This window comes from Stylophora pistillata, chromosome 10, assembly GCF_964205215.1.
Source record: "Stylophora pistillata chromosome 10, jaStyPist1.2, whole genome shotgun sequence".
Lineage (NCBI taxonomy): Eukaryota > Metazoa > Cnidaria > Anthozoa > Scleractinia > Pocilloporidae > Stylophora > Stylophora pistillata.
The window spans coordinates 10,649,548-10,904,547 of NC_142528.1; the positions used below are offsets into that span (position 1 = coordinate 10,649,548).

A 255,000-nucleotide genomic window follows, 5' to 3' on the forward strand; every position below is an offset into this window, starting at 1 on the left:
TATTTTCGTTTTTGGCGCGAAAATTCAAGATTGCGTTTTTAGCGCAGAAGAGTAGAGATCCTATAGTGACTATAGAAAATAGGTTTTTTAAAGTTTTATATATTTTTTTCTGTAAAAGGAGCACTTTCAAGCAAGACTTTCTTTAAACAAAATTTGTCACGAAAATTTTAATTATAATGTCGTGAATTTGTATATTCTGTACATGGACGGTCTTTTTACAAAACAAAGACTCTAAGACCTTCCACTGAAATGTAATTCAATTCTAACGTAGTCAATTTAAGCTACAGAACATTGATGCGGTAAAACCGAAAAATTAGACGAGACTTACCTGTAGGGTAAAGTTTGATTGAGATTCACCGGGTTACATCCGTGCTGAGGGTTGACAACTATAATTTCTACCGCGTTTAAAACCCCACTTTCTGTTTAACAGCCATATTTAGTCCCTCGAAACCTAAGTTGACGCATGCGCTTGCTATTTCATGTAAGCCCGAAGGCACTGGTAACGAGATAGAATTCGTGTGTTTCAGCCAGTTCGCACTAAACAGTTTTGCCACAGAGAAGAAAAAGAAAAACCACGTTGTACTTCCGTTGTCGCCCCGATTCACATTTCGTCGCTGCTACGTACCTTTTTTAGCTACATCCCAAGTGTTTCATACTCATGTTTCGATTCAATTTACAGTTCCCTCTATTCTTTACACCATCAAAAACTAAAGTAATGAAATAATCGTAAAGATTTACCGTAAATAGATAAATACATTGGTCAGTTCTTTTTTTAATCAGAGATTTTACACCAAAGAAACAATGTAGATATTGTAATTATATAAGATATCAGGAATAAAGAGCTGGTAAACTTGTCCCTCGAAGGGAAGGAGCGAAGACCTGAAAAATTCCAGGTTGTGTCAATTTCTGTGTAAAGTATATCGGAGTGAATCTAAGTGAATATAAAACTCTTTTTATTTGATTAGTTTTAGAGAACGTAATAATTTTATGGGAAAATGGAAACACAGGAGCGTTCCAGAGATGCCCAAATCTAAGAGGAACAAGTTTAATACGTGCAGAAATTTTGCTCAAGAGAAAAAAGAGCAGTTGGCCTCTCTGTGTTCATTGACTGATAAGCCAGTGGTACATGCACAGTTCATCTCGCTGTGGAGTTGGAGGGCGTTGGTTGCTCTTTCGACTCTCGGTTTGTCACGCAATCTTTTCTAGCAAAGGGAGGAGTGACCAGCTTCACAGGCATTGAAGAAGACTTTAAGACAAGTTTAAACTCAGTCAAAGTAGTTTCCCAAACTACATGTGTTTGCCTTGTTATGGACTTTGTAAGCGCAGAGGAAAGCCTCTACTGTCTTTTTTTGAAGAGTTTGTTGCCGTTGAGAAAAATCGGTATCCTCAGAAACCATCAGATCATCATTACTTGTCTTGATAGCCGTATCACGTAAATTATTTTAGTGCAAAACCAACAATTCTCAACGGCGTATTTCAATTGGGGAAGCTTATCTCACCCTCATCCAAGCCACATGCCCGAGCCACCTGAATGAACTGGGTATGCACCGTAAATACATAAAAAAAAATTCATCCTCTATCTGGCAGGTTACCAACAATTTCTGACTCGAAAAAAGCGTAACACTGATCACTTGTCCAGACACACGAATTCCTTCCTAGAATCGTCAGACACTTGTTATAGAGTGCGTACTTTCTTTCCTTTTCTCCCGTTTGTTACCGTTGTCAACAACCTGAATGGGAATTTTTGTCATTGGGTTTTCCGACGCAGCTTTGAGTGACCTTCGTAACGACGAAGAGCGCGTGATAAAGCAAGGTTTCAACCCTTCGCCTTCGCTAGTGCTATTGAATAAATGTCTCTTTGGACGCAGTCTTTTTGGAGAGGTTGGCTGCCTTCGATGCTTATGTTCCATCAACCAGTATGTCGTGACCTGTCCCTTTCCCTTTAACAAGAAAAACAACAAAAGGCAACGTTAAATTCAAACGGGAAAATACATATATAGTGAGGGTTTCAGTGAGGTGATTGACCATTTTACGGCTAACGGTTAACTTCATTCCTTCGTAACTGCAAGAAACATTTTTACGGTGAACATTTTGTAGGAGTATCGGTTAAAGTGGTCGATTTGTACGCGTAACGGCTATTTTTTTTTGGCCGTTTTACGGCTCATGGTTAACCTCATTGAAACCCTCTCGAGTGTATCTTGATGGCTTCGTAGCTCGCTAACCGCGCCCAACTAGTTTCATAGAGCCATCGGTTCAAATCCCGTCGAGGGCTGAATTCTTTAGACTTTTTTCTGCATATGCTTAATTTGTAGCTCATGTGCGACGAATATTTCTTCATTTGAATTAGTCTCAATGTTTTCTCGTATCATTTTTTATTTAAATAAGGCTGTACCTTTAAGTGCACTTCTCCTCTCTGTCTGATTGTAAACCCTCCAAGTTTTTCAAGAACGTTCTTTGTTGCCTCGCTGATATGTATCATTCCGGCTAAACAAGAAATGGATGAACACAATAAGTCTGGCGGATCTAGTAGTCCATAACGTCCAGAGCGTACAAAGAAATTGAATATAATCAAAAGTGAAATTAAAAAAAAAACAGTTAGCTGGACTGATGTGCGGGAGGTCGAGGGTTCGAGCCCCGGCCGGACCAACACTCAAGGTCTTAAAATAATTGAGAAGAATATGCTGCCTTCTTTAACATCAAGAAATGGTTTAGATGTTCTAGTCTTCTCGAGTAGGGACGAATAAATGGAGGTCACGTCTCCTGGTAGGAGACTTTAATTTCCCACGCACGAGATTACTGTGTGATGGATGTACTCCCCTGGGGTGGGATGGGTGGGTTGTTGTCTTGCGTTTTATACATGAGCCTCTGGCTCGGGCAATATGGGTAACCCTGCCCCACGTAAAGACATTAAACTTTAATTACTATTACTATTACTGCATTTTGGCAACAAAATGTCCACGTGGTGAATCTCCATTCACTATTTTCAGGACGAATTAGCATTCGGAAATATCTGTATTTGCAAAGGGAGAAAAACCAAATAAGAGAGAGGAAAACAACAACGGGCTCGAACCCAGATCTTTATGATCCAAAGTCATCGCATATCCCACGGCACATGGATTTTTCTCGCTGTTGCTCCTGCTTGGTGAGTACGGGCACTTTGTTAACCTCCACCCCAATCTTTCCCCTCTCGCAAGGTACTGCTACTATTGCCTTTACCTTCTCCGTTGGACTCCATTCTGGATGCAGTGTTCACCGTGTCGCCAAAGAGACAGTAACGAGGCATAGTGCTCCCAACCACTCCAGCAACAACTGGACCTAAGGACATGAAGTAAATGTAAGTAAATGGAACGAGTATGTTGAAGTATTTCAGAGAAAAAGAAAGAAAACTGTAAGAGGCGAGTGCATAGGACGTAGAATGAAGAAAATCCTTCTCACTCACCACTGTGAATACCAATGCGAAGCTGTAGTTTGTAACCAGGCTTATGACGGACGATAAAATCTTCCTTGACAGAGTCCAACAAGTGCAAAGCCATCCGGGATATTTCACCTGCATGATCGTGCCCATTTTTTATCGGAAGACCGGAAACCACCATATAAGCATCACCAATGGTCTCAACCTGAAAAAAGTGAAAAAATTACACAGCTGACTCTCTAAATCTCGAGTTGACTCTATAATTGGCCAGGAAAACTCAGTCGGACCACCCTCGCAACCAACCAGCTGCTATACTAAAATCAATTTTATTTTGACCTCGTCTTTTCCCGTGCTCAAAAGCAGATTGTTTGTACTGATTTACTTTGAGTTCTTATTGACTCGTTGCAATATATTCCAATGATATAATTGGCTCGTTGTGATATTTGGTTTGGGTCTTGAACACGACCAATCGAGGAAATGAAGCATAAGAAAATTAAGAGCTACACGTGTACAATTAAGTTTCCATGCACTGTTTTACATCAGCCCGGCGGAGAGGTTTCTATATGCTTCCAGATTTTCAATCAAGTACTAAGCTTACCTTATAAACACGGTACTCGCTTATGATGTCATCAAACAATGTGTAAAGATCATTGAGAAGAGTAACAACCTGAAAAAAAACAACAATTTCCTCTAGTACCATTAATGGAATTAGGCAAATTACACTAATTTGTTAGCAGAACGTCCTCCGTCATTTTCTCTCAAGTCCATCGAAACGTAAAAATTATTTAAGTAGACATTATGTCTATGACAAACAGCAAACAGGAAATTTCGAATTCGCCGGCTGCTTGCAGCCGTTTGTACAAAAAAGAGAACAGGTCGGCTTAATTGAAAAAGAGCGAAATCAGAAGCACTACTTAACGTTTAGTCAATAATGTTACAGTGGAAGTGATAAACGCGATAGGAGAAAATTCAACTCCGAAGAGTAGAAAAGACGCTAGTGAGTTTGGTAGAACACTTCAAAAGAAATATATTAAGTTTTTTTCGCACTGAATTGAAAAAAAGCTGTTAAATTCCAGTGAAAATTGGCTGCTTATCAGATACAAGTAATCAAAACAATTTTCAAAGAATGCTTCCAACATCAAAACGAATTTACAACAGAATTTGAAAGTACCTGAGCAATTGTATTAAAAGAATTATTCGCCTCAAGCCCAGGGAATATTATTGAATTATCCCGAGACGAATTCAACAATATCTATTCCATATTCGGCGAATAATTTTTAAATAATATTAAGAACAGCAATAAGTATTAAAATAGAATAAAACTTTAAATAATACTGGACACACGTACAAGATTGATGAAGACATCATTAGTGTCCTCGATTTGACCTTCTAAAAGTCCACCACTTTATTAGGCTCCCCTATCTTGATAAATGCTGTAAGCAAACAGGTGAATCAAAAACTGTCAGCATACCTGCATTGGTGAACTCTCAGAAGAAAGTTCTGTAAATCCCACGATGTCACTAAAATAGATGGACACTTCGTCAAAGTTTTCTGCCTCGACTTGTTTTCCTTTGATGAGTTGTTCTGCTACTGGTCTAAAAGGAGAACATCATCATGACATATTCAGTACGATCAGGAGAAAATAGGTGGTGGGGTGGGGGTGGGGGGTTCTTGGTCCAAGCTTCGGGATCAAATCGAATTAGGATATAAATGAATAGTCTCCCGAACTGAAGTCTGTTTTCTGAGGCGTCTGCGTGAAAACGAACTTCTATAGGATGTGCTGAGCGAAAGCAATGTAGCAGCAGACGGCGTGAACTTCACCTTGTTGGAGCAAATTCGTACAAAGGTGACTGGTAATTTTTGAAGAAGACTATCCCGCGCGTCAAAGAAAATAAACTTGTGTCTGACTAAAAACAGACGTCCTTCTTAGTCCCATCACGTTATATTGATACAACGACAGCTCCCTTCGTACATCAAACAATTTCTTTATATTGAGTGACATTAGAATCACAACAAATAATACCTTGGAAATATTTTGTAAAGAAGATCTTCTGTTTCTATCTTTGCCTCTATGAGTTGACTTGTTCTTTCAGAAACAATATCCTCAAGATTGTTGGCATAGTTCTCCATCATATAAATCATGCTGTCGAAAATGTTAGTTTTTCTGCAAAAAAAGGAAAGAATTCTTTACACTGTCTGCTAAATATTTCCGAAATCGGTGTCAAATAAGACGATATCAGGTCATAAGTTGACGCTTTTCGTATTCTCGCAAATCTGTCTTCTTAACAAGGAGAAACTACTTATTGGTGATCCTTTGGTATCGAGAAAAAGCGAAATTTGAAGGCTCCGACCAGGAAAATCCGTTTTGAAATCATCTGTTTTAGTTTCGACAGAAATTAATATATTGAGGTTAAAAGCTTTCTAGTTCGTGCGACCACATTTTAATGGAATTTGTCAGCTTTCCCGCGAAAAGTTTGTTAAGATTCTCATTAATTTTCATCCACTCACATTCCTTTAGCGACTAGAATCCTATTTATCCTTTTCTTGATCTCGGTGAAGTCTGGTCTGCTATCTGGGTCTTCTTCCCAACAGTTTTTCATCAGATCTCTAAGTTCTTCCATTTCCTCAATAAAATTATGCACAGTAGGGCGAAATATAGGAACCTCGGGTTCTGTGATTCTCCCTAAAATTTCTTGATAAGAAAAAAAGAATTATTAAAGATATGAAGATGGAAACAAAGGAAAAAAAACACTTGTACGCGAACCAACGTCACTTAACTTTTCCTGACTAATGCGCGTCTGTTTTCTCTCTCGCGCGCACGTTCGCTCTCTCACGCACGGTACCTACTGGTACGTTCTTCACGAGGGCTTGCTAAACAAGATGTAAGATTCCTGATTTTTACAAGATAATATGTTTTTTAAGTGTCTACCTTTTACGCAGAGGTTCCTGTTATTGCTAAATGGTCCTTTCCTGGTGTGAAACTCTTGAAGAATGATAGCAAAGCTGTACACATCGGCCTTCTGAATATTAACATAACTTCGGTCTTTCTTACGAGAAGCACTGTTAGGAAAACTGAAATGTTTCCGGAGTAGCTCCGGCGCTGTCCAAAGCAAATCTGAATGGGACAGATAAAAACAAAAAAATTCGATGTTATTATTTTTGTTTTTGTTGTTGTTTTGGGTTGTTTGGTTTCTCATTCATTATTAAAACCGCGGTTATTTGGTTTAGTTTACCTTCGCTGCCCGTCTTTGCACTCAAATTGCACTTTGATCTCAACATGGTGAGGCCATAATCAGAAATTTTCAGCGTCCACCGACTGTCTATCAAGCAGTTGGAAGATTTTAGGCTACCATGGTATTTGAGATCTGACGAATGAAGATAAGCCATACCCTGACGAGAGAAACATGAAAAAAACGTGATGACAAGCAAACAATTACTTCTGGCGACGTTTTCGAGCTATCCAAGGTTAGTTTACAACTGGACATCGGAACTAAGCATTAGCCGTTATTGTTGTGATAACAGGGACTTTAAGCAAACCACGACGACTACGACAATGAGAACGTGGAAAAACAATAGATCTAATTGGCAGAACAATAGCCCAGCACGTGCGTTTTAAAATTTTGTACCTTTCTTAGCCGTCCTTTGCAAAACAACAACGTGAAATCACCAAAATTTGCGTCGTCTGCGAAGCGAAACCGCGGCGGCAAATTATTTTGATTTACATTTGGAACTCAACGTTACTTTTATCCGTTATGTTGAGTTTGAGGTCTGGCGTCCTATGAGACGGTAAACACATGCAGCCATTTTCGAAATTCTAACTAAAAGTAGAAACTCATTTTTTAATCGACGTCTTCCGTGGCGTTGCCGTTGTGACTGCTTAAGTTCCCTAAAAATTATCACAGTAACCGCGCAACACACAGATGAGTTGGTAAACACGTCCAACACACGTCCACTTTGACGCAAAGTGGGTATGCACTTCCATTAATCTAGGGCACAGGAAGTTTTTCGACATAAGACATTGAGGGCATATTTATGATAACTTTTCTAATGTAATGTAATTGTTGTGCATGTTGCTGAAGTATTGTTTATTAAGAGTTATTTATATTATTCATACATGACAAATTGCTGAAATACCATCAGTGTTATTTATATCATTTGTTATATTGTGTGTGTGATTTTCTGACCCGCACTGCAATTCAGCTCTGCCTACAAAAGTGTTGATCAAACGTATCTATATCTACAGATAAAAACGCAGCCTTACACAAGACACTGACTACACTCTCTTTCTACGTCTCTCTCTCCTTCTGAACCTAGCAAACAGCCGAGTAGAGGTAAATCCACAAAAATTCTTTCGTTCGCACCAGTATTTGCGATGCAATTTATAGTTAGAATAAACAAAAGGCCTCAGAACAAGGACGGAACCGAAAACAAAGACCACATGTTACGCAAGGTCCGAGACTCACTAGACCCAACCTGTCAACAGGCAGATTCAACAGGTGGGAAAGTAACTCAACTAGTACCCGGGCCCTCGATCGTGGTCTACGAAAATAACGTGCAAGTTTACCGAGGGATTCGCGTTGTGATCACCCACCTTAACAATGTCTGTGACTAAAGACGAAATGAAAGTTTTATCCAGCTTTACGTCTGAACAAGCGAGAAACTCCTACGGTTGGAAAAAGAAGAAAAAGGATATTCACAAAATACAATAATACATGAGAAGGAGGGGGGAATTTACCTCGAAGCGAATAACTTCCACTGATCATGATATCGATTCTATCAATGTCCTGCTTTAGCAACACCCTTACTCCGTTGAAAAAACTCCATCGAAAAAACAATTTTTTTCCTTTTTCGTAGAAAAATCTCTCCCTTACGCATGCCATAACAAATTTGGATTTTATATCCAGCTTCATGCAAAAAGTGATTTCAAAATGAACTTATTTTAATTATGATATGCAGCTAAGAAAGAAGGGTTTCTCGCCCTTGGTTTCAATTAAGTCCTAAAACCTTTGCCTCGAGAACTTCCTCATTGATTGTCAAGCCAACTTATCGAACAAGACTGTTACCTTGAGGGTTCTAGGAAAGAAGGCAGAAACGATGCAGATGTAAGGGGAATCCACTGTGGCTCCATAAAACTGGACGAAATTTTCATGACGAAAGTCGCGCATCTGAAAAAGGCAAAAATATTTATCAGCATTCATTTAATCCACTCTGATTAATCCACTTAATTCGCTTACTTTTTCCGTTCTTATTTATGACTCATTTATTCCTCGCTTCTTTTCTTCCTTGCGGCTTTTAAAACGATATCGTCACCAGTCTCCATCATGCAAATCTCGTTTTAACTTCAATGGTTCGATTACGACGGGCCTCGTTTCTTCGAATGGTACTTAGCCCTAGACCTTCGTATTCTCCACACTATTCTGTCCAGTTTTCCCCTAGTTATGCCGAGGAGAGTTAATTTGACAATCAGGCTTTTCTTAAATTAGTGATTCAGGGGTGATACCCCAGGGTGAAAGTAGAACCCAGTCACTCTTAGGGTTTAAACTAGACCCAGTAAAGAAATCACTCATATCGTGTTTTCTTTTAACATTCGTCCATTACATGGTGACTAGCGACTTTCACACAGATCGTGATGCGACTCTCATGTGTGTAATACAAACATGACAAGCAACAACACGACTAACGTTCTATTCACTTTCGCAAACTCACAAATGAGAAATACGTGTCGTACGTCAACTAAACTGCGCATGGCCGAATCAACTCGGGCTCAGGCCCCACGCTACATGCAGCACTCTAAATTTTGTTACCTGTTTCAGTTCTAACAGGATAGATTTTGTTAAATCAATTGTCTTGGTTCCAATCTGCTTCACCGTCACTCTATTTTCCTACAAACAAAGTGAGATTTTATTCTAAGTTATATGCTTTCATAATGAGGAATAAACATCCCTTAATTGTAATCATTCTTCTAACTATCCATTTTTCTACTGCCTGCTTAGTTACAAACTCTGCCTCTACATTACAACAGGTTTTCCTAACAAAAAGCGAAAAATATTTAGAGAATGGGAGTTTTGATAATCCTCCAAGTAGGGATGGATGTTAGTCCATGACAGGTCCTCTGCCTCTACATTTTAACAGGTTTTCCTTACAAAAAGCGAAAAGTATTAAGTAAGTAGATAGCGCTATTTAAGCAATAGCGAAAATCAGACCTGAAAAAAAATCAGGCCTGTACGGGATTCGAACCACTGACCTCTGCGATACTAGTGCAGCGCTCTTACCAATTGAGCTAACAAGCCAACTGGGAGCAGGCCGTTAAGTTGATTCGTAATAAACCCGTGAAAGTGATAAATCAGATACAATGAAATATATGAAGTTCATATATTTTGAACTGCGGTATTAGATACATATGATGCACGATCGTGCGGTATCTAATACCGCAGTTCAAAATATATGAACTTCATATATTTCATTGTATCAGTATTAAGTAAATGGGAGATTTGCTTATCCCCCAAGAGGGGGGGGGGGGGAATATTATTTTAGTCATTAACATGTGACCTACGGGGTAATAAATGAATATAAAAGCGATCTTTGCAGTAATGAACCCTACTTGAGCAGTTGTAAAAAAAATAAGGCCTGAAAAAAATTAAAAGTCTGTACTAACTCCTGTAGTGCTAAGAACACTTTGATATTCAGGATCTATTTTTGTTAACAAGACACGTTCTCACCTTATAAAATCCAAAGTTTGTAAAAGTAAATTGGTTGCTTGTCCTACGTGACATGGAGAGGGACTCTTCTTCCTGTAAGAAAAAAACCCATACACTTTATCACTGTTTATGCAGATTCAAACTCGTACATTTGAGAAAGTGACGAGTTTGGAGCTAATCCAAATCTTAATTTTACAATACATGTCTTGTGTCTTTCTTCCCACACATTTATAGGTATCCAGGTTTATTAAACAACCACTTGGGCTGAAAATAAATCAATTGAAACCAATTAATTTTTCCAAAATTGTTACCCACTAGGGCACCTGCAGTTGTGCACAAATTTGAATCTGCTGTTAAGTTCACTCATGTGCAAACAATTAAAAAGATAACTTCAGCACATAAGCTAAGTTAACTACAAGACCGGAGCTCATTTCGACACCCCTTACATGGGGTATTGCTCCTTGCCGCTGAATGGGATGCTAGTCCATTACAGATTACCCTCAGCCTTTCGAACCCAGCCCCCTCTCAATTCAGAGCCTGGAGCGCCAACTGTTAGACCAGCTTGTTTGCAGTAGCCATAGATAAAATAATAATAATATTTATCTAGGGACCCCACTCGCCGATGTGGTTTCCAGTGGAGCTCTGCAAAAGATCTTGGTTATAGCCACGAGACGAGTTTCGAGGAGATTTAATTTCACACTTACTTCAGCCATGTCAGAACTAACGCTGGAAGACGTCTGCACCCAACGAATGTCTTTGTAATTCATTTTCCACAACAAACTGTCCCCCTCTTTTTTTAACATGTATTGTCTGTGGGATGATAAACAACCAGAGAGTGTCATTTAAAACAAATAGGAAAGTGACTGTCTTAGGACATCTAGGATCATAGGGAACACAAAACAGGCTCTACACTAACCATATATGATATCACTGACATTTAAAGGCGTGCTAGAATAAAATAAATAAAATAATATAAATAAAATAAATAAAATTAAATAAATAAAATTAACGAGGTGCAGAAGCACGGTTTTATGACATAACGCACGTGAGTGGCGTGACATGACGTTTTATTACTCTTATCGACCGAAGCTCTCAACCAGTAAGCAGCTATCTAACTCCACGATAAAACTGCTCATAATAACTTCAACTCTAACGGAAATTGGAAAAACAAACAAACAAAAAACAAAAAACAAAAGAACCAAGCAGAAAAAAAAGCCTTTACCTAATGACGTTGACGAGGAGTATGATACAAGTGATAGCTGCAAACGCTGAAACTCCTGCAATGACAGCAGCTGAAATAAAACATATGGCGAATTACTTATGAAAGCTCGAGTGTCAGCGAATTACAAATGATGACAGTTTCTTCGCGAACACCAAATGGCGTAAAAATAAAGACTTCATCAAACACTCGAAACCAAATCCTAAAGGTTCCTTGCTGTTGGGAGTATCAAGGTGTCATGAACTTTATGACTAAACTTGAAAGCAGGAAAATTCAGATGCCAGTCTGCAGATCACCCCAACACAGCGGTCAAGCGTCTACGCATGTGCGAACGTTTTAATGACTAGCTGGCAAGCTTTCAGTCTGTCAGAACTGAGTCGTCTCATGGGAGTTACAAACAACAACACAAGCTAGTAAGTCATGGTGTCTTAAAAGTGTATAAAGTTTTAGAACTTATTCTACCTCGCATATTTGAAGAAAAATTATGCTTCAAAAACCATTTTACTTTCTACCTTCAGAGGAAAACTTACCATTTCCTTTATCCTGACGATCATATTGTGCTGTGGAAAGTGTGGAGGTAACACATTCCAGACCATCAAACCCACACTTTGGTTTTGACAGAGGTATTCCTTTACCATTTGGCCACTGAAATTCTTCCGTCCTCACTACGATACCAGTGTCTTCTTCAGAAAAATTTATACGTCCTAATTCCTTTGCAATGGGGCCACTATTGTTATAGAGGCAGTCTGTGTGTCGTCAAACAAAAAAGGCGGGAATTTAAATCCACCAATAGAAATTGCACCTGTGCGCGCGAGTTCAGAATCTCCGGAAGGAATTCTGGCCAAAGGGGGGCACGCAATGTCTACTTACTTGACAAGAGATCCAACGGTCAGCAGCGGAAAACGCAATTCCGCAATTCCGACTACTGAGTTAGAAAGAGAGGTGGGTTCGGATGAGAAGCTCCTTGGAGTTTGTCGATATATAAAACCTACATAACGACCACCCAACACTAGTCCACGCCAAGTTTGAGATTTTCGACATTTGATTTTTAATTAATCAAAAGTAAGCAACGCTGACCATTACAGGTCTTTTTTTCTTGTCGAGAAACTCAACAGCAAACCGGCTGGTTCTTAGTCTCCTCTCCATCATATATGAAGATGTCGCAATATTTGGACCAGTATCAATCATCAACATCAAATACGTTGCGCCATCGTGATGAACTTTCCCGTACGTTAAAAATAATACTCACTCACCCTTTGTAGGTGCAACAGATTTGTTCCAGCGAATATCCACAATGCGGAGATTTACAACATCGGCTGACCCATTCTCGTTAATAAACACACTGGGGCCTAACTTGCCTGTTTCGTTAAAGGAAATACCCAGTCATTACTTGGGACCACTGTCTTTCCACGACTGAAGAAGAGGATGAAAAGCCCTGGCGTACTCCTGGACCTTTCATATTACTCAGATACTGTCATAGGAAGCAAATGGGAGATGCTAATCCATGACCGGTTACCCCCCCCCCCCCCTCTCGCTGCCTCTACACTGCAACAGGTTTTTCAACAAAAGCAAAAGAGTATCAAGCAAATGGGAGTTTTGCATATCTCCCTAGGGAGGGAGAGATACTGGTCCATGACAACTAATCCCCCCTGCCTATACGTTAAACAGGTTTTCCTGACAAAAATAGAAAAGTATCAAGAAAAATGGGAGTTTTGCTTATCCCCCAAGGGAGGGATATCAGTTTATGACAGGTTACCCCCCCAACCCCTCTGCCTATGCACTGTAACAGGTTTTCCTCACAAAAAGCGAAAAGTATGAAGCGAACGGGAGTTTTGCTTATTCCCCCATGACAGGTTCCCCGCGCCCTTCCCTTCTACATTACAACAGTTTTCCCTGACAAAATAAGCAGATTCATGCAGGTCATAAAGGGGCGTTTTTAAGGCTTTGAAGTGTTTCAATAGTGACTCCTTGCAGCAGGTTGAAAAAAAAAAACCATAGTATACTCACTCTTGTAAGTAGAGTTCATTAGGTTGCGCATGATATTTTTTCCCGTTAAATCGTCACCTCTTGCCAAAGTTTTGTTTAACGCCTTGGCATATTGATAAACAGCGTCATACAAATAATAGGCGTGAAATGACAGCGGGTTTGTTTTCTGTAAAGGCAAAATGTTACAAGAAGCAATAAATGCAATCGAATCACTTTGAGTGGAGAGTTTACCAAATGACTACCCAACACAAGTCACCAAATTGCGACTCGCTCCACAATTCGTTTTTTCTTTCCCACTCGCCATGGTGACCAGTACAGTCTCAGTTTGGAGGATTGAGCTGCCATGCACCAGCTACATGCATCAATGATCAAATGCTCCCTCTACATCCTAACATACAGAGTTGTAAGATTAAGTGAGCAAAATCTGCACAAGAGGCAAGTGGCCTATCAAGCTGGGATGTCTATATTCCAGTTTCTGTACCAGACCCAGAGACCAGTGCACCTACAACCATACATATTCTTTAACCCATACAATTCTGGTGAATACAATTCCTGCTTCCCTATTCACTGACAATAAATCTTACATTTACCTCTTCTTCCGTGAGGCTCGCTGTTAAGTTAGTCTTGAAACTGTCATATTTTTCCTTGACTTGCTTTTCAAAGGCTTTATACGACTTCTGCTCATCTGGTAATTCACTCTCAACTTCTACCAACACCACCGACTCTAGGGCTTCATAATAGTCGCATGTTTTATTCTTGTCCAAATCCAAAATCAGATATATTTGTCCTGGACTGTCCATGTTGCGCTTGAATTGATTTAGGTCAAGTTGTAACATGACGAATGCGTAGTCGCCTTGTGTCATATTCTGATTGTGTGCGTACTCAAGCGTCTGACGAGCCACTGGAAATTCACTCAAGTAAAGTAAAACTACAAAAGGGAGAAAATCAATCAATCAAAAAAAATGTGAGAACATGAGCCAAGTGGCTCATGCTTCGCAGACATTTCACCATATTTCCAGGGACAGTTCGCCGATATCATTTTATACCCACATAATGCATTAGGCCCAGTCTCCCCGTATGCAACCCAAAGGACGGTCAGTGGGGCCCAGTCTCCCCGACACACAGCCCCAAGGGCGTTCAGCGGTAAAGGTCCGGGCAATTCTTGGTTTGACGTGACGTCATCGAAATTATAAAATAAAAATGATCAATCCTTTTATGATATTAGTACAGTTAGTTTGCATAATAATCTCGAGTTTCTCTAGACCTCTCCCACACTCATATCGAAACATCCAAACTACCAGTGAAAGTGCACGTACCGGTTAGCTCAATTGGTTAGAGCGCCGAACTGTTGTGTGGGAGGTCGAGGGTTCGAACCCTGGCCGGACCAACAGTCAGGGTCTTAAAATAAGTGAGGAGAATGTGCTACCTTTCTATAATATCAAGAAATGGATAGACATTCTAGTCTTCTCGGATAAGGACGAATATACCGTAGGTCCCGTCTCCTGCATCTATTAATTAGTTAATTTGGTTAGGCAGGGGGCGTTAAAGAACCCACTCCCGAGATTACTGTGGTGTGGTCTGGCCTGTTTACTGGGAGGGGGCATCTTCAAAATAAGTCTTTGATTGATATTGTAAACTGCTTGATGCAGTCCGGCTTAAGTCTCCCGAAAGTGTTGTTAAGCGCCATGAGAGTTTCTTGATAAGTACGCTATATAAATACTGGTTAAATAAATAGTGGTTATATATACTATCTCAAATATTTAATTAAAAAGTAGGCCAGAACAACAACTTCACTATAAAACCAAAATAGGCCAGACCAGATAAAGTGACTCATGTATGAGTAGAGGCGGATCTAGCCCTTGAGTCAAGGGGGAGAGGGGGGGGCCGTTTTTTTTCGTGTGTTTTCACCTTCCGGCTTTTCCGCCTCTCTCTGCTTTTAATTTTTTTTAACCAGAATAAGGCGGGGCGGCGGGCCCCCCGTGCCCCTCCCCTAGATCCGCCACTGCTGTATACCCAACTCATTGCTGCCCAGCTACCCCTGAGAGGTTCAGCCCAAGTTCCCCTTTTCGATCACTGCATCTGAATTTTAACCCAGTCCTCTTTTTTTCCCTTGTACGACTCTATTTATTAAGCAAAAGATACTGGACACGTACTTCTGCATTTGCTCTTTAGTTCTTTGAACATATTTCCCATGTAATCGCCCACATTCGTAACCCTGGTGGGTGGATCGCAAAAACTTGAACGGTTGTTCTTCACAAAACTGTAGCATGCGTCACTGAGAAGTTCTTTCTCTGTAAGCACATTAATACCGTTACTCGTAAATTCACGCACCACGACCTTCTTCATGTTGACATAACTGGTAGCATTTTCATACAGTATGGCCACCTCTGACCAGTGAAACTTTTGGAACAATTTAATGAGTCCTCTAGCTAGTTTATGCCCCTCCACTTTGATGACCGTCTCCGCAAATGTTGCGTATTTCTCCTTTTCAAGAAGCGCTGTCAGCGGTTCGTTGCACATCTACACAGGAGCAAAGTTAAATAGTTAGCTTAGCCCTTCATCCTCAAAATGCGAAATCTAAGTTTTCAAACTTTCCCTACTATTCATTTCATGTGACAAAATCTCCCCACACTTTTCCCTTTATGATATATTTTCATCACTTATTGCATTTCGGCTCGGTGGAATATTAAGATTGTAAGAAGTAAAAAAGTACTGCCACCTAAATTTTACACATTTGCTGCTTGCAACCTTTACTATTCTTACGATTTCAACAATTCACCAAAATTAAAAGAAATGCTGTAATCTACAATCCCCTTGACAAGACTCACGTATGATATCATTGGAACGTCCACTGCACTGGCATATCTTGCTTCATATTGACAAGAACATCCAGGACCTATAATTGCAGACACCTTCCTCTCGTTTATCAGGTGAGACAGAGCTTGCAGTGACTTAGTTTCTTTACACTCGGTATCATTCCAGATATAAGACAGACGGTGGCCGGCAAGGAGGTCGGATGAGTTATTGACGTCATCCACGGCGGTTGCAATGGCGGGAGCGAAGAGTTTTCCCTTGAAAGAACCCTTTGGATTCGTTAAAGGTACGAGCAAACCCAGGGTAAAATTATCTCCAAATACCGGAGATGTGACGGCAAGAATAAGAAGAAACTGTTGAAGACATCCAAATAACGTCTGCATGGTAATCAGCTGCCTGCTTCTTCGTTGAACTATTGGAAATTGCTCCAGGCGATAGTATCAGATCATTTTCTGACGTTTCCTCGATGTTTCTTTTAAATGGTGAAGATATCTAGGTAGGAAAGTACAAAGTAGCAAACCAGTTACACAGGTACACGTTCCTAGACATAAGATACAATTTTACATACAAAAAACCAAAAACTCCTCCTTCGACGGAATCACTGGAAGCATATTTGACTTCGTAAACTTCATGTGTTAAACGTAAGCAAATAGCTGGGTACACAAAGAATGCATGACTTCATTTGTTAAACACACAAAACCGCAAAATAACAACAAACTAAACATACGTAGGCCTTCTGAGTGTTCTGAAAATAATTTCTAAAGAAAAGCAAAAGACTCTAACTAATTCTTTTATCACCGGCCGGGCAAGAACTGTCAAAGATGAGTGTCATACGATCATTATTCAAGGGCGCATTCTAATTGCGAAACGAAACGAATGGAGAAACAATAAAAAGTTGAAAATGTCACGATATTCTTTCCACTTAAAAAGATAAGTGGCATTGGAATTTTAACAAGGCTGTTTCTTTTTACCGAAAACTTTTTTAAATAACCTAGGAATGACTAATTTTCGTGTTTTTTACAATTTGCAAACACAATATTTCACCCCATCTTTATCAACGTAGTAGTTCTCGCGTCGCAAAAAAAATTAAATATAAAGGAGCATTAATATTTTCCCAAAGATCTTAGCGACGTCGTATCTCATTAACCGTGCCAAACGTCATTTCATAAAAAAAGCAGGAGGTCTGTGTAGCACGCAATACTTGAAGTGTCAGTCACTGAGAACCTATCATCAGATTACTGGTGGTCAATTTAGTTTGACTTGCTAATAAAGTACGACACTTGAGAAACAGAAACGGCTGGGAAACAAACGTGCTCAACAAAAAGGAGACAAAAACAACAATTTTCCAGCGTTTTCTACTCGATGCTAGGTGCTTTTACGGGCCATTTCTTCTAAGGACAATTGTTAAAAATTATTCGGATTGGCTTCTTCAGGAAAAGCGAATGTGACAAATGGCTTTGGTTCGTACACAGAACTTGACATGAGCGGTAGCGCGTGACTCGAATGTAGTTTTTGCAAAATTATACATTCAATACGACGTCTGAATCTGTCCGCAAAGTATGGCAGATGCACCTGCCATTTTTTACCTTTCGAATCACACATTCTCTGAGCCGAATCGCCTCTCCACGCATCAGATCTCATAGAGTTCTACCATGCTCTACGGACGGGCGTCCGAATCAAGCTTAAGTCAATCCGTAGGTTGGGCTGGCCTTTCCCTCGCATTCAATTTCCCCATGTAGAATAAACTGGGTGTACTATAACTTCCACTCACGAGACATTGAAAAAAAAAAACTAAATTTTCAAGAAGAGGAACTTTCCGTCCACTTTCCCCGCATTTGTCACCTCTTTCCATTCCTCTCCACATTATCAAAAAAATGCCCGCATTGGTGTCTTTTTCTATCCCGGAAATTTGCATAAGTTTTTCCACTTTCAAAAAAAAATAAAAATTCGAGTCTGTCTCATTTCCCCACACAGGATTAATCATTAGAAAAGAATTGAAGACAAAACAGGATCAAATGCAGAATTCTTATCATGATTATGATACCTCAGAGTTGTGTTGGAATTTTTCTCACACCGAGCGTTGGCGATTTTCGCCCACTATTCCGGTAAAATATTCGCTTTCGCGTCATCACGTTTATTTCTCTAAAAAATTTCGCGAGAACTGCAGCAATAAACAGAAACTTTGCTCTTGAAATTATCATTACTATCGCATATCTGTGAAATACATGGGTCAGAATAAGTACAAAGTAAGAGGGTTGCTCAGCGGTACCTGCACTATTTAAACGAAAATGAAATCCGGCAATAGCAAATATTAAATTTAACGCTCCAGCAGATTTCTCTTTAATGCGCCTTTTTTCAAGTTTTCAAGTAGGCGGCTACTGCTAAGGGGAGATGTGTGGAAAATCATGTTTTGCAGTCGATGAAAATGTACATCATCCTGCTGTAATATCTTGAGTCGAAATGTAATGAAATACGTAGTAGGCAAACCCTTCCTGAATAATAGCGTGGCACGCCAGATCCTTATAAACGAACCGACATAAACACTTAGCTGATCCATTCACAGTTGGATGTACATACATCCAACTGTGAATGGATCAGCTAAGTGTTTATGTCGGTTCGTTTATCAGGATCTGGCGTGTCACGCTGTTATTCAGGAAGGGTTTGCCTACTACGTATTTCATTACATATATATTATGTTATATATATGTCATATATATATATATATAACAAGTTATATCTATATTTAGTATAATTTTAGAGCTGAGCAAAGAGTTTCCAGCAATCTGATTGGTCGAGCGGTTCCTTATATGACGCTATATAAACCGCTCCGCGCGGTTTATATAAAATGTTAAAATAAAATGTTAATAAATGTTACTAAAATGTTATGATTTTAGAAATTTCTCTGTTGTTCAGCTCTGAAATTATACTAAAACAATTATTCGCCTCAGGTTCGGTGAATATTGTGGAATAATCCCCTCGACTTCGTCTCGGGATTATTCGACGATATTCACCTCCCCTTCGGCGAGTAATTATTAAATATATCTATTTATATATACATATTTACTAGCGTTCTCGGTCTGGCTTTTCTAAAGAAGCTCAAGTTAGAGTGGCTAATGAGAAATGCAAAAAGATTTTCATACCCTAGGGTTAGGTTTTCGGAAGAGCGCGTAAGAATATATTGCGCAATGACCCGCCATTTGACCCCGATGATACCATGTTTTGATAACATTTAATCAAGGTAAATGTCTAGGGTTTCGATATCGTCAGGGTTTCTCTAAAAACCGTCCGTTTACTAAATTTTTTTAACTTTCTCATTCAGAATTCATTGGAACAAAATACATTATGGTTTATGCACTTTCGAAATTTTATTCGATCGTTTATTGGTACGGATAATCGAAATACTGAGTATTTAGACGGTGGAAGTTGTAAATGCGTTATCCGTCACTTCTTTGGCACGAGTTGCCGAGAATATAAATGAAACAAATAATATATCTTTTGAATTTAATTTCTTCATAACCAATAATAAGTCATTTTCACAACAGTCAAATTCACAACAGCATTTGTCAGTGTGTCAGCATTTGTCAGCATTTGTCAGTGTGTCTTCAAACCTCTCATTTTATTCCTCCATTGGAGAAAAAAAACAGACCTAGAACAGATTTGTACAGTGAAAAATATGTTTATTTCTAATTGAACTTTAAATCTTCTAAAAATAAAAAAGGAATTTATCTATAAAAAGTGATAAAAAATTGAATGGAATCGCAGGTAGCGGAAGTCTCGTGAGCATCCTTTTTGACGCAAATTGGAACTGATTAATTCCTTCTTATAGAAACACGACGGCAAACAGGAAAAAATGAAATAATTCTCTACACATATTTAACTACTTCAGAGCCGTTGTACAATGCTAGGGAAACCGACCTAAACTTGTCAGGTTTTCTACAAACATGTTCAAGTGACTGCAGGTGTCACTAGCGTTCATAAATTTCTTATTTTATAATTTCTTACGCTTCATGTGTCAGCGTGCGCATTTCAGTTTCATGCGGCGGTCAGGAGATTGAATAGAGACATCAGCGGAAAATTTACTCTTAAGCTGATGTCAATGAATCCTGTAAAATCCGATTGGTAGAGTTGAAATGATTCGCAGATGAGGCTAGTTTGTAGCATCAGTCATGTCAAAGTGTACATGGAAGTTGATATGAACATACTTGGAAATATAAAGAAGACTCACGTCGACGGATGTTGTTAATTTCGTGTAAAACCCGCATGGACATCGCGCTGAAGATTATTGGTTATCCGTTCGAAGTCTTATCTCAAAGGTGAGATGGAACGACCACTTTGATTAAAAGAAAGTATCCCAGCAGAATAATAAATCTTCGATGCGACCTTCGCACATTTTAACTTCTGTTAAGTCGCATCTCATTACTCGCTAGCAAAAGCCTGTTTTCTAAGACAGATAATAACGTTTAAGACAAATATAGCTTATTTGTTGTCAAGAAAGCAAAATTAATAAAAACAACGCTCCAGAACACAATACAAAATTATTCCGTTCTGCAAACTGGCTAATATTGATCGCTCGCGGTGAATATTATAAAGAATGTTGCATGAGGGCACTAGAAACACAGCATTTCACCCACAGATAAACATCCCGTAAATCCTACCTTTATCCTAGAAGCCTTCCATTTGTTTACGATGAAAAGTTTCCCTGTTAAAGCAACTTTCAAGGGGTTATTAGCAAATTAATGATACGTACACTTCTACAATGCGGTTTGTGTTTGCCAATCCTTCGCATACAATCGAGGCTTTTTCAATCGTGACCGGTACCGTGAACTGAAGCGTGAGGTATTAAATGACGTTAGGTAAGTGAGAATTATTGGTGTGTTCAAGAACCTATCACGCAATGCGTGGGCTATAATACGGGAGTAAATTGAGAGCAACTCGCACAAGGGGAGTTTTTTTTGTTTGTTTAATTGCTAAAAATAAATCTGACAGCAAGGACAAATCCGTGAAAAATGCACTGCAAAATGAATTTTAACGGAGCTTTTCCGAAAACACTTTTGGGCAAATCGTCGAGGCGTGAAAGACAACCTCATATATGACGTTACAAAAAAAGAAATCTACACTGAACAGAAAAAGGGGGTCATATAATGACAAAAAAAAAAAAATTTAGAAACGTGCGCTTCCACTTTTTTAGTAAAAAAATAAAACTAACCTCGAAAGCTCGCGTTCTTAACAGATTTTTTAAACCAAAAAGTGCTTTTATCGTTGAAATGAACTTGAACCTTAGAATACTCTTCTATTTGTCGTGGAATAAAGATGATCAAGATCAGAAACTGCTCCTTAGCTTAAAAAAAAACAATGTTGCATCTGGGACGAATCTCGATATTTCCGGTGTCGAGCTATTCTTGTTAAATTGCTTATTTGTTGTTATTTTTTCTAGCAAGTACTACTGTATCGCACAGTCTGACGAAATCAAACTGTATCTGAGTACAGAAGGACCTGTCACTAGCACTGTTTATCGCCTCGGAGGAGGCGGGGCGGGGGGTAGGGTGGGGTGGCGGTAAGAGCATTTTGGTTATGTCAAGATACGATTTACCTGATCCCCCAAAATCCAAAAGGTTCTTTAATGTTCTTATTACCCTCCTTCATTGGCAGTTGATTAGCAGACAATTTTCTATAGTACCCCCTTCCGCTTTAAACTCTTTTAGCAGGCGACTGATTCCCGCTCCGCGCTCCGTTTCCCCTGAAAACATCGTGATTCCTCCCGAAAAAAAAAATTCACTACGCTACCCTTCCCCCTCCCTCCTCTTCCCCCCCCCCCCCCCGAGACAGATAATGACTGTTTCCCCTGACGGTATTTTTTAAAACAGGAAAGACTCCCAGCATCAGACTCTATTCTGATCGTGTCGATTTTTATAAATGAATAAAGGCTGATAGTTTCTAAAGAAACTGTTTGGGGCTGCGTCGGTGGGGGTAACGAAATAATTTGAATATATCAACAAAGTTGAAATGGTAAATTGGCCACCGTAACGATTACAAAAGCTGACGTTTCAAGCGTTAGCCCTTCGTCGGAGCGAATAAAAGAATTGTGGGTTATGTGTGCTTTTAAAGGCAGAAAAGCACACACAACCCACTGCCTTTAAAAGCACACAAAACCCACAATTCCTCTATTCGCTCCGACGAAGGGCTAACGCTAGAAACGTCAGCTTTTGTAATCGTTACGGTGGCCAATTTACCATTTCAACTTTGTTGATATATCCGACTTTCATAAAGCTGCATGTGAGCCAAATGATGTGAAAAAAGAAAAAACCAAGCTTTGATTGTTTTGCCTGTTTTGTGCAAGAGATCTCATTATTCGTGATACTTTAAATATTTTCTGAACACACCGAACCAAAAATGAATTTGCATTTATAATGAAACAGCGAAAATGTTTTTCAGTCAATTTTAGAAAAATTAATGAGTGTGGAACCTTCATGCATATGCTAACAGCTTTCAATATCGCAAAGTCGACTTAACATTTTATAAACACGAATTAAATAGTTTGATTGAAGACTGCGCGAAAATTCTGTACGAATGTAGCAAAACGCACAAGTTATTGTCTTGATACGATATGGGCCAGAAAAAGAAAATTTCCCTGTATTTTTGTTTTGGTTTTTTTTTTTAGTGCGACAGGCCTCTAGTAGACAGGTTAATAGACAGGCTACAGCAGATCCATCGTTTCAAAAACCAGCTGGTGTTTGACAAATAAAGCACTACAATCAAATCCAATAAAAGGAAGAGACTAGAAAATTTCCATCCCTTATTTGTTGCTTCATTAATTTTTATAACATTTACACATCTGGCTTGCGCTCTGGTTTCTTTGTCAGTTGAACAAAAAAAAAAGTCATTTCAGTGACAGAAAGGGTGAATTTGACAGTATGAAAAATATTTTTTTGGAATGGAACACGGCTGCGTATTGGATCAAAGGATTGTTTTATCAAAATACCCTTCGAATAAAACAAAATAGCTCGAAAAAATAGTTTCATGGCGTATTCAAACCTCAAAAAGTTGATAATAACCCATAAAGGAACCAATATGGCAAGCGATGGCAAAGATTGCCACAGATTCCAAATGACGTAATTTGACTAAGGACAAAGTTTGCCGGAAAAAGTGTCTTGTAACTTTTTTTAAAATTGACCGGTGTTTCGAGAAACAAAGTAAAGTAGCAGATCCCAGATTGAATTCAATTATCCAAAAATAGACCATGTGATTGATCGGTTCTATTTTAGTCAGGGACGCTCGAAACAAAACTGTCGTCAATCTTGTGGTTTGACCGCAATTGAATCTTTTTCTGGTGTTGGTTTCCAATCTAACGAGGTCATGATCAGGATTTTAAGATCAGATCCTTCGCGTTGAAGGAAATTATGCAGACCAAACGATTTTTACGGTGCTTTTCATAGAGATAGCACTAAGAGAGCTTTCCAGGTTTGCCAAGACCTCGGGACCCATGTCTGCGGACACAACCTTGCGATTATATGACGAACGAACCATTTCAGGGTAGAATTGGGAACGCAGTAAGGCGATACCGCGACCTTGTCTATCCAACCGAGTTCGTTTTCATCATAACTGAGCTCACCGACCGACCTGTTTTCCCTAACCAAACTAGCTCTATAATAGGACCCTCGGAAGATCATACATTGTTCCATCTCCCAGTTATAAGATTAGTTTTTCTCAGCCAAATTCCTCCAGTTCGTTTTCTCTCTCCTCTACACGTCTTTCCTTAATTTCTTTTGGCAAAATCTTCTAGGCCTAAAATTCAAGGTACCTTTCTCCACCCCGAAGTGTTCCTTTCTTCTCCTTTCCAATCCCTTGCTAATTATCTAAGGACTTATGATTTACTTATTTACCTGATTCAACCTCTTTCGCCTCGGTTGTTATGTTGAGAAGTTAACTCGATAGCATAGTAACTAGCCAAGCAAAGCCTTACACAAATACCTCGAGCTTACAGTCTGATTATGAAGCCGTTAATATCATCATTTTTTAACCCGTGAACCAGGGATAAAACGTGAATATACAGGGGTGTACAGTACGACATATAAGCAAAAATATGCGTATGGTAAAAGATATCTGCACCTCCTTTAATTAAAATTTATACATATTTCTAGATGCACCATAGGTTGTTGATTAATACAAGATTGGATGCATAGTGTAACATTTTTTAACATACCACAAACGATTAGCTATTATTTTTGGTTAGAGCTTATGTACAGCTAATTACGTAAGTCGATTATATTACCGGATAAATTTATCGCACCGGGAAGCTAGAATGTAGCAGTAGAAAAAGTAATTACGTTCGCTTCGCAAATGACTGAAAGAGTATTTTAGTTATAAAATGCAGGATTTTGTGAACTGTTTTTGAACTAAGTTTAAAATTCCTTTTCAACAATTTCTGAACATATCTATTACTTATAAAAAGTATTAGCTATCAAACAGAGCTAAATCGGGATAGTAAAAAATATAGAGACGACGAGAAGGCTAAAAACAACGAAATGTTGAAATAGACAGAATTTACATACCGTAGATCTATCTGAACGATAGATCGTTCATTTGAAATGAGGTCATATTCCGCCAGTTATAGTAACCGATGTCAATTATTCCACAGAGATAAGGAAGCGTCATTTAAATGAATTATGGCTTCATGCGCGAACCCAAGGCGCCACTATATTTCCCAAGTTATCAATTTCTGATAAGATTTCTTTTAGTAAATTCGCACCTTCGATTTCATTTACAACCTAAATTTTTTTTTTGCTACGCATTTCTTGTAGCATTCAATTCCACCTGGATTCTAAAACAACGGCGGAACGTTTGATTAAAAGCGGGAAAAAAAAAATAATTAAGCTTAAGCTTGGGAACATCTGACTTCTCAGATTTAAAACAATTTATGCAAGATATGATATATCATCAAGACAAAAGAATGAAGTTGAAGGAAGGAAAAGTCGAATGCATAAGCATAATGGAATTTGGGTTTACACTATATATCTCCCGGGTTAAATACAATATCTCTCTTTCTCGACCCTGATTATAAAAAGTAATTATCACCCGCATCAAACGGAACTGTCAGAACGATTCAAAAGAATTTTACCGCGACGCAGCGGTTTGTAACCGTAAAGAAATCGTGTGCGACCGGTTTTAACTTTAATTGTGATCAATAACTTACCTAATCCTCCTTTTTCTTAGATTTATGGCAACCTAGACTTGTTAGTAGCGGACCCAAATCGGATTGTCTTCACTAAACGTTCCTTTTGAAAAATGTAAATCAGCTTGCTGTCGCAGCTGCTCAGCTTTTGCATAAATTTGAATTGACTAAGAAAAAAAAGCATCTTTCAGTTAATCAGACCTGTTGTATTTCTTATGTGTGTATCGACAAGACTCTGGTTCACGGTAAATATTGACCGATCCTTGATAAAGTATGAATTTTTACGTATGGTACGAGAATCGCGAAAAAGAAAAATCAATGAGCATTTTGAATTTTACTCAACTTTTTCCTTCGTTTGGTGCGAAGCATAAAACATGTAGCAGCCACCTACATGCCTGGCGTAATCTCGAATATCAAATAAAAAACCTACTATTTCTTTCATGTCCACGGTCTTAAGTGTTTATGCAATACCATCTTGGAGGTCCTGTTAGGGGGGGTATAGATGCCGCCCGTCTGAATTTCAAACTTTCTCGGAAGGTTCTGATGTCGCTGTCCCAATTTCATCAACGTCGTGCTCGAAGTCGCATTTTCATTTCCCTGATGTCGCCGTTTCAACGCCATGTCGCCCGTCGGAATTTACCCTATCAGGGCCTCGTCTTGACTGGAGTTCCTTCCTATGGGACTATGATATTTGAGCCAAATAAAGTACCTATCGGCTTTTCCATATTGACTGTTTTCAGGGAAATTGTCAATTGCAATGAATATTTGTCTCTTTCGCAAGCGACCATGTGCAACATCGTTTAGTGACACATGAATTAGTCCATATCAGCATCGCTTGCAGACATCCTGAGCCGCCCACCAAACAAATACAAATTATCTTACTTACTAAGTTCCGTCTTGAACATTCTGTTTAATAATTAATGAACAGACAAGCACAACACTGTGTCGGGAAGTCGTTGGAAAGCCGAAGACTGCACCACAGTCATACATTGTGCACCAAAAAAATGTCCCGGATGAAAGCTCATGATGTTATTGGCGGCAGCTGGACGCAACGCTTGGGTAAGGGAGACGGTTTGATAGAGGGGAGTGTTCCGTGTTTAGACTGCTTTACAAGTTTTGGCAGTAAATCCTTGACTAATTTCCAGCCGTTTTTTACATCTTGCTTAAGAACCAGCTGCGTCGTGTGCTTTTCTTTATTCAGTCCATGATGATGTGTTCTCAGTGGCTTAGTAGATCCTTCGAGCCAGAATGTTATCCAAGTACCTTTACCCTGAAAGGATAAAGAATTCCCACAAAAATCACAGGAGCCTCATAGAGCGGAGTGCCCGTGAGGTAAGTTTTTTTAAGTTGTAAAAAAATGTATCGGAATATAGTCATGAAAAGATAGAAAACCTAGAGGGCCCTTTATTTTAGTTCGAAACTTGACTTTTTGAAGCCGTGTTTTACTAACCATGTTTCCTTGTAATTGTATGTAATTATCTTGACTGAAATTATTCTTTTACCATTTCCTTGAGAAGTACTTAAACTTTGACCATTTTTTCCTTGTTCCTTGACAAATTTCCCCATGCCAGTTTTTAGCGAGGGAGATCAGTTTTTTCGGCTACTTAACTGCTAATGAAATACTACAGAGAGCAAGATACATGTAATTGCCGTAAGGAAGAACTATTGCTATGAATTATAAAAACAATAGTCAGGAAATGACCCAACGGAAGTGACCAATCGAGGAGGCGTTTGTTTGCATAAATTAGGCATTCCGACAAAAGGGCCTTCTTTTGTCATTGTTTGTTACCACATCAATAGATTTTGCAAAAGGATTGGCTTATAACTACCTTTAAAAATACTTCTCCTCTCTTTTCAATTTGATAACCACCGAGAAATTCAAGAAGATTCTTGGCGTCCGGACTGATATGAATCTTTAGAGCTGAAAGTAAACAGTTTCCATATTACAGAGCAAACAGGGCAAACTGAAATAAACATTAAACTGATATACTAGAACCATCGGGTCAGGCTATTAAGGCAATCGAAATCATAACGAAAGCTGGAGAACCACCAGCACAAGAGAGTGCAAACACGCAGCCAACAATGAATGCGAGGAGGGAGTAGGGGGTAGCAACCACCCTTAGTAAGTGTTGGGCCTTCCGGACTGAAACGCATTAGACGAAACTAAACTGAATGACCCACGTTTAGACAAACAAATCGTGGATTTTGACCTGACGGTTGTGTAGATAGTGTGGATCAGACAAAGTGAATTGTCTAGCTATTCCTATAAATTCTACCAGTAAACTTTTCTTTTCGCTGTACAATGGGACTTCGAGAGAAAAACTGTCGAAAAGGCCGGATTTTTCATTTCGTTCAGGTAACAAACCTATCACCTTGATTTCGGGAATCCGACTCAGTTTCTCGCATCCAAAGAAATAAAACGTGGAGCCCAACTAGGCCAACAAAATGTTTCTTACATGACCCGAGACAGTGTTTCCAGGATTTAATCAGCCAGTCCCAATGATGAATATACTCACCTTCACCATTGGATTCCATTCTAGAGGCAGTATTCACAGTGTCACCAAACAAACAGTAACGAGGCATAGTGTTACCAACCACGCCCGCGACAACAGGTCCTGATCAAAACAATAAATGATTCAGTCTTACAATTTTCTTCCGGTTGTACCATTAAATATTCTAATTCCTTGGTTTCATAAACTTAGATGGAGTTATTTGTGGTTGCTGTTGTTGTCAAGCTGATGATAAGCCAATCGTATAAAATACCTTGGATGGCATCTTTTTAATTTTCTTCTTTTCAATTTAAGTGAAAACCAGCAAGGGTCCTTTGGTTGGTCAGGTGGGATCATTTAAAACTTCGCCTTTGAAAATTCGCTTGGGCAGTCAATTTAACTTTTAAGTTGATTAATCATAACTTTGACCGCGAATCATGGGTTTCACCTGAGTTTTTAGCATTAAAGACGTTTTCTATATTTACTCCACCCAAACCAGGCTAAGAATCCCTCCCAACGTGTGCGACTCTGAATCTCTGTTTATGTAAGCAATAGAACACATTTTCCGGGCTCTATAACGTGGGAGAACACTCGGAAAGCTAGTGAATTACGAGCCGAAGTCGAGTGATTTATAAGCTTTCAATGTGTTCTTCCAACATCCCAAGTGGCTTTGTCACGTTGTAGAGCCCGGAAAAATGCGTTCTATTACTTTTATGACATAACTGGTTACATGCGGGCTCTAAACGGATAAAGCATCCGCCTGGAAACTGAATTGACCAATCGGACCATGCGTACTATGCTCATTTATGTTATAAATTGCAATAGATCTTTTAAGTTCTTAAAGCAAAGTATGTTTCAGAGGAAACCTTTATTTTATGCAAATTCAAGATTTGACGGAATTTCTCTTACCACTGTGAATTCCTATCCTGAGCTTTAACTGTTCATGAGGCCTGTGATGTATTTTAAAATCATATATCTCTTTGCGCATGTGCAGAGCCATGCTTGCTATTTCCCCGGCGTGTTGTTGTCCATTCCTGATTGGCAATCCTGACACAACCATATAAGCGTCACCAATTGTCTCCACCTGAGCAGGAATGAGAACAAAACACGAATGTAAGATTAACGTGGCTTATTTGGAGCAGTTGAGCTCAGTTTATTTCCCGCATTCATTACCATCCAAAGTATCAATATAAGATCACCAACATAGCTGATGAGAAAAAAGATGTTTAACGTCTTTCCAACTTGAAAAACTTTAGCGAAGTTTGTCAAATTCACCCGTTTTCTTCATTCTCAATCATTCTAATTTGACTAGGTGCACTTTTACCTCTCGAGTATTTTTGTTTATTTCTCCATTCTCAATCATTCTAATTTGACTAGGTGCACTTTTACCTCTCGAGTATTTTTGTTTATTTCTCCATTCTCAATCATTCTAATTTGACTAGGTGCACTTTTACCTCTCGAGTATTTTTGTTTATTTCTCCATTCTCAATCATTCTAATTTGACTAGGTGCACTTTTACCTCTCGAGTATTTTTGTTTATTTCTCCATTCTCAATCATTCTAATTTGACTAGGTGCACTTTTACCTCTCGAGTATTTTTGTTTATTTCTCCATTCTCAATCATTCTAATTTGACTAGGTGCACTTTTACCTCTCGAGTATTTTTGTTTATTTCTCCATTCTCAATCATTCTAATTTGACTAGGTGCACTTTTACCTCTCGAGTATTTTTGTTTATTTCTCCATTCTCAATCATTCTAATTTGACTAGGTGCACTTTTACCTCTCGAGTATTTTTGTTTATTTCTCCATTCTCAATCATTCTAATTTGACTAGGTGCACTTTTACCTCTCGAGTATTTTTGTTTATTTCTCCATTCTCAATCATTCTAATTTGACTAGGTGCACTTTTGCCTCTCGAGTATTTTTGTTTATTTCCGAAGAAATGTCAGTAGATACAGCCGACTTTGAACAACTCGGTACCCCTTGTTAGCTGATAGGAAATACTAGATCATCAAGAAGCAATGAGCATCATAGAAAGAGATGCTCACTTCAAACCCACCTTGTATACGTCGTAATTACTGATGATGTCATCAAACAATGTGTACAAATCATTTAAAAGCTCCACAACCTGACAAATGAGCAAAAAAGTGACAAAATTATTCTGGAAAGTTTAAAGAAATCTGCCTCAAACATTATTTGTGTCAACGAAAAATTCAGACTGGCTTTCAAAATCTTTGGAAAGGCAAGTTCATGATACGGAAGTCATCCTAAACCAACTCTGCAGTTATTCGATACACCAGTGCCTTACTATAGTTATGTAGATTAAAGTCTCGAGAGGAACCAGAGTCACCTGTGTTAGTGGTTCTCACTTAATTCGAACATACACCGAACGGACGAGTTAAGACAACCTAATTCTTTCGTTTGTATAGTATTAAATATATTAACCAGTAGTTTCACTAGCAACCTTTGTGGCTTCCCTTGGTGTTGATGTATGGGATCCCATGAAAATGGGTTCCCACTCCACTGATGAGCAAACTCGTGATCAGTGGGTAAAAAAGGAACAAAGCGTATGCAAGGGTGGGAATGAGTGTGTAAAATGAACATAAAAGTTAGGTGTTAAAATTGAGGGAGCATTTATTCGATACACCAGTGCCTTACTATAGTTATGTAGATTAAAGTCTCGAGGGGAACCGGAGTCACCTATGTTAGTGGTTCACAATTAATTCGAACATACACCGAACGGACGAGTTAAGACAACCTAATTCTTTTCCAAACTGGCCCGCGGATCGTTAAAAATTATTTCCTTAGATAATGGCTCCGCTATAGCTCCGATTTTAGCAGATCCGTCCATAAAAGTCCATTTCTGAAGTTTCCTGTACAACATTCTAAATATCAGTGTAATTCGTGGTCGCTGTATACCATAATGCGTGGAAAAGTACAACCATGAGCGTTTGAAACTTGCTCTTAGCGTACTGACTCAGAATATCTACATGTATGTACAGTCTCGAAAAGCATTTCTATTACCATACCTGAAAAGGCGTGCTCTCCGAAGATAATGACGTAAAACCAACGATGTCGCTAAAGAAAATCGATACTTCATCGAATTTTTCTGGCACTATGGTCTTTCCATTAACAAGGTCACGTGCAACGGGTCTGCGAATGAAAGTTGTTAAAATTTAATTTTAAGTCAACAGAGTTTATCATGGATTGTGGAGCGATTAAACTTGTCAATACTCCCCATGCGCATAAAGAGGAAACCCTTCTTCACCAACCTAAGTGTCTTTCTGGCGGACCCTAAAGCGATACTCACATTGAAGGAACACAGAGAGATGTAACACGTTTCACCCAAAATATTAAAAAGAAAAACATCGTAAATCGAAATGAGCAATTCCTCTCACTCCGAAGGCCACCCAAATAACCATTGCACCTCTAAATATCATAGGAAGTTTTTACAAGGGGATCACTTTTCTCGGGAGACACGGTGGCCAGCGGTTACTACTATGGCCAATTAATAGCGTCGTGTTCTTAAGACGACACTTTGAAGACCGTGAATTTTTCCATTAAGGAGTATAGGAAGGTGCTGCATAGTTTTCATGGAAATCTGACGAAATACTAGGGGCATTCAGGAGTTATAACTGAACTGATGCGCAATGATTAACAAATGGTAAACACCACAGCGTACACTATTGAGTTATGGATGCACGCGGGAGGTTGCTAAGCACGAAAGAAGCGTAAGAGTCGCTCGAGGCGATAGCCGAGAGCGACTCTAGCTTCTTGAGTGCTTAGCAAACCTCCCAAGTGCATCCATAACTCAATAGTGTACGGTGTGGTGTTTACCATTTGTTTTATAACATAACATTGATACATTGTAGCTAAAGAGTTCCCGTTTATTTAACAAATCTTACGTGACCAGAAAAAACAAGCGCGCGCGGAAAAATAGTCTGCATTTGCTCACGTCAGCAGCGTACACCCATGGGCAAATGGGGGACGCTAAATTGACCAATCAGAGCGCGCGCTTTACTTTGGTTATGTTATAATGTTAGTTAGTAGATACTTACGGAGGAAGCATTCGGTGCAAGAGATTCTCTGTTTTGCGTTTCTCATCGGCTAGCTGTGATGTTCTTTCCTCCACTAAACTTTCCAAGTTGTTTGCATATTTTTCCAACATGTTTACCATGTTATCCATTATGTTTGTTTGCCTAAAACAGAACAGCAGTGCACATTTCAATTTTCATATTCGGCATTAGTCCTTATTGGCAAATTTAAAATAGGACAACGTGAGGTCGGGGCTAAAATCAACCCACCCCGTATTGCTTATTGTAACAGAGTTGGAAAAATGTTTACGCCAGAGCCAAAAGTAACCTTTACGCATTTTCTCCGCAGCTATAAAGGCTGTCACACAACGTTTCCCCAAAAGAGGTCTTGCGTCACGTCCCAAAACACGCCTGCAAAGAAGCGACACTAGCATTTTCCACGCTCGACGCACATGTGGGCTCTTAAAAAACTACAGACTTCAGACTTTAGACTTCACAAAGAGTAAGTAGTACCTAGCCTCTGATCGCAATTGTAACGAGGCCAAGGGAAAAGTAAATTCTGCGATACTAGCTGAAGGTCGAACATACCTTCCAACAGACATTTTTCGAATTTGTCTCTTCAAATCTTCAAACTCAGGTCTGGCTTCGGGTTGTTCGTTCCAACATTTTTCCGTCATTTGTACTAGGCCAGGGACTTCGCATTCTTTCCCAATGTTACCTAGCTTCGGACGAAAAGGTGGGTTCTCTCCCATCGTGACTCTCTGGATAATTTCTATGAATCATGAATCAGAAAACATAATACTGACAAGTTAATAAAAGTAGCTGTCAGTTGGGCTCATTCATTCTTCGTTTGATACTTTTCGCAATGCTTAATGATACTTTATTGATAGCTCAGCAATGCGAGTTTCTATCGCTAACGTATCAATTAGTGTCAATTTGAAATAAGCAAGACAATACCAGTAGCCTATACTAGACTATTGGTTTCTTGAGATGAGGGAAAACCGAAAGGGTCCTGGGAAGAAGTGATGACCGTCTCTCCAGTTCTTCAACATTTCGTTCGTTCCCCTTATCTCTCGTCCCTACAAAATAGGTTCGCGCAAGAGGCTACGCAATGTAAAAACCATCATCCATCTTTTCAGAAATCATGTACTCTTTCACTTATTTCAGCAAGTATTTTCAGTCGTACGAGAGTAATTTAACAAATCTCAAGACTCTTGAAAACTAAAATCCCCATAAACAAGTATGCCGGGTTTTTCTGCCTTTCGTGGGAAAATAGAGAACACGGTGACGAAAGCTTTCTTGATCTTAAAAATTATCATTACAAAGCAAAATTTGAGAAGAGAAGCGTATTAAGAGGACGAAGTTATTCAAACAAGTCAAGTGTGGAATACCTTTTGGCTCAGTGTGATAGTAAGACATGTCAAAAGGCCCTGAACGAGTCAGTAGCTCCTGACAAATGATAGCGAAGCTGTACACATCTCCTTTCTGAGTGCCTTTAGCGTTTTGACCTTCTTCCATGCGCAGAAGTTCAGGCGCGGTCCATATCATACCTAGAGAAGCAACAGTAAGTTGGCCTGATTTGAATCTACTGACAATGGCTTATCTTGTTTGTTTCGCCATCGAAAACTCGAGGTGGAAAGGTCTTAGTTCGAAGCATGGCAGGAACGATGTCTTGTGTACTAGGGCAAAGACAATTTACTCTCACAGCGCACCTAGTAGAGTAAATTTACGAGTACATGCATGGGTCTACTTTGGAGAGGTTGAGTCACCATCGTCTTGCCCAAGAGAATAACTTCTGACGTTAAAAGGTTGTGCCAGATGCACGGGTTAGATTCATAACCCTTCAAGAACTGGATCCAGAATATATTTCCCACTAACATGATATTAATTCGGTATTATCTAAGTGTTAGTTATCAGCCGCGCAGAGGCGACAAATGCTAAATGAGGGAACGCAGGCATAAGTTAAATTTCTTTCCTAGACGTTTACCCCTTTAATAGCTGAAACAGAAACAATATACGTACGGTAGAACTTGGCATAATCTCCTTCATCTCTTTCAGCTTGATTTGCTTTGAACTTTGTGAGCCCATAATCGGTAATCTTCAGGACCCAGCGGCTATCTACCACACAGTTTGACGATTTCAGGCCCCCGTGTGATTTGATGTCTGTAGTGTGCAAATAGGCCATGCCCTGGGACGAGAATCAGGTTGTTCATAGGACGGCATCTCCATAAAATATTTTACAGATTTAACGAAGTTGCTTAATGGTCGGTATACCTTTAATTATTCAGCTTTTTTGGCCATTTTTATCTTTAAAATATGTGTTAGTTTCTAACCAGAATCAGATGGAGTTTTTCCACCCTCGCAATGTTTAAACTTTGCTGCAACATTCTTTCTACCTCACAAAAACCTACTCAAAATATCACAGCAGAACTGGTAACCACTGACCAGCCATAATTACCTTCACAATGTCTGTCACCAATGACGTCACAAACATTGTGTCCAGTTTCACGTCTTCATTTTCAAGAATGTCCTAAAAGAAGTACACAGCTATTAAAACTTGCTTTTCAGTATATAAAACGGTTATCAGGGTCTCTGTTTCAGTCCTAAAGTTGTTTTACTAATAAATAACGTCTGTAAGCTCTCAGTGGAGAGCTTCTAATTCGAGCTCCAGCCGCGCCATTGTGTTCGAAGGGTTTTGGGCAAGATTTGAAGTTTAACAGTTCGTCCCAGGATAGGGTCAGGATACTTGTAACCTGCAATAGTTAAGCGTCCCTCCCCCTCTCCCCTGGAGTAGTTTTCATCGTTGTTGCTTCTCTCTGGAAACCTGGATAATCACCAGAAAGAGTTGAAAACTAGACTTCGTTAAACCGCTCTTGCGGTTTACCTGTAAACTTCCCTTTGGTCCGTACTGGAACAAGATGCAGATGTTGGAAGTCTCTACGCATGCGCCCATGAACTGTGCCAAGTTGTCATGATGGACATCACGCATCTGCAATATGATTAGTTTGTTACAAAATTAATCTACCAAATGACTCAAAATCAACTCGACAGTTACGTCTCTCCTAAGAACAACCGATTTTGTCAGACTAGGTGAGGGAGTCAGAAACTGAGGCTACGTACAAACCCTAAAAAATAAACTTATTGTCTGATTCAGTCTAGGAATGACATTATTTTACATTTATTACATTTATTACATTTATTTGGTAGGAGACGTTAATTTCCCACGCACGAGATTACTGTGTGATGGATGTCCTCCCTGTGAGAACGCACCCTGTCTAAAGATTATTATCTATCTATTTGCTTAGCTTGTGATTGGCCTTCAGTAAAACCTTGTACCATCTCCACTTCGACTACTCCGATAGAACATAGTTGATACTTGAACTATGGATAAAACACTAAAAAGCAATCGCCAAAAACCATCGCTGTCTCAGATGGTTAAAAAGCCGACCAGAGGAGAAAATATCTTGGATGTTTTTATAACCAATACTCCTTATCTGTGGGAGATGGTCAAGGTCTTTGAAAGTGCTATTAGGTCAGACCACAACATGGTTATTGCATGTCCACGAACATCTGCTGAGGCTAAGCGTAGCAGCATACAGTTTAGAGATGTTAGAGAACACAGGAAAATTCATATGGCCTAACTGCTTGAAATTCATGATTCGTAGGAGGTTTTTTCTCTTACTGACTGCGAATTGAAGTATGATGGCTTATCTAATACCCTTTGGACCATGTTTAACGAGTGCTTCCCGCTGACTTCTGTTCGTATATCCTCAAGGGATCCTCCTTTCATTTCACCATTAGTTAAACATCTTTTGAAATTTAGGAACAGGTTGCAAAAGAGATCTAAACCGCTCCCTGTTGGCCTTGAGGACAGAATCAACCATCTTATTAGGGAAATTCAACGACAAGCTGTCAAGCAGGATTCTTGTATGTCAGGTAGGGGTTCTCGTGCTTGGTGGTCCACTGTCAATACCATTACTGGAAGAGACACTCAGCCCCAGTTGATCAGCTCAGTTATTCATCCAGACATCATTAATAAATATTTTTGTAGTATAAACTCTGATCCTGAATATATAGCCCCTGCACCAAATGATATTCCTGATGATGCGAGGATACCTACAATACCTCTTCACGTTGTCACACACTTTCTTTCTAAGCTTAAGAGGACTGCTTGTGGCCCGGATGAGCTCCCATGCTGGCTTTTTAGAGAATTTTCCCACGATCTTGCCCCTGTTGTCACCAATGTGTTTAACAGCTCGCTGCGACAACATAAAGTACCATCCTCTTGGAAGATGGTAGACATCAAGGCTATACCTAAGGAGTCTCCATTGACTTGCGGCACCCAGCTTCGGCCAATTTCTTTAACTGCTATTATCATGAGACTTTTTGAACGATTGGTCTATAGGTTTGAACTTTCCAGTATTTGCAATGATTATATTGACTTGGATCAGTTTGCCTATCGTGGTGGCCATAACTCTACAATGGCATTAATTTAATGTCAACACACATGGTTAAAGTGGCTTGATGGTAACGCCGATTTTGTCAGAATTTTTTCCTTTGACTTTAGTAAGGCCTTCGACTCTGTATCACACAATTCCCTCCATAGTAAATTAAAGCAAGTTAACATTAATCCATATGTTATTAATTGGCTTATTAGTTTTTTAAATCATAGAAAGTAGAGAGTTGTTGTCGATGGTCGCAGTACTGAATTTGTTTCTATAAATAGGGGTGTTCCTCGAAGTACAGTCCTGGAGCCGGTCTTATTTTCTATTTTTATTAACGATATCAAAGCTGTTAATACTAATAAGAATCTTCTAGTTAAATTTGCTGATGGTATAACTATTAGTTTACCAATCGAGGCAAATGTAGGCTTAGATGAATCCGAAACGGAAGTCCTATCCTTTATTGAATGGTCCGAGAAGAACTGCATGAAAGTCAACTTGACGAAAACATGGGAACTTCTTTTACGAGGAAAGACTTCCAAGACGCCTCCTGAACCTCTCGAGATCATAGGGAGGAAAGAAATACTGAAACTATTGGGTGTTACCTTTGAGCAAGTGCCAGTTAATTGGGACATTCATATTGATTATCTACTTACTAAGGCTAGCAGTAGGTTGTATATTTTAAGAATATATAAATATTATGCCTACTCTATTGAGAATTTGGACCTACTTTTTCAAAGTTTGATTCTTTCAGTTTTTATATATGCTATTGAGGTCTGGGGGTGCGCTTTTTATAGTAAATATTTAAGTAGAATTGATAAGCTCTTTGCCAGGTGTTATAAGCAGGGTTACTGCTTAAAGCAGCACAGTATCTTGGATATCCGTCGTAATAAAGATAAGAAATTATGGCAAAGGATCTCTTCCACCAACACTGCGTTAGGCGATCTCTTACCTCCCCAGAGAACACGGCACTTGAGAACCGCCTCCCGGTTAGCTCAATTGGTTAGAGCGCCGGATTGTGTTGTGCGGGAGGTCGAGGGTTCGAGCCCCGCACCGATACTCATGGTCTTAAAATAAGTGAGGAGAATTTGCTACCTTTCTATAATCAAAAAATGGATAGATATTCTAGTCTTCTCGGATAAGGACGAATAAACCGTAGGCCCCGTCTCCTCCCTTGGGGTGGTATGGGTGGGAATTGGCCCTGAAAAGCCCCTATGGGGAGTGGTCAAGTTACGTATGAATGTATGTATGTATGTAGGTCGCATAATTATATTTTACCTAAGGTTCAGACAAGCCGTTTAAAATCAGTTTTTATTAATAGATCTCTTTTCAATAGTAATTAATACTTTTTCCTTTTCCTTATTCATTCTATTCATGTTAATCGCTGCGCGTCTGTTTGCACAATAATTCTTAATAAAGACCTTTATTAAAAACCTTGTATCACCTCCTCAACTAATACGATGCAACGTTAAAAGCAATCGTCCATCAATGACTCGCGTTCTTACACTCTTAAGGTAGTTTGCTTGTCTTTGTTTTGAGTTTCCGCTGGGTCCTAGCTATATTTAGCCTTTCTCTGATTGATTACTGTGACCAACTTGGAATTGCAAATCGGCTTGGAATTACACTCTAAGTTCAATGATATATCAGTTGAATATCCTGAAAATGTGTTGTGATTCGTCAAGACTTTTAAATTGTGTCCTGATCAAATTCCTAGTTATAATAATTAATATATTTATTAGACAATGGAGTTTTAAATTTTAAGATACTCAGACCTATTAGTTACATATATCTTATTAACCAAGCGCGAGGGCCGTACTGGGAGAATATCGGCCCGAGGTCTTGACAGTACGGACCTCGCTGCGCTCGGTCCGTACAAATAAGACCGAGGGCCGATATTCTTCCAGTACGGTCCCGAGCAAGCTTGGTTAATAACAGATTTATTATACGACTGAAGTTCAAAGGGATACAAGTGCGGTATCATTCGGGACCATTCGGGACAGTGCCCGGTCCAATACTTACAGAATATTGGACCGGCAATAGAGCATTTTGATTGGTTTATTTTAGTTATTGGCCCTCTGACTGTCCGAGTTGTGTAATAATTCTCTGTAATACTAACCTGCTTGAGCTCCATTCTTATCTCTCTATTCAGTTCCACGTTTTTCTTGTCGATTCTCTTTACAGCAATTGTATTTCCCTTGGTAGTGAAAAATACTTTGTCAAGTTGTTTGTCGTTCTGCCCTTATACACTTTTCAACAATTTGAAACCACCAATCTACAGAATAGTAACTCACCCTCCATGAGCCGACAAGTGTAAACAGCTGGCGTTGATTGAGGTTATCAAAGCTCTCAGCGGAAACCAAGCTAACCTAGAAATATGACGGGGGCAACGAAACGAGTCAGTGAGACAAATTGCGAGATTATTTGACCGATCAACTGACGGGGCTTACAAACTGGCTTGACACTGACTATCAGATTGACCGATTGACTGATTTACAGACTGACTGATTGAATGATTGAATGATTAACTGATTAACGGATTGATTGACGGATTGACATACTGACTGATTGACAGACTGACATACTAATTTATCGACCGTAGGATCGACCGACCAACCGAACTGTTCGTGATCGCCTTTTTGGTCTACCGACCGATAAACCACCTTACCTGGCTGCGTAGAGACCCTACTTGTCTCGTCCTTAGAGAAATTTCGCTGTAGCTCACTCGCCAAGAATTGCTTGCGAGTTCTTTCTCGAGTTTCTGTTTTCTGAAAAGCAAATACTTTTCAAATCAAAACGGTGTCATTCATTTTTATTACTGACAGCTTTAAAAGACTAAGTATCAGTGATATTATAAAGATTTAAGCGACGTAAAGGTCATATTCATTCACGTACAGACTGATAATAAATAAACAATTAAAAAGACTTCAGGTTACCTGTAAATGATGGCCCCAGCAATCAGAATGACTACCACTATGACACCAAGACAAATGGATACGATTTCCGCCACCGCTGTAATTAAGATAGTTCAAATTCAATTCCTTATGAACAATCTAAAACTCACTGCTCGTGAAATATCCGCCCATTTCAAATGTAATTAAGTATATAGTTGAACTCTTTACCACTCTCATTTATTTCTGACTTACTCTTAAACCATTGGTGTGTGCTTATCCAAAGCGAACATTTTATTTTGAGACTCTTTCAATTTAGGAGACATTTACAGTTTTCTGTATGTAACTTACACAGCTTTCTTTCCTCCTCCTCCTCGATGCACTTTTCATTTTCAAAACCACATTTGGGAGCATCAGCAGGAGGTTTGCCATTGATCCACGAAATGGTCGCGTTCGGATACAGATAGAAAGAGATGGTGTTGTTTTCATCATCTCCCAGTTTAAACATCCCTCTGTTTTCAAACCTAGGTCCCTCTAAATAGGAAAGAAACAGCAACACCATAAGTTACAATCAGGTAAAGACAAAAACTCCTCCTGATTCAAGATAATTTTGTCAAATACTTAAGCTGCAGCAAATGACCCAGCAGCTTTACTTCAGATTCTTATTTATGTCTTTGGACTTCGGTTGATAGAAAATGATTCAAAGAATTAAAGCTAACACTCACTCCTTTAGTAGGAAGGTCTAGAGTGAAATTCTTCTTTCGTTTTCTTCTTTGCTTTGTGCTAGAAACATATATCTTAAGGTGGACAATTCTATATGATTATAATATTTAGGTAAAATTGCTCTACTTTTCTTTCAACGATCCACGAGAGAGCTCGAAATAGTTGATTAGCTTGAACGTTCTGGCTTTCCCTAGCTGAATAGAAGGAATAAAACCATTTGGACATATTTCGCTGGCCAAGGAGGCTAAGAGCTCTAGGTGTAAGAGGGTGTATCATACTTGTGTCTTCATAGAAGTCCATTACTGTGAGGTTGTGTTGTACGTCTCCATTTTTGTCGAGAAAAATATCATAGCCAAGAATGCCTAGAAGGAAAACAATTCTGAGCATGAACTTGTGTTTCCGTATGTAAATGATAAGGATTTCGTAACGCTAGATTGGATTGGTCAAAATTGGCAGACCAAGGTTAACTTGTTTTAAAGAAATATAATCGAGAAATGCACAAACGCTGAGGATTGTAAGTTTATGGTTTAAAGAGATCTTATGATCATAAATGTTTCATGGTCAAAACGTTGCATGTAGGGCCCTTTGTTTGTCGTAATTTTCGTCGTCTGAGAATAAGTTGGTGGGTACTGTAGTATCGAGTCAGTTTGCTAGACATAACGTCTCGTAGTCACGTTCGACGCACTAAAAACTACTATAAAACGAATACAAGAATTGTAAAAACGTGTAAAATGGTATATAAAAAGTCACTTGTAAAAATGTAGCGGAATTCCAAATCGATTTCGATCAATTACGATCCTCATCAGTAGTACTCCGCCATGTTTAAAATACTCATAAATAATTGTTCATATAAGTGACTCTGAAATGTCCACACTTCTTCCAGGCTTCATGTAAGCGGTCATGATGTATCAATCACAGCTCGTGGGATTTGAAAAAAGTTCCATTCGTTCTTGGAGTTCATAAGCGAGTCTTCGTTCACATTATTTATCCTCACTCCTTCAGTTATTTGTCTCAGCATCGCGTCATTGTGATAAACCCCCGTCACATCCATTCGGAACTGCTTTACCTCTCTATTGTGTTTCTCTTTACAGTGTTTCCACAATGCAGATCGTTCTTCCTTATTGTTAAGTGATTTCGTATGCTCTTTCCCTCTGGTATACGCGCTCCTGGCTGTTTCCCCTACGTATACGCTGTTACACTGGATACACTTAATCTCATACGTCACACTTTCTCTATCACACGGTCCTTTTCCACCTGTGCTACACACTGGGCAGTCTTCTCGTCCACACTGTCGCGGTTTAAATGGGTCGGACTTTTGGAGTAGTCGTTTAATGGCGATTCCGGCTTTCTCCACCACTTTAAAGTGGTGGAGAAAGCCGGAATCGCCATTAAACGACTACTCCAAAAGTCCGACCCATTTAAACCGCGACAGTGTGGACGAGAAGACTGCCCAGTGTGTAGCACAGGTGGAAAAGGACCGTGTGATAGAGAAAGTGTGACGTATGAGATTAAGTGTATCCAGTGTAACAGCGTATACGTAGGGGAAACAGCCAGGAGCGCGTATACCAGAGGGAAAGAGCATACGAAATCACTTAACAATAAGGAAGAACGATCTGCATTGTGGAAACACTGTAAAGAGAAACACAATAGAGAGGTAAAGCAGTTCCGAATGGATGTGACGGGGGTTTATCACAATGACGCGATGCTGAGACAAATAACTGAAGGAGTGAGGATAAATAATGTGAACGAAGACTCGCTTATGAACTCCAAGAACGAATGGAACTTTTTTCAAATCCCACGAGCTGTGATTGATACATCATGACCGCTTACATGAAGCCTGGAAGAAGTGTGGACATTTCAGAGTCACTTATATGAACAATTATTTATGAGTATTTTAAACATGGCGGAGTACTACTGATGAGGATCGTAATTGATCGAAATCGATTTGGAATTCCGCTACATTTTTACAAGTGACTTTTTATATACCATTTTACACGTTTTTACAATTCTTGTATTCGTTTTATAGTAGTTTTTAGTGCGTCGAACGTGACTACGAGACGTTATGTCTAGCAAACTGACTCAATTATCGAACACGTTCCTGGCCTCGGCCCACAAAATTTCATCACAATACTGTAGTATCGTATCAGCTATTGTACAGTATTGTCGCCGTCTAAGAATACAGTGTTAGCTACTGCAGTTGTCCTTGTTGCAATTTTTGTCGTTAGGGTCTCGTCATTGTATCCGTTGTCCTCGTAATCGTTGTCGCCTGAGTCGTCGATGTTGTATCCGTCGTCGTCATTCAGTTATACTATGAACTGATGTCGTTGTATCTGTCTTCGTGGCAATCGCTGTCACTCGAATCTTTGTCGATGTAGTGGTCGTCTTCGTCGTTAAAGTCGTCGTAAAGTTCGCCGAGTTAGACGTCACATTCATAAATCAAGCAGCTAGCTGTAGGAAGGCTCAACGTAGCCCGACCAATTAAAGATGGTTGTGTTGTATGGAAGTCCAAAACAAATCGAGTCATTAGGGATTGGTCCTACGTACTGGAATATGGTTTTCCATAGAGATTTTTCAACACTGTTCTTCCATCAGTAGCGTTCTTTCCTTCCGAAATTGTCCTATTTACTCCAATAGCATACAGGTAAGTCGCGTCGTAAAGGTAAGCTGTCTCTATGGGAGCCTGAAAGATGGAAAAGAACAAATAGGTTTTGGACGTGTCACTTTAAAAGTCGTTTTTCCGCTTTACTAAAGAGTTCTTTATGGTTTACTGATCTGGCCTGAGAAGCTGGAGATCGAGTTTTCGATCATTGGATATTAAGTATAAAAAGCCAGAATTCTTTGACTGTCAAGCACAGCCAGTCCACAGAGTACTGTGATAGATGAAAAAAAAAGGTTTAATTCACGCCCAGGGATGGATCCAAGAATTTTTGACGGGGGGGAATACAAAATTTCACGTTGAAACACAAATGTTTTCACACTAAGGCTTAAATAAACCACAAAATATTATAAGACGAGCAAATGTTGAATACTTGACATTGTGTGGTTATATGCCATCCTATCATGGCAAGAATTTTGGTGTTAGACAAGTGATAAAAAACACACATGTGGGAAGGGGGGTAGAGACCCACTTGACCTTCCCCCGGTTTCTCCTCTGGAACCGTACATCTGCTGCGGACTGCTTAACTGACTTTTTTTCCTGAGCAAATCTGCAGTTCACACTCCCCTCCTCCTAATGATAATAGGGACCTTACGCAACCACGACGGCGACGACAACGAGGACGTGGAAAAACAAGAGATCTAATTGGCAGAACAATAGCTCAGCACGAGCGTTTTGAAACTTTGTACATTTCTTAGCCGTCCTATGTAAAACAACAACGTGAAATCGCCAAAATTTGCGTCGTCTGCGAACCGAAACCGCGACGGTAAATTATTTTAATTTCCATTTGGAACTCAACGCTACTTTTATACGTCATGCTGAAGTTGAGCTGTGGCGCCGTATAAGACAGTAAGCTCCTGCAGCCATTTTTGAAATTCTAACTAAGAGTAGAAATTCATTTTTTAATCGAAGTCTTCCTTGGCGTTGCCGTCCTGATTGCGTTAGGTCCCTATTCATATAAAATCTGAATTTCAAGAATACTAATATAACGAACCGTTCTGTTAAATTTTGGAAAACTGTAATTTCCTACAACGAGTTGATACCCCTCGTAAGCGTCACTACAAAATGGCGGATCAGACATCCTGCGTTTCATTTCAACTGCAAAATTCTCATACTTCCCGATCCCAAGAGTGTTAAAAACCATGAATAACATCGATTTATACGCGTCGTAAAACTCCTTTTTCTCTTGCTCAGAAAGATACTGAGTCGACGTTGAATTGCGTTTGCCTTCAAACAAAAGCGTTGGATCTGCTGCATATCTTCCAACCAGAACAGGATCGAGTTCAAAAGCAATGAAGGCGTAATCCCCATTGTTCATTTCCAGTTTAGAGGCATAGTACATTGCCTCTCTTACAAGACTTTGTTCCATGGCAAGTATAATGACTGAAAAACGCAAAACAAAAATCTTCAAAAGTGAACCAAACCAAAAAAAAGCATTCATAAGATCTAAGAAAGGGCCTGCTTAAAAGTTAGAGGCGGACCCCTTTCTACCCTTAACTCTTTCACTCCCAAAATCTGATTATTAATTCTCCCCTCTTGCTGCTACAGGATCCCTTATAAATTGATTGCGAGAATTTGGTGAAAGATCAAGATAACAGCTTCTACCGAATAAGTTTGAGTATTCTCATTATCTGTTTGCTGGATAATGTAAGGATATAATCGGGAGAAGTTGCATGTTGATCACTTCTGGGATTTAAAGGGCTAAAGCGACCTGAAGCGACCAACAGTCTTGTTTCTCCTTCCTTGGTTAAATACCAGTCCATCGCATCATTTCGTCAGATTTCACAAGACAGTTCTCATACTCTCCTGGGTGGAGAGAGGCGCTTAGAGAGTTGAGTCATGATCATATCCCAAAACGCAACACAAAGACTCAGCTAGGGCTCGAACACGGACCATATGATCTGGAAACCACAGCGCTAAATACAGATTCCTCTTTCTGATAACTACAGACTATGTACTTATTGACTGATTGGGAGGGCTGGACGGGAAAAGATTTGGCTCGAAGTCGTGACGTATGGACCGAGTGCAGCGAGGTCCGTGCCTCATGACCGAGAGCCAAATATTTTCATGTCCGGCCCGACCAAACTCAGCCAAGCGTTTTATCATATGACCACTAAGTGTTGAAAATTTCAACCTACATAGCACGCGATAAACGGACACACGCAGGCACACAAGCACAAAAAAATTCTCCTTTATTTTTTCACGTCAGAACAAGAAACTCCCAATTCCTTGAAAAACGCGCTTTTTTCTTATTTCTGTTTTCCTTTTCGTTTTTGAAACAAAGCGACGTGAGAGTAGCAGGACCGGACAGCTTTTTCCGGACCGCGGGCTCACGTCTACCCGTCCGGCCCTGCGCGCGTCAGCTTTCACTATGGTTTTCTACGGGACGGACGGGTCATATGATAGAATCCATTATTCCGTCCCGTTGCTAGACTAAACTACTGAAGCTCATTTCATGATCTAAACTGGACCACGTTACACGGGTGTGCTCTATTAAATTAGTTATACTCTTCGCCGCCGTCCATTTCACGGTATTTTGCTTTGAGTCATTTGAACGCTTCAAAATCATCTGCGCCTCGATCTTCGCGTTCTTACACAAACCAGTTATTAAAAACTTGAGCTTGCGTAAGCGAAATGTAAGATTGATATCATACTTACTTCTGGCTTTGTTTTTACTTTGCCTTAAGATTTCCTTGAATTGTTCCCCATGTTCTTTAACTAAGTACCTACGAGGATGCGATACCCTTCTGTGTATTGTGACAGTTTTTCCAGCTGAAACCAAAAACGATTCTAAGAAATCTGCTCTTCGTTTCCAGTCGCGATCCTCCTTGCTGATTATTCCAACCAAGTTCCAGTCAAAATAATCCATAATCGCCAACACCGACGGACCGATACTATTATCGCCGAAGATGGTTCGTGCAAAGGTCGGATAGAGCTGTTTATCGGAAACCGCGTTTGATCTACACAGCTTGAAAAGGAAGATTAAAAAAAGTAAAGTGCAGGCTGCAGGTTTAAATTTTTTCCGTATTTTGTAGATGGCCTTTCATTTGAAAATTAAGTTCCCGCTGTCAACATTCTGCGGCAAAACCAAAATTTTCCCAGACCAAAAGGCCGTTTACACGGCAGAAAAATCGGGTACGGACTTGTCAAAAAAATAGTACGTATCGCATAATTTTAGCCGTTTACACGGATGATGTTTTACCACGGGTCGGACAAAAAGAGGCATAAGGACCAAGTTAGCAAGGTTGCGTTTACACCGCAGTTTGTGGGGGACCGGACCAATTTCTTGCATGGGACTACAGTATTTGGTACAGCTGTGTGCTGTTATCGAACATGCGTACCGTATTTACTCGAATAAGCGCCGCGGCGCTTAATTAAAACTTGTACCAGACAAATTTACTTTTTTATATTTTTATTCAACGGTACACTTTCTATCTGTCAATTTTCCTATGGACTGATGCTAAAATGATAGTAAATCTAGAATTTGATGATAAAAATTAACGGTAAAAAACTACGACGTTTCGAAGTCTGCATGACCTCATTATCAAGTAAAATGTTAAAACTGATGTAAAATTGTAGCTCAGAGATTATATACAAATAAAATGTGATAACTTCATTTGTTTGTATATAATCTCTGAGCTACAATTTTACATCAGTTTTAACATTTTACTTGATAATGAGGTCATGCAGACTTCGAAACGTCGTAGTTTTTTACCGTTAATTTTTATCATCAAATGTATTTCTAAACATTCTCTGATTAGAAATCTACAATTACGAGAGAAATTCGTACGGTGAAAAAACCCCGAGCGTTTCATAACCCGAGCAGAGAAATATAGTCACTTTGAACTAAAGAACATCAAATTTAAAGAATATAAACTGCCGATGCTGTGTTAAAATTGTTTTCTAGTGTTTTTCCTGGTTATACGGAATTCCTCTAATAAGCGCTGCATCGGGGGTGCGGCGTTTATTCGAGTAAATACGGTAATTCTTGTAAACAAAATGGCAACGCGTGACCCAAAAAATTGGTCCGGACCCGTGTTTTTTCTGGTTTTGGGGCCATAGACGGCCTTCAAATGTCAATTCGTATTCCTAGAGACCGTACCACTGAAAATATCCATATAAGAATCTTTCGTCTAATAGCTGTCTTACAAATCACAAAAACAGTTTGCTAAAACGTTTTCTTTTTTCTACGTGTACGTTCTGCAAAAAATTGCAAAAAATTTTTTCCAGAAAAAAATATTATCTCGTCTAGAGCGGAAAAAGTTAGTTCTTTAGCCAATGCTAAAGAAACCTCTCGCAGAATTTTCACGCAACGCAGTAGTCTTTCAATTCATGCTTACGACATAGGTACAAATGATACAAAAGTTACAAATTAAACAAATAAAAAATGATCCGTGACTGAAGTAGGATGAACTCTAATAAATAAGTACGGTTCTCTTACTCATTTATTTTGTTTCGCAAATATTTGCGTCTGAAAACTTTTTAAATGAATTCATTGCTTACGAAACCAACAACAGAAAGGAATAAATACTTACATGAGAGATAACAGGCAAATTTAAGGCCGCAGCCATTCTTGCTTGCGTGTGACAATCGCAACCGAATCCAATGAAAGCGTCCACTTTTCTCTCGAATTGACTGATAAGTGCATTTATTGACTTCTCTTCCAAGCATTCTGAGTCATCCCATACGAATCTGAGGCGAATTCCGGGCAGAAGATTAGGATCTTTGTTGATGTTGTCCACAGCGATGGTGATAGCAGACGCGTAGAATTTCCCGTAGAGGCCGCGACCGCCAATTGGTGTCGAGTAAGGAAGAATCAGGCCGATCGTTAAATTACCTTCTGTGGATGGACCAGGACAGGAATACCCAATAAGAAATTTTGAAACGAAAATCAGCAGAAAATGTGCTCTGAAATTCAATGAACTGTTCATGTTCGAAGAGGGATTTTGCAAAGACCACGTTCAATTAAGTAGAAAATGAAGTGAAGTGTGTGCGAAGTCATTAACAATCGCACACAGTTCATTTCCTATCGCACGGAATTTCATAATGAAATCTCTTGCTTCGCATTGACAGGATTCTACCCCCTATGTTATAGGTAATATTTTCCACTTCGAAGTAATTTGAAAGAAAAACACCTGTAATATTCACTTATCGTGACTGGGGGGTTTGCGAGTTAGCTTGGTAAAAGCAAATTTCGTGCTGATATGCAATTATCACCAGGCCGGAATATTATGACTTTGAATTATAAGGGCTATTCTGTGAAAACATCAGATACATTATTTTTTTACAGCGGTGATGACTACCATTACATTTGCAAAATTGATCATTACCAGGAGAGGTAACAAGAAATAAATTTGGGGCAAATAAAAGAACTTTTCATGCCAGATATGGAAAACGCTAAAAATTATTCCTCGGAAGGTTCGGCTTCCTTTGTTCTCAGCTGGATGCGTTCTTCGCGATATAATTTCTCGGGAAGGAAAAAAATTCATTGTCATTGAAATTTAGAGATGCTATGTTGATTGAATAACATAATATGGAATCCGTTGCAAAATTTCATTTTTTATAAATTGGATTTTTTCCGAAACAATATGCAATCAATAGAATTAATTTTCCTTAAGCCCGATTAGAACCTAAAATTGTTCTTTACCCTCGACAAAATTTAATTAATGGTCTTGTGGGCCTATGCATAATTTCCAAATTTTTTTCAAATTTTGGACAATAGATGCCATATGCAGTATAATTTATATGATCATTTCAAAATATAGCTTAAACTGAACAATTCTGAACTAAACATAAACAACGTATCGTCTACGGCCAAAAAGCAAATTAATGAAGTATACACATGAAGTATACACCGCAAATAATCTGACTGTAAAAAAGAATGACTTAAAAACGAGTGAAACACGTTTAAGACTGGAAAATGAAATCAGTGAATTAGGATTCTGAGGATTTTCATCAAGCAGGCAAATAAACACAAGATTTACGATTGAAATTTACATTGGACCCGACCCATACTGCTTAGAAATAGAGGATTGTAAACGGTGTAGACAAGAATTTCTTTGCCCAATATATAATCATGACCGACGAACTGTTGTTTCAACCTTTATTTACAATTTGACTTACCAGGGCCCAATTGTTTAACGGGTCGGATGGATAACGATATTCAACGGATAAACCACTACTCAGAGGATAAAAGGTGACAAAATGTACCGCACTATCTACTAGATAGAGGTTTATCCAACGGATAGGCGGAGTTGTCCATCTTCGAACAACTGTGAGGTCAACCTTGGCCAGGTTGTCAAGCCACGCAGCCGATTGATTCCTAAAACATTTCGCCCAAAACCCGGCCTAAAATTATGAGCCATGTCCAGATATACATGCAGTAAAGAAAATGGCGAAAATTCGTCGAAATGGTCAAATCCTCCGAGCTGATTTTGCTTTGACTAATTTGACTAAAATTCGCCGGAATCGTCAATTCCATGAACATTTATTTGCTTTGACGAAGTTCCCTCAAATCCGCCACTTTCGTCACTGCGAGTATTTCTCGATAAAGGTGAAAATTTATGAGCGAGACAGAGTTTCAGAGTTATTTCGATGAATGGATGGTTTGATAAATAGACGAAAGGATAAAAAAAATGCAGGTATTATCAAGCAGAACATAACGCAAAGCAAAAAAACATATTGTAAAAGACGACTTACAGACTTACAGACTTACAGATGTTTTGGAAATAAGCTAACTTTAAATCTTACTAAGACTAAATCCATGATTATAGGTAGTAATAGGAAACTCGTTGGTATTTCCTCTTTCTCATTATCTATTTTTGACACTGATATAAATTCTGTAACTAGTTTTAAATATTTGGGAGTTATGTTGTCCTCAACTTTTACATGGTCCGACCATGTTGAGTATATTTCATGTAAGGTTAATAAGAACCTCGGTCTTCTACGTAGGATTAAGTATTATTTACCTTATAATGCTCGGTTACTTTTTTATAATAGCTTAGTGTTGCCTATTTTTGATTATGCTGATTTAGTCTGGGGTGACAAGGGCAATGTCACACTAATGAAGGAATTGCAAATTCTGCAAAACAAAGCAGCTAAGTTGATATTAGATAGATCGCTTCACTCCTCATCTACTGATGCATTAACAGTCTTGAGATGGCCAAATCTTGAAGAACGTAGGAAATGTCATCGATGTATATATGCATACAAGTGTATTAATGGCGAAATTAATCATTCTTTGGACATTGTAAGAAAGAGTGATATGCACTCCTACAATACGCGCAATAACGATACTATAAAGCTCCCCAAAATCAAATACAATTGGGGAAAACATCGTTCGCGGTATCACTGTTTCAGAGACTTTAATGAGTTAGAGAGAACTGTAAGAAACTCAGTAAGTTTGCCAATTTTTAAAAAGTGTCTTTTTTCTGCTTCTTATAATTAGGTATTTTTTTTAACTAATTTTTGCGGTGTATATGTTGTAATCATTTTTATATTTCGATTTTAGCTTAAATTTCTATATTTTAATTGTATTTTTAGTATTTAGGACCTCTATGTAAACCACTATTGTGATGGAGTTTCCTAATAAAAGATTGTTATTATTATTATTATTATTATTAGACAGAAAAAGACTGCCAGTCTGCCAGCCAGCCAGGTAACTCGCAGGAAGAGAACACAAATATACAGCTGAATACTTTTTAATCATATTAAACGAAACAGCAACTTTTAATGTACAAAGTTTAAACACTTCATGATGAAATAAATCAAACCAGAACTGATTCAATGAGCCATTTCCGAGATCTGAACAACCTCATCTTCAAGTTGAGGCAAAGTGCTAAACCTTTCTTGTGAAAATGAGTTTGATAAGCATCGCTCTTATTCTTGTTTTAAGACAAAGGTTTTTGGGTGTCCTAAAAATGGCCTATCAACTGTTATAAGCCTTACCGTTATAGCACCTGGCGTCACATGACCTGCATTGCAGTACATCAGATGTAGGTACAGAACCATTATTTGGCCAAACAACCGAGTCGTTGTTCAAAAGAAGTTTGTGCCCTCCTTTCTTGTCAACAACAAATTCTCCGACCAGCTGGAACATTCCTAAGCAAAAATAAACGCTTAGCTAGGTATTCAGTAAATATGTTGGTATTCTTTTCTTTTTTAATGCTGCATCGAACAGGGGTTCTTTTGTAGGAGAAACACAAGCAAATGGAAGGGATTCTGTGGTTGATTAAAAAGTTAGGCAATCTCAGTTCCGAAGCTTACCGTTATTGGTTTCTCGATAATCCATCAACACCACGCTAAAATCTGCATCGCCGTTTTTGTTGATGTAACGATCATAGCCAAGAATACCTTGAAGAAAGTTAATCACTATTCAGTTTAAGCATGTCCGATGAAAAATAAAAGATCAGTTTTCTCTGCCGAGAGACAATGCGATACAATTATCTTCTCTCGCCGGACAAGGATGGCGAAAAGAGGGCATTCGTCGTTCAAGTTAGCGACACCCACTTCCATAATTTACAACGCTGAAATTATTTTGCTCATGAAACCCCGGATGATCCAGAAATAGCCTACCCCATCAACTCCCATGATCCCATGAGTGACCAGGACTGAATTTCTCCCCCCAATGCCAATACAATATCAATGGGACATGCAAGTGATTAGAATAAAGATAAATTTCAATTACAGGAACAATTAGTTGATCCAATACCAGATTCTCCGAACTAAAATCATAAGAATTGTTTGGCACACAGTAGGGAGAATTACTAAAGAGATATTGAGAGTGACGGGGTTAACGGCAGCTTGCTTATGTGGAAAACCCATGCACTTCTTTTCACTCTCCACAAAAGTATCCGAGAAGAGTCTGGGGACAAATTGAAAGGGATTAGCCTAGACTTAGTAACTGGTCATTGGTTTCGCCTGGGGGGGGGAAGGGGGTGGGGGAGAGTCGGAGGACTTTGGTCCTATCAATATAATATTACGTGACCCTCCCTTTTCTATAGTCCTCCCCTATATACTCTGTAGGCGACGCGATGGCTTATTCCTCTTCCTACCGCCTGACGATCATTAACGACTGGCCCCATATACAGGGTACTAAGTATCCCAGCCAGTACACTTATCGCGCAGCTACAATACGTCTCTTGCATTTCTATGTCAAACTTCCTTGATCTTTGTGATGTTTCCCCGGCGCTCTTACTTTTGAAGTGTTGTCCCAGCATCTCCTGAACAATTTTCTGGCCATCTGAAATCCCTCCACTGTTTAAAGTTTTATTTAAGGCAACTGCGTACTGAAAAACCGCGTCGTACAGGTAAGCTGCTTGTATAGGAGGCTGTGAACGAAGTTGAAAGATGTTAAACGAAACTCCTATGAAAGGACGGTCTCGTCTGATCAGAAAGCTAAATGTAATATAAATGTTGTGTAATTATGGTATACTTTGAAATTCTACGCCTGACACCTCGATAGGAATGAGATTGCGTCTCCCAAATAAACTGCCACGATGGTAAATGGCCACTAAGCTCGTAATTAAACTGTAAGGGAAATTCGTGCAACAGATGCAGCTGTACTGTGAATATATCCATATGTTTTATCTATTACCAATAGGCTACGATTGTTTAAAGTAAACATGACTATAAGTGGATAATTGAGCTAATACTAGGACAATCCTGGAAATCATTGTTGTGTTGATCACTTTGAATAATAACTTGAAGAAATGAATGAGTGAGTGAGTAAGGGAGCGGGCGGGCGGGCGGGCAGGCGGGCGGACCTGCGGGCCTGCCGGCCTGCAGGCCTACGGGCCTGCGGGCCTGCGGGCCTGCCGGCCTGCGGGCCTGCGGGTCTGCGGGCCTGAGGGCCTGCGGGCCTGCGGGCCTGCGGGCGGGCGTACGGGCGGGCGAGTGAGTGAGTGAGTGAGTGAGTGAGTGAATGAGTGAGAGAGTGAATAACAAAAATCGACATCGTACACTCACCATGTGCCCTGAAGACACAGGGCTGTAAAATGGGGATCCTGAACTCCTATTTTTCACATCGTCTACGAAAGCCAAGTATTCCTTGCTTACGTTGTTGTTCACAGAAATTAGTAAAGCTGACTGGAAGACTGCCCCTGTTGTGTTTTTCGAATTACTTCCCCATGTTTTGGAAAGGTTGTAACTCTTATTCCCAGTGAGGTCTAAATCCAGCTCAAACATGATGAACGCAAAGCGACCGTCATTTAAACCAATTTTTTCGGCGTAATTCAATGCCTGGGTTGCATAAGCGTAATCCATGGCTAGAATGACGACTGTGGAGCAGAATGAAGTACGTCAATATAAGCTATCCGTTAATTAATGAATTTAAGTCTTACGACCTTTTACTGCTGGAGCTTTTTAGGGTTCGCGCAAGAGGATGTTTACAGAGGATTCATGTTTACTTGTGTTGTTTGCTGAATGATCCACTAGGGGTCAAAACATTTCAGAAACAAATGCACTTTTCAATTTATCAATACTTGTATAGCTTACTTCGAGACTCTTCCGCCACTTTCTGAAGAAGTTTTTCGAATTCGGGTAATAAACTGGACACGTTAAAATGGACACCCAACGTCAGGGCCCGAGTGATGCCAATTACCACGCCCCCGTTTCTCAGGTCGCTTTCTAATGCACTCCAATGAGACCACCGTTGATTTGTTTGAGCAATTATTCCAACGCGAGTCCATTTAAAATGCTCCATTAGTACGAGCAGAGGCGGAGAAAGTCTGCTGATTGGTGGCACTGTCCGAGCGAATGTAGGAAACAGTTCTTTATCAGAGAGTTTTTCGTCGATGCACACCTGTTGAGAAGGCAGCAAATGAATTATTTACAAGTTTAAGTTCATCTTTGGTGTACATAGTGGCCTAAAGGTTCGCAAGCGCGTTGAATTCCCAATCGGGCTTTATTGTTTCGAACTTTGACCAGGATCATTGCGCTATGCTCCTAAACAAGAGACATCTTTCGGTCCCTCGAGCTCTTTCTATTCAGGATAACGATATTGAGGAGTATCAAATGGATAGCAGGCACTCGTTAGGGGGGATCCAGAGAATGCTGAAAGGGAGAGGGAGGAAGACTAGTAACCAACAAGAGACCAGCATCCTATCGGGCCCTATCCCGGTAAGTTTGCAATACTCCAAGACGACGTATGCTATCGAAACTTGGATAGCTTCCGAGAGCGTAGGCCATCTTACGCGTGGGCGCGCGGTGTAAAGAATGCCTATGGCTCCAAAGTGCTACTCTTTTGGTAGCTAATTTCCTTTCGACGGTTGGTCTGAACTGATCAGTATTCTACTGAGCCGATAATTACAGACCCATCAGCGACAGCTACCGGGGCTGAGGAAGAAACTTCATGATCAACCATCGCTACTTAAGGGTAATAATTGCTGGAGTTTATCGCGTTTCAGTTTTGAGTAACAGGACGCGACTAGGAACAGTCGATACTTGATCAAAATTTTTAGAAATGTTTATCTATCTAGCTTCGCTAATGCAGTTTTTTTTTTCAGAGGAATTACAGAAATAAATGAATTTTCCCAAGAACACAACACCACTACCCTTAATCATTTACTAATCAAGACAACTCTAAAGTTCGACGCGCTAACAAATCGGTCACGAAATCACCACGAAACGTAGGCGAGATTTAAAAAATCGTCGCGCGATGATTTACCATGCGCATCTCTCTCACAACACAAAAGATGTGTCGAGGATTATTTGATCAATTTTTAAATTTCCGCTCAAACTAATCTAGATCGCTGAACGTTCTGTATTTGTCATTTCCACTCAAGTTGTGCAATTGCCCTTTCGTGTAGTTATTTATATTTCCCTTTTTACCGCCGCCTGGTTAGCTCATGTTGCAGAGCGCGATACTGCCGTGAGAGAGGTCAATTGTTAAAGTCCTAGACTGGACCAATACTCAAGGTCTTAAAATAACTAAGGAGAACGTGCAGCGTGTGCTGTGAAATCCGAAAATGGTTAGACAGCGACGAAAAACCGTAGGCCCCGTCTTCTGCATCTTCTCTGTTGCTGGTTAGCAAAGGACGTTAAATAACTCCCATACTTATCGCAAAGAATACGGAATGTAACTCTCAGTGTTGTGGTCTGGCCTTGTTGTTTATACAGGCCCCGAGCTGAACTGGGCCAGCCTGTCTAAATATCGCAAACACAAAAATACATTTCGTAAACGTCGCCTGTTCGTTAGATTCCAAATCCATTACCACACATAAGTTTCTAGTGAATGTCAGTTATGATCCCATTTAGGTTCTACGTGACTTTACGATGCCACCCATTATACGCATTAAAGCGATCATAATCCCTAAGAATTTACCTTCGCAATGTTTAAACGAACGGATTAGCGGCACCTTGTTCATATTTTAACTTTGAGGAACTGTAAAACGCCGCTGTTTATAATGCAATACAAGATCCACGCTCAATCCTAACTTCAACTAAAACACGCCTTATATTCCGCCATTACACTTTCACGAAATCCAGCGGACTGCAAACAAACAAGGAATCGTCACACAAATTTGATTGAACTAGAAGTAAACTGTCAAGTGTTCGCATAAGACGATTGACAACATTGACTAAGAATACACCAGCGGGAAATTGCAAAAAAAAAAAGGAAATTATAGACAGGGGGATCACCAATTGACTTAATTCCCTCAAGGTTTTTAAAAATTTCAATCTCGGCGAGTGCCGTTTCTAAATCACTTCTTTAGTTGCAATAACATTCCCGCAAAGGTGAACGTATAGACTTGGTTATCAGCTAAAAGGTTGCCATAATCAAAAACACGATTCAATTTTCTATGTCTGAGGACCTTTTCAATAAAATAGAAGGTCCTCTTTAGGATTTTTCTCTACGTTCCCATTCTCCCCTTTTATGAGATAGAAATATCTTGATTTTTTTTTTCGTTTACGAAAAGGACCTAAACAATGGAGTTATTTCCATAAGCTGCTGACTTTAAGATAGAAAATATACCATCGAACGTGCTAACTTTAAAATCCTTAATCAGAGAGTTAGACTATGCAACCAATTTTAAAATATATGCTAAACGTAAGGTTATTGAAAACGTTGCAAGTTTATTGGGATACTTAGCACCCGGCGCTATCAAACATTAATCAATATCCTGTTTTGAAAGAGATCCTTAGTTCTTGCCCAGTTGAGGCAAATATATTTGTCAATCACTGGGCGATTAAGAGATCATAATATTGTGGAAAATGTTTACTTTCCAATGAATTTTCCTTTCAAAATTTATAATTCAAGGTATGATAATCATTCTTTCACGATCCTGAATGTAAAATTAACGCGCGGTATTTTCATAGAAGGTCTTTTTCCGTAAAGTCGACACAACATTAAACTGGTCAATATCGGCCATTTCATTGGCAAATAGAGGGAAAAATAAATAGCATATGAAGGGCATCATCCTCGAACTCTATACCGAACAGGAAAGAAAAAAAGGCAAAACAAAACAAAAAACAGTTTGATGATAATGCCCTGTCGTCGATAACATTGTCCATAACTACACCAAACTCTTTATAGAAACACATGACAATTTACCTTATTGACAATAAACCTTGTACAATTGGACAGGTTTTGAGGAGATCCTAACAAGTTCTGCCTTAAAAATGCAAAAAGAACCTTCTGGACACGTACAGTTACTACATATTAATCATTAAAGCCTTTTGCTCTTTTGTTTGAACCTTTTTTGCATATCATGATTCATAAACGTCGGAAAACAATTTCTGCTAAATATGAACAGCACGCGTTGTCGAAATTCCGAGTTTTGTTCTCAAACCAAATTACCGGACACGTCAAAATCTGGAACATGAAATTGTCGGGGATGAATTATTTCCGCCGGGAAATGCCAACTGTTTCTGATCTTTCCAACCGATAGTGTGATTGGTAATAAGACAGTATGCAATTTGTAAATTGAACGTCAATTTTTGTTTAACACCTCTCTTAGCAAATAGAATGCAAAATTACCCTCAGTGTACCCTGACATTCATTTACACCCAAAATTAGTCCGATGCCACCGCTTTGGAAACGATTTTTGACGTTTAGGACACATTACACAAAGTTAAGTCGTCTCACTTGCAGTTTGGCATTCAAGCTTTAAATTAATTATTTCGTATTATTACAAAAACTATTTGATTCGACTTTGCGCAGTTTCTTGTCATTAAATGGAAAGTTTAAGACGTGAAGCAAATTGCTGTTAACGGAAAAATGAAATATTTCTCAAACTAGAGCAAGCTATAGCTGAGAATGAATCTGAAGAAAATCGACAACTAGGGAACATTGACAATTTTTATTTCAGTCAATTTTGCGAGTATCTTAAAGCCGTAAAATGGACACCTCGCAGGTTGCCTTTAAAGCGGCGTTGTGGCATAAAAAGGATGTTAGGTATCAATATGATCATTAAAGCGTCAATCTGTGAAACTGTTGGAAAATCTTCATTTTTCTCGATGATCAGAAACTGTTTTTGAAATCTTTTAGCTTATTTACTGCCGTGTGTTTCTTTTTTTTTCTTTCACTTTTTTGTTAGTTTAAAGCAGTGTTGTGATATCTGTAGGCAATATTATGACCTAGTCTACAGCAGTCGATCCAGGTCATAGTACCATTTCTTTCTAATCAGAAATCGCTCCGGAAATTAAGATTTGTGAAATTTGTGGCTCTTATCTTTTTACCCGTTTCAAGCCGTTTCTAGGTAATAACACAAAAGTAATCTTGGTGGTTAATCTAATTCTTTGCAATGTGTGTTTCTGGCAAAGATAATTCAACTTTACTCTTTCGCCCAAAATATAGCATTGTTTCACCTTTCACGATCGAGAACTAATCGAATTGCATTTACGAGGGGCTTTTTATTCAAATAACAATTCTGAAAAAAAAAAAAAAAAAACCAAGAGTTTGTGCTCAGTGGCACGAGAAAAAAAGACGCTCAAATAATTAAGATTTTTTTATCTAAAATTAATAGATGTAGCGTAATATAAGATATGGCTTTTAAAAGTATAACTCAGGGGAGAATGGATTTCTCATTTCTGTCACTCTGTTTTTGGCTAGCAGTTGTTGTGCCTGTCAGAATACTGTTTTTAATATAGATAAGTGATATTTTGACGTGCCAACAAGTAGAACACGGTGAAAACAGATAGGTACGTAGAATAGATATCAAAACAGACTTTTACCGAATATAATGTGCTACAGAATATAATGGTCTTCATATATGCGGACATTTTTCATATCTGGTTTCTAAACAAAACTGCATTTGAAACTACCTAGTCATCGGAATATGAGCGAAACGTATTTTCAGGCAGACAATTTCCTTGGCAGTTTGGTGTGAATTGCAAACATTTAGTCGAAACTTAAAAAGCGAAAATATAGTACATCAGAACAAAATAGTATTATTTATTAATTGCTACTCAGGAAAGATGTCGGCGGTAGATTGGGGTTTTTCGGCGGTTAATGTTTCGCTAAACGTTTTCCAAATCGCGACGAACTTTCGGGTAAATAATGAAGGTGATAATAAAAAGGATTTATCTACCAAATGTATGCGTTTATTAGCCTACTGTTTGTAGGCTTTGTTATTGCAACGTTTCATTAATACCATTCCAAGGTTTTCGCCTTCCAAGATCTCTTAACAGTCCAGATTAAACTATTCTTAAAATCAGAAAGCCTTAAAGTCGCTAAGAAAATGCAAATATAAAACAAAGTTTGCAATCCGTACACAACTTCGTCACGGTTCTTGTCGAATTCTGAGCTGACGTTTGTTTACACAAGTCTACACTTTTGAAACCAACCTCCGTGGCTCATTTCTCGTGCTCTATTTACTGCCATTAACGCCCGGACAAAGGCGCAATAAGTACTTTAAAAATACATGAAAATTACAAGCTTGAGCAGCGTTTGTTGTAAATGGACAGACCGTCCAAAAGCTGTCCTCATAACAAAGAATTTCTCAAAGCATGAAGTGTACACAATTGATGAAGTATGTTTGTCCGTATTCTGTGCGATCTTGCGGTCAATAACAATATTCCCAAAAAACTACTTTTCAACAACGGTTACGTTACATTTCTCCTTGGGCATCTATTCGGTCAAGAAAACAAAAGTTATCCTGCATGTTATTGCAAAAAAAAAAAACTTCACTACTTCATTGTGAGAAGAGTCACAGCCCTCAAGAAGGTGAAGAATATTTCATTGTTAGGGTGTTGCTGTGTTAAGATTGTCCCAAATAAAATTCTACCCCGTGGTCAAATCTGGCACTTGAGATTGTGAGCAATCCGGATATCATGAACGAGAAGTTCTCTACCGGGTTAAATTCTACCTCAAAATTTTTCCTAAAAACATTGATCATATCGACAGTTGAAGCTCTTTCGTTATGGTGGTAGCACAGGTGACAGCAGCTGTTTGGAGCCAAAGTTGAATATCAACTATGTTAGCAATTTCAAGCTTAGGAACTATATTTCATCATTCTAGTGTACTTACATACGAAATCATAGGGACATTCGCGGCCGATGCCAACTTCGCCTCCGTCGCGCAGGTACATCCAGGTCCTATGATAACGTGAACACCTTTCTCCAGCTGATACAGCATGGCCTTGATTGAAATATCATCGTTGCACTGAGTATCGTTCCTCACGTAGGTTACTTGATGCTCGGGTAGCAATGATGAATCATTGTTGACTGCTTCGACAGCCAGCAGAAAAGCAGAAGCGAAGTCTTTTGATGATGTAAGCGCCACCGCGGCAGAATTACTCGCCGCAACACTAAACCCCATGGTGATTTCACCGGCCTCTGATCTTGTAGTTAGTAAGGACAAAATAAACAAAGCCTGAAGCCATAATTTGCTGTAGTTGCTATATCGTTCTTTCAATGCTCTGAATTGCATTTCTTCTCGGCCCGCACTGGGCTTCGTTTTGCTATCTCAAAGACTCCAGCTCTTGGTAACTCAAGACGTCCATAACTGCGTCATCGATGTATTCTGAAAACAAATTCGCAACAGTACTTGGTCATCAATTCCATACCGTTCTAGTGCATGGATGAATAATTTATAAATAATGTAATCCCTGCAAATGCAATTCATTTGGTAAGTAAACGGTGTCCAAGGCGACCAATGGGAAGACCTCTTTGGAGGTTCCGTTTAAGTGAAGTGTTTAGCTTCAACTTGATTTTTCTATTGTCTTGTTCGATGTCCTTTATGTTCATGAAAGCAAAGAAGGGCAAGCATACTGACGTCGATTAAGAACGGTTTCAAACAGCTGGGCTTATGAAATAGATCGAATGTCACTTGATGGGAAAAAACTGCTGGAAAATGAGGATCACTGAGGAATGGAATCCTAGTTTTGGCAAACGGAATTTTCTTCTCCTGTCCCACAATTATGTCATCGTTATTGCTTGGGTTTAGACCTGCCTTCGTGAACATAAGTGGCATTACCTACCCCTGATTTCGACTATTTTTCTTCATTCCTTAACTAGAAGCAACAAATATGTTCGCCGAGCCTTCGGCAAGTAGAGTTTTTAAAGAGAAAGACATCAAAACCTCAATCAGTTCTTTTCAACGAAACGCACCATTGTAGGAAAAAAAAAAGGGTCACGTTTATTTAATGATTACAGGATAAGCTACCTTTTGGTCACTTCCTCAAGTGAAGGGGTCCGTGCAAATTTTACGTTTAGTTTGATGGCTTTAGGGAATAAGTTGATCAATTAAGTTAGCAGTTTACAGTATCTCCTGACACCGAGGGAAATCTACACAAGATGTTAGCCGTGGAATGATCCTAAATTGTTTCCCTTTCCCTACAAGAGAAAGCAAAAACCAACGTTGACTCAAAATGGACGAGCGCCGACCGCCTTTCCGACGACCGATACCAGAAGATCGGAAAAAAACGGATGTTGAGTTGACAGTCCACTCCATTTCTGAATTTACAAAATTGATATGTGTATATTTGAGTCTCTGGCGTCTCTTTATGTGAAGGTGCTTAATATAGATTGTTTGGATTAACGACCAGAAAAACAGCCAAATAACCCTTTCACCCGAGCAAAAACAACAAATATGGAAGAATTAACAGACTAAAAACACGCCGGAACAAGTACGGCGTCTTCTGTTAAACGATTGCTCTTCTCACATGTTTACTGCTGTTCAAACTAAAAGATCACATTCTGCACAATTTATAATCGCGAGTCTTCTGAGTTTAACTTTTAGATTTAAAAACCACGGTATTGGAAGCACATGATTATCGCATGATGAACTGTAAACACAAGCATGATTAGGCATGTAAGTTGAGAAAATTTATTGTCTCTCGTATGCAAGAACTTGAATCGTGCGACTGAAAAAAGTGCACCTTAAAGCGATTGTTGGGATTCTTCTCTATTTCGTCACATTGAGGGTGATTTAATTCAGTTTTGTTTTCTTTTTCAAAATTCTGTGGATTCAAAGGCTACGATCCTATAAGAAGCACAAAAATGGAAGACAGCAGCCTAAGATAATGAAATTTCTGGTCATTTTTAAGTTTCACACACCAAACATCTCCTCCAATATCGGAAAGCGGCTGAATTTAACTGATGTTAGTTTTCAAAGATAATATTTTCATTAGGGGCCGACCATTTAACTCTTGAGGGGGGGTGGGTGGTTTTGAAAGAAAATTTCCTGCAAGCGCTTGTTGGAAGAAAAAAATTGCATGCAGCCCACATGTAACAGAAAAAAAGAGCATTCAGAACGGAAAAAAATTTCCTGCACAGCAGAATGCTAGGAAAAAACATGTCTTGATGACCAGAAATCACCCCCAACCCCCCCCCCTCCCCCCTCAACAGTTAAATGGTCGGTCCTTTAAATAAGGTTTAGAGTCGCTAATGTGTCAAATCTCGTGGACATTTTTGGTTCGATCCAAAATGGGTGTCGTAACCTTAGGTAACCTAAAGCAATTTTACTGACAGACAACCAACTAAAATTTAAAGCCCTTCACTTTGTGAAACTCTTCTCGTCTTTCAAAAATAATTCAAAAATAATTATCATTGACTATGGGTATCAACGGCGCCAAAAACGTAAGCATGAATGATTAGTGCTCATTAGACAGTATAAAATAAACGGCAAAATTTTGCCAGGAACGGACCATCTCAAACGTGCCTCATAGTCCCAAATGAACCTTAAAAAGTTAACCCAGCATTTCAAGTTAACGACCCGTCGTCAATTGAAAAACAACTGAAAAAACCGTCCTTACTGGCACCATCTGCCTAGCAGGAAAAAAAGCGGCAAAATATTAGAAAAAAGGTATTCATACAAAAGACCTTAAAATTTCCTTTGCTTTCTCGGCGGCAGAGATATTGAAAATGAATGTTTGTAAATGTGATGCTAAATAATTTGCGAAAACCTTGATTACAGCTGGAAAATTCATACATTGAAACATGATTTTTCCTGTTATCAAAAGGATTAAACTAAAAAAGTTTGAGTCGCTTACCTGAGCTAGAATTCACCTACTAGAAAATTCAATTTTTCTCGTTTTTCACGGCCTTCTGTATTTTTTCCCCACACTTCATGTCTGACGAGCGGGAAACTAGATATGTCTATAATTCACAGAAATAATACCTTTTTATTATGATATGCCGCAGAAATGAAAACAAGTCGCCAAACAAGGGGAAATTAAAAAGATGTTACTCCAGCAACCTCATATGTTTGATAATTAAAATTAAAGTTAAAGCTGTTGATCAAGATACAACTGACTTGAATACCCTCTTTTCCAAACAATTGTCTGCATGAATAAATAATTTCTCAGCTTTACATCTGTAGCGGTGTTGTTTTAGTTATCGAAATGAGTTTTGACAGCTAAACTGTTGAAAATCATAGAACTGTTCTACATTTATTGTAATCAGATACAATGAATATATGAAGTTCATATATTTTGAACTGCGGTTGTAGATATGTATCATACATATTTATTGGAATATTGTTAATGTTGAAGATGCCGAGGTATTCATAATGAATTAGCGCTTCGAGTTCAATGCTTGATTTCAGTGCTGTCTTTTTACCAGCTACTTGTTTGTGCGTTGAACGACTTCATAAGTACAAGTAGCAATGTCAGTGCGCGCACATTTAGAACATTAGTTCGTCAGTTGTTCTAAACTCGAACCAAATGGTTAACGACAATCGTCAGACGGAGATAAATCAAACTGGACGATACACTTTTTTCAAAGACTACAATGCGTCATTCTCGCGGTCGATATTAAAGGATATACATCACCCAATTTTAGAGCCAGTTTCAGCGTCAAAGAGAATAACCTTGAATAGAAACGAATCTTGATATAATGAACACACTGCCCTCAAGGTCCTCAAGTACAAATCGCTAAGTAATTCCTTCGTCCTTGCGTAATGAATAACTCTGCTTACGTACAGAGAAAACTTAACTGATGATACGAAGGAAACTTACTTGGAGAACTTCGGAGTGTAATATTAATAAATCACTTCAAAGTGTAGATTCGTACTATGGCATCATGATTCTCCCAGAGTGCGGTCAAAGGCTGGCACATTATGAAAGGATGTAATTCGGTAGTTACAATTCGCAGCAGTTTGAAAATTTATACAGTTACCCCGCGCTGTGTCGGACTTGACGTCAAACATAGCCTTCGGTATGATAATTAATTTGCGGTTCATTTAGCCTTAAATGTAGGGCTAAATCGCCGGATGAATAGACACTAAAACTTTGATACATAACGTACTGATGGAGATATAGCGCGATCCTCTGCTGACACAGAATGTGGCATGTGTCATTTAAAGAACTTTGAAGAATGTAAACAATAAAAGTCGATGTGGTGTTACGGATGATCTACGTTTATGGTGACTGATCATAATTTTAGAAATAAACTAAACAGTATGTGGGCGGAAAACGCTGTCAGAACAGTAGAGAAATCTTTTATGACCTTTTATGTGTGTGTAAGTTTATTCAGGCCTTGAAGGTAAGCAAAAAGGGGTATTTTTCTTGCAATTTCAATCGATTTTCTCGCATTCGAGAGAAGTCTATTTCAGTTTAACAACATAAAAAAATGTTTATCAATATCCAAACATTGGACTTTTAAACCTGACCTAATTCTCAGTAATTGCTACTAACTAATTTCCTCGCCATATCTTGCACATCTCATTTTCTTTAAGCAGTAAACTCGTGCTGTGATAAAGGAGATTGGTTATTTCAGAAAATGTATTATCAGAATAGTGCAAACTGAAGAGCATTATTACACTCTTCTGCTGTGCTCTCACTAAAAATGTGGTTTGAAGCGAACGTTTTTTTTTTATTATTATTTTATCTTCCCATTTATATATTGTCATATAGTTTACTGATAACTATAAAAAAAATTGCTGGCGAATAAAAAACCCTACCTGTATTTAATTTATATTCATGCTTTATATTTATGCTCCTACTATAATTTGTAAACATATCAGGTCGGACGTAAGATCAAGCTAACATGCTTTTTGTTTCTCTTCCTATTCTAACTCCAAGATGAAAGAATTGCCGACAGACGTTCGGATTAGGGGAGGAAACAAATTAAAGCGAAGCCATGCGAATCATCGGACCTAAGAAATTTATCCCTAGACCAAATTGAAATTCGTGCAAGATACAACACTGCAAGAAGGTGTTTATAGAGTCAGGGAAGAGAAACCAGTTGATAGGGCAAAAAATTGAAATTTTCAAGATTGGTAAAAAGGGCCAGTTCAATCCTACTCATGAATAAAGGCTGATAGTTTCGAAAGAAACTGTTTGGGGCTGCGTCGGTGGGAGTAACGAAATAATTTGGATATATCAACAAAGTTGAAATGGTAAATTGGCCACCGTAACGATTACAAAAGCTGACGTTTCGAGCGTTAGCCCTTCGTCGGAGCGAATAAAGGAATTGTGGGTTGTGTGTGCTTTTAAAGGCAGAAAATGGAGCTACGTTATTGGTAGAAACATGGCAACGAGAAAAACTCAGACTGCTTTAGGTTTTGTAGGCACCCAGTGGCGCGACTGCATCAATTAGCTTGTTGTTTTCAATAATAATGATGATGTTTTGTATTGTTTTGGTTTTTTTTTTCAGCTTTTTTAAACAAATGTCACCCCTTGTAATGATCTTATGAAATATTTATCACAAGCCTCATAAGAAAGTTGCTCGCGTGAACTAAGGCAAGAGCTTAGATGAAAAATTTTGTTCAGGGGACCGATTTTGGCCAAATGATTGCTCACAATGAAAGGTGAAAGGACCTCTTGGCAAAAAAAGTAGACCAGTATTTTAAGTGTATACTACATGTGCAGGGAATTTTAACCCTCAAAGCTTTAAAATTCCAAAACTGTGGACTAAAACTCAGGAGAATTACTAATAAGATCTTAGTAGTGAAACGAAAGGATTGATCCGATCAATTCAACATGCGGCTTTAGCGCTAAGCTACTCAGATCTGATCGTGCAAAGTTTTTTTTTTTTTTTTTTTTTCGTTTTTCAACTTGCCAACGGTTTCAGCCGTGAAGCACAAAGTCTAAGCAAATAAAGTTGTTATGTATACAAAAATCCATTATAAATCAATTCACCGGGGGGTGGGAAATAAACAAGTCATTTGCCAGCCGAAGTCGGTCCGTCTAAGAAAAATATCTCGGTGTTAAGTAAGGGTCGAGGGGTAATAGGTAAAATGAAGTTACCCTACGTATTGGGAAAGGTATCAATCTGCTTTGATTCTTGTCACTACCCTTGAATTTTTGTGAGTTGACCTTCTTTTGTTTAATAGGATGAACTCAAATTAACATCTTCCATCTGTGTACATTCGAAAAAAAAAAACCACCAGTTTGTATTTACATTTTAAACCTAAATTATTGACTCCACAGTCATGATCTAGGGTACGTATGTAACTCAGTCTTGAAACTCCCCTAAAAGATATTAATGAACTAAAAAAAAAAAAAAAAACAGGGCAAAACTAAGAAATCAAAGAAACTACCTTATACAGCTTCCTCTTGGCCCGAATATTAGCAGTAACACGCTAAAGAAGAGAATTTACAGGAATCTGTATTGTCACAAACGTTACCTGGAGACTAAGGCCCGATTTGGTGCCTTATGTCTTTGAACACTTCTTTATGGTACAGAGTTTTCTTAACGAGTACAAAAGCGTGATGGAGAGCGTTGCGGCTTTCGTCAAAGCAATTTTGCTTTGACGTTTCAGATGAAAAGCCTTAAATGGGTAATTTGCATGGGAAAGAGGGTCTTGATGCACACGTTTCGGCGATGTTCTCCAAAGGCTAATGGTAATGCTTGGGTAAAGATTCTTTTTCATCTAATTGGTAAGTGATTTCTGAAAATGGTAAATGCTGACCTATTAGCGGTAAAAAAGTTTCGTTGGGCTAACACCGATAAATTTAATCCAAGGAAATTCGTTTAAGTAGTACGTTATCCTTTGGCGGTAGATCTTTAACTATGAATTAATCAGCTCGGCTTCTTACGGCCGATGGGAGCGAAGGTTGTGTCGCTCTCTGCTTTGGTGGAAAAACTCTGAATTTAAAGAACCACATGCAATAGTCTGGCACAGCTCATTCAGGAGAAAGGAGCAGCTAAAATGCCTCTTTCAGCGAGCTTGATAGGCCTACATCAAAACTAGTCATGAAAATAAATTGTTATCACCAGTTTGAGCATTTTGGTACACCTTGCTGCCTTTCTTTGAGTGTTCGTTTGTTTCTTCCTGTTCGCAAATATATCTTCCATTGAAATTTATAGTCGTCTTTACCTTAAGAGTTGGATGTGTTTCCGCCCGTAAGATGATTTATGCCAAGGTCGTAAGATTCTTCTTTCGAAGCAGCGCCTAAAATGAAGGAAATTTTAAAATCGTTGAATAATTATATCCGCGCTCCTAATGTAAATCCTAAGATCAGTGCAAAACTCACCAGAATCTTTTTTCTATCCTATTTTGGTTCCTTAGATAGTTATACCGCTTCGCCGCGGGTCTGTAAAAACAGCTAATTGTAAACACAATTCTGTTCGTTCTCTGAGAATCTCGATTCGACTCTGTACTTAAAATATTAGCTTGCAATGTTCAAAAGTAAGCAACGTTGATCCCTCTTGACTACCTTAGAGAAAGTTGGATTCGCTAAGTTCCGCAGGTGATTTTCATTAACTTAAGCTTCTCATAGCTTTCCTAAAGGCTTATCGAAACCATAGGTCTTCTCAGTAGTACATGAGTCACTCCTTGGTATCGTAAACCTCTTGCTAGGAATTCCGAACTTCTAATGAAACGTCAGATTCTTGACAAATTTCACGGAAAAATCAACTGGTTATTGTGGAGCGCAAATATGAACCGACAGTCGGATAGAGAGGTATGGCGATAAGTCGCTAAATGATAATAAGTTATCGACTTGAGGCTTTTAAAGTGAAAATATACAAACCGATAAATATGAATTATGTTGACGTTTGAAGTATCAAAACATTACGTTTTATTTTTTTTTCTCACCTTTTTGAAAAGAAAGCACAACTCCGATCACGAAAATAATATATTGGTATAAAACCTTTTAGATTGCTTTAACTTGTTGAGGTCCTGATGTAATAGTTGCATAGCATATCCAAAACCTTGTTAAAGTAAATTTAACTCGAGATCGAAATCTTCTAAAGGAGATAAACTCGAAGACAACAATATGTCCATTTACAATTACAAAGCAATTCAGTGCGAAACGCACAGGTGACAAAACTTAGCGATATCGGTTGTTTTATTTACCGACCTGATTCCTTTCCAAGAATTTAAAAAATATACTTAGCTATACGTCATAGATATCGGAAAAAATTTGGAGAAAAGTCAGAAGCTCCCATGAAAAGGAACTAGACGAGCAAAGTCCGAGTTTTCACTTAAACGTACTTGAAATGGTTGCGAAAGAGCGTGCGACGAGATATTTTGAGTTTGTAGTGTTGATGACTGCAACGATAAGTTTGTTTTTAAAATATTCAAATGCAATTACTACTATTGACATTAAAATGGCGAATAGGTTGCTTGATTTCGAAATAAGAATTGGTAAAAAAGCAATATTTAGATATCGTATGACTGATTAAAGACAAAATATTTAAAGACGCAATTCGACTAAGGATGAATAACAAGGAGGGATATGATTAGCCGATTTCGCGTTCACAGCGTGTTAGGGATCACAACGTCTTCTTGCAACCTATCCGCGTTTGTTGAACTAAAAGAATAATTTATTCCCGTTTTTTAGGAGTCATTAAGCCCACTAGAAACTAAAAGCTTTATGTTTGCATTGAAGCTTTGCGAAAACTGAGCCAATAGCTAAATGAAAATTCAATAATATGGTTTAGCAAAATAGCTTGAGAAGCGTCGAGGTGATGACTGCGGATACTGTATGTGGCTTTGTAAGGGCTCCCATTTAATTTATATGACAAACGTCTACGTCACGGTTTGGATTCATTTAGCATTAAAACAGCCGCCAGATTAGGAACATATGCTTCTGTTTGAATAGAGAGCTGAAGCTTAAAAATATATTTAGCGATTTGCTTGAGAAGACAAACAAGTGAGATGCAAAAGTAAACCACGGATCTATAAACCGGCGATAGCTTGGGATGCCAAACATCGAACGGATAGCAAATGATCAGAAAATCTGTTGAACTTTTTCGAGATTCAACAACCGTGACGTAGTACTTATCCTGAAGCCTCATCCCAAAGCAATCGTGGTACAGAAACTTCCAATTTAACGAGACATTTTCCCAGGCGTCAAGCACACGAATTTCCTTAGCGTTATCTTTCAAAGAATTTCAAATGACTCCCGGCGTACGTGGCCCAAGGTGATCATCAACAAACGTCTTCTTTAAACATCAACACAATAAATTACCTAACCGACAGCTAAAATGAAATAACAAACTTATCAGCTAATACCGATTATCGACATATGATAAGAGATTTTATAACCCTATTTGCAGTTTACCGAAAGGGAGAATTACCAATTAGATTACTAATTAGAAGTGTTTCGAGTGACTCAAAATTCCTTCCTCCCGTCGGCTTCTCACCCCCTCCCCGTATCCCGTTGTTTTGTCCCCCCTTCCCGTATCCCGTTGTTTTGTCCCCCGTCCCTGTATCCCGTTGTTTTTCCCCCTCCCCGTATCCTGTTGTTTTGTCCCCCCTCCCCGTATCCCGTTGTTTTGTTCTCCCCAGTATCTCGTTGTTTTGTCCCCCTCCCCGTATTCCGTTGTTTTGTCCCCCTCCCCGTATCCCGTTGTTTTGTCCCCCCTCCGCGTATCCCGATGTTTTGTCCCCCTCCCCGTATCCCGTTGTTTTGTCCCCCCTCCCCGTATCCCGTTGTTTTGTCCTCACTAGCTATCATCAGCTAATATTGGCAGCTTGACAATTGAATTTGGCATGATGATGATTTCAAACGCAAAAAAGAAGTGCTCCACATAGTCTAATAAGTATATAGCAAAAGAAATTTTAAGAGATTTTGAGACCGAAGGCGGGCTATGGTGCTAATAACTTTGAAAGATCTTGGAACTAAATTAAAATTTTTTGAGTCGAGGTTTGAGAGTTATGGAATGATTATCACTTAAATAAACTCATCGAAATTTGCATTCACCCGACTTCCGTTAAGAACTGAGTTGATAGGCTTAGGATGTTCAAGTTTCAAGTTGATCGCGTACAAGTCATTTAAAATTGAGTGCCAAATGATTCCTGGAGATTAATCTGGTATGAGATCTTCGTTTCGTTAAGAGGTACTTTGACTTCTGAATTAAAGAGTAAACAAAAGTAAATATTTCTTGAAGTCCAAACACACAACTGAGTATTCAGAGCAACCATGCATTAACATTCAATGAAAATGTCAAGAGTGAATCTCTTGACCAATGGCGTTTGGATGAATTTCGACGGTTGACAGAGTTGTCGGTTCCCTTGTGTGTAATTTATGCTTCACGGATCAGCCTTAATTCGGATGTCTAATGGAGCTGCACGTCGAAATAACGCGTTTCGTTGGTAAACATTGCGCTTGATGACTGAATAGTTTCTTTAAATTACAAGGATCACTTGTCAGAGTAATGTCGAAGTGCGGTGGAGTTTCCTATAGTAGTATTAACTCAAGTGAGCTCAGAAGTGAAATACTAGGCAGAAGTGATCACAACAGAGCTAACTACAATGGCAACTTGGCAGTTTAATAATATTGTTATACTCATGGTTCTTCTGCACATGGCAGCAATTCAATCGAACAGTCAATCCAACACGGAAAATGTCACAGTTGTGCTGCTTTACCCTTACTCGTCCTGTGAGCAGCTGATTACCACCGATAACCCATTCGCTTCCGCTTTCCTTGTGGCCATCGAGACCATAAACAACAGCAGCACCTTCAACTTTACTTTATCGTATCGTTTGAACGATACGCGATGCAGTGAGCTGGTTGCTATCGAGGCCATGACCGAGCACAAGAATCGCGGAGTTCAAGTTTTTATCGGGCCTGGAAACGAGACCTACTGTGCCACTTCAGCCCGCGTCGCTGCAGCCTGGAATCTTCCCATCATTTCTTACGTAAGTTTTGCTACTTTAAGCCATATAAGGCCGTGAGGGTGCGGTGATTTTCCTGAGGGGAGATTGAGGTATCTACAAGTCTCTAAGGAGTTGACATGCATGCGAAATTTCGCTGCGTTTTTTAGGCCATACAAATTTGTTGTCTGAATTGAAGATGCATGAGATATGAGCCGATGGCTTGGGAAAGAAATACTAAAAAGATAATGATCCACAGAAAATTACCACGATAAATAAAAAAAGATTATACGTATTACGAAATTATTTGCGATGTACAAACAGGGACTATCTTCATTAAACCTTGGGTTAATAATTTTAACCGATGAGCCCTAAAGTTTCCCCGCATCTCCTTTGATCCTCAATTATGTAACGATATTTTTTTCTTAGCTACCTTCTCTTCAATTGCGGAAAGAACACAACTGTGGGATCGGGTTTTCTGCTTTCAGTGTAACAATATCTGCAATTCAATCCTGTCGTCCTCTTTGTATCAGTCTTTCGCAGGAGTAATGTCACCATATAATGTATTGTCTCTTTTTACGCAAATGCATCTCCTACAAACTGCCACTGTCCCATATAACTTTTCCCTTCAAATAAGTAATTAGGGGTTTGGGAAAATAGGCAATTACTTACCTTCAAAACACACCGTCAGTTCTCTGCCGGAATTAGCCGAAAAACTAAATAGACGAAAGACGCTAAGCTAAGTTTTGTCAGAAAGGATGTGTTGTGTATCCAACAAGACTTGCTCAATAACCAATGATGTAATCGGCTCTCAGAAATTCTCTTTAACACTGCATTTAAATTGGCTTTCGTGAGCTGATCCGAACCGCTTAGAGTTATGCCAGAAGTCACTCAAAGGGGATTAATTTTTCTGTCTGCCACAGCGAGCCAGTGTATTATGCCACCTGCAATGCCTCTCTTTCTATCAATTCACTATTTACTGAGCTGAAAAATTATCACAATTTACGCTGTAAAGCTGTCCAAACAACGCACAACCTTAATTTCCTCACAGCTGATAAGTAAGTTTACTCGGCGCTGACAACCTTCAAAAAATGTTTTGTTAAAAGAAAATGGCATTTTTTTTGCACGAGCTCTTACGTTCACGATATTCATTCAAGTCTTAATATAGTCATTTCATGTTCCATCAAATTAAACGTATTGAATGAACAGGTCGAGGTAATCGCACAAAATTTCATGTTGTTAGTTTAAACAAACGTTGGGATAAGTATATGGAACCTAATAACGTTAGTTTATCAGGAAGAACTAAGACAACCTCAGGTTTATTTAACGGTACTATAGTGATTTCTATGACGTGTTTTTTTTTTTATGGTTGCCTAATGAATGATGAAATATTTATATCATTTTTTTTAATACCGGGCTGGGTAATCTGAATATTTTCTCCGATGCATAAAGACTTTAAATAACAGAGGTAACTTTCTAAAGAAACTGTGGTGCTGCGTCGGTGGGGGGTATCACAAGACAAGACAATTTGGTTTGATCCAGGCTGAGTTGATAATGAAGCTGACATTTCGAGCGTCTTGAAATCGCCCAAATACCAGACTTGGTCAATTCAAATATTTTACCGATCCAGTACTGAGCCGGTTTTTTAAATAAAAAGTAGAACCGGAAACGCTTTTACATCTTATTTTGTATGCAAAACAGAAAGACTTTGACGTCATATGTCAAAAACTCAGTCAGGCGTAAAATGATGCGATTTAGAGCAAAAAATGGTGCGATTCGTGAATAAATCGCACCAATTAGAGCCAATCAGATTACAGGGACCACCAGTGATTTCAAAATAGATGTAATAAAAAAGCATTATCGAAACTCGCTGATGTGCTTTGTTACGTGACTGATACGGTAATGTTAATAGATTGAGTACAAGTCAAATGTTTAGCGCCTCAAGGCAAGGTTATTTTCACTCGTTCTTCGAAAATGATCTGTTACAGATAAATGCTTAATTCTTCCGCTAACTGCTTATGACTGACTTTCCATTTTAGTTCTGTAATGAAGACGTTGTCTCCGATAAATCTCTTTACCCAACCTTCGCTCGCACCAGGCCTCCCAACTCGCAGCTAAGCAAAAGTATTTTGGCTGTGCTGAGGAAATTTTCCTGGGCACGAGTGGCCATCATATATTGTGATGGTAGTTGCTTCAGTCAGCAGCGATGGGACAAGACGAAAGAGGACATGAAGACATATTTTGAAGAAAACGACATTGAAGTCACTTACGAGGTTCAAATGCCACAGGAACACCAGCAGGAGAGGTTCGACCAAGTCTTGGAGGAAATCAAAGTAAAGGCTCGCAGTAAGCACACTTCCAACTTTTATTTTAGTTAAAAACGTCTGATATGTTGATCTCCGTCACAGCAGTTGCCTTCTCTGGTCACGCAATGCTTTCTCTGTTCCCCTATCAGCAAGCAGATCAGATGATAACTAGAACTAGGATTGAAAGCAGGGGTCGAGAGGGGAAGTTATTATAGCTGCTGTTGTTAGCGAAATTATGAATACAGCTATGAGGTTCAATAAGTACTGGGGTTGAATTTCAAGATTAGAGAATGGAAGTCAACTCAATAATCCTCGGTCCCAAGCACAGTTAGAAGCGGTTTATGAATGCTCTTTTCTCGAGCTTGCACCATGCAGTCAGGATGTAAATAGAGGGGAGAGAGATCTTGCAGTGACTTTTCAACAAATTCTTTAGCGAAACACCATGTCGATACCGTTGATCTCGATAAGCTTCTCAGTCCTGATCGTGGGAGAAAAATGGACTGACTCATTTATAAAATGTTATTCCACTGCGTGCGGAAACCAAAACTCAATTCGCAAACAGACTCCATTCAAGCAAAACTATAGAGGCTTGTGGTAAAAGGGCTTAACAGCATTTCACCTTTTTTTTTAATTTATTTTTTTTGCCATTAATTTCAATATGTTGTGGCTTAAAATCTCTTCTAGTTGTAGTAATCGCTGCAAATCCTGAATATGCACCTCCATTCATGGTCCGCGCTCAAAAAAAAGGGATGACAAATGGTGATTACGTGTATATCATCAGCACAGCTAACTCTGTGATTGGCCAACAGCATCAGAACACAGAGTACTGGTGGACAGGAATCAGTGGAAAGATCAACAAGGTCGAGGCCGAGAGGGCCTGGCATTCAGTACTTACATTAGTGCCCAGACCTTTCAATGTTACTAAGTACAAAAAGTTCCAGCAGCGTGTGTTAGAAAAGACGAAAGACACAACCCAGGACCAAGTAAGTTTGGGAAGGTGTCGCAAAACAAATCCATTACTCGTTGCAAGATTCTGTTATTTCTCATAACAGAGTTACCTCAGAGATAAAAGCTCATCACGACTCGCGTTTTCTTTTCAAACGCTTAAAAAAAAAAAGAAGAAGAAGAAGGAAAAACCTTAAGAATCCCACTGTTTGATACTATGTAAATAACTCTAAACGTTATCAAGAGATTTGCCAGAGAAAGGACGTCAAAGTTCCGATTGTATGGGAATCTAAAATAATCCAGAATCGTAAACAGTGCTTCAGAAAAATCAATTCAGAGGAAGACCTCTGAGCTTCAAGTTTTGATTTTATAGTATGGCTTTAGCGCTAGAAAAAAGGATTTTAAAAGCCCTCTGAGATGTACAAGGATTGCCCTTACTACAATTGCAAAATCATATTATTGACACAGTGCTACAGTAAATGTCACCCCTCCCCTTAGTAAGTGGTAATATGATAAACAGAAATCTTTTAATTCCGGCCTTTATCAAGTTTCTTAAAATACTACCCTCCTCCTCTCCCCCCCAAACAATGTAACCAGGTGGTTACCATTTTTTAACACCAACACCAGCTCCGGGTAACATTGCATGGGGCAGAGCGGCGGGGGAGATAAATGAAAGTTAAAGGAAAAAAAATTTTTCAAAAAAGGGCTTGAGCGTGCTGTGACCTTTACTACGCATTGTAGGTATTTGACTACATAGTTGAGTTGAATAATTAATGTCTTACGTACATTTTACGTAGTTTTTTAACTTTTATACTTAGTTCACACCCCTACTGAAAACCAGCTTTCTATAACGTTGATGATAGGCTAGCATGTTTAATAAAGTTGATCTATCTAGCTATCTATTTTCCTTCATTGTGACCGAGAGAACCTTCTGTCATTGTAAATTACTCTTTTGACTATTTTTTTTTTAATTACAGGTAGTTCATTATGCGGCGTATTTGTATGACGCCGTGTATTTGTACGCGTTGGCGCTGAATAAGACGATTTCCAACGGACAGAGCCCTAGAGATGGAGTTGCCGTGTTTAAGAATATCAGAAGAACAAATTTTGAAAGTTAGATTTTGCTATTTGTGTCTTAATCTTTTTACACGTGCCTTAATTAAGCTTGATCCTTTAAACACGAATATAGACTGGCTAAGGCCCTGTAATCGACGTCAGCCTTTTTCAGGACTTCCATTGACCTCTATACTTAAAGAAAAAATAAATTTTCTCCTCGTTCTTTAACCAGGTATCACCGGATTTCAATTACATATGGATGAAAATGGAGACGTTGAATTTAACATGACGCTTCTTGAATTTTTCAAAAATGCAAATGATGGGCATGGTAAGAAAAGTAAATTGCTAACCAATAGAGTTCTCTACCAAACACCAGATTCGTGATTGATTGCGGCCTATTGTACTCGATAAAAGACAGTTGAATAATCAGGAATAAGTAATCAAATAAAATAGTTTATTTAAAGCTCAAAACATAACAAAACGACGATGGCCAATACAGGAAAAAAAAAGAGTACGTAGCCCGCGGTCCCCAGCGGTAAAACCACAAAAGGGCAGGAAACAAGTGATATTAGAACAAATCGTTCTTTAACACCTATTGCTTCCAAAATGAAACAATCACAGAACACATTCTCTTCTCGCATTATGAATAACCATGAGTGGTCACGCACTGATTGGTCCCTTTCAGTTTGGTCTGTTTTGTGAAATTCGACTCTCTGATTGGCCAAAAACCAAAGGAACATTCCTTGCAGCTCTTCTTTGCCATTATGAAACTAGCTCACTGAATGATTTTAAACATGGAACAGCCAGATAAATAACTAAAGCTTCAATTGTGGTTTCATCTTTCCCTAGCAGGTTTATATTTTAGCAAGAATGTCAGCTTTAGGTGCAATAAAACAACTTTCTACGCTGACGATCCAATACATTTTAAAGAACCTCATTCAAAAATTGTAAGTTTGCAGCAATAAAACCCTATTTGTTGGTTTCTATTTGCTTTATCGGCAGAAATGAAGACCGTTGGCGAGTTTAAGCTAAACGAGACGAGCGGAAATCAATTTCTTGAGCTTTTTTCCGGGATTAATATCAGCTGGTGCGAGTATGATCAGCGGACTTCTCCTCCAGCAGACAGACCTCCATGTGGATTTGTTGGTGAGCTCTGTCCGACACCTTCACCAAGTAAGTGGCTTGTTTGACTTGTTTGACTCGTTTGACCTATTTTACTTGTTTTTCATGATAGACGTGTGTGACTTGTTCGAATCGTTTCTCCTGTTTTGTTCAGTAATTTTTTTGGCTTTTTTCAATCATTTTACCAGTCAAACTTGTTATAACGAAAATCAGGTTAAAAACACTTATTTAACACTCCAACATAGCAGTTACAAGTTCAAAACCGCGAATAACTAACACCCCAAATGCGCATATCATTATTTGATCATTAGTTGTGCGCTCATATGCAACCTCGTTCCCAGGGCTTTTCCCTTTTTGAATATTTTGGCGGACAAAAAGGGAAAAGCCCTGGGAACGAGGTTGCGCTCATATGGCGTTGATGAGGAGGCAATTGGCTTCTTGTATTCTTACTTGTCTGGTCGCAAGCAAAGAGTGAAGGGGCGGAGTTTTCTCGGATTGGTTACCGGTGTATTGCGGCGTTCCCCAAGTTAGCCTTCTGGGGCCACTCCTATTTAACATGTTTATCGACGATCTAAATTTTTCTATTCAGCTAACCTCTCTGAGGCTCTATCTATGATACTACAGCCTATGTGTCCAACACAGACATTTCTGCATTGGAACTGTCTCTTAACAAAGATCTTAAAAACCTCTCATCCTGGTTTCCTTCAAATTACTTGTTCGTCAACAGCAAGAAAACCCAAGCTATGACCCTGGGTAAACACTCTCATGAACCTGCTCTTTATATTGGCGACACCGTCATCAAAATTGGTGGCTTCCCGAATATCCTTGGTGTTCGTTTGGATGATAAGCTATCTCTTTTAAAGACCACCTATGGACTATTCTAAGGAAGGTCTATGCCAAGATCGGAGCTCTAAGACGTCTTAAAAAGCTTGTCCCAGCTGATATCTCATTAATGCTGTACAAGGCCTATATACTTCCACACCTTGAATATTGTAGTCCATTACTATTAGGAATTAACAAAACCTTGAACAAGAAACTTGAATCTGCAAACTTTTATGCCCTAAAAGTCCTTTTAAATCTTGGAAATAGCTTTGATTATGACTCCATATTGTCTGCTTTAAATGTGCAATTACTGGAACACAGACGATATTACCAATCTCCTGTCCTCCTTTTTAAATGTGTAAAAGTTAATGGGCCTGACTATATTTCTGATTTATTCGAACCTCGTATATTGCGCTACAATTTAAGGAACAGCGATCACAATCTCACTCAACCGTCCTACGATAATCGATATTATCACAATTCCTTCACATATAAGGCTTTGCATACGTGGAATCAGTTTCCCTCTTATATTAAAGGATCAACCGATTTGAGTCAATTTCGCAAGCTTTTAAAAGCCTTTGATCTACCAGTCATAAGAGCCAGTTGTAAAAGTAATTATTAAAAACTGGATCATTGGATAATGCAATTCAAGACTTTTTATTGGCTTAGCCATTATGGTATATCAGCCAATATACCATAATCTACAAATATGGTAAGCGTACGCGCGAGCTTAAAATCAAAAGGGAGCTAAAAAATCCATTTTCTTCTTACAAAATAATAATTTCTTGGGGGCGTTTTTAATAAAACAATTATTCCACTCGCGCTTGTTGGATATGAGATGATTATAGCCAACTCGGCGCTACGCGCCTCGTTGGCTATCTATCACCTCATATCCAACGCGCGCTCGTGGAATAATTGTTAATTATTGTATATCTTAGGATTTACTAGAGTTTCCCAGTTTTCTCATTAATTCACTGGGTCGCGGGTGGGTACAGCTTTCTAAATTATCCTAATGTAGGTGCTTGTATTTTATTTTACTTCTTAATTGTATCGTTTTTAACTTAGTATTTTTTGTCATACGTTTTATACATGAGCCTCTTGCTCTGATGATTAATAAGTTGATTGATTGATTGATTGTGATTAGTTCATGTGCACGTGAGTATTTTCGCTGCTCATGTATATCTACATAGCCCGGTAATTTATGCCTGCATTGTGCCAGCAGTATTTCGTCGCATTTCTTTCACTTTTTTTGTCTTCGGAAAGGTCCTTCAAAGCCAATTATCTCTAAAGCAGGTGCCATAGCTGCTGCTGTAGTTTCATCTCTCATTGTAGCTGGCACCGGGCTGCTGCTCTTCTACTTCAGGTAAAAATCTCAACCGACAAGATTTTTAGGAGTCAAGAACACGGTTAACCTTTAATTCCCAGAAGTTATTAACATGTAATTTCTCCCAAAAAAATCCATAGACCGCTTTCATAAATGGCTGCCGGATTAATATTCTTTTGTTTAAATTCAAATTAGCCCCTCTGGCCTCGTTCTCCAGTATAAAAATTCAAAAGAATACATTATCTCAAGCGAGGCCAAAAGGGCTAATTTAAATTTAAACAAAAGAATATTAATCTGGCAGCCATTTATGAAAGTGGTCAACATGCTGGCTATTCAGCAAACAGGTAATGAGAATACTTAAACTTATCAGGTAGAAATTTTTATCTAGATCTAACATGAAATTCTTGCCATTAATTTAGAAGGAAATGTGTAGCAGTTAGAGGCCGGGGAGAATTGATAATCAGATCTTTAGAGTTCAAGGGTTAACGTTTTGGGCCGCATTAAATAGCTTCCTTAGGCAGGCATCCATCTCAACGATATGCAGTGGATGAGGACATTCTCTTATAACGTCACAGAGAATTAAACGTTGATCGCAGCCTTCCTCTGGGAGTTTTCTCATGCACTTGTACTTTCACACCATCTTCCACTTCTGCTCTCTAGTTGTGATAGTAATATGGTTCATTTTCGCTCTTTAAATTCATCCTAATAGGAAACGCGCCTTTGAAAAAGAACTGGCCAGTCAAATATGGAGGGTGAAATATGAAGACATCGTAATTTGTCCTGCCACGGGTATTGGTGTTTCAAGAATATCAAACATGAGTGAGGTGTGACAGTGTTGTTGTGAATTCTTGCTCAGGTTATGAGCAACTAAAAATTCAGGCTTCGCATATTGTCGTCCATCCTATTTTTCATTTCTGTTAATCTTCTGGAGGATTTTGGTCACGCTAAAGGCTACCTGATTCCCTAACTAAGGCTCTGTTATGTTCTTATGACAGCCCCAACCCCAACCTGGTTGGCAGTTAATTGGCAGTCAATTTTCTACGACTAAATCCTTCTCCACTCCCTCCTGAAATGCGTTCGTACCCTCCCTCAAAAATCCTTCATCACCCCCTCCCCCCGGCGCTAAATAATGACTGGTCCCTCATAAAGTCAAGTAAACTACTTAACCGAAAAAGAAAACAAACAGTTGACTAACCACAAACTCTGTTTGCGGTGAGCTTTTGAAATATTTGACACCGAACTGAGCCCAAAAACGATCCTCACTCTCAACTTAAGTGACCGTGGATCTATCGATCACTAACTATGAAACATAACTGTATATGTTGCTCACTTGCATCTACTCTCTTTTAGATATCAACGGCAAACAGATCTCGGTGCGGTATGACATTGGGAACATATAAGGTATATAAAAGAAAAAATTTAGAGGTCCGCGTCCGACCACCCTACTAGAATTTACTTTGTGTGTTTTAATTTGTTTTCATATTATTTTATCCCATTCATTTGATTGAGGTGGCTTGTTCCGGATTTTCAGCGAGTAAAACGGTACAAAACCCTCGCGAAATAGTTGTAGGTAACGCTAAGCCACAGGAGGCACTTGGGTAATTTCCCGAGTTTCTTAGCGCGAATTTCCAAAAACACTTATGCGGGGAAAAGTAGTACAAGTTGTCTTGTTAGTTTCGAAGTGAAATGGAGCATTTTCTTTAGATTCCTTACGATTAGACCAGTTCATCACCCTCGTCGCTGGACAAAGTTTTACGGTTCTTTCTGTTTCCTGCTAAGGAAATTAAAGAAGTTATATTTCTGCCATCTTTGTTTGGGAATTGGTTTAGATCGAATTTGGATGTATTTATCGTCGAGGGCTCACCGGTAAAAATAGTAAAGCCCGCGGCCCGAGCCTCACTCGTTTTTTCGCTCCAGCGCGCCGTTTTCTATTGCGATCGTTTTTTTTAACTGAACGTCCGGAAGCAGGCAAAAGTTGAAGAGGAGAAGCAATCATCAAGAGAAGTTTCTCGTCAGGCAACCGTTAATCATTTATTTGGGAAGAAACATATTGTTTTCTTTTGTCTATGTTTTTCGGGGGAAGATAACAACGAAGTCAGTCTACTTTCTGCAAATGTTATATCTGAAAGTAAAATGGCAGTCTCGACACTTCCTTCCTAGGGACATCCAGTGGTCATAAAAAGCATTGAGAAAAATCATATTGACTTAAGAAGAACTGTGCTCCTTGAACTAAAACAGGTCAGTACACTTAATCGATACAATCTCACATGATGACTTTCGGAAGTCTGCGAAGCTAGTTACTTTTGTTGAGGGTTTTACAGCTCGCTCGGCCGAATTAACGAGAGGTGCCAAGACTCTGTACTCTTCTTCTTTTATTCTCTTCTCGAGAGCTACTACAGCGACGCTCTATGCATCTAATGCTCTGTGCATCTGATGCTCTATGCATCTAATGATCTAGCGAGACGTACTAACGCTTTAAGTAGGAAAACCGTAGACATGTTTGGGTTAGCTGACCGTGAGAGTTTCCACAGTGTATCCATCTATTTTGCAAAAAGGGGGAAACTGGGTGGCCCTCACTGAAGCACTTTCTGCGCACAGGAATCGCGCACTCAAACAGGAACTTCAGTGTGGGTAGAACTCAAGGTCAGCTTTACCAGCGCAAACACGACCAACTATGAAACTAATTATTCTCAACCATAACAAGCGATTAAAATGTCGAACACAGCAATAAGGAAATCCGCGAGCTGAGCCAAAAAAATACAAATCTACCAAAACAACACGTAGGCGCAAAAGGCAAGGCTCAACAAAACAAAGCTAAACTGAAAAAAACATCAAAATAACGACTTCTAATTTACTTCACAATACTTTGTGCTGTGCGAGATTTAAGCAGCGACGCCGCGAACGGGGTGGGACGTAGGAACAGCGGCACCTCCGCGGCGTCTTTACGACCACACCGATTCATTTTATCGATCCCACATAAAATAGCTCTTTAATTGATAGTTAAATAGGTTTAAAAAGTACAACACAGAAGATCGTTAACAATAATGTGCCGTAATCCCATAACAGATTCGTGAAGTCCATCACCCGAATTTGACCAAGTTTTTTGGCGCCTGTGTGGACGCTCCCAACATCTGCATTCTCACAGAATACTGCTCTAGAGGAACTTTGCAGGTGATATGTGACAAATGGATATCAATATGATAAGCTAAATTATTCACGCATTTTTATTGGTTTTTACTCGTGATCTGTTGGAGGACAAACGTATAGATGGCGTCAGCACCAACAAAATTGTGCTGTTTTATCATATAAAACAAATAGCTTCCATTTTGCCGTGGATCTGCTCTGTGAAAATTGTACTGAAATATCTCATTGCTCTTTTATCATAGGAGATCAATTTAAACGAGGAAATAAAGTTAGACAGCATATTTATCCATAGTTTTATCCTGGAAATTACAACGGTAAGATAAAGCAATTTCTAACCAAAAGCTATCTTTTCTCTATCGTACTTGTTTTTTTATACGTTGGTCTATTTTTGTATCGGTGCAATCACTGACTAATTGTTCCTCCATGTTGCTGACTGTATTATGTTTACTTCCATTATCATCATTACAATCATTATCATTACTCTTATAATTATTACTGTTACCCAGGGGATGGAATATCTTCACAGCGCTGATATCAAATTTCATGGACATCTCACGTCCTCTAACTGCGTGGTAGATAGCCGCTGGATTTTAAAGATCACCGACCACGGGCTTAGGGAATTTAAAGCACGCAACGAACGTCTCAGCGTGAGAAGTTGCAGTTATGTGAAAGACTACTCTAGTACGGTTTGAAAACAGATCTCCTTACTTCGTTGATTTCTTGTGTGCCGATCACCGTAAAGATTAGAATTCAAAGAAAGCAGGGTCAAACATTAAGGCCGAACCCGTGGTGTTTAAGTATTTCATACATACAGCGATTACGCTGAGACATTTTTTGAGATCTTTAAGTTTTCTTCTTTTGTCAAGAATGTTAAGAGAAGAAAAGAGAAAACTCCTCCATAATGATATGACACTACGAATAAAACTGATAAGTTTGAATCACTCTTTCTTTTTCACATGATTTTAACGGTCGGTGTGAAACTTCACGAGGATTAATGCCTACTCAATAATATTAAAACTGGACTAATGTAAGACCCGTGAAATGTAATCTATGATCGCGTGGCCCACCTATTTTATGCCCCCGTTCCTTCTTTGTTCTCGCCCTTTACGGAAATGAACTCATCGAGTATGTAGGTTGCCTATAGCAAAGAAGAAAAAAAATGGTTCATTATTTCATAGAGCTGTTGTGGACTGCTCCTGAACTTTTACGCCAGAAACATAGCCCGTACAGGGGTACTCCACAAGGAGATGTTTATAGCTTTGGAATCATAGTACATGAACTGGAAACCAGACACCTGCCATTTCACGACTGCCACCTCGAGGTAGAGGGTAAGGAAAGACAATCGTCTGGGATGCCACAAAGTAGATTTCCAAAAGCTTCCAGTAGAGATTGCAATGAGCTTCATGTCTAACCATAAAAATCAAGGCCTACCGAGCACATTAAATATACGCTACAAATTGAAAGAGCACAAGGGTAAACGACACATATGAGCATACGTAACACAAGCATGTATAACAAAAATTTCAGTTGTGTATGAATGCAGCAAGAATGGGTCTCTCTAATACATGCGTAGAATTCTTTTTTGTGCAGAAAATAGGGGTTCGGTTCTATTCGGGAATGCACTCTGTAGAGTTATTGGCCGATGCTGTTGAAACCTCAGTTAACCCGCATTAGACTACGTAAGGATTATTCATACCACCATTTTGTACAAAATATGTATGTGTAATCAAATGGCGACGAGTGAACATAGAAAATAATTTCACTTGCGCGCGTTTTGTCCGCGCGTTTTGTCAAAATTCTTATAATTTCCCGAGCCTAAAGGCTCGGGAAATTATCAGAATTTTGACAAAACGCAAGTGAAATTATTTCGTAATTTCACGAGAAAACCATTTGATTACCTTTTAATATCGTGGGTGACAAATTACTTTCGCAACCGTAATTGTTTTTACTGGTTTATTCTATCGAAAACCGAGAACATGAAGAAGAATATATAGTTTTCGTTTAAAGTATACATTATTGTTAAAGTTCGTAATTTTCTGAGTTTCTTCAGAAAAAAAATACCTTTTGAATTCTTCGTGCCTGTTAATAATTTTCGACCGCTTCTTTTAATTTCGTAACTTCTTCAAGGGTCACCGTCTTAAATCTCGACGCCATCTTGGCTCTGATCGAGATACAAGAGATGTTACCATGGCAATTTTGTAATTTCACATGTGAAATTAAAAATTAACGCTGAAATTTCGCGCCAAAATTAAGAAGTAATTTGTCACCTATGATATTAACAACAAAACCCCCTCCCTATCGACACAAACTCCTTTTGCAATCTTACTTTAACATGTTAAGCTTAGGAAATGCCCGAAGAAAGGTCGTTTTGAAAATTAGTGTTTTGAGCATAAGCCGTAGTTTATTTTGGCCCAATAAGGTTTCTTCACCATGCCATCAACTTAGTCCGGCGGCTTCTCAGTTATTTATCATTTTTCTCCTTAGATCAAAAGTCCGTTATATCCACGCCTTATTTTAGACTAAACCCATTTCTTGTAACGAGATACCACTACCCGTCAGTCAGTGGATGTACTTATGCTCCTGGCTTGAGTCTCGGTCAATCTCAAACAAATCTGGGTCATTTATCTTTTGTTAGTCTAAGTAGAATAGAATGGACGGAATAATTTTGAAACAATGCATGCACTACCGTGTTCGTTACAGAAATTGTTGGTCGCGTTTTGGCCAGTACCAATCCTCCTTTCCGCCCTCCACTCACGGCCAATGTGGCTAAAGAAGATCTTCACCTCTTGATGAAAATGTGCTGGAACGAGAATCCGGAGGAAAGGCCTGAATTTTGGGAGATAAGGAAGCTATTGAAGAAAATCCACGGGAGAAGGTGAGAGTCAATTTTTTTCTTCTTTTAACAACTGTTCATGGCTTACAACAGATATAACTTGTGACATGGGAAAGTATATTATGCATCATTAAAGAATTTGGATAAGACTCCTTAGACTTCTTTCCGGGAAAGATGAGCCCCCTAAAATTTGCCTTGCTTCCGACGTGTGGCTTGGACGCTCAGTTGGTGGTAGCGCCCAACTATTATCTGGGAGGCCTGGGTTCGAATTACATCGAAGCCCGAATTTTTTCCGGCTTCTTTTCTGCAGTTGCTTAATTTCAATCTACGTGCGAGAATCTATTCTTTATTTACATGTTACAGTGTCATGTCTGATTTACTAATGACACACTTACCTCTTCGTTTAGAGGCTTAGACCCATTTCGATGATCATTACTTTCGTTCTCGTTTAGGAACAACCTTGTAGATAAAATAATTTACATGCTGGAAGAACATTCACTCAACCTGGAAAAGCTCGTTGAAAAAAGAACTGAACAGTGGATTGAAGAAAAGAAGAGGACAGATGAACTGCTTCACAACATGCTTCCGAAGTAAATATCATCTTTGCTATTTATATTTACATAAATTTTTGAACACTTCTTTCATTTGGCTGGGCTTAAAAATTTCTAGAGAGTGCGTTGTTAATTTTGAAAATAAAACAATTAGGAAATTAGGAGTAAATGAAGGAGTTTGTAAATATATCAATATAAGGCAGTTTTATTTGCCCTTTGTCCCTCTTGCTCGGTAACATTTGGGAATAAACGTGAAAGTAGCTACAAATGACATGTATTAAGGAAAAACCATGTGCGCCTGAACCAAAACATTGACTTCGTATTTCGATGTTGCGTCGTCAAAATCAAGGTGACGAAATATCTAAAATGAAGAAGGTACAGGATTCAGTGAAATCTCAGTGAGTCTCCCCATGGACTCTCTCCCTCACCACTGTGGCCATGTATTCTGAAGCAGTAAGAACAACCTGGAAGGGTCCTTCTAGGGAAAGTTTTAGTTTAGTAACCCTATTTAACTGAGCATTTCCAGGAATTTGCGACAATTCGATTGGTTCTTTCTCAACAAGCTCCAATGCACCCCTCAAATCATAGATACCATTAAAACTCAATGATGTTGCTTTCATTTGAATTTCTCAAAAGGAGTGTCGCTGATCAGTTAAAAAGTGGAAGACCGGTAGAGGCTGAAAGTTTTGACGAAGTAACATTATTCTTTAGCGACATCGTGGGATTCACTGCGCTTTCCTCAGAGAGTACCCCTTTAGAGGTGAACTCTACTACAACCCTGTTAATATTTGGAAATCCTCCTTACTTTTTAACCGGAGAAATCTCATCGATGCTAAACAAACTTTTTGTCGCATATCACTTAGGACGAAATTCCCTACTCTGCTTTCCATCAAATAAACGTCACACTCTGAGCATTTTCCTATAGGGGCTTCCAATCAATTTTAGTATCTGAGAAACTGCGCACCCACCCCTCCCCTCCCTCCCAACATCAGCCCAAACTTGTTATCAGTTGACGGTCGTCAAGTCAGGGGAGGGGTAAGTGCACAGTTGCGCAGATAATCGATCCAGGGTTTCTATCTCGTACGCACTACATTCTAGCATACGCTCTAGGTTTATTTTACAGAGATGAGCCAGCTTTCGTCGCAAACATTTTAACCCAAATTACTTTATCCTAAGCGCCGAGTCCTTGAGAATGGACTGAATGGAAATGGGAATTTAGCGGTGGACACTCCATCAGGTGGCTTTTCAGGTCGAATTGGAATTTACAGTCTCCAGAGAACAGACATTATTTGTCGCGGGGGGGAGGGGGGCTCAGAAGATTTGGGGATCACACGGTTTTTAAGGGGGAACGGGGACTAGAGATAATCCTCCCCCCCACCCTGGTGATAAATAATAACAGGTCCCTTACACATCGTGGTATTCATACTTGTGACTGACAATTACTCGAGACATTCTGCATATTTGACGAACAATAAACAGTCAGCTGATTTCCCTCATATTTTTTTCCGGTTTCTTTCCTAGTAGATTGTGACCTTGTTAAATGACTTGTATACCACATTTGACGCAATAATCCATGGATATGACGTGTATAAGGTACAAAATAAATTAAGACATTCATAAGTTTATCTAAAGTTTAACCAAAGTGAACAACATGTCGGCTCTCAGAGGGTGTTTTACAGAGAAACTTCTCTCTTTTTTAAGTTTATTTTCCACATCTTTACTTTTAGTTATGACCAATGTTCGCGTTTTCTGCCTCGACTGATAAATGCCGCTAGGTGGCCGCATCGTCCTTTGACTGATAGTCCACCATTTGCCCATACACTCATGGGCAAATGGTGGACGATGAACTGACCAATCAGAGCGCACACTTCACTTTGGTTATGTTATAAATATATACATACATACATACATACATACATACATACAAACATACATACATACATACGTACGTACATACATACAGGTCAAAGTTTCAACCCGCCATTTATATTGCCTCTTCTTAAGGTGGAGACTATTGGTGACGCTTACATGGTTGTCTCTGGTCTACCAATCAGAAATGGCCATCAACACTCCCTAGAGATAGCTGACATGGCACTTCATCTACTACAATCTGTGCAGACATTTAAAATAAAGCACCGTCCGGAAGAGAAGCTCAAGCTCAGAATTGGCATCCACAGTGGTAAGGAACCAGTCATTTTTTATCACTTGAGGAATTTGGGGAGGGATCACATTGTTTTCAGGGAGCACGGAATGTATATCAGTCGTAGCCAACGGAGGGGGGGGGCTATGGAAAAATGACTGGCAGTTTACTGCTAATGATCATAAGAACATGTCAGAGCCTCAGGGGGGAACAGGTATCTTGGGTCAGGGGAGGGGTAGGCATGTGCAGTCGCTCGGATACTGACAATGATCCAAAAAATTCGAGCCTGCTCCATGAGCCTGGTTTAGTTAAAAGCAAACAGGAGGCATCAAATTTTATTGATTTTTCATTTTAGGTCCCGTTTGCGCTGGCGTTGTTGGCTTGAAAATGCCTCGTTATTGTCTGTTTGGCGATACAGTGAACACTGCCTCCAGAATGGAGTCAAATGGAGAAGGTGAGTGATCAATGTATGATTTCTCTCGCGATATCAACACGTTTGCAATTGGACGAGTGAAGAGGACGTGTCAAACATTTCACCAAGAGCAATGTCCTCTTGAGTGAGGGAGCAGTAATCTTTAATGAGGATGCCAACGTCACCAAGTGGTTTCCAGAAGGGTCCTCAAAAGAATACTAAGTTTAGATTAAGAACTAGTCAAACATACAAAAATTTAAAAGATTAAAAAAGTATAAACAATCATCAAGCATCAAATATAACTAGTCAAAAATACAAGAATGTAAAAGATAAAGGAATATACAAAGGATAAAAAGCAAAGAATGTCGTTAAGAATCAAAGATAACTTTGGACAGGCCACGCTTAAAAGTAGGCGGTGACTCTGCATTCCTTAATGAGGTGTCTAACCCGTTCCATATATCAGCGCTAAAATTCACTGACGACCAATGAATGACCCCATCTTCTTGTGGCACTGGATTTGCAAATGTCATTTCTCGATCTTGTGTGTAACTATGAAAATCACCATTGAATGTGACAGGGATAGAGTGACAGAAATGGTTGTTAATGAATTTATACATGAAAATAGCATGAAGTTCCTTTCTACGTCGCAATAATGGCTTTCAGCCAAATCTCTTTAGCAAATAAAAATCTTTTCAGCGTTCGCGAGGTCTGCAAAAGTGATTTTCTTTTCCAGAGTAGATATTAAAATGTCATATTCTTTACACGTGTGCCGAAAAAATGAAGAAAGCTACGCGGATTGCACTGGCTTTTGTTTACTTCTCTCTCCGATTCTCCGATTCTTCTCTCTCCGAGTACTAAGGTCTTTAAGAGAAGTTTAATCAATGAACTGATTTGTAACATGAACGATCTTTGATGATAATTGTTGTTTGCATATAGTAATTAAGTAATATATAAGTAATATGAAAGTATATAGTTATTAAGTTATTTATTTAGTTTTACTATTTTTAATATTGATGCTGAAAAGCCCTTTTCAGGGATGCTCAATAAAGTGTATGTATGTATGTATGTATTGGTCATAAAAAAAATCTCAACCAATAAGATGCACAATTTAGTCGATCGCAACTGATTAGTGACTCGCGCTTTCCCACACTTAACACCGGCTGCACGATGCATTTATTTTTAGTTTCTTCCTCTTTTTATTCCTGTGGCGCATTGGTTCGTTCTGATTAGCTTTTATGATTACTTTGGTTTTAGTGTCAGAGCAATTTTCAATCGACTGATCGAAAGTAATCCGGGATCGCTTTGTTTTTGTTTTATTTCGCTGTGACTGGTCCAAATAACTCGCGCCACTCTCTTAACCAATCAGATCCAAAACTAAAACCAATCACTACTTGGTCGCCCACATTTTCCCGCGCTTTGGGCTGATTGGTTTTACTTTGAGTTCTCATTGGCCCATAAAAGGTATTTTCCTTTCCTCTGATTGGCTGTCGGGAAGCAGTGGACAAGAAAACCCACCCAGTAGAATGTCCATTGCTAAACTATTTATTATTTATTTACTTAATTACACTCAATCGAACATCGCTCCGAGACACTCAGGGGCGAAATACTTTCCAATTCATAGACAGGTTCCTCCTAGTTTTTGTTTAACTTAAACGTTAACTTAAGTCATTTAACTTTGTGAACATATCAGCTTTAAAGATCCACATCAGCGCAGCCACCAAAGAGTTTTTGGAGACATTTGGAGATTATAACATGACCGAACGAGGATCAATTGTAGTCAAGGTTTGTGGACTAAATTTATCATTTTTACAAGTTCAAACTGTAAAATTCGTTACTCCCGAAGGCAAAGGCGTTTTATTTCATTTTTCGGCTTTGGGATACTCGCATGTATCAATGATAAGCGTAGGTAGGTAGGTATAGGTAGGTATGCGCATGTAAGCATCTCACCAGAACCCTTTGATCTAATGCTTAACATTAACGGCACCACACTTTTCTCATGGGTAATGTCGTTCACGACACATCTTTCAATAGAGCTTGGTATCCTGACAGACTTTTGAAATGATCTATGAAAAGCGAAATCAATTTCATCGAGCTGATTAACTTTCTTCCGTAAATGAAACCTTGCACTATAGCTGCTTTTTATTGGTACGCCGAAATTAAACAAAACTCACGCGAGCAAGCTGCTCTTTCAAAAGATGCATTCATATTTCTATCTCATACCTCCTCGAATTTCGTTCTTTTCTTTTTCATAGTCATGTTTTCTTACTTGTAGGGTAAAGGAAAACTGGTCACATATTGGTTAAACGGAAAAGTCAGTCACGCGCATTCACCAAAAGCTATTGCAAGATCACGATCAGAAACTGGTCAATTCTCTTCATCTGGAATAGAAGTGGAGCTGGCCCGAACACCTGACCCATGAAAAGGCGGGTCTGAGACGTGAAGGAATTTTTTTCTCTATTAACTACGGTCTTAATTAAAATATGAGGCGCGCTATTCACCTTAGCAGTAAATCAATCGAGCAAAAAGAGTTTAAATGCCGGCCTCCCTTCTCAATTGCAAGTTCCACAAGATCAGTGCCGAACTGGAAAAACCTTGCAGTGCGATCCAGCAGTTAGTTTGGAACGCAATAAAACCCCCATGTTATTCCAGCTGCATGGAATCTTGAGTCCTTGACTCACTTGTCGTTGTGCCCAAGCCGACAAAAACAGATTTTTTTGCTTTTGGAAATCACCTATATTGCATCGTCCATCATGGCTAGTTTTCCATCATCTAAAGCTCTTAATTACATAAATCATTTTAAACTTTCCTGTTAGGATTTTGAGCTCATTTTATACTGATTGATTTCCTTCCTTACAAACACCAAGTAACATTGACAAAAAATTAAGACCTTTTAAAAGGCTAAGTACCTCTTTGCTCTTATTAATGAAAGACAAAGTTGTTACCTAATGCTACCTTTTAAGATTACTTCCCGCCTTCGCGGGTGTCCTTCGGGAAAAAATTCGTACGCGCGCTAGTTTGGAGAAAACCCTAACAAGCTATACATCAAAAGAAAGTTTAATTCACCGAATCAAAATATGGCGTTCAATTTGAATTATCATTGTTTTTGACTTACTAGCCTCGTCTTCATGTGGAAAACACGAAAGGATTATCACATGTGTGAGGGGTTAAGGGAGTATCAGGAACCGGTAAGGCGTGAAACGACCAAGGGTCCTTATCGGGTATCGGATCTCGCTGTACGAGCAAAATGGCTGCACAGTCTTATTCACAAGACATCAATCAATAAAAGTGTGTCAGGCTTTTCCGATATTCTGATTGGTTGTCTGGATATCCGTATCCAAAGTTAGAGTAGCGTAAAAAATGCGAGACGTGTTGCGTAAATGGACACCAAGTGAAAAATATTTCAAATATCAAAATTTCCTGACACACACTTTCGCTCGTCATTATCCCTGGAATGTTTTGGGAAAATTTCACGAAAATGGGTCAAATCTATATACCCTATAAATTCGCTCAGAGTGGATGCATTCTTCTCAAAATCAAATGCGATATTTTAGTTCTTAAAGGTTTGTAAACTCCAAGCGCCACACCAAGAGATTATCTTTCCTCTTGACACTGCAAACCAATGGAAAGACGGGACCTCCTGGGGTCAAAGAAAATGCATCAAGATTTTCCCGGCAAGAGTATCGCATAGCAGTCACGTTTTTTTATCTCGCTCTGTTGAACGTTGAGTAATGGGCAAAATTGGCAAAGAAAAAACCCGCGGCAAAAAAGGTAAAGCTGGAGAAACTGCTGAAAAGCAAAGCAGCTAGTCGACAGACAGCTTAAGTAACACCTTATCGCGAGTTCCCTCTGTTTATTCATACGATTCGAGGCGATTGGCTCTATTCTGTAGCAAGACCGGTACACTGTACTTGCTTATTGAAAGGAAACTTCGTTTTTAACCTTATGTACGGCAAATATAGATTTGATGGCGACTTCTTTAGATACAATGAATATATGAAGATCATATATTTTGAACTGCGGTATTAGATACGTATAATGCACGATCCTCGCAGTAGATAGCGCTATTTATGCAATAGCGAAAATCAGACCTGAAAAAATCAGGCCTGTACGGGATTCGAACCACTGACCTCTGCGATACTAGTGCAGCGCTCTACCAATTGAGCTAACAAACCAACTGGGAGCAGGCCGTTAAGTTGATTCGTAATAAACCCGTGAAAGTGATAAATGAGATACAATGAATATATGAAGTTCATATATTTTGAACTGCTTGTATCGCAGAGCTCAGTGGTTCGAATCCCGTACAGGCCTGATTTTTTTCAGGTCTGATTTTTCGCTATTGCTTAAATAGCGCTATCTACTGCGAGGATCGTGCATCATACGTATCTAATACCGCAGTTCAAAATATATGAACTTCATATATTTCATTGTATCTGATTTATCACTTTCACGGGTTTATTACGAATCAACTTAACGGCCTGCTCCCAGTTGGCTTGTTAGCTCAATTGGTAGAGCGCTGCACTAGTATCGCAGAGGTCAGTGGTTCGAATCCCGTACAGGCCTGATTTTTTTCAGGTCTGATTTTTGCTATTGCTTAAATAGCACTATCTACTGCGAGGATCGTGCATCATACGTATCTAATACCGCAGTTCAAAATATATGAACTTCATATATTTCATTGTATCTGATTTATTAACTTTTATTTGAAAATACGTTTTCCTGAATAAGTCGGACGCTTTTTGAGATTTTTAAATTTTTCTTTTTGTAAACGTAAGGTAAAATGTCTAACTTCAATCTAGTCCAATAAGAGAAAAAACGAATTTTTCGGCTTCTGAAGGTGGGAAGTAACCTGAAACTTAAGGTGAGCTAAAATGGTCATATGATTTATCGTCATGTTCAAGTTGTGTTATTAGGGACTTTAAGCAAACCATGACGGCTACGGCAATGAGAACGTGGAAAAACAATAGATCTAATTGACAGAACAATAGCCCAACACGTGCGTTTTAAAACTTTGTACATTTCTTAGCCGTCCTTTGCAAAACAACAACGTGAAATCACCCAAATTTGCGTCGTCTGCGAACCGAAACCGCGGCGGCAAATTATTTTAATTTACATTTGGAACTCAACGCTACTTTTATGCGTTAAGTTGAGTTTGAAGTCTGGCGACCTATGAGACGGTAAACACATGCAGCCATTTTCGAAATTCTAACTAAAAGTAGAAACTCATTTTTAATCGACGTCTTCCGTGGCGTTGCCGTCCTGACTGCTTAAAGTCCCTGCTTTCTGATTAGATTTGCCATAGAATTAACGAGAGAATTCTTCAAGCATTAATTTCCCCCTTTATCTATCTTAACTTTCCAAAAGTTGGTTGCTTTTTTTAAATAAGTGAACCGAAATTTATCAGCTCTAAATGGACTCAGGTTTTTGGCAAAAAAAATATACAAATCTGCCAACCGACATAAACATGATAAGCGTTGAAATAATATTTCAAGCCAATATGAGTTTTTATCACCTGTTATCCCCAAATGCAAGGTGATCTAGACACCTTTTTGTATTATCCTTTTGTTATTCTTGCTATTTCTAATGAAAAATGTTTGATCCAAAAGACACATTGCTCTCTTCATAGATAAAACTGACATTCCGAAAGTTATCTGTACCTTACGATGTGTCTTTTAGAAATTTTGTCTACACTCCTCGCTCTCTGAATATTAATGCATTATTTATAATATAAAGCGCTTTCACCAGATTCTCGAATGTCCTAGAGCGCTTTTATAAGAATTGGGATTTAAAAAAGATGTATAATGCAAAGCTAAAAGACAGAATGCTTTAAACATTGAAATTAATGAAAAACCTTTTAAAAGTTAGAAATTTTTTTTCATGATACTTTCGAAAGATGGCAAGCAATACACAGCCGAGGCGCAAAAATGTAGAAGTAGCGATTCCCACGAATGTGAAGGTTGTAATTTTTTTTTTTATTTTTTTTTTTTTTTGGGCATTTTTTTTAAGAAAAGGCTTTTCACCCGTCGTTATCTAGTAAATAAAAATCGGCTTTGAATAAAATTTTACAACGTTCAACCGTTTTTTTACGATTCTTTATGAAATAAATTTTTCATTCCCCTGCGAAAGTCCCTACTTGCAACTGAATAGATAACTGGATTGACCGCAGAGTTCAACATGACGAAAACCGAGATTGTGTACAACAGATTTTGGTAATAGTCTTGTGCCCCCACTGCAGGCCAAAACACGATGATCAATCGGAGAACGTTCAGAGGAAGCATTGTAACCGCAAACACCAGAACCATAGGTGTGAGAATTTTCTTTGCCCGCTTGTTTTGACGAAGGCGCGCATTTTTCGTCGAAGAGCGACAATCCTTTTCTTGCACTGCTTCATTATCACGTGTCATATTTTTGATCAATGTGTTACTTCGACGGATTGTACGCGAGATCGCCAGATAAGTCCATGAGATCACAGCTAGGGGTAACAAATATGAGAAAACTGTCAGCAAAATCATGCACGCTTGTGCTAGCAACAGCGATGACCATCTAGGACCGCACCATCTCCCGGATGTTTTCTGATATTCTACCACAAAGTAAAGTGGTAAAGAAAGTGCTAGAAAAGAAACAACCCACACAGAGACAACAACGTACTTGGCCCTGCAATTGTTCCAACTATGTCTACGCGGTGTTATTATCTTTCGATATCGGTCGAAGGCAATAACTGCTATGCACCAAACCGATGCCCCGTGAAACATTTCGGGAATCGGATACAAGTAGAGACAAGCAAACTTCCCAAAAGGCCAATCATAAGGCATTCTCTCTTTGATAGCCACGAGTGGGGCTGAAAGCAAGAAGATTCCTAGGTCCGCAACAGAAAGATTTTGTACAAAAATATCGGTCGTTGATTTTTTCCTTTTCATCTCTCGAATGACGGTGAAAACCATTACATTACCGAAAGTTCCCAGTAAAGCAATGATCAACTGAAAACCTATTTGTAACTTTGTGATGAGAAGTGAACCAAGATCTTCATTCGATTCTTTCGTCAGAGAAGCGCTTCTATTGAAACTGGATGAGTTCCATAGCCATGTTAGGTTGTCGAAACTTCCAATATTTTCTGTGCAATTATCCATAAACTCATCAATTGGCATTCCTACGTCTTCTTCTCTTTTTTTTTTTTTTTTAACCAAGCCCTTAGCTTTAACTAGTGTTGCGTTTTTCACGCGCGCTTAAACCTCTCTTGATTTCTTGTTACCATGAACTGGGACTGATATAGCTAATTTTCAATGAAGAACTCTTAAGGTTTTGCCCAATAAATTCGGCACACTACTGAGAGATCTTTCAAGATTAAGACTTCTTAAGACTTCAAGGCCTCCTTTTTTCCTTTTTTCGATGCTTTTCTTAATTGAAACCCCTGCAGTGCATGCTGTAAACAGATGGAGTGAAATACGTAATGGGAAGCTTTGCTATAGGCCGTAATTAAAAATAATCTCAAAATGAAAAGCCCCTCAAAGCTCTAGTTATCATTCAATTTCATTATTTTCGTGTAAACTGTTCGCCCAACTCTAAACAAACAAAGTGCATGCAGCGAAGTGTCGAAAGAGAACGCCTGATGTTGTGATACACCCTACTTCGTTGCTTTGTCCGTTTGATGATTTAAAGCAATGTTTTATACATTTTAAAATCGATTAAAAGTTTGTTTGGAAGCGAAGAATAGAAGGTTTATTTTATGTGGAAGACAAGCCCTATCTTTTGATAAGCGTAATACATCGGCTACATGTCAGTGACTAAAGAAAAATCTTTTAAATGAAATGTCCAGGTAAACGTTATCATTAGAACGAGTCGATCGGTCTGATTCTAGTAAAATTTTCACCATTTCATTCATCAATACTGAATTAGATAGTCTGTTCTGTTTGTATTAAGATATTTGACAGCCTTAATTCTACTGTCTGGGCCTATCTGAATCGCTTTGCATCGCATCCTAAATAATCGTCTTAAACCAAAAACAGCTAGTAAAAGCTGGTTAAAGCTTAACTATGAAAATACATAACACAGTGCAAAAAAACTGCTATTTCTGCCTATGTTAATGGAACGGCGGTTAAAGATGCAAACAGACATTAAGTTACACCAAAGAAGTTATATTGGCATCACGTTTAAAAATGGCTTCTCTTTATTTGGTTGTTGCCCGTGTGTGGGTGTTTCATCACATGTTGCTTCATGATAAGCGAAAAGGTAATGTAAGGTTTGAAAACAAAAAAAAAAGACATTTAATAATTATTCGTAAACAGAAACGTCGGTAAATGTAGATATTTCCAGACCATCATGTCTTGCTCGACTCAAAATGTTCAGTAAGTCATGCAAGGTCTGCGTACTCGAAGAATATTTCCTTCTCCAGCGAATTCTCCAATTTTCGGTCGCTAGTGTGGAAAAGGGCCCGGTAAAAGTCAAAACAATAGTCTCTTGGCTTTCAAGAAAATAAAAGCCTGAGTAACTAACAGTTAGGTTCGTGACACGCAAAAGCCTATAATCCAGAATGTCCGCTTTCATAGCCGGAAAATTTGAATGGCGCTTTCACAAGATAGTTACCTATTAGAGAGCAACATCCCTCGCTAAATTGCTGTCTTTGAAACAAATCCATGGGAAAGGATTTGTTCGTTAAAATTAGTCAAGAAAATCGTGTGAATATGTTAGAAGCTCAAGCTGTTTTTACCGCCAAACTGTACAAAGTAGTTGGCACTTATGAAAAGTCTAATCTCAGTTTTTAACTATATTTATTTCGCAGGAAACCTTCACCTATGAATACGGAATTTTCACAAACCCAGTATGGAAAATTAAGGCTCCGACTAATTGGCTCTTGCGTCAGTTATAAAATCTTCATTTATCTGTGATGGCATCATCTTGTGCATACGGATGAATGAATTCAGTGAAAATAAAGCTTGTCTAAGATAGAGATTTCTTTTCCTTACTCTTGTTTGTAAAGAAAGCTATTTAAAAATATGGAATAATTCATTTACATATGCTTCTCGTACAGTAGTCAAACTCGAGAAGTCAAAAATTTATGTTTTTCTTTTTAAATACTAAGATAATCATTTATTTAGCGAAAATGTCTTAGTGTGACGCCAGTAAAATTAATGGAATCTTCCTTCAAAGCGATGTGATCATCAGAAAAATACAGGGTTGGCCATTCACTTCTGCGATCTGAGTCGTGCTGGGAAATTCGTCAGGGGAAGACTTCTTCGGGCAATATGGGGATTAATTCTTTTCATGATTTTAAGCACTCAAGATGTAATTAAATTGAATTAGTGGAATGCACACGCGGGAGGCACATGGGGCTGTACATGGAATAACTAGAATGGAGCGGTGTTCATGTTTTCTGTTTCTTCGACTCAGTGTGTTACTGGCTCTTGAAGTCTGTTATAAACTCGTGTGATATTGAAACTGTCGGAAGCAATCCAATCAACCATGAACCGCACACTGTGACTATGATTGAAGAAAAAGAACCTGTCCAAAAGGTATGAAAATCGCTATGAATAATTATTTTGCAGCACCTGAGGTTGAAAAGGTTGATTTTCAAGCTTTTAGAATGTTCCACTGTCGTATTTATAGGTTTAAGGAGGGACACATCGCGTATAATGGCCGAATATTTGCGCATATTAATGAATGCTGTGATGTTTCGAAAAAGAACTGCGGCATATATTTTGGCGAACATCACACTTTCGAATTAGAATTCACCAAGACAAAAAGCCTCATTATATCCTCTTGAATTCGCTGGTGTGTAGCGTCTAATCTAAAGAGTTTTCATCGACAAATTCCTAAAGCTAGGGGTTGTCGCGATATTTTATATAAAGAGAAATTTCCTTTATTTAGAATAAAACTTTTGAATCATCGAGACAAACACCTAAAAGATAAGGACACCGACTCCTCCCTGGTCTTCACTAATTTTCCTACGCGGACGTAAGAGTCGCGAGGGGGAAGCTTTGCCGATCTGAAGCGCCCATTTTTCCCGCGGGCAACTCTCATGCGCTTCCCTCGTGAACAGGTTAATACCTAAAAGTAGAGATACCACTGAGAAGGAGTCAGTTAACATACAACTGGAACAAAAATGGTTGAGAATGGTTAAGATGAACTCGGACTACAAATTTTTGCTCCGCCGAACAAAACCTCTTTTGATCTAAGAATCTCGGATCAGGGAGAAGGATTTTTTTAGAAGGGATTAATATCAGTCTTAAGAAAAAAAAAAAGAGAGGAGAAGGGGACGTTAAGGATTCTTATTCTGAAAAGCCTATGATTCCCCATGTAGGATATCTCATTGTGAAGGCCCGTGGTGATCCTTATTTAAAACTGGTAACTAATCTTATCAAAAGTCTCGGTTCCTTTGTAAGACAGGAATTTTAAAAATGCTTCCAAGAAGGTTGAAGATATTCCACCAAATAAAACAAGAGTCCCTCTTATATATGGCCCCTTCAGCGCTAAACCATAAGAAATCTTAAAATGAAACTTTATTTCTAAAGTTAGGTCCACTATCCACAATGATACGGCCTGATTAGTGCGCCTCCCAAAATGAGGATTGCAAAATGCTGTTGTTTTTTTCCTTTTATGACACGATCACAGCCCTATCAATTGTTTCTAGCGCGGGTGACTTCTGCCTTACGAGATATATCCAGCGTAGTGAGAACGAGAAACGTGATATCTATTTAATTAATTTTTTTTTTTTTTCCAAGGAGTTGAGCTTGATTTTAGAGCTTATTCAGTTTTGGTTGAAATCCTTATCTGGTAATGATTTGGAACTGGAATCGCTGTAAAAGGAATGAAAGTAGAAAGTGTGCTTGCAAGTTTCCTAGTCTATGATAGTTGGTCGAACAATACTACATGGAAAACGTGGATGGAAAACTAAGGTTGCATTCATAGTAAACAATCCGTTTTGAAATCTTGCTCGCTGGAATAACAAAAACAAAATGATGGGGAAAAAAATGAGTTTCTGGATAGGATTGTATGATGTGGCATAGCGTGCAATTTTAATCCTGTTATGTCTTAAATTTGGTCCTTAGATCAATGCAATATTTGAAATGTCCATAGGCTGTAAAACATATCATCCTTTCAGAATAAGGTTGCAGTTTTTTCATTGATCAGCTCTAAAAATATCATCTTTCTCAAGAACAACATCAAACAATTCCCGTACTTCAGTATTACATGTATGTCTTTTCAAGAGCCCTTGTGATACTCAGCTCACATTAAATATCACATGATTCTCCTTATTTGCGATAGCATCTCAAGTATTTCTACCAGTGTTGCTCATGTGGCGCCTCGTTTTCGTCTTATTATGTCCAACATTCTTATAAATCCTTTGATTTCACCCAGATGTTATCTGAATAGAGATTTTTAATTTTTCAAGCTTCCGAATCATTTAAAATCAAATTTGTGGAAAATTCAACAATGGGAAGTCATGTCCAACCATGACTGTTTGTAAGCAAGCCCCTCAAAAGCGCAACCTCTTCCCAAACAAATATCAATGAAAAATCGCAACAATTGTATATTCGATCTGAACTTGTCATCACGCTACACTACGCCCTTAAGTTACACTCTGTAGAAATTCAGCAGCGGACACTGAATGCCTCTGGCTTCTCCGACAGTGCGATGAATAGCACATGACAAGGTTAACAGTGAGAGCATGCTAGGCAGGTAATGTATTCAGTGACGGCCCTAGAAAGGTACACCTACTTGAGTAATTTTGATGAAATGGTCAACGTTCGCGTATCAAGAAAATATTCACCTTAAACTGTTCAAGGTGGTCGTGAGCAATCCGTGTCAATTCAATGCTGACCGCTTAACCATTTATACATTATGGCGATCTGTTGATGTATTTTTCTCATTTTAGTCTTTTTCTATGTTCCCAAAATAATATTTGTAGCCTCCATTTCTTTAAGAATACTTCTGCACATCAGAAAAAAAAAAAAAAACTGGCATTGTTGCAAATAAAAAAAAAAATTAAGAGAGAAAATGAGGGAACAATACATTGGTGGCAGGAGTCGAAGATAAACTTTGGGCTCAGACGTTGCTGTGGCATCATGATGTAACTTGGCTTATGCTGTTGACAAATAACGTAGCGTGAAATATCACAAGCAAGTCTATACTTTAAGTGGCGTAAGACTACAAAAATTCAAATTAGGTAGAAGACACGAATCGATTGAAATATCGCCAAAAACATTTTTCTTAACACCTGAATAGCCTCAGCTTATGGCATGCCACTCTACTCATTAGTCTTAAATTGCATAAAAGCCTCGGTGAAAGAGAGGGGCGCTAGTTTATCCCTCCCTCCTCCCCACTTCTTTCAAACCTGGTATTAGTACTAAATGGAGACACATTAGCTTAATATTAACCCCTTCATACCCGGAAGTGATCAATATGAAATCCAGTACTGTCTAACCTTAACAAGACAGCCATCTTGGGGACAGAGGGAAGTGGTCGTTGAAGAGAGGCGGCTATCATTGATAGGTACAGAGGCGTAGCAAGGATGAGGAGGGGGGTTTCAAAGTTGCGAGGCACCACATGTCTTACGTGAAGTGGCCTATACCACTGCTCTCCCCTGTGTAAGCGCCTCTCCCCTGTCAAGACCTCGGGCCGATATTCTCCCAGTACGGCCCTCGCGCTTGGTTAATAAGATATATATACGTTAATTGTCGCTCCCCCATAGGGGCTTTTCAGCTGAGGAGAATGTGCTACCTTTCTATAATATCAGGAAATTGATAGACATTCTAGTCTTCTCGGATAAGGACGAATAAACCGTAGGTCCCGTCTCCTGCAGGGTTGGGGTAGGAGACGTTAATTTCCCACGCACGAGATCACTGTGTGGTGGATGTCCTCCCCTGGGGAGGGATGGGTGGGTACTAGGGGCCCGCAGTAATTGGCGCAAGCTGTACGGGGGTCCATGTCGGCGAAGCTAACTAAGTCCTTGAAAATCCCCGCTGAGAATAAATCCAGTGAGTGGCAGGATGGAGGACTTGAACCCGGGACACCGGATTACAAGTCCACCACTCGGCCACGCCGCCTCCTCCTAGATTTTAGTTATCATGGTTATCATCACCTAATTGATCGCGATGTAGAGAAAAGATGAGAGACCTACTTTACGAAAAAAAAAATAAAATAGTTTATTCACGAGATTAACTTGATTAATGAATCAAGCTACGTATGTTCAACACATATTCAATTAGTCCTGATATTTTGAAGCCGCTGCAGTGCTGGAGTTCTTCAAATCCAAAGACTTCAAAATCTTGTCAATGTTCCTTCAAAACCAGTTCCTTTTTGCGTTTTTTCGAGTTTTGCAGGCGTCAGGACGGATGTGGGGTGGCTACCCCATAAAAAAAAGAATAATCTCTCTAATTTCTCAGACATCCCTGAGCACTTGACAAAATTAACCAGAATTTAGAATAGAGACCCCCAGGTGAGACCAGTGGTGGTTGCATTCCTTACCACAAAATAGCAGTCAGTGTAAAAACCCAATAGACCTTGGGATATTTCCACGCATATTTTTTTTAAATGAGTTAACACTTTACACGCGTTTACCGTGATCTCGTACTTATAACTGGCGTCAAGAAATGGTTAGATATTCTAATCTTCTCGGATAGGGACAAATAAATGGAGGTCCCGTCTCCTGCAGGGTTAGGGGTAGGAGACGTTAATTTCCCTCGCACGAGATCACTGTGTAATGGATGTCCTCCCCTGGGGTGGTTGCTGGGTGGGAATTGGCCTTGAAAAGCCCCCATGGGGAGTGGTCAATTAATATATGTATGTATGTATGTAATGATCGAGGGGTTAGGAAGATAGTGTTCACTATTTCGACCGGTGCGTATACTATGGCACGCGCGAATTCCCAATGCAACCGCTTAACTTTCAGTTCGCATACCAAGCTACGGACAATCGGCTTGATCTATAATCCCCTTATGGGGCTATTCAGTCTGTTCAAAGCTGGGTAATTGAGTAGAAGTTGGGTATGCGTTATACGCAATGCATAGCAAAACGTGAATAGTGATTGTATCCTTTTACGAACTCGTTTAGTGTGGAGATGTTCTGTACACCGGAGGGTCTCCTTCTGTGTGGGATTTTCTCCGTTTTGTGTTTGATTGTTTCTCGCGCATTAGAATCTGTGACTTCCACTGACAAGACCTGATAACGCTCTTTAGTTTCCTCATTCGAGATTTAATTATGAACTAGTGATGAGGCACCGGTAGCTTTAAGCTTTACACAGTACTGAATCTCTTCAAGTGAAATACTGGATTTGATTAGTTTGGCGCGACGCGAAACCGTTCAAAATCAATTGAATTAAGCCTTGGAAACGATTAAAACTACCTCAAAAGTTGTGTTTTATGTAGTTCACCTGTAAACAGAAGCCGTAAAAGGATAAGAAGGAAGAATTTGTGAAAAAAAAAAATCGTGGCTGGTATAACGCGGCGTTTCGTCTGAGCCAAAAGACTCATCAGATAATTTTCGAACATTTCTAGCAAATTCGTCGAGCATCGCGCTCAAAGTCCCCTTCGCGAAATCAAGAAGTTGGCCGTCTCGTCCTCTATCGGCGCAGGAATTCCCAACCGCAGGTTCACGAGTTGCAATATGTACAATGAAAAATTGTAGGTATTTAACAACTTTTCAACTGAGAAAGAATTTACAATGATAAACTGGATACTTGTAGCTGCAGCTTTGCTTACTAATTGTATTGAAATTTTGCTGGCCAAGTTCGAAATGCTTCGTGAGCTTTATGATGTGGTCTGTTATGCTGTTTTCGTGAAATATTAGTCGGGCCTGAATCTTGGATCAGTTTTATTTAACGGAATCAGTTCTAGACACGCCGGATGCTTCAATGAAGTTTGATTAGCAGGCTTCATAACCGATACATCTTTGGAATTGAATACGCGGAAAGACCATGCTGAAAACTGTTAATCTACTCGATAAAGAAGGATGGTAAATTTTTAGCTCGGTCGTCAAATAGAGACATAAAATTTCAGTTAATCGAAGCCATCAGCGCTACTTTTTGTCTTGGCATAACCTTAGGCCGCCAACATGTCTTGTTTTACTCCGTTGATTTAACTTATGATTTTCAAAACGACACGGGGAAGAATGGGGCCGAGTGGGGGCTTCACCCGTTCGCTCCCGAGGTTTTTTTTTTTTTCTCCTTACTGTCCACCGCACAATTCTGATGTCAGTTCTGAGAATTTGGTATTAATTCGATGAACTGAGAATCCTCTAGCTGATAATGTTCTGTATTCTCATCACTTATCTGCTTGATATTGTATTGATATTGTAAGGAGAAACTCTGCCTTGGTCACTCAAGGATTAAAAACTCCTCACGCTACTGTTGGAAAAACAGTCTGTTTTAGTAGTTCCTGATTTTAACTTAAGTCTAGCTCAAACCTCTCAGAACTTCAGAACTTCAGAAACTTTATTCACACTTATTCTACTAAAAAAATACAACAGCAAGAGAGAAAAAAAAAAAGGAAAAAAAAAAGAGAGAGTTCTAACTATACATGAAATTACACAAAGCAGTGTAAAGAGTGTGTAGTAGCCAAAGGAGCCAAGCTTTCAAGTTGGCTACTACCATACAGCAGTAACAGATGGCTGGAGGTTGAATACTTAAGGAGATAGCACATACACTATATAGTTAAAATATTAAAATAGAGCTATATGATATATTAGAGTAGATCAAGATATCATACTAAGTAAACGTGATTTTGCAACGAATAAACCAGAGGCTAATGCATATCGACGCTACCTGTGCTTGTCAGAGACCATGCGAAAAAGATCATGACATCAGCCTTGGCAAAGACTGAGAAAGAGCTGTTCTAAGATATGAAACACATTTTGGAACGGTGAAGCTTTTGAGTATTTTTTCAAAGGTTTGTGATGAATGGAAACACTATGACTTTTAAACGGAGACACAGAGACCGATTTCTGTCTGTTATCTTCAGGAAATATATAAGGAAACGTTGCCAAAAAAATTTATTGGATTGGAGCAAGCGAGGCGAGAAAATGTCGGCTAAGAGTCCTTGACTTTTACCCGGTGCCTTCCGCGGACTACACCACTTCATCCCGCGTATCAGGAACTTGATCCCCTAAAAAATTCTTTAAATTCATAAATGCGTGTCAATACTTGACGCTTTCGACAGACAAGCTGGCATTAAAAAAAATCGCTAAAGCAGTTAGTATGCACGACAGGGGAGCAATTACTACATCAACACCTAGGTGTAATGACAGACGAACCATGAAGTTAAAAGGCCTTTATTGTTAGCCTCATGGCATAAAGCTAACCAAAAAGCTGCTTCGATGATTGACGGAAATCATAAAAAGACTGTGGTTAACACTTCCTCGAGGCCAAAAGATAAAAATATATTTATTTCGAAGAAATTGATTCCATTACGATGGAAACTTTTCCATATGTTAGACGGTGCTCGCGAATCAAGCGCTATTCTTTGAAAACGTCGTTGGTTGACCCGCTATCACAAAATCAGTTCCTATGATCGCGGTTTTGGTGAGTAAAACATTTCCTGTCCACTTTGTAAAAACAAAAGGAGAATAAAATCTGGCTTAATTACAAAAATGTTGTCGATAAACCAATTAGCCGCAGCTTTTTGTGCAAACGCGAGCACTGATTTATTACACATTTTTTATTGTAGAAGGTACGAAAGAATTTTGAACATGGATCATTGTGACGACCTCTGAAAGTGATGTCCTTGAACTATCCGGATCCCTATTGGATCTCTTTGCATCATAACTACTTGTAATAATCAGGACACGAAAATATCTCACACCTTTTTATAGGGAAAGTTGTATACATATAGCGCAGTAATAAGCCCTCTTATCTACCGACTTACCGTCTGATTTAGAGGGCAACTTGACAAGAGATAAAACACGGGTAAAGATTTCGATAGAGACGTATGACCAGTTATTGAGTCGTTATTAAATACTTTAACAATTGCTCTATGCTTTCACAACGGTCTCAAACCAACATCAAATAAAAGATTAAAGAGCGCTTGGGAATTACAGTTCTTGTAATTGGGAATTACTTGCCTTTGTTTGCCAGCAATGAAAAGTGCATATGGTATTCAGTCACATGGGTACAAGGCAAAAGAGCGCTTTGAATGACATATTTCTCGACCACCCGGTGGGTTTGTTTGATCCTAGCTCTCAGGGGTTACATTGGAGGCGCTTCTGTCATTCTGTCACACTAATTTGACAAATAGCCGCATTTTCAAGGCTATATCCACTCATCAAATCGACATGTTCCCAAAGAACTTGCGCTGACTGTGGTGTGCAAGTATTCGGTGGCACCGAAACTCCACGTTTGTAGAACATCACTGCCAGAACTGATTCCTTTGAAGTAGAACTATTCTGAAAAAGGGAGAAAAAAGAGCTATCCATCGACCGATCGGGGCTCATAGAATTTTTATACAAAATCAATAACAGCGAAGATGGGGGTTTCAATTCGAGAGGCAGGCGGTTAATTTTCTATCCACGGGTGTCCTGTGCAGTGTTCGTCATTTCTAACTTTCGGTTCAAATTAAGAAACAAGGCATTTGGTTTCTTTGTACTTCGACCATCAGGTGTGCTATGACTTAAAAAACCCTCACGTAAATACCGGTTGTGGAATCCACTTATGGTTAATCATTTTCAGCGGGAGTTTATCTTAGCTCAGTAAAAACTCTATCTTTGTTTACGCGTGCCAACGCAACGAAATCTCGAAGATTACAAATTCTAATGTTTACGGTTATTGCGTTTATCTTGTTAGTTTCTTTTAATATCTGTGTCCAACTCAAACGAGGTCCTTTTGCATTTAATTAAGCCGAGAAAAAACCGCGATTGCACTTGGCATAAAGGTCAAGTGAAAGAGAGAGAAAAAAACTGTACTTTGTCATTTCTTTCTTAAACCCAAATTATAATATGAATGGAGGGCAATAAGTGATTAATTGTGTGTTTTGACATTATCTGCATAACTGTGAGTCTTTTCTTTGATTAACAGAGCAAACTGTTCTGTAACACCGCTGGGTTACAAAGCGGGCCTATGATTGATTAGCTGGCGGAGACGAGATTGAGTAGCACCCGGTAAGAATGCGCGCGTTTGGAAGGAACACACGATTCTGACACGGCCTTGGGGAGTAAACACAAGTGGATAAAGCAGAGAGATTAGACAACCAGGTCTATAAATCAAATCTCCTTTGATTGTTGAGATTGTTTGTCGTAATATCATCAACTTCGAGTACTAGACATCGAACAACAATTCCATTGCCGTCATTTCCGTTTATTGAATTTACACTCAAAAGACGTCAAGTTCAGGGAGAAGAGTTTGAGCACATGCAAATGGTCTGATTAGCAAAGCAATGGAACCAAAGTATTTTGTATCACTGACGAATTTTATTATTTTAGTTATGGTGATTCCTAATTCCTATCATCAAGGTTCTTCGACAGTGATAGCGTCGTTCCCTTTGACAAACTCGTGTTACGACAACTACGGAAGGCCTCAAAGATGTTTACCAGAATTTCACAACTTGGCGTACGGGAAAGACATCAATGCAAGCCAGACTTGTGGCAAGCCTCCACGAAAATTTTGCAAATGGGAACTCCGCGGATATACATGCGATGTGTGTGACTCTAGATTTCCAAGCAAGACGCATTCTGTCAAATATCTCACTGATCTGCACAACCAAAATAATGTGACTTGCTGGCTGGCGGATCCTAAGCAATCCCGACAGAACGTGTCACTTACACTCTCTCTTGGTAAAACCTACGACATCACCTATATTAGCCTACAGTTCTGCGGCCCGAGGCCGGACTCTATGGCCATCTACAAATCGGTGGATTTCGGCAAGAGATGGCAACCGTATCAATTTTATTCTAGCTCATGCAGTAGGATGTATGGAAGGCCTAGCAAATCTTTAGCCAGCACAGAAAATGAGCAAGAATCATTGTGTACCGATGTACATCTTAGACAGCCTCTTCAAGGGAGCCGCATAGCGTTCAGCACCCTGGAGGGACGGCCCTCTGCTAATAATTTTGAATCAAGCCATATTCTTCAAGAGTGGGTGAGCGCGACCAACATCAGAATTGTCTTCGACCGCACTAGCGCGTCCAAAAGGAAACAAGATTATTATTATTACGCCGTGTCCGACTTTGCGGTTGGTGGACGATGCCGCTGTAACGGACATGCCGCTCGGTGCCCAATCGGCCGTGACGGGAAACCAGTTTGCGATTGCAAGCACCACACGACTGGTAGCAACTGCGAGCAATGTAAAGCATTTTTCAACGACCGACCGTGGAGGTCTGCGACCGAGTCCTCTGCAAACGAATGTGTAGGTGAGCGACACAAATGATTTTTTTTTCCTGTTTAATTTTTCAGTTAATGGATTATCATTTATCTACCATCATTGATTGAGACTGTTTACGTGGTCTTGCATTGTTCCTTTGAGTATGTTTGCGTTCGCTAATTTGCCCTCTTATCGGGGTAACTGTCGTCGATACTAATTTATGTCTAATTAGTGTGTACAAATTGACGCAAAAAAGCACTATCTAGAGTTTGGAAAACGCCTCTCAAAGTGGACTTTTGCCTTTGATTCAGCAGTTGTTACCTCAAGTTCGTCGGAGCAACCATTTTGAGGTTTCGGTTCTTAATGCGCAAAAGTTGCGGCATTCCTTCAAAGACACAAAGGATCACACTGAGGTCCCTGAATGTCTGATGTCGAGTTAGTGGACAATAAATGAGGTGTTACCTCCTAAAGACAGCTATTTTCTCTGTACATTAACGAGGGTGTTGATCTGTCATAATTCGTCTCTTTCCGTACATAATAACACGCAAAGGATAGTCTTACTCAGCGCGAATCTGGGACAGCGATGGCCTAAACTTTCAAACTTTACTCATACGTACACGATTAATTGGAATGATCAAGTCAATGCTTATTGGTTTTTGCTTTTTTGTTTTTTTTTTTCTGAACCGTTCGTTCTTTGGAATTAAGAGACATCGCAAATAAATTCACTTCTGATATTACAAGTGTGCTTCGAAATAAATGAGTGCCTACCATCTTGTAGCTGCTATGCATTTGAAACAGCCCTATAGCGACCTCTAATTTAGAGATATCGGTACCAATCGAGACAATAAAAAATAGTAGCAAAACTTTATATATACATATATTCTAGTCTTGCAGCATTACCTTTCCATTAGTAACTGCTCTTTACTGAATAACAATGGTATGGAAAAATTTGTTACCGTCCTTTATTTATCTCTGAAGAATTTTACAAAACCCAGAGGGAAGCAAAAGAATTTATCGCGTTTCCGCGAACTCAATTCGATATTACAAAGTGGACGTTATTAAAAAACGGTTTGCATGCGCCTTCTTGGCGACATGAAAATCACAAAAACCCAAAACAAAGAAACAAAGAACCAATAAAGGAAGGGAATATTATATAATCATAGCTTAAGAGGCTGCCTTAACGAAGGAGGTGGAATGAAATTTATGTGATTTTGCTTAATTAAATCAAGTTTCTATGACCGATCAACACCACGAGGCGGAATTTATATTTTAACCAAAGGCCTTTTTGTTGCACATTTAAGGATCGATTCAGATATGTTATAAATGAAGTTGTATTACATTTGAAGGTAAAAAATTCCTACGAATGGCTTATTAAGAGGGTCTGAATATTGGTCAGATTCTATCTAAGGCAATCGAAAAGCTTTTTATGTTTAGCTGTTAAATTTCGCCAGTTTTGCATTTACTGGGTCACTGAATAATGTCATTGTAGGACGTGTTTCTTTTCGTGGCCTCCAGATATCAGGATTTGGAGATTGCTAAAAATTGCAAAAATCTATCAAATATAGCAGGGCTTGCATGTGTCCTATCTTAAACTGGAGGATATCAATCTCTGCAGCAACTAATAGAATTTGAGACGATTAATCTAACTTCCGCCAAAAACCTTTAAGGAGATTCATGAGTCATTAGAACATTTTGGGTTTTTTCAGGAAGTTCTCATATCTTTTTCTGGCAGTCTGCTATTGCGGCTGTTGTGAACAACGCAACGGGCCAAATGCTTGCATCACGTAGTCGTTCAGAACAATGATATTTCCGCTCTTGTGTGATGATTTGATAACATGAAAGAACGTTGTTTTTATAGGTAAACAGTGGGGTATCTCTTCTGCAAGGCAAATTACTTGAAAAACAATTTATGTTATGAAAGCTTTCTGTTTACTAAACCAGTCGATTAACTGAACATTAAACACGTTAAATGTCTCATTTACGGGCTATTTAGGCCCTCGTTACAGACCTTCAAAGGAGAGTATGACTGTTTTGACATTTTCAATTTACTACAACGATCTGTGTGTCGCCGGTAATTTCCTCCTTTTAGATACCAGCTGAGTCGTATTGTAATATACTTAAAAAAGATGGAAGCGGGACTTAATAGATGTAGATGTATTAACTTTTAAGCTTCTGCAATTTCCGCTGATTTTGACAAGTGCTGACCAAGCTCAATACCCGCACAAGATTTGCGGCTTCACCTGTCTTCCAAACGGATCCAGCACGATCTTGATGCGGCTTTGTCGGTCCGCCACAAGGATGAAGCAGTCTCCGAAGTGTGCAGTGATTAATGAAGTGTTACCTGGTGATCGGCTGCCATTGACAACACAAAATTGTAGTTTCATGCTTGGTAGAAATCATAAATCGTAGCAGAGAGCAGAAAATGCGTCTTGGGACATTGCCCGTAGCCTGCTTGTCTGTCAATCTCCAATGTTTGTATAAAGATTTGGTGTGAAATAAGCCTGTAGGAAATTGTAGAACCCCATTCTATAGATGACCGTACATTTTGGTGATAACATAAACTTGCTCGTTTTTTTTTTGTTATTACAAAGGTCGTTTACTAATGATATTGACGCGTAAACATTCACGACAGGGTCAGCATTACTTTTCTACTGATGATTTCTCTCGTGTGAAAATAACCAGTGGTCGTTTTTGTGAACAAATCTAAAGGTAAAAGGAATCATTTCTCAGTGAAAAGCTAGAAAGAGGGACTGGTTTGAAAAACAGACAAACTCATCTTCACCCAAAGGTGTTTTCTTGATGGAGCACTGAACTCTCTTAACCAGCTCACAAGAAAGTGTATAACGTCTAGAAGAGAGAATTAAGAATCGGATCTTTAGAGTAAAAATACATAGATGTATTTTCTCATATATTTTTACTTATTTTGTTTGTTTTTGTTTAGCTTGCAACTGTAACTTACACGCCAAAGCTTGTGTGTTTAACATGGAATTGTTCAAGTTGTCTGGTGGCCACAGTGGGGGGGTGTGCATACACTGCAGACACAACACGGCTGGAAGGTTCTGCCATTACTGCAAAGAGGGATATTACAAGGACTCTTCAAAGGATATCACAGACAGAAGAGTCTGTAGACGTAAGTGACGTTTGTTAATTGTTTTTAGTGACGCTGTGCAAGTGAGGCCATATGCATCCTCGTTATAGTGGTCAGAAAAGACGAGCGAAAGGCGACAGTGTAAGCACAAACCAGCGGGTTCCGAAGTCGAGAATTTGAAAAATTCAACCGAAATGTAGCCCGTATGATATATTTAGGTAACATCTCTTTATTCGCTTCTTATTTTGAGTTGAACTGATCAAAAATACCGTGTTTTATTTCCACTCTAATGTTTCCCTTAAAAACCATGCTTACCCGAGACCGTAATGGTCAAAATCCATTGTATACAAACCAAAATAGCTTCAATTAAATACTTTTTGGACAGAATACTCCTTTATAACTTAGACAGAGCATTATCTGCCCTCGCCCACGCAAGGCCCTTGCGGCAAAATAACTGAACCAGCTCGTGGTGAACAATGACTAAGCTAAAACATATTCGTGTCTCGATTGCGAGATATCTCGCATGTTGTTAGGAGGACAATCTTCGCGGAAACACACGTTTTTTCTTTTTGCAAGTGAAAAACTGATTATTGAATTCCAAGAGATTTGTGGTTCTAGTTAAGATCATGGTAGCATTAGCATGCACTCGGAAACCTCTTGAACTTCTAAACAGCTGTTTTCATTTCATAACCATCGTTATTTCCAAGCCGATTACAAAAAGTTGTTGAAGAGGTATGACGCATGAACTCACGAAGCTTCATGAAAGATTTTGAAATATTTTTTGATCTGCTCTCTTCAGACACCGATTTAGATTTTCACGACTGTGTTATCTTGGAAAGACCAAGTCTAACAGCCGAAGTTCAAAGTGCCTCTGAAACCTGTTCAGATATAATTTTTTAAACTCTTCGGAGGGCTGTATCTTGATGTCAGTGACAATGACAAAAAATGACAGTAAAAGCTCAGCAAAACAAATTAAAAAACAAACAAACAAAAGATTATACCGAGCTTATTAGCACATGGAGCCAAAAATTAAGGGTGTAACGGGGTAAATCGTTGCTGTGGTGACCGGCTATGTCGAAATGATCAGGGGGACTGTTTAACAATCGATCACTGAGCTGTGCATGTTGGAATGGCCCGCTAAATTCTTTACCTTAAGGAGGCTCTGATTTCTGACACTAATTCCCTCATTTAGGTGTAATAAATTCATACTCAAACCTCTTAGCCAAATCTTGAAAATCGGATTGTTGATGAAAGCGAGGAAACCAAAAGGAAACATTGTAGGTTTTACAGTTCAAGAGCTTTCTTAGGCTGATGTAACTAAGATCTTATCAAGAACAAGAAGTCTCTTGGAATTCTTGAATCCTAACCAATTTGGCTTAAATATTTCAAGTGAGGCATTTAAAATTCGTGTCAAGCTCTTTCATTCTGGACCATTCTCCTCAATTTTCGGTCCATTCGGCCATTTTGTATTTGTTTACTACGACAAGATAATTCTCCTTAGAGCTCCCTTAAAGAAAAAAATTTGAAGTAGGAAAGAGAGTCAAAACATCGTACGGAAGGCTTTTTGGTTGCAATCCAGCTTAGGCTTTCCCCTACTTTATTTCTACAATTTTTAGCAGTTTTTAGGATTTTTTTTTAACCACAGCAATAGTTTGCTCATGCCTAAAACTATGTTTTCTGTTACCATAGGAAGTCCGTTCAGTTGTTCACCAAGTGCAGTAGTTTAAATTTTGCGACTGTTTCTTTTTTTTGCTACAATTAATATGTTCAAGATCCTTGACAGTTTAAAAGTGGGTTCTTTTTGACATCTGCCAGAGCTTTATATTTGACATAAATGGTGATGCTGATTCGTCATTGTCACTACGACAGATTAATGAACTATTGTGGTCGAGAGAAAAGCAAAATTCACCCTATTTCGGCGTTTGCATAGACAAATAATCAAACTTCTGGCCATGATTGAAGATTTTTTAACCAGACAGTGCGATATATGACGCGTCACTTAAAGGCTTGCGAAAGAGAGCATGCCGTCATCATGGTCACGCTTGTGGACTCATGATGTAGATCGAAAAAATACAAGAGTTGTTTTTAGAAGTGACAGTGCTAAAACTCAACTTGAGAAAATATTTCAGTCATTCATTACAACTCTCTATACGGAATTTTAAGTCTCAAAATATAACGTCAATTGAAACTAAATTTAGTCATTCCTTCAATTATTTCATTTAAGCCGGAAAAACTCATTCAATTTAATTTGTTTTAATTGATGTGAAGGACGCAAAACAAGTAAAGCTAAAGAGACAAGGATCTTAAATCCCTGTTTACTCAATAAGGGATAGAGTTACAGCTAATTTTGTTGTGTTTTCTTGATGGAAAGTTGTCTATCCCTTGTTAATTTTAGAGTAACTTAAGATACATATAATTATGGTAAACGGAGAGCAAAGAGGCTTGAGGAAAAAATTTCCGAACAACATGTTTGCCTAAACAGTAGACCAGGCAATTTACCTTAATGTCGCGATAGTCACTGTTTTCACGCTCTCTTTTAAAACTGAGTAACCTGTAATCCACTTACGAGATCAGCCAAGAAGGCAAAATGCACTTAACACGGCTATTAATGCAGAGGAAAATGACAGGAAATGACTGAGATTTCCACTTTTTATCCTTAATCTGCCCATTGAGACATCTTCGTTTTTTATTTTTATTTTTAAACGCTATGATGAAAGCAACGTTATGCAAACGGTCAACGGGTGGATAATGCCTCAGTTCTGGATGAAGAAAAGAATAATTCACGATGAAAAGAAAACGAATCACTTTTCTGCGTTGGCTAACGCGCATTATCCAGCTCAGATCACGAAGGCTATTCGCGGATTAAGTTATGGAAACATATAAATTGGATTTGAAAACTTACGGCGACCTGCCAGTTCAACAGGATTATTCTGGGATCGAGACTCGACAGCGGTTTTAAGTTCACGTGGTATACTGTGGACAGACTTTATTCAAGTCGTCTCATTTGATGACATGAAGATAAAATCAATTGGGTTTAATGTCTATTTTGATTTCTATCTTAAGCTTTGCCCACACGAAGCCTAAAAGGATTAGAAGAGTTTACATGTGTACTTTGAAGACACATTTCACGATAGGAGCACGATAGAAGCAAAAAATCTGCTTCTAAAATGAAGAAATGCCCTTTTCACAACAGCTCGACGGCTACTGAGATTTGACCATATGGTGAAACGGGCTCAAAAATCTCAACCCCTCTTTTTTAACTATCCATCGAACCCGATATGTATGTATGCCTGCATTTAAGAAAAGACCTTTCATGAAAAGGTCGCGCCATGATAAATTGGATTTGTGTGGTTATGAGGCAAGTTTGTTTTGAGAACAGTCATAAATCATCCGTTTCTGATCTCCAACGTTTTGGCAACCTATTGGGGACAGTCCAAACATGAGGGTAACTGGCCCATTAGAGACATGCTTTGGCTTGCCTCCGCGGTAACCGTTGTCAAGTCGCTTATGTTTCAATTGGAAGGTGCACACTGAGCCATAAATACAATTGAAGTAATGAAAAGCTTTTCCTTGCAAAAGACTCGTCCATAAAAATAGAAACTTAGTCTGCATTTTAGTGGGAGACTGGTGACCTGGTGATCAAGTGGGGTTCGATTTCAACCGGTGCGAGTCTACACTTGACCGTGTCAGCGTGCTCTGCTCTTGAACCAGACACTTAAATTTTACAGTGTTTACTCTAAGCCCAGGAATATTCATAAATAGCATCAAACTGTTCAAACAAAGCCATGATGAAATAAGTATAAGTATAACTTTATTTAAACACGAAACATTGATGAGCAAAAAGATGCTCGTTACAAAAATGTACATGTATACTAACTAATATAATTAGAAACTATAATATGATAAGTGAATAAATAATTTGAGAAAATATATATCGAAAAGAAAAAATACATGCTATATGGCCCGAAATATACAAGCTAAAAATATTGCAGATTAAGGACTAACAAAATATATTATTGGAAAAACGCAGAAGGCGTTCTTGAAGAAGGATGGCGGGGGAGGAGGAACCGGGACACTGAAGTCATCTATTCCTTCCCGCAAGAGATTCTCTCGTAAGATTCCATTACATGGCTCTATAGTGGTAATTCTTCTTATTTTGCTAACGAACATGCAGTTGTTTTTTCTTGCCCCCAAATCAAATGTAGCCCTAATCAACCAGATCACGATCGCCTTGGACGTTAAAATTTTCTTTACGGACGCCGCCATTCTAGTCCCGCTAAGCAACCTGGTCGCTGAATCGTGACGTAATCAAGTATGAACGTATTTTTTGGCGATCTCTTGACTGATTCTTGCAATGCTCAGAACAGCTGCTGTGAGTGAACCGCATACAATAGTCTACGTTCGGCCAGGTTGCCGCGCTGTTTTCAAAATGGCGGCGCCGTCAGTCAAATTTTGAGCACATCCACGACAATCTACGAACAATGGCGCTTTTCCTCAGAGTCTCAGAACGCGGTAAACATTAATGTCTTATTCCTACCTTTCTTTGGAGGATCTCTAAGTCTGGTTTCCTGAGTATTCTTCTCTTGTCAACGGTTTTAATTATGAGATGAATTCAGAGTTAAAATTATCCGGTGTCTCATTTGATATGTGAGGTCTGTCCCTGTACAGCCAGTCTCCTAATTTCTAATCCATTCAACTTACAAGGATACGGTTTCTCTATGTCTATATGCGCAAGTTGAGTCATACCTCGATCGCTGTTCGGTCGCATCGTCTACTCTTTGGTGCGAGAGATTTCTTTACTTCATTGGATAACACAACAACATTACTTTTAATTAGTGGAAGAGCTGAAAAGAAACATCGTGCCGAGAAAGCCATAAAGGGGCTTTGCTGCTGAGCAAAATGGAGACCAACATTTGCCTCTGTGATTAAATCACAGCTTTATTCCAAGTAGCGCAGACATCGCGATGGAAAGGGACGAGCATAAGTATACGAGAAGTCACCTTTCGTGAGGTGAAAGGCGCCGTGAAGGCAAACTTTTCAAGTTACTCGCTTGGCATCGCTTTTTATGATTTCATTTCAGCAAAAGATGTCACTTTCAATGAAAAGTCCCAATTAGTAATGATTCCCCCCATTCGTAGTCGTTAAGTTCCTTGTGGTACGGGTAATAAGAAGGTGAATTAGGTGTACCCTACACGCGAAGTTCGCGATAAGATTAAGTTCAATAAGTATTCAAATTACTTTAATTTAATTATTATGCGATCCTGCCTCTGCAGAATCTCAGGATTATCTGAATAAAGTCTGTTTTTCCGTGGAGTACAAAGAGGCTAAAAATACTATTTAATTCAGATTTTAAAGTCTCGTTCCTTAGAGGTTCAGTTCGGTGAATTCCTTTGATCGTGTGCCTAGATGAAATTTCAGCGCCTCTAACTGACTCTGATAAGCGACTCTGTGGTGGTCCCTGTTGGTGTGCTTCTAGGAGCCGAGAATATTTCACAAATTAGTTCCTCCAGGGCATAATTTTAAGGGCAGAGGCTAAAAGTGTGGTTTTATGCTGACCGTGAAAACTTATTATATATAATTTGTCCGACCTAGTTCACCTTTAACAAATTTTCTTACGATGCAAAACACACCTGTCATGTATTTGTCACGGTTTTCATGTACTTTTTTTTTTCCATCCGGTAGCTGATGATAAACCCTCTTCTATGACATTGTGCTATTTAAAGTGAAGTAGTAACTCACTGAAAGGCAATTGCAGCAATCAGAAATTATTTGTGTTGTCTCTGAAAGTGTGTGCGTTGCAACTCAACAAGTAATTAATGTTGAAAATATCGTGTTTCCTCTCCTGCTGAAAATTCCGCTGCTTGTGCAGAAAACTGATCACGAAACTTAGTTCCCAGCGGAAATTTCAGTCGTCACCGATGGAAACAAATTTTTTCGCAAAACATTTAAGACCACCTATCAACAGAAACAATTCCCGCCTAATTTTCATACTTTACAGTGTCAAAGAAACGATCTCGTCGTTGCTTGGAAACCTTCGAAAAAAAAAAAAAGCAAAAAAACTTTATTTCATAATTATTAGAATGTGTTTTGTTCGATTTTGTGAGAGATATATCAGTATACAGTATACAAAACTACCATCTTGCGTAGATGGTAGTTTTGGGGGCGTTCGACAAAAATGAAGGTAGCAAAGACGCGAAAATGAGCGGCGGTACTTCCCCAAAGCGGCTGATATTGGTCATTTTTTTTTAGCATGTACCTGCCACCCGCGAGGATCGATGGGAAAAGTTTGCGATCAGAACACGGGTCAGTGTCCGTGCAAAGAAGGAGTGACTGGAAGAGAGTGCGATAAATGTGCAGCGGGTTACGAGACCACAAAGAGCGCCATAGCACCTTGCATCAGTGAGTGTTCTTCGCAAAAAAAAACTCTCCATGTTTGGAATATGCTGGAACTAGTTTACGAATGTAATATGCTAGTCTCGCACTGCTCGTTGTAGTAGTACTACTAGTAAAATATTTCCCATAAACACACGGTTCCTTTGCCACGACGCATACAAGAACCCTGACATAGTATCTCCACCCTCCCCCAGGCACAAACGGACACCGGCGTTTTTGAAATCAGGGAAACTTGACTGACGAAAAGGGTGGGGGGAGGGGAGGGGTCTGCAAAGGACAGAGACTGGGCACGGAAAGAAATATACCGGATAGCTTCGGCATGATGAGCTGTCAGGTTTGTAGAAGAGAGATTAATTTCCGCCGTTTTCTTGAGTTTGGTCCTCTAGGAATGCTGGCTCGTTTCCCAATCAGTGGTCACTGAATGAACCTATATGGTTAGATTACTTTCAAGCGTTTTTTTTTTATTATTATTTTATTTTTCTTTAATTTTGATATCTAAATTTTATCCTTGACAAAGGTCAATTCGTTGCTACAGACAAGTAAGGGGAGAAATAGGAACAAACTTTTGCACTGTTTAAAAAATGCGTTGACTTCTCATTTTCTTTGTCTGTATTTGCTTCCAGAGCCACCCCACCCAGTGATGTCTATACAACCCGATGAGTCATGTAAGTTTGTGTTTTTCGGGTATGACTTGTAATGAAGGATTCTGAGTCATGTAAGTTTGTGTTTTTCGGGTATGACTTGTAATCAAGGATTCTGAGTCATGTAAGTTTGTGTTTTTCGTAATCAAGAATTCTGAACAAACCAACCGAATCGTTTGGCTGGCTTGATACCCCCGGTGGAATTCTATAAGAACACGAGAAAATATCGTAAATTACGAGCCAACACTAATTTGAATCAAGAGAAGGTCGCATAAGAAAATTCCCTTTGGTGTGAATCAAAACTGTATTAGTAGAACCATCATCTGAAGATTTATTTTCAATCTTTCGTAGCATGCTTCCATTGCAAGAGAGCCGGTCTTTCAGGAAGGAAGTTCTGTCGGAAAGATTTTGGTAAGTTTTTTTTTTATAGACAGAAGAAGTGAGATAACACTCGAGGTGAACCACAGGCAGTCCAAGCTCACTACTAGGAAAGCGGACGTTACTCTTGCAGTGTTGCGCAACGTTTTATATTTATAAAGGTTTGTATGGGATGTTATCGGTTTGCCTTAAAAGAGAGAAAAAATGTCTTGTTTTGAAATAAAATGGACTTACCTTATTGCCTTGTTGTTTTCTTTGTTGATTACCAGCGCTTCAGGCCATTTTGAAGCGTTTTCGCAGTTGAACACCAATATAGCGCTAACTCGCCGAAAACGCTTCAAAATGGCCTGAGGCGCTGGTAATCAACAAAGAAAACAACAAGGCAATAAGGTAAGTCCATTTTATTTCAAAACAAGACATTTTTTTCTCACTTTTAAAGCAAACCGATAATATCCCATACAAACCTTTATAAATATAAAACGTTGCGCAACACTTTAAGAGTTACGTCCGCTTTTCTAGTAGTGAGCTTGGGCTGCTTGTGGGTGAACTGGAATTAAGAACATCGTCCCAAAATGCTCCAATTTGCTCCCAAAGGTATTGTTTATTTCAAGGGTTTCCCAACGGAGTGGGGTGGTGTGTGTGTGTGTGTGTGTGTGTGTGTGTGTGTGTGTGTGTGTGTGTGTGTGTGTGTGTGGGGGGGGGGGGGGGTTGTTAGAAAGGAGGGGCTTAGGGACGAGTCATTATTTACCGCCTGCGGGGGAAGGGGTGTTCGTGGGGTTTGGGGGGAAATCACATGGTTTTCAGGGGGAAGGGAGGGACCAGTCGAAGCTAGATCGCTATCAGGGTATAGAGTTGGGACTGCCATCTAATTTCCAGTGAAGGGGATGAAATGGAGAGGGGGCCCATGAAAGACAGGAGGCTTATTAGAAACGTGAAGTTCTTGACGGGTGACTCATGATGAATGGAGCTTATTAGAGACGGAATGTAGGAGAGGTGGGTTTATCTCAGAGGGAAGCAGAGAAGGTCTCTCACGACATATAACAACTGCTTCCTTTCACTGTCGATGTTAGATATAACGCGTCCTTCTCCTCCATCAAAAATCGTTTTTCCACATTCTGCATATTATCTTGAGTCACCAACACCTTAATCAGGGAAGAGGAATGAATTGCACAGAACCAAATAGGGCATGCTGTCTCAAGGGCTTTACTAACTGATTACAGCACCCTGTCTGAGCTTGTTTTAAAAAAAACTTTATAATCTTCGTATCTTACCACATTTATGATTTTTGTTTGTTTGTTTCATTTATTAGCCATGAAAGTCGCCGTTCTTGGAATGGACAGAACATTGCAAGGAGAATGGGTCCGAGTGACCGTCAACGTTATGACACGTTACAAGCGTTCATTGGTCCGTTTGAAATTAGGGAATGAATTCCTTTGGATTCCAAGACGAGACCACAAATGCAAATGCCCCAAGCTCCGTCCCGGCCGGCATTACTTAATAGCAGGCTCAATCAAATCCTCTCGTCAGAGAAGGAAAATCATTGTAGACAACCGCAGCATGGTGGTCACGTGGAATAAGAACATGGAGAGAAGAGTGGAAAAAATAAGGAAGAGGTGTCAAAAACAAACACGGCTTTGAACATCACTGCCATGAAAGCAAGAATTCGAAAATGTAACGAGAAACCAAGGAACCCGGGATGGAGAGGACAAATTAAGAAGAGGTGTCAGAACGAAACACGATTTTGAACAAAGTCGCGATGCAGCAAATCTCGCAAATTTTAGTTGACGCGAGAAAAACTGGTGTGGTAGAAGGAACTGTTGGTTTGTTTAGTATGAGGCACTCGCCAATAAAGCAAGGGTATGAACAGCGGGGAAAGAAAGGACAATTCCAATGGTATCTCGGTAGAATTAAGTTCCTTTTCTACAGGGATGTCTTCAAGTAGCTGACGTTTCCCTAGTGATCAGTAAACTTTGCGACAAATCTTACGTTAGAGGCTCTCAAACAAAGAATATTGCAAAATTGCCTCCGCTCATATCATATCATCTAAATACCGAAAAACACACCCCGCTAAACAATGTGTCAATCTACGAGGCCTTCGTTGTTTTCAAAGATCTTTTGTATTTTTTCAAATATTCTTCCCTTAAAAAAGCTCCAAGATTCCCGAGAAATAACAGCGCACTGTATAATATTCATATTCTATGATTGCCCATCGAGATTATATTAACTAATAGTTAATAATATGTAACGCCAAATCGTTGTGAAATGTATCGGGAAATTAACCTGAAATTCAAATAATATACGTTTAATTGCTCCTCATCGTTGACGTCAATCATTTTTTGAGTTTGTTCCCTTTGCTCAATTCAGAAGCAATTACGTATCAACAGAAAAAAAGCACATCGTTTTAAGAACTCAGTTCACACTGTCGAGCACGAATATAGCCTAGATTATCAGTCGCTGGTCCCGGCTGAGGAAGTTTTACAAAAAGCGCCATAGTTTCTAAAAGGACAAGCCTTTAGGAGTCTGAGTGCGTGGAAGGCTGTCTACAAGAGTACCTCTCACTCCCTACAACTTTCGCGCGTAATCACCATCTTTAATAGGTTTGCGTGAACAACTTAATTTCCATGACTGAAGAAGCTAACTTTTCTCGATGTGCTAGGTTTCTTCAAGCGGCCACAAGATCTCGCCATAATTTCAGCTTCACAGCCGGCTATCGAACGTTCTTAACCTATCCCGCCTCACACTCCCATTTATAACTCAACGCAAAAGCAGCATAAATCAAGTAGTTTTCATTCGTGTAACCTTTCTGGAGAGCCTGTTATAAGTTAAGAATCTACCATTAAACTGTACAGGAATGTTGCGGAAGAGTGCAAAGGTCCATTACATATTTTCATTTTTTAATAAAAATAGCACTTGCTCTTTATAACCTGTTTATAAAATTTGTTTCCGCTTTCAAGCACTTTTCTAAATACATTGAATATCACGGAAAACTTTACTCGTGAAGCAAAATCTCCAACTGTATTCGGTTTCACGTAATGTTTCACGTTTTCTAGTATAGCATCGGTTACCGATCACTCCGCCGACACGTCAACTAGCCGACAATCAACTCTCCGACACCATTAGTAAACTCGCCGACAGCTTTGGTCGACTCGCCGGCACTATCGTGAGTACCATCATCTTCGCAGCAGGCAGTTTGAAGAAGTGACCATGGATGTGGCGAAGTGACCGGTATGTCGGCGAGGTGACCATAGACGTCTGTGGGCGAGTTGATCAAAGGTTTCGTCAAGTAGTCGGTAAGTTGACATGCTGGCGAAGTGAAGCATTGTAATCTGTTGGTCTCCTTAGTCGGCTCTTTCGCAAGTTCCCTACGCTAACAACTTACTTAAGTTCTGGATATTTCATTATTAAGTCTGTGAAATGGCACTTTCATATTAATTTACAATTTTTTTTAGAAATCTTGTTATTCTTCTACATTTCAAATTCTGACAGTAACTGAATTTTATCCACAATTTTCTTTGTTTGATATTTTCAAGTTAGAAAAATGCTGAAGTTGATCACCTAGCCGTGATTAATTGCTAAAGATAATATACACAATTCTTGCATTCTACATTCCTCCATTCCTGTCTGTTGTATGATTCAAAATCAAGTGCGGTGATTAACAATTAAGAACGCATTACAACTACCCCCTCACACTGTATTTTTTCATCCATTTATTCCCACCCTGCTTTTCATTGTCCTCCTCCTACCTAGTATCACTTTCTTCTTATCCAGGAGGAACACTGGGGGGGGGGGGGTTGGGGGATGAGGGGTGGTGAAAGGTTCTATCCACTATCACATTAATTCAAATGAATATACATCAACTATTAGGGAAGGTATTGATAATCAATGAGTTAAGTTGGAACAACTGCCACAACAATTATAGCAATAATTAAGAGGACTATAACCACCAGCATTCCTGAAAGAAAAGCAAACACATTGATCACTATGATACATCAAATACTTTTGCTTATGTGTGATTGGTTCAAAGGCATCTCAAGATCAAATATGCCTCATTTGAAACTGAGGAACATCCATTGTTAGAATCCATTGATTATTTTTTGCTCATGCATGATTGGTCTAAGAACATAACCTGACCAAATATCCCTCAGCTAAAACTGAGGAATATCTAAGTATACACCCCATGTGATATTTCCCAGTTTTCGAACGTTACATCCACTATGATACGTCTTTGATTACAATTTAATTCAAGAAGAGCAAGCAACATTTGGTTGTTAAAGAAGAGGGGACATGCTTGTTTGTTCATAAAATCCTACCAAAGGATGGACCAGAAAAGGCATGTGTTTTAAACAAAGATATGTCTTAAACTTCATGTTTGCATATTTCCTCATAAATCGCAAAGTAATCATCAAAACTAAGATTGAAATTTTAGTGACCAAGGCTAATAATCAATGCAAGCCAAATGTGTAAAGGCTGATAGTTTCGAAAGAAACTGTTTGGGGCTGCGTCGGTGGGAGTAACGAAATAATTTGGATATATCAACAAAGTTGAAATGGTAAATTGGCCACCGTAATGATTACAAAAGCTGACGTTTCGAGCGTTAGCCCTTTGTCGGAGCGAATAGAGGAATTGTGGGTTGTGTGTGCTTTTAAAAGCAGAAAATGGAGCTACGTTATTGGTGGGAACATGGCAACGAGAAAAACATGAATAAATTAGTGGAATGAAAAACGTTCGTTGATCCCTGTGGGATTTAGACTGCCGGTTTGAAAGATGAGCTTTTGTTCAAGAGTTTTACGGCTTTCCGTGCTACCTAAGTGTAAGGAAAGACCGCAGATTGCCATATGTTGCTTAGAATGGTTTGGTAAATTAAAATGTCTAGCGACTGGTTTCGATGTGTCCTTGTCATTCCTTTCCACGTCTCTAAATTTGACAAGCCAAATGTAGTTTCACACTCACCACAGGTTGAAGATTTTGCTGTCACCCTCTGTACATGGGTTGTCTCTCTGATAAGACGCTGGTTGGTTTGATCCATGCCTGCGTCAATGTCATCAATGATTTCTGCAGCACATAAAAAAAAAAACCAACCCTTTGAATCTACGTGTAACAATAACAGGACTCTAAGCCCTGACTGCTACAACTAGTTAAAATTTTGGCAACTAAATTTGCTGACACAATTTGGTAACCTGAGTTCTGGGATACTGATAAAGTGGTACATTGTGACAGCTTCATGACTTCAGTTAATGGTCTAAAGTCAAAGTAAGATAAACACATTTTCATAAAATGTTATTTTTGCTCTGTTGTTTCTTCATGAAAAATTTCATTCTTTCTCCTTAAGCAAACTTTTACCACCCTGCTATGTAAGCTCTCATAGGTTAAGGCACGAGCGTACCTTTGCTTTGCCACTTTGCCTGACAAATAGACTTAAAAACAGTTTTCTTATTGCTTCGGCCAGAATAGTCAACAGCCACAAATAATGTACAAGTTCCCCCTTACGACGAACTACGTATTTTTTAAATAATAAGATGTAAACATGTACATAGTAATTTTTATTTTATATCTGTGAATATGCAATTCAGTTCATGCTGCAAAGTATTTACCAATAAAGTATCTATCTATCTAACTCATTGCCTGAGTATCAAGCCCTGAGATGCAAGAACCCCTAAAAACTAATGTCAGCCATACTGCGGACTCCAAAGACAAGCAGCATGACCAGCAGATTACAATTAGGACAAAGGAAATGCTCAAACTATGACTAGTGAATACTCAGAACTAGCTTATCATGGAGCCAACAAACAACAAAGGAGTCATTAAGAAACAGAAAAAAATTGTTAACTTTGTTAGTGACCCTCTAATCAGACAGGGATTAGCCCATACGCCCAATAGGGGACAAAGAAAGGATACTTTAGGCCCAAGCAAAATACGTTTCCTCCCCATTAAGAAGAAGTTTCTTACTTCTAACCCTTAACCCCCCCCCCAAACCATTTCTTAGAAATTAATTATTTTACAGTGATTTTATTTAGCCTCCAAAATGTCTATATATCAATTCGAAATTTGATGACAGCACTCAGTTTTCAGGAAAGCACGCTGTTTAGATTCAAGTCAACTAAGAGTTGTAGCAAGAAGTTTGGTGACAATACTGACCATTCTGCAAATCTACTTCATCTGAGATAGCATGTCCAATTAATTTCTGCCTCTGTATGATTCCTGCCAGGGCTTCTAATCCTTGGTCTTGTTCTAAATGTAGTACAAAAATAAAAATAAAACTGAACTGAGACATGCACTGGATACTCACCTGACTTTTTCCAATACACTACTTAAGTGATCTGATCTAATTGCAATTATTAAAAACTGGATCATTGGAAAATGCAATTCAAGACTTTTTATTGGCTCAGCCATTATGGCATATGAGCCAATATACCATAATCTAATTTCTGTACATTGTTAAATCTGGTTTCTTCTAGCAAAATAAAGTCGAGAAGATTCTTGGGGGCGTTTTTTTAATAAAACAATAATTTCACTCTCGCTTGTTGGATATGAGATGATTATAGCCAACGAGGCGCGTAGCCCCGAGTTGGCTATCTATCATCTCATATCCAACGGGCGCTCGTGGAATAATTGTTAAGTGTCTCTTTTCAACTGCACAAAACTGGTGTGACTAAACTGAACTTGCAGCAAGGAATACCTGCAATAATTTGTTGTTGCTGTCTCCTCATATCGCCAATTGAAATATTGCTATCAGGTTCAGGCTCATCAAATGGATTGGTGTCTCGCCCCCCTGGATCAGTTGCCAGTAATGAGCTCCTAAAAGCATAAAGTGAAAAAATCTTTTCTTCTTACACTCAAACTCCTACATTTTAATTCAATTAAAGAGGAGAAATGAGGTTGTAACAACAGAAGTTTCAGATAAGGGATCCAAAATGAAGATTTTCATTGTTGTCATCTGCCCTACCAGAACTAAGCAACTCAAATGGCCTAAAAATGATAGTTGTTGTAAGCAAAGAATCAATGATGCCATTTTGCTATTTTCAGATTTTTATTGGGATGCAAAAAAAAAAAATCATCTTTGAATGAGACTGTAATGCAAATTCTAACATTCCCCTAATACCCTATCTTTAAGTTTGGAAATGAGATCATGAAATTATTTTTAAGGTAGGCTGAAGAGGGCACTTTTGTGGGCACAGGTTCACAAAGGTCTGACAAGTTCCTGATGGGTTAGAAGGTGACAAAGGACCTCTTTCATCTTTTCCTCTGTTGCAAGAAAGTGAGATAAGATCACAGTTTCATTACTCTTTGATTAATTACTTGGTTTGCAAACCCCCTTGCTCTTACCCTGAAATTTCTGTCAAATTCCCTTAAAGATGAAATGAAATATTATACAAGTCACACAACACCACTGGAAATGTCACATGAAACCACTGCAAATGTCACACAAAACCACTGCAAATGTCACACCAAACCACTGCAAAAAGAAAAAAAAAAAAAACTTGATTTCCAAACCTCTCCCACCTTCCATAATCACTCTGACCAGCCTCTTGTTGAAAGGCTGCAGTCATCTGTTTCTCTCTGGAAAGCAAAAGAAAATGCAATGTCCCAAAAATTAACTATAATAAAGAAAATACCATCAGGGACCAGTTGTATAAAGGGTGGATAACGCTATGCAAAGGATAAATCGCAATCCGGCGGATAAGTGATAGAAAAATGTATAGCGTTATCCACTGGATAGAGTTTTATCCAGTGGATAGCATTACCCAACCTTCCAACAACCGGGACCAGGTCTCTGAATGCAGGATTTTCATTAAAAAATATAGTGGCAGAAGAATAACTCTAAGTAAATGATTACAGAAATTAAGAGAATATTCTGCATAGCGTCAAAGTATTTCTCCACTCCTTATATCTGTTGAATACCCTGTCAAAGCAAGGGCACAGCTAGAAGGTCCTAAAGTATCCCTCTCTCTTCCCCTTCTTTGCTAAAATGATCCAACTCAGAAAATCTACATGGCATGAATCTTTTCAACTGCTGGATACTCTGTTTGTCTGTCCTCCTCACTGCTTTTATGCCAGCCAGCCCACTCATTGACAAGGATGATCAGTGAGTGGAATAAGCCACTTCCCTTAAGGTAAGCAGGAATTAGTAACCGTTGCCTCCCTCTGGAAAGTCCTCTAACAACACCTCTGTGAAGTTATTAGTATTTTGGATGACTCCATAAAAAGGAACATTGATTTGAGACTTACTGCACAATTAAGTTCATTTCAAAAGCATAATTATTCAAAGTAAGTCTGGGAATTAGGTATCCATCATTTTGAAAAGAGTAACTTACTTGGTTATCAACTGGTCTAACATACTCTGTCTTCGGTCAATTTCTCTCTCGGTACTACAGATTGGTTGAGGAGACATGTTGCATAACCAAATGCAATTTATCACTTTTATTTAAAAAAAAGGGTAGGTCATGAGAATTAAAAACAAGCCAAGATTACTGTTATTAAAGCACCACATTTGTCCATTCTCACTGCTTGTTTACTAGAAAAAGATTTTTGAGGTTGAAAGGAGAATTTACATGTTCACTACTTCTCAGGGTTTAACCTTTTACCCCCCCCCCCCCCCGACATCAGTATGCATGTTCTCCATACTATTCTCTATACATTTCCTGAGGTGCTGACAAGGGAGAATTTGTTGAACAAAAAAAAGCTACTTTAGTTGGTGATCATTTTCTTAATTCTCGTGACCTCAATATATTATTCAGGGATGATATTGCATGGAGAAATTAGATGTTAGTCACTCTTAGGGATTAAGAGTTAATGGTGAAATTACAGAGATCATCCAGACAAAAGGATACACATGATAAGAAGAGGAGGCTCGTAAAAGTGACTGCTTTAAGTTGTTGAGATCCTTTGAGAAGGTCTTTAACATAATCCTTACATCTGACTGGACCTGCCAAATAAAACAAATACATTTTTTACAGAGCAGGGACTGACAGAGGGCAATTACAACTGTATATATGCTGGTAGTTTCAAAGGCACAGTTATGTTTGAAAAAAGAAAAAACAACAACAACAGTTGTTACAGTTTTATCAACGTAAAAATGCTCATATCCCACAGGGATCACCTTGTTATAATTCCCTCCATTTCGCCTTATTTCATTTCTCTCATTAATTTTCTCCATAATATCCTGCCCATACTTCTCGACTGATTTAAATTCACTCAACCTGTTAAAGAAAAGAAGGAAACCTCTTAATTTTACGACATTTGTGGCTGAGTAAAATCCTCAGGATCTATGACAAAGAACAGCAAAGGAAATTCAAAACGATAATATAGAACATGATCACATGATCCAACTTTCTATCAAATTGAGTCAGTAGCATCGTAAATCTCAAACAAAATTTTACTAATGACTACAAGGAGCACTAAAATATCACCCAAAGTCTTTTGAAGATCGCTTTTTTTGATTAACTTACAAACCTCAAAACGGTCAAACACAATCTTGAAAATTAGGAGGAACATTTTCTTCGATTCGGAAGGGAACATAATTCATGATGAATTAGTGAGCCATTGTAGTCTTAGTATTTCAGATAACCAAAGATATCCTCAAAATATGTACAAAAAAAGGTTTGTATTAAAACAGCTATCATAAGTAAGTGTTTGAAGGAAATATTTGTTGGAAACTTCGGGCTTACCAGTTGTCCTGCGGCGCCATCTTGGATGTATGTGGGTTAGTTCCCAGGCTTTCTTCAAACAGGAAGTATAATTATACGTAGTGCGTCCGTGTGGATAAAAAGCTTAAACATTCGACAGACCAACGATCTGCCAAGCGATGGTTCCGTTATTCCGTCACTTAAAAGCGATACAATTAAGCCGTGCAGAATAACGGTTCTTTGCTTAATTTTTCCTAAATCGCTAAAACGAAAATATATGTTAGAACCAATTGTATTTGAGTATAAAAGGGGGGACTAAGAATAGTATAGAGGCTAAGAGGAGAATCAGATAACCTCCCCCCCCCCCCACGTAGGCCCCCCACGCAGGCGGTGATAAAAAATTACCGGTACCTATGGATTGACTGTACACAATTTGAGGGTTTTTCTCGACATTTCAAATCCAGAGAACTCCTGTTAAACGTCAGAAACAAGCATGGGTGTATGAGTTGTCTCTCCGTGTATATTGGCTGATTGTTTATTTATCCATGAATTGTTTATTTATCCATGATTGTTTATTTATCCATGAATTGTGCAAAAGAAAAAGAGATCTACACACAAGCTCAAAATTCTGTTCACCTCGTAAAAGTCAAATGACAAGATGATTTATCGATGGAACAAAAATACAAGGCTTTACTATACTCGATTTCACTTTTAATCTTACTATTTATCCATTCATTTACTTATGTATTGATTTAAGCGCATTAGATCATATACCCATGTATTTTGCGCTATATAAATAACAAAGTTATGTGTTTATCTTATGATGATTTCATCCAATATTCTTTCATACTTTACGGGGGGGGGGAGGGGGGAGGGGGGAAGGCCATGCTGAAAATTTACATGTCGGAGGCGAGTGTAATCCTTGACCCTTTCACTCCCAAGATCTCCTTAGCAATTCTCCTTACTGTCTGCCATATAATTCTTATGAGGTTAGTATGGAGAATTTGGCGATAGATCAACGAATAATCCCCTAATTTATATTATTCTTTGTTCTTATTACTTGTCTCCTCAATATTGTATTGATGTTGTAAGGAAAAATTCTGTCTTGGTCACTCATGAAAATTAAAGGATCAATCTGAACAAAGGTAAAACGTAATGTTAAGTTAATAAAGATCTGACGAAATCACAAAGTCGGAGCAGTAATTTGCAACATTTTTTGCGATTGGGGATCGAGATTATTTTGTCCCACTGAATGTATTAGGTGTTCGTTGACAGAATGTTTCAAACCATCAACGTTCAACACGTTATAATTTCGAAGAAAATACGACGAAACATGACGGCGTTTCAGCTCCTCCAGCAATGTAGCAAGTATATGTAACACCCAGTTTCCGACAGTCTGCCAACTCCAACCCGAAGTCACTTTACAATTCTCGATCTCTCGGAAAAAGATCATTTTGATTAGATAAGAGTTAATAAAGCCATCGTACAACCGTAAGTGTTGAAGAGTTTGCGATAGCATCTGCAGTTCCTTAGAAGATGAGTTTTCGTGAAACAACACGTCCAGATCAGAAATTTGTTTTAGAGACTTGCATATTGTATAGCAAGCATGCGCAGGGCTCGTTAGTTTGCTTATAATATGTTTTTCAGCCATGGAAGTCGAAATGCGCCAATACAGGCAAGCTGAGGGACTATTCTGGATTGTTGGCGAAACTTTGGGTATAACATGGTAGTATTCAAATCCCTTTTCGGCAGGTACAAGGGCATTATCGGGCCAACCAACGATTTCTATAGTCGGAATGAGATCAACTGTTACTATCATCCACTTGAAGTGACATCCACGCCATAGGAAGAACAACCGCGACCCAGGCTTAGTCTGAGAGTTATCCACAGTAACACCAACGTTATTTCGGCCGCTACTGTAGCTTCGAAGCTTGTGTAATCGTGTGGACATCGCAGTGAGGTCAGCTTCCTCGGAGTGTCTGTCAAAAAGGGAATGAAAGTGGATGTGCAACCTCTCTGCAATCAGATAATCATCTTCATCCAAGAAGTCATTCCACGATTCCTTCTCTCGGTCTTTTACACATATTTTCAAATATCCAGGCGGATCATTGGAAGACTCGAAAACATAACATGCTTTCGAAAGTTCCGTCAGAATGCACATATAATCAACCTCATCGGGTTCACCAACCTTAGTGTTTTCCACAGTGCTGCCGGCTTGTACAAGCTTGTAAGTAAACTTTGGATGCGCCCGGACCATGTTTCCTAAAGCAGTTTCGATGTAAAACTTGATGTCTTCTTCTATTAACTCCACTTCCGGCGTCCGCTTAACTAGCCCCAAACCCTCCGTCTCGTTCAATTGCACGAGTAAAGAACTTAAATCAGTATCCTCTGTTACACCGCTGGTGAAGAGTGGGACATATTTCAATCCGGAATGCAATTCCCTTTCAACTTGAGTCTTTTCAAAATCATCTATGTCGTCATCGAAACAAGGTCTGCCCATATTTTCTACACGACTATTCAATGTCTCTCTCAATTCTCTGCTTGGAAATTGCTGCAAAACGTTTTCCGGGTAGATCGACATATCTGTAATGGTCATGTACCTCCGTTTTTGCATATATAATTCTGCCGAGAGGCCCGCGTTGTCTAGGATAGCGGAGCAAGCCCCAAACGAAAGTAGGGCTTCCATTACATTCCAGTGATGGTGGTAAGAAGCGAAGTGTAAGGGAGTAGCCCCATGTTGGTCTCTTGCATCCACGTGCGCCCCTCCTTGCTTAATCAACTCGAAGCAGATCTTTCCGTCGCCGAGTTCGGCTGCTATGTGGAGAGGAGTTATTCCACTTTTGTCTGGAATATTCACATCTGCACCGCCCGAAATCAAATGCATTAGAGTCTGACTAACATTATCATCTTTTTGTGACCTTACCGAAGCAGCTATTGCGTGAAACAGCGGAGTTTGACGATCAACATCCTGTTTATTTGGGTCTGCTTCACATTTTAGAAGGACCTGCAAGGAATCTACCCTGTATTTACTGGCTGCGTAATGAAGAGCAGTCCTTCCCCACTTGTTGGGGAGGTCGACCTTAGCTCCGTATTTAATCAACAGCGCTACTATATCTGCGTGCCCATTCTCCGAGGCGTAATGAAGTGCAGAGCGTCCGCGCCTAGTCTGTGCGTCTACTTTCTCACCGGATAGAATCAGTTGTTCTACAACTTGTCTGCAGCCCTGGGAAGCTACCCGATGAAGTGGAGTTCCTTTGATACTTTCATGGCCGAGACTCATCGAAAATGAAATCAGTTAAAACCGGATTAATTTGAATGGCTCGAGGTATTTTTCATCTTAGGTCAACTGACCAAAAGTAGGTAATGTAGGTATCGTCTAGCTCTTCAGTGCCTCCGACTGTGGTGTGCCATCATCTGTTGTCGGAGCCTCAAGCCAGTACCTGAAAGGGATAGCAAAACCATCAAAAGGCTCTGACAAAGGGCTAACCGGCTCGAAACATCCCGATCAGCTTTGAAACTCTTTACGGTGGTCAGTTTACATTATTTCCATTGTTGGCTGTCTACCATCTAATCTACGATCTTAACAATAATCCTACGTGTTTTATATTTATTAATTAGAAGCTTCCCTTTTAGGAATAAAACGAATTCTTGTAAAATCGAAGCACCTTTAGTTCAGTCAAGACTAACGACCTTAACGATTAAATGACAGAAAAACGGTCTACTGCCATTTTTTACTTTCGAAACAAGGTAGAATTAATAACGGTATGATATATATTTAACAATTATTCGCCGAAGGCGAGGTGAATATCGTCGAATAATCCCCGAGACGAAATTGATGTAGGGCTTACACGATCATCAAACAGATTTTGAAGACTGTCCGATGACTGCGTAAGCGTGAAACTCAGAGTCACAGAAAAAGTTGTCTTATCAATTAGTCCTATCTTCAGATATACCACGCTCTGCGAAGGCATCGAGCACTCTACCCAAGGATAGACTATAACCAAGCTTCATATCTATGTACCTTAACTTAATATGTACGGCCGGCATGCGCCAAAATTCGATGAACCGACCGCCTAAGCAAAAACAAATGGGCATTTTAGTAAGATATAAATTAAGTCACGCGAAGCTCGTCTTTAGTGAATTTCACATTCGAAAATCCTTCTTCTCCGCTTACCTTAACTGCATAAAGCAGACTTCGATTCAAAAAACGCGAAAGATAAGGCCAAATGCAGCTCCTAAAATTCGCTTCAGCACAATACGGCACTGTTTGGAATTTCAGACTTAAGCCCGACTGACTTGTCATTCAAGTTTCCATACCTTGAGTTTCAAATTTTCCGTCTTGAGTTTCAATTCCGTTCCAAATCTTAAGATTCGCGGAAACGCAAGAAATTGCTATCTAATACCAAAGGCAACCCATTCCCTGTTTGTTCCTCAAGGACATGTACTCGTATTACAGATACTTGAGAACCAAAAACCCTGATTTGAAAACACGTTTACGCAAGTGGCAAGTTTAGTTTCGGCTATGTAATAATGTTACATGCCTCAAAGGTAAACGATGTAGATGTTTCAATACAGTCACTGAAATGGAAATTATTTATGGTATGTAAATTACCCGACAAAAAAAAAATTTTCATCTTGCCCATTTGTGCTGTCTTTTTTCAACTATTAATTTGTTTGCCAGGCTGATACAGTCAATTGAATATGTTGTGCATCTGTTTGTGTTGTTTTTAAAGAAAGGCACATTTGCATTTAGAGATAATCATTTGAATACACTTTTTTAAGTATGAGGAAATTAAAGTAAATATTCTCAATTATTTTTCTTTTCCATGTTTCACTGATAATATACAACCAGTACCTTGTAGCTGTTAGTACTCTTCCAACAGGAACTATCAAAACCTTGGAAGAAATACTCTTAATTTTGATTTACAGCACCCTGTTCAATGCTTTACTGTAATTCTAATTTCAGACACAAATGTCTGATTTTGGCAGTTTCCCTGAATTTTTGGATGCTTCCATCAAACAAACTTAATTCCCACATTTAATTGGTAGGAGTAACACATTGAGCCCCAATGCCACAATACAATTGGTGCAACATTTTCCCACACTGATATACACACTCCTTTTTGAAAAAAAAAAAAAAACTTCAAGAAAGAAATGACACTTTGTTGACAAATTTTTTATTGATATCGACTTAGAGGGCACTACCAAAAACAGCAACAGTTTTATAACAAGTTTTATACAGTTTTATATCAAGAGTTTTTCAATTGACTGCTGAAGTGACTGAATTTGTGGTTTAAGCTGAGATCCTTCATTGATAGTGACTGCAGTTGCTATGACAGGCCGTGACACTCCACACGCTCGACCAAGAGCCTGCTTGGAACGAACAAATACATAAGGCACGTTCTGAAAAGCAAAAATGAAGCAAGCTGTTATGTTCTTTTTTTCACTTCCATTCTATTTACATTGAACTACCACCATGACTTACATACATACATACATATGTTAGTTGACCACTCCCCATGGGGGCTTTTGAGGGCCAATTCCCACCCATCCCACCCCAGGGGAGGACAACCACAACACAGTAATCTCGTGCGTTGGAGATTAACATCTCCTACCCTTAACCCTGCAGGAGACGGGGCCTACAGTTTATTCATCCTTAGCCGAGAAGACTAGAATATCTATCTATTTCTTGATTATAGAAAGGTAGCAAATTCTCCTCACTTATTTTAAGACCATGAGTATCGGTCCGGCCAGGGCTTGAACCCTCGACCTCCCACACAACACAATCTGGTGCTCTAAACAATTGAGCTTGAAGTGTAACTGAGGCATTATATATATCAACATTCCTATCTTTGCAGAAAGCAGGAAGTTTCTTGATTCTTTCGCCCAGAATGTTCCTTATTATTTGTAATAAGTCTGCTTACCACACTTTTACCAACTTCCTTACCTTGTCTTCACACAAGAGAGGAAGGTGAAGCAATATTTCTAATGGTTCTGTATCTGCTGCCATAACAATAAACTCAGCAATACCACGGTTGAGACACTTGGTGGCTAAAAAAAAAGAATGTGAAATTTCAGATGCATATAAACAACAAATGACAACATTTCGGGAAGACAACTCTCTCCAGTGCAATGTTTGGGACAATTGGCTCCTAAAAGGGACCAGTCATTATCTATCAACTGGGTGGGGGTTGGAGAATTTTGGAGGGGTATTCAAAGTTTTCAGGGGGAGTGGAGAGGGGGTAAGTAGTCTCTAATACAGTTTAAAGGGGGGAATTATAGAAAATTGACTGCCAGAGGGGTCTTCTGGTAAATTTTAATACAACACAACCAAAAACCTCCAGTTCCCTCCTCCCCCCTTGTGATAAATTATGACTGGTCCCTAACAAATTCCAAAAAATTTTGAATGCTTATAAGCAGCAAGTGGTCACACACAACAACATCTCAAGGAGATAACTACCTTCATTGGCTCCCTTCCTGAGCTGTTTGTATGAGGAAGCTTGCTGAAGGAGATCAAGGATGGTCACAGTCAGTTGAGGATCAGCTAATGGGAAGGCCTTTGGGTTAACTTCATCATTTGCCTAAGGATCATTAATACCAAAGTGAACCTCATAATAACCTGACTATTAAATCTCTATCTACTTCTTATTGCCGTCCACTCTTAGAGAGACAGGACCTGGTTAATGATTGGGTGAATAATGCTATCCCCTAGACAAATCTCTATCTGGTGGATAACACAGTGTGTTTTGTTAATTAACACTTATCTGGTGGATAGTGATTTATCTGTGGGATAGCCACACGTACTCTTTGAACGACTGGACCCAGATCAGTACTTTAAGTAAATTTGTAAAAATACGTGTCAAGTCTGTCATACTTCAAGTGATGATGAAAATTGTACGGCTGCAAAGATGGAGTATGATTTGTTACCATAAGCAAGATAACGGACAGAATTGCACAATGCCAAGTTCTATTAACAATGTATTGAACCTATGACAAAAATTTCAGAAAAAAAATACCCATCCTTTGAAATAAAATTTTTCCACAAGAAAATCAAACTAATATATAACTACACCCACAACTGATAAGAATTGTCCAGTACACAGAAGCATGTGTAAACAATCATGTTTTGCTGTCTAATTACAAGTATGACAAACACTTAATCCAACAGTGCTGAAATCAGGTTGCTGATCCCAAATCATGTTCAGGTAGTTTGTTCTAGTGTTGATCATCTGCATGGTATATTTCTGCCCTCAACAAACACCAGAGCTTCAGCTCAAGGCATTTTGTACATATAGGCTTTTAATTCAACCTCACTTTAGAGATCTTAAAGATTTGTGTTAAATATTCTCACGCCACCTTGCTAATTGCAAATATGCCTAATATTCTGGCGAAATATCAAACTGCAGAGATTCTGCCCAATGAAGGAGGCATAAACACCGAGATCGCCCCATTTGTAGATTGCAGTTCGTAGAGTCGCGTCAAAAGTACGCGTCTATTTTTTCGATTACGCCAAACTTCATAAAATACACACCACGATCGTACTCAAATCGTCTCACCATGTTATGATCCTGATTTTAGGTCCTCTCGGCAGAGTTGGGCTTCACTGAGGACTAAATAGATAGCTAGCCGACCTAACAAGGTAGAAAACGTTTTATGCACGTGTGCGAAACAAGGTAGGCGATGTAACGACGCTCGCATAGCATGAAGGGTAATTTATTCTCTGACAAGAGATACTGTCCTCACCCCAATTAGGAGATCAGATCCTGAGTCACAAGATATTATTTCCTTTAATTTCCAAAGGTTTTCACGGAAAATTCGATTTTCCCTTTCCGACCTGCAGCAAATGTTTATTTTCTAAGAGAAATGGGTCGATAGGTTGATTTATTTCACTCGATTAAATGTATAATGGGAGTAAGTTTCGAAAGAAACTGTGGTGTTGTGTCGGTGGGGAGTATAACAGGATGATTTGGTTTGATCAACTGAGTTGATAGTGTGAATAGAGGTTTTGAAGCTGACGTTTCGAGCGTCGAGTAAATGTTGAACTCATAGCTTTGGCGGTCATTTCATTCGTAAGCCTAAAGTTTCAATATAATAGGACAACTTTCCAATTCTGGTAACCCCCTCCCCCTAAAAAAATCAAAACAAAACATTACAAACAAACGAAAGCTACTTTTCAAGTGGAAACAAAAATCGGTGGGGAGCCATTACATCGAAACTATAAGGGGGTGGAAGGAGTGGAGTCGTGCGGCGGAAAATTTCCTCGAGATGGAGTGTAAGTTGTTTTTTTATTTCGCTCAAGCTGCCAATGAGATAGGATTTCGCAAAGGGCAGGTCTCAAGCATTGCAAACCGTCCCTATTTCCTCCATAAGACCCACTTCAAGAGCCCAACAGTCGTTTGAGTGCAAAACCACCAACCAAGTACTTCAACAAAATTTTTATTCTAATCACCATACATTGGCAGCTTATAAAATAGAAATTATCGATAACTTTAGGGCGTTTATCTCAGGGGCCTCACTGAGTCTGTTTTGGATTTCTCCGTCACAGCATAACTTTGGAGTTGAGTGACAAGCCTTGCAAACTGCTGTAAACGTGACAAACCCTCAACAGACTTCAACTTTTTATTTAAGTAACTAACCGACTAGTAGGAATGTCACAAATATAAATGTCCACACAGTCAAAAGGTAGATCTTCTCAGTGACTAGTTTCGTTCGCAGCATCGATGAGCTTGGTCGCGCAACACTAATGCTGCGGAACACTCGCGACCCACCAGAAATGAGAGTTACTATCATTAGGACTGTACATATCAAAACTCCGTGCACCATAATCTCATGAAAAACTACTATACCATTCTACTGCATTATCAGGTCTGGTTTTCCCCACAAATGCATTCCACAAATCTTTGAATTGTACGATAATATAGATCATTACCAGTCTCCCACTCTACTTAGTACCACTACCCCGGTTCTCTTATCCTTCACGCGATTACTAAGATAAAGCTCTGTTTTAAATTTCATTGAAAATAGGTTCTCAGTTTTTTCTTTTTAATTTAGTCTGAAAAACTCTACATGTTTATCTTTCTGTAATAGCAATTTTCTCAAGTCTGAGGTGACAAGCTCGATAGAAATCACTGTAAAGAAAGACTGACAAAAGACACAAAAATATTGACTGAGGAGATTTTGTGATACGACCGAGAACACACAGTTTCATTCGCTTGATATGCGAATTATATTTTGAGGCGACTTATATACTCTAAACTCACCGTAATGTGTACTACCAGTTATTGTACTACGAAAGCTGATATCGAACTATTTCACAAAGAAAAATCTAATCCTTAAAAAATCTACCCAACTGAAACCAAATTTTAAATTACAAAGAACCAGTCACGACAATTGGAGAGAAACTAAAGAACGAAAGAGAGACATTTGAAGCTAGGTGAATTAGTGGCGGTGGGGGGAGGGGGGGGAAAGGGTGGATTCTATGATTCTGCGTCGGGTTCAGGTGTCATATCGCCATCCCCTCCATCGGCGGACCTATCTGCGCGGGTCGTCTTTCTTCTTGGCTCTGGAGGAGTGGTGAATCCAGTACGACCTGTACCACCACCGCGGCCCCTGAGATATTAAAAAAAAGAGAGAGAAAGAAGCTAAGAATTGCAAGGAACGGTCTTAGCGGTGCGCAAACTTTGTTCAAGTCTGAAGTCTTGCAAATGAGCCATCCTTTCGCATCGGAGCACTGGAAAGAGCGGTAAGTTCTTTCCTCAACATTTAAGTAAACGAGAAGAAGTCTCGCTCGGAACCACCTATCGAATCACGCGCTCAAAATAAGATGCCGTGAATTCTATACTACTCACACCACTTCTCTGTCCTTGTTCAGGCTGCAACCCCATAGGAATTCCAAGCACAATTTAAAGTTCCAGAAAAGGAAACTTGAAACACACGCAGAAAAAGAGTTTTGGACGAAAAATTTTAAATTGTAACAACAAAAAGGTCGGCACTCACCGCAGCCTATTTCTGAGACTTTGTACTTCGCGAGTCAATTCCTCGTTCGCTTCAATGTAGTCATCCAATTCTCGTTGTATTTTGCGTTTGGAAGCATTCAGCCGTGTATTCTCTTCCTCTGCCTCATCTACAGAGCGCTTCAAGGTCTTCACGCGGGCGTTTACTTTTTCCATCTGAAGGACACGAGGAAAAAACATATTTAAGAAGAGGCTTGCGCATGTACTTCCAATAAGATTCAATGAGAGGGAAAGAACACATGCGAGGTAGGTCTCAATATGAAATTCGAACGACAACAGTGATCTGAAAAAAGAATTTCTCTTGTCATTTTGCAACTGAGAAAACGATGAACTAAAAATAACTTTCTCAACTACGTTATCTTAAAGGAATAAAAGATGTTTTTAATTAAAGTGCGTCGAGAAAAACCTTTTACTCTTAAGCACGCAAATCAAAAGGTATCCACCTGAGCAACTCATTTGTTTAGACTTCACAGAGTTTTCAACATAACATAATAAGTCCAAAACAGAGCTAACAATAAAACTTTGATTTAACGACTTTTGACTCGAATTGAAAATAAGTAAATATTCCACAAAAACCTGTTCTTTATATTGGTCCGCATGCCGTCTCTCCTCCTCTGCTTGCAAAATTGCCTCTTTGTACTTCTTATCGAGCTTGCGGTTGTTCTTTCCCAAGGTTTGACGCTCCCTGAATCAAGACGCACAGCATTGTGAACAAAAACATGTATCATATGTACTTAAACATTTTCGATGCAGTTTCCTCTTTGGGTGTAACCCAGTTTGCATCAATGTCGGGGATCTGGGTACCTTCCCCTCTCCTAACTCGTTATCAGTTGACTATTGTTGGGCTAGGGGAGGGGGGAGGGGGTGTAGGGGCGAGGGGGTGTAGGGGCGAAATTGAAATTGATCTCCCAGTTTCATCAAACCGGTTTATGAAAACCTTTTTGAGAAATATTAAAAGCGTTCTAGGCCGTCTAGTTTTACGTGATTAACATTAATCAAGTAAAAGAAGTCATTGAAAATAAATTTCAGAGGACTTAATTAACCCTTTCACTCCCACGATCTTCTTAACAATTCTCCTTACCGTCTGCCATACAATTCTTATCATGTAAGTTTGGAGAATTTGATATTGGAATCAACTAAAAATACCCCTATTGATAGTTTTCTTTATTCTCAACAGTCTTCTGCTTGATATTGTATTGATGTTGTAAGGAGAAATTCTGTGTTGGTCACTCGTGGGAGTTACAGGGTTAAGCAACGTGGAGTGGAGAAGAGACAGAGTTATACACGAGAACTTTTTCCTTTGCTCCTTCGCCTTAACCCTCTAAGCTCCATAACTTTTGAAAAATTAAACAGCCAAACAATTGCCGAAAAAAGCATTTTTACATCCTCGTTTTCATGCTTACGACTCCACTTTAACACGCTGAGAGGATTGCGGATCGCGGATCGAAGATTGGACAGCATTTTGAATTACTTACTTGGCCTCGGCATCAAGTTGTTCTTGCAATGTTGCTAATTTGTTCTCTAGTGCTTGTACGGTCATCCTATTGCGCGCACGCGTCTGGCTTTCAAGCTCCACTAATTTGACCTTCATGTCCTTGTTCTGAAAGAATGACAAATGAAAAAATAATCAAAGTAACTGAGAAATTTAAATCAATGAATAAATGAAGGAATAAATAAATAAATGAGAAATTCAAATTGATGAATAAATAATGGCATAAGTAATCAAATGAAGGTGTTTGTTGGTTTCGAGGGAAATCAAGGTAAAACGGAGGGCGCACCGCACCGTTTACACTGAAAAAAAGGCGAAAACCTACGAGGGTAAACGAGGCAGCCGTTTGTCTCTCTTACCTGCTTCTCTAGTGTCAGCTTAGCGCTCTCCATCTTCTGTAGTGCAGCTCGCTCAGAGTTCAAGTCTGTCTGGAATTGTTCCATCTGTTATTGTAAAACAACAATAATATACAATGAACTAAACTTTACTCAAGGAGCATCAAACGATTCCAGCAGATCACAATTCTTCCCACATACCTGCATATTTGCCCGCTTGCATTTCTCCAACAGCAATTCGTTCTGTGTTCTTTCCTCCTCGATTTCCTCTTCCATTTGAGCGATGCGGGCATCTTGTTTGCGCTTCTCATCAGCACTTAAGCCCCTGGAACGCAAACAAAGAAAGTTGAAGGACTGGAAGGAGAGTCTTGAAGGAATAAACAGGATGGTTTGGTCAAGTTTTCCATTTACAATTCAAACCAATGTTCTCCATCCCTCGTATTTTTGTTTCTTCTCAGTACGTTGTAGTCATTTTTGTCTGTGCTTACTTTCAGGATATTTTTTTTCCTCTCTAGCTGATGGAAGCTTTCTTCGATGCAAAAAGATTTCCTGAAATTTTGTGTCATGGGCAAAACCAGGCGGAATTCGCGACATCTGAAGCGACTTTAAGTCAGATGCCTTTTGGTATTTCTCCTCATCAGTTCCAACAACATGAATGATTTAAGACTTCATCGTAATTCCGTCAATATGCGCTACATTTAGTGCGCCATTTTATCGTGTCAAAAAAAAAAAAAATTTACCACGGCCAGTCAGAAAAAGTGGTAACACCACAAGAAACTAATGCGAACTACAGGTACGGAAATGAAAGTAGTTGACCCCTAGCGAAAAAGTCGCAAGTGGTCCTAATATTTAATCTAATGAGCTGACGGACAAGAGTGTTGCTTCTAGTTCTACGCAGTACTAATGTTACCTGCTATGAGTTACAGTCGCAAGTTCTTCTGCCAATTCGTCTCTTTCCGACTCTAAACTCTTTCTGGCTCGTTCGGCAGCAGCAAGATCCTAGAATTTAGAAGGAATGATGGTTCTGTCATTTTATACTACAATTTTACCAACAAAAACACATTACACTTAGTTCTCGTCCTGTAAGAGAAGAATGAAACACTCGTCTAAATCTCTTAACATTTCATACAGATACTCGCAAATTTCCGAATCCAATTACCCAATCACCAAACAAGACGGAAACTCGTCACCACTGAGGTCAGTAACAGGCTATCTGAACAAACTTCGGCGGCGATTAGAGTTGTCTCAGATTAACTTTGGAGAAGGTCAAATCAGTCATTATTCCTCATACAACTCCGTACCTCTTGCATTTGTACGTAATCAGCCTCCAGCTGCTTAGCTTTCCTCTCGTTTTCTTTGGCTTGTTCAGATATCTCGTCTCTCGCTTGCCGTGCGTCGTCCAGATCTCTCTGAATATCCTTCACCTGCTGTTGGTATTTCTTCAGTTGACGGAGGCCGTCTTCCTTTACACGGTTGGTTGCTTCGAGTTGTTCTTCCAGTTCAACTATGTCCATCTCGATCTTCTTCTTGGCATTAGCAGCGCTAACTCTGCCCTTACGCTCTTCATCCAGTTCGCTTTCAAGTTCACGGAGCTGGAAAGGCCAAGGCAAAAGAATAATCATTGACATGTTCAACCCTTAAACTTCCAAGATCTGAATGCCAATTCTCCCTCTAGCTGTTATACATTTCCGTGTCCCTTAGTTGCGAGAATTAAGTGTTCGATCAAGATAAACCATCTCTACCTCCTGATAAGGCTGTGCCTTCTCATTACCTGTTTACTGGATGTTGGATGGATATTATGGGGAGAAGTTAAATGTTAATAATTTCAAGAAGTTAAAGTGTTAAAGCGCTTTCCGATTGAGTGTCGCAAGACCAAAAGTTAAGTAATCACATGGAGCCAATGAGAAGAAAGGGAAATACCTTTAAAGGCCAAAGAGAACCAAAACTAAAACCGACTAAACTGCCTAAAGCGCGGGAAAACGAGTGGTGGAGTAAGTTTGCATCAGGGAAGCGCGAATTTTCAGGACCAATCACAGTGCGACTGAAGTAAAGCCAAACCTAAGCAAACCCGGATTGCTTTGGATAGTCAGTTGAAAATTGCTCTTTACATTTCTTAATTATGGTAAGATAAACCCCCCGACCCATCCCTTCCCTCCAGCTCGCGCAGAGCCTGATCATTTTGTGTATTCTCGACATTCTTCTGCTGGTAAGGTTCAACTTCGTGAAGAAGAGTTATTTGTATTTGTAGTTATCATCTCTGAGAATGAAATGGTGAAAACATGGAACGGAAGACTAAAGCAATCACAGTTTCCTGTTCACATTGTGGTTTTTAGTAAGATTTACCTCAACTACGTTCCCTTAGTAATCGTTGTGAAAGCAATCCCCACCTGTTTGAGCAACGCTTTCCTCTTCTCTTCGTTCTGCTCGTCCCTTGCGGCCAGTTCTCTATCGAACTGAGCCTTGGCGGCTTGCATGTTCACCTCCATCCTCAGTTTAGCATCTTCGGTGATCTGCAGCTCGTCCTCGAGTTCTTCGATCTGTTGTTTTTTCTCTTCTAGTTGTGTATCTAATAACCGTTTGGCCTTCTCCAACTCGTGCACGTTCTTGCCGAAGTCATCTTTGCTTTCCATCATGGCCTCAAGTTCATTTTGTGCACTCTTGCGGACTCTTTCAGCATCAGCAAGCTTCTCCTGAAGCTCCTCTAGTTCGTGCGTCAGAGAAATAACCTAGGCAAATGATAATAAATAGATGGTTTAAGTAGTAGTTCATTACACCGTGACACACTCTGGGATCTGGTTGTCATACAGTTTGTTGCAACGATAGAGAATGCGCAGTGATGCTTTCATGAGACATCAGCCCCAAATAACGCAAGTTTAGGGACGTAAAAATGATACATTAGCAGAAGATTCCTACTTGCTGATCAGTTCTGTTGCTCTGCTCACCTGCCTACCCAAAAAGTTATCGTTATTATACAAATAAATGAAAGGTTGATCAATGAAAGGACAACTGGAGTTTAAACACAAACCTTTGTTTCATTCTGTCTGGCGTCTCGTTCAGCATTGTCTCTTTCCATAGCGTTCTTCTCAGAAACAGCTTTTTCTTCCGCGAGCAACTGCAAAACAGAAAATAGACACAAACAATCTCTACCTCAAATCTGAAGAATTAACTCTAAATTATTTTGTTTCATTTTAAGTCCGGATACGAAATCCTTCTTGGCTATCCTGTACTCTGAAGCATTTTCACGAACTCAAAGCTTTACTCTTTAAAATGAATGTGGTTTATTGAGGGCTCCTATCTATCGAATCAGGACTGCCTAACACTTAAACAGCTTTCATAATCGCAGGGTAAAAAGTTAGTCTCCTATGGCATCCAGGCTCTGCTGTAGCAAAGCCCACACTACGCTATAAGACGTGGTTCTAAACTTTACGGCTGTGGACAAATCTCCAAAACTGGACGGCTCAAAGCTTCTTGGTACTTTTTTCAAATTTTCACTGTCCTCTTGTTCTTAGCTCCATCATACATCCTGCCTCTTCCACGCAAATCTATATTCTTACCGTTACAAGACAATGACGGAAAGCAAAAGGGATCAAGCAGCGCGCGAGCAATTCAAAAGCTAAACCAACCTGATCAAACTTCCTCTGTTTCTTCTCTAGTGCACTGACTTGTGCCCTCTCCTTCTCCAAGTTGAGTTGCACATCGTCGACCTGTTTGAGAAATAGTTAAGGTTATAATCTTTATTGTCTGCAGTTCACAACCCTTCTAGGAGCGGATTCTTTTCATACAGTAAAAAAGTTAGAATAGATAGAAAGCGAATTACCAATCAGATCAACAGTAAAAGCAATAACGTCTATTACTGACCTCATCTTGCAATCGTTTCCTAGTTTTCTCCAATTTGCTGTTAGTGGCGCTCAGTTCATCCACACGTTGTTGTAGCGTTTCGAGTTCTCGTGCCATTTTCTTCTTGGACTGATCGGCCTCTTCGAGAAGTGCAGAGCGATCATCCGCCAGTTTCTTTTGTTCTCCGACCTGATAAAGTAAAAAAACAAGAAGGTATTTTGCAATCCAAATTGCAACGGACGAAATTCTGAATGATTAGTCTGTTTGGCACTTGGGCCAAACATCCAATGACCAATGATAAATCTTAACACTTTTCCCAGAAGTAACTCAGCAATGGAGATCCTTCCTTCACTCACTTGCGCTTGAACTTGAGAGAGGGTCTTCTGAAGCGCGACCTTGGCGTCCTCTTCGTCATCAAGTTGATCTTGCAGACGACTTATTTCCGTCTCAGAATCTTTAAGTTTACTGCTGAGTGAAAGTTTTTGGCGGGTTTCATCTGATAAAGATTCCTGAGAAATAAAAGTTCCTTAGCATTAACACAAAAGTTAAGAACTTCTAGGTAACTTGTTATATATTTCTTATCATCTTCTAAGTTACAATCACACCTAGGGAATATAACACCAACCAAGACACGAAGCAATTCGGAGCCATGCGTGGGAAAACCTGAAACTGGCGTGGAGCGCGAGAAACAGGTTCGAAGCGCAGGAAAATTTGAAACTGGCGTGGAGCGCGAGAAACAGATTCCAAACGCGGGAAAACTTGCTACTATTAACGAACGCGAGAAATTTGAAGCCAGTGACAAGCACAATGGACTTACCACTTGGCTAAGCGCGTGAAAAGTTCACAACATCACGAACAGTTTTAACGTTGCCCCAGATTAACAAGGAAAAACTAAATCAGCGCACCTTTGCTATGACGGTCACTGTATTCCTTTTCAGTATCAATGAGCAAGCTGAGGCAACTCATTCGGAAAAAAGTGCGGTTGATTTGGATAAAAATTGACAATAATTAATTGAATATGGTAAACACTTAATAGGGTCAAACCATAAACACGAAACACTGCAAATTCCCCTCTCTTGGGCAACTTGAGGTCGCGACAAATACTACAATTTTACCTGTGTTTCTGCGAGTTGCGAGTCACGCGTGGCCACCGTTCTCTCTGCAATCGAACACTTGGATTCAAGTTCCTCCACTAGAGCGGATGCGGCATCCAACTCTTTCTGCAATTTAACTGTAACACTTTGTAGCTCAGTGACGTGGCGCTCATCATCAGTGAGCCTACCGTTCGCCTCAGCGATTTGGTTTTCCAACACTTTGACTTTGCGTTCAGCCTCAGTCTTGCGACTGCTTAATTCCTCCACTTCGGTTTTCAGTTGAGTGTTGCCTTCCTCTAAATGCGCCTTAGCTCTTTCAAGTTGAGCTCTGCCCTAAGAACATGACAGATAGAACATTCAGCGGGTTAACTCTTTCACTCACAAGATCTCACTAGTAATTCTCCTTATTAAACGACTCGGGCAGTCAGAGAGTCAATAACTAAAATCAACCAATCAAAATGCTCCATTGCCGGTCCAATACGGGCACTGTCCCAAATGATACCACAGTTGTGTCTCTTTGAACTTCAGTCGTATAATAAATCTCTTATTAACCAAGCTTGCTCGGGACCGTACTGGAAGAATATCGGCCCTCGGTCTTTTATGTACGGACCTCGGGCCGATATTCTCCCAGTACGGCCCTCGCGCTTGGTTAATAAGGTATACTTATTGTCTGCCATTCAATTCTTATGAATAAAGGCTGATAGTTTCTAAAGAAACTGTTTGGGGCTGCGTCGGTGGGGGTGACGAAATAATTTGGATATATGAACAAAGTTGAATTGGTAAATTAGCCACCGTAACGATTACAAAAGCTGACGGTTCGAGCGTTAGCCCTTCGTCGGAGCGAATAGAGGAATTGTGGGTTGTGTGTGCTCTTTTAAAGGCAGAAAATGAAGCTAGGCTATTGGTGGGAACATGGCAACGAGAAAAACACGAATAAATTAGTGGAATGAAAAGCGTTCGTTGATCCCTGTAGGATTTAGACTGCCAGTTTGAAAAATGAGCTTTTGTTCAAGAAAACAACCTGGCAGTCTAAATCCTACAGGGATCAACGAACGCTTTTCATTCCACTAATTTATTCGTGTTTTTCTCGTTGCCATGTTCCCGCCAATAACGTAGCTCCAATTTCTGCCTTTAAAAGCACACACAACCCACAATTCCTCTATTCGCTCCGACGAAGGGCTAACGCTCGAAACGTCAGCTTTTGTAATCGTTACGGTGGCCAATTTACCACATCAACTTTGTTGATATATATTTAAATCATTCAATTCTTATGATGCCAGTATGGAGAATTTGGTATTGGAGCCAATTGATATTCACTTTTGTTTATTCTTCTCACTAGTCTCCTTGATATTGCATTGAGAAATTCTATCTTGGTCACACTCGCGGGAGTTGAATGGTTCAAGAATAGAGTGTGCGAGGTATGTAAGCAGAGTGGATAAATTACGAAAGGAATTCATTCAGCGAGAGTACCTAAGAGAACCACAGAGCTATGATTTCGCAAGTAAATATTCATGGAATAAAGTCGTTGTGCGTTGATGTCATAAGGTGGTTTCCCAAACATTTCGGCGTGTAAAATCAAAAGGCCAAGGAAAACGCAATATTTCGACGCCACCCCTTGCAACATTGTTGGATCATGTTGTTAGATGTTATGAAAGAACTAACCAAACGCACTCAACGTCTTACAACATCCAAAAATGTTGCAACAAAAATCATTTTCAAACTTGATCCAACATCATCCGACAGCTTGTAACAGGGTGGCCAAACGTGTGCAACACGTTGCGCGCAACAATTTTTTTTTTAGACTCAGGATTCGAGATAATTCGATTGGCCTGTGCAGAAATAGAGTTGTCCAGGATTTGCACCAAAATCCAAAACTTCCCCTTCCTTTTGTTATACTTTAACACGGAAAACAATACCTCTTTGGTTCTTCCCTTGTTCTCAAACCTTGACCTCCTTTTCACACAATGTTTCAAGAACTTAAGACTCTCAACGAAACGTGCACTTTGAACTAGAATCTGTTTTGTTTTAGCCCTCCCGGACCTGTTAGAAAGACTTCCCAAGCCTCAGACTTTCTTCCAGCAAATATACACAAAGAAGAGAATTTCTTAAAGAACACTAGAAAATGCTACCTTTTTGACTGTCTCTAGTTGTTCGTTCAGTTCTTCCACTAATTGAGTATGTTTCTGCCGAAGTTGTGCCATGGCGGCCTCGTGTGCCACAGTTTCTTCGTCCACGCTCTTTTTAAGTTTCATCAGCTCTTCTTCTCGTTTGTTCCTCATGTCTTGTGCAGCAGCAGTGGTGTCGATCGATTCTTCGAGTTCCGACTTGAGAGACTCCAATTCCTTAAAACAAAAAAAAAAATCAATAGTTTGAAACTAAACCCCTGTGTTACAAAATTACAGCAGAAACAGCAGTAGCAAAAGTACAGTACAAGAACGTAGTCAACGAAACCTTAAACATCTAGATTTGGCACTAAAACGTCATGATTGAATTTTAACCTCAATTAACACCATGGTAGCTTCCTTCTTTTCCCACCGGTAGAGCACTGGCATATTAATCGGAAGATCATGGTTTAAAATCGATACGGAGCATTCAAAATTTTTTTTTCCCCGAGAATTCTTATGTTACCAACTGAAACCGACAAAGTTTGTTTTCCCGAGGGGCTGGAGAATAGCGCAGTCTAATCATGTTTTTTTTTTTCCCACCTCTCCGAGTTCCCGTCGTTGCCTCTCAGCCTTTGTCCTCGCATTTTTTTCGGCCTCCAAGTCCTCCCTCAACTCTTCCAGCTGGTTGTCAAGTTCTCGTTTGGTTTTCTCGAGCTCGCTTCTCTTCGCAGATTCTTCATCAGCCCTGAATGAACCACAAATCAATCGTTAAATCTACATTATTACCACAATGTACCCTTTTTCAAAACAGTCTCGCTATGATAATATTTATACCTGGCATTTAGGTCATTCAATTCCATGTCTTTTTTGTGAATGGTCGCCTCCAGATCTTGGATCTTAAACACAAAATAAATGTTACTATATCGGTGAAAGAGAGCAAAACCAAAATAAATCCAGATTCCACAAACGCTTACTATCAATTTCCTTCTCCGTTTTACATAAACGCATAATTTCAGTGAACATCAACCACAATAAATGACGCGACTCAGTTCTCACCGTTTGTTTGGCTTCTTCAAGTTGGTGGTGGACTTCGGCGAGTTCAGTCTCTAACTTTCGGCGGATTTTTTCCATTTCTTGCAAAGCCTAACAAGACATAAATACAGGATATCAAATTCTGGAAGTCATTTTCAATCGAGTATCGAAAGTAATCATAGATTGCATTGGTTTTGACAATCGACACACAGTATACGTATGCACTTCGGACGTATCACTACACTTAACTTTCAAGTGATGACGTACTCATACGTCATTTAACACTATCTCATGATTCCAAGCGAGTATATATTTCTTGACTGTTTTTCCATCGCTGGGACATTTACGTCGAAAAAAAAAAAAAAAACAAAACAAAACATCTAATTCACCTTCGGACCAAGTCACCACCTACCTTTTCTGTATTTCGCAGTCGTTCTTCTAGATCTGAAATGAGGGCTTCGTGTTTAGCTTTCTGTTTGGCCAGGCCCTTCGCTTTCTCTTCCTCGTCGACCAGAGCTTGATTTGTCTCCTGTAACTTGTCTTCTAAGGATTTCTTCTCTTTCGTCAGCTGTTCGAATAAAAGCATACCTTGTCAGTAAAGAATTAGAAGAGTTATTTTCTCCTTGTAAGGAAAAGATGTCACATTATACTCCAGAAAGAAGAGTGTTTATGACAGATTACTACACGATCTAAAAGTACTGATTTTTCTTCTGCAAATTACTGCCTGAGGTAAAGTCTGTTTAAGAGCCAAGTGGCCCGTCTGGCCGGTTACCCACCTGCATTAAATTCGCCGGTACCCATTTTATTCTCCTGGGTGAAGAGAGGCACTGTGAGAGCACAGTGTCCTGCCTAAGAACACAACACAATGTCCCCGACCAGGGCTCGAACCCGCACTAACCATGAGGCCACCGTGCCTCCACAAACTACTGTCTAATTACTCTCAAGTAGTCAGAAACATACTTTAGAATTGGAGTCTTCCATTAAAGTCAGGTCTTCCTCTTGTTTCTTTAGTTTGGCCTCAACGGAGACTTTATCAAGCTGGAGCTTTTGTCGGGCAGCTTCTTCCTCTTCCAAACTGCACAGGAGAGGCAAAAAAGGAAAAACAAAATTACCATCGCGAAACTGTAGGGAACACCCACAACTGTGGTCTAGCCTTGTTTTGATGCTTTAAACAGGGTTGACCTCACTGTGCCTTTTTCCCACCCCTCCACCCCCCGAAGAAAACTTTCCCTTTTAAACAATGCGAAAACCTCTCCTGCTACAGGACGCGCACGTACGCGTTCACTTACGAGTTCCCTGGGGCTCAAAGGTAGAGAGAATTCTGGCAGGGCCTGGTTACAACACCAGGGAGTATTCAATTTTCTTCACCATCGCACAATCGCAGTTACAACTGTGCTTATGTTTCTTACTGTACCCTTTCACCCCCTAAGAAGGACTGGCGACTGATTTCTCTCTTCAATATCACCCCTGAATCACAAATTTAGGTCAGGAGAATAAAGGAAACGATCACCAACTAAAGAAGCTCTTGATTGTTAAACAAATTCTCATAATCAGTACCTTAGGAAATATATAAAGAACAGTATTGACAATATGCATAAACGCGTTAGCGTGTAAAGGGTTAAACCAAACGATTACACATTTTGAATAGCTGGAAGGTCATCTTCCCGCATAACGCGTGATAACTCCTAATAAGGACTCCAACCGCCCGTCGAACCCTTCTTCACACCTCCTCTCTCGACCCAGAAAAGTTTAAAACAGACATACCTATCTTCCAAGTCTTGAATATCCTTCAGTAATTTCTTCTTCTCTTCGGTAAGACCAATAACCTTCTCTTCCTCTTCGTCGAATCGCTCCATCTGATCGTTCAACAAGTTTTCCAGCTCCTGCTTTCGGGTCTGCAGCCTCTGACGCATGTCATCCGCCTCTTGGAAGGCGTCGCGTTCTCTGTCGAGCTGTTCTTGCATGATGGCATTTTCCTCAGAAACCTGGCTGAATTTCCTCTCCAGATCGTTGTACGCTGCTTCAGACTTCTCCAACTTCTCTTCGTTCGCTTTCTTCAGGTCAAGGGCTTCGCGAAGCGCTTCGTCCGTCCTGGTCACGTTGAGCAGCGGCTTCACCTTCGTGAACAGGCGCCACCACTGCCAGTTGCGAAGTTTAAGGTAGCTGAGGCAGTTTCGTTGAATAACGCGAATAGCGCTCAGTTGTTGAACCCGCTTGTTATATTGCCTTCTTGCGATGTTTCCACGGCAGTACGCTTGGAAGACAGTGATGATCTCTGTCAGTTTCAGATCACGTTCCTCCTCCAAGTGCGCCAACACACCAGCTCTGAAGAAGATCTTGGACTGGCCGATACGATAAGAATTCGTGTCCAGCTCAAGAACCTCCAGCTAACGAAGAAAGCACAAGAATTGTTAGAACTCTTGAGAAACATTTTAATTCCTAACAATATTACGGGTGCCCTATTTATAGTTTACAACATTACCATACACAATGAACTTTAACTAGTACAGAGTAATGCCACATACAACACCTCATTCAGTCCCTGGAACAGCGAACCTATGGTGCGGTTTTAGTAAGAGTTGCTTTTGAACTATATAGTAAAAATTAAACTTAGATATTCAGTGCTTATTTTCTCTTTTCTTTTCCTCCTAGAGAATGCTGGACGCTCCTTTTCTTTTAAGAACATAAAAGGAGTGGTGAACGGTCAACCGCTTACCACAGCTCGCCGCCTGTAAACGCTACACGAAGTTTTACTTTCATGCGGAACGACAAAACGCCTATCACTGGCTAGTTTTATTTTCACATTACATTTTTTTAAAATTACCAAACTGGCGACTACTGACAAAGGCAAAGTTACCAAAAGGCACCAGTTAGATCAACAGTAAACATGAGAGTGACCCGATGAGGATTTAGGGCAAAAAAGAGCAAACTTACTTAGGCGCAAGAAAAGTGGAGACAAGTCGCCATAAGCGCGGGTAAAATGGATTGACGAGTCGCCCTGTGCATGAGAAAAATGGAATGACAAGTCACCCTAGCGCGAGAAAAATCGAGTGACAAGTCACCTTGAGCACAGGAAAAATGGAGTGAGAAAGTCACCTTGAGCGCGGAAAATGGGGTGACAAGTCACCTTGAGCGCAGGAAAAATGGAGTGACAAAGTCACCTTGAGCGCGGGAAAAATGGGGTGACAAGTCGCGATTTGTTTTAGTTTCGTTGCAGATGTTCTCGACCAATCACAGCCATAAGTAAAGCAACTGAATGCAATTCCGTATTCCTTTCAACAATCACCTGAAGATTGCCCTAAGAAGTAGGATCGCTTGATGAAGAGAGAGTAGAACAGGTAAATCGACCTATATGGGCGGCCGTCACCACCAAAAATACAAGGATGTTAAATAGATCAGTAAATACAAAGATGGTTTAAGGATCAGCTGCAGAATAGCATATTTCGATGTTGTAGCAAATCGTCGAACTTGCTTGTGGCGTGACGTGAAGGCTGAGCTATTTAAAGCAACGCTAAACCGTGTGTGTGTACGCTGTAGCATTTGACATTACGCTGAGCTATTTCACGCAACACTACGCTGTTTGTATGTACGCTGTACCATTTGACATTACGCTGAGCCATTTCGCACAACGCAACACCATTTGTGTGTACGCTGTACCATTCCACATTACGCTGAGCCTTTTCACGCAAAGCTACATTGTTTGTATGTACGCTGTACCATTCGACATAACGCTGAGCCATTTCGCACAACGCTACACCATTTGTGTGTATACTGTACCCATTCCACATTACGCTGAGCCTTTTCACGCAAAGCTACATTGTTTGTATGTACGCTGTACCATTCGACATTATGGTGAGCCATTTCACCCAAAACTACACCGTTTGGGCGTACGCTGTGCTACTCCGTATTAACCTGAGTCATTTGACGCAAAGCTACACCGTTTGTGTACTGTATTGCAAATGAGTGCTAGACAATTCGAAATTTAGCTGGTCCGTTTCACAATTTCATGTTCCAACTCGACATGGGCAACTAGAACGTTTATCATTTGGCTAAACTATTTATGTTTAGGGTGTTCTGTTTCATAAAGGAAACCTAGACTGTCTATAATTTGGCCATGCCATTCCTGTATTAGCTATGCTATCCTGCAGCTGATCCTTAAACCATCTTTGTATTTACTGATCAGTCTACTCAACATCCTTGTATTTTTGGTGGTGACGGCCGCCCATAGACCTACCATCTTCTGGCAGGCTTTTCGTCCATCCATAAAACCCTTAGGGATGACTCCTGGTGTCAGCAACTCATATCTGAGGAGTAAAGAGAAGTGCATGTAATTAATTTCTCTATTGAAGTGAGCCCAGTTCAAACGCCGGATCTCTAATGTACGGTGCACACCCCATGGGGAGTCTCAAACAATTTGGCACAAAAGATTTTATTTATGTACAGCGAATTATGTAAAATACGGCGACTTTTACCGTGTAATACCGCTATAGTAAGATTCTCAGTCATGCGCCGCTACCCCTCTTCAATCAATATTATAACATAACCAAAGTAAAGCGCGCGCTCTGAATGGTCAATTTAGCGTCTCCCATTTGCCCATGGGTGTACGCTGCTGACGTGAGCAAATGCAAAGACTATTTTTCCGCGCGCGCTTGTTTTTTCTGGTCACGTAATATTTGTTGAATAAAAGGGAACTCTTTAGCTACAATGTATTAATGTTATGTTATAAAACAAATGGTAAACACCACAGCGTACACTATTGAGTTATGGATGCACTTGGGAGGTTTGCTAAGCACTCAAGAAGCTAGAGTCGCTCTCGGCTATCGCCTCGAGCTACTCTTACGCTTCTTTCGTGCTTAGCAACCTCCCGCGTGCATCCATAACTCAATAGTGTACGCTGTGGTGTTTAGCATTTGTTAAATATGGACCAGTGTCATTATCTACACAACTGCGCTCATACCCCTTCCCTCACCCAACGGTTACGGTTTATTATTGGTTAGGGGAGGGGTGGGTGCAATGTTTCCCAGACACAAGCTTTGAACCAATCGTTTCGTTATTTTCAATGACGATCCCATCATAAGGCGGGGCGTTATTTTCAGGGTGCCAAAGTGTAATCTAACTATTTTCGGCGCAGCAGACGAGAGACAAAGCGCCTCACACGAATCGGAAAAGTTAAGAAAAAAATATCATTTCTACGGTTGCAGGGCATACTTCGTGGCATCACGGCAACACGCACCTATAAGTTTTTACGATTCAAAATTAAATTAAGGCCTTGCATACCTCTGTTTAAATTCCTGAAAAGGCATCCTATTCGGGAAACCCTGTCGACAGATTCGAATTCCTTCCAGGACACCGTTACATCTTAGCTGGTCCAGTACAAGTTGCGCGTGAATCTTACCAGCCTAGGGAGAGAGAGAAAGAACATTTCTTTTCCATCAACGATTTTATAATTGATATGGTAATTGCCTTCACTGTTTCAAAGGCTGCAACTTTGAAGAGCATCGCCGCTTAACCAGCCAAAAGATTCAATGAATACTTACTTTTTTCTCATGATTTGGAATAATACACCGCACAAAGTTGGGATTGGTGTTGTGAAGAACCACCATCAGTTTGGCCAGTTGTTCCTGAAGATACAAACATCAGTTTTGAAACAAATGCAAAGAACATCGCCGCAGTACGAAAAAATGCAACAAGTGTACAGGCAAGTTCCAAGTTCTAATAACTCTTCTTTTAAAAATGGGGACAAGTGTAAAACCTATCTTGAAACTACAACAAATCGGCTCTTTCACCGTGAAACAAGCACTCATAAAAACGTTGAACAGAGAAAAGAAAAATCATCTATTCTAACATAACCAAAGTAAAGCGCACACTCTGATTGGTCAATTTAGCGTCCCCCATTTGCCCACGGGTGTACGCCGCTGACGTGAGCAAATGCAAAGACTATTTTTCCGCGCGCGCTTGTTTTTTCTGGTCGCGTAAGATTTGTTAAATAAAACGGAACTCTTTAGCTACAATGTAACAATGTTATGTTATAAAACAAATGGTAAACAACACAGCATACACTATTGAGTTATGGATGCACTTGGGAGGTTTGCTAAGCACTCAAGAAGCTAGAGTCGCTCTCGGCTATCGCCTCGAGCGACTCTTAGGCTTCTTTCGTGCTTAGCAACCTCCCGCGTGCATCCATAACTCAATAGTGTACGCTGTGGTGTTTACCATTTGTTAATTTGAAATGCACAATAGAGATATTTATTTAAGAAAGATAAAAAATTATTCAAATTCAAACACAAATAAAGTAACCAAGAGAAAAACAACTACTAGTTAAACAGCGCGTTGTCGTTTCATTTAGTTCCCCAAGTACACGTATTCCCTACAAACCTTGTAAAGCTGGCTGACAGTTCGGAACATTCCCTTGCGCACTTTACTACCAAACGGAGTTTCACTCTGGTTTGCGTTCATGCTGACAATGTTCTCTGTTAGAAAGCAAATCGCAAAGAAATTTTGTTCACTACAAAGAAACAGAACAGGCACGCTCTAGAACAATCTTTTTCGGTCAAAAATTCTGCGTTGCGAGTCTAGCACTCGATGAAGAACTAAGTTGATAGTACGTAAAATCATAACGTTATTCATAGGGAAATACAAAGTATATTCCTTGCATAGAGCTCAGTTAAAGAAGGCGGAGTCTCAAAGAGTGCAAATTAACTTCCTCCCTCCCTTCCCCCTCTTGTAAAGGCCACCCTCTCTCCCCCCCCTGGGAAATTTCTACCTGCTCCCGTATCGTGAGGCGCCCGATTTAACCAGAGGTGGGCGAGTTATTTCATGTGCCATTCAGATTCAGGGGTATCTTACCTGAATCTTTCCATAGAAGACCCACAAAATTATCTGAGGAATTCTGCAGCAAAGATATGATGTTGTCGTTGAGTGGATCCATGTTTTTCATGAGCCACTGATTGCAGTTGTAGTCAACCTGTATAAGAAAATGGGCAAAATAAGGACATTGGTGATCTATTAGATATTTTTACTTGCACGCCTCCAGTTTACACGTCAAGCGTACATCATTAACAAGTAAAAATCCTAAGAAACCTCGTTCACAGCCTCCTCTCTTCCTCGATAGATTAAAAAATTCCTCAGTTGTTAAATCAAAACGGATTTGTATTTGTGCGAGTCAATTAAAGATTTTAACTGGTAATATCAACCAAGTTGAAATCGTAAATTGGCCACTGTAAAGACTTAAAAAGTTGACGTTTAAAAAGCTCTGACGAAGGGCTAACGCTCGAAACGTCAGCCTTTCAACTCTTTACGGTGGCCAATTTACCATTTCAACTTAGTTGATATTACCAAATTACCTTGTTACCCCCACCGACGCAGCACCACAGTTTCTTTAGAAACTTACCCCCTTTATTGAAAGATTTTATCTACTTGATTGCAAAAACAATCGATATAATTTTGCTACAAGAGGACCTTCCACCTTCGATGCAAAACTTGATCAACAAACTTAAAAATTGGAGATTTAGACCATGGGCAGGAGTGTCGCGAACGCGATTTTTCTTTATTCTCAACTGAACACAACGATTTACACGGAGGAAAAAAATCCTTCTTTCCGCACATGGTCTGAAAGGAGCGGTCGCTAGTTCTCGTGGAGTGGTCGCTCGGCCCTCCGCGACAAGGAGAGCAGTGTTGAACTCGGCAGGATCCTCCTAAATACTGTAACATTTAAGATACAACTTACCTTGCCAGCATAATGGATGACTGTGAAATGAGCTTCAGAGCGAAACTCTGGGACCTTGAATTTCTGGTGTTTACTGTGCTCCTTGATAACTTTGTCCGCAAATGACTTGTCTGTGGCTTTTGGAAACCAGCATTCTTCATCTAACAGAGCCAGCAATCCCATTGGCTGTGAATAAAATATCACAACTCAATGAGGTACCCTTTGACTGTTGTCAGATCAGGTTGACCTTTGGCAGGCCCATATATGGGCTTCACTGAATGGTCAAGAACAACAGAATCAGCTGCAGTGCAGACAAACAATTTTGCACAATTAGATTACCCTACAATTAGATTTTCCTCTTCCTAAAACTCGATTTTATTTTATCTTAATTAATTTTTTTTGTACATATTTTAAATTCTTATATTTTCCTGTGGTAGGCACCCCACATGGGTCTAAGTGTCCAGTTCATGCCCATCCCTTTGGGCTTTAATTCTTTATGTTTGTACATTTTAATTTTTAGATCTTACCCATTAAAGCTTCACATACATACATACATACAAAACAAAGCGGGTTATAAATTAAAGAAACTACACAGCACAAATGCCAAATGCGAAAAACTCCGCTTTTTGCAAAACAAAGTCACCTTCTCCAACAAATCAATGCATGGTTGCAGATCCAGTCCAAAGTCAATGAATTTCCATTCTATTCCTTCCTTCCTGTACTCTTCCTATCATTGAAAATTAAATCAAACCCAAAATCACATCAAGTATAGAGGCAGAGGTTTCATTAAGGGCCAGGCACTGGGAAAATTGACCACTTGTAAGAACAGTTTTGCCCACCTGGTTTGACCATCTGGAGGAGAATTTATCTTACAAAGAAGTTCAGTTCAAAACGTTTTGCCTGCCTGTGAAAACCAGTTACCCTCCTGCTGAAAACATTAATGAAACCCCTGTATGGGCACTGACTGTTCAATATTATAGGACAAATTGTAATAAGGACAAAAAAAAAATAATCCCTTTTAGGTCATGTAACATCAGACAAAAAAGACATCGCAATAGGCCTCTGAAAACACCACTATGCTTACAACTCAATTTATTGTTGCTACGATTCACACAAATTCAAAGCAAGACAAACTACAAAAAGATCTACAGGTACTTGAATGTCTTGAACAATATATCAAAACTCTGATATCTTTTATCTTGAGCTGAAGAAAGTCAAGTACAGCTGAACTAAGAACATCTAGGGACACTCGAAGAAAAAAAAAAGGAGACATTACCTGTTCCAGAATAAACATTGTGTGATTGAAAAGCTGTTGCAGCTTTTCATTGGTATAGTTGATGCAGAGCTGTTCAAAAGAGTTCATCTAAAAGAGAAATACATATAAAACTGTTAGCAAATAAGTGAGTGAATGCCACACATACAAGCTCTTGATTGTTTGACAAATTCTCCTTGCAAGTACCCTGAGAAATGTATGAAGAACAATTTGGAGAACTTGGTGTAAAATGTTAAGCCCCTGAACTTACTGTAAAATTCTGGATTTATATCACCAGTTGATACTAACTCAATTCATGTTTTTTTTTTTAATTCTAATTCTCATGTCATTTCCTGGGACATAGCTCACCTGGAAGATTTCAAATCCCGCAATATCCAGGATGCCAATAAATGAAGCTCCTTCTCGCTTGGTTCTGTCCAGGGATTTGTTTATCCTTGACACAATCCACTTGAACATTCTTTCATAGAGAGACTTAGAAACAGCCTCAATAGCAAACTCTGCCTGTAAAGGAAAAAAAAATTTCAGGTTAAAAAAAAAAAATTGCTCAAAACTAACAATTTAAAATATGACGAAAATATCAATACAATGTCTGTTAGTTTATATCTTATTAGTTACAACAAAAGGAACAAAAAAGAGTTCCAGTGTACTTAATAGTTAACTGCATGTATTATTCACTGAAGTGGAGGTGAATGATTGTTTTAGTAAAAACTACACAGAAACCAATATAATTAGTTTTTTTGCCAATGTAATGAGAAATGGTCAGAAATTTAACTTGTGGCTTGCAATTTCGTTGAATTTCTCTGAATTGGTGGTCAATAAACATACACTTTATGGAAATATCATAAAACAAATAAGTGTCAGCTCACTTCCAGTTAATCAAAGTTTGCAAACAGAATTGCTTACTTGGGCTTTTGTTTGAGCCTTCTGTACATAGTCACGGCCAACTTTCACTCTTGGTCTCAACACAGCCTTGGAAAATTCCGTAACGGGAATTCCAAGCAAATGGCAAACTTTCTGAGCAACTGCAAGCAAGAGGGAATACACCACAATCATTTTGTCAATCACTAATCAAGAAAGTTCAGGGTTTGGCAATCACAATGGAATTTGACCTTAAGACATAGCTCTGTTTGTTTGTATAGATGGCTGTTGTTGAGGGAGAATTACGAATTGGGTTGCAATGTTTAGGTAATAATAAAAACATTTCTTTTTTTGTCAACAGGAGAGAAAAGCATAAAGTGCAAGTGCTGATATCTGAGAGGATTTTATAATGAATTGAAAACAAGGGAATGATGAATTCTTCCTCTTAATCCTTGAACTACCAGGATCTGATTGTTAATTTTACCCTTCTAGATGCTAGACATTTTCTTGTAAAGTAACTATTAGAATTTGGTGTTAGATCGAGATAACAACTCCAACCTGATTAGTTTGAGTATTCTCATTACCTGTTTGATGGATACTGTATGGATATGGAGGGGAGAAATTACAGTTTAATCACTTCTTAAAGGGTTAGACATATCCTGAAAGAAAATCTAACCTTCATTGCTTGGCATCATAGCTTGTTCTGAACTTCTCTCTTGCTTGAAAGCCATGTTGCCAAACTGAAGAACAGCAGACACTACACGGAAAAGGGCTGAAGACAACAGAACAAACATCAAAAGAACTCATATTGCCTACACTATACAAAGAAACACACACACACACACAAGTGTAGACACAGGGGCCTGTAGGTCACCAAGAACCTTGAAGCCAGTTTATTGCAAAACTGTAGCTGTAAGTATATAAACAAAATCTAGTTATCTTGGTGATATGGTGACACAATTAGACATTTGCACATAAATATTTAGACAAAATAAATGGTTCACCATTAATGTCATCCTCTGGAATTCCCATATCTCTCATACAAGTCTGAAAAAAAGGAAAAATTATAATCATTAGCCAAAGGTATCTTTGCAAAGGTCAGTGTAAACAGCTCTGGTGTGTCTTGAGGGGAAGCAACTAGTTCTGTAAGGCTACATTTACAGTACTACATCACTTACCAAAGAATCCTGGAGGTCTGCGGCATCATCCCAACCACTTACTGGTAAGTTACCATTGCTCAAGTAATTATAAGAGCTTGCGTCCTGAAAAAGCATGTCCGCTGCAATAAACAATGTGGATGTACTTCATACAAACTGCATACCTTCCTAAACATTTCTTTAAAATCAATGGTGCTATTGCAGCAGCAGTTATGGTTGAATAAAGCTTGTTAGCTTTTAAGTATATGAAGCCATCCTTACTAATGATACATTTCACTGAGTTTATTTATTTTGTATCTTATTTTTTTTTTGGTTAACTGCCTTAGTTTTTTCCTTTCACTCATGGCCATAGCAGCAAAGAATACCAACAATGGACGTAACTTCTTGGTGAATAGTGTTTTGGGCTGTTTAAAATGTCACAAAATGGTAATAAGGAAGGAAAAGTGGAAAAAAAAATTATGGTGGCTGAACGCAGTTTTTGATACCTTTGTTTCTTTCACCATTTTCTCTAAAACCCTTGATCTCTTGGTCACCAAAACTGGCAGCAAGCAAGTTAACAACACAAACTTTGTTTTTTTTTATAGTTAAGCTGACGTGTGTTGTTGCCATGGTGACGTGAATAGATAAACAGGCAATTAAAATTGGTTTTGTTTATTTTTAGAAAATCTAGTCATTAGATTTTCTTTATAACTTGCATGCAAAAAGCTTGTTACGATACTCACAAGTTACCATTTTGCTAACAATTTAACAGAGAGATCTTTAAATATCCCTTGTTGAAGGTTCACTTGATTTTCTAGAATTTCCTTTGTTTAAAATCAATTTTCTTTCAATACTCCAGTTACTTATTTCCTTAAGTATTTTCGTGCCAAATTTCATGAAATTCTAATGAGTGGTTCTCAAGAAATAGGCATATTTCTGAGAAAGCAATTTTCCATTCAGTGGCAATTTTTTTACTTACTACGCATGCGCTGCATTTAACTGCTGAGTGGGTTCTTTCAATAACAATGAAAAAGCTGAGAATTGCTGGGTTCTTTGCACCGTCAACTTTTCTAACATGTCTTTTTAATAAAACATTAAAGCCATCAATACACTGCGCCAACTATAGAGAAAAATAGCACAGATAGTGCGGGTACATGTTGAGTAAATAAAATGACTGCTCTATTGACGGCATGTTTGTTTTTTACAATCCTTGTGTGTGCGCTGAATTGCATCAGCAAAAGTGCTCACGAAAACTGTGTTCAGCCACCTTAACTGTGTACCTGATTGTAGGTCACAAATCGTGCCCTAATAGTTTCCTCTCAGCTTCATCATTTGTTAACCATCTGTTTCTTACCTTTGCTCTGTTTGTCCAATCCATTGAGGACTTGGTAGAAAATGTGAAAAGACCTCTCATTCGGCGTTTGTCGTACAGCACGTGATTTCTCAAGAAGGTCTTATCACGAGTAAAGGATAAATAACACATGAACCTTGTAATACATACATACATACTTAGGTTAATTGACCACTCCCCATAGGGGCTTTTCAGGGCCAATGCTGAGCAACACCCACCCATCTCACCCAGGGGAGGACATCCACCACACAGTAATCTCGTGCATAGAAAAATAACGTCTCCTACCCCTAACCCTGCAGGAGACGGGGCCTACGGTTTATTCGTCCCCATCCGAGAAGACTAGAATATCTATCCATTTCTTGAGAGAAAGGTAGCAAATTCTCCACGCTTATTTTAAGACCATGACTATTGGTCCGGCCGGGGCTTGAACCCTTGACCTCCCGCGCAACACAATCCAGTGCTCTAACCATTTGAGCTAACCAGGAGGTGATTAATGGCCCATCTCGCCAAAAAGTTTTCTGAGGCTCAGCCATAGAGCATTGAAATCACTGTAAAACCAGAAGATTTTGGGAAACTATGATGCCTAATGGGAACATGCTTTTTTCTTTGTGCCATGCCTGTAATAAATTCCTCATAAGAGACGTTATTATCACATCTTTGGTCATTTTAAAGACAGGATTTTTAAAGGATACAAGATTCAATATTAGCACCAGCAATGAATCCTGAAGCATCAAAGTTGATTCTAATGAACTTTCCCTGCAATATCAAAATCAAACATGCAAACTTAAGCATTGATTAGATCCAAGAGATACAAAAAATATACCATACAAACCCTGTACCTATAGCTACACAATAACATCTAACAGCTTATTATTACACGACTCGGGCAGTCAGAGGGCCAATAACTGAAATCAACCAATCAAAATGCTCTATTGCCAGTCAATATTCTCTCAGCATTGGACCGGGCACTGTCTCAAATGGTCCCGAATGATACCGCACTTGTGTCCCTTTTAAATTCAGTCTTATAATATATCTCTTGTTAACCAAGCGCGAGGGCCGTATTGGGAGAATATCAGCCCTCGGTCTTTTTTTGTACAGACCTTGCTGCGCTCAGTCCGCACTGTCAAGACCTCAGGCCGATATTCTCCCAGTACGACCCTTGCACTTGGTTAATAAGATATATCTATACGACAGAGTCATATTAAATGCTTCAAGTTCTCACTTCAGCTAGTTAGGCTCTATTAGGAACACTCACAAAACGTGACGAGTTGTCATTCTTTACTGTCTTTGCATTTCCAAAAGCTTCCAAGATGGGATTAGCAGCAAGAAGTTGCCTTTCCAACTCCACCTGCAAGAATAAAAACAAGTCTTCTTAATCTAATAAGCTCCATCAAGGTTGGACTTGTATAAAAGCAAGACAACCTTGAACCAATAAAATTAAAGATTAAATCTAGACTTTATAAAATGGAAGTTAAAAATATAATGCTCTATTAAACTACAATCAATTCTGCATAACTATATGCATGTATTCTATATTTGGTAAGTTCACCAAATGCATTCTTTTTGCCTTCTGGGGTTTTTTTCCCCTTATTTTCGTTTGGAACAGAAATTATGTTTTACAAATCATATGCATTTAAAAGATAATTAATAAAGGCGGGTAGTTTCGAAAGAAACTGTTTGGGGCTGCTTCCGTGGGAGTAACAAAATAATTTGGATATATCAACAAAGTTGAAATGGTAAATTGGCCACTGTAACAATTACAAAAGCTGACGTTTCGAGCGTTAGCCCATCGTCGGAGCGACGAAGGGCTAATGCTCGAAACGTCAGCTTTTGTAATCGTTACAGTGGTCAATTTACCATTTCAACTTTGTTGGTATATCCAAATTATAAGAGATAATTACCTGGCTGCCAGATACTCCAACCTTTGTGCTAACAGCTGAACTAGTTGAACCAGATTTTTTTGGAGTCTGAGCTGTTTTGCTGTGTGAGTGACCAGCCACTGTTGCCAAGTATTGGATCACTTTCTTAGTATTCTCTGTTTTCCCAGCACCTGACTCTCCCCTGTAAAAAAAGGAAAAAAAAAGGAATCAAAATGTGAAACTGGTCATCATGCAAGCAGCCAGCTCTGTACTGATCATAGAGTATAGTTTTAGCCAGGGATTACAAATACACAACAGTCTACAAAGTGTAGGAAATGAACCCACACAACAGAGAAGCTATCTGTACAGTGCTTATTCAAAAGGAAAATATTTTTCTTCAGTTATCAATAAAAAACCTTTCTTCAAAACTTCATTGTTCCTATTGGCTCACATGTTGATTGACCCACTGGGCTCTCTTAAGAGGAATCACTCAATCATGCAAAAACTACAAAATTATATTTTACTACAAAATTATATTTTACTACAAAATTATATTTTACTACAAAATTATATTTTACTTACGTGCAGAGAATTGATTGGTTTTCACGGTCTGAAAAAAGTAAAAATTATAATGTTATACCCAGTGGTTAAATAGCCATCAACTGTTTGGATTAAGAATGCGTTCTAGTGAAAAAAAAAATTCTCTAATAAAACTTTGACAAATCAAATTGCAATTTACTTCAAATATTAAAGCATGTAACTTGAAAAATTTAGCAGCAAGATTAGACAAAGACCTTCATTTGCCCTATGTTTTGTATGTGAAATTGAACACATTTGTGAAATAATGTCTTAATAATTCAACTGTCTGAATAACTGATTTTAAAAAAATGGCACGTACATTATTACACAAAAGCAGGAGCCCATTACCCGGAGCTTCCATCTTCCATACTGACCCTCTGAGCCAACCCTGTCCTGTATCTTTCTATTTTTAAAAGCACCTCCCACCGCGGTTTTTGCGTGTGTTTTTATAATAGCCAATCATACCAGAGCCGTCATCTCAATTGTGTTACGTCTCTATTGTGTCACTTGCAGGCCACACGAAATTATTTCAATAACGGCGGAAAGCACAGAAAGATTAAAGAACCCCTGAAAATATCTCAGTTCTAAAAATAAAAAGATATGGGACAGGGTTGACTCAAGGCCACAACTGAGATGGAAGCTCCGGGTAATGGGCTCCTGACAAAAGCTCTCTGTTTCTCAAGTAATATCTTCATTCTGTACTTTGATCAGGTTTTTTTTTGGGTAATTTAACAGAGAATCTTTGACAGATGTCTCAAACCAAACCAAGCTAATTCCCCATGTTTTGAATGTGTTGTAGCAACTGAATATACAACCATCATGAATTTTTTGCATAAAAAACGGCACCTTCACAATATTGATTACTTCCAGCATAAGAACTTTTTGGCATGATTGTAAAGGAAATACCAACCAAACTAAATATTATTCAATGTTGACTGATTTGAAAGACCCTCATGGTTTCACAAAATAGCCAAAACATTCTACAAAAATGCTGCAGAGGATTAGAGATAATGAAAACTAGACTTAATTAAAAACAGATAATTTGTATAATTTTTGAGATTAAGATAACACTATACATGTCTCCACCAATATTCAAGTGTCTGAATCACTAACATAAACATAACTTTGTACAAATACATGTAGCTGGTAAATTGAAGGAGCCAGAACATGTCCAAGCAGAGACCAACTGATAAGAACAAATATGGTAAAGTTATGCAGTTTCCAAGAGTCTAAACAAGACTGTCTGACAGAAATAACAAAAGATACTTAAAGTATGTTTTTAGGTAAAACATGACTCAGAAAATTTAATAATTAAGGAATTTAACTTCAAGTTCAAGAAATCAGATACTGGCTTTCTTTTTACTGGATTTTAATACTTGTCATTTGTAGTTAAATACAATACACTAATAGTTACTCTAACTTGAAATTTTTTCGATAAGGAACAGTTCCAAGTGAAAAGTTATTTTTGGCAAAACAATTACATATGGAACTAATACAGATAAAAGAAACTGGGTGATAAATATAGGTTGAGATGTTCTTAAACTGATCTTGAAAAGTTTTCTTTGTTTCCTTTGAAGTAACATTAGTTCAGAAACTAGAATTTGTTCATATAGGTGACATTTACATAATATGTTTACAAAGAACCAGGAAGGATGTTTTTTTTTTTAAAGACAATTTTATAAAGCAGAAAAGTGCAGTACATTTATACCCATGTAAATGATAACAGAAAAGGTCAAACTTTCTGATTTAACAATACAATGACTCCCTCAAGAGGCAACATTGCTCTTCTTTCACGAAATGCAACTTGATAATTTCTGTGTCTGTTTACAAAATTTTATGAATATCACATGCTCATTTGACACCATAGGGAATTTTAGCCACATGCAAATTCATCACACATATCATATGGTCATCACAGTTATACAAATTAAAAAATTCTACAATCTTTCAGAGTTATAACTTAAAGCAAAATTAAAATGAATTTGGAAGAGGGATACCCAATACAGGTCTTTTTTCATTACTAACAATATCAACGTTCAACTAGACAAAACTGTCTTTATCCAAGGGGAATTATGTCTAAATGTGAAGCACTGAAAGTTCTCTTGCAAATACAGTTCTATTACACTATGCAACATTTTTCATGATCCGCAATCAAAATGTAACATTTCAGGTAGAAAGATTTTTTGGAAAAAAAAAAAGACATACATTAAAGAAGCACTGTAACACTGGAAATTAAAGTTGTGTCAAATCGAGACAAACACAGATTAGATGATGTAAAGTTTTAAGACACCATTTATCATAATTCAAATTACATTTAGTAAATGTTTCATTATCTCAAATTTGAAGATATCGGACCTTCAGCATGTTGCCATTGTTAATTAAACAAACATAGAAACTAACAAAATATAGCCATTTTAGAAGCTATCAAACTTGGGGTGATAAATTTTGCTGGATTTGAAAAATCTCCTCACCAGGATTTAACTTTAACTACCATTTTAATGAAAAAAAGAAACTTAAGGCTAATGGCATGCCTTAAAAGTCACAAACTTTGTCCCAGTGCCTTTGAATCTCCTGATGCATTTCCTATCACTGCCACATTGCAAATTGAATATATTAAGAATGGATAGTTAGGTACACAGAACTAGGGTCACAAAGTACCACACACAATAAAAATAGAGAAGCTTTTCTTTCTCTGGGGCGTTACCTTGTCTGATGCATGTATCTTTATCTTGATCACTTAGATTCAATTTTGATAATGAGGACAATAACCATGCCTCCTTTGTTGCAACAAATTGTATTGCACATCTAAACTATCATTGTGAACAATTTGGATCATGTACAGGAGAAAACCTTCAACAAGACAAGCAGTAAACAAAACTCTGGTGTTTATACATTGCATAATAGAATCAAGTTAATATTCCAGGCACCCCTGCAAAGGATTTTCAGCAGTACAATTTGAAAGGAACACTTTGTTTAATGTTTAGGACAAAATCCTCTGTTAGGCCCAAATATGACTAGTACACAAATTGCAAAAAAACTTTAATATAGATCCTTGGTTTATGATTTCTTGAAAATAAATTTAAGAATACAAGTCATTTGCAAGTTGGTAAAGGTTTTTACAACCAAAATCGCTCAGTTCCCCAGTAATAAGGCACATTTCCAGTAATGAACTGTAAAAATCTATAGCTGATCCACTAGCTGATCCCCCCCCCCCCACCACAAAAACTATTTCATTTAGCCTGTAGTTCAAATTATTTACAAAAAGAGCACTTTCAATGGCGATATTTATTCTGAAGGCTGCTTAGGTAAACACAAAACTACCTCGAAAGTCATGCATTGCTTACTATAAAGCGCGAGCTTTCTTGGACTAAACTAAGACACGGTGAGAAGAAATCTACAGGCATCATGAAACAGGTCATGTGCATTACGAACGCCTAAATGGAAAACAAATTGAATCGACAACCCCTTCACATGGTAAATAGCACAAGTAAACCCTGGAGCTAACAAAGTAAACACATATTTATTAACAAGGGACGAAGGGGAAAACAAAACTTGAACCTGTTTTGAGTTAAAGAAATGCCCACGGGGAATATAACCAAGAGAGGCATAGAAATTACGGCGATCGGTGAATAAAAGAACTTGAACATCGACACATAGCCTGTCTATTAAAAATCAACACACACTGAACAAAGGGAATGTTTTCGAAACGAAGCATTAACATTTTTCATTCCTGAATGACACTGTTTTAATAACTTCGGCGAGAGGCACGTAAATATACCTTGGATTTTGAGACAGACAGCAAGCTTAGTTAATTGACAACAAACGAAGCTGATTTTAAAAAATTTAGGGGAAGGAAAAAATGTACTGTGCTGGGCAACGACTACAAAAAATAAATTTAACAAACATCTCCCAGGCGGTGAGCGAAGAAAAATGATAATTGGTGCACTGGGATTGTTGTCCAATATTTTAATCTCAAGGGCTGTTTGCGTTGAATAAATCATCGGGCATGCAAAAACGCTACTTAGCAGCCTGTTCGTAACAGTATCGCAGTATCGATTGCACAAAATAAAAAGTTTGTTCAAAACCCTGCTGTACTTTACCTTGAAGCATACTTCGATACGCGTTGTCTGTGATAGCGTAGATATGAGGCGGTACTTCGTGTCGCTTCCTTCCACGATACATGTCCACCACTTTGTCCGTGTAAATAGGCAGGCGTTTGTAAGGGTTCACAACGACACAGAAAAGACCTGAGTAAGTCTGTGGAAAAGAATCAAACAACAATTAGCGCTTACAACTTCAACGATCGAATGAGGTGGTCTTATGAAGCAAATACTTGCACACCGAACTTCCGGTGAAAGCAACAACTCAAATCGCCATGTTATAACAAAGGACTACTACCGCTACAAAGCTAACCAACTGAGTTAAGAATAACAAATCGCTTACATAGATAAGTCCAGAGTAGTATCTGTCTTTCAGATTGTGCAACACGCTAGCTTCGTTCAAACAGGTCAAGTCAGCCATGTCTTCCACTTTCTCAAATTTGGGTGGGTTCATTTTTTGAATGTCATCTTTGTTCACAGTTTTTCGTTTTCCACCTTCTAATTCGACCACGACAGTGTCTTTCTTATCCTCTTTCATGCTCGCAGCCGCAAATCCATGTTCGTCGTCTGGAATCCACACCAGCTTCTTCGCTGTCCATTTAGCTTGGGCCGCCGGATCAGCAATGGCTGCCCGATCAACGGCCAAGTATTTCATTTCATTCTCCATGTTTGATGAGCGTTTCAACGTGAGCCGAGCTCAGCAAACCACACCTTAATCTTCCTTTTCGATACCGACGAAGCAGTGCTTTCCAAACTGGTCTCCAACAAAGCAAAATCAAGGAAAACCCACCAGATTCAATAAATTACCAAGAGTCCGCCAAGGAACTCAATCCAACATGTAATAGCCTCACCCCCGTGACATGACGTCACAACGTTTTCCTGATTGGTCGAAGTGCACGTACAACATTTTAACTTCGCGTCCAAGAACAAACTTATGCCGAAATATTTGCACCTACTTTCAACATTTCATATTTGTCATTGTCTCAATAGGTAACCATTCGACAGTTTTAAAACTAAAGGTAAGGATATCGGGGGTTTCGATCAGTTTAAGGCGAGTTTCAAGACTTTTTCCTGGACGTAAAACTTCATTGCGTTACTTTCAGTGTTATGCTCCACTATCTTCTTCGCTCATCCGAGAACCGAACAGACACGCCTACGAAACTCGGAGAGAACAGTTCTTGATGTGATAAACCATGTAGAGGAATTATCGATAAGAGAAAATGAAGCAAGATATAAAAAAGTATCTCTTTCACAAAAATCACATGAAATATCGAATGAAAAATGGCAGAACCACGATTTATCGTGATCGGAATTCGAGCAATTTTCGTGTTCGTATCCTTCCGTTTTAATTCGTGGCATTTCAATCACGAAAAATATTTTTGTTAATATTCATGAGGCTATGCAATCTACTAATGACCTCAGAAGGAAAAGTAATCGTCGTTTTAGAGTTTTTCAAGTGACCAGACCTGATGTTATGTATTCTTGGCCGATGACCATTTATGGCCACTTAGATGTCGGAAGAACCGCTTAGGTCATGCCATAAAACAAACATACTGCGTAGGATTTTCCGGCCGTTTGTCTAAATTACTCTAATTATCGTTAATACCGATATTTTGAAACCTAAACGATCACCACGACAAAGGGTAAAATAATTCATTGTGTAAAACTAGTTTTACAATTATGTGTCGTTGTAAGGAGAGAACATCTTTACTCATAGCTCACATCCGGTCAGAAACTGGTACATTTCTCATCGCGTGCCAAAATAGAGCGATAATCCTACGAAATCCAATAAGACAAGAATTTCTTTGATCAAAATTTGGTTCTATGAAAGACTTTCATCAGAGGGAAATTAAAGGAAATTTTGATATTGAATTCAAAAATACTGAAAGCTGTAACACAGAAGGCGCACACAAATTCAAAATACACCCGTTTCGATAAAGCTGGGAAGTTTCTGGAAAGTTTTCCAGACACGTCAGACAAATTTAAATACCCTTCAGTCTGCGATGTACGTGTTCATGAGCGGAAGGTTAAGAGGAGCTTACTCATTGTCAAAATGGTAATGTATAAGTCCAACATATGACCCGGAAAAAAATTTGGCACGTCTTTGAAAAAAGAAAAAAGAAAAAGAATTAAGAAGATTATCTTCCTGGATAATTACAATTACATTTTAACGTAAACCATGCAATAGACTCCTGCGTAAACGTAGATCATTCTGATTTTCATTAGAAAGTATTTTACGAGAAAACAAACACAAAATCGATTGAACATCACCGACGGCAAGATTTTTTGGGGGGGGGGGGGGCAAACGAAATTCACGAAAAGAGGCTATAAGATTTGGGAGGATGAAGGGGGAGGGGGGGGTTGGAGAGATCTGAGGAGGAAACAGACATCACTGCTGATCTTCAATTTCTAGTATACAATATTTTTCGAGTCTTGAGAAAGGAAATTTAATGAAAACAACCTGGAACCGAGATAGTCACCAACAACGGTAAACTAAGATCAACACTCGATCCAGTCCTCTAACGCCCTATCCCGCCTGTTACTAAACGCATTCCTTTATAGGCCTTTTTACCCTCAATATTCAGTGATATTGTACCGTTACACGAGATCGCGTTTTACAATGAATTCGAGTTTCACTATGAAACAAAACGTAAATTGTAACAGGTCAATATATCACAATTTTCGTCAGTGGCAACATCCTTCAACGTCGTGCTCTTTTCTTTAAATGACAATGGCTATGGCTAAAAACTATATCAATACATAGTGAAAAGACACCTTAGATTAATTGTCCGAAATGAGAGAACGGGAGATCATTCTCCTGTCTCACGTTAGGTTATTTGGACAAAAATTATTTCTGTTTACCACTGATTTCTCGGCCCTTCAACACTTGGGCCAGTATCTGCCCTATCCGAACTGAAAGGCCGCCCAGTTCACTATCTAACAAGTTCGGCACCTTTGAAGCGTCGCTTTTTGCGTGCCTTTCGTCCACATTAAACACCTCGTGATCTTCGTTTAGGGCCGATCACTATCTCCCTGTGTGAAAGTCCAGTCCTTGAATGGTATGGGTCTGTTCTTTTAAATTTTCCGCCCGGCATATCATTTGTGAAAACATATGTTACAAATGTTGAAAATAACTCTACAACCCACCTCTGGAAACGAAAATTATCACAAGAAGAAGGAAAAGAAAAGAAAACGAACAGCAGGTTAGGAGCTGGTGGCGTATCTTAAATAGGAACGCTCTGAAGGGCTTTTGAAAAGACCTTAACTTTACTTTGTCCATTTTGATCGGAAATTCAAAAGCTACTCTCCTCTCTATAAAGCTTGAACTGAGGGGCGACCTGCCTGCGGTAAGCCAGGTAAGCACTAACTCACGAGTTTTTGTTTTTTTTCATTTTAATTTCTGCAAAACTCTTTATAGGCCTGAAGGTAATCGCACTGAGAAAATTTCAACAGGTTTTGTTCGTAAAAAATAAAACTCTTCTCGTGTTCTAGTTTACCTTTCAAAAAAGGTTGTTACATGGTAATTTTAAAAGCGTCGTGTATTCGAAAATAACGAACTGACATTCTTTCCTGAAAACCCTGTGCAATGCCGATTTCTCGCTAACATTAAAAATAGAACTTCTAACCCGGGGCAAAACATTAAGGAAAACAGGTCAGCGGTTTTACCCGACAGCAACTCCGGAAGGTTCATTATTTAGTGGCATGCGGAGGGTCAGGGCCTATATGCGGTCTACCGTGAGAGCAGAGCGATCGAGTGTCTAGTCTCGCTTTCCTGCACACTTACAGAGATTGGCATGGAACATCGACGCCGACAAAGTCGTCCAAGAGTTTTGAGCCAAGAAAGTGTATCGCTTGGCATTCGAATTTTTAACATTTACATCATATCACCGAAACGTAACGTTGATCATGACCTGCGTGTTATCACTTTTATCTTTTTTCAACGTTTGAAAATTTGCATCTCATTACTATTTCGTTCTACAGCACTAAATCGTAGCCAGATCATTTAAGTGTACAAAGCTGGCGTGTGGATCAAAACTTAAACGTATCGCTGAATTTAGCACAAAGTTTAAAATTTGTGATCCTCCATATCATAAATGATAAAAAAGCGATGTCTTTCCCTATACTAGGCTATATCATATATTAACCTTTGTGTTTTTTTTTTTTTAATTAAATTGTGCCACGTGCCTTGCTTGTAAAAACTGGCCAGGAACGCCCTTGGCTTGGGTTGTTATTTACAAGAAAAACGTATGATAAATGATATTTCGCTGAAAAAAAAAAAAAAATTAAAAACAAATAAACAACAAAATAAAATAGCTGCGAATCCAACATATATGTACAATATAGGAATATACGTTGAACAAAGGTGATTACTTCTTATTTTAAGTTAATTATTACCTGCTACTTTCCAGGTCTCAAATGAGCGATTAACAAGGAAGGATGTACCGTTGTACGGAAGTGTCCCTATTGTAGTTATGTCCTCTGACGTAATGTAATACAGTGGCCAATCATATCTTGCAATTTATCGAGCTACACGCGGCTTGGAACTGGTTAAGAGACTCCGTTGTAGTTGCGTCTTCAAGCAAAAGTACTCATTCAAGGGGGTTGAGATAAGAGGAAAAGTGTATTTTTCCGTATCAACAGATAAAAAAGCTTCAGCTGATTTCAGGGAACCTTTCTATTCGCATGGCCATCACGAACCAGATCATCAGCCCGGCCTCTCCACACACATTACTTCCCTTGAAGTTCTCCCGGGGGGGGGGGGTACTCCCTTATAAGGGCTTAATGGGGACGTGCGGCCAGCCAGGGAATGTTTTTCGAGATTTTTGTCTTAAACAGGGTATCGAATTTATCATTTTTTGTCTTAATCAGGGTATCAATTTATCAATTTTTGTCTTAAACAGGATATCTTTTCTTGGAAGATAAACAGCAAAATTTTTACAAGCTCTAATTTTAATTAATATTGAATTCCGTTGATTTTGGCATTGATACCAGGCATATTAAATGTCTTAAACAGGGTATCAAAAGTCGGAATTCTGTCTTAAACAGGGTAGGAAAATCAGTGTTATTTGTCTTAAACAGGGTCGGGGTATGAGGGGTTGCGCCGCACCTTCCCACCCAGGAATATATCGAGTACCCCCCCCAGGGCAAGGAGCAGGAGCAAAAGTAAACAAGGTATCAAAAGTCGGAATTCTGTCTTAAACAGGGTAGGAAAATCAGTGATATTTGTCTTAAACAGGGTCAGGGTATGAGGGGTTGCGCCGCACTTCCCCACCCAGGAATATATCGAGTACCCCCCCCCAGGGCAAGGAGCAGGAGCAAAAGTAAACAAGGTATCAAAAATCGGAATTCTGTCTTAAACAGGGTAGGAAAATCAGTGATATTTGTCTTAAAGAGGGTCGGGGTATGAGGGGTTGCGCCGCACTTCCCCACCCAGGAATATATCGAGTACCCCCCTCCCCCAGGGCAAGGAGCAGGAGCAAAAGTAAACAAGGTATCAAAAATCGGAATTCTGTCTTAAACAGGGTAGGAAAATCAGTGATATTTGTCTTAAACAGGGTCGGGGTATGAGGGGTTGCGCCGCACCTTCCCACCCAGGAATATATCGAGTACCCCCCCCCCCCAGGGCAAGGAGTAGGAGCAAAAGTAAACAAGGTATCAAAAATCGGAATTCTGTCTTAAACAGGGTAGGAAAATCAGTGATATTTGTCTTAAAGAGGGTCGGGGTATGAGGGGTTGCGCCGCACTTCCCCACCCAGGAATATATCGAGTACCCCCCCCCCCAGGGCAAGGAGCAGGAGCAAAAGTAAACAAGGTATCAAAACTCGGAATTCTGTCTTAAACAGGGTAGGAAAATCAGTGATATTTGTCTTAAACAGGGTCGGGGTATGAGGGGTTGCGCCGCACTTCCCTACCCAGGAATATATCGAGTACCCCCCCCCCCAGGGCAAGGAGTAGGAGCAAAAGTAAACAAGGTATCAAAACTCGGAATTCTGTCTTAAACAGGGTAGGAAAATCAGTGATATTTGTCTTAAACAGGGTCGGGGTATGAGGGGTTGCGCCGCACCTTCCCACCCAGGAATATATCGAGTACCCCCCCCCCAGGGCAAGGAGCAGGAGCAAAAGTAAACAAGGTATCAAAAGTCGGAATTCTGTCTTAAACAGGGTAGGAAAATCAGTGTTATTTGTCTTAAACAGGGTCGGGGTATGAGGGGTTGCGCCGCACCTTCCCACCCAGGAATATATCGAGTACCCCCCCCAGGGCAAGGAGCAGGAGCAAAAGTAAACAAGGTATCAAAAGTCGGAATTCTGTCTTAAACAGGGTAGGAAAATCAGTGATATTTGTCTTAAAGAGGGTCGGGGTATGAGGGGTTGCGCCGCACTTCCCCACCCAGGAATATATCGAGTACCCCCCCCCAGGGCAAGGAGCAGGAGCAAAAGTAAACAAGGTATCAAAAGTCGGAATTCTGTCTTAAACAGGGTAGGAAAATCAGTGATATTTGTCTTAAAGAGGGTCGGGGTATGAGGGGTTGCGCCGCACTTCCCCACCCAGGAATATATCGAGTACCCCCCCCCCAGGGCAAGGAGTAGGAGCAAAAGTAAACAAGGTATCAAAAGTCGGAATTCTGTCTTAAACAGGGTAGGAAAATCAGTGATATTTGTCTTAAAGAGGGTCGGGGTATGAGGGGTTGCGCCGCACTTCCCCACCCAGGAATATATCGAGTACCCCCCCCCCCCAGGGCAGGGAGCAGGAGCAAAAGTAAACAAGGTATCAAAAATCGGAATTCTGTCTTAAACAGGGTAGGAAAATCAGTGATATTTGTCTTAAACAGGGTCGGGGTATGAGGGGTTGCGCCGCACTTCCCCACCCAGGAATATATCGAGTACCCTCTCGGGTAAGTTCTATCGTTTTTTCGTTAAAGCCGTGTGATCGCATCGTTGTTGTAACGTTAACGTGGAAAGTAAACAACTTGCTGCGTAAATAAGAAGCAATTTCCGATCAAAAGATGTATTATTGTTTACGCTTTGTAAATTGTAGTCTTTCTTTATTCTTTGCTCGAATTGCGCCTACTATGACAACATTTAACCACAATTTAAGCACAATGTGGCGTTATGTCTCAATTGTTTTATTTTCATTAATAGTAAAAGATGATAGATTATGATTCGTCGACATAAAATTAAACAATTTTTACGCTTCATCGTAATGTGTCGGAACTGAGATCGACTGAGGGCTTTTCCCTCATATGGGGGCAAGGCCCTGAGGGAAAAGTCCTGGGAACGAGGTTGACTATAAAACGGTAGAATTAGAAATCGCCATAAACCAGAATGCAGAACGGACACACAAGGAGTAAGTTTTATCAATTTACGAATAAAATATTCATATTTCGGAATATTTATTGTTGTGAATCGACCACATCTCGTTCCCCATACTATTCCTTATAACGCGTTCAAATATGTAACGGTTCCTCGCGAAAGTTTACACTGCGTCACACAACGCGTGACGCTCTCATGAATTAATCTTTGGCTTTTTCTCAAGACGTGAGCTTGGGGCGCCTGTGGGTAAAGTCACGAGAGGGGCAGCTCCTCTTCTCCCATTTGATTTGCACTTTGCGCTCGCCAAATGCTTCTCCCTGAAAATCGCAAAAAAAAATTACCCATGTTCAGCAGGCTAGTTTTCTTTAATCTTATGACTTTAAACACGATGGCGCGCTATAAAAGGAGCCTTAGATCCCACTAGACAATTTGCCAATCAACCGTCGTGTGATATAGAACTCTTAGAGTCAAGTCAGTTTGAGCTACAGCTACTCCAAAGCAGTGAACAGCGGGCGCATTCCTCAAAATTGTTTTATGTCTTCATCACAATACAAGAATTTTTGAGATTTGTACTTCCTTTCTCCAATGAAAACTGTCTTTATTTGTGGCGGTAAATTTGAGATCGAAATAGGTGGTTCGCACGTTACCTCATGCCACCATGCTGGTGGAAGTAAACAATAGATATCTCATTAGCTCCTTTTGTTGGTCTACCAGCATTTAAATTTCACCCGCACACGTCAACCGTGAGTGAAGAGTGAGCCAAGGTCTTCCCATGGAAGACTCCCTTATATAGCACGCCTTCGTGTTGAAGTGTGATTTAGGGGTTACACCGTGAAAAGAGATCAGTTGTTACTCACTCATACTGGGTGAAAGTGTTAAGCTAAATCGTCTTTCGCTCTGACGAAGGGCTATCGCTGCTTTTCAAATGTAAATCACTTTGTTATCATGATAACTAGATACTGGTCCCTATCACGCCAAGATCACCTTCAGCCTCACTCCAAATCAAAGGCTTGGCAACTAAGTACACAACTGTAAAATGGCCTAGTTTCATTATCAACTCAGTCGATAAAACCAAATATTTTATAATACCCCACCGATGCTGCACCACAGTTTGAATTGAAAATGAAATGAAATTTAATACGACTAATGAGTAAAATTGGTCATTTACAGGTACAACTATGTAAGTGGTAGAAAATGTGTTCCTATTCGTATTATATTACTCCTTGGTAATGTTCCCTCGAAAACCAAAAGGATTCACGAGGCTATAATCAAAACTCGTCCAATTGCCACATTTAACCAGCATATTTTGAAAACGAAGTTCGCTGTCTAAGTTCGTAGAAAGTCTCTTTTTCTTCCCGTCAGTATCCAAGTGAAAATGTGCGAATGGACAAAACGCACGCGAGAAGTCTAAACTACGCACGGGATACCCTCTCTGGAAGAACCATTTAGCACTTTCGAGCTCCGGTTCTCAGGTCAAAGAAAATTTTTCTATGATCAAAATCCAAGTTGTTCCGTGACGAAATTTCTAAGATCTACACCGGTGTCGTTGGTGCCGCTGGTTTAGGATTGTCCCACCCATAGACATGATCCGCTCCAAGTTCCTCAACCTGGCGATTGAAATCAGTGAAATCGACATACGGTTTCACCCTAGCTTCTTCGTTGGTTTCTGTCCCTTGCCTCTGTTCGTTGCTTTCCCCTTCGCCATCAATACCTTGACTACTCGCGCCCAAAACAGCTGCATGCTCGGGAGGAAATGAACCAGAAGGCGATCCGCTGGCCGATGAAGCGGAACTCTGAGTGTCGGACCGTGAGATGGTCACCTGTGGTACTAAGTTGGTGGGTGTGGACGTTGTTGGGCTCGGAGAGTTTCCGGTCGGTGCTGGTCTAGTCTGTACTCCGGACGGTATGTAAAGTGAAGGAGTACTCCCCGTCACGGGATTGGAGGGGTTATATGGTACAGATACTGGAAGCACTCCGGGACTCATGGGGGGCATCCCTGTAACGCAACACAACGAAACTGAGATTATGATAAAGACTAAATGTGGACTGGACTAGGAGGGCAGGGTCAGAAATTAACTTTTTTATGCAGGCGCCAAATGGCTATGAGACAATAGAAAGCTGCTGAGGAGTAAAATTGTGAGGGAGGGGGTAAGTTTCTAAAGAAACTGTGTTGCTGCATCGGTGGGAGTAATAAGGTAATTGGGGTTTTATCAACTAAGTTGATAATGCAAATTAGCCACCGTAAAGAGTTTTGAAAGCAGACGTTTCGAGCGTTAGCCCTTCGTCAGAGCAAAGGGCTAAGATGTGAGGGAAGGTTGGGTCGAGTCGGGTCGAATTCACCGCGCGACCAAAAGGGTCCAATTTGTAAACTTTTCGGTTCAGAGCGAAATACCGAAAAGGCGAAGTTTTCAAGATGTTTTTGACCAGCTAAGTGTACAAAAGCGCAACTACAACAACAACAACAAAAAATAGCGGACGCATTGTTTTGCGAGCGTTGGTTTGCGGGATGATAACATGTGATAACAGGCATTCAGTTAGCAAAACGAAGCGCGATACGTAAACGGCCCCACAGTCGTGGGGGAGTGAAAAACGAGAGGGGTTTGTGTCGAGTTGCGTAATGAACGAGTTCTATAGCCGACCCGTCCCAAGCTTTTTCACTCCGCCACTGCTATCGCACCGTTGGCTAGTCTGCTACACAGCCGTTCTAAGGGTCGTCACGCAACGCTCCTCCCCACGAAGGTGGGGAGGAGCGTTGCGTGACGACCCTAAGAACGGCTGTGTAGCAGACTAACCGTTGGCAAGACTTCATATTAGTCGCCTGCACTGAAATTCTGGTCACAAACAGTCAATTCTTAGTCGTAACTTCCAATCTATGCCAGAAAATGTTGCCTACCTACCTGAGACGGACTGTCTTCCAGGTGCCCTTGGACTCTTCAAACTATTGGCGATCTCTTCTTTGAAAATTCGAATCAGTAGTGTCATATCGTCTCTCTTCTGGCAGTTGGGCATTTGGTTCATGTATGCGTCGTGGTGTGCCCTGCCCACTCTATCCACAACAGCTTGAGCCACCCCAGTCAGGTTCTTCTGACATTGAAGTTCTTCCGTAACCAGCCGAACAACATCAAAATTGGAATTGGTTTCTACATCTGACGCTTCATCGATCGACTCGTAAACACCATCTGACATCAGCACCAGACAGAAGAAGGTTTCGTCAATTGGAAAGCCACCACAAATATGAGGCTCTGCTATAACAGGTTCTTCAGTAGCAACACTAGAGAAATCATGCATCGATCATGATGTCACATTTGTAATTAGAAATTTCAAATTTAAAGTGAACCAAGTTAAATTTTCTGAATCTCTAACTTGGTACAGCTACCATGATAATTACTTCCACCTTAGGGACCAGTCATTATTATCTGTCGTCTGCAGGGGGCTGGATGATTTTGGTTGTGTCACAATCAAATTTACTGATTCCCCCCATGGGGCTAAGTAAAATTCATATGACCTCACTTCCCTCAATGATAGAAAAATGACAGTCAATTTTCTTTAGTCCCCCTCTTTATACTCTTTTGGTGACAGTCCCCCCTCTATCTCCCTCAAAATCCTTCACCCCCTGGTGATGTATAAAAACTGGTCCCTTAGCAGCCCATTATCCCATCATACCCTTAAAAAAAAAAATAATAAAAATAACAAAATTGAAAAAAACAAAATAAATAACCTCAGTATTCACTTCTAAATTCAAAAGTCTTGCTGATAAATTCTAATTAATAGTGAGAATGACAAGAGATGCATGTAGAAATCAAGACAATCTGCAAGTACCTCAGAATATCAAAGTCCTTGTAGCCACCCTTAACACAATAGTCTCCAATGCTTCTAGTGTTCTCCTGATTTCCAATCCTATGATTCCTTAATATCTGCTGAATGTCCAGACCCAGGTTTGCCAGCCTAGTAAGCTCATCCTGATTACTTGTGACATGGTCAACACTCAGCTGAGAATATATAGAAAAAATAAGTCATGTTGTAGAAATTGTACACTTCCCTACTCAGTTTAAATTGTGGCACTTTTTAAGAAAAGTTTTCTCCAACAAAAATGGTGAAATGCCTTCTGATTCATCTCGACCTTGATCTTTTTTACTTGAAGTCTACAAAAATTCTACAGTTCCTTACCCATTGAGCACTAAACATCAACATCGTGAATTAATGATTATTTTTAAATAGGAATTGCAAAACCATACAACTTTAGCCCAGCCTAAAAGAGGTTTTTCAATCACTAATTATTACTGGGTTTCCTTTCCTGGATTAAGTATCACACTAAGGGAGCCAAAAACAAAAAGTACTTTACTGTTGAGGTGGGTAATAGTTTTTGCTACAAGCTGGTTATTTGTGACAACCCTAAACCCTGTTCACTTCAAGTGAAATAAAACCCTGGAGATCATCAACTTAATAAAAGGATTAACTGAGTGTACACAAGGCTGTGCTCTGAGGAAAATTGAATGGAGCCCAGTGCTCTGAAACTGTGAAATCCATGGTGCCCAGCATATGCTTTGTATGAAAAAACTAAAATTTCCGAGTCACCCAAGAGCAAAAGTAAGGTGCCAGGGGCCACCGGGCTCTGTTAGAGCACAGCCTTGGTACCCCTTCTCTGCTCTGCTATGGTGGTTGCAAGTATTGCCACTGTAAGTGATAGTTAACCCTTTATCCTAACATTAGCATGTATATTCTCCATACTGTTCTCTATACATTTCCTAAGGTGCTAATGTGGGAGAATTTGTTTAACATTCAAGAGCTTCTTTAATAGTTGGTGATCATTTCCTTTATTCTCTTGACCTTAATGTGTGATCCTGGGGTCATGTTGTTAGCTAGGAGAAACTAAATGCTAGTCAATCTAAGGGGTCAAAAGATTAAACTATGTACTATTGTTACCTGTACAACAGAAAGATTTCCTTCAGGAGTCTCTCTACATAAGAGTGCTCTAGAGTCACCGACATTAGCCACAAAGAGTTTATTTTGGAAAATCAGGGCTAGCACAGCAGTAGTGCCACCACTGATCTCATCTTGCAAGGCTTGCATTCTGGCAACCTCATCTGGGAACTGTTGGTATGCTTCGTAAGAACTTAGACCCTAGAAAAATCAAATGCAAGAAGACAAAAAGAAAATGACCCCAAGCAGAGAGGAACCATGGAAATTAAAAACATATGGTGTGGATACCAGTAGAGCAAGGCTGTGCTCTAAGAAAAATTGAAGGGAGCCCAATGCTCTGAAACTGTGAAATCCAGGATGCCCAGCTTATGCTTCTTATGAAAAAATTAAGATTCCTGAGTTGCCCAAGAGCAAAAGTAAGGTGTCACCAGGTGTTGCTAGACTACAGCCCTGGTAGAGGGTGAAGAAATGCTAAGGGTGAGGATGAGCTGTTGTGTTTTTTTCAAATCAATATGATTCCAAGCATGATACTAATGTTTTTCTTCAACATTGGTACTATGACGCCACTGAGTCGTCACTGGTACTGTGACGGTACAATGTGGCACTCATTGCAATGTGGCAATGTGTACAATGTGGCACTTGTTAACCTCATGCCTAGATTTTTTGGCTCCATGTCAGCAGTTCGTCACTGGCATATTGAAAGCATCAATACTCTTTGCTAAGTAAAGATATCTTACGATCACCCCTCTGTATCACCAGCATCGAATATTTGGAGAGTGCAAAGAGGAAAAGGTATTCAAAGTAAGGAGTGTAGACACTGTTTTCAAACAGAAGTTCCTTCACCCAAATCTTTTGTTGGCACCCAGGAACACAAAAATTTGTAGGCATAGCATAATAGACTTTATCAACAATAATGCATTACTTTTCAAGAGCCAACAACAACAATAACAACATTTATATAAACACAATAAAAATTACAGCGGAGCTGATGTGGTCGTGTATTTAATAATCAACCTAATTATCCTAATTAACCTAATACGGTCGTGTATATAAAAATTAACCTAATTAATTAATTAACCTTGATATAAAATCAACCCAACTGCCATTTTTTCAAAACAAACCCCAAGGCCTGATTAACTTTCATGCAAATCAACCTGGACCTACCAAGTCATTTGCCATATTTACATTCAGTTTATACCAATTATGATAATCATTAATTGATACCCTTTCTTGAAAAAAAAGCCAGATTCTGATGGAACCAGCCACAGGCTCCTTTAATATTAGTAGCCCAATCGAAAACATGCTAACAAGATCACGGGAGTGAAAGGGTTACATTTTCAGTCGCTGGGGATTTTTTTTTTTTTAACAAGTAAAGCAAGAGCTCCAATTGGAATCCTTCTATAATATTAAAAATGAATAAAGGCTGATAGTTTCGAAAGAAACTGTTTGGGGCTGCGTTGGTGGGAGTAACGAAATAATTTGGATATATCAACAAAGTTGAAATGGTAAATTGGCCACCGTAATGATTACAAAAGCTGACATTTCGAGCGTTAGCCCTTCATCGGAGCGAATAGAGAAATTGTGGGTTGTGTGTGCTTTTAAAGGCAGAAAATGGAGCTACGTTATTGGTGGGAGCATGGCAACGAGAAAAACATGAATAAATTAGTGGAATGAAAAGCGTTCGTTGATCCCTGTGGGATTTAGACTGCCAGTTTTCAACGAACGCTTTACATTCCACTAATTTATTCATGTTTTTCTCGTTGCCATGCTCCCACCAATAACGTAGCTCCATTTTCTGCCTTTAAAAGCACACACAACCCACAATTCCTCTATTCGCTCTGACGAAGGGCTAATGCTAGAAACGTCAGCTTTTGTAATCATTATGGTGGCCAATTTACCACTTCAACTTTGTTGATATATCCAAATTATAATATTAAAAGATTAGAGTACATGAAACAACACAAAATGTACCTCAGGCATTGATAGTTGAATTTCTGTCTTCTCAGCCAAAGCATCATCTAGTGACTGGAAGAATCCTTTTTCGACTACAATAAATGCCTGCCTGATAGCTCCCTTGATCTGCTCATCATTCATATCAGCTGTTCACAATCAAAGATAAAATTATTGATAAGAATTCCATCAAGTGTTTCAGAGCAAGTCATAGACACAATCAGGTGGTTATTGGGACAAGGTATGACTCAAACTGTAGTGTTATCCAAGCAGAGGGCCCCAAGGATTTTTTTTAAGAGGGTTGATTAAATTAGATAAATGTTCTTTCTCTATCAGCTTTCAGTCCTTGCAAAAACAAAAGTTAAGATAAAAGATTGGCTAAATCGAAGATGGCTTAGAACATGATTTTATCAAATAACAGCTCAAATTCCTTTAAACAACCAGCCCAATGTTTTGATCAGTCAAAACATATCATTGGAGAATATCAAATCATCCATCCATTCTTAGCAAGTGTAAATAAAAAATCACTCATTTCAGTCACTTAAAAAGAAAAACAAACAAAAACAAAATACTATGATTTAGGATACTCTGCTCAGTTAGCTTAGGGACCAAACAACAAATTAAAATGGAGTTTGGGATTCAAATGCTGCCATATCACCAATCCCAGGAGTAATAAAAAGAAGTTTTAACAATACCACTACATTTTCAAGCATCGCATTGGAGAGGAAAGAGACATCAGTTATCATTGTCATAATATCAGGCTCCCACATTTCACCCATAAATAACATTAATCACAAGCAAATGCATGTAAGAATGTGTATGATGCTCTAATGTCTATAAAGGGGTATTTGTGAGTTGGTCATAGCCATCTGTAATAATAACTATATTTGGAAAAAATCATTTTAACGAGTTTTTTACTTACCAGTTAGCTGACCAAGTAATAACTCAGCAGGGAGTCTCTGAACAGTAAAATCTGAAGCCCTTGTTCCATCATGACCATCAAAGACTCCATAGAGATATGTGTCATCTACATTGAAATGAAAACTCCTGTCTTCTAATTCATGTTCTTCCCTTCTTCCACCGTCTTCTCTGTACCTTTGATTAGTAAGAAAACCAACCCCAGACAATTTGCAGACAGGTAGGTCATCTGTCCAATTCTCAGTAGGACTCTGTGTCTTGAAAACAAATTTAAAGCAATCAATAGGCCATTTTACAGTTGTGTACTTACTTGCCAAGCCTTTGATTTGGAGTGAGGCTGAAGGTGACCTTGTCGTGATAGAGACCTGTATCGAGTTAGCATGATAACAAAGTGATTTACATTTGAAAGGCAGCAAGGTTTGTATCATAACAAGGTCACCCTTAGCCTCACTCCCATTCAAAGGCTTGGCAACCAAGCACACAACTGTAAAATGGACTACTGAAAAATGGCCATATTCTGAAAACTCTGAGAGTGAGATGAGCCATGAGCAGTATGCTTTTTTCGGAAAACTCTGTTGTTATGATAAAGATGCCAAATTCTGGGAAATCTGAGATTTCCAAATTTTATCCAAAAAACTATCCAAATTTACTTTTATCTAAGGGATTTAGCAAGCAAAAAAGGGACCTACATTCATTCTGTATCCAAGAGACTTTTGAATAATCTCAAGGCTGTGCTGTAAGGAAAATTGAATGGAGCCCAGTGTTCTGAAACTGTAAAATCCAGGGTGCCCAGCATATGCTTTGTATGAAAAAAACTAAAATTCCTGAGTCGCCCAAGAGCAAAAGTAAGGTGCCAGGGGTCACCAGGCAGTGCTAGACCACAGCCTTGGATCTGGGAGGGTTTGCATAGATGAGAGATTATACTTTCTCAGGTGATTGTAGAGATTCTTGCCCTCTGGCTGGTTAAAGATTGTGCCATGTCTTGCAACAGTCACCCTGCATGAGGTGATTATGGCTGGAGAGCTAATATTTTTGGATCAAAATGGCTATAATTAACAGCTTGTTAGACATTTTAAACCTAACTAACATATTCTTGCAAACAAGTATTGGCACAACCACTATGCATTATCTTGTTTAATTCAGTTCACAGATTAACCATGCGATCTCTATGCTAGACTCTGTGTTGCCACTCTTTGATGTGCGGAAAGTTGGAAGCAAAGAAAAAACAAAATTAAGGTTTAAGCTTTTATGATCATCTGAACAATATTATATACTAAAACAATAATTCACCTCAGGCTATGCAAATGTTGTTGAATAACCCCCTCAACTTTGCCTTGTTATCATTCAACAATAATCACATTGCCCTTGACAAATAATAATCCGATACAGTTGAGAAATCGAACAAATTATGACAAGAGTGATTGACGTGAAGTATTTAAGGTAGAAAATAAACTCAAGCGACAATGAATACAGTCAAAGATGGCATATTCTTCTAAAAGTATTTATGTGAATTTGATAGTCGCTTGCATTTATATTTTGTTGGAGGAGTATGCCATCCTTGACTAGTGATATTCTTGATACAGTTCCAGTTGTCTACCAACTTTTAATTGCAAGTGCTTTATTCATTGTGCTTCGCGACGACAATCACGAATAAACAGCAGCATAGAATTCGAGAAAAGGTTTAAGTTGGTTCTTACCGCGGTAGAGTTCCGTTTGCTAGCCATGAAATCACTAGGTTATCATCACTTTCGATCTCATTCCAGTAACTCTCTCCTTCCGCCACCCAATAAACAAAGATGGTGGTCAATGTTCTGACAATTACTGGAACTAGTTTTAGTCTCCTGCGACCGACTCCTTTGACATTGGTAAAAAAAAAAAATCAAGAAAGGTAGAAGTGTGAAGTGGACTGGACGATGGTGGGAGGGAGTTAGGAACGATGGGAGTGGTGACATCCCAACACGATCCGACCAAACACAAATCTACGCCAAAGTTCAAATATAATAAAACATGTACAATGAATATATGAAGTTCATATATTTTGAACTGCGGTATTAAATACGTATGATGCACGATCCTTCGTTCTGCGATCGCGAAGGATCGTGCATCATACGTATTTAATACCGCAGTTCAAAATATATGAACTTCATATATTCATTGTATCTGATTTATCATCACGGGTTTATTACGAATCCAGTTAACGGCCTGCTCCCAGTTGGCTTGTTAGCTCAATTGGTAGAGCGCTGCACTAGTATCGCAGAGGTCAGTGGTTCGAATCCCGTACAGGCCTGATTTTTTTTTCAGGTCTGATTTTCGCTATTGCACAAATAGCGCTACCTACTGCGAAGGATCGTGCATCATACGTATAATAAAACGTCTACATTGTTAAAATCAGACAAATAATCCGTGAAAATGTTATAGTATTTCTTTTTATTTCTTTTTATTTTGTTTTATTTTTTAATTTTTTGTTTTATTGTTTTATAATTGTTTTATAAGGGAATAAATATATATTATTATTGTTTTATAAGGGAATAAATATATTACATTTGCATAACTTAACTAACTAAACTTAACTTAACTTAACTAAACATAATCAACCACTACCCACAAATAGCATAGCTTCAGGTCTGATTTTCGCTATTGCATAAATAGCGCTATTTACTGCGAGGGTCGTGCATCATACAGAAATGACAGTATGAGATAAAATTACAGAAATAGAAACACATGACAATAAATAGAAGATAAGAACATAAGTTATACATAAGTTATACACTACTATACTACAGAACATAAGTTATACACTACTATTAACTGGATTTAACTCTTGACACATCATTGATTATTCGTTCTACGTCAACATGACTATCTTGAACTTGAAGATTTTGAAATAATATTGTTGTTAGCTTTTTCTTGATATAAGGAATGTAAACGACTTAACGAATTCGGCATTCTAATTTCTAACGCATTTTTTCACATTTGGTAGACTAAAAAATGAAACAATAACTGCTTCTAAACCGGGTGGTATTCGTTGATGTGAAAAACAACATGGCATTGGTTCGTGGGTGCGATCAAGATAAAGGGTAAAATTCGTGTTGAAATGTCAACATCATTCAGAGCTACCAAGTTATTACATAAATGTACTTCAATATATTTCTATGAGAAAAATCTGATCTTGGGGAATTAGAGGAAACTAAAACTATTCCGGGATTTCTACTTAAATTTTTGACGTTCCATTCCTTAGCGACCAAATAATGCATTGTCATTATTTTCAAACCATCGAAGTAACGAAATATGAATTTTGTTTGTCATGGCCGTGGGACATGAAAAACTCTGAGGTTTGTGGTTTATGGAGACTCAGAATATTTTCTTTGTCCCACGCTCGTGACAAGACTAAAAAAAATATCTTTGACTATGTCTTGAGCGAGCTCAAAATTTACCATCTTTCTTATTCTGTTTACAAGTATTGATATTTTTGTTTCCTCTAACTTGGTAGAACATTCGTCTCTGAATAATTCATATGAATTGTTATAAAACAGAACCATGGACAGAGCCAAACATGCAACGTATCTCATTTTAATAGGGCATATTCAGGCAACATTCTTCAGTGGATAAGGCAACGGGGCAGATGTAAAAATACGAACAAAATGTTTCATTTTTTGTGCAAAATTACATCATCGTGGCTAAAAAAAAATTGGATTTTTAAACCGGAAGTCGTTCTGATTGTTCAATATCCGGTCACGTGGTATTAGCGTAAGAAAAGTTGACATCTTTTCGTTGTAACACGACATTTAACTTTCCTCTGTCTTGTAAACTTTTGCGGTTGTCTGCCTGTAACAGAACGTTAGAACACAAGAGTAGTGGTTTAAGGTTATGGGTAAGTGTCTTTCAGTTTGTGTGGGGGACTCGTCTACAGATACCACTCAACGAAAGCCTTCACAGCAAACCACAACCACATCAGTAACTACTAGGACGTTCAACAATTCGTATCCCCAACATGCACCAAGTATTATGCACGAATCATTCAAGAGCAAACCAGCCGAGAAGAGTGTACCGGCGAAAACTAGTTCAAATGATATACCAAGAACGTTCCCCTTGCCGAAGCAAGAAGTTGACGAGTCAAAGATCGCCTCGCTGTTTGGTAAATATAAGGACGATACCGAAGACGCTATTCTTGCGGATGGCATGGAGAAGTTTTGTCAAGACTTAGGAGTTGATCCAACAGAGTTTATCGTACTTGTTCTGGCCTGGAAATTCAATGCCTCGCAAATGTGTCGCTTTACGAGAACTGAATTCTTCGAGGGATGCAAAGCTCTCAAAGTCGACACCATAAGAAACCTACAAAATAAATTTCCCGAACTTGAAGCAGAGGTAACAAATGATGTCGAGAAGTTCAAGGATTTGTATCGATTCACTTTCAAGTTTGGACTTGATGTGGATGAGGGCCAGAGAGCCTTGCCTAAGAACATCGCTCTTCCACTTTGGAAACTTGTCTTTTCAAGGAACGTGCCAGCTGTCCTAGATCGATGGTTTGCTTATTTAGAAAACAGACAACTGCGGGGAATTTCACGAGATACTTGGTATATGTTTTTAAATTTCACCGAGGCAATCGAGCCGGATTTCGAGAATTACGACGACTCAGAGGCCTGGCCAAGTCTTTTTGATGATTTTGTAGAATCGGAAAGAGAATTGGTCAAACAACTACTAAAAGATGACGCTGCAGCTATTCATGAGGAGAAACAGGAGAACGGAATTATCAAAGAAGAAAGCTCGTACTCCTTGTAGACTTTGACTTCGTCTGAAATTTCATTATTCTTTCGTAGCTTAGCCTACGATTGATCTTAAACATGTTCGATGTTATCGGTAATGAAGACTTCTCCATTATACATGTAGAAAGCACAAAAAAGAATTTTATTCGCGAGGCCTGCCTCCCGTAGCTTAGCTACGATCCAATCCACAGACAGTATATTGAGGTCCTACTTCATTACTGAAAAGCGTAAAACAACTTCCCCGATCATACAACACAGAATCGATGATAATTAGACAACTCACTTTGTTTAGGAAAAGCAGTCAATAGATCAAATCTCGCGAATTTCATTTTCATCGAAAAGGGGTTTTAAATTTTAGATCAGACGTGCGACGGAACAACCCGTTATCGAACTTAGGTATTCCACTGGTCCTGATTACAAAACAATTCTCAAAGTTTTAAAAGCAGAGGTTAACCAATTTTTAAATTATTATTATTTTTTAAATTTATCAGTTTGATGTAAAGTTTTTCTATCCAACGCCGTTTAGCATTCCGCCGACATATCATTGAAATTTCGCTTAAAACAATATTGCTGGAGGGAAATGCAGATTCGAAATATCCTCAACAAAACAGCTGTTAGTCGTTCTGCAGTAAGTCTATTTTGAAATTAGCACGTATGCATTCAAAATGCCAATTGTTTGTTACTATGCAGTCGTTTTCAATTATTTGTGCCAATAACAAATTGATGAACTGCAATGTACCTATCTCATAAACAAATATCAAGTCTTAGTCATCAGACAGATGAACGGACAGATAGAGATCGTCTGGAAAAGACATCGTCAAGGTGGTGTGCAAAATTCTCTTCATTTATGCCATTAAACTTATGGCAACCACCGTTATTTAACTATTTTAAGTTCAAGGTATCACTAATGCAATGAGGGATGGTATGTGAACATGTCTGTCAATTTTGAAAGCATTTTCATTAAGAATTAAAATTTATCTATATTTTGTCTGGAATTGAAATGTACTTCTTGCACTGTTAAATGCTAATCATTAAAGCAGCATGTTTACAAGCCAAATTTTCAAGGATATTTTCATATTACATAATACCTTGAATGTAGAACTGCTTTTGTCTCCAAATTGTTTTGAAATTACCAAATTCTTATTCTCTTATGTAGAAAGTAGTAGCAATTATTTCAGACTTTCTCTCCCAAGAAGAGCTTTAAAAATTTTTCTAAACTATTGAGTACACATTTCCTAGTCCAGATAATTTGGTAGTGTATCTAGTTCACTATTTGTTAATTTTTTTCTTAGCACCTGTTAAGTTGGAAGTGTCTACAAGTTGTAAGGAGATTTTGGAAACTAATCACTGACTTGGTCAAAAGATTTAGAACATTCAGCAAGCAAAAAGCAAGTGAGATTAATTGTAAGTTCAAAGAGGCCCTAAGCATTGTGTCCTCTCTATGGGATTTAAAAATTAAAATTCTTTGGTATCTGGGGCAAGCAGAGGCTTAGAATTTTTATATTTGACCTCAACAGGCAAGAAGCAGTGGATTAAGAGCTCACTTACACACCCAAAAATTATTTCAAAACTTCTTCTGAAGAATGACATCCAAAGATTATTGCAATTGAGATCATTGTTTTGTTGTGTCTATGAAATTAACAAGATGATAACCACATCAAATGATGTCCTCCATTGACTTCTTTCTTCTTGACAAACTTCTTCCCAACCCTGACCCAAGTCAAAAGCTGGTATCCAACAGTAAGTGCTGGAGACTATAAAAACCTCTACCACGTTAATGGTTTTTCAGACTTTAAGTATTTTGTGTCATGTGGTTCTCAACTTGCATTCACAGGAACCCACTCTGTAAGGGGGCTCAATTTATGACCCAACCACTTCTCATTTGTGCTGAATGTGTGAAAATTATGTGAAATTTCTCAAGCAAATAGTTTTTTGGAACTTGAATCAACATTCTGCTGAACCATGAGAAAATTTAAGTTTGAAAAGTAACATTAATTATTATGCAATGTTTCACTCTATCATTTTGATACAAATCAATAAATTATGCTGTGTTTCAGTTTTGTGCCTCAAAAATGACACTGAAGTAAGCAATAAAACCAAATGATCATGAAAACCTTCATGAGTAATAATAGTAAGTAACCGGAGGGATTATGAGATTGTAAATCAAGGACATTTTGATAGTTTGTACTTCATTTTTGTACTTAAATAATCCACATGGACTAAGTATTTATGTTAACTATGTACCACGGGGGCTACGTCCTATTATTAGGCTTATCGGGATTGCATTTTCGCATCTGGATTGACTCTAATGGGGTTGCATTTTCTGTGGAGTTACTAGAATGGAGTCACACAGTATTGAGATTTGGGGGTAATAAAATTCCCGCAAATAGGGATTAGAAAATGGTAAGATTTGTGGTTACAAAGTTGTTACATTTGCCCCAAAAATGACTATGATGGGGTCCATAATTGGCCACAGAACAGACCATAATGGGGTAGGGGTTGTAAGAGGACAACAGAAAATCCCAAGTAGAAATTGCAATCCCTGGACTGAAGTGGTCTTTCTGACCTTTGTTACTTCTAGAAGTTAAGAATATTTTAATTTCTCCTTAAGATATCAATTCATGATCCAACAACAGGTGATTAGTACAGAAAAAACTAATTAGCTTGTGAGTGTTAGTTTGATGTAACAAAATTTTTCAGCTGACATGCTGGGTGATTAATAGCTCCTACTACTTCCCACACAACATCCCATATGTGCAAGCTTAGTCTGGTTTATTTGGTACAGTAGAATCCCGATTTCTCGAACCCTCAGTTTCTTGAACCTCCTGATATCTTGAACCAAACCTTGTTTCCCTTGGATTTGCTTAACTTGTAATTTTACCCCCGATTTCTTGAATTCCCAATTTCTCAAACCGATTTGTGTTTCCCTTGGAGGTTTGAGAAATCTTGATTCCACCATGACGAGCTTTGCCCACCAAAAAAATGTATGCAAATTAGGCTAAGCCGGATCTGAGTTCCGCCTGGCAATTATTAACTGTAAGAGAAGATCTCAATTCGCGCCCACAGCACGTTCAAGGTGTTGCGGATGAAGTTTCTGTAATTACTTTTTGGCACTTTTCGGCGTCAAAATTGCATAGTTTGGGTAACCCAAAACCCTTAAGCTGACCTTTCTTGTCATAACACGAATGTTTTCCAGAAAGGGACACGCGGTAATGTCGGTGTCTCTCGTGTGCAGGCATTTTTCCAGGTAAAACCCTCGCGTGGAATCAACTCAGGTTTAATTTAACGCTCCTTTTATGCGCACAATGTAAGCCAAAGCAATTTTATAGTTAAACGTAAAGATCAGAATATTTTCTTCTAAGGATGATAAATGATCGACGCTGAACTAAATTATACGCTGAAGAAAATGCAAAACAGCATAACATGTAAAAGAGGAAATTTGGAAAAATACGAAGTTACGGAAAACATGAAAATCTTCGATTTTTAAGAAAGGAAATTATTATAATTCCAAGCTAAGTAAGCTTTTCTAGTGTTTCATTCTTTAAGGCTTTGTGAAGAGCGAAGCCTTTGTTTTATAAACCGTAAAACTTAGTGACAAGTCGAAAGGGCTCGCTCTTGGTTATGATACCAAAGAGTAGAGGGACACCACGGTGATCTTCCAGGTGTTTGATCATCGTCGCCGCTCGTAGTGTACTTCGCTACTTAGGTGAGCGAGATGGACGTTCTTCCTCTCTTTAATTCTGACAGCTGTGTGAAAGACCTGATCCTTACAATGAAAAACGGTCGATTGTGCTTTTTCAGTGGCGGCTTTAACGCTCGTCCATTAATTCAGCGCTTATCCTAAACATGCATGGCATCTCTAGCTATCTACAGGACACGCTGCGATGTATTATTCGTCCATGTTCAACACAACAACTGCGCTAGTGAGATAGAGAATCGAAAGATCACATTGTTGCGCTCGAGGCAGAGTGCGCTAAGTTTGCCAAGTTCTACAATGGACAACAGATCGTACGGCCTCCCGCAAGAATAAGGACAAGGTCTATCAGTTACATGCAACGGATAAGTGGAATTGTAAAAAGTTTTAATTCGTCCGTGCATCGAAAGGCCGATGGTATGTAATTTTGCTCTTTTCCGTTCTTCACACTCTCGAATAGCGGTTAAAATTAAATTTAATTGCGGGTTGTGCAGTCAAAATGTAACGTCGCCCAACATGGTTTTAGTTAAACTAGTGTCTTCTGAGGCGCTTCCACCAAAATAATTTAGAAGGGAACGACAGCGCTAACCGATTTAATATCTTCTCAAGAATATGTCAGTCTATTAAAACGCAGAAATTAAAAATAGTAAGAATTGGTGGTTCATGTTAAAAATCATTAAAGAACAGTTCTCAGTTTGGCTCGATAGTGCTGTCACTTTGCACTAGTTGTTCATAGTGACTTACTCATTACTTTCAGTATTTGTTCGAGCTTTTCTTCGACGAAATAGGGGACATACAAGAAATCGCAATTCACCTCTAAAACAAAAATAATTAGCTCTTCTCCCAATTGGACACCAGATATGACTGCGTAGTAATAATTGCGTTGTACGCGAAGTTGTAGTGTGAGAAAAATGAGTGAGGAAAATAATTCTAAGTGCTGTACAGCGCGGTTTTTAACATAGATTACCCAGCTAAATGACCTGCTTGTCTTAGATATTTATGATAATATAGGAAGGTCCCCAAGGAATACTAATAACCCGGCGTGTAATTTTGTGATTGACAAAACCTGATAACTCAGGTACATGTTTGAAAGGGCAAATCGTTTGGTACATTTCACTCCAGAAGTAAATAATCTCTTAACTTTCGTAATTATTATTTTGGTTTCAGGCAAATGGTGTCGAGTTGAAAGATACTAAGTTCCTGAAACATACATCCAAGCTTTGTTAGCAGGCATGCCGAATGCTTTTATAAACGTGCGAGGGTAAAAATACATTTGCGGCCCCCTGTATGGAGAGAAAAATCCAAAGTTTTTTATTACAGGGATGGTAGAGTGAATGATGTTATTTCTGGTCTGAGTCATCAAAGTTCTGTACCATTAGAGTTAAGAAAAGCTATCGGGGGAATATAGAGGTTGCTGCAAGTAGTAGCTGTTAAACTCTCAACAAGCTTTACAGGCGGCCAATTAAAGAGCATGGGGCAAGAAATCAAGCACGATTCTCACCCAGTAAACTAAAATGGTTGTTGGCAATTGAGATGGACGAGCAACCAGGGAATTTAAAGTAATCTGGTGGCCTGATCTTTTCTCAGGCACTAAAAATGGGAAACTGACCTTGCGATTTTCTGTTCCTAAAGTGATACTTTGATTTCAATGATGTGTAGTACACAGTCTTGTTGACTTGTTCGTCATGTTTCCATAAATTTAGTAGCTGTTTCTTGGCAGTTTTTGTAAGTTTGTAAAATGTGTTTTGCATTTAGAGGAACAAACTTGTCTGTAGAAGGCTAAGATTAAACCCTGAATACAGCAAAATGACCCTGTAATATTAATGCAATTCATGTCTAGCTGGGCGCACTATACTCTGATGCCCTTCATTCTGTTGTAACCAAATTCAGAGGAAAAAAAAACACCTGGAGAAACTCTTAGAGGGATAATATCTGTGGACTTTCACCATTTCTATGGTCATCAGGAATGACAGAATAAAGCAGTAACTGTTCACAAAGTCTTAATTCACTTAACTGAAAGAATAATGAGTTGGAGGGAACTATAGATCATTTTTTTCCAAGCATCTCTAATAATTCATGATGGAAATAATAATAACATTGATAACAATAATAATGATAATAATAATAATAACAATGATAACAATAATAATGATAATAGTAATAATAATAATAATAATGATAAAAATATTTACAATAGTTAGAGAAATAATGTTCATTATCCTGATGGTTATAATTCCTATGATTATTTCCATTAATCTAATCATTATTATTATCATTCATATTACTATTATGATTATTTCAATGTTTATCTATGAACAAAATGGTGTTATTGTTAGTCTAGCTGAATGAGTATCCAAGTGATTGAAACTGGGGCAAAAACAACTTAAGAAAAGACAGAAACACCCCAAAAACTGTTCAGGACTGCAATTCTTGAGTTGCCTCATTGTGAAAGGTTTTGGTACTTCATTAAGCTAGTGTTGTCTGTAGTGGGCCCTGTGTCAAAGAGAGAAGAGTAGCAGCTGAATTAATAATAATAATACTAAGGACAATGATAGCATTGATTGACCAAAGTCACCCTATGACTAATAACAGATGATACGTGACAAACGGCATAAGCAACACACTTTTCAAAACAAAAAGAGCAAGCTAAAACTGCCATCAGATAAAAATAACTGTCCATAAAAGAGTGACAGCATAGAGCTGAAAAAAAAAAAAAAATAGGGACTGGTTCTGCCATCAGATAACAACAGTCCATAGACTGACCACCCAAGAGAAACAGAACAGATCGGTGGTTCTGCCATCAGATAACAACAGCCCATAATGGACTGACTACCCAAGAGAAACAGATCCACCTGTTAGTTCTGCCATCAGATAACAACAGTCCATGGACTAACTACCCAAGAGAAACAGAACTAGGCAGGTGGTTTTGAATCAGAAAACATTTAAGACCTCTGTACAATGTGTCTTAGAAAATCTTCTGCATTCTAACAATCTATTGAAGAGACAAACTATCAGAAACACTTGAATTTCTATTTGGGGGGAGGGGGGAGGAATTAAATGAAAATCTACTTGCCTCAGCATGCCATCCTCACTGAGCAGCCCATTTCAATTTGAAAATGATAATCACAATCATAAAGATAATGATAACAATAACAAATCATTATTATTATTATCATTTATATTACTATTATGATTATTTCAATGTTTATCTATGAACAAAATGGTGTTATTGTTAGTCTAGCTGAATGAGTATCCAAGTAATTGAAACTGAGACAAAATAATCTCAAGAAAAGCCAGGAAAACCCCAAAAACTGTTCAGGACTGCAATTCTTGAGTTGGCTCATTGTGAAAGGTTTTGGGACTTCATTAAGCTAGTGCTGTCTGTAGTGGGCCCTGTGTCAAAGAGAGAAGAGTAGCAGCTGAATTAACAATTATAATAATAATGAAGACAATGATAGCATTGATTGACTAAAGTGCCTCCAACTAATAACAGATGATACGTGACAAACAGCATAAGCAACACATTTTTCAAAACAAAAAGAGCAAGCTAAAACTGCCATCAGATAAAAATAACTGTCCATAAAAGACTGACAGCATAGAGCTGAAAAAAATAGGGACTGGTTCTGCCATCAGATAACAACAGTCCATAGACTGACTACCCAAGAGAAACAGAACAGATTGGTGGTTCTGCCATCAGATAACAACAGCCCATAATGGACTGACTACCCAAGAGAAACAGATCCACCTGTTAGTTCTGCCATCAGATAACAACAGTCCATGGACTAACTACCCAAGAGAAACAGAACTAGGCAGGTGGTTTTGAATCAGAAAACAACTACTTAAGACAAGCCCTCTGAACAATGTGTCTTAGAAAATCTTCTGCATTCTAACAATCTATTGAAGAGAAAAACTATCAGAAACACTTGAATTTCTACTTGGGGGGAGGGGGGTAAATAAATGAAAATCTACTTGCCTGAGCATGCCATCCTCATTGAGCAGCCTATTTCATTTTGAAAATAATTCAATCACAATCATAAAGATAATGATAACAATAACAAAATCATTAATAATAATGATAATTATAATAATCATAACAATAACTACAATGACAAAGTCCGTGTTAGTCTGGCCTCTACCCTGCAGAAAATACAGCCCACCAACTGAAGCTGAATTCTTTAAAGGCATTGTATTGCAATTGGTCATTGAGGCACTCAAGCCACCTCAAGGTACGAACATTGAGGTGGAAAAAAGGGTCTGTAGAATTGACTCCATGCTGATTCGAGATGAGAAATCTGTGTTCGAAGCTTCTTCAGTTCCACTCCAAGGGAATTTACTCTAGCTGATCTTTCGGTAAGTTAGGAAGCGAGCTCTTCGGAGTCGTGACTGAGTTTGGCGCCAAAAGATAAATTTTTCGCGCCTTCGGACTCAAAGTCTAGCGTGGCGGAGTTCACCAGATTTACGATAGTCATAAATCCCGCAGATTTAATATGTTCGTCGGGGATTGTTTATTACGAAGAAGATAGACCAGCTATTAGACAGAACGTGAACACAACGTGAACGAGGTCGGGAATCCTGGCTAACCCCACTACTTCGAACGATGAGTTGGCCGGCTGAAGTTCCCGTGTCGCCACACTTTGGATTTCGTCGGGAAATATCTTAATTACATCGCATATGAAACATTTACGCAAAGAAACGTCACATACCTCTTTCAAAAGTAGATACCAATGCTTGCAAGGGTCAAGTGTGGCACTTGTAATCCTGCAAAGACTCTGCGTGGTTAAGTTTGTCGGTGGAAAGCCGCACGTCGAAAATCCGACTGCCTCTATGACTTCATTTCGAATGGTTTCGAAATCGAAAACATGATGCTTTTCGACATTTCGACATGAAAAATCTCGTCGAGGTTTAATATTATAATATTGGTAAGAATTTAACCAGGATACGAGGCCAAGTCGTGCGACCGCCACAGGTTTTGTACCAAAACAATAACATCGTGTACTACGATCGCAAAGCGTGAACACTGATCGATCCACCAAGTGACGCAATACTGGAAATTCGATACGGTAGTTATTCAGGTCGTACGGCACATGAAAATTGCGATATCTTTTGTTACTGTTTTATGGCAAAGCAAGCGAAAGAATCATACCTAAATAATCGAAAGAGAGGCTTTTCGAATACGGCACCTCGCCGGTATTGCCTCTTCCGTGAAAAGGAAGGATCTTTGAAAGACTACGTGATTAAAAATGTCGTTATAAGGAAACAGGCAGAAACAGAGAAAACGCAGTATTTTATGACCATTACGCTCACAACAAACTTCATTTCATTTCATGATTTTGATTTTCATCGCCAACAGATGACCCCGCGTTAACTCGCACGCAATCGCGTATCTCTCGTGGATTCGTGGACGCTAATCTGTATAATTACATTGTGGTGTAATTAATGTGATGACATCCACCCAACGCCTTCTTCCCCAAACCTCGGCATCAGTTTACGATGCCTGCTGAGAATTTTTTTCTTGAGCAAAGCTCGTCATGATATCAACTAAGCTGAAATTGTATATTGGCCACTGTAAAGAGTTAAAAAACTGATGTTTCGAGTGTTAGCCCTCCATCAGAGCAAATGAAGGAATTGTGGGTTGTGTGTGGGTTTTATGCAGAAAATGGAGCTACGCTATTGGTGGGAACATGGTGACAGGAAAAACACGAATAAATTAGTGGAATGAAAAGTGTTCATTGATACCTGTGGGATTAAGAGTGCCAATTTGAAAGATAAACTTTTGTTCAAGAGTTTTGCCACAGGCATATGGCAATCTGTGGTCTTTCCTTTCATTTAGGTAGCTTGGAAAATCGCAAAACTTGAACAAAAGTTTATCTTTCAAATCGGCACTCTTCCATTTACTTGTATGTTATTTTTTTTTCTAAAAATAAAACTGCTTTTAGAATAAATGCCTGAAAAACATTCACGAGACAATCTGCAAAAACTGATTCAAATAACTTCAAAGACACCAACCAGTTCAAAGCTTCAACATACCCCCCTACCCCAGGCAACCCATGAGCATTTGACTGTTGTCTGTGCCTTGGGGAAGGGGAAATTTGAATCCTGCTTAGCTGAGGCAGGGAATTTGAACTAAAGTGTCAAGTCTTTCCAGCAGAATACAAGTGTTCTATCTTTAAATATGGTGGTGTTAGAAGGTTACGTGGTCTATGTTTTAAAGGTTGGTAAATGCATGTGCAGAAAGTCACAGTTGCTGAATTTTCCTTTTACAGAAAGAAATAACAATAAAATCCAGCAAAAAATTTTTCCCAGAAGGGCAGGAATTTGAACAAACCAAAATGGAGAGGGGTGACCTGGGGGAAAGGGAAGATGTGGAAGTTTTGAATTGATTAATGTATAAACAAACACAATAAGACAGAGTTCTGAGTGAAATTTAATACAAAACACTGTATGGTAATTAAATGTCACCAAAAGAATGACAGAAAGTGGACCTAAAACATCAAACACATTTCATTAAAAGAAACACAACTGTCTTTGCAACTAGCAAGGGAATTGTACAAGTACTCTTAAGTACAAATTACAAAGCAGTTACAAAGAAATGCCACATTGCTTTCCAAAAATAATAAACACCTCTTGAAATTGTCTATGCCTCCTCAAGATCTTCACACTGCACTTGAATTTCTTTTTTAAAAAAAAGCTGACTCTACGATTTGCCCTTCCTTTACCTCAAACTTACTGACATGCTTTAATGCCCTTGATATAATACTACATTTAATTTATTTTCTCTACTGAAAGTGCAGTCGAATGTCCCTGGATGTAAAGAAAAAAATTCACAGCCCTTCACCTCCTCCAAGAGAACTGAAAGGTACTGATTGCGAGACAAATGCAAACATACAATTGACTGTCTTTTTTTGTGAATGAATACAATGATTTGCAAGTCTGTGAAATGAAATGTCAAGAGGGCTAATAACAAGAGCAGTTTTCTAAATCAAGATATTATTGATAACAGTGATTCAACCACTGATCAATGATGGGTTATTCCATTGTTAAAATTAGTCAAATATCTGCTTACTGACTTCAACTAAATCTGAATCATGACCAATTAGACTGTTCTTCATTCAGCAAAACCTGCTCACTTTCTGGAATAGTTCTCATTTAATAACACTAGTTGAAAATTATTTCCAAAGAGGAAACCTACCCAAGTATTTCCAAACAACAAAGCTTCACTCATTCTGACAATTTTTCTTAGGGAGGAAGCAGTGATATTCATCATTTTAGTTGCCTTTATCTTGTGGGTGGAATAGAAATTGATGATACACCCAGATACCTAGTCTAGAATCAGTTTATGGTATGGGGCTCTTGGTAAATCTTCAAATTAATGTACAAAAAAAGATAGCTTTTTTTTAAACAATATTTGTGAGAGGATGCAAGGGAAAGCAATAAACGTTATGGATTTAAGTCTGTGCTTGTCTAACGAGGCCACTTATAATTATAAAGTCAGTTTGCTGATTGTCAAAAGTATTGGAGTGAAGCTTGATGAATTGAATGTAACCATCTTGATGGATAAACTCCCCTACATCAGAATTGATTAATTGCAAAATTATTTTGTCAGATAGCAGATACTCTAGTTTAAAGAGAAGTCTTGTTTTTCAAAAATGAGTGGCTATTGCCTTTACTATCAATCGTGGCAATGTACACAGATTTATGACTGTCATATTCTACTACATGCCATGCAAGCAAAACCCCTGATCAACTTTGCAAGTTACTTTAAGAGCAATGGCAGAGTGACTGGGTTTATCCTACTAACAAAAGGACAGTGTTAGGGCACAAAAGCACACTGCAATTTACTTGTTTAGAACAACACACTCAAATGTACTTATAACCTAACTTAGATGTCAAATTTCAATGTATCTCCTAATGCATCTGTACATGTTTTGATCTGTTTCTGAATAAAGAAAGTTTAATAAACACTTAATTCACAGTTTCAGTAGTCTTACCAACAAAGAAAAGCAGAATATTTAGTTTTGATTGAGAACAAAAAAAACAAGGGGTGAATGAAGAGATGATTTTCCCATTAGATGGAGCTAGTTTTATAGTTTTAACTATAAAAAGTAGTCTTATTTGTCAGCACACAAATGGAGGAAATACGCATTTACCTAAACAACTAACCTACATTTTCTTACGTTTTCATTGACAGTAATTTCCAACATGGCAACTATCATTATTGACTATTACTAGAGTTAATCACCATATTATGTAACCAAATAACTACCAATAGTCAACCAAACCACAATCTAGATGCAATAATCCATTGTTTCTGCAAAGTCTGTGGGTGGTTGTAGTGCTGTTGGAGTCTCTAGGTCAAACAGAGATAGATAAGGTAAAGCCTCATCACCCTTCAATGTTGTCATGGGGTCATACAAAAATGCCGGGGGTGTTCCTTTGCTGATATTGTTATTGTGAGTAAGTTCAGTACTTCCTTGTTGTGTCAGAATCTGTGCAGATGGTGATAGGCTTAAATCAAGCCAGCCTAGAGTATCTGTCCTTCCTGCTCCATTGTTTGGTGTTGGAATAGGTATAGCATTGGAAGTGTGATCCATTAAGCATGAACTATCATCTGTGTCACAAGAATCCACTTTCATGGGAGACATAGGACTCATTAGCATATAGTCAAAATTAGACAAAGAACCATTGTCCATTTGTGGGGGAAATTTGTTGCCAAAAGGCATTTGGCTTACATCCTCACAGCTCTTTGAAATTCTATGTGTTGGTAGAGTGTGCAGGTATCCCAGACCTGGTGATTTACTCCCAGTAAAAGACTGTGCAGGTGATGACTGTGATGTTGACATTACTCCAGCAAAAGAAGCACTACTTGTTGGCAATTGACTGCGAGGTTCTGCAAGTAAATTACAATGACATTGGCTTCAAACTCACATGGGTAACTATAACAATAATAATGACGATCATAATCATGATAAATCAGCTAAAACTATAATAAATATTACAACAGGGTTCTTGCACTGTTTGAAGAACCAAATTCAAGGACTTTCAAGATCATTTTCAATGACCTTCACTCTCAAATTCAAGGAACTTTTGCATTAAATAAGTTAATTTCAATGCACCAATCAGGTACAAAATAGATAAAAATCATGTGTCAATCATGATAATCGGACGCAGGATTTGAAAGGAAAACTCGTTTTTGCAGTTTGTGATAGAAACTTGCACTTTCAACACCAAAACAAAATAAAACTTCGACTTTGATTCATCTGCTCTTATTTTCAAGTACCTGAGTCTAAATTCAAGGGTTTTCAAGTCATTGAAAACAAAAAATCAAATTCAAGGACTTTCAAGGACTTTCAAGGAGTGTGGGAACCCTGTTACCATTTGTAATAATAGTAAATATTGTAATATCTCAAGAGGGAGCCCATATTTCAGGTTTTATAACCACAAAAAGGAACTATTCACCAAGTACTAAAAAAAATAAATAAAAAGTGAATTTTTAAAACGACATAACAACACCTTCACGAAATGAAAGTGGAGCTGACAAAGCACTGGCCTTTTATAAGAATAAATCTGCAATAAAGTGGGAAAATTAAGTGCCTCAATACTATTAACATGTACAAAGTTCATGAACCAACCTCCTAGGATTTCAAGTATTTCATCGTGATCCAGCGAACTGAGATTCTTCATCATTGCCTGCAGAGATGGAAGAAATAATAGACTGGTGCATCAGATCATATACTTATAATGAATTTTGCCTCTATAAGTATTAAATTTATTATTTATTACTTAAATGAGTGGCATAGGGTTTGGGTTATCTGAGCTTATCTCCCACGCTTTCAAACATTTGCAGTACCAATTGGAAGTGTAAAATCTTGGCTACTAAGTTGGCCCTTTTATGCAAAGATGTTAACAGATATAAAAAAACCATATGCAATATTATACCAAGAGGCTAATAAAATACTGAAAATACTGAGGTGCTGGCACCTTTAGAAAGGATAAGTCTTCCCAAACACACAAACACACATAGAAAGAATTACAGCAACAGTGAATAACAGAGAAGATGCACAAACCTTGTGGAGTTCTTGAGATAATTCCTTGTCCTGGATAACAGACTCTAGGGGCAAATCCACATCTTGCTTAGGACTGGTACTTGGCATAGCAAGGGCCCCACCAATCTGCCCACCAAGTGAAAGGTTTCTGTTCTGCTTTTGCGACTGTGCAGCCATGTGAGCCTCATAACTTGGTGGAGGAGCAGCAAAAGGGATAGATGGAAATGATGATGATCGCTTATGCGTTGAAACAGGAAACTGCGGCTCAGACACTGACCGTGGCTTTGTCTGTGGCATCATCAAGAAGTAGTCATCCGGGCAATCAGATGAAGATCTCTCTGAATATGACCTTTGCATTTGGTGACTTTCTAGTTTCACACTGCCCTGGAAAAGGTTACCATTTGGTAAAGTATCCATACTGTGAGAAAGTTGATCCATTTGCAAAGGTGATAAGTTTGACAAGTCTGAGTGCTGTGAACCAGGTGAGGGAAATGAATCGCTCTCTCCATCGAATAAAGGATGTTGTTGATCCCAAGAGTGAACATGGCTTTCCACACTGCTGGGATTAGAGTCAAAATTGTTAGGGCTTAGGTCCAATGACTGAGCCTGTTCTTGTAAATGAGCCAAAGCATTATCAACCTGTTTGGGCTGATGAGGAAGCTGTTGCTGGGGTGAATGATTTCCAGGTGACAATTGTACATGTTGGCCCTGTTGTTGCATTATGAATAATGGCTTTTGCTCCTTTATTTGTTTGTGATCAGGTGGTGGGCTAAAAGAACAATTTGTGTCTGTCAGAGATTCCTTTTTCATTGCTACATTCTGATTGGTGACAGGTGTATTTTGAGGTTTTGGCTGGATGTTCTGTTGCTGTTGAATGTTTAGGTGCTTCAGTTGCAACTGAAGGTTCAAATATTGAAGCTGTTGGAGTTGTTGCTGAACTTCTGGTGGCACACTAAGTTGTTGAAGGCTTTGGTTATTTGCTAATATCTGCATCTTCAACTGCTCTACAGCTTCCAAACTTGAATTTTGTGCATTTTGCATAGGCAAGGAATTTGAGCGCTGCACTGGTAGATGGGTTGTTGTTCTTGGAAAAGCTTGAGACATACTTGGTGCAGAGGTTGTTATCTGCTCTTGTGTTGACACCACAACAGGTGTAGCACTACTGGAGTTTGGTACAACCTCTGTTGGGAGAGGCCCAGCCTCCCTGAGGCGCTTAATTAAGTCAGTTTTAGAGCCAAACACGGGAAGCCCGCGTTCCTTTAGAGCTCTCCTCATGTCAATGACTCGCATATCTTCAATTTTCACAGTTTTTTCAGAATCACTACCACTGCCATTCTTAGAGCCATTTGCCCCAAGTTTCACATTTTCTGGAATGGGAGGCAACATACAATGATGAGGGTAGTTCTGGTATAACACTTGCAGCTGGAGGTAAAGTTGCTGTTGCTGTAATAACAAACCATATGGTGAGTCTTGTGGCAATTCGCACTTCTGTACCTCACCATTAGGTGGCCGATACTCATGATACTTGTATTTTTTAACCTTTGGCTTGGCTGCTTTCTTACGAGACTTTGCTGTTTCCTTCTTTGGTGTTGTTGATGAAACCTGCACTGGGAGTTGTGTAGGTGCTGTTAGATTAAAGCCATTTTGCTGTTGTAAAAACAACTGATGTTGCTGTTGCTGCTTTGCTTGTTGTTGCTGAGTGTGTTTTTTAGTCTGTGCTTGCAGAGAAGCAAGAGCCTGCACTGAGGATGTTATGCTTGTTGACACTGGGGGTGAACCCACACTTGAAGGGGAAGACACTTGGCCCACATCTGGTGAAGGAGATGCACCTGGAGAGTCAACACTCTCTGGGGAAAAGGAATCCAGGTAATCTGTGGTTTCAGTAAAAGGTACAGTACCCTCTTGAACTGCTTGGCTCATTGGAGTACCAGCTTCCAGGATATTCTCCTTCACTAGCTCCAAAGGGCCTGGTCTATATGACAGTTTGTCATTGAGGTTATCTTCCAGTTTCTTCCTTTTTAGTTGCATTTGCTTGTCGATCAGTGAAGGATCCACAGCACCAGGAGTTTCTAAAGAAACCAAAATAACCATCATTTCCACAACTGAAAGAGCTCTTAAATCTATTAAGAAGAGATAAATACCCAACTTATCATTCCAATTTCAATACAATCTCCCCTCTAAAATGATGAGCATAAACAAAGTCTTTAGCCACGGAGTCTGTATTCTATTTTAGTATAATTTCAGAGCTGAGCTAAGAGTTTCCAGCAATCTGATTGGTTGAGTAGTTCCTTATAAGATGCTATATAAACCGCTCCAAGCAGTTTATATAAAATTTTAAAATAAAATGTTAATAAATGTTACTAAAATGTTATGATTTTAGAAATTTCTCTGTTGTTCAGCTCTGAAATTATACTAAAACAATTATTCGTCTCAAGTTTGGTGAATACTGTCGAATAATCTCCTCGACTTCGTCTTGGGATTATTCAACGATATTCACCTTGCCTTCGGCAAATAATTGTTAAATAACTAATTTTTTTTCGATTAATCTACTAATTAAGCACATTGATAGAAGGGAGAATTTCTCATTAAATTGTGGTAGGAAAGGGCTTAGAAACAGATCACAACATCTGCCTGTAAAATTTTGTTTTTCTTAATTTCAGTTTCTTTTCGCTTGGTTTTTACACTTCTGACATGCTCCCAAATTTCATTGGTGTTATAAGGCATTGACAAAAAATGCATTGTGACATTATGACCAGTAATAAGCTCTTTCCATTTCAATAGAATGTGAAGAAAATCACAATACAGGCTGGTCTGGGAAGAGGGGAAATCTTAAAAAAACAGCAAAGAATAAAAAAGTTCTGAGATTCCCAATTGAATATGACATCAGATAAGCAAACTAGGTATTGCGAGCATCAATCTTAGGAAAAAAATGTGAAAGATGGATCTTCTTCACTTGTTTCTCTGAAATAAAAGAATTGCCATACAACAAGCACATGCCAGAGGTCTTGTGAGGTTGCAAAAATAACATTAATCATCCCAAAATATTTTGTATAATTAAACTGGAATAAACTGGAATTTGGTAACGTAAACTGGCACTGCAGAAAAAAGCACCGAAAGCATGCTTGTTGATTCGTATGAACAAACCACTTTCTCACACGATTAAAAAATATTTCCAACGTTGTGTGAAGAAATTCCCTTGTTTGAAGTGAAACTACATAGAAATAAATATGGCTTACACAGAGCACGAACACAATATAGATTTTTTTACTGCTTCAAAAGATTTTTTGACAGCACTGAAGAGAACAGCTGCACGTAAGAGAATGTGAAGGCTAATTATGTTTTCATTCCGTCGTAAATGGATATCTTGATTCGCGAATTTATAGAAGAAAACGAAAGTGATTTTACTAAAGACGAAAAAGTTAAAGTGAAGGAAATATTAAACCAACGCATGAAACTGAATTAGCACCGTCTGAATTGAAATACCACGCAGGTTAGCTATGTAAAAAATCATCATGATTACTTCACTTAGTTTGCAATGACTAATAGAGAAAAAAAAAATTTATTATGAAGGAATCTGTCGTGAAACACAAACATTTGTTCTTCACAACCCGAGCGTCAAAAATTGGAAACGTGACGAAATTAAACTACGTAATGGCATTAATCTCTAAGGAAAACTTCTCCACTTTCCAAGGTTCTCAAATTAAATGCATTGATGCCGACCTAAAAGTCGGGGATATTTCCATAGAGCTTCTGCGAGATGAGTCGATTAGTCAAAACACCTTCAAACTGTCAAATAAAGTTGGAGCCACCACTACAGCTGAGATCCGCTCGCTGAACAATAAAAAAATATAGCTTACCTTTTAAAATGTGTCTCTGAATCAGCTGAGCACGATTTGGTCTTGCTCGTATTTTCTTCTGCAGTAAATCACCAGTCTAAAAGCCACAACACACCGAGTGGTCAGTGATTTTAGTTTCCTTACATTTTATTTACATATCTCTTTTAGTTCAAGACAGTTTGAGGATCAGAACACACAAAAACGTTCATACTGAAATTTCTCAGCTAACCTTCGCTCGTTCGAGCTTTGTCCTCTGAGAAAGAATTGCTGGTGCTGCACTAACAGCTGTAAAAATTAATCAGAGAGTTAGTCAAAAGATAGCTGGAGTCGAATTGACAAGCACTAAAAATTTCAAACCTGGCATTATGCCTCTGTTCACAAGTTCCTGACGGGGTTCTCTTTGAGAGAGCTTTCGCTCCAAAGCTGCAATGAAAAATTCACCCATTTAGAGCCCCAAACAATCAATATAAGATAAAAACTTCCGAAACAAACTACCCAAAATCCGCAATTCCATTTACGAATGGAGGAAAAGGTCGAAGAAAACAAATAAACTAGAGGCCCACTGATATCGAATCTGTCCTACCATCTCTGTTACTAAGAAGTTGTGAATGGCTCATAGATGGTTGGCCATCCGAGGGCGGCATTTCGTGGACACCGTCGGGTCTTTGGATATTCCACGACATGCTAGAACAAGAGTTTCAGAGAGCAAAATCCGAAGTGTGCCCAACTTCCACTTGTATATTCAGTTTCCTCATAAAAACTCTCCTGGAGAACCCTTGGAAGGCAGGGGCATGGCATGACATTACGTATCAGCAGAACCCGGATGTTCAGAATGACGTCAGAGACAAAATTGGACCATCAGTATCTCTCTGCACTTCTAATTTTCCACGCTGTGATTGGTCAAAATTCTTGATTGCGTTACTCATGGTTCGAAATTTAGGAGCGTTTTTACCTGCGAAGCAAGCCCTGGGGGAAAGGAGGGGGATTGGGGGGAGCGGAAGGGGCTTCGCAGGCTAGAGCGTTACTTTCGGTTTCCCGAAAATTGTTTAAAGAAATAAGTTCAGTTTTGCGGTGAAAAAATCAGGATCTCTCTTTTACCAATTCCATTATGTAAAGCGTTGTTAGTCAGCGTTCTTGCAGGAAATTTCATCATTTCCTTCCACTTTTTTCGAATCGTCGAATTAAAATAATTCACTCTTCTATCATTTGAATAACAATAGAACTACGATCTCTGATTTATTCATTTAGTCAGCTTTCAAAACGTCCTGACTCCATTTTTACACCCTTCGAAACGATAAAATAAGAATAAACTTAGTCATATAAGGTTAAAGGATTGTTTTTTACTCAGCCAAACGGACACACCTCTAGAATCATGTTCCTTTAAACACAATGAATTTTGATCTGTTGAATTTCATGTGACTTCCGTAGGTTTTACCATCTGACTCGAACTTCATTAATTTCAATCAAACGCCAACAGTGGGGTACAAGACTTATCCTCGGTATGACCCAAAATGGAATTAGAATATTTTCAATCCAATAAATTTCGATTTATTGCATTTCGATTCGAACCGTTGAGTCGCGGTTTGAAGACCCTTTGAAAAATCTGCTTCATCATGTAGAGTCAAGAACAGATCGACCTACCTTTTTGAACATGCATAGTTGCTAAAAATTATCCTCTGGACTTTCAAGTTGAGCTGATTTTGAGTTCCACTGGAATTCACGCTACCTCGAGAGCGACTAAATTACAGCCAGTAATATAATCGTGAGTCAATGATTAATCAGCAGACAATTCGTTGATCCATGTCAGTCCACTGCGTAATACAGGTAATCGTGTTTCTCAGATTACTCCCAGAGCAATCAGATAACAACGAAAAACACAAATGTCACGTAATATTCTTTTTCTTCTGTGGTACCTTATCACTGTTGTAAAGAACTCTTGTCAGCGTCGAATACCGTTCTCCTGAAAACTGAAGCGAGCCTCAAGTTGTTTCGATACTTTTCAGGAATAGCATTAGGTGTTGGTTTTCGTTATGCCTTTATGGCAATATTTCTCACTTCCGGTGGGACCACTCTGTAACTTTGTCACGCCAGCTAACACTTATTTGTTTTTCGCTAATCGTGTCTGGGCTGAGAAGGATTGAAAAAAACAAAAAAAAGTTTCACTAAGATAATCCTATGGATATGAATGCATTGTTTCACAAAAATACGCACGAGTCTAGTTCATATTTCAGTTCCGTTTATTTCCTCGGCTGAAATAAGCGTGACGGCCATCTCTTGCATTTTTGAAACAAAGTTTTGTTTCGGTCATGTCCGTTTAGGTTCCAAACATTCTAGAAATTTAATAAGACAATATGATCTAGATAGGAAACAATATATAAGTTTAAAAATAGCAGCAGGTCGAATATCGTTGCCTAAAAATTAACGTTTGCTGAACAAAAAAGTTATGTTGAAACAGCGGTTCATTGTACGTTAGGCCATATGTGCGTCTAAAAGTTAACCCCTAGCCTTATCGATCGCCAGCGCTTGTTTTTCTTACTGCACGGCGGTTCCGTAATTTTGCACCATAAAGCACTCTGTCGGCTCCAATGAAATTACAAAAAAAAAAAACCGAAAAACGGAAAACCAAATCATAACAAATCAGCTGGCTAAACCGCATCTAAGCCCCTCCTTCGAGAGCTTCCGGTGAATATTGTTCAGCAAAATACTGCTTTGGAAGAAAATAAACTGTGCGAAGAAACAAAGCATGTCCAGTGAGTAATACATCATATTGGTAGAACAGGATTTCGTTAATTTTTTTTCCTCCGAGAAAGCTTACAACCTCACAACCCGGAACTCGTTCGGGTCCGTCGTTGTGTCAGACTCAGTGGTGATTACCCCAGGATGGAAAGGTCATGTTGATTACTTACTGAGGTGTACGTCAACAATAAAGAACCTCTTATTCACAGCCTTAAAAAGCTAACTCGGAAAAACGTCAGCAAAACGCAAATAGACACTCAGAGGTACAAAAAGTAGTACAAGCTTTAAATAAGAACTTAAGGCTAACGAAAATGAAAATGGTCTGTGAAAATCATGCCACCAAACCGACTTTTGGCCATGGCGAAACTGAAGTAGATAAATAATCGATAGTTAAACCTCATAGGCTACTGTCTTTGAATTTTTGGCGAGAAATGGAATACATACACACATTGACACCCTTAATTTTTCGTTTCTGATTCTCTTAGATAGACACCATAAGAATTTATCACGGAGGAACTTCAGGCTGGCTGGACGGAATCAATCTTTTTCAGTATTAAGAGAGTTTCTTAAATTTTTTTGTGCGTGGTATACGACTCTGAACAGCTAGGAAACGATATAGTGTTATGGGTAACATTTTAAGGACAAATGATTAAAAATACCAAACATTAACGTGGTTTGTGATAACCGTTTGGCACCGGCTTCATTTCCTCCTACTCTTCACTGAAGTGGTTTAATGAGCGTCGTTTAGGCCCTAATGGTAGAGTGCTGTTCTTATGAGACTAATCAAAGTTCCGCAAAATGGTTGAAGGAAGTCATCGCGAATTTAGTTGTGTGAGAGGGGAAAAAAAGACGAAAAGTCGTAATTACGAACAGAAGAATGTTTCAAGCTTGAGAGAACACGAGACCGGATGATGCTGGTGATACGCACAAAAAGGAGATTAACCTGATCAGACAAGAGGTAAGGATTTGTGAGGTGGTGGATGCTGTGACGTAGAGTTTTTGTCTTCATCCTTGTGATTTTGGGGGTGTGTACCAACAAGTTATACAAAAATAATTGTGAAGTGGATAGATGTGCGTAATGAACGACTCAAGGACAATTAAATATCAGTGCTTGCTTTCTATGCCATAATACGGGCGTTTTTCTTGTGTGGGCAAAGTTATAGCAGATTCCATCCTAATATTTGTGAGGCCAGAATATCTCTACTTCAAAAATGCAAAAATAGTTTCCTTTTCTTTTATTTTGCTCCTTGATTTTAAATCTCACGGGCGAAAAAGGTAGGACTTTTGTCAAGAAAACGACTTTTTACACCTGCTGAAGTTTTAGAAATTCAGGGTGATGCAGAGAAATTGGACGGAAGGGTCTGAAACCGAACAAGACATCGGACCGAGATAATACGACGAAAAGACGGAAAACGGACGGAAGCGTCCGAAATCAATTGGAACGGTCCAAAACCAAGCGGAAGGGTGTGGCATCGGACGCAAGGGAACGAAAGCTTATTACTCTTTGTAACTAAACTTAGCAAAGGCTGACAGTGTAGTCTAGACACCACACACAAATAGTTATAGAATGATCAATGAACAAAGTATTAGCAAGTACATCCCGAAAAAATTCAATCTTAATAGTGTTTCCTTTAGTAAATAGGCGTCGCCTATGATGACAGATATAATTTAGTTAACACAACTCGTGATTGACATTAATTCCTCACAATGATTTAAAGTGTTAGCTTGTCGTGATTTAAACTAGTTATTTCAGAAGAATCAGTGAGAGAAGTCGATTTTTGTATCTGTTCGCTTACCCGAATCTGCTAACCTGAAGTGAGAAACCTGTTTTTACGACCCGCCACAGAAGTAAGTTTCCAGTCATGTTTTCTTGAATTTTGCCATGAGATTAAGACTAAATTTACGTTTTCTGATTTCGAATTACAAATGTATTTCTCTTAGATCGAATAATCATTAAAGTTTGGATAATATTATACGGTTTGTGGTGGTCGTCTGAGCTGACCAGTTCCGAGTAAGGAAACAGATAGTTCAAGTTTGTCATTTCCAATCAAATGTTAGTCTCCTTCAAGCTTCACTTTCTCAGCTCCCTTTGTTTTTTTTTGGTCTTTATTCTTGTCTCTTTGGTATTTGTATACCCAAGAAGAGTACCGTGACTAACTCTTCAACTCTCAAGATCTACTTGTCAATTCTCCTCTCTAGCTGTAAACATCTCCTTGTAAACTAGTTATGGGAATTCGGCGTAAGAACAAGATAGCAACTTCTACTTGTAAGTTTCACTACTCTCGTCACCTGTTTGCTGGATGCCTGGATATTTCGAGGAGAGGTTATATGCAAATCACTTTTTCCTTTCTCCGTTTCAAAATACTTTTTCTCAGATAGCGAAGTAGCTCTTTCAGAGAGGGTAGCAGGGGGGAGTTAGGGGTAGGGGGAGAGGGGAGGGGGTGGGGTCCTAATCCCGCTTCATGCACGAATTAAAGAAATATTCACGCGCCACGTACATTAAAGGGAAAACTTCAAATCTCTCTTCTTGCGTACAACGTTTCAGAGAAATCTTGAGGTTTTCACGAACAGAAGGAAAAGTCCAAGGTCGCGTATAATTCAGGAAATCACGCGTCACGCTGAATCATAAATTCACGAATCACACTCGCGTTTATATAAAATTCACGTTTCACAGGTGAATTTTGGCCTTAATCCCGCGTCACGAATAAACCCTTTATCACCTTCTTCAGAAAGCTTGTTTGGCTGACGGGCAATGTGTTAGCACTACATGACAACCAAAGAATAGGGACCTTTGAGCAAACCACGACAGTAACTGCAACAAGAACACGGCAAAACAGAACACTTAATATAGGTCGAATAAAGGCTCAGCGGAAGCCTTTAAAAACTTTGCACATTTTCTAGCCTCTTCTACAACACAACAATATGAAATCGCCAAGAATTGCAAGGTCTGAGATTGGAAACCCTGATAGCAACTTATCTAAATTCCTTCTTAGGACTCAGTGCTGCTGCATAATTATGCATAATTATGTTATCTTGAAGCTGAGACCTTCAGCAGGGTTAGAGTCAGTTAACACATTAGCCCTTCGCAAAACTCTTAAGGAAAATATAAATTCACTTTTCAGTCAATGATTTACTTTAGCCTTGCATTCCTGACTGCTCATGGTCCCTTATGAATGGGAAGGAGCCAGCTTTCTTTCCATAAATAAGTCAACTCCCACAGATCTAATCTGCTATGGAAAAAAAATTTCATCTGTCCTTCTGCTCCCTCTTGAATGCTCTTTTGGGATGTAGAAAACTAGCCTTTAGCAGACGCTAGGCATTCTGATATTGACACATCAGAGGTATTACTGTTCACTACGAATGACTCTCTGTTCCATGAGCTTGGGATTCTGGTCGTATTGTAGTGATTCCTGTGTTTCCAGAAGCTAGATGTGGAAGAGCAACGGTAGCAGCTTCTGTGTCATAGCCTAACTTCTTCATGTCGCGAGTCACAACACTAAATGTCACTTTCACACTCCCCTGTGATCTCACTCTGGTGACTTCTCTTCCTTCACCTTGCGCCACAACTTTAGGATCTACAAACTCGGGTCTTCTACCAAGGAACCAACTGTAATAAACAACAAGCATCAAATTGTCAAAATAACAAATTACTGCTATGGCAAAGAGGACTGTTCCATTTATTCCCACATACCATTTTACTAGAACAGAGGCATTTTGCTAGACTACAAACAGCCACTCCTTATTGGAAAAGTCCATGGCAGGAGTAAAAAAAAAATCAGTGGCATGCTCACCTCAATTTTTTTCACTGATTTTTTTTTTTGACTTGCATGACCAACTTCACCAGAAAAGAGGAAGTGCTCATAGTCTTTTGCCCACCATAATAATTCCCATTTTTCTCCAAAAATTTCATTTGCAGGAACGACCAACTATAGAGCTTGAAATGGCTCTCGTACTTTGCTTTGATTGAGCTAGAAGCTAGCTTTTTATGAAAAAAAAAAAAAAGGAAACTATCATAACGGTACATTTCAAAAACAAATTATATTAGTATGACAAGTTAAGACAAAAAGTTAAAAAAAAAGAGATTGTTAACTTTAATTGTCTTGGAGAGTGACACAAAAGAGCTCACCTTGTAAATTTTTGAAATTTTGATGATGACTCTGGAACAAACATTGGTAACTCTCTTGTATGACTGAAAACAAAGCAAACATCAGCAGTAAAGTACCTTTGGCTCAGAATACCCTCCATGGAAAAACAAACAAACAAAGACTAAAATAAGTATGATGCACGATCCTCGCAGTAGAGAGCACTATTTATGCAATAGCAAAAATCAGACCTGAAAAAAATCAGGCCTGTACGGGATTTGAACTACTGACCTCTACGATACTAGTGCAGCGCTCTACCAGTTGAGCTAACAAGCCAACTGGGAGCAGGCCATTAAGTTGATTCAAAATATATGAACTTCATATATTCATTGTAACCAAAGACAAAATAAACAAAACCAAACAGAAGAAATGAATACATGGTGGGTAGTCACTCCAAGAAAAAGGTCCTTTTTGTATGCCTCACTCCCAGAATTCTGGGTGCAGAGCTAACATCAATTTTTTTCTTTTCACTTTGTTTTTTTTTACTCACATGACAGACTTTACCAAAAGGAGGGCCTGCTTACAGTCTAAAGTTAATGAGGTCAAATAATTTAAACATGAAATCCTGACAATTGGTCTTGATTTTGAGGTAACATCATTGCTGATCACACACACAAATCTCTTACCTTCCTGGTGAGATAGGAACATGGACAGCTCCATATCCTCGTACTACATCATGGCCAAAAGCATCCAAGCCATAGCAACTGATCACTAACTGAGGCCCTAAAACAATCGGGGTTCTACGAGTCAAGTTCATTTATGTTTCAAGCCCGGGGGGGTACTCGATATATTCCTGGGTGGGGAGGTGCGGCACGGCCCCTCATACCCTGACCCTGTTTAAGACAAATATCGCTGATTTTCCTACTCTGTTTAAGACAGAATTTCAATTTTTGATACCCTGTTTAAGACATTTAATGTGCCTGGTATCAATGCCAAAATCAATGGAATTCAATATTAATTAAAATTAGAGCTTGTAAAAATTTTGCTGTTTATCTTCCAAGAAAAGATATCCTATTTAAGACAAAAATTGATAAATTGATACCCTGATTAAGACAAAAAATGATAAATTCGATACCCTGTTTAAGACAAAAATCTCGAAAAACATACCCTGGCTGGCCACACGTCCCTATTAAGCCCTTATAAGGGAGTACCCCCCCCCCCCGGGTTTCAAGAGATATATATATAGATAAAAAAAATTTTAATTCTTACTACCTATTCATATTTAACAATTATTCACCGAAGGTGAGGTGAATATCATCGAATAATCCCCGAGACAAAGTTGAGGGGATTATTCGACAATATTCACCAAACCTGAGGCGAATAATTGTTTTAGTATAATTTCAGAGCTAAACAACAGAGAAATTTCTAAAATCATACTTTCTCAGATTGTTATATCCTTATCTTAGCAAAACCCAATATCTCTATCATTGTCATCAATAAAAAAAGAGTTAGTTACCCCATAGCATATGAAAAAAATATTGTGGTGCAAACTTACCCAGGTTAAAAAATTGTACCTAGTGAAAAATTAAATTTACTTGAGAAAAAAAAATTACCTATAACATGTATGTATATATGTATGTTATGATTTTTTTACCCTCGTTCCTGCTTACAGAGTATGGCAAATGGATGAGTGATTTTGGAAAGATTTCCATATAACCCCAACATTAATTATGCATTCTAATTCATAAAGACTAAATACAAAGGTTTCTTTGCAATACTCTGTACATAATTAAAGTATGGGTTACATGGAAATCTTATTGTGAATTTTTTCTCATTTATTTGCCATACATTTTACATGGCAGAAGTGCCTTTGCATGCTCGAAATCTCATCGAGTTCTACCATAATCCACAGACTGGCCCTTCTATATCTATTTTTTTTTTTTTACATCTGCTTAACTATAACTTAGGGCTTAATCCAGACTTAAGTTCTTTTATTACATTTACTGCATTAAATTTATCTCTGTCATCAAAATAAAATTGGTACCGTATCAACTCACATCCATAGGGACTTGTACTTTTGAAGGTGATGTCCAGAGGAAAATTAAAAACAAAGACTTGTCGTCTATCCAAACTCTTTTTAGTAGTTTGGGAAATTCCTTCTTCCCAACCCTGCAAAAAAAAAAAAAAAAAGAACACAAAAAGAATTTTTTCATCGAGTAAATTTATCAGTTAACCTTGAATTTCATGTAAAAATCAACAACTCGCGTGCATCATGGCAATGATCAATATCAGTGTGAACTGTCATGACTTCATAATAAAAGTCGATCGCTAAAAGCACCTCGGCATGATTTTCGAACTTCTCTGACAACAGGCGCACAGATCAAAATCTAGATACTTAAAGAAAGATTTATGGAACGAAAGATAATAAAAATAACGAAGGAAATACCTTAGAGTAAATTGATGAAAAGTTTTTAAACCGGAAAATGTTGATTACTTACGGACGTAACTACCCAGTCCTGGCCATAAACGAAGCTGTACTTGCAGTACAAATCGTCAAATTCAGGAAACTGAAAACAACAGCAACAAAAAATAAGATCAAGTTTTGAATCTAAGGGAAATAAATGTAGTCTTGCATTTATTTTCTTAATCTTACCCTTGCGGATTCTATCTGCCCAGAGACCATAACAAGAAATACCGAACTGTGAAGTCCTCCTCCCGCCATTTTATATTTTGCGCAGGTGGTTGTTGCTAGGCACTAGTCAGCGGCGATACAAACAAATATAGAATATCCGGGCTTTTATGAATGTTTTTTTCGCTTGTTTTAACCGAGAGAAGTGGTTGAAAATGGCCTGAAACTTCCGAATTTGGATTAACTTGGATGTTTTTATTATACAGTATCATTGTATTGGAACAATTTTATGTAGCTGTTGAAAAACATTGGTAATTCACCAAAGGTTTCTCCTCACAAACGGAGGATAACTTTACGTGGCAACAGTGTGGTTGCTATTGACTTGAGAGGTCCATATTGCTTTGCCTTAATTTTCCGTTGGTCCTTCACCTGGACTCTTACGAGACACCTTTGGATTGTACAGGAAGAAAAAAAGCACATCATTGTTGGCTTCTTTGCATTACTTTCTTGCATTCGCCGTGACGGAATTTCGATATTATATTAGGATTGACCAATTATCAATTTCCCAGCTGGAATTGATCGACCTGGAGTCCTTAGATTTCTCTGTAGATGTCATACCATTCGTGCTAACTACACATACAGTCACGGCTTCAACATTGGATATATCATATTTTAAGGAGAAAACTACCATTTGGTGGAAACTGATTTCAGCTGAGTCGTATTCACTCGGTATAAGCGTTCTCAATCATGGCAGTATACTTTGATCATAAAATCCAGGCCCCTTCAGTTGCATTACAGACTGATATAGCATGGCACAACAATTATTCCCTTTTGGCAGTTGCTTCGAAAAATGAATCGGATATGGGAGGCTCCGTAAACTTCTATCTTGATGAGGTATGTACATTAGTAGCTGAATGACACTTCCAGTTCAGTTTATATCGATAAGAATGAAATCGATCCCTTTGTGTAAACAATAGGTATCGAGTCACCTTTGACACGTTTTACTCTGCTTTGATCTCAGTCATAGCATTCATAATCATGAGATATTCACCTTCAGACTGGCAGCACCTTTGCTGACAAATTTCTGGATCAGGCACAAGGGATGAAAGATGGTCAATAAAAAAGCAATTGGAGGGGGGTCGCTAGTCTGTTGTCTTTGTGAGGCTTTGTACAATTGTTGAAATACCACTGAGGATGTTTACTTAGCAGCCATTGTCAACTTTTGTGAGGATTTAATGTATGATTTAGGACCTACAGGTTTAGATATAAAAATTGATTCCAGGTTCAGAGTTTGCTCAAAAGTTTCTGTCCACTTCACTTTCAAACATAAAACTTACTGACAACCCTACCTACCATCTTTTTCACTTGTCTCCAAAAGCTGAGTGCTTGAAATAGACTTCGTCTGACAGGGTTGGTTTTTACTTTTGACTGTGATGTTCTTTTCTCTTTAATACATATCTATAATTTGCCTACAGGGAGAGCTAGTGGAAGAATCTTCAATTCAACGTTCCAGTGCAGTAACAGCTATTGTCTGGCATCCTGTTAGAAAGATATTAGCAATTGGCTGGGAGAGTGGGGATGTTTTGATGTGGAATGAACATGATCGCGAATTACATGAGACTTCGTCCATTCATCAGTCAGCGGTTCGAGTTATTCAGTGGAGTAATAATGGAAACAGACTAGTCACTTCTGATGAGGTTATTGACAGTTTAATAGATTTATTTAAAAACTGTACATTGTATTAGCCTAAAACAATCCTGATCATGCATACAATAGAGGATATTTCTCATTGTCCTTCACCACCAAAATTATTGGCCTAAAATGTTCATGATCATGCATGTGATGGATGATTTCTCATCTTCCTTTACCACCCAAATGGTCTTTCTGTAAAGTATCTGCAACAAAGTATTAAAAAAGAAAAATGAATCTTATGTACAATTTTAAATATTTCATTTTAGAGTGGGATTTTGGCAGTGTGGAAAGCAGATCAAAAGGGAAGACTACAGCAATCACCAATCTATCAACATGATGTCTCCTCACCCATCACAGCTTGTGTCTTCAAGCCTCCCCTAACATCTGACTAGTGAGTATAAATCCATGTGGAAAAACCTAAGGCTTTCATTGGTTACCCTCAGTTAATACCCTAACTGAGGGTATCTTTTCGTGATCATGCTATTGGAGTGGCATTGCTGTTTTACACAGGTTGCATTTGTCTTATAATGTTTTAATTGAAATATTGAACTTTTGAAACCCACAATATATGTTCTCAGTCATGAAGGAATCCAGGTTGAAATTATTTCATTCTACTTTCATTTGTAATTAATTTTTCTTTGTCTCTGAATTCTCATAATTTACTCAGAACTAAAGAAAATACAAATAATGAAATACATGAAAATTTTGAATTATTATCAGTCTTGTGGTGCTTCAAATTTCCATTAATTTTTTCATAGTTTTGGTTTAGAGTTGTTATAATTTACTAGCTTTTTCCAACTTTTTTTTCCTTTTTGCCTATATGAAAGTAACAGTTCTTCTTTCGGATTGTTGTTTCGAATAACAGTCAATCATTGAGAGCAATTGTTTTTTTTTTAACAGTGACATTTCTAGTTTGGCAAAAGCAGCTGTTGCAGGAGATGAGTCTGCTTTAGACATGTTAAGTTGGAGAAAGGGCAATAAAAACGTGGCAAATACAGCCTCTACTGATTATTCCTTCTTTTTCGGTGTAGTGGATGGTGAGCACTCTTTCCATTCTGCTATTCCTACCTAAGAGATAATTGCATACATTGTGATTACAACGGCAGTTAGTTAGGTGTTTTACTCCTTTCAAGTTTAACCCTCTAACTCTAAGTGATTAACTTGTAACTTCTCCCTTTAATATCCATACAAGATCCAGCAAACAGATAACAAGACTATTTAAACTTATCAGGTGGAAGTTGTTATCTTGATCTCCCTTCTAGCTGTTACACATTTCCTTGTAAATTAGTGATGACAGATTTGGTGTTTGACTAAGATAACAACTTCTCTCTGATAAGTTTGAGAATTCTCATTACCTGTTTGCAACATAATGTATGGATATTCAAAGCTGTGCTCTAAGGAAAATTGAATGGAGCCCAGTGCTCTGAAACTGTGAAATCTAGGGTGCCCAGCATATGCTTTGTATGAAAAAAACTAAAATTTCTGAATCGCCCTAGAGCAAAAGTAAGGCGCCAGGGGCCACAGGGCACTGCTAGAGCAAAGCCTTGATATTATAGGGAGAAGTTATATGGGAGTTGTATGGTTAAAGAGTAGGGCATGGAGCTGTTTACATTGTGTTCTGGCTTTCATGTGTCTCAACAAGTCCACATTGGCATACTGTGTTGAGCTGTAAACACTTAAGACAAGGGAGTGCTTGTTCATCTGCCATACATTTATTTTGCTGTTCATTCTGATTGCAGGTTCAGTGTATTTTGTTGATGACAAGGGTCGTTGCACACAGTGCTTCACAGCAGAAGGTGCTATAAAATTCCTGTTGTACAGTGAGGGAAGGGACATGATCGTGGTAGTTACAGAGGGTTTGATTCTTTCACAACACAGGGTGGCTCATGATGGTACCACATCAGAGGTTGCCAAGGTTAGCGCCATGAATTCCAAGGAATGCATATATGTGATACTTTTTTTTCCCAATACCTATCAGTTCCTATTACTAAATACTTTCCCAAACACAAGGCTTCAAGCTCAATTTTTCTAAGTTGCTATCTCATCTGGCAACCCAAAATCCTGACATGGTCCATAAAACAAACATTTAAATCATAAAAAAGATGGAAATGGACATTTTGTGCAATTTAGACCAGTAACTGTAAGCATAGTGTATTTAACTCGTAACCCCTAAGAGTGATTAGCATCAAATATCTCCTTACAATGCCTCTTCTAAATAAACCATTAAGGTTACAAGAATAAAAGAAATGACCACCAACCAAAGACTGAAACTCTTGATTTTTAAACAAATATTTGTCAACACTTTTGGAAAATGTGTAGAGAACAGTTTGGAGGATGTGTATACTGTCATTAGGAAGTAAAGGGTTAAACAAATTACAGCTTGCTGCTTAAGTGCCAAACATTGATTGTCAAATTGGCAACTTTTGCTGCAAATTTAGTCCCTATTATTTTTCTTCTTGTTATGGTGACGAAAACAGTTGCTTAGTACTTAATGGTGGATAATCTATTTTGCGAACTTCTGTCGTTTAATAAAGTTAAGATATTATTTCTTTTATGGTATTTATCACAAATGCTTCTTTTTACCTTCATTAGGTAAAACTTAGTGGACAACCTGGTAAAAGCCAAATAATCTGGGCAGGAAGACAAGTGTTGGCAACAGCATCAGAAGAAAATGTTGTCAGGTGAAATCAAAGAATAAAATATTGCCAGAGAAATACATATATCTTATTAGACGTTTTGTTGTGTAGTATGGCTGAGTATTTTTACGAGTTGTGCTGTATTTTGACGAGCCCACAGAGCGAGTCAAAATACAAATAACGAGTAAAAATACTCAGTGATACTACACAACAAAATGTCCAATAAGTTATTTATTATCCAACATGCCAAATTGTTATTTCAGTGCGGGCGAATTTCGCGGATATTTATTTACAGGGAGTGCGTGACAGAAGTATGCGAAGTAGAACGGAATTGGCGTGTTGTTGTGTCGCTGTTTCTATTTTCTTCATTAAATGAAGAAATTTTCTGGTCGTCAAGCTGTTTCTTTGTTCGATTCGTCTAATGAACTTGGACCTATATTTGCCAGCCATTGACTCTTCGTCATCGGAAATATGATTAAAATTTTCCGCCACTTTTCTTTTTCTTCGTAACTACAATCCAATTCTTCACTTGCACGTTGTGAGAAAACCTGTTTAACTGGTACTACAATAGGCAAGTACAAATACCGTGTGATATTTGTACTCAGCTAAAGCATTATTTGTACTCGTCTAGGTGTAGTTGGATAATAAAATCATGTATTAACATGGTTAAACCAATCCCAACAGAAAGATCATTTTAACTTTTGTGAGTTACTCAATAAACAGTGTTGGGGCTGCTGTTTCCATCCATTTCAAAGAGAAAAAATCAGAATGCACCTTTCAGCATCCAACATTTGTAATCAATTGATCAAACATTCTTGTAGGAACTGGAAAACTGTACTAATTGTGTTGTGCTTTTAATGTAGAATGTGGAATGTTGAGCAAAATGATAACTACATCCTTTCAGTTGATGGTAGTGGCTTTGAACTTGGTGAGGTGGTCAACTGCATATCATTTAACAAGGTTAAAGGTAATCCTTGATAATCATCTACCATTGTTGTTCACTATTAAAACTTTATAAACTGAAGAATTCCACCCTTTCACTCCCAAGATTTCATGAGTATTTCTCCTAACTGTCTACTATACAATTCATGTGATGTTAGTTAAGAGAATTTTGTATTGGATCAACTGATAATCCCCTTATTTATCTTTTTCTTTATTCTCATCACTTGTCTGCTCAACATTGTATTGATATTGTAAGGAGAAATGCTGACTTGGTCATTCCTTAGAGTTAAAGAGTTAAGTCACACCATTAACATGTTCACCCCAAGCCCAGTGTTTTCTTACCTCAGTCAGTAACCAGTAGAACTCATCCCCCCCCCCCCCCCCCCATCAAAGTACATCTTATTACCACCTAAAATCACTTAAAATTCTTGAAAATTCAACAGGCTAAAGGATTGCTTTACTGGTTTGAAAATTTATTTCACCTGTCATGCTTAAAATAAGGGAGAACATTGTATGTTTCATTAAACTAGGTATTCTGGCTGGTGGAACAAACAAAGGAAAAGTAGCAATGTGGAAACATGTGGTTACTAAACCTCAAAAGAAAAAGCTTGAAGGACAGGAAAAATGGGAGCTTCAATCACCAGCTGTTTTGGAGGGAGAAACACAGTTGTCACAGATACAGGTGAGAAAAGTACATCACCTCAGATCACATACGTGTGGTTTTCCGCTGGCAGAGGGACGAAAGAAGCGGAAAACGTTTTTCTCACACACAGCTGGGAGAATGGGTTCAAGTGTGTAGGGGGTCTCCAGGTCACATGGCATTTCAAGGTTCAGTTCAGTTGTTTTGTTGCCTTCTGCTATTGCCTGACCTTCCCCACCCACCCTCCATATGTTTTTAGGGATATAGGATTTCAAGTAGTGCCTCAGTTCCAGTTATTTGTGCATGTCAGTCTTCTGTATCTAGGCTCAGTTTCAGCTGTTTTGTTAGTGTTGTAACCCTAATGGTTCATCGTGTTGATATAATTAAGGTCGGGCTGCATGGTTGGCTTGGCATGGCTCCCAGTTGTGTGTGAGAAAGGTTTTTAGCAATTGATGCTATAGTTGCACTGTAACAGAGAACTTTCCAGTCATGTAATTTTTCAATTACCTGTGCTTGCAACTTAGTTTTTTCGGTTGTTCCTGCCCTCACCCCTCTGGTACTCCTGACCAGTGAAAATTTGCTTGTTTCTGAAATACTTTTGAAGTACTACTTCAAAACTGTCACACACATTCAAAATACTCTATGTTGGGGTGAATTTTATGTGATCTTTTCCTGGGTGTGTGTGGATATTTCCAGGAAATATGCACTAATCAAGACGATGTGGTTTATCAATTGAGTTGATAATGTCAATTGGCCACTGTATTGGCATTAGCCCTTCGCCAGATCGATCTTGCAACACCCCCAACCAATGCAACACCACAGTTTCTTTAGAACCTTACCCCTTAAATGCACTAATCTCCATGTCACAGTGCATGCAAAATTCAGGATGTCCAAAATATCTCACAGTCATTTTTTTGTTGTTTTTCAGTGGGGTGGTAATAAGAGTCTTCTTGCAGTAAATACAGGAGAAACTGTAATTATCTTGAATGAACAAGTTATGAATGCTCATTATAATCTTGAGGTAAGTGATTCTCTTGGCATTGCAACACTATGCATGTCATAGACATAGGGTAGCAGTTACTGTGCATTTGTTATGTCCTTTGTAAATCTAAATTCGAATCACTGTCAAAGTCCACTATTGATAATAATATTGCAATGTTAATTTTCTGTTCTTTCGAATATCAATGCATGGCAGAGATTTTAAAGTGTTTTCATTTAGCAAAGACGTCACCATTCCTGATTTGTTTCAGCTTGCAGCAGTTCAAGTTTCACCAAGTCAGCTGGCTATTGAAAATTTTACAACTGGTTACTGTCAAGATCTTAAGACAGACATTCATATCAAGGGGGTATTTGTGACAAAGGTGAGTTCTCGTGGATGTTACATAACTGCAATTGTGCTTAAAATTGAAAATATCCTACAGAATCTATTTAATTATGAGATTTTCATTGGTTGTAAGTCTGCTCATGAAACAAGTGGCCCATTAGACTGGCACTTAACTCAGGTTTCCATAGCATGAAGCGATTAGGCAGATTTCTTCCCCCCCCCCCCCCTTCATGGGATGCTAGTCCATCCCATCGCAGGGTTACCCCCCAACCTTAAGTTAGCCATTACCCATTTAAACACCCAGGTGAAGAGAGGCACTGTGAGAGTACAGTGTCTTGCCTAAGAACACAACACAATGTCCCCGACCAGAGCTTGAACGGAGACCACTCGATCCGCAAACTAACCATGAGGCCACCTTGCATCCACTTCATTGTTTGTACTTGTGGCAAATTTGAAAGGTGTAAAAAGGGGGTGAATATGGAAGCCGAAATTGTACAAACATAAGCTTGTCGTTTTTATTTTTGGCATCAGTGTTTCTGTATAGAAGTTTTTCATCCAAAAGTCTGATAAATGTTTTGGTCTTATAAAATTCTGAGATGCCGATAGAAGTTTCTAAAGTACATTAAATTCCAAAAGATGTAATTTTTGATTAGTAATTAAAATGGAGACGGTACTGACATGAGCTGTTAAATGTTTGTTAAAATAGAGCCACACAGCGATATGGAATGGTAAAAAAGTAGTAGTTTATGAAGTGGCAAGTGACAAGAGTTTGGTCAGAGCAGAAGGTACAGTGGTGTTTCTTTTGCCATCTTTTGTTTTACTTGAAACACTTTTGTATAAATTTTGAAAAAGCTTCTCAAAGTTTGATATTTTTATCTGAATGGCGATGCATGTATAAAACATCCATTAAGTCATTCTTTCTTTTTTAGGTTCTTTTAGTTCAGACTCTCCTGTTGTTGGGGTTCATGAACAAAGTGTTTATACTGTAGAACCAGGGAAGATTCTTGTCAGGACTTTTCAGGTATGATTTGTAAACCTGGCTGATTGTGTCTTGGTGCAACAGTGACTCTCCTGGTGGTTTCAGTGCAGACAAGTGCCTTGACTCACAAATCAGTGCAGTAAACACTGGGTCTTTGGGGAAAACTAACTTGCTTGCTAATTTGACTTGCTTGTGAATGACTACTTTCTCTGAGTGAAGAAAGGCTGGGTAGTATCATTCAACAACAATCATTGTCAAAATTTGGAAAGCCAAGCCAAGTGCATTTGCTGTTTTAAAAACAGTCCCATTTTGGCCAATCACTTTCTTTCCTTTTCTTTTTTTGTGGCCAGTTATGCCCTCCAACACTTTGAGCAGTGAGCTTGTGTTTTGACTTCTCTTTCACTCCATGTGAGATTTTTTCCTTTCATCTGATTGGCTGTTGTGATTACCATTTAATCCCCAAGACTGACCGGCATGTAATTTCTCCTTACAATATCACCCCTGAATCACATATTAAGGCCAGGAGAATAAAGGAAATGATCACCAGCTAAAGGAGTTGTTGATTAACAAACAAATTCTCCTTGTCAGCACCTTTGGAAATGTATAGAGAACAGTATGGAGAATATGCATACAGATGTTAGGGTGTAAAGGGTCCTGTTTTAGGACACTCAATCAAAATTTTTTCTTGCCGGTAATTCCCGCTCCTGTTTCATGTTTTCCTGTTGGTATATTTTAACTTTGGAACAAAAAGCTGGTATCATTTTAGTCAGTTTTGGATCTCTTCTCATTGCATTTTGCCATGATCATTGTTCTTTGTGTTGGTAGGGAACGGTCAAACAGATTCTCCAGTTTTCTGAAACAGAGGGCGATCCCATTCTTTTAGATGTGTGTGGAAATTTTCTTGTTACTGGCACGTCATTGGGTTATGTCAAGGTCTGGGATTTGTCAAGAAGGTAAAAATCTCCAACAATTCTGGTACAACATTTCGTCAATCCATCAAAAACTCAGTTCTTTTTGGTGATTATTGATTCATAAAGTGACTTGTATTGTAGTTTCTCTTTTCACATGGGATTCCAGCCCGTCTCAGTTACATATACCACATAACGTTCTATTGTAACCTAGAAATTCTTCGTTGCCCCTTCACACTTACAGTGATACTTTCAGGTCACAATGAGAGAGAGGTATTCTAGTTTAGAGTCCAGCCCAGGGTCCAGTCCAGCTTTTCCAGGTCCTCGTCCTCAAGGTCGATCGTTGGTATCAAGGCCTTTACTATCATTCTAACTCTAACAAAATATATTCAGTACATTCAGTGGAGTAATTTCTTTTTGCCCAAAAATTATCTGCATCATCTACCTCTGGGTAAAATATAGTGAGAGACTTTCTGTTTAAATTTGAAGGGAAGCTAAACAACACTGCAATCCCAAGTCTCTTGAAGAAAGTATTACAGGGATTGGCAAACTGAAATCCGTCAGATGCAACTGTAATGGCACTAGAGTTAGCATCATGTGTGATAAGGTAAGACGATGCAGAACTGTTTCACTTTGATCGTTTGTCTTTTTACTTGCTGAACAATGAAAGGATTTACGTTCCTCTTGTCCACACAATTTGGACTTACAACTTGACCTCTTACAACTTGTAAGTTCATGGCACCTATAATTATTGATATTCATAGGCAAAATTATCTGATCATTGTCGCGGAAATCGTTGTTGAAAGTTTCCAGGCAAAACAAATCTGTTCTTGCTTGTTCTAGGCAAACAACTCTCCAGATAGTAGAATTTATGTGTGGGACATAGAACTTGATGCTTTTCAATCATTTGACTTCGCTACGGGCCAAGGAACTGGAGCAGATGAAGGTGATAAAGAAAGCACTGATCTCACGAATAAGGCGCAGCTGGCTGCCGAAGTTGCCGGCAGGAGGCCGGCGTCTATGTTCTGGGATCCCACGGAACCCAAGTTGTTAGTCTGTGAGGCTCCGCACATTCCAGGAATGGTACGCGAAGCAACAAATAACAAATCGTCCTCAAGGAAGTCTGTAAATGCGATAGCTGCCGATGCCAGTAGAGAGGTGTGTATATCATTCATTTAGCGTGCTTACTCAAATGCTGCAATCTGATTGGCCACACTACTCGCTGTCTATAAACAATTAGATTAGAAGCTCGGGATTTCAGGGAATGATCAAATTGTTTTTGTACAAATTCTAGTAGTCGTTCAAAACTTAACAACAAGGCAGGCTCATGTTTTTACTTTACTTTGTTTAAAACCGCACAATTTTAGGCCACTCACTTTGCTCAGTATCTATCGCGGGGTAAATAACATTTGCGTAGCCAATCAGATTTCAGCATTTGTTTTGAAACGCGAGTAAATTTATAATCCGTGATGGATAGTGAGTAATGAAAATCGCACTCGGTGTGACCTATTGGTATTATTATTTTCAAAAGAGAAGTATAATCGTTTGTCTCACGATGAGATCACTGCGGATGTGGATCGCGACGTTTCAAATGCATACTGCTAGTCTTCTTCGGGCGATGAAGTCGAATCTCAGGTGTAAAGTTGACTGGTATTGTTATGTAGGAAAAATGTGAGCCTCTCTTGTTACTAAGTTTTGAACGACTTGTATTGTTATACTTGAACAATTGGATTATTGGCTCTCGATTTCTACGCGTGATAGTCGGTTTGGGCTTCACTTTCATTAACTATCGCGAGATCAAAATATCGACCCCATAATGAAATTGTTAGTAAAGGACCATTCATTGTTTATTTCCGGGAGGTATCGGGTCGAAGGATTTTGGTCGCGTCACAATAAAAGTTACCTGATCCCCCTCCCCCTCCCTAAGGCTCTGTAGTATTCCAGTGATCTCTTCCCCCTCATTAGCAGTCAGTTTTCTATAGTCCTCTCTTTATGTTCTGCTAGCGACGACTGATCCCTCTTCGTTCGCCCTGAGAATCATGTTTTCCCCCAACTCTTGCAACCCCCCCCCCCCAACAAAAAAAAAGAAAAAAAAACCGGTGTCAAATTATGAGTGGTCTTTTAGAATTGGTTTCAGTGAAACAAGGTCCCCTAACTGACAACGTGGTATGATTTGAAACATCAAATTTTTGCGTACTGGTGGAGTCACGTGGTTCGTTTTATTTTATCCTCAACAGAGTGATGTTTTGGTGATATCACTGTTCAGTACTCCAGAAAATGGAATCTTGCTACAGGACTTTTTCCCTATTGACTCAACTTACTTTAGTAAGTTCTCTCTTCCATGGCCTGATTCAAAGGTTGTGAAGTCTTTTTACTTATTTGTTTGTTTCTTAGAGTCATCAAATTCATGGATTCTTACTGAGGTCAAATTCTTTTTCCAGGTTTACTAGGAGTACAAGCACCCTACTTCTACTTGATTAAAAAGGTTGGTATCGACGATTTTTCTTGAAAACAGAATTCTTGAGTCGTCAGACTGTTGCTTTTTAATTATTTTTTATGAAAATGATTCTGTGAGAACGTCTGCAGCTGTTTTTCAACGTCTAGTTTAGTTTAGTTTATTAGCTTCACCGACTGGTAGGGACACCGCAACAGCTTGCGCCAATTACTGCGGGCCCAGTAAACCCACCCATCCCACCCCAGGGGAGGACCTCTATCACACAGTAATCTCATGCGTGGGAAATTAACGTCTTCTACCCCCCCAACCCTGCAGGAGACGGGAACTCCATTTATTCGTCCCTATCCGAGAAGACTAGAATATGTAACCATTTCTTGATGTTATAGAAAGGTAGCAAATTCTTCTCAATTATTTTAAGACCTTGAGTGTTGGTCCGGCCGGGGCTCGAACCTTCGACCTCCCGCTCAACAGTCCAGCGCACTATCCATTGGGCTAACTGGTCTCCCCCTTTTCATCTTGTGGCATCTGATTGGTTGACAGGCTAGCGCGGGATTTTTAGACCAGTCGTAGAACTAAGTGAAGAAAAACCCTTCCCTGGTAGCTTTCAAAATCGGATTGAAATTTGCGCCTCAAATTGAGAGAAGTTTTGCTTTGGAAAACGTAATACCTAGTTGCGCTGTGTTAAATCTAACGCCTTCTCACCTCAATTATCCTTGTTTTCTTCTGTTCCATTTTGCGTTCAGTGAAAGAAAATTCTGCCATCAATACTCATTTTTTTGTATCATTTGTTGAACCAACAGAGCAGCGAGTTAGAAGGTGCCCCACCCCCGGATCCACCGTCGTATGGAGCGACGAACATACCCCTCCCTGATAAACACCACATGGTGACTAAATACACCATGAGAGATTTCATTGGATTTGAGAAGGCTGATGCCGAGGCCAGGAAGGCCATGATGAATTTTAGTTACCTTTCCGCCATTGGAAACATGGACGAAGCCTTCAAAGCGATCAAATTAATCAAAAGGTTGGAGTAATATTTTCGATGGCAGATGCATGAAAATACACATGAAAACGCCATATATAAGACTATTGGTCCAACTTTCAACCCTCCCTCCCCTCTCTCTCTCTTTTGCCCAACCACCAACCCCTTAGTGATTGTTTCTCTTCCCAATCTTCCCCTAATACTAAGAATCGAAGATGGCGAACAAACATCTTCGCGAAAAATCACGGAAAGTTCTCTCACCGAAAATAGTCCCTTAGACAATTTATGCGGAGAAAGCCATCATCCCGCGCGATTGCAACGAGTGTGAGTCCCAGGCTACAGTTCTTACAGAACCAGAAATGAAGGAATTGTTAAAGGATGGATCTTGTTTCTTTCGTTTGTTTTAGTGAATCAGTTTGGGAAAACATGGCTCGCATGTGTGTGAAGACGAAGCGGTTGGACGTGGCCACTGTGTGTTTAGGCAACATGGGTAACGCTAGAGCCGCTCGAGCGCTGAGAGAGGCACAGCAAGAACCTGAATTAGACGCTAGAGTGGCATGTTTAGCGATACAACTCGGCATGACCGTAAGTTGAATACTGACAATCATTTTAAGCATTTCCCGCCAAGTGAAGTTTTGTGAAGCAATGCTGCTCAGGACGAACTTGTCAGAGCTGAAGCGCTGCATATCTCAGTGCTCAGTACATGGCCAAGACACAACCCTTACTTATCCATTTTCCAAAACAGGATGAAGCAGAGAAACTGTTGAAGAACTCTTCACGTTACGACTTGCTAAACAAGTTTTACCAAGCATCCAATCAGTGGACGAAGGTTAGAGAACTTAACAACCTCTTTACCAGGCTATCTCTTCTTCCCCCCCTCTCTTGAAAAACCGAAGCCGTTCAAAAAAAAAAAAAAAATTGGTTTTATTCAATCATTGTTTACTCTCATTCTAAATTGTTTCTATAGGCTATCGAAGTTGCTGAGCTTCAAGATCGCATTCATCTCAGAACAACCTACTACAACTACGCCAAACACCTAGAGTCTACTGGCAACATATCAGCGGCTATAGTCAAGTGAGTGGATCTAAAGGCCAAAAAAACTCTCTGCAATTGCAAAGAGAGCTGATTCTGTTGTGTAGTTTTTCTTCAATGCCGTTGATCTCAAAAGAAACAGTCGAGATTAACGCCTTGAATTTAACCCTTTTTACTTCCAAGATCTGATTATTAATTCTCCCCTCTAGTCGATACAGATCTCTTTTAAATCAGTTTTGAGAATTTGGTGTTAGATCAAGGCAGATAACAACTTCCACCCGATAAGTTTGAGTATTCTCATTACCTGTTTGATGGATGATGTATGGATAACTTACATGTTGATCACTTCTGAGAGTTAAATAAGTTAGCTTCCGGGAACGCTTTCAGGATCCTAGCCCATTTGCCATAAGCCAGAACTCACATTTCTCATATTCGTATATTTGCCTATACCTTTCAGTTTTGAAAAAGCAGACACACATCGGTTTGAAGTACCCAGGATGCTTTTGGAGGAACCTCAACAGTTAGAAGCTTATATTCTGAAAACAAAGGATAAGTGAGTCATTGTTTTTTTCCGGACCATGGTTTAAAATGAGATTGGTGGAGAAACTGATATTATTTTTTAATTGAAGCAATTGCAAACAAACCAGTGAAAACGTGCTTCTAGCCTGCAGGCGTAATTGGCAAAAATTATAGCTGCCATCTTTGATTTTTACAGCTGCGAAAGTCTGGGGAGAGACAGAAATTATTATTTAGGGGGTGAGCGACGGTCAAAAGGAAGGAAAGGGGAAGGGAGGGGTGCGGAAATAGAAATTCCCGCCCTCTCCCACAGTCCATCCTAACTCTGAATCAAACATAGCCGGTCGAATAAACGATCGCAAGCTTGCAAGATTAACTTGTTTCGAGCAGGATTGACTTAAGAGGCAATTTTTCTGTTGATGGCTCAATGATTTTGCGCTAAACGAAGGTGGTCACTTATTTGTTGTGTTCACTAACCTTTCTCCCAGGGAGTTGCGCAAATGGTGGGCCCAATACATGGAGAGCACTAGCGAAATGGAAACAGCGCTTCAGTTTTATGAAGCTGCACGTGACAACTTGTCACTGGTTAGAGTCTACTGTTACTGCGGTAACCTAGAAAAGGTACAAAACAACTTTTTATGACGTAAGAGTGTCTGACCAATTTCCACGTAGAGCAAAATTTTGATTGGTCCAGAAAACTGGAGCCAGCTTCTCAACCAATCAAATGCAAAATTGAAACCAATTATTTATTATTTATTATTTATTATTATTTATTATTTATTTATTTATTTATTTATTATTTATGAAGCTGCACGTGACAACTTGTCACTGGTTAGAGTCTACTGTTACTGCGGTAACCTAGAAAAGGTACAAAACAACTTTTTATGACGTAAGAGTGTCTGACCAATTTCCACGTAGAGCAAAATTTTGATTGGTCCAGAAAACTGGAGCCAGCTTCTCAACCAATCAAATGCAAAATTGAAACCAATTATTTATTATTTATTATTTATTATTATTTATTATTTATTTATTTATTTATTTATTATTTATGAAGCTGCGCGTGACAACTTGTCACTGGTTAGAGTCTACTGTTACTGCGGTAACCTAGAAAAGGTACAAAACAACTTTTTATGACGTAAGAGTGTCTGACCAATTTCCACGTAGAGCAAAATTTTGATTGGTCCAGAAAACTGGAGCCAGCTTCTCAACCAATCAAACGCAAAATTGAAACCAATTACTGCGTTTTCCCGCGCTTTAAGCAGGTTGGTTGTTTTTACTTTGAGTTCCCTTTGGTTACCGATGTTGTCAACTCCTGTTCTGAATGGCAGTTGGGATTACTTTGGTTTGGGTTTCTCCGCACTCAACTCAACTGCAGTTAGCTTTTCGTCGTTAAAATATATCGTTAGTATTTAATTTGTTTGTAGTTTATGAGAGGAGACGAGCGCCACGGAGGCAATAATAAACCAATGGAAAAGATCACTAATATTGAGAAGATTGACACAGATTTCTAGGCGAATATTGTAACATAACGTCTTTGACCGGTGGAAAGAATAGCCCAAGCCGCCACTCTCGATACGTATGTTTTCCCGCGTTGACGCCGGTTACATCGTGGGTTTGGTATTTTTATTGGCTAAGTAGCTTAAAGCTTCAACCAATCGTCGGTCGGTGTTGGCAACTTTTCCCGCTGTTTTTGGAGGGGGTGATGTTTCATTTTAAGTAGGGTCTTAAACGTGTGCAGCTATGTATCACAGTATTATTTATCAAAAATGCTTAACACTGACACCGAGATCTATCTCCACAGGCTGCGGAAATTTGCAACGAAACTGGCGACAGAGCGGCTTCGTATCATCTTGCAAGGCAATTCGAAAACCAGGTTAGTGCAAACTGATGAGAGCCCAAATATTTAGTTTTGGATAAAACATAGATCCTGAACCAAAAAGGTATCTTAATTTCCAAAAAAGATATTAAAAGAATATTTAACAATTATTCCACGAGCGGGCGTTGGATATGAGATGATAGATAGCCAACGAGGTGCGTAGCGCCGAGTTGGCTATAATCATCTCATATCCAACAAGCGCGAGTGGAATAATTGTTTTATTAAAAACGTTAAATTAAATTATTAAATTTTATTAAATTTTTAGCTCCCTTTTAATTTTAAGCTGACACGTACGCTTGCCATATTTGTAGATTATGGTATATTGGCTGATATACCATAATGTCTAAGCCAATAAAAAGTCTTGAATTGCATTATCCAATGATCTAGTTTTTAATAATACATGTTATTTGTTGTTTTCTTTTTAGGAGAAAATTAAGGAGGCTATCCACTTCTACACGCGTGCTCAGTGCTATAACAACGCGATACGACTTGCTAAGGTAACACCTCTAAAACGTCTTGTAGATAAACAATTGTTTGAAATAAAAGGACAACGATATTATTGAACACTTAGGGGACCATTCATTAGTTATTGTCCCGAGGGGGAGAGGGCAGAGGAATTTTGGGGCGATCACATGGTTTTCAGGGGGATCAAAAGGGGATCAGTCGTCGCCAACAGAATATAAAGGGAGGGGGGGGGGGGGCTCTAGGAAATTGACTGCCAGTGAAAAGGAATCCTAAGAATGTTACAGAGCCTTATGGGGGGGGGGGGGGAGGAAATCAGGTAAATTTCATTGTGACATAACCAGAATCCTCTAACACCTCCCCCCCTCCCAACCCCGGGTGTTGAATAATGACTGGCTAGAGGCAACTGTTCTGTGTATGCCTCTGTGACTCCGTAACAAACAAAGATGGCAAAGTGTAGTGGGGAACGGTTGACTCGTGGTTATTAATTTTCTAGGAACACGGCCTGGATAATGAACTGATGAATCTGGCGTTACTCAGCTCTCCGCAAGACATGCTGGATGTAGCGAGGTTAGACCTAAAGTTTTTATCAAAATACATCTTAGATCCTCGAACTACAACATAATTTCTTAAGCAGGCGCATTTTTCGCTCTCGCCACTAGACTCCTCCGCGCTTTGATTGGTCGTTGCATGGAGTATACTTTCTCTCTTTCTCTTTACGTGACGAGTGACTGCAAAGAATACTACTTGCAACCGGAAGTCGCATCTTCTTTTCGCTAGTGCACCTGTGACCTCGATTTTCGTTCTCGTACCGTTATAGTTCTAAAACTGAAACAAGTATTTTTACTGACTGACTGGTGATTATCAAACCTGTGTGCAGGAGCTATTTGGTTCGAAACTCGACGAATTGCACTTTCGTAAATTCTCTCTCTATGACAGCTCATGCTATAAGCCTATGAGTTCACGGAAGTAGCTTCAAGTAATTCCTAACTTGTGCGGCGAAAGCAGCGCTTTTTCAAAGTCATTTAATTTCCATTCACAACTTTGCCGGAGCTTTAATAGGAATTTCAATTAAGTCTTTTGAAATGCCAGTTGTCCCGAAGAATAGTTCAGAGGGGAAAAATGTAATGTTCGTAAAATTGTAGCAGAGCAAGGTTTTGATCCTCGGAACTCTGGGTTATGGACCCATGACGCCTCCACTGCGCCACTCTGTTCTACTTAGGGGTCCGACCATTAAACTTTTAGGGGGTGGGTGGGTGATTTCTGGTCATCAATAAATTTTTTTTCTAGCAATCTGCTGGACAGGATATTTTTTCCGTTCTAAATGCTCTTTTTTTTTCTGTTACATTTGGGCTGCATGCAATTTTTTCTTCCAACAAGCGCTTGCTGGAAATTTTTTTCCAAAATCAACCACCCCCCCTCCCCTCAAGAGTTAAATGGTCGGCCCCTTATCTGCAATTGCGTGTTTGACGAAAAAATTACTTTCTGTGTTATCACCCGCAAGTTCTGAGAGCGTCAATGAAAGTATTTCACACCTTAACCATAGCGCCTGTCAGTGGTTTATCCCATTTTTCGCAAGTGTTGAGTGCGTTTTTGTAACAAAAAAAAAATTAGAAAGGTTATGAAGAAATCACAAGGTCTTCTGGAAATGGACTCTTCAGATTTACTTTACTACAAATCTTTTTTTTTTATTATTATGAAAAGCAAAAAGCAGCTTTATTTTTGGTTGAGCACAATCGGGTTGTAATAGTTGTTGATTCTCAAGAACGCTTACTATGTATCTCCTCGGAGCTTAATGTTTTTCCCTCTTCCTTCAAGTTCGTTTCGGTTTTTAATCTATGACGCACTAACGGTCAATATTTTAATGCTATCCGATTCTCTGTTTGTCTTTTAACGTACCTGTCTACAGTTGCTAAGGGACAAAAATAGAAATTTTGATGATTGAATCATTCTAAAGCTTTTTATATTGCCAAGTGCCTCTTAGTTCCTGAGTCATGCAGTTTAATGTAACAGATTCATCTTTAAAAGGCCCCGAATAATCGTTGTGTAGGTTTAGAAATGTTATCGGAGACACTATTTTTAAATACTTCTCCTAAAGAAAAAGAATGAAAAGCAAAGTTCAGTTTTATTCAAATTCGTCTTGTCTTGTTTTGGTTTTTACCTCGACTCTTAAGACAGCTAAGAACGACAATTGGAATCTATTTAAATATCATGTACTTGTGAAAAGAATAAAATAATGTGTTATTTGGCCAAAAGTGTCTAGCAGAGCGAGGTTTTGATCCTCGGACCTCTGGGTTATGGGCCCAGCACGCTTCCACTGCGCCACTCTGCTGCGCTCATATTTATATCGAAATTCTTACTATTTATTGCAACGTTGTGATGAAAGAGATGGTAATGTTGCATCATCCGCTGTTTGCATATTTTATACCGTAATGTAATTATCATATTAATTGTGAGCGGAGCCGGGAATAAATTAAAAACAATTTTGTTTTGCATATTAATTAAATTTCTTTGAGAGTGAAAGAGTCAAAAAGAAAAAAATAATTCGCGTAGCGGAATTAATGATAGTTAAGTTTAGCACTGTGGTTTTCTCTTGACGCGTTTAATTTGTCGACAAACGCTAACGCTTGCAATTTTTTTCAGCCTAAGTTTTTTTCTTAAAATGTTTCTCTATTTGCAGATACTATGAGAACCATCCCAACATGCAAGATAAAGCAGTCATGCTTTATCACAAGGTATATTTTGTGTTAAAAATATTGCCTCCAGTAAAAGCATTTATACCGGGCAAGTGAACATTAACCAAACGTTTTTTGAGGAAAAGCGTGTCAGCCTTGCGATAGAACGGCACTTTCCGAACAATTCAAGCTACTGGAAGGCTTGTGTAGGAAACTTTTCATTGTCCAGTTTATTGCAGGATACGTGATATAAAGGTATAATTTTTGTCGTTTTGTATTCTTGACCGCTCTCAGTTTGAGTAAAATTTTTTGGCAACTTTCGTTGTGTTAGACTAAAATTTTCCCATAATTATTGTAGAGTAAGAAATGCAGTGAGATCTATGATGATTGATATCCATATTTTTCGCGAACATACCCCCCCAGAATTGGTCAGTCTAAGCAATACAGTTTTTTGATCTCTTGTCTTTCTTTTATTTCCTTTTTTAAGGGCGGAAATGTCACCAAAGCGTTGGATCTGTGTTTTGAAACTCAGCAGTTTGCGGCTCTGCAAGTTATAGCTGAGGATCTTGACGAGAGCACAGACCCTCAGATGCTTGACAAATGCTCCAAGTTCTTTTTAGAACATGAACAGTACGACAAAGCTGTTGAACTCTTGGTTGTTGGCAAACAGGTAATGCAGCACGGCCTTCGATGTTCGTTGTGTCAAACAAACAAACAAACAAACAAACAAAACTTTATACTTATTCTGATTACAGACAGACATAAGTGAAAATTCTTATTACAAAAATACATGATTAAAATGGTTTGCCCTGCAAATAGCTAAGAAGCTAGTCGCGGCGGGGTAAAACAAGAACGTGATTAAAATAACAAGTTATGGAAGAATAATAATAAATAAGGCAAACTTTCGTAGCTTCTCGTTACCCGTCACACTGAATGGTCTTCAGAATATTGGGCTTAGGATATAAGAGGAAATTGTGAATTGAGTTCGGTGCACTCGAAAGCACGTCCGCACAGCTCATGCGTCCGTTGGGTCAGTCGTTTATCGCGTTGCGTGATACCTTATCTCAAAGCGCTTTTTGTTGAGTGTTGTTAAACCAAAACCAAAGCAATCATAACAGCCAATCACAGCAAGGAAAATACCTGGAGGAGCCAATAAGAACTCCAACTGCCTGAACTGCGGGAAAACGCCAGTGAGCAGGTCGCTGTTGGTTTTAGTTTTGAATCTGATTGGTTTAGAATTGGCGCGAGTTTTCTGGACCAATCATATAACAAAGTAAAGCAGAAACAAAGCAATCCGGATTACCTGCGACTGATAAAAAAAATTTCCGCGAAAGAGGCCCTAAATCCTTGTCTTATCTTCAAAATATTGGTCGTCGCTTTAAAACAGAAAAGAACTGAAATTGCTCTCTTTTTGTTAGTTCTCAGAAGCATTAGATCTGTGCATGAATCATAACGTTACCATCACAGAGGAGCTTGCAGAGAAGATGACGCTTCCCAAGGGTTCCGAGCCGGAGATCAGAAACAAACTTCTAGAAAGGATTGCTGACTGCTGCATGCATCAGAGATCATACCACTTAGCCACCAAGAAGTACACTCAAGCCGGCAACAAAATCAAGGTCAGTGGGCCCAAATGGAAGGGAATTTGACTTGTTAAAGCAACACTTTTTGAAGGAACTTTCGCCCTCTGAATCAATAAGGAACTGCTGTATGAATCTAAGACGACTTAGTTGTTTGCCTCATCTGACGAAGTCGGAGCAATTGGCAGGACTTTCCCTTTCCCCAGCTTTGTTTGCTTCTGTAGTTTTACTATGCCCAAGATAATATTATAATGTATCGTGCAACCCTTCCTTTCTCACAATAAGTTAGGTTGAGTGTCGGAATTAGGGGGGCGGGGTTTTTTCGGGAGGGGGTGGGGTCGGGGAGAAGAAGCGGGTTCGCGTTCAGGTGGGGTGTTGGCTTTTTTCTTGACATAATTTTTATTTCGTCGAGGAGAAAGATCGAGAGATAAAAGCAGAAAATCAGCCATGGGATACTGACGTAGAAGCTTGAAACTTACTTGCATTATCTTTTCCCTCATTACAGGCGATGAAATCTCTTTTAAAATCCGGCGACACGGAGAAAATTATCTTCTTCGCCGGTGTCTCCAGACAGAAGGAAATTTACGTAATGGCTGCCAATTATCTTCAGTCTCTAGACTGGCGTAAAGATCCCGAGATCATGAAGAACATTATAGCTTTCTACACCAAAGGTCGAGCGCTCGATTCGCTGGCCAGTTTCTACGATGCCTGTGCGCAGGTTTGTTTACCATGTGTCCTCTTTCGTTGTAACTGTCTCGGTACTCGCTTTAAGTTTTCTTTTTTTGATCTATGTTCATTCTTAAAACACACGCTCTTCTACCTCCAGGAATTTTTAACGTAAAACCCTCAAAACTTTAAATTTAAAAAAAACCACCTTTTTGAGAATTGGTACTTAACTGTGGAATGAGATTCCATATTTTTCTGAGAGAGCTACCCCCCCCCTCCAAAAAAAAAAGCAGTCAAAATCAAATTACAAAACATACTGAAGAAAAAGAATCATTAATTGATTTAGATTTATATAGTAATGTTTTTCTTGGTGTATTGTATTTTTTGTAATCAGATTTTTGTAGAATGGTTAGCCTTCGTGTAACGGTACCCTCCCCCCCCCATTTCTCCCAAGGGGGGAGGGTACGGCTACTCTTATACACGTAGGCTATAGACTGGCCCGCCTAGACCAGGAAGAAATTGTAAATAATTAAAATAGGAAAAGTATAACAAAAGATTGTTGTTTTACTTTATTTTCTTTTAGGTGGAAATTGACGAGTATCAAAACTACGACAAAGCTCTCGGGGCGCTTACAGAAGCGTATAAATGTATGGCGAAAGCCAAGACAAAAAACCCAACGGATCAAGAAGAGAAAGTGGCTGTCCTGAAACAAAGAATAGGTTTTCTAAAGAAATTTGTCCAGGCAAGAAGGTGAGAACGACGTGTCATATCTTAGAAGGTGGACAACACTCCCTACCTAGAACTTATTTGCTATCGTCTTGTTTGTTGCCCTCTTGTGATATACTTCTTTCAAATACATAAATTGAAAAGTTATTTAAAGTTCCTTAAAAATAAACATAGCGGCCTGGCGGACCAGGGGCACGTACCCCTCTTCGCTCCCACCCACGATCAATGCCCCTACTTGGTTCTATCTGTCTTCTCAATTAAGGACGATAAACCGTAAGTCCGGTCTCTGGCATCTTCTCTGTACTGGTTAGCAGGGAACATTAAAGAACCAACGCAGTTCTCGCAAAGAGTAGGGAACGTAGTTCCCGGTGTTGTGGTCAGGATTTGTTTCCAAAATTGGGGTACTTGGTAAATTCCCCCGTTGAAGCGTTGTAATGCGAATCAGAGCATAGTAGTATGGTTAATTTCGTAAAAATGCCACATCAACTTTTTTCTTTCAGACTACTCTGTATGTTTAGATATTCAACCATGAAATATCGACAGTCGTTGGGATAAATTTTTCTTTGTATAATTTTGATTTCATATTCTGATGTTGTAGATCGTACGACGAGAACCCAGAAGAGACAATTAAACAGTGTCACATTCTACTTGAGGAGCCGGATCTAGAAACAGCTGTGCGTGTAGGAGACGTATATGGGATTATTATAGAACACTACGCAAGACAGCAGAACTTTACCAAGGTAAGGACCACTTTGAAGAGCGTTTTTGAAAGGTGAGGTGCATTTTCGGTGATTGTTTTCACCGGACAGGCGTGGACAAAAAGTTTGTTTTCAAACGAAACTGATGTGTGGACAGTACTTGTATGTACATCATTCACGTTTCATCTCTTGTAGCGCTCCAAGCTGCGTCCCTTTTGGTCGCTATAGCGTGCAGCAAAACATTTTAGTGACTGCATTTTGCAGCAAATTTGGCGACCTGTGTTTGACAGTCGTGAGGCCAGAGTGTGGTGAGGGTCGCACAACAGAGCGAGGCTCCAAATTAAGTGCGCCCTATATCCCACCCATCCCACCCCAGGGGGAGGACATCCATCACACAGTAATCTCGTGTGTGGGAAATTAACGTCTCCTACCCCAACCCTGCAGGAGACGGGACCTCCATTTATTCGTCCCTATCCGAGAAGACTAGAATATCTAACCATTTCTTGATGTTATAGAAAGGTAGCAAATTCTTCTCAATTATTTTAAGACCCTGAGTGTTAGTCCGGCCGGGGCTCGAACCCTCGACCTCCCGCACAACAGTCCAGCGCTCTATCCATTGAGCTAACCGGGAGGCGGTTAGCTCAATGGCAAAGGCAAGCTGAAAAGTAATGTCATATAGTCAACAGTCACACAGAAAGAAACATTTGCTTAAAATATTATTTAGAGCGCTTTCGTTTTATTTGGTAAACATCTGGTTCCTTTCCCTTGTTCGTCCGAGTATCAAGCTTTGAGAGATATCTCTTGAAACTCCGTAAACAATTTCTAGCTTTTTTGTGGAATTAGGTTTTCATTATGATGAGCAAATTTTGTTTTTAGGTCGCCTAGTGGCGAGAAAAAAAGTCGAGCTTGGAGCCCTGTTTGTTTTTCTTAGTTATGTTTGTTTTGTTTTATTTACCTCAACCCTATTGCCACCCTCTTTCTTCGTAGGCTTTCTCTGTGATGGAGGAGATGAGACGCCGTGTTCCCAACGTAAACATGGCTTACTACGTAAACATGAAGACGATAGAAGCGACCCACAAGGCAGTTGGAGCTCCTTTGATGCGGGGAATGGGCGCAGAGCGAGACATCCGCGGGGAACTGGACGAAGACGAAGGGGAGGAAGTGGAAGAAGAAGTAGAAGAGGATATAATGAATGGGCATGATGATTACTAGAATGCAGGCTGGAACAAGATAGGGTCTGGAATGAACTTAAAAGTAACCGTGGTTTTTACCGTCCGACTTGCATGTTTTGAAACGAGGAACGACGACGTTTTTTGAAGTATGAGGTAGCCGGCTGGGAAGGCGCCGAGATACGACAATGTTGATGGAAAAGAGGGTCTGAAGTTAGGAGGAACAAGACGGATTAATAGATACTTTAAAGAGTGGCTGCGGGAAGTTATTCTGACACGGACAACCCGATCCTAATCCGAATTACCTACGTTGCGTAAGAATTAACGCCGGAGAAAAGATATCACTGCAAGCCTTTGAAGTCGTGGTGAAGAAGGAAGCTTGAACACGAGAAGGTGCTCATTGTTGACTGATGCTGTGTTGTCAAAAAAAAAGATGCGGTTGGAAATCAAAGGAGCAAAGAGGTAGCTAAGAACAAAAGCCAACTGTACTGGAATCAGTCTTCAGTTCACTGATTTAAGGAGAAAGCACTCAACGAGGACAATTTTTCATGTAGATATTTAGAACGAGAGTTGTACATAATTGTAACTTAAACAGACAAGGAAGCTAAGTTAGAAACCCTGTTGTGTAAAATGAATTAAAATGTCCTTGTTACTTGTGTTATAGTCAGTTATCTAGATAGTCGGGCTATGAAAGATTTCATGCGTTTGCGCGTAACTTGTTAGATCAAAAGAGAATTAGCTCTTAGCATCTCTTGATTATGTTAGGTACCATGTTGTTTTCGTTTTCTTCAGCTTTATTTTAAGACCGATTAAGTGACGCAGAATGCTGTTATGTTTTTTTTGGGGGGCCATTGAATATATTTAGCAAATGTCGCTTGTCTACTAAATATTTCCAAAGCTTTGCGAATTTTGACCATAGATTCCCGTCAAGTTGACCGAACGAAGGACAAGGTCTTAAAGGCTCCATCGAAAACACATTTTACGTCTGATTTTCCGGAGTCTCAACACGAGAACCTGGTAAAGCAGCATGAAATAGTTTGTTTCCTGTTTTGCTACTTTTACCTCTTACTCTGGCCACCCGTTTTAACGCCGGTCTGTTCTCTAACCACGTGATCAAAAGAACGACGCAGGTACCTTATCAGTTCTTTCCAACGGAAGCCGGCGTGACCAGACGTGCGTGCGCATTTAATTTATTGAGCAAAGGCATACGTGTACTTTCTTTTAGTCGTCGGAAAGGAACCGACCCTGTTTCTTTTGATTACAAGAAATGTTGGACAACATGAGTACCTTCTATTCGTTTATTTTCTTAATGAAAAATAATATTTAATATGGTATGAGGGAGGAATGCGTTGACAATTGATTGAAAATACTAATAATTAAAATAAACCTATCTCAGTGCTTGGCCGCCGATTTGATTCACATGCGTTTCGTCTCATTTCTTGACAGGAGTTATTTATTCATAAACCACAAATGATCCTGTAAATATGTAAGAATAAAGAATATTACTACTTCAAACCTTTTTCTTGCGGTTTTCAGCGGAATTAAGCCCACTAATTTTTTATGTCTCAAGTTATGGCTTTCAAACGTTTTGTCTTTTGTTTCCACAAATACGCAAATGTATTAGTCGTCAATTCAGAGTTAGAGCACGAGCAGTCAAAAAGGAGACAAAGAAAAGAATGATGTCAGTGCAGAGTTACGCGCGGCGCGCAAACGTCAACATCCTTTTTTCACAAACTTTTTGTTAACTTGCGCGAAGGACGTTCCCGAGAAGCAAGGTCTGCACGTAGTCTAAATCAGCAAAATTTTATTCTGACTTCAGGCTAATGGGGAAATAAAAGGCTCGGAAACAAACAAACGACTCTTCTATTAGATTTTATTTAATCTTTAAACTTGCTGGAACACTGACCGACAAGGAAGTCATCCTTACAATATCGAAACAATGTTTTTCAAGCAGAAAGGTTGCACGAAGAAGGAGCAATATTAACTAAGGGGATTTGGTCAAATTTAACTATTTGGTTGCATTGACACCAAATTTTCAGAGCTTTATTCTTAAAGGGTATGTATAATGGACAGTGAGGACAATTGATCTTTAAATCCTGAGAGTGAAACAATTTGTAAAAAAGCTTGGTCAATTTGGAGTAACCAAGTCCCTAGGCTCTCTCTTCGTCCCGTCTCCTAGACGAAAGAAGATGAGAGAGAGCCTTGAAACGACATTCAATTCAGAATAATAGCCATCAAATCAATAACAGTCCAGAAGATTTTCCTCGTGATGTCCGGCTGCTGAGAGAACGTCCTCTAGTAAAGAAACCGGATCAGATCTAAGCGCGTTGTCAGCGGCTTCACACGACAGAGCCACTGCTGCTAGATCAGTCCCAAGTAAAACGTTTTTGAACCTCTCCAAACTAAACCCTTTCCCTAGAGCTTCCTGAAAATCCCACGATGTCTTGATCCATTGTTCGACGATGGGGTAATCTGGATTTGCAATTTGTTGTAAAATAGCAAACAATTCGAGAGACTTCTCGCAAACCATGTGGTCGCAATCACTTAGTGCTTCGCTTAAAATCTTTAATGCTCCCATTTCGAAAAGAACTCGTAGACATTTATCTACGTCTTGTTTGTTCAAACGTTCGCCATTACACGTTTTGCGAGTATTTATGCTTTCCTCCTTGGGTTTTAAACCAGTGATGTCACAGATAACTGCTTCCCATAATTCAAATCCACGTAATTTAACTTCCCAGTCAAAATCCTGACAAGCGTGGCAGATTCTTCGTGCTATTATTTCATACCAAGATGTTTCCGTAGCTACCGATTGGTTTTCAACCTGTACCGACTGGTTTCCGATCTCTACCGATTGTTTCCCGACCTGTAAGTCCTGAAAATCGTCAGATGTTAGAATTCCCTCGGACGGTGATTGGTCTTTTACTTCCTTACTAGACCGAGTAATTCGAAAAGCAATGGGATGACGTTGTGTTATCCACAAAGTTAAGCATTCCAGGACTCTACGACGCGGGAAGGCCTCTTCGTCTTCTACCAGAACCGTGGAGAGCTTCTCTAGGATGAGTTCCTGTTGTGAACGGAAAGAACGAAAACATTTTGAAATGAGATCAAGTGTGAAGCACCAAAGGGACCAGTCATCATTTTGGAAGAGGGGTGGGGGAGAGGTCGGAGGATTTCCAGGGGATCACGTGGTTCTCAGGGGTTACGGATGGGGGATCAGTCGTCGCTAACAGAGTTTAAAGGAGAGGACTACAAAAAATTGACCCTTAATAGGGGCGGCAGTCATCAAAATACTACAGAGCCTTGGGGGGGGGGGGGGGAAAGGTGGGAGGGGAAAATCAGGTAATTCTATTGTAACACAATTAAAATCGTCCTACCCCTTAACCCCTCCCACAAGATAAATAATAGTAAGTCCCTATGCTTCAAAATTGATACCTAACAGACCATAAGAGATCAGGAGAGTGTTGGTTTTTTAAATCGTCTGGCTTTAATTTACCAAAAACGGCGGCGTATGCCATCGACAGAAATTTACCACTGACACTTGACTATTTGATTATACCCTCAAAATTCATTTTACTAAAAAAAAAAAAAACTGAAAAAGAAGGAAATTGTTGCTCCTGCTGTTGAATTTTCACCCAATAAGTAGCACCAGGTTTTGAAGCAAGAAAATACCTCTGATAGTTGATTATTTTGAAGAAGCGATGTCCACAACTTTGATCGACAGGCCAAGGAACCAATGACGAGGATAGCAGAGGCACGGGCGTAGCTGTCACTGTCGTTAACAGTGTTCCACACAATCGCTGGGATATTGCGAAAACAGAGGAACCCCTCAATTGAATCTGAGAGGAAAAAGAAGACTAAAAATTTCGGTTCTAGAATAAGTGCAATTTTTTTTTTTTGTTCCCAACATTGCTCAGCTGACAACTTTTTCACGGCTAATCTCTTGAGTCCGCAAACTTATCGCAGGAAGGGAGAAGGATTGTGTTCATATGAAATATTTACCACCCTCAAGTTCACCCTTACAAGCTGCTCGTCCCCAGTCGTCTCTCATTTTTTCACACAAGTAAGCGCCGTTGAGTGCACAAAAGTTTTGGAATTTACGTCCTATTTGAAATATGAAGGCTACTGCATTTACGTGAGTGATAAACCTGTTTATCAAGATTAAATATATATTACGGAAATGCCAGTCAGGCCCATGTACATATGTCGGCAAATTGAGTGTCACTTGATTATTACGATTCTAGCTAGCTAGCACGTGCAGCAGTATCATTGTAAAATTTTCTTTACCCACCCCACCCTTCCCGGGAGGGTGCTATAGCGGTGGTCTAGGCAATAAAGACCCACAGAACCACAAAGAGAGTTGTATTTACAATGTTTTCCATCACACGTTGTGCTTGTTTTTCCACTTCCCTGTTCCGCGTTGCCTTGCCTCACTCCACTGCATGCGAGACTTACCTTGGTTTAACTGCAGTAGTCCAGCAACAAACTCTAACGCAGAATCTCTTACTTCCCATCTCGAGTCCCGCAATCTTCGATAAAGCATAAAAGCCAGCTTTTCACGGTTTGAAGTTTTAGTGTTAGCATTTTGCAGATTATGGCCGAGCTTTGCTCGTTTCTCATCAGGTTCTTCGTTATCTGTTTGCACGCCGCTGGTGAACAGGTTTGTTATGTACGTTGGCTTGGCGGCGTCAAACACCTTTCCAAGTGTTTTCAAGGAAGCAGATATTACCTTAAAGGCCAACAAACAAATAATGACTTGAGGTTTACGGAAAAACATCACACATTTACGTTATTGACCAAGCGTGAGATAAAGATGGCTGGATATTGGCCGAGCTTTTTTTGCGTTTTTATGGACCGAAACGAAGTCGAGGTCCACAAAATCGCAAAATAGGGAACGAGGCTAACATCCAGCCATCTTGAACGAACAAGCTTGTTCAATAAAGGATTTAGTCTACTGCAAAAATATTTCGCTTTAATAAGAATCAAGAATTACTTTTTTATTTCGAGAGCTGGGAAAGAAAACCAACCTTGTCTGTAGCACAGCGTACCGAAGAGGCTCGTTTAATTTTTCTTTGTTTTGACTGTCTTCTGCCGGTTCTTGTGACTTCGTCGCCGACATTGTCCAAAAGTTACGAACTTTATAAGTCCGCTCCACGCACTTTTTCTATTGAGCGGGATCAGAGCGGACAGTCCCGAGCGGACAGTCCCGAGCGGGCAAAATGGGCCCATCTTGCCCGCTTGGGATTACCCCGCTTTAATCCCATGCAAGAAAAAAAATTGATTTCGCACTAAGTTCGTAATTCTTGGACAATGTCGGCGAGATGGAGACGCAAAAAGCGGCAGAAAGTAAACACGTCATTCTTGATTCTTAATAAAGCGAGGCCTTTTTGCAATATAGCAAATCCTTCATTGACCAAGCTTGTTCCGTAAAGATGGCTGGTTTTTTTTTTGTTTTGTTTTGGTTTTTTTTCCCGTTACATTTTATGGACCTCGACTTCGTCTCGGTCCATAAAAACGCAAAAAAAAAAAGAACACGTCTAATACCCAGCCATCTTGACCGAACAAGCTTGGTCAATATCGCATATGTACTTGTGTCTAATACAAGCTATAGGCGATCGAAAGGTTGACCCAAAGGAACGTTTGTTCCTTTGTTTGAAACTCTCTGCAGAAAACGTATCAAGCGATCAGCAGAAACCGGGCAAAGTACTTACAGCTCAGCTCAGACGAAGGGCTAACGCTCAAAACGCCGGTCAGATTTAAAAATTCTTTACGGCCAATAATCTATGTTATCAACTCAAGTGATATAACCAAATCGTCTACTTACAGCTTCACTTGTTTTGGAACTTTCAATAAGTTGTAGCAACGCCCCAACAACATCGTCAAACAGCTGGTCAGCAATGAAGAATTCTGTGCCTTCACGAATGCCTGATAAACGACAGAATTAACAGACGGTGGTAAATCTTCGGTCAAACACGAAAAAAACCTCAGAAAACATCAATAGTTTAGACTGCAGACTGCACTTTTCATCAGCGTAAAAACCCAAGCGAGACGTTTGTAGAACCCGATAAAGAAGATAACGAAGGGCTTATACATGACGCGTGATTAGGTCCAAAATTAATATGGTACACGTAATGCCTGAATTTTTCTAAAACTTCGTGTGTGAAGCGGGATCAGGACCCCCGCCTTTGCTACATTCGATGACGCTTCGTAAAATAACAAGCCGAAAGCAAGTGATTCGCAAGCTCTCGATTGTTTTTCCAGTCTCCAAATCCGAGTGCGCCTTAAACCTTAATCATATTACACTTACGCCTTTTAAATATGTGTTGGTTACCTTTTGATTTTTGCACTTCAGCAAAGCTTGCGATGAACACCATCAAGGCTTTGAGTACTCTCTGATTGCCATGAAACTTCACAGCTGAATCTTCGCTCGGACTGATGCAGTCGTGAAGGAGGTTTATACTGAGCTTTAGCCAGTGCGACACCTCAGAAATATGTCTTGAGGAGGCCTTTCGTAATGGAAAAGAAATCAAAAAGAATACTGCACGTTAAATTGTTGAAAGGCAGTTGACGAAATCTCATCTCATGCTTCAGTAATTTTCACCATAAATTAAGGAGAACCGTCGTGAAAATTTGAAAAAATTGAATTCTTGATGTGGGAGAGTATTTAACAGCTATAGACAAACTTACTGACACGCATGTAATCTCTTACAGACTATTAATCAGAGTTTTACCAGCCCATGACAAAAATAAGGAAAAATTACGTTACAGCTTCTCTGACCCACAAAAATAAGACATTTATTATTCTGAAACCAACAATTGCCATCCATGGTATGACATTCAAAACATTACTTTTTTTAAGGTTCAAATTCTAATTGAAAATAAAAACATGCCTTTGTTTGTGAAGAATAAGAAGGATGGTAAGTTTTGAGCTGGGTAAAGAAATATGGAAATATGTTTTGGTCTTGTCACGAGCGTGGGACAAAGGGAAAAAAATTCTGAGTCTCCATGAGGAATTGAGCCTCAGACCTTCTGATTCCATGCTCCGATGCTCTACCGCTGAGCCACAGCACAGGGGGCTCATACAGTCTGTTTGTGTAGCCAACTGTTGTTTTATAGTGAATGTACCAGATTTACCGTTTGCCTCACCTATAGTGATATGCATTACATTAACGACGAACTCAGACTTATTCAAAATCGCTCCAAAAAGACATATTTGAGGCAAAAGGATGACTATACACCACAGGTAAAGTAATTCAATGTTTATTTATCAATGATTTATGTACATAGTCAGCAATATATCACTATAGGTGAGGCAAACGGTAAATCTGGTACATTCACTATAAAACAACAGTCGGCTACACAAACAGATTGTATGGGGTCCCTGTGGCCACGGAGACTATATGATGAGCAAAGCCCATTACGAAGTTTATATACAACGCGTTTTGCATGATGAAAAAATATCTTTGTATAAGCAGCATAGGTAGTACAATTGACATTTATGTGTACAGTACAAAAAAAGGGACTCCTTTACAACCCCTGTAAAATAGTTACCTGTTGCATCAGCTGTTGGGATGCAGCTAGTCCCTGACAAACAAGTTTGGCATTGGATGAACTCCCTTTAATCCAAGGAAGCATTGCATACTGTAATTGTTGCTGTTTTAACGAAAAAAAAGTAGACATAAGATTGTCATTTGATGATTTATGGTAACATAACATGACATGAAGTTAACCTTTACCCCTCCCCCCCCCAAGAGTGACCAGCATCTAATTTCTCCTTACAACATCACCCCTGAATCACACATTAAAGTCAGGAGAATGAAGGAAATGATAATCTACTTAAGAAGCTCTTTATTGTTAAACAAATTCTCCTTGTCAGCACCTTAGGAAATTTATGGCACACAGTATGGAGAATATGCATACTGATGCTAGGGTGCTAAAGGTTAAAGCTGAGAGAAATCCAGCTTGTTAGTGGAAAGCACAGCTGTGTGTCACAGCTGTATGTCACAGCAATTTATTTAAAGCATAGTCATGGCTATCCACCACTGTGCCTATTTTCAAACCTTTGAGAAGGATCTTTTCTGATAATCCAAGGACAGCAGGCCATCAACAAGAACAGTGTCTATGTGATCATTTCCACTGGCACCACAGCCATTCTGTAATTCATCAATGTTCCAAGATTTCTGATTAAGGACAAGATCAAGAGGTAACTCTACCAAACCCAACAGTACTTCCAACCAGTGAAGTGGAAAAGCTCTAGGACAAAACCCCATTAAAAAAAAAATAAATAAAAATAAACTTTAATAGCTAACACAATTACTGGTAACCCAGTAGTTTACATTGTGGGCCGATAAACAAACTGAATTCAAATTGAACATTACATTGTTAAGAATCCCACCTGGCCAGAGGCAAACCAGTTGGCTATTTACAAGCATGGCCGAGGATTTGAACTCGGAGCTACCGTGAAACAAATCCCGGTAGTGGCCAGGGCGGGACTCGAACCCGGGAGTGACGGATTGCGAGTCCGACACGCTGACCACTCGGCCACGCTGCCTCCCGTGGTAATATGACAAGAGAATCATAAGTCAGAGTAATTTACACCTGGTTACTTTACAGAAATAATACTAAAGAACATGCAGAAGCATTCAAATTGTACCTGGAACACTCTTGACAGGGGCCTAAACCAGCTACCAGCTCAAGCCCTGTAGTTATAAGGCCTTTCTTAAAAAGATTGACACATGACCCCAAGAGGACTTCTGATGCTGTTGTCACTGCATTTTCCATGGTAGTAAGCTTATCCCAATCCACTGGACATGTGCTAAAAAGTACAAACATGCTAAGTACTAGGCTGAAATTAAAATTAAGGTAAAGGTAAAGTCTGTTTACAAGGCTAGTGGCCCATTAGGCCGGTGCTTAACTTCGGTTTCTGTAGCATGAAGCAACTAGGAGTATTTCTACTCCCCCCTGGATGGGATGCCAGTCCATTGCAGGGTTACCCCCCGCATTAAATTTGCCGGTACCCATTTATACACCTGGGTGAAGAGAGGCACTGTGAGAGTAAACTGTCTTGCCTAAGAACACAGCACAATGTCCCGGCCGGGGCTCAAACCCGGACCACTCAATCCAGAGTTGAGTGCACTAACCATGAGGCCCCCACGCCTCCACTGAAATTAAAATTAAACAAGCACAATAAAAACCTAACTTCAACTTGACCTGCCAAACAAAGAAATAACCAGTTTTAAAATGATGAGGGGTATGATAACGCTGACATGCGCCATCGGGCTGATTTGATTGGTCAAAAAGGAGAATGATGCAGGAGGATAAAAACATCTCCAGTGAGGAGACAAACAAGTAAAAATTGTCATATTCTCTTGGTTAATTTTGGCTGTTTTAGGAGCTCAAAGGCATTTCCTGTTGTAAAAGGTTAATAATTCATCTTGTTAATGGATAGATACGTGTAAAGGTAAAGTCTGTACTCAAACTTATCATCCCACCCAGCCTGACCGCCTCCTGGTTAGCTCAATTGGTTAGAGCGCCGGATTGTGTTGTGCAGGAGATCGAGGGTTCGAGCCCCAGCCGGAGCAATACTCAAGGTCTTAAAATAAGTGAGGAGAATTTGCTACCATTCTACAATCAAGAAATGGATAGATATTCTAGTCTTCTCGGATAAGGACAAATAAACCAAAGGCCCCGTCTCCTGCAGGGTTAGGGGTAGGAGACATTAATTTCCCATGCACGAGATTACTGTGTGGTGGATGTCCTCCCTTGGGTGGGATGGGTGGGTGTTGGCCCTGAAAAGCCCCCATGGGGAGTGATCAATTAACCTATGTATGTATGTATCCCAGTTTCCATGTAGCACAAAGCAGCTGGGAGTATTACTACTCCTCCCCCCCCCCCCCGCCAGATGGGATGCTAGTCCATTGCATAAATACAAGTAAGCATATATCAAAGGGGCAATTAACATAATTGTCCATATTTAGCCATGATTGTTTACCTGTTTTTTGAAATCTCACATATCATATCAACAAGTTTCTGGCAAACCCCTGTATCTCCCACTTTGATTAAACTCAAACAATCCATAAACAGTTTGCTTTGTTGAAGAACCTTTTGTCCAAGGACAGAGTTCTCACACGCCAAGATTCTTGTAACTTCAATGGCAGCTATTTCTGAGGTTGTTGACGGTGAAATGCCTGGAATAAGCATCGATTTAATCTTGTCAATGATAATTTTAAGTTGATCACTGCACTCTAAGATGTTGTCTTGTGTGCGAGGCTGCTGGTCTGTTATCCACTCACTCTCCTTGATAATAAACTTCACAATAAATTTTCTAGCTGAACTTGCAACAAACATACTTCTGTCAGAAATGCAGTCTAAGGCACATGTCACAGAACCTGAATAAATCCAACAAATAAACTCATGGTTACCATCTGACTGACCCGGCATTATTGAAAAAAAAAAATGACAAATGTAAATCCCATACCAGAGGTATCTTAATCCCATTTAACAAATGGTAAACACCACAGCGTACACTATTGAGTTATGGATGCACGCGGGAGGTTGCTAAGCACGAAAGAAGCGTAAGAGTCGCTCGAGGCGACAGCCGAGAGCGACTCTAGCTTCTTGAGTGCTTAGCAAACCTCCCAAGTGCATCCATAACTCAATAGTGTACGCTGTGGTGTTTACCATTTGTTTTATAACATAACATTGATACATTGTAGCTAAAGAGTTCCCGTTTATTTAACAAATCTTACGCGACCAGAAAAAACAAGCGCGCGCGGAAAAATAGTCTTTGCATTTGCTCACGTCAGCAGCGTACACCCATGGGCAAATGGGGAATGCTAAATTGACCAATCAGAGCGCGCGCTTTACTTTGGTTATGTTATAAATCTACCTAGTACCAGTCCTTATTTCTCTATTTGAACTCTAAGACTTTGTTCACATCTCAGTAGATGTTTATCATCATTATTAGCTATTTAATAATAGACATGAAAAAATTTCTCAGTTCTGATTGGTTAAGATGAATGCAGTTTTCAGTTAATTCAGTGCAGAAGAGAGTTTATTCAGTGCAGAAGAGGGTTAATTCAGTGCAAAGAAAGAAACAAATCAGACATTCTGATTGGTCAGAATGATTGGTCAATGTCAAGGTCAATGTCAAGGTCGATGTCAAGGTCAATATCACTTGCAGGGTTTGAATAAATTATTTTTGCACGTGTTGTGCACGCTTCTCTTCTGCGTAGTTATGAGAAACTAGCTCGTATTTTTTCATGTATATTATTAATAGATAATCACATGATTTTCTCATGCAATTTGGAATAAATAAACACTTGTAAATTTTTTCAAAGACCACAATTTTTGCATTTGCCCTACGGGCTCATGCAATTTTGTTAGTCTTTGAAAAAATTTACCCGTGCTTGTTTATTCCAAATTGGACTCGAAATCATGTGATTACCTATACATACTTGACACCCTAACATTAGTGTGCATTTTCTCCCTACTGTTCTTTATGCATTTCCTGAGGTGTTGACAAGGAGAACTTGATTAACAGTCAGGGGCTTCTTTGGTTGGTGATCATTTCTTTATTCTTGAGACACTAATGTGTGATTCAGGGGTGATATTGTAAGGTGAAATTTGCTCCAAAAAAGAGATCTTACGAGAAAGATAAGGAGAGCTTGATATATTTTTAGCAAACCTTAAGTTACCCTTTCCCTTATTTTTGTATAAACTAATATTTACATACAGCCTGTGAGCAGGTTCTTATATGGCACTGCAGCAAGAAAAGCAAATCCTCAAGATACAAGATATGGGCAAGAGTCTGTAGCTCATGACTTGTCCCTTTCTAGCTGATACTACAGCACAAATGAGTGCCTGCTTGCCAAGCATCCCCTCTTTAGAAAGGCACATCATCTCTTCTACCACCATTTTTCGGAGAGTGAAAGGTCATCAAAACCTATCCCTCCAGGGTTGGTTCCTTGAGGAACCTTGCCACATGATATCTTCATCAAATCCCTGCAGCAAAATTCCCGGAAAGATGTGGGGTGTTCTTCAGTCAATTTTAGATGGGTATGTGTAGCTGACCTCTCAGAACCCCTTCCCCATTATGGTCTCTTCTTTGGCCAATTATATACCTTAGCCACTTTTGGCTAACAATCTTCCCACTTAACAATCTTCCCACTTTTAAATCCCTACTTACCAGAATTTTCTTAGCCCCCTATCCTGAGAATGTGCAACCTCATTCTAGTAACTCTACAGAAAATGAAACCCATGATAGTCAATACAGTTGTGAAAATGCGACCCCATCCACTGGCACATTCTCATCAGCCTATCATTACCAGGAAGTTCCCCCCATCCACCCCCCATAGCAAATTTACCCCCCATAGCAAATTCACCCCCCATAGCAAATTCACCTCCCATAGCAAATTCACTGGTTGGGTGCACTGCCTCCTTCCCATCATTCATGATTAGATTCTCACCTGAATCTTTAAGCCAGAACATTCCATCTGTGTGTTCTGTAAGAGAAATCAATGCCTGGAAATAGCCATTTCTTACAATTCCCTCGTTCCACAAGTGAGGCTCATCTCTGGGTTTCTTAAAAAACCGTGAAACAATGTCTCCGTCTTTTCTAAATTTTAAAGAGTGAAGAATATCCGCCCTGGAAACAAGAAATCCCAATAATCTAAGAAAGAATGCTGCTGATTCAGGATTGGAGAAAATATGATCTTTTGACATGAACTCGACGGTTCCACACTGAAAGAGATTTCCAACTTGCTGTTCATTTTGGCACACACATTTTAACCATTCAAGTATTCTTTCCAAGCTTGTGTCATCTATCACTCCATCGGCGTTGTTTACGAGTAAATCAAACAACGAAGGCAACAATTCCGTCCAAGTTTTCTTCTTCTCGATTGCAGCCATTTCGCGCGTGTTCCTTTCCAATGACAACTGAGACACTTATAGGGAGGGGAAGGGAAGCTCAGAGTTTTTCCCATCAGTGACGCATCTACTCCTCCCCTAATTCTACAAGAGTCAGCTGAGGACGGTTTTGGGTTGATTTTAGGTTAGGGACGGGTAGGTGCGCAGTTGGTCAGACACTAATATTGATCTAATTTTTCAAAGTAATCGATGACCAAAATTTTTTCTCTTAATCTTAATTTTAGATTTGATCTGATCAAAATTGGGGAGGGTTTCTTTGTTTTTTTTCGCGCATAGTTTGAAAAAAATGACAAAAACTTTCATGCAACTGTACGATCCGTAGCCCACCCCAGAGGGAAGATTGAGTTTAAACTTGAAACGACGGCCAGCAAAATGGCGGAAGGTGTGCTGCCGTTCGTTCGTGGTCTTGATTTGACCAAAAATGACTTCAAGGTTTGAACCTCCACGTCTTTTATTTCATCCATGAACTTCCTTTGTCTTAAAATAACTGTTTCTGTGGCTCTTGTAGAAGCTGGATTTTCCCAAGCGGGTGGCAGACATGCCAAATTTACGGTGGTTGAAGTTGAACCAAACTGGATTGGAATGTCTTCCAGACGAGTTATCTCACCTGATGAAGCTGGTGAGAGCATTGATGGGTTATTTCATTATTTAGTAGAATTTGTAAAATTTCATTTACGGTTTTTACTTTTCTTTTATTGTCCACCGAAACTGTGCGAATCGCAACTGTCAAAAACACTTTCTGCAGCATGACCAAAACATTTTTGTACAACTTCAAATGATATTTGAGTTAACAACATTAACGGGATTAAACTTCTAAAAGCAATGTAACTTCGTGTCGTACCTATAACCTGTTAGGAGAAACATAAATTCTGTGATAACGTTAACAGAAATCAAGCATGCACACGCTGTCACTAGTTTTGCATTGACCGGAAATACAGTTTACGTTGCATAAAGTAAACAATGCAAACTTCCTCTTGATAGTGGTCTCCTGCTGAATCTCAACCTTCGACACTCAAGTACTATTAGAGTCTGAGATCAGTATTTAATTTCATATTTTATTACTGAGATAATGCTGAAAGCAATCAAGTGCTGATAGTAAGATGAGGAACTGTCAACTTAACCCTTTGCACCCTAACATCAGAGTGTGCATATTCTCCATACTGTTCTACATACATCACTTAAGGTGCTGATAAGGAGAATTTGTGTAACAATCAAGAGTGTCTATAGTTGCTGATCACTTTCTTTATTCTCATGACCATGATGTGTGATTCAGGGGTGATGTTGTAAAGAGAAATTAGATGCTAGTCACTCTTACGGTGCTTTCAATAAGATTTGAAATAGGTGGCTACCTCGGTACAACACCCACTAGAGAGCGACTTGACTGTGACTTGAGCGTGGTGACTGTGACTTGAGCGCAGTGAAATATACCCAGCGACTCACAACATAATACCCGCCGGAGCTCTGGCAGGTGCCGGGTCTTACTGAAAGCACTGCTCTTAGGGGCCAAAGGGTTCACCCTTGCACTCCCGAGATCTCATTAGTAATTCTCCTTACTGTCTGTGATACAATTCTTATGATGTTCCTTTAGAGAACTTGGTATCTGATTAACTAATAATCTACTGGCTGATATTTTTTTTTATTCTCATCACTTGTCTTCTTGATACTGCACTGATATTGTAAGGAGAAATTCTGTCTTGGTCACTTCCATGAGAGGGTTTAGGATGTCAGTTTACTTGTTACTTATACTGTATGTGTCCCATGCTTTGATTTACACACTACCAACACTTCAATGGATTCAACTGATGAAATTTGAGTATGAAAGGGATCAGGACCCACCTTTGACACCCTCTTATATCATCTTATTTGTTCTTATTTATTTCAGGAGCATTTATCTTTAAAGGAAAACAATTTAGCAAGCATCCATGGAGACTTGTCAACTCTCTCTCACTTAAGGGTAAAGATTCACTGTTTGATTGACCAAAGAAATCTAAATTACTATTAATATTTATTAATAGTTGTATCCGGTAATGGACTCTTTGTTCTACTTGAGCTTATGGAACCTTCATCTGTATTGCCATTTTGTTTGTCAGGTAATTAATGCACGTAAGAACCAGCTCAAGAATTCTGGAATTCCTGCGGATATATTTGGCCTTGATGATCTTCTTACCATTGTAAGTTGAGGTTATGTCAGATCATCGGTATGATTCTAAACAGTTTTGCCTTTCATATGAACATAAGATGGTAAGTATTTTTAGAAAATAGGTGTAAGGTGTATTTGGAAACTCTTTTGTAAACAGAAGAAACTCTGGGTAAACAGAGGTATTGATGTTGCTAACTTTCTGTTCTTTTTTATTGTTTTAATTTAAAGTAGTTACATGATAACTCTTGATTTAAAATTTCTGGGACTCTGGTTACTCTGTGCTGATACTATAAAGGTCGGCACACACTAGAGGACTAGTCCCTGCAATTACTCCATGCAACTAGTCCCGGCGACAAGTCTTTGAAGGGTTTACACGAGGGGACCGGTAGCAGGGACTAGTCCCTTAAGGCGTTCACACAAGGGCACTCAATTGCACAAGAACATAGGAAAATTAAGAGGCAAAAGATGTTTCTTAGTCTGGGCGTTACACGAAAACAATGAAAATTTGGTAACTTTTCATTGTAGCACTATTAAACATCAATGCAAATGAACTACACTTATTCAGTCGGATTATTCATGCTTTTATGTGTTCCGTTCTTGTTTTTGTTTTTTTATTTTTAACAGACAGAGTCAAATAGGGTAAAAATTCCATCAAAACGGCTCCAAGACATCTGTATATGTTTACAAAACTAGAAATAGTTTTTTATTCTTCAGTTGTAGAAATCTAGAATTCAGGGAAAATTCATAGAAACTGCAATGTTTACAAATTCCGGAAGTCACGCCTCGTACTGACCCATGATTGGCTTATTTACCGTTTAGTCGCAGGGACTGGTCACAGAAACAGTTCACACGAAGGGACAAACATTTGTTTCATGCGACAAGTCCCTGTGACTGGTCGCACGAATTCAAACCAGTTTGAATTCATGTGACCAGTCGCAGGGACCAAATTTTGGTCCCTGCGACCACAGAAATGTGTAGTTCACACAAAGGGACTAGTCGCATGAAACTGGTCGCTGGGACTAGTCGCAGGGACTAGTCCCCTTGTGTGTGCCGACCTTAAATCTTCATATTGTTTAATTTGCAACTGTGTGTGTATATGTCCTTTTGTGCAGGATTTCAGTCAAAACCAGCTCAAAGAGGTGAGTAATTATCTTTTTTTTGTGCAGAACAAAAATACTACCTAACTCAAAAGACAAGTTGAAAAGTTTACAGATTTAGGGCCAGTTGTTCAAACAAAGTTTAGCCATTGTTTAACAAAATCTCGTTCTAAACTATCTTCATTTTAGCCAAACCCTTCTATCTGAACTTTAATTTTTGTGAACAGTGTCAAGGGCCAAAAGTTAACAGTCAGAGGACATTTAAATAATTAAATCAACTCTCTAATAGAGAATACCTGATGCCCATTGCTTGAATTGGTAAAACCACCATTTGGGTTAAACCTTGTCTATACTGTTCAGTGCTTAGTTCGAAATTATTTAGAATGTCAGTTACTGAAGTGAAGGACATCTATCCTTTTTAAATTAAACTGTTGTTCTATTTAGATTGAAAGATTAATGTCATCTGTTAAAAACAACATCTTGGGGCATTTCATACTTACCAAATAAAAAAGTGTATGTAAGACTAATTAAAAACTCTACATTAAAGCTGTGTTTGAAAAAAAATCTTAACTTGCTGTGAAAGCCAAAGGCTGCAAAGTATATATATCTTATTAACCAAGTGCGAGGGCCGTATTGGGAGAATGTCGGCCCGAGGTCTTGACAGTACGGACCGAGCGCAGCAAGGTCTGTACAAAAAAGACCGAGGGCCGATATTCTTCCAGTACGGTCCCGAGCAAGCTTGGTTAATAAGAGATTTATTATACGACTGAAGTTCAAAGGGACACAAGTGTGGTATCATTCGGGACAGTACCCGGTCCAATACTGAGAGAATATTGACCGGCAATAGAGCATTTTGATTGGTTGATGTTAGTTATTGGCCCTCTGACTACCCGAGTCGTGTAATACTTACAAGTATTTTGTATCCTAACTAGGTACCACCTGAACTGGAAAATGCCAAAGCACTGATTGTTCTGTCCTTAAGTCACAACAAGTTAGTAATGGAATGACATTGGTTTGTGTTCTTCTGTTCATCAAAAATGATAGAAATTTAAAGTTATATTGTACTTTTTACTATCACAGAATTTCTACCCTTTCCAATCAGCTGTTTATCAACTTAACAGATCTTATCTACCTGGATCTCGGCAATAATCTTATTGGTATGTATCTTGACATTCTGATATATATGAAACAGAATTCTTATTGAGATAGCTATTCACTTAAAATGTGACAACGTCTTTTTTTTTTTCTGGCATATACGTTCAGACAAATATGATGCCATAAAAGTCAATCAGTATCAATGAGTATTCTTCGAATTCTCTTATCTAGGTATTGTTATATTTATTTAGTATATTGCAAATTGTGCATTGAAATCGAAGCACCATAAGTACTGCAAGCACAACAAGAAAATGGAGTCAGGTGTAATAATCATGTCATTATCTTTCAGAATCAATTCCTCCTCAACTCAGACGACTTGTAAACTTGCAGACCTTGGTATGTTCTTAAAGTTAATACCTAACCAATGATTTATCACTTATTTTGTACTAATTAAAATGTTGATTGCATGTAATCTTCATCACAAGCTATGTTACGAAGAATTCCTTTTTACATATAATAAATTATTAATATTATAATTGCCAAATCATCTTTCTATATAGATCCTGAATAACAATCCACTTCTCCATGCACAACTGAGGTGAGTTTAAAGCTTATTCACTTATTAATATTTAATTCTCAACTACCTCATTGGTAACATGTCACAGGTATGTGTCTAGCAATCAAAATTATATCCTGTTGATAACTGTCATTTTAACTTAATCTATCAAACAGACAACTCCCTTCTCTAACCCAGCTCCACACTCTTCACTTGAGGAACACACAGGTAACATACTAAAGTTGTATTCCTTTGGGCCATTGCACAAATTAACTGATAGTTGCGAGGTTTGCTGAAGTGTCCTGATTTTTGTTGTTCAGTGCAAATCTGGTGTGTTGGAATCAAATCAATGCATTCAAGGTTGTCTGAGTTCACATTACCTTACATTCTTTTGTGGTTTAATTTCTTTAAGTTTCAGTCACCAATTCTTTTTTTTTTTTTACCTCTTTACAAAATGTGGAATTATCTCATACCCTTTGGTGCACCATTCTTTTACCAAAACTTTGTTTCTGGATAGCTAATTATGAACATTTTGAATGTGCTGGGTTACTGAAAATGTAGCAGATGATGATGATGGCCTTGATATGAATTCATATTGTTAGTGATAACTTATAGTTCTGCATCTCTGATGCTACATTACATTAAATTACATTTTAATTCAGTGGTGCCATGCATTGTTCAGCTTTTAAATATATTATTTATAATAAATGGAACTTTCCCTACCTTTACAGAGAACAATAACAAATATGCCAAACAAATTGGAAGGCCTTGTCAATCTAACAGGTACTAAGCAGTGAAACACTAAAAAAAATTACTGTTCGTTATCATGATTTACTGCAGTTTATTGATGCTATACTTTATTTTGGTTTTATTTGCAGGAGATTAAGAGTAACTTTAGTTTTGAGATCTCAACATAATTCCTCTTATTTCAGATCTGGATCTTTCATTTAATGATCTACCGAGAGGTGAGAAATTGATTGAATTAATACGAACTCATTGCTAGGGAACATGGTTGAGGACTGATTACCATAATTATAATTAGATAATGGTACATTTTTCTTTTAAACGGAATATTTCATTAATTATATTTGCAAAAGGCAGTGTTGTTCACACGATACAAGGCCCGACACTAACGGTAGCCAGCTAGCCACAGACTAGTAGAAATTCAGTTTTTGCTTGTGGTTTTCAGTTTGCACTAGCTGGTTTGGCTAGTAAACAAACTGAAATTGTTGTAACTTCTAAGTTGTCATCAGCCACTTGGTTAGTAAGTTGAAAAGTTAGTGTCAAGCCCTGATAACATACAATTATCATAGTGTGCATGTTAATCTTATCATCGTACTTATCCATGTTAATCTTATCATAGGACAATATCATAGTGTGCATGTTAATCTTATTGAGCTGCTTCTCAATCTTGCAGTTCCTGAGCCAGTGTACCTGATTGCCAGCTTGAAAAGAGTCAATTTGTCACACAACCTGATCACTGAAGTGTCCACGCTCATAGGTTAGTAAATATATTTTTTGTGGAAAAGAGGTTCAGAACAGACTTTTAATTTATTTGCACCACTACGTATG

At 39.1% G+C, this 255,000-nt stretch overlaps 18 protein-coding genes, 4 long non-coding RNA genes and 1 other non-coding gene across 38 annotated transcripts in view; 10 read left to right on the forward strand and 13 right to left on the reverse strand.

The window, feature by feature from the left end:
• Positions 1-892, forward strand: part of LOC111321630 (atrial natriuretic peptide receptor 1) — a 42,123-nt gene extending 41,231 nt beyond the window's left edge. For all 9 annotated transcript variants that reach the window (XM_088736903.1, XM_088736908.1, XM_088736902.1 and 6 more), the window contains one exon: positions 1-892. This exon is cut by the window's left edge and continues 833 nt beyond it. The gene's annotated coding sequence lies outside the window, so the exon portion shown is untranslated.
• Positions 753-20,937, reverse strand: LOC111321575 (atrial natriuretic peptide receptor 1). The gene is made up of 23 exons (XM_022924496.2): positions 20,785-20,937; positions 16,144-16,621; positions 15,469-15,835; positions 13,906-14,243; positions 13,337-13,481; positions 12,583-12,687; positions 11,860-12,075; positions 11,333-11,402; positions 10,815-10,920; positions 10,132-10,203; positions 9,217-9,294; positions 8,476-8,577; positions 8,004-8,075; positions 6,646-6,802; positions 6,342-6,527; positions 5,921-6,104; positions 5,436-5,576; positions 4,884-5,007; positions 4,011-4,079; positions 3,440-3,617; positions 3,217-3,315; positions 2,393-2,484; positions 753-1,940 (listed from the first exon to the last, which is right to left on the reverse strand). The coding sequence occupies exons 2-23, from the start codon at positions 16,510-16,512 to the stop codon at positions 1,665-1,667; spliced, it is 3,546 nt and encodes a 1,181-aa protein (XP_022780231.2). The 5' UTR covers positions 16,513-16,621; positions 20,785-20,937; the 3' UTR covers positions 753-1,664.
• Positions 20,938-24,214: 3,277 nt separating this feature from the next.
• LOC111321574 (atrial natriuretic peptide receptor 1) lies at positions 24,215-66,931 on the reverse strand. 4 transcript variants are annotated; one of them, XM_022924492.2, is made up of 30 exons: positions 66,390-66,931; positions 66,233-66,307; positions 58,997-59,491; positions 53,023-53,329; positions 52,495-52,805; positions 51,725-51,857; positions 50,794-50,880; positions 50,476-50,628; positions 47,064-47,368; positions 45,187-45,496; positions 43,523-43,911; positions 42,417-42,552; positions 40,151-40,234; positions 39,501-39,683; positions 39,195-39,270; positions 38,927-39,026; positions 38,553-38,627; positions 38,378-38,455; positions 34,704-34,808; positions 34,278-34,349; positions 33,842-34,007; positions 33,211-33,369; positions 32,408-32,591; positions 31,844-31,984; positions 30,815-30,938; positions 29,845-29,913; positions 28,697-28,871; positions 27,815-27,913; positions 27,128-27,219; positions 24,215-26,568 (listed from the first exon to the last, which is right to left on the reverse strand). In XM_022924492.2, exons 3-30 carry the CDS (start codon positions 59,396-59,398, stop codon positions 26,320-26,322), a joined length of 4,764 nt encoding a protein of 1,587 aa, XP_022780227.2. In that variant the 5' UTR covers positions 59,399-59,491; positions 66,233-66,307; positions 66,390-66,931; the 3' UTR covers positions 24,215-26,319. The 4 variants fall into 4 exon arrangements, with proteins under 4 accessions (XP_022780227.2, XP_088593026.1, XP_022780229.2 ...); XM_088736900.1 differs by lacking the exons at positions 66,233-66,307; positions 66,390-66,931 and adding exons at positions 61,962-62,067; positions 62,928-63,238 and having other exon boundaries at positions 38,553-38,622; positions 38,922-39,026; XM_022924494.2 differs by lacking the exons at positions 66,233-66,307; positions 66,390-66,931 and adding exons at positions 61,962-62,067; positions 62,928-63,237.
• LOC148721787 (uncharacterized) lies at positions 48,249-50,291 on the forward strand. The gene has a single exon (XM_088736911.1). The coding sequence runs from the start codon at positions 49,127-49,129 to the stop codon at positions 49,973-49,975; it is 849 nt and encodes a 282-aa protein (XP_088593037.1). The 5' UTR covers positions 48,249-49,126; the 3' UTR covers positions 49,976-50,291.
• Positions 66,932-68,842: 1,911 nt separating the features above from the next.
• LOC111321629 (atrial natriuretic peptide receptor 2) lies at positions 68,843-92,685 on the forward strand. The gene is made up of 22 exons (XM_088736910.1): positions 68,843-70,003; positions 71,998-72,304; positions 72,949-73,247; positions 74,187-74,322; positions 74,498-74,593; positions 75,268-75,438; positions 77,473-77,572; positions 78,243-78,357; positions 78,884-78,934; positions 79,694-79,771; positions 80,600-80,704; positions 80,920-80,991; positions 81,184-81,358; positions 81,856-82,005; positions 83,378-83,552; positions 83,963-84,100; positions 84,698-84,821; positions 85,586-85,654; positions 86,066-86,240; positions 86,557-86,655; positions 88,304-88,395; positions 88,886-92,685. The coding sequence occupies exons 1-22, from the start codon at positions 69,617-69,619 to the stop codon at positions 89,030-89,032; spliced, it is 3,261 nt and encodes a 1,086-aa protein (XP_088593036.1). The 5' UTR covers positions 68,843-69,616; the 3' UTR covers positions 89,033-92,685.
• LOC111321613 (galanin receptor type 1-like) lies at positions 91,927-94,239 on the reverse strand. Its single transcript, XM_022924554.2, has one exon. The coding sequence runs from the start codon at positions 93,753-93,755 to the stop codon at positions 92,694-92,696; it is 1,062 nt and encodes a 353-aa protein (XP_022780289.1). The 5' UTR covers positions 93,756-94,239; the 3' UTR covers positions 91,927-92,693.
• Positions 94,240-104,720: 10,481 nt separating this feature from the next.
• Positions 104,721-118,706, forward strand: LOC111321610 (netrin-1). Its single transcript, XM_022924550.2, has 6 exons — positions 104,721-105,939; positions 108,832-109,020; positions 115,228-115,377; positions 115,995-116,036; positions 116,364-116,423; positions 117,700-118,706. The coding sequence occupies exons 1-6, from the start codon at positions 104,967-104,969 to the stop codon at positions 118,026-118,028; spliced, it is 1,743 nt and encodes a 580-aa protein (XP_022780285.2). The 5' UTR covers positions 104,721-104,966; the 3' UTR covers positions 118,029-118,706.
• A 1,493-nt stretch (positions 118,707-120,199) lies between these two features.
• LOC111321609 (syntaxin-8) lies at positions 120,200-126,198 on the reverse strand. 2 transcript variants are annotated; one of them, XM_088734697.1, is made up of 9 exons: positions 126,056-126,198; positions 125,488-125,587; positions 125,219-125,313; positions 124,703-124,756; positions 123,891-123,947; positions 123,067-123,185; positions 122,526-122,618; positions 121,341-121,442; positions 120,200-120,342 (listed from the first exon to the last, which is right to left on the reverse strand). In XM_088734697.1, exons 1-9 carry the CDS (start codon positions 126,073-126,075, stop codon positions 120,278-120,280), a joined length of 705 nt encoding a protein of 234 aa, XP_088590823.1. In that variant the 5' UTR covers positions 126,076-126,198; the 3' UTR covers positions 120,200-120,277. The 2 variants fall into 2 exon arrangements, with proteins under 2 accessions (XP_088590823.1, XP_088590822.1); XM_088734696.1 differs by having other exon boundaries at positions 123,882-123,947.
• An 847-nt stretch (positions 126,199-127,045) lies between these two features.
• LOC111321567 (uncharacterized) lies at positions 127,046-129,435 on the reverse strand. Its single transcript, XM_022924481.2, has one exon. The coding sequence runs from the start codon at positions 129,291-129,293 to the stop codon at positions 127,197-127,199; it is 2,097 nt and encodes a 698-aa protein (XP_022780216.1). The 5' UTR covers positions 129,294-129,435; the 3' UTR covers positions 127,046-127,196.
• Positions 129,436-131,174: 1,739 nt separating this feature from the next.
• On the reverse strand, positions 131,175-133,701 carry LOC111321604 (NHP2-like protein 1). 2 transcript variants are annotated; one of them, XM_022924538.2, is made up of 4 exons: positions 133,570-133,701; positions 132,474-132,594; positions 131,961-132,064; positions 131,175-131,416 (listed from the first exon to the last, which is right to left on the reverse strand). In XM_022924538.2, the coding sequence occupies exons 1-4, from the start codon at positions 133,570-133,572 to the stop codon at positions 131,258-131,260; spliced, it is 387 nt and encodes a 128-aa protein (XP_022780273.1). In that variant the 5' UTR covers positions 133,573-133,701; the 3' UTR covers positions 131,175-131,257. The 2 variants fall into 2 exon arrangements, with proteins under 2 accessions (XP_022780273.1, XP_088590824.1); XM_088734698.1 differs by having other exon boundaries at positions 132,474-132,516; positions 133,570-133,696.
• A 732-nt stretch (positions 133,702-134,433) lies between these two features.
• LOC111321615 (uncharacterized) lies at positions 134,434-165,585 on the reverse strand. Its single transcript, XM_088734695.1, has 41 exons — positions 165,123-165,585; positions 164,780-164,936; positions 160,683-160,710; positions 160,143-160,302; positions 159,497-159,589; positions 158,934-158,997; positions 158,245-158,343; positions 156,933-157,033; positions 156,759-156,801; positions 156,431-156,526; positions 155,800-155,918; positions 155,245-155,397; positions 154,900-154,986; positions 154,267-154,350; positions 153,645-153,809; positions 152,765-152,882; positions 152,294-152,388; positions 151,456-151,539; positions 151,196-151,317; positions 150,153-150,222; positions 147,683-148,305; positions 146,879-146,993; positions 146,331-146,486; positions 145,943-146,029; positions 145,721-145,782; positions 145,487-145,631; positions 144,911-145,123; positions 142,803-143,114; positions 142,044-142,196; positions 141,709-141,876; positions 141,474-141,554; positions 140,876-140,962; positions 140,238-140,576; positions 139,152-139,442; positions 138,761-138,849; positions 138,052-138,175; positions 137,875-137,958; positions 137,502-137,626; positions 136,603-136,711; positions 136,010-136,182; positions 134,434-135,622 (listed from the first exon to the last, which is right to left on the reverse strand). The coding sequence occupies exons 1-41, from the start codon at positions 165,444-165,446 to the stop codon at positions 135,490-135,492; spliced, it is 5,931 nt and encodes a 1,976-aa protein (XP_088590821.1). The 5' UTR covers positions 165,447-165,585; the 3' UTR covers positions 134,434-135,489.
• Positions 165,586-167,484: 1,899 nt separating this feature from the next.
• On the forward strand, positions 167,485-172,169 carry LOC148721788 (uncharacterized). Its single transcript, XR_015992500.1, has 2 exons — positions 167,485-168,135; positions 169,189-172,169. It is a non-coding gene; the product is annotated as an uncharacterized LOC148721788 (long non-coding RNA).
• Positions 172,170-173,206: 1,037 nt separating this feature from the next.
• Positions 173,207-181,733, reverse strand: LOC111321612 (TGF-beta-activated kinase 1 and MAP3K7-binding protein 1). Of its 2 annotated transcripts, none has more exons than XM_022924551.2 (7): positions 181,576-181,733; positions 179,883-180,135; positions 178,982-179,109; positions 177,014-177,211; positions 175,910-176,079; positions 174,988-175,361; positions 173,207-174,086 (listed from the first exon to the last, which is right to left on the reverse strand). In XM_022924551.2, exons 1-7 carry the CDS (start codon positions 181,600-181,602, stop codon positions 173,623-173,625), a joined length of 1,614 nt encoding a protein of 537 aa, XP_022780286.2. In that variant the 5' UTR covers positions 181,603-181,733; the 3' UTR covers positions 173,207-173,622. The 2 variants fall into 2 exon arrangements, with proteins under 2 accessions (XP_022780286.2, XP_022780287.2); XM_022924552.2 differs by having other exon boundaries at positions 179,883-180,129; positions 181,576-181,707.
• A 1,862-nt stretch (positions 181,734-183,595) lies between these two features.
• On the forward strand, positions 183,596-185,636 carry LOC111321643 (DCN1-like protein 3). The gene has a single exon (XM_022924584.2). It carries the CDS (start codon positions 183,746-183,748, stop codon positions 184,655-184,657), a length of 912 nt encoding a protein of 303 aa, XP_022780319.1. The 5' UTR covers positions 183,596-183,745; the 3' UTR covers positions 184,658-185,636.
• Positions 185,637-187,702: 2,066 nt separating this feature from the next.
• Positions 187,703-190,142, forward strand: LOC148721789 (uncharacterized). The gene is made up of 2 exons (XR_015992372.1): positions 187,703-188,752; positions 189,503-190,142. It is a non-coding gene; the product is annotated as an uncharacterized LOC148721789 (long non-coding RNA).
• LOC148721790 (uncharacterized) lies at positions 189,624-194,176 on the reverse strand. The gene is made up of 3 exons (XR_015992371.1): positions 193,039-194,176; positions 192,309-192,335; positions 189,624-191,728 (listed from the first exon to the last, which is right to left on the reverse strand). It is a non-coding gene; the product is annotated as an uncharacterized LOC148721790 (long non-coding RNA).
• Positions 194,177-194,741: 565 nt separating this feature from the next.
• On the reverse strand, positions 194,742-204,222 carry LOC111321591 (uncharacterized). Of its 2 annotated transcripts, none has more exons than XM_022924525.2 (7): positions 203,856-204,222; positions 202,572-202,637; positions 202,444-202,499; positions 202,236-202,311; positions 198,400-200,447; positions 197,965-198,022; positions 194,742-197,222 (listed from the first exon to the last, which is right to left on the reverse strand). In XM_022924525.2, exons 1-7 carry the CDS (start codon positions 203,869-203,871, stop codon positions 196,621-196,623), a joined length of 2,922 nt encoding a protein of 973 aa, XP_022780260.2. In that variant the 5' UTR covers positions 203,872-204,222; the 3' UTR covers positions 194,742-196,620. The 2 variants fall into 2 exon arrangements, with proteins under 2 accessions (XP_022780260.2, XP_022780259.2); XM_022924524.2 differs by lacking the exon at positions 203,856-204,222 and adding an exon at positions 202,798-203,026.
• Positions 204,223-206,293: 2,071 nt separating this feature from the next.
• On the forward strand, positions 206,294-206,925 carry LOC148721791 (uncharacterized). Its single transcript, XR_015992373.1, has 2 exons — positions 206,294-206,798; positions 206,892-206,925. It is a non-coding gene; the product is annotated as an uncharacterized LOC148721791 (long non-coding RNA).
• An 849-nt stretch (positions 206,926-207,774) lies between these two features.
• On the reverse strand, positions 207,775-211,802 carry LOC111321596 (B9 domain-containing protein 1). Its single transcript, XM_022924531.2, has 6 exons — positions 211,686-211,802; positions 211,531-211,599; positions 211,090-211,201; positions 209,719-209,815; positions 209,077-209,139; positions 207,775-208,557 (listed from the first exon to the last, which is right to left on the reverse strand). The coding sequence occupies exons 1-6, from the start codon at positions 211,752-211,754 to the stop codon at positions 208,305-208,307; spliced, it is 663 nt and encodes a 220-aa protein (XP_022780266.1). The 5' UTR covers positions 211,755-211,802; the 3' UTR covers positions 207,775-208,304.
• Positions 211,803-211,866: 64 nt separating this feature from the next.
• On the forward strand, positions 211,867-237,131 carry LOC111321584 (intraflagellar transport protein 140 homolog). Its single transcript, XM_088735617.1, has 33 exons — positions 211,867-212,555; positions 213,137-213,358; positions 213,620-213,744; positions 214,254-214,390; positions 215,093-215,268; positions 215,946-216,034; positions 216,853-216,956; positions 217,462-217,613; positions 218,500-218,592; positions 218,822-218,932; positions 219,602-219,680; positions 219,825-219,916; positions 220,700-220,827; positions 221,272-221,389; positions 221,626-221,940; positions 223,020-223,107; positions 223,224-223,267; positions 224,038-224,261; positions 224,627-224,804; positions 224,965-225,048; positions 225,187-225,293; positions 225,709-225,804; positions 226,256-226,388; positions 227,569-227,640; positions 228,069-228,140; positions 228,602-228,675; positions 230,786-230,840; positions 231,268-231,450; positions 232,199-232,396; positions 232,863-233,075; positions 233,607-233,773; positions 234,348-234,489; positions 235,435-237,131. The coding sequence occupies exons 1-33, from the start codon at positions 212,409-212,411 to the stop codon at positions 235,657-235,659; spliced, it is 4,443 nt and encodes a 1,480-aa protein (XP_088591743.1). The 5' UTR covers positions 211,867-212,408; the 3' UTR covers positions 235,660-237,131.
• Trnam-cau (transfer RNA methionine (anticodon CAU)) lies at positions 230,366-230,437 on the reverse strand. Its single transcript has one exon. It is a non-coding gene; the product is annotated as a tRNA-Met (tRNA).
• Positions 237,132-237,472: 341 nt separating the features above from the next.
• On the reverse strand, positions 237,473-248,701 carry LOC111321585 (integrator complex assembly factor BRAT1). The gene is made up of 10 exons (XM_088735619.1): positions 248,081-248,701; positions 245,605-246,001; positions 244,267-244,428; positions 243,674-243,866; positions 243,165-243,266; positions 241,945-242,119; positions 241,438-241,538; positions 240,069-240,342; positions 239,286-239,452; positions 237,473-238,680 (listed from the first exon to the last, which is right to left on the reverse strand). The coding sequence occupies exons 1-10, from the start codon at positions 248,520-248,522 to the stop codon at positions 237,856-237,858; spliced, it is 2,838 nt and encodes a 945-aa protein (XP_088591745.1). The 5' UTR covers positions 248,523-248,701; the 3' UTR covers positions 237,473-237,855.
• Positions 248,702-248,811: 110 nt separating this feature from the next.
• LOC111321628 (protein flightless-1 homolog) overlaps positions 248,812-255,000 on the forward strand; it is a 30,660-nt gene continuing 24,471 nt past the window's right edge. Inside the window, exons 1-13 of the mRNA XM_088735618.1 lie at positions 248,812-248,972; positions 249,049-249,159; positions 250,423-250,494; positions 250,631-250,711; positions 251,793-251,819; positions 252,710-252,768; positions 252,858-252,934; positions 253,222-253,268; positions 253,433-253,470; positions 253,605-253,656; positions 254,160-254,211; positions 254,361-254,393; positions 254,846-254,929. Coding sequence (XP_088591744.1) covers positions 248,913-248,972; positions 249,049-249,159; positions 250,423-250,494; positions 250,631-250,711; positions 251,793-251,819; positions 252,710-252,768; positions 252,858-252,934; positions 253,222-253,268; positions 253,433-253,470; positions 253,605-253,656; positions 254,160-254,211; positions 254,361-254,393; positions 254,846-254,929 — 793 coding nt within the window. The 5' untranslated portion in view covers positions 248,812-248,912. The remainder of the gene's footprint in view (positions 248,973-249,048; positions 249,160-250,422; positions 250,495-250,630; positions 250,712-251,792; positions 251,820-252,709; positions 252,769-252,857; positions 252,935-253,221; positions 253,269-253,432; positions 253,471-253,604; positions 253,657-254,159; positions 254,212-254,360; positions 254,394-254,845; positions 254,930-255,000) is intronic.

Coding starts and splice junctions, on each gene's coding strand:
- LOC111321604 (XM_022924538.2), bottom strand. Junction 132,065..132,473: donor CAGGAAGGGAGCCAATGAAG/GTAGTTATCTCC, acceptor CTTTTTTTTTAG/CCACCAAGTGTCTCAACCGT. Junction 131,417..131,960: donor CTCTCTTGTGTGAAGACAAG/GTAAGGAAGTTG, acceptor TTTGCTTTTCAG/AACGTGCCTTATGTATTTGT.
- LOC111321584 (XM_088735617.1), top strand. CDS start 212,409: ATGGCAGTATACTTTGATCATAAAATCCAGGCCCCTTCAGTTGCATTA. Junction 224,805..224,964: donor CGATACAACTCGGCATGACC/GTAAGTTGAATA, acceptor TTTCCAAAACAG/GATGAAGCAGAGAAACTGTT. Junction 231,451..232,198: donor TCTTGGTTGTTGGCAAACAG/GTAATGCAGCAC, acceptor TCTTTTTGTTAG/TTCTCAGAAGCATTAGATCT.
- LOC111321596 (XM_022924531.2), bottom strand. CDS start 211,754: ATGGCGGGAGGAGGACTTCACAGTTCGGTATTTCTTGTTATGGTCTCT. Junction 211,600..211,685: donor GGCAGATAGAATCCGCAAGG/GTAAGATTAAGA, acceptor TGTTGTTTTCAG/TTTCCTGAATTTGACGATTT. Junction 209,816..211,089: donor AAGTACAAGTCCCTATGGAT/GTGAGTTGATAC, acceptor CGATTGTTTTAG/GGCCTCAGTTAGTGATCAGT.
- LOC111321629 (XM_088736910.1), top strand. CDS start 69,617: ATGGCAACTTGGCAGTTTAATAATATTGTTATACTCATGGTTCTTCTG. Junction 77,573..78,242: donor CTGCTGCTCTTCTACTTCAG/GTAAAAATCTCA, acceptor TCATCCTAATAG/GAAACGCGCCTTTGAAAAAG. Junction 78,935..79,693: donor TGACATTGGGAACATATAAG/GTATATAAAAGA, acceptor CTTCCTTCCTAG/GGACATCCAGTGGTCATAAA.
- LOC111321615 (XM_088734695.1), bottom strand. CDS start 165,446: ATGGAGAATGAAATGAAATACTTGGCCGTTGATCGGGCAGCCATTGCT. Junction 155,398..155,799: donor AGGCTCAAACAAAAGCCCAA/GTAAGCAATTCT, acceptor TTTCCTTTACAG/GCAGAGTTTGCTATTGAGGC. Junction 146,994..147,682: donor ATTCAAGACTTGGAAGATAG/GTATGTCTGTTT, acceptor TCTCCTGTGCAG/TTTGGAAGAGGAAGAAGCTG.
- LOC111321609 (XM_088734696.1), bottom strand. CDS start 126,075: ATGGCGCCGCAGGACAACTG. Junction 123,948..124,702: donor TTAGACCAGTTGATAACCAA/GTAAGTTACTCT, acceptor TTTGCTTTCCAG/AGAGAAACAGATGACTGCAG. Junction 121,443..122,525: donor TGAAGTAGATTTGCAGAATG/GTCAGTATTGTC, acceptor TATGTGCTGCAG/AAATCATTGATGACATTGAC.
- LOC148721787 (XM_088736911.1), top strand. CDS start 49,127: ATGGATGGTTTGATAAATAGACGAAAGGATAAAAAAAATGCAGGTATT.
- LOC111321610 (XM_022924550.2), top strand. CDS start 104,967: ATGGAACCAAAGTATTTTGTATCACTGACGAATTTTATTATTTTAGTT. Junction 115,378..115,994: donor CGCCATAGCACCTTGCATCA/GTGAGTGTTCTT, acceptor ATTTGCTTCCAG/AGCCACCCCACCCAGTGATG. Junction 116,424..117,699: donor GTTCTGTCGGAAAGATTTTG/GTAAGTTTTTTT, acceptor TTCATTTATTAG/CCATGAAAGTCGCCGTTCTT.
- LOC111321574 (XM_022924492.2), bottom strand. CDS start 59,398: ATGCAATTCAGAGCATTGAAAGAACGATATAGCAACTACAGCAAATTA. Junction 50,629..50,793: donor TTATCGAGAAACCAATAACG/GTAAGCTTCGGA, acceptor ATTTTTGCTTAG/GAATGTTCCAGCTGGTCGGA. Junction 30,939..31,843: donor TTGCACCGAATGCTTCCTCC/GTAAGTATCTAC, acceptor TTTCATTCGCAG/ACCCGTTGCACGTGACCTTG.
- LOC111321591 (XM_022924524.2), bottom strand. CDS start 202,897: ATGTCGTGGAATATCCAAAGACCCGACGGTGTCCACGAAATGCCGCCC. Junction 202,638..202,797: donor ACTTCTTAGTAACAGAGATG/GTAGGACAGATT, acceptor TTTTCATTGCAG/CTTTGGAGCGAAAGCTCTCT. Junction 198,023..198,399: donor TATCTCAAGAACTCCACAAG/GTTTGTGCATCT, acceptor CCATCTCTGCAG/GCAATGATGAAGAATCTCAG.
- LOC111321575 (XM_022924496.2), bottom strand. CDS start 16,512: ATGCAGACGTTATTTGGATGTCTTCAACAGTTTCTTCTTATTCTTGCC. Junction 10,204..10,814: donor TTAGTTCTGACATGGCTGAA/GTAAGTGTGAAA, acceptor TTTTTCTTACAG/GAAGAAGAGTCCCTCTCCAT. Junction 3,618..4,010: donor GCGAGTACCGTGTTTATAAG/GTAAGCTTAGTA, acceptor CACTTTTTTCAG/GTTGAGACCATTGGTGATGC.
- LOC111321567 (XM_022924481.2), bottom strand. CDS start 129,293: ATGAGTCTCGGCCATGAAAGTATCAAAGGAACTCCACTTCATCGGGTA.
- LOC111321643 (XM_022924584.2), top strand. CDS start 183,746: ATGGGTAAGTGTCTTTCAGTTTGTGTGGGGGACTCGTCTACAGATACC.
- LOC111321585 (XM_088735619.1), bottom strand. CDS start 248,522: ATGGCTGCAATCGAGAAGAAGAAAACTTGGACGGAATTGTTGCCTTCG. Junction 243,867..244,266: donor CCCTGTCAAGAGTGTTCCAG/GTACAATTTGAA, acceptor GTTTTGTCCTAG/AGCTTTTCCACTTCACTGGT. Junction 240,343..241,437: donor GTTCCAAAACAAGTGAAGCT/GTAAGTAGACGA, acceptor TTGGCCTTTAAG/GTAATATCTGCTTCCTTGAA.
- LOC111321613 (XM_022924554.2), bottom strand. CDS start 93,755: ATGCCAATTGATGAGTTTATGGATAATTGCACAGAAAATATTGGAAGT.
- LOC111321612 (XM_022924551.2), bottom strand. CDS start 181,602: ATGGCTAGCAAACGGAACTCTACCGCG. Junction 177,212..178,981: donor TTCAACTATCAATGCCTGAG/GTACATTTTGTG, acceptor TGATTTTTCTAG/GGTCTAAGTTCTTACGAAGC. Junction 175,362..175,909: donor AAGGACTTTGATATTCTGAG/GTACTTGCAGAT, acceptor TGATTTCTCTAG/TGTTGCTACTGAAGAACCTG.